General features: G+C 38.8%; 1 protein-coding gene across 2 annotated transcripts; it reads right to left on the bottom strand.

Annotated features, from left to right (window-relative positions):
* Positions 1–25,789: 25,789 nt before the first annotated feature.
* Positions 25,790–201,516, bottom strand: SYTL5 (synaptotagmin like 5). Of its 2 annotated transcripts, XM_036745248.1 has the most exons (17): positions 201,158–201,516; positions 132,932–133,141; positions 116,005–116,120; positions 113,337–113,433; positions 109,913–110,050; positions 96,723–96,861; positions 95,428–95,557; positions 86,238–86,344; positions 83,007–83,099; positions 74,216–74,281; positions 70,922–71,100; positions 65,638–65,737; positions 63,543–63,704; positions 39,419–39,527; positions 33,239–33,374; positions 27,605–27,813; positions 25,790–26,358 (listed from the first exon to the last, which is right to left on the bottom strand). In XM_036745248.1, the coding sequence occupies exons 1-17, from the start codon at positions 201,274–201,276 to the stop codon at positions 26,216–26,218; spliced, it is 2,253 nt and encodes a 750-aa protein (XP_036601143.1). In that variant the 5' UTR covers positions 201,277–201,516; the 3' UTR covers positions 25,790–26,215. The 2 variants fall into 2 exon arrangements, with proteins under 2 accessions (XP_036601143.1, XP_036601144.1); XM_036745249.1 differs by lacking the exon at positions 74,216–74,281.
* Between the last annotated feature and the right edge of the window lie 54,279 nt (positions 201,517–255,795).

The following is a 255,795-nucleotide window of genomic DNA, read 5'->3' as shown; positions in this document are numbered from 1 at the left end:
GAAGCAGCTGATATGGAGGAAACCAGCAGATCAGAAAATGAGGTAGGAGGGAAGTAAGCAGCATGACTGGGACTCCTAATGACATGGTGGTTCCAGGCTCCACAGGGTGGTTTGCCATTCACTGAATGGATCTCAAAGGGGAGTTCTATTTAGGAGGGAAAGACAGACAACGTAGAGATGGAGCAGACCACAGGACGAGATGGTGAGATTGCTCTAGCTCTCTCTTGGCTGCCTTCAGTCTATGCACCATTTGGGCTGGCTACAAAACATGGTGTTAATTCCAATTTCCAGTTTCCTCTGGTGGCTTGACATGCTGACCTTTCCAAGTCCACAATTTCATAGATGTCTACAGTACATCTTTACCTAAAATCACGAAATAATAAAGGCAAAGAAGCAAAGTAACAGAGATTTGTATTCACAGGCCACCTGTTGACCTCAGGTGGAGAATGGGCATGAAGGGCCATACAGTATTTTCTCTCTCACCCAAAGAGCAGCCAGACAGGAAAGAAGAGGAAGAAAAGAAACAAACATTATTAAGCACCTACTATGTGCCAACTACTATGCTTACAAATATTATCTCACTGGATCTTCACAACAACCCTGGCTGGTAGGTGCTATTATCATCTCCGTTTTATGGTTGAGAAAACTGAGGCAGATTGAAATTAAATGACTCACCCAGGGTCATACAGCTAGTAAATGTCTGAGGTCAGATTTGAACTCAGGTCTTCCCGTATCTAGACCCAGCACTTGATCCATTGCACTACCTCTGCCTTTGTCCCTCTCTCTATCTAGTTAGTACCTTTTAAATGTACAATGTTTTGTCTGCATAGGGACAAGACAGGGGAAAGAAGGGGTATACAAGATGGACAGTGCAGTAAGGGGGTAGTTATAAGCGAAAGAAACTCAAAAGTTGGAGATAAAAATATGAAGGAAGGGATTAAAGGGAAAGGAAGAAAGAATAAAAAGTGGGCATAAAGGGTGGGGCAAGTAGAAGAGAAGGCTTATGATAGAGGAAACAGACTATGTCATATATAGTAAAACAAATTTCCTCTTTTTTTTTACCACCTTCTTATTGTTAAAGTTGGAGGTAGCAGCAGCACAGAAGAGAAAAATACAAGAGGACAGGATGGAAAGTAATCTTTATTTAACAATTATAACTGTGAATATGACTGGGATGAACTCATTCATAAAAGGGAACATAGCAGAGTGGATTAAAAGACAAAATTTGACAATCTGTTGTTTCCAAGAAATACATTTAAAACATAAAGATTCACATAGAATTAAAATGAGGGGCTAGAGCAAAATCTAGTATACTTTGGATGAATCCCCAAATCAGAAGCAGTAATCACAATTTCACATAAAGTTATAGTAGATTAGATATGATGAAAAGAGACAAGCAGGGAAATTTCATTATGATTTCATCAATAATGAAATCAATAGTTAATATTTTGAGGTTGTTGTTGGTGATCAGTCATTTCTGACTCTTCATGACCCCATTTGGGGTTTTTTTGGCAAAGAAAGTATTTTGTCATTTCCTTCACCAACTCATTTTACAGATAAGGAAACTGAAACAAAAAGGGTTAAGCAATTTTCCCAGGGTCACATAGCTAGTAAGTGTCTGAGATTTGTACTCAGTTCTTCCTTACTTCAGGCCCAGCACTGTATCCATTGTACTCTATTCACTGTGCCACCTAACTAACCCCTCCCTACCCCAAATTCAAGGGCTGGCTTTCAGTAGTTTCCACTGAGAGAGCTGCTCTGTGACACATGAAACCCCAACCCAGAAGCAGGTCATGTATAAATGATATAACACCAGGTGCCCCACAAACATATGCTGCACTCTGAGTGAGAGGCGGTGCTCCCTTCAGGGGCACTCTCCAGCCCCATCCTTAAAATATAAGCACTAAATAGAATAGCATGTAAGTATTTAAAAGAAAAGTTAATTGAATTTTAGGTAGAAAGAGATAATAAAACTTAATTTATTTCTTTCAGACCTAGACAAATCTAATCAAGACATAAACAATAAGTTAAAGAACTAACTAGAAATTTATAGAAGGTAGAGATGATAGATCTCTGGAAATTGCTGAATGGGAATAGAAAGGAATTTATATACCAATCAGGTGAACATGGAACCTTTACAAAAATTGATCATGTTTTGGAGGCATAAAGACCTCTCTAAAAATATAGAAAAACAAAAATACTGAACATATAATTTACTGATCAGAATGCATTAAAATTATATTCAATAAAGAGCTTTTAAAGAAGGAATTAAATAAAAAAGGAATATTAAATAACATAATTCTAAAAAAACTGATGGATCAATTAAGAAGATATGGAAAAAAAATTTCATCAAAGAAAATGACAGTGAGTTAATATTCTAAAATTTATGGGATACAGCTAAAACAGTTCTTTGGGGGGAAATTTTTATTTCTAAATACCTTCAGCAACAAAAAAGAGAAAGAACAAAAAATTAGTTGGGCATATAACTAAAAGGTCTGGAATAACAAATAAAAAAATCCCCAACTAAGGAACCTAGTGGAAATTCTTAAAATTAGAGATTAACAAAACTGGCAGCAAAAATATCACTGAATTGATAAATAAAATTAGGAGCTTTTTTAGAGCAAAAAACTAATAAAATAGATTAAAAGTTGACTAAATGATTTTTTTTAAAAAGAGGAAAACAAAGTTGTAACAAAAATGAAAAAGGAAAACACGACAATTGGAGAAGAAATATGGAAGGGTATTTGAAATGATTTTGTTCAATTATATGCTAACAAAACTGATAATTTAGAGGAAATGGATAAATAGTTGCAAAAATATAAAATATCCAGTTTAACAAGAGAAAAACCAGACTATTTTAAAAACCCTAAAACAGAAAAAGAAATTGAACAAGCCAAAAATGAAATCCCAAAAGAAAAACTGCAGGAACAGATGCATTTACAAGTAAATTATATCAAACATTCAAGGAATAGTTAAACACAATATCATATAGATTATTTGCAATAATAATGAAAGCAAGCACCTTTCCAATCTCTTTCTGTGACATAAATATGGTCTTAATATGTAAACCATACCACGACAAAGCAAAGAAAGAAAGAAAACAAGCCAATAGAACATTGATACAATATTTTAAAATGTGAGCAAGTGTGCTACAACAACATATAAGAAATATTTTGCACTATGACTGGGTTGGATTTATATTAGAAATCAACTATATGTGTAAAACCTCTAGAAAATATAGGAATAAATAGATGTTTTCTTAATATAGTAGGTACCATCTATCTAAATCCAAGAACAAACATTATAGGTAAAGAAAAGAAGTTAGAACTTCCCGGGGTGGAGCCAAGATGGCGGCTGGAAAGCAGGGACTTGCATGAGCTCCCCACCATGTCCCTCCAAAAACCTATAAATATGGCTCTAAACAAATTCTAGAACTGCAGAACCCGCAAAATAGCAGAGGGAAGCAGGGATCCAGCCCAGGGCAGCCTGGATTGTCACTGGATGAGGTCTATCATGCACGGAGTGGAGGGGAGCAGAGCTCAGCATGGGAGGCAGCAGGACCAACCAGACCAGGAATTGGGCAGGACAGGCCCTAGCACCCTGAATCAGTGAGCTGTGGCAGTTACCAGACTTCTCAACCCACAAACACCAAAGACAACAGAGAAGGTTAGTGGGAAAAGCTGTGGGGGACAGAGTTCACGGTTTGGCCAGGGCAGCAGGGGAGGTGCAGCTACAGAACTACAGCTGCAGTTACTTCCGGCGCCAGGCCCACGTGGTGGGAGGAATTAAGTGGCTGATCAGAGCAGGAGTGCAGAGCCTGCTGAAGATTTGCGTCAGGTCTGGGTTGGTGGTTCTTGAGGAAGGTGGAGTGCTGGGGTGGCAGAGCTGGCTGTATAGAAATAGCTCTGAAGTCAACGGTGCATCCCTTCAATCTTGGAACAAAGTACTCTTTGCTCTACAAGCAGTCATACCCCAACAAAAAACTCAAGGGTCAAATTAGTTGGTTGGGAATATGGCCAGGCAGCGAAAACACACCCAGATTCAGTCTCAGACTTTGCAATCCTTCTTCGGTGACAAAGAAGACCAAAACATATGCCCTGAAGAAGTCAACAAAATCAAACAGCCTACCCCAAAAGCCTCCAAGAAAAACATGAACTGGTCTCAGGCCATGGAAGACCTCAAAAAGGATTTGGAAAAGCAAGTTGGAGAAGTAGAGGAAAAATTGGGACGAGAAATGAGAAACCATGAAAAACAAGTCAATGACTTGCTAAAGGAGACCCAAAGAAATACTGAAAAATATACTGAAGAAAACAACAATTTAAAAAATAGACTAACTCAAATGTCAAAAGAGCTCCAAAAAGCCAATGAGGAGAAAAATGCCTTGAAAGGCAGAATTAGCCAAATGGAAAAGGAGGTCAAAAAGACCACTGAAGAAAATACTACCTTAAAAATGAGATTGGAGCAAGTGGAAGCTAGTGACTTGATGAGAAATCAAGATATTATAAAACAGAATCAAAGGAATGAAAAAATGGAAGACAATGTCAAATATCTCATTGGAAAAACCACTGACCGAGAAAATAGATCCAGGAGAGATAATTTAAAAATTATTGGACTACCTGAAAGCCATGATCAAAAAAAGTGCCTAGATATCATCTTTCAAGAAATTATCAAGGAGAATTGCCCTGATATTCTAGAGCCAGAGGGTCAAATAGATATTGAAAGAATCCACAGATCACCTCCTTAAATAGATCCCAAAAAGAAAACTCCTAGGAACATCGTCACCAAATTCCAGAGCTCCCAGGTCAAGGAGAAAATACTGCAAGCAGCCAGAAAGAAACAATTTGAATATTGTGGAAAAACAATCAGGATAATACAGGATCTAGCAGCTTCCACATTAAGGGACTGAAGGGCTTGGAATACAATATTCTGGAGGTCAATGGAGCTAGGATTAAAACCAAGAATCACCTACCCAGCAAAACTGAGTATCATGCTCCAAGGCAAAATATGGATTTTCAATAAAATAAAGGACTTTCAAGCTTTCTCAGTGAAAAGACCAGAGCTGAACAGAAAATTTGACTTTCAAACACAAGAATCAAGAGAAGCATGAAAAGGTAATCAAGAAAGAGAAATCACAAGGGACTTACTAAAGTTGAACTGTTTTGTTTACATTCCTACATAGAAAGATGATGTTTATGATTCATGAGACCTCAATATCATAGTAGCTGAAAGGAATATGCATATATATATATATATATGTATACATATATATATATACATATGTGTGTCTATGTATGTATGTATGTAGGTATATATATGTGTATATATGTATATATACACATATATATATACACACACACACAAAGGGCACAGGGTGAGTTGAATATGAAGGGATGATATCTAAAAAAATAAAATCAATTTAAGGGATAAGAGAGGAACATATTGAGAGAGGGAGAAAGGGAGAGATAGAATGGGGTGAATTATCGCACATAAAAGTGGCAAGAAAAAGTGGTTCTGTAGGAAGGGAAGAGGGGGCAGGTGAGGAGGAATAGGTAAATCTTGCTCTTATCGGATTTGACCTGAGGAGGGAATACCATACACACTCAATTGGGTATCTTACCCCACAGGAAAGAAGGAGGAAGAAGAAAAAAAGGAGGGGATGATAGAAGGGAGGGTAGATGGGGGGAGGAGGTAATCAAAAACAAACATTTTTGAAAAGGAACAGGGTCAAGGGAGAAAATTCAATAAAGGGGGATAGGTTAGGAAGGAGCAAAACATAGTTAATCTTTCACAACATGAGTATTGTGGAAGGGTTTTACTAAATGATACGCATGTGGCCTATGTTGAATTGCTTGCCTTCTTAGGGAGGGTGGCTGGGGAGGGAAGAGGAGAGAGAATTTGGAACTCAAAGTTTTAAAAACAGATGTTCAAAAACAACAACAACAAAAAAGTTTTTTCATGCAGCTAGGAAATAAGATACACAGGCAACAGGGCATAGAAATTTATCTTGCCGTACAAGAGAAGAAGGGAAAGGGGGATGGGAAGGGAGTGGGGTAACAGATGGGAGGGCTGACTGGGGAATGGGGCAACCAGAATATACGCCATCTTGGAGTGGGGGGAGGGTCGAGACGGGGAAAATATTTGTAATTCAAACTTTTGTGAAAATCAATGCTGAAAACTAAATATATTAAATAAATTTTAAAAAATAAAAAAATAAAAGAAGTTAGAGGCCTTTCCAACATAATCTAGGGTAAAGCAAAGATGCCTATTATCACCATTACTATTTAAGATAGTCCTAGCAATAGCACCAAGACAATAAAGAAATAGAAGTTTGGGAGGGGGGCGGGGGGGACGAAGTATAGGAAAAGAGGAAACAAAATTAGTATTTTGTGCAGATAATATGATGATTTACTTAGGAAACCTAAAGAATCTACCAAAAATTAACTGAAATAATTAATAAATTCAGCAAAGTTGTAGAATATAAAATAAATCCACATAAATCACTTTCATTCTTGCGTATTGGCAGCAAAACCCAAGAGGGAGACCTAGAAAGAAATCTCCTTTAAAAAAAAAACAACAACAACAACTGTAGAAGCTATAAAGTGACTGGGAATGTATCCACCATGATGTACCCAAGAACTATATAAATCAATTTATAAAATACTGCTTTCAGAAATAAAAATAGATACTGATTATTGGAGTAACATTAATTGTTCATGGTTAGGTCAGACCAATATAATAAAAATGACAATCCTTCTTAATTAATTTACTTATGCACTACTCTACCAATTAACCCACCAAAGGCATGTTTTGTAAAGCTAGAAAAATAATAAAATTCATATGGAAGAACAAAAGGTCAAGAATTTGAAAAAATGGGGGAATCAGTACCAGATCTCAAACTGTATTACAAAGGAGTAATCATCAAAATGATTTGGTAATGACAGAGAGAGAGAAAGAGAGAGAGAGAGAGAGAGAGAGAGAGAGAGAGAGAGAGAGAGAGAGAGAGAGAGAGATCAAGGGAACAGATTAAATATACATCATACAGAAGCAAATAAATATAGTAGCATAGTGTCTGATAAATTAAAAGACCCCAGTTAGTGGGAGATGGTCTCATTATGTGGACAAATTTGCTAACAGGATACCAGTCTGGCAGAATTAGGGCTAGATCAATACCTCCCATATCATATACCAAGACAAACTCCAATTGATACATGATATAAAAGATTACAGAGTATTAAACAAATTAGAGGAGAAAGAAAGAAATTATCTTTCAGATGTACGGATGGAGAAGAGTTCATGACTAAAGAAGTGATAGAAAGGAATACATAAAATAAAAGGGACAATCTTGATATTATAAAATATTTAAAAGATTTTACACAATGAAATACAATGTAATCAAAATTAGAAAGGAAATAGGTCCATGGATTTAGACTTGGGAAGATGAGACTTCCTGACTCTAAGGTTGATACTGTGTCTACTGCACCACCTAGCTGCTCATTCTCTTGTTGAGCTAACCAAATGCTGGCATACGAATGTAATGGATTATTGTTCTATTAATTTTTTTAAAAAAAATGGATAGTTTCAGAGGAAACTGGTAAGACTTCTGTGAACTGATGCAAAACAAAGTGAGCAGAGCCAAGAAGAATTTCTAAGGAGAACAATTCACATGATGACAGCATTATAGACAAAAACAACTTTGAAAAACCTTAGAACCCTGATCAGTGCAATGATAAACCACAAGTTCAGTGACCTAAGGATGAAACATGCCACTCACCTCCTGCAGAGAGATAGACATTTCTGGTAAGATAATGGGAATTTGTTTTGCCAGATATGAATGTTTATGATGAGGGTTTTAATTATTTTTCTTTTGGGGGGATTCAATTTGGGAGGAGTGGTAGGAATATTTTAAGTGGCTATAAAATAAATACATATAAAACAAAGAAAGGAAGATGAAAGGAAGTTTGTAGGTTATGAGCAAATATTCCAGAAAGAACAGGAAAAGGACCCAGGATATCTAGAGTCGGGAAATAAGGGTGGAACCTAGGGTAGAGGTGGCTAATGAAAGAGTATTGCGTCCAGGCTGGAAAGTGGTATTTCTACATTGGCCGCTGAAGTTAGAGGATCCCTGGGAAGGCATGACTATAGAAAGAGGAGATCAACACTCACCACTGAGCAATGACTCCAGGTGAAGTATCAGTAGTTAGAGAGAAGTCCGTTAAGGGGAGGAGGGGAGGGACAGTGCGTGAAGTTGGAAAATTTGAGGTCCTCTCTTAAGACGAGACAATTTGTTGTTCAGCTGTTCAATCATGTCCAAATCTTCATGGTCCTGTGGACCATAGTACATCAGTACTTGTCCATGGATGGTGTTTTCCTGGCAAACATACTGGAATGGTTTGACATTTCCTTCTCCAGTGGACTAGGGCAAACAGAGGTGAAGTGACTTGCCCAGGGTCACACAGCTAATGAGTGTCTGAAGCTGGATTTGAACTCAGATCTTCCTGACTCCAAGCCCAGTGCTCTATCCATTGAGCCATCTGACTGTCCCAAAACAAAACAATAACATTTTAAAAAACTGACCAAAGACTCAAAATAAACCAAAAACAAAGAATGAGCACCAGGAGACAGAAAGGTCTAAGGGTATAAAGATTAAAGGGGAGCTTAAATGCTCAGGAGAAGGAGAGCAGAGAGAATTTAATTAGAACTGTAGATATTAACATTCCAAGGACAGCTAGGTGGCACAGATTATAGAGCGCCGGGCCTGGGTTCAGGAAGCCTGGAGTTCAAATCCAGCTTCAAACACTAACTAGCTGTGTCACTTTGGGCAAGTCGATTAACCTTTGCTTGCCCCAGCTTCATCAACTGTAAAATAGGGGTGTGATAACACCTATTTCACATGATTGTTGTGAGGATCGAATGAGATAATATTTCTAAAGCACACTACTATGTGCTTGCCACATAGTAGGCAACATAAATTTGTTTATTTCCTTTCTCCTCCAAGTGCTAAATGCACTATTCTCCTATAAGTAAATCAATGGTTGTTTTTGGAGATGGAGAAATAACAGAGGGATGTCCCTTGAATGAGGAGAAGATAGAAAGGAACCATAGGCACTCTTCATCCAGTTTGGGCATAAGGAAAGAAGGGTTAGTAATTTCTTTAGTCTCTTAATGAATAATAACTAACAATAATAATAATTTATGTCATACCTACTATGTGCCAGGCACTGCACTGAGCATTTTATAGTTATTATCTCATTTCGACCTCACAACAATCCTTTGAGTTCGTGGGAAAACAGGATCAACGCAGTTCAAGGAAGGGACTATTTGGGGGTTAAGGAGTAGGAGGTTGGTTAGCCTTGCCATAGAAAGAAATGATGGAGTGGTACAGGGAGGTGGGGGGAGGGACCCATATGTATGTGGGAGCTACAGGGGTTTTGTAGAGGCTTTGTTTGTGGAGTAAATGGCCACCTTGGGATATCAATTACTTTGAGCAAGGGTTCAGCTGCTCAGGACTTTCATTCTAGGACAGGATAGAGGGTCTCTGTGGGTCTCTAGGCTAGCTAGCAACTAGGATGGAAACGTACATAGTTCAAGAGACAAGATATAATGGCATTAAGAGGACTAAATTCTAATAATAAAGACAAGCTGTGTTATAATAATAAATAATGTAAATTTAAAAATAATAAAGACAAAATGTGCTAGGGCAGAGAGAAAATATAAATATGTATTTACAGATATAGAAATAACTAGAAAAAGGCAGATATCAAACACATACTTTATAGACCCTAAAATATATTCCTACAATCACACTAAAGTGATCTTCGTCTTAATTTAAACTTAGATCCTTCCCTCCCATTCACCTGTCCTAAACCCACGTTCTCTGAATTTGTTTAAGTTGTTAATAATAAAGAAACAGCCCTAAATGGGGACTAAGTAACGTTATTCTAAATGATGGATAGGTTCAAGAACAAGTTATAGGAACAAATGATATAAACAAACCAAAAGCTGGGAGACATAGCTAAAGCAGTCTTCAAAAGAAAAATAAAATATCCCTGAAAACATTAGCAAAATAAAAAGAGGGGATTCATCAGCTGTGTATGCCATTCAAATAATTAGGACATCAACCAATTAACAATACAAAACAAATACAAAATAAGAAAATTTGAAAATTAAAAGAGATGCAGAATATTATAGTGCATTTAATCTCAAAGAAGTCTTTTTCCATTGTAACTATTGAATCCACTGGTTTTCTTTTAATAAAGACATCTCATGATGAAATGTTATATCACATTTAGAGATTAAAAAAAATAAACAAAGCACCTTTTCAACCTATTGCTCTTCTGGACTTCTATACATATTGTCCTTAAAAACAAAACAAAAAAGAAAAAGAAGACAAATATAAATAAATAAATACCACACAGAAACTTCTGCATTTTCTTTTGCTGGTGCCATAGCCATTAATTAGGGCTGAAAGTGGGGCTAAAAAATATTGTTGATGATTCAAGACAATTCCAAGGACTCCTGATGAAAAATACTGTACACCCCTAGAGACACAGAACTGATGAAGCCTAAGTATAATTGAAGTATAATTTATTTTTACTTTTTTTCCAACATGGCTAATATGGAAATATGTTTTGCATTATTTCACATGTATAATTAGTATATTGCTTGCCTTCTCAATGTGTGAGGGCCTGGAGGAAGCAAGAGAATTTTGAACTTGAAATTTTTTTAAATGAATTTTAAAAATAAATAAATAATATTTTTTAAAAAAAATCAATATTGGTTGAGAGGATATAACAGAGGTGAAAGGGTAGGCATGGGGAATGGGGAGAGGAAAAGATCTGTGTCATTCACTGAACTCTGCAGACAAAATCTTCCATGGTTTTTGTTTCTGTTCTTATTATTTTGTGAGGGAGAAAATGAGAAATGGAATAGGTGGGGAGACAGAGAATATGAGGTCATTGAAAATACTAAAAAAGAAGAGATTTGATACCCAAAGTTCTGGTATTTGTTCTGCAATGTAGTGGAGTCACTGAAACTAAGCTGGCCCAATAAATGCTACCAATTTTTTGGAGTGATGGTTTTTTTTTATTGTTTAGTTATTTCAGTTGTGTCTAACTATTTGTGATTCCCCCCCCCACACACACACACATTGGGGTTTTCTTGGCACAGATACTGGAGTGGTTGGTCATTTCCTTCTCCAGCTCATTTTACAGATGAGGAAACTGAGGCAAAGAGGATTAAGTGATTTGGGTCACACAGCTAGTGAGTATCTAAGGCTGGATTTGAACTTAGGAAGACCAGTCTTTTTGACTCCGAGTTCAGCACTCTATTGACCACCTAGCTGCCATATTTTTTTGTTATTAAAGAAACAAAAAATTCTTTTATAAAACCCTAACCCATACTCCAATCAGAATTTAAAATACAGGTTAAAGACATAGCAGTAATTTCAAAGTCCTGAGTTTTATTAATCAGTAATCCATTTGACAAATGGTAATACACTAAAGGAGCCTGTGGAAAGTAAGAATTGCCCTTCATTAAAATAAGGAACAATTAATTTAATTTTTTAGTTGCTTTTCAGTTAATGTCAGGGGTTTAATTATTTATTTTCTCATTTGGTACGTGGCCATCTTAAGAGTCTGGGAAGATTCATTTCTATTCATAAGGCTCAGAATCATTTTAGAGTGCTCTGAATAAATGGGAAGTGGCATTCTCCCCTCCAGGAAGGCTCAGTACTTAGGTCGCAGCAGTCTGAGATGAATAAATGAATTTTAAATGGAACTGAAGCTGTAATCATCCTTCTGGTCGCAGATCACATTTGAATGACTCTCACTTGGGTATCTGGGTATCTTCTAAGTTATCTTTATAGAATTCAGCTTAACCAAATAATATAATTCATTGCTTCCCATTTGCTCATTTGTTCATTTTTCTTTATTTAGCAACATTTATTAAGCATTTTGCTGAGGGGAGGGAAAGAAAGTGAGACAAAGGGAGGGGGGAAGGAAGAGGAAGAGAGAGGGAGAGGAAAGGAGGAATAAGAGATACAGAGAATAGGTAGATGCCATCTCTGGAGAACAGGCATAGACCTCCAGATTCAAGGACAAAATTAGGTAACCTTCAGCTTCACTACTGAAAATCCCAGAAAGAAAAATATTGCTATTTTGCAGCATGTGGAGGATGCTTATACATCAGAAAGGTAAAGAAAACCGAGCATCAAAGCACCAGATCATGGCCTGGAAAGAAAGAAATATTTCTCCATGAAGTGTTCCTTTGGCCCTTTGATTAGAGACTGTTCAAGGACCATAAAAAAGAAAAAAGTAAATACTGGTGATCACAGAAAGTCGACATCTTTTTGCAAAGATGCAAAACCTTTCAAAGAGGGGAAAACCATCATGACCAGGTCTTAATGCTCAGAGAACTGATAAAGTATAACAATCAGTAACAACAACTAGTTTTTATACAATGTTTTCAGGTTTGCCTCAGTAGACCTTCTCATAGATAGGCTGGCCCCTAAATATGCTATTTGTTGAATCTGACAGAAATGTGTTTCCACATCCAAACCTATTTTGCATTGGTGCTATCAGGGTGAATCAAGTTCCTTGCTCCAGACTCACAAAATCCTAGAATTGGAAGGGACTTCAGTTGGGTCTGACTCTGGCAAAGATACTGGAGTGATTTGCCGTTTCCTTCTCCAGCTCAGGAAACTGAGGCAAACAGGGTTAAATGATTTGCCAGGGTCACACAGCTAGTAAGTGTCCGAGGTTGGATTTGAACCCAGGAAGATGAATTTTCCTGACTCCATTCCCTGTATTCTAGCCAATGAGCAACCTAGCTGCCCCAGATATGTACACACATAGACACATGTTTGTGTATGATAGAGGGGGGAGGGAAGGAGAAAGAGGGAAAGAAGACAGGGAGAGGATTATATAATATATGATATGATAACATACATGTACATACATATATGTATATGCTTAGGTATATATTATAATATTCAATTGATTTCAATAAACATTTATTGAGTACCTATCACATGCTAAGCACTGTGCTAAGTGCTAGGGAAATAATTAAGAAAAAGAAACATAGTTTCTACCCTGAAGGAGCTTTCAATCTAATGAGGAAGAGGGAAAACACAAAAGTAGGTAGCTGGGGATGGGGTGGGGAAGGGAGACCACTAAGGAGTACTCAGTGTAGGGGCACCTTGTTCCATGGAGTTGAATCCAGACAGAGCCGCACAATAGGTTTTCATTTGTGTGTAGATGGATAGATAGATAGATAGATAGATAGATAGAGTAGGTCACATCAGAAAGAAGTAATTGACTAATTGACAAATATAGTAAAAATCCAACTAGTTAGAATTCTAGTATCCTTGTGTTGTGTTGTGTTGTGTTATGTTGTACTGACTTTCTCTGAAAGCAGGAATCATGTTGCTTTCAGGCTTGGTCCCAGCCACAGTGCCATATACACTCTAAGTGACTAAATGTTTATGGAATTCGAATATATTGAATGTTAAAGGTCTTTGAGTGCCAAGTACTGTTCCTGGAACTATTTCACATTGCGGAGCTGTCACCAGTTGTTCTGACCTATGTCTTGCCACTGAGCTCTGATGACTCTGAAGGGGAGGCTGAGGCTGGTGACTTTGCACAGCTTTGCCTCACTTAAATCCATTTCACTTGCAAGTCAAGACATCGCCTTCCTGATGTCATTGGTCCTCTTTGAGAATGAAGGACAAACAACACTATTTGCATTTACGTGCCTTTGTACAGGGGGTAGGTCCCCTGTGCCTGGGATGTACTCTCTTCTTACTTCCTTCTTTTAGAATTCCAGCTTCCTTCAAGGCCCAGCTTTGCTACTTCCCATGGGAACCCTTTCCTGACCCCTGCACACTCCGTTTTAATTCTGTCTGCTTCTTGAAATTACGTTGCATTTACTTAGCTATTATGTACATATTGTAAATTGATTTGTGACATGGGAGACACTGGCACAGGACCACTCAGCATGGCGTGCCTACATCAGAGAAGGTGCTGTACTCTATGAGCAAAGCAGAATTGAAACAGGTCAAAAGAAATGCAGGATGCTCAAATTTAGAATATCCACCCCAAATGTTCACAGGGACTATTTGTGCCTGACCTGTGACAGAGTATTCTGAGCTCGTATTGGTCTGATCAGCCATGGTTGGACACATTGAAACTTGACTCTAGCATAGTGATGTCATTTTGGTCCTCTCTGAGAATGAAGCACAACAACCAAGCCCCTTGAGGACTAGGACTGTTTCATTTTTGTATTTGTATCAACAACATCTAGCAGTGTCTTGCTCATAGGAAATGGTTAATAAATGTTTGTTTAATTGAATTAAATTGTTCGAATAAGATCGGGTTATGGATCCCCTAGAAAATGCCTTTAGGGGAGTCACAGGAAACTCCAAAACATCTCCAAAAAGGGAGTACTAGTTTGAAACAAATGAGACAATGAAGGAGGATGTGAAGGGAGAGAAAGAATAGAAACTGGCAGCAACAAAAAGAATTGTCAGCACAGTAAAGAACTTGGGGTCTTCCACAAAGAGAGATTCTGGATTGCCCTGTTTTGCCACTTAAAATGGTTGTGGGCATCTCTAGCCATTTCTACCATTTCCTTTTCTCCATGAGGAGCAGGTGGTTTGGCACCACTCACATTTTCTGTTCTCAGAACGAGAAGTGCTCACTGCCACTAGGAAGAACAGTGGCAAGGTCACTAGCCTTGAGCAAGACAGGATGGAGACAAAGAATCCATGGCTGAGCTGGATAAGGAGAAGAATGAAGATGATTCTGGTAATTCTTCAAGTCTCAAAACCAGACAACCAATCAACCAACATTTTGCCCCATCAGCAAGTTTATTTTTATTTTTTATAGTGGCCAGGAATACAAAACATGAATGTAAGGTGACAGACTGCTCATTACAAACGAATCCTAAAATAATTGATAATAAAGCACGTCATGGAGACATACTGGGAATGTGAATTTAACCAAGAGGGAAATCCATTACATGTTATAAAAATACAGTGTATGGCTTAGCAAGTTGGGTCAAGCAGATTACACAGACTGTATGCAATCTCAGGAACAAGTGTTACATCATGTTAGGTAATGCTATTGCCTTTGTTTTATACATGGTAAAACAAGGAAATGGGTAGGAAAAAGAAATCTCATGTACATTTAAGCAGGGAATATCATGTTGCTCAAAAGTCACTGCTTAATTTCCTTTTTGCACCTAAAACAAAACAAAACAACAACAAAACATTTCCCAAAGGACCGGGAGGTCGGGGTTATATTACAAAAAGTTGATAGTCTCCAAGATCAAAGCTAAAAATGTCTCTCCAACTTAATCAGAAACATGCAGGTGTCAATGACTCAGGAAGAGAAATAAGCTTGTCTTTAAGTGATTCAGACTTTGGACAGGGTCTACACCAGTGTCAAACTCAAATGCAGCATGGTGGGGGCCATTAAGCTGCATCACAGTGGTTGTGATCAGGCTGTACATTTATTTAGAAAATCACATGTTAACATAATCTACATTTGACTGTATTTTTATTTATTTTGCTAAATATTTCCTAATTACATTTTAATTTGATTCAGGCTGCACTGGGAATGTTGTGGGCCACCGGTGGATATTTGACACCTTGGGTCTAGAGCAATCACTCTTTTTCACGTCAGTCAAGACCAGTGTCTTTACATGTCTTCAGTGTCTTTTGATAGATATTAATAGATGTAACACAGACATTTTATGCATTTTGTAATTATTCCTCTTTCTATTATTTCCTTCTGGATTTTCTTGTTATATTGAAATTCTATTGATTTCTGCAGATTTATTTTGTATTCTTTATTTTACCGAAACATGTCTCAGTTTCTTTGCAGATTCCCTAGGGCAGTGTGTCAAACTTAGAAATGTCCGGCAGCATATTAACTTAGAAAAAACACAAAATTAACATTATATATGTTGTATTATATTTATATTTATTTTGTTAAATATTTTCCAATTGCATTTTATTTTGGTTGGCAGCACTGCAGTAGTATTGCCTCCCTGAGTATGACACCTCTACTCTAGGGTTTCTAAGTAAACCCTTATGTTATGAGCAAATAGGAACAATCTTGTCTCCAGGTTATGTGCCCTCATTTTAATAAAACAGGCTCCATAAACCCTTCACCTACTACTCAGCAGCAGACTCTTCAGCCAAGTTCAGACGTAGGGAAGAGTGTCCCAGTGATCCAACTGAGTCAAGGGCCTTCCCACTACTGCTGTCCAGGGAAACACAGAGCCCTGAGACTTAATAGAGAGCATTATGTAGGCAGCAAGACTTAATAGAGGGTTGAGTCCAGGATTGGAAAGAGATTGCTTAAAATGAACAAATTCTTTAGCCCTTACACTTTTATGAATGGCATAAAAGCATTTCATAGGACAAATTTCTAGATTCTCTGGGAATATTCTTTATCCTTGGAGCCATCTCTTGGAGGGGCATGATATGAGAAGGTTTTTAGTTATTTCAAAGGCAAAGGGTCAGGGTTGGGGCAAGAGTCAGTCAGTCAATAAACAATTATTAAGGACCTACTATGTGCCAGGCTCTCTGTTAAGCACTAGAGACTAGAGGATTTGGAGACAGTCCTAGGTTGTTCACATGTATTGAGCAGTCATACCACCCCTCTGAGTTCCCTTGCCTATAAAGTGAAGGGGTTGGACAGGTTGATCTTGAAAATTTCTTCCAATTCTAAATCCTATGATCCTACTAAGAGACATAAATGTCTCTTTAAAATTCTTTATTGGTTCAATGCAGCCCTGCAGTCAAGGGGATCTGCACACATGCCTGGCTCGAGAAGAGGGATGGGGTGAGGGCTGTGATTAAGAAAGAATTGTGGAGTGCTCTAATATTTCCTTTTTCTCAGTCTTCTAGTTTGTGCCGCAATGCCTCTACTTTGCTTAACGAAAGAGATAGATTTGTTCATTGTTTAAAATTGTGTTAATTAAAAAAAAAATGTCACTGTTAACTTCATCAATATCGATGGAGTGTACCAAAAAAGCTTATCTTTAAAAAAGCACAATGACCTCAAGGAAGAATGGAGTACGAGGGCCTGTGCAGGGGTCTCAGCTTTGATATTTACTATTTAGGTGGTATTGGCAAGTCATTGAACCTCTCTGGATCTATTTCCTTATCTTTGAAATTCAAATGCTATAAGTCTGTGACTGTAATGGAAAGGACATGGTCACTATGCCTATTAGTGCTTCTTCTTCTTCTTCTTCTTCTTCTTCTTCTTCTTCTTCTTCTTCTTCTTCTTCTTCTTCTTCTTCTTCTTCTTCTTCTTCTTCTTCTCCTTCTTCTCCTTCTCCTCCTTCTCTTTCTCCTCTTTGTCCTCCTCCTCCTCTTCAAGAGAAGGTTCATTGGAGAGTGAGGTATATTGGAAAATAACTGAAGCATCAATAAAAATTTTTGGAATAAAAATAATCAACTCCTGAAAAATGAACTTAAAGAATAGTTTTTCTTAAACTGAATGAAAACAGAATATTCAGTTTCAACCAGATATTTGCTTCTCTTCCCCTCTTAAAAGGCATTTATTTAGTAGCAAACCATCTGCTGTTTCCCTTTCAATTATTATTTTATAATCATTTCAATTATCATAATTTAAATTATCATAATACCTACTGTCAAGTTCTGTTCTATCTGAATAGCAAGGAAAAAGAGAAGTACAGATGAATCTCTTATATTTAAATAATGAATAGAAGAAAAACGCTTTTATCCCACTCAATTCTTCCCCCTTATTAGTAATACAAATTATTGAAAATATATTCTTCTTCCTCCTTTGAATGCAGAAGCAAGTGTCCTAAGAAACAGTTTAATAAATTCTAAAGAGTTTAAAAGGTTAAAGAGTCTAAAGGTCTAGTGCATATTACTTTGGCGAACATTAATTATCCTGTTGTATGCGTCACTTAATAGAATCAGTATGTCATCAAACCAAATGACATGTGGGCTGTTCTTTAATATCATTTACAAAAGCTTGCCCTTCCCTCCTCATACCTTCAGTATAGATGATCTGAATGCATGTATTGATACTCTTCTGGTCATGTCATCATTGACTACTACAAGCTCAGAAGATTTCAAGTTGTGGGGTCGCCCAAAAGGCAATACCTGAAGGTATGTGGTGGATGTAATAGCCTGTAGCATATTACCAGTGATTGATTACATATGAGGAGCAGCATAAGGAACATCACCACTAGGAGAATGGGTTTGTCAGGTGGCAAGAATGAAGGGGAACCAATGACCACTTTGTATGCTGTCCCTGGTTTTCATTAAATGTCAAAAGATCTAGCTGTTTCAGCACTTTGAGTTGACACCCCATTGTCAAGGATTTACAGGAGGATATGGGCAAGAGCTACAAGGGATGAGAAAGTGAGTGAATGATGATAGGCATCATTGGGGGTGAAGACAGCAATATGTTCACAGATACAATCCGCGGAAATGCTGAAGTATGCCGTACTTCAAATAACGTTAGGATATATCTCTAAGCAGTGGATGCCCCCAGAATGGCAAAATATCTCTTTTCAGTATTCTGACTAGATTGTCAACCTATTAGTATCACTTGTTCCTGAATGCAGTGGTGGGATTCAAATAAATCAACAGCTGATTCTCCAGGGAACCAAGCCGAGGTGTCGCTGCTGCTGACGTGGGCGCAGGCTCCGCCCCGCTAACAACCCGTTCACCCAACTCAGACTAAATTAGGTACCAGTTCTGCCCAACTGATGTGAACCAGCTGAGTCCCATCACTGCCTAAATGGTTATACTCTCAGCTTTCCAGATTATTTCTAGTGATATTAAGAGAAACCAAGCAGTGTTTACTTAGAGCTTTTGTAGCAAGAGCTCTGGGTTTCTAGCTATGCTTAGTTTTCTAATTGTATTTGTAGTCTTCTAGCTTCTTAGTTTTATAGGTTTCTGTCTATCTTTGTACCTTTTCACCTAATGTGGACGTTCCTAGCCATGTCTGAAGCTTCCTAAATGTGTTTTTAGTTTTCTGAATAGATTTCTAGTTTTCTAGCCGTGTTTCTAACTTTCTGAATACATTTCTAGCCGTGTTTCTAACTTTGTACGTCTATGGCTCGATTTATAGCTTTCTATGATTTTCTGTAGCTTTCTGGCCAGATTACTATATTTCTGGTTGTGTTTATAGATTTCTAGCTACAAGTCTTATTTTCTGTCGTTGTGACTTTAGAGTTTCCTAAATATCTTTGTATTCTGATGGTCAAAGTCATCCCCCTTTGTAAAATGCACGTGATGAGCACACATCTGTTGCTGATGATAAAGAGGTAGAAAAAATTCTGTTATAATTATATGGTAATTACATTGAGATAGATATTAAATTAAAACAAACACCTTATTGTTTTATTATCTTGGATGGATGAAATTAGATGACTGGATGACATTAGATCAATGGAATTAGAGACTAATATTTCTTGATTGTAAAGTTTACTTTGGGTCTTATACTCTGGAGAAATTCTGTGTTATTGTTGGTTTTGCATGTCATAAGCTGTGTTAAACTCTTCCACTTGAACAAAGTATTGATATTTTTACTGATGTTTAAATGACTATATTTTGTCTTAAAAGTATGTTAACTTTTGCTAAATAGATGTTTTGAAGGGAAATCTAATTTTCTTCGATTTTTGAAAAAAAACCACATTCCAGTTATTTCTGTCATTTCTTATCTTTTCTGCAAAAATCCTATGCAATTCATATTGATGTTCTTTGCCATGTGATTTCCCCCTCTTCTCTATTCTTTGTAAAAAAAAAATCATCTCTTTGTTGTTGGAGCTTCAGTGTTAGATGAAATTTCTGGGTGAGTTGTCTAAGGCTCTGCCCTGATAGTGTCCTCTGAAATATATCCATCTGCATTCTATCCCTAAGTTACAGTCAATCTGGAGAATTTCTCATGTACTATTTTCTAAAATAGAGTAGTCAGATTCTCTTTTTACATTTTTATTATGAGCCTATTAACTCTTATGTTTTTTCTTTCAACTTGTCATCAAGATTTATCACCTTGCTTATGAAGCTTACAAGTATTTTTCTAGTTGGATGGTTTTTTAGCTTGTTTGTTTTTATTGTTTCCTTCATTGTTTCTACCAGTCTATCCTTCAATAAAAACAGTTCTATTTCTTACTTAATCCATTGTTTAGTTTATATTCTCCAATGATATATCTAGGCTATTAAGTTTTGTAATTTGAAATTTTCTTTTTCTTTCTTTACATCAGTGTGCATATTATTTATATTAATGTACCTTTAAATCATTTTATTTTTATAGGCCATTGTTGATATTAGTAAATTCTATTTTCCATCTGGAATCTTTGCTTTTTTTTGTGCTGCACAATATTCAACTATCTAATTGGAATTTCTTTTGTTTATTTGTCACTTTCCCTGTTTTGGAAGACTTTTAAATGTTTTCTTTTAATTTCTTTTTTCTCTTTCTATGTACATATGTTTGTAACATTTCTACACTTATTCGAGAGAGAGATATTGAAAAGTTGAGTTTTCTCAAAATCTCTCCCTATTCCATGTTGCTAGAAGCCAGACATTACAACTTTTCAACTTTTTGTGTTTATGGGTTTCTAGCTTGATGGATCACTTTTTAGCTTTGTTTGCAGCTTTAAGATAGGAATCACTCACCCAAACAATATTCCTCTTCAGAATATATAACAACTTTCATGTTCTTGGGGAAGTAAATGTCCATTGAGTAAAGACAGAAGACTAAAGCAGAAAGAAGGATCACGATTTTGTTCAGGCCGCACAGTCAATATAAAATTTAGAAGAGGACATTTTATATAATCAGGTTCTTTTCAGGTACTTCTGTCATATTTGCCATTTCATCAAGTGAAACCCTTTCAGTAATGTGAATCCTTACTAGGTCAAACACAATAATAAATTCCAGTGTTGACTAAGATTAAAATTGTAGTTTAACAAATGGTTAATTAGGATTGCTTCTTCATACTCACAAAACTTAACTTCATCAAAAGTCAGTATTCTTTCATGTACTGCCATCTTTCCATTACATAGTACTCACATATAACCTATACATAGCTTTATGTATAGTCTCCATTTTTCAATGATTCATGTTCCTAACTCTGTTTACTTGGTGTTGCCTGATAAAATGTACATCTGTTTTCTTGCTCCTTTCAAAAGCAGCTTCATGGTCAAAGTCCTGCATTAGGACAGTGTGTTTTAAAATGCAGGCTCCAGGACCATATTTTGCTTAAAAACTGAAGACCATATGTATTTCTTCTATTGCTTTTCCCTTTACCACTAAATCTAATACTATACCTAGCAGGTCTTGACATAGATGTTTTGGCCAAAAATTTACATTATTGTGAGTGAGCCAGATAGCAATTAAGGGTTGGTGGGTCACATATTTCATGTATTGTTTTTTTTTTTGATGGAAAAAGAGGTTCAAGGAATCAAACTTGATTTTCAAAAAATGCCTTTGTTTTTAATGTTTATGGGAACATGACATTCAAAAGGACAATTTGAGTAATAGAAATAGCATAAGCAAGTCTTCCAAGTTTAATAAGGTACTTCTAAGTTATCAGAAAGAGCATTTGAAAAAAATACGCTTTTAAATGACAACATCCCCTTTAACCTGACTGCTCTGCAGTAGGTCTGTCTGATTCCCAAATGCTTGCTCACTGATGGATTGATTCAATATGAAAAGGGAGCCAAAAATGAGTACACAATTTCAAAATAAGCCTCAGGATGTCTCTGCCATAATTCTACTTCTAGGAGTTGGATGCACTGTATTAAGAAGCTTATTTAGATCTTACCCATGAAAATGCCAGATGTCATGATCTGATCTTACAGCAACTTACAGAGGGGGCAGCCTGGTAGGTAGCACAGTAGAATTAGTCCTGCCTGGGGAATGAAAGGACCTGGGTTCAGATGCCCCCTCTAATGCTAACACCCTATATCACCATAGACAAGTCACTTCAAGTACTTCATCTGTTAAACTAGGGATTTGACCTTGATGGCTTCTGGGGTACTTTTCAACTCTAAATCCTATGGTTTAGTTATATACTTTCCAGAAAGCCAGACCAAGAGGTAAGGACAGACAAAAGGGTTGGTTTCAATATCTAATGTGGGGGGTGGGGTGGGGTGGGGGGATTTCAATGGTTTAGGAACTTCTGTTAAGAAAACTTCTTCCTCCAATGCAGATCAGCTACTGGTTTGTGGCTTGTGGTCTTAAAGAATTGCCTGTGTCACTGAGGCGGGGGGGGGGTTACATATCGTTGTTGTTTGTGCTTCATTCTCCAAGAGGACCGTGCCACCAGGAAGATGATGCCATGACTTGCAACTGAAATTGGATTCGAGTGAGGGAGGGCTGTGCAAGGTCACCAGCCTCACTTTCCTCCCTAGAGCCATCTAGGTCCAGTGGCCAGATACACACCAGGATGCTGGAGATGCCCCACACAGGACTGCCATTGGGAGAGGTTATCTGATTGGCCCAGGGCCACAGAGCCAGGAATCGTCAGAAGGGGGTCTTGATCCCAGTTTTTCCTGACTCCCAGGCTGGCTTTCTCTCCACTATGCCACATTGCCTTTCTAATATCCCATTAAAATACATCATTTCTATTCTTTACATTTGTCAACTTTCTCCAGCGTTGTTTGTCTTTAAAAATATTTGGGAACTATGTAGACTACCATAGATCTGAAGATCAAGCTGTCAATTACTTTCAAAAAATAGAGCCCGATGGGAGGCCCTGGGAATCAGTAGGGTAGCAGAGTATCTGTGCTGGAATCTTGCAATGTTAAGAGAAATTACTTAACCTCCCAGGATTCCACTATTCTGTAAAATGAGGGATTGAATCAGATGACTAAAATCCTTCCCAGCTCTGACACATTGTGATTCTGGTCCTCCTTTGTCTCTCCTTCTCTAAGGTAAGTCCCTGGAGACTTTCGTTTTTGTGTGTATTCATAGTGCCTAGTGCAGTGCCTGATAGTAGGCATTAATACCTTGGTAAGTTTAAAATGCCCAATTTTCTTGTCACAGAGAAACCCATTGAGTGACATTTTATAAACATTGTGATGTTTATACAGAAACATGTCCACTTCTGGCTATGGCTGATTACTCACAAAGCTTTCTTATGGGCTTAGTTTAAGTTTTAAAGTTCCCTGCCTACTTGCTACATACGTATGAGAAGCTGAGAAAGTAATATTATGCATTCCACAGCAAGCCCCTTTCTATCCCTATGTGGTTGTTCAGTTGTGTCTGACCCTTCATGATCCTGTGTCCATGGAGTTTTCTTGGCCAAGATGCTGGAGTGGTTTGCCACTTCCTTCTCCAGTAAGTGTCTCAGGCCAGATTTGAACTCAAGCCTTCCTGACTCCGGGCCTAGCTTTCTATGCATTGAGCCTCCTAGCTGCCTCCTCTTATCCCTATAGAATGAGATAATTCCCTTTCCATAATTTGAAGTAGTCTACCAACCAGCAGACTCCACCCTGTTCTAAAAAGTCCAGTAAAACCTACATAACTTTAATCAGGTCTGAAGGCAGCTCATCTTTATCATTCTTCCTTATGTAGAAATGAATGAATAGATTTTCTTTGTTATGTTTTGTTTTAATGAAGACGTGGGGCATGTGAGCTAACTAGAAAACCCAATAAATGAAATTAGGTTGGCCAGGCTGGCTTATCTTCCAGAAGCAAGAGATATGTCCTGGGATGATGCTGTTCAGGACCTTATTATCATAAATAGTATCAGTTACTTTCTTAAACATATTCTCAAGGTTGAGTCAGGAACATGAAGTTAAATAACTTTCTAGAGTGGGTCTGACAATCATTCTAGCCTTTACCAAACCACTCACCTATTAATAACACTACCTTACATACACAGAATGGCCTCCATTTTTTGAAGCCCCTTCAGAGCCATTGGAGTCCAACAAAGGAAGGATAAAATAGTATTCTCCCCATCATATAGGTAAGCAAACTGAGGAAAAAGAATGGCGTGACTTGACTGTCTTGTAGCCGGGCAGAGGTGGGACTAGAACTCTGGTATCTTGGCACTTAAGCCGGTTCTTTTTCTGTTGGACAAGCATTGCTTTTGCTAAAGTTGCATCTGGGAAAGGACATCTTTTCTCATGATGTCACGCGCGCGCGCACACACACACACACACATCTTTCATATGTATCAAGACAATCCATGAGTGCTTTTCTTTGGCCCAGACCTGTAAGTTGACCAGAGTAGAGAACTCTTGGTATAAACACTCCCTCCACTGATGCAGATCAGTAAGCTTTCTTTGTAACTCATGGTTTGATGAAGTGGCTGTCTGCTTCAGTGTCTTGCTGTGGTCACATTTGGACAGCCAGGGGATGTCACAATCAGGACATAAACTCAGGTCTTTGTAACTCCAAGGTCAGGCATCTGTGCACTTTCACACACTCCTCTTCATCCTCTACTCTTAGCAAAAAAGTACTCAGCACAAAGGAATCCCTAAGAAAACTTAGATTCCTAGCACTAATCACAGAATAAACAAGGCTGATTTTTCATTTTCATCCTTAAGGCTGATATTTTTTAATGTATTTCCCATTACATAAAATAGATCCCTGTATTTTGCAACTACATTCCTTGCTAAAATTTTATATCTGTATTCTTGAAATATCCTGATTGCCACAAGGCACAAGAATTCCACATTACTTCATGTAAGGCACCTGGGTAGCATAGGGGATAGAGCGCTGGGGAAGACCGAAGTCCAAATCGAACCTCAGATGTTTTGTGTGACCCTGGGCAAGTCCCTTAACCTGTTTGCCTCAGTTTTCTCAACTGTAAAATGGGGGTAATAACAGCTCCTATCTCCTAGGATTGTTGTGAGGATCAAATGAAATAATATTTGTAAAGTGCTTAGCATAGTGCCCGGCCCTTTGTTGGCACTTAATAAATACTTATTCCTATCCCCTTCCACCCCCTTCCCCCAGACCGGACAAATTAATCAAACAATCAACACGTATTTATTTACCATCTACTATGTGTCAGGTGCAACGTGTAGATGCTGGGAAATAAAGACCAAATGAAATAGTCTCTGCCCTTTAAAGAAGCCTGCAAGGGTGAAAAGGTGAAAAGAGGAGGCAGGTGAAGGAAGATTCCTGAAAAGATCAACATTCATGTCTGGTCTCACCCACCTACCTCCTTGGTGTCCTTCTGTACCTCCCTGGAGTCATCCTGTGATGCCAGGTGGTATAGTGGGAAAATCTCTGTCTGTCCTTGGTCCCAGAAGCCCTGGGTTCTGGTCCCTCCTCTGCTTTTGACTCCTTGAACTCTGAACTATTTATCTGTAAAATGGACTAGATGGCCACAGTGGTCCCTTCCTGCTCGAAAGCTCCATAACTCAATGATGCTTCCATGATGGCCTCATAGAATCTGCCTTGGGGGTAATGCAGAATACAGAAGGAGGTGGAAGGGACCATGGCAAATACCTATGTTTGTTCTGTCCCATAGTAGGGCAGAAGAGGTACTAAGGATTCTTTTCATTTAATAAGGAAGTCACTGCCAGAAAGTGAATGTAAACAGAAAGGCAAAGGGATATAAATAGGGTATCATTTTTGGCTCCTTTGATGTTACTATAGATAACAAACATATTTGTGCCAGGGGTCACCAATAGGGTCATCACAACCTACCAGTCTGACTTTCAGCTTAAGCCCTTTAAGGGCTGCCAGCCCTTCTTTCACTTCGTGGGATACCCAGTGGAGACGGGAAGATGGCCAACAGTTTCTTTCCTAAGTAATTGTGCCTGTTACACTCAGCAGCCTTTACCTTTCTACCTTCAGGCAATCCTCAGACTTGGGGGAAATCAAGATTAGGGGACCTGCTAGCTATACCCTAGTTTCATATGACCTTATGTCATTTCCCTTGAATCTCCCAGTGTGTAAAGTCCAAGGATGAATTGCTCTTCAACAATACAGGATGAAAAGAGGGCACTTAATGTTCAGACAACAGGATCATGAAAAGGATGCTGGCTTGGGGACATTTAGCTATATGGGCTGTGTGAGTCACACAACAAAAACACCCAAACATTCAGGATATGGAAGTCTTTCCCTGTCTCTCCCAACATCCGTAAGTGCAAAATGTCCATGAAGCAGAATTGCTGGAGTCAGGCGTGCTATTTTTAGGAGACTATGAGACCAGAGGTGCCAGGCTGGCAGCTGGAGACTCATCCTTGGGCAGAATCGATTGCCTCTTAGAGTCTACGTTTTCCCATGCTAGATCTCAGCATTAATATTCCCTCAACAGACTCCCCAGGGCTGTTTGCCATCTTCTGCCAGAGGTGCTGTTCTTCACCCTGAGAATCCATCCAATTCACCTCCTTCCCATGACTCATACCTGAAAAATGGAAGAGGGTCAACTTCCACAGTGTGCCAGTGGGTAACTCAACAGTCAGTCTAAAGGTCTTGTTGCCAGAATACAGTGGTCTTCTAATTGCTTCTTGCCACTTTTAATAACTCAGCCATTTTACTCATTTGACATAATTTTTAGGGGAAAAAAATCTTTCCTTCCAATGCACTTGTATAACCACCACCCATGCTGTGTGGTTGTTCGCTCAGTAGGATTTACAATTTGTGCTCTAGATCATCTCTCTAAACAGACTGGAAGCCAGTGAATCTTCTATTCAACACCTGCATATTCTTAGTTCTGGCCCTTTTTCTTGACTTTTTTGGGTATGACCTGTATTCAGATTTGGCAATAACACAGTGATAAGCCAATTAGACAACCCATGAATATTCCCCCATTTGTGTTCAAGGCCATTTCTCTCATAGGATCATGGCTGGAGAATTAGAGACCTTAAGGACTTAACGAGTCCAATACTCTCATTTTATAAATGAGGAGACTGGGTTACTGAGAGGTGAGGTGACTTATCCAAGGTCACATAGGTAGTGTCAGATGTGGGATTCAGATCCAAGGTGTCTGATTAAAATTAGGCCTGGGAGATTGTGATCTAACCAGTCATACATAATCAGTAAACTGCAGAGGTGGCATTCACACCTAAGTCTAAGTCTAAAATGACTCAACTTAATCCTCTTACTCTTGGTCCATACAGCCTGAAAAATATATACATTAGAAACAAGGAAGAAATATCTAGCAATTCTTTCCTAATTCCTTGTGCTTCCCTCCCCCAATTCCTCTCACTATCTGTTCAACCCACCTCGTGTTCCTCCCCTTTCTTCTTCAAATTCTCTCTCTCGTTTATAGCATACATAGCTCAACTAGAAGCAATACTTGGCTTTCTTCCCTTACGTAGTATGGTTATTTCTGCTCTGATGGAGTCAGTCAGGATCTTCTCACCATTCTCCTTAGCAGGAACGTGGGTGGAATCATCCTGCACCAGTTTTTAGTACGTGGTCCCTCCTAAACTCTCCAGTCACCCCTCCTATCCCCACGTTTTCCCTCTAACTATGCTGACCTAAGAGAACTTTCAACATTAGCAGACAAAGACAAGATTTTCATTTAGAGAATTTGGAGGGAGCTTTCTTAAAATCCTGAAAACTACAGAGGTGGCAACTATTCTACCATTCTATACAAACTCATGGAGCAGAACAAGGACATTGCCTATTCCTAACCAGTCACTTACCACTGCCAGAGTTCAGTCGAACACCTCCAAGAAATATGTTACTGGAGAGAGCCTCTTTGTCCCAGACTGTCAATTCTAGGCAAACATTCTTTATATCCTGGGGATCCAGGCCACTGAACAGGAAAGTATGATTCCACTGGGGGTTAACATTCTTTTTGATTACAGGAGTTTTGTGCTTGGTGGCTTTGGTGGTATCTGGAAGCAGGTATCTGGAAGAGAAAAAACAGATTGCAAAATCAACCAGATGAGAGGATTTCTTATGTCTTTCACCATTTGGAATTCCCATACTAATTATCTTTTTCATGTTTGTTCTTCCCTGCTCCAACTCTAACCTAGCCTTTGTTCCCAAATGCCTAGTTTAGTTTGGATTTTAATTGGCAGAACGGCTTATTTCTTGGGGATGGAGAGCTAGGTGGTAAATGTCCTCTTTCTCTTTCCAACCTTGCTGTCATCCATTCTTTCTCTCAAGAATGGAACACTGGTAATTAAACTTGTGGAGAAAGTTAGGTTGTACCAGATTTTGTTTTGTGGGTCTCCACTAAGCTTCACAAAAAAGGTATGCTCTCTTTTCTTTTTTTCTTTAAAGCCCAAGATTTTTTTTTTTAAATTAGCTTAACTTCTAAGACTAGTTACAGAAAACTTATTGGCTCTTCTTTTCAGAACAAGAATAATTTCCTTTATCATTCATGCGACACAAATTTAAAAAAAATAATAAAATTGACGTGCTGCAGGAGATGTTTGGATCTTTTCTATAATGTCCCAATGGGAAACATTCCCCTTCACCTTCCTCTACAAAGTTCAAGTTGGACAGGATGGGTGGGGTAACTTTTGAATTAACTTTCCTTATCTAGGAGATTGCACTCTTTATATTTATAAACAATTGATCTGAGCAGTTCCCAGATTAATTTAATCAAGTTAAAGGGAAGCCACCTCCCTAAGGAGGATATAGGCATGCCCACAGAAGGAATGAATAAGGCATGTATTACGCCCTTGACTTTCTATAATTGCTATTCAGTCCTGTCCAACTCTTTGTTGGACTACATTTGGGCTTTTCTTGGCAAAGATACTGGAGAGGTTTGCCATTTCCTTCTCCAACTCATTTTATAGATGAGGAAACTGAGGCAAATTAGGCTAAGTAATTTGCCCATGGTCACGCAGTAAGTGTCTGAGGCCAGATTTGAACTCATGAAGATAAGTCTTCCCAATTCTAACTCTATCCACTGAGCTACATAGTTGCCCATACATTGTACAAAGCACTGTGCTAAGTGCTAGGGTTACAAAAAGGAAAGTGACATAGTCCCACTCTTAAGGAGCTTCTATTGTAATGGGGAAGACAAAACATATGGAAAGTTTCAGCTGCAAGTGAGATAGAAAAGTTCCTTGATTGTTAGGGCACAGCCACCAAGCAGATGCTAATGTCTCCTCTTTAATGTCAGCTCCACTGAAATTAAGGATATCTCCTAATACTAGATTTGTTGACTGCATTCTCACCAGTGAGGATCAGGGACTGGGAATGGCTTGGTTGGTTCTGCATGCTATCTCTTTGTGTTGTGATTTAGGTATTAATATTTGTGGTGGTTATTTTTTGGGGGTGGGGTAGGGCATAGAGAGCATCCCTCTCCCATTCCCTGACACTCCAGGCCAGGTAGAAGAGTTGGCATACTCAGCACTCCCCACAGCTACCTCTAGATCCTCTCCATCTTGACCAGTCTCCTCCTTTGAAATCACCCATAGAATCCGCCTTTCTTTTGAGAGATGTCATGCTCATTTTCCTTCATAGTTCAGTTCCTGATTTAGACTTCTCTTCCCCCCAACCCTACCTTCATTTCTGGGAACTTCACTACATGTGGGGATGTCCCTTCAGAGACTCTTGCCTCCTAGGCCACCAATGTCAACAGGCAGGAGGGCCATCCTCACTTCCACCTCAGCCACTTGCTGAAATTGTTGTGCTTTAGACTACTTTGGAGAAAGTCTTTTGGCCTGTAGAGACCTTGCAAAAGAATTGTTCAGATAGGCTGAGGAAACTTGGCCACACACAGTGGTTAACTATAGATTACCAAGCTAGTTAGAACTATACATATTTGAGAAGCTAGAGCAAGTATTGCATTCCAGCCCACTCCTGAAAAGCAAAAATAGGACTGAGCTGTGGCAGAGAAGGGAGATATCTAGGAGAGCCACCATAGTGGGCACCTCAGAGCAGACCTGGGTTGAGGGAACCTCCCTTCCCCCAAAAAAGGCCAGTTCTTTTCCCAGCTGTCTTCCCAGTGTTTGTCCATCCATAGACATTATACTACAAAGCTGCTGCTTCTTTATCTAAATGTTTCCAGTAAACCCAATTTAATATTAATCACAAAAGGTCAAAGGTTAACTCAAGATAAATATAAATGTAAAGTTAAGCAGAGGGTCCAACATTGGCCTAAATGTTAGGGATTTTCCTAATTGATGGCTTGGAGTCATTGCAACTAAACTCTTAACTTTTCATTTAAGAATAAAGCCTCTATGGACCATTGAGGCCATTATATATTAATCCCTCAGCTTAAATTGAGTGAATTACCATGAGAGGGTATCATGGAATTTTGCCCTGCCTACTTTCTTGGAAATCTTTGTAATTCTTTGTAAGTCTCCATTGCTCCTGGGAGGAATTCAAAGGGAATGATGAGCCAGACTGTCTGGGGATGACTTTCAAATATTGTCTTCCCATAATATTTCCCAGAACAAAACAATGGAGAAGGCCCTAGTCTAAGTCACACACACTGAGCACACATAATGCATGTTGCCAGAATCAAAAGATAATTGAATGTAATAAAAATACATTACACTTAGAATTCACTCTTCCTCTTCCTCCTAGTAATGAAATGCAATCACACAGGAATATTTTGTCAGCCCTGAGCTCCCTGGAGATGACCACTATTAAAATATGTTGCTAACAGATTAAACAATTCTTTTTGCAAAAAAAAATATAGATCCAGTAGCTTGTACTAAAGGCTAGTCCTTTATGAGGTAGAAGTTCTAAACATGCACATCTAATATTCTAATTTATATTATATTTATGTGGTGCTTGTCATCCCTCCTTGCTGTCTTGCTGTCTTTCTTTCCTCAGTCCTATGATTGCATTGGGATAAGGGGCTCCCATTGAAGAAACTGCCTTACCAAAACAACTTTTCTGCAACTTATGGCCAACTTATGGTCCAAGGCACCCCCTCTGCTGGTCTTGCCAGCTCACAACCTTACTCTCCCCCAAACCACTCTGTTTGGTTTTTAAAGCCCCTCACAACCTGGTCACTGTCTATCTTTCCAGTCTCACCATATTTCTTCCCCCTTCTCACACTCTGGGATCCAGCCAAAGTTTTTCTGTTTCTCACACATGGCACTCCATCTCATCTTTTTGTACTGACTGTCCCCCATGTCCAGAATGTACTTCTACCTCTGTCTCACAGAATTCCTTTCTTCCTTCACATCACTTCTTAAGTACCACCTTCTAGGTGAAGCCTTTTCCAACCACATCAATTGTTACTTCCTTCCCTCTCACAACAACAATGTTACTGGCAGCTGCTGTGGCTGTGAAAGACCAATAACACCAGCACACAGAAGGGCTGCCAACACAGGTCCTTTGATCTGCTTTTCTAAGGAAAGCAACTTTAATGGGTTAACAATCTCACTTTAATTAAACACATATATACCATTCACTTAGTTCAGGGGGAAAAGCCAGAACCCTGAACTTCACAGCAAATACAGACAGAAATTACAAGCATACATTATAAATGACCAAATAACACAAACCAGTCTATCCGTAGCAACACATAGTTACCAGAGAAGCATCAATATCTGGGTTATCAAAGCCAGAGGGGCTGTTTCAATGGCTTGCCTAGAGTCTCATCACCCACATGCTTTCAACGAGTGTACCCCCAATGGCAAAATGCCAACCTTAGAGCTCTTATACCCTGTTCAGGACCCTGAGGGCTGGGGCCAACTTAGCACTTACGGTGTGGGAAAGTTCTTCAATCACTAGCGCCATTACATTATTTCAAAGCAATGACTCCGAATTGTCTTAGTGCTGAGAAGCACTCCAAAACAAAAAGATCCCACTTTACCTGCCCCATTCAAACAAAGGCCAGACTCATTAAAGGTACTTGATAGCCTTAGCCTCCCAAAAGAGAAGAACAGCAAAAAATCCTGCCCTGATTACCATTATACCTCCTAACCAATCTATATTTATTCTCTTTACATTTATTCTATACTTACATACATAGTTGTTGTCTACTCCCATTAGAATGTAAGCTCCCTGATGAAAGGGATTGTTTCTGGCTTTTTAAAAATTAAATCCATAGCAACTAGCATAGTTCTTGGTACATAGGAGTAGAAGCTTAATAAATGCTTGTTTGTGACTGGTAAGAGAGTTGCCTAGAGATTCCCAGAGAAAATGACTTTCCCAGAGCTATGTGGCCAGTATGAAGCAGAAGGATTTGAACCTAGCTTTTCCTGACTATCTCTCTATCTACTAGGCCAAGGTGCCTATTGATTCCATTAACAGATAAGATTTCATTAGTATAGGGAATATATACACACACACATGCACATACATACATACATAATATACATATACATAAATGTATATATATACATGTGTGTATGTGTATATATGTATATGTGTATATGTGACACACTCTCTCTCTCTTTCTCTCTCTCTCTCTCTCTCTCTCTCTCTCTCTCTCTCTCTCTCTCTCTCTCTCTCTCTCTCTCTTTCCCCTAATGCAGGTCAGCCTCCTCTCTTCACTTCATAACGTTGGAGGGAGCTGAGAGGCTGTGTCCTGCTTACAGAAACTCATTGAAGTACATGGTACAAGCAGCATCATCCTCATTTTACAGATGAGGACACTAAGTTTCATAGAAATTAAATGATTTTCCCATCTAATTGCCAGATCTGAGAAATGATGCAAAGGCCACTGTCATGTCACTATACACTCAATTAGAAATACTTCAAAGAGGAAGTCAGGGGGTGCAGTAGAGAACGTGCTGGGCCTGGAATCAGAAAGACTAAGTTTGAATTTGGCGTCAAATACTTACTAGCTGTGTGACCTGGGCAAGTCATTTAACCTCTGCCTGCCTCAGTTTTCTCATCTGCAAAATAAGGATAATAGGAGGGCCTATCTCCCAGAGTTGTTGTAAAGATCAAATGGGACAATATTTATAAAGTACTTAGCACAGCTTCTGGCATGTAGTAGGTATTTAATAAATCCTTCCTTCCTTCCTTCCTTCCTTCCTTCCTTCCTTCCTTCCTTCCCTGTCAATCTCCTTCAGTTGCACATTCTTTTGGGGGGGGGGGGAGGGGAGAGGAGAAGGAACCTATATATCAGTATAGGGAATTCTCAGTGAGAAAAATCCCCCATTAATGCAAATTAGAGTCTGCCCTGCAATTTCTGCTCTTTACAGAATTGCCTCTTGGCACTGAGAGGTCATACCACCAGCATGTATTCAGTGACTGGATTTGAACCCAAATCTTCCTGATTCTAAGGCCGGCATTCTATTCACTACTCACATAGTAAATGCATAATAAAATTTACTTAATGATCACCTGAATTGTATGTGTGTGTGTGTGTGTGTGTGTGTGTGTGTGTGTGTGTGTGTTAGACTTACCCTTTCACAAAAGTGTCTGAAGTGCCTCCTGACTTCACGGCTGTCAAATTTTTGGCTTCTTTGATCAACACTTCTAATTGCCCCCCAGAGACCAGAGAAGGCTCTTTCTTCTTTCCCTTTTTAAAGGACTTCTTTCCTATATCAACCATCAAAAGAAAAGAAAAAGCATTTTTCAAAAATGCAAAAGAAAATATTCAAAGACATAAATGTAGAACACATGCACACACACATACATATATTTGCATACGTTTATAGATAGATCCTAATTAGTGAGAGTAATGAAACCCTCAAAGTGGCTGCATGAATTTGAATTCACATTTTTTGAAGTTACAATTATTTAAAATATGGTCAATGGTTCCAGTCTGATGGAAGCATGCAGAGAGAATTCAAAGGAGGCAACGACTTCAAGGGATTCACCATTTGAACTAGTCAGGACTAGCTGTGCACATATATATAGATATAAAGAGACCATTTTCATGCTTAGCAATAATTGCTGACCCCAGGTCTTCTAAAATCTGTGAGTTTTTTTGAAGGAAATGAAAATACAAATATTTCTATAACTTTCAAAAACTTCATGTAACATATAGGACTAAATGATCTAGAACTGGAAGAGACCTCAGAAATCATGTAGTTCAAGCCCCTAGTTTTTCATATGAAGAAAGTGGAGCCCAGAGAGGTTAAGGGACTTACCCAAGGTTATACAGGTAGTAAGAAATAGAGCCAGAACTCAAATCCTGCTCTTCTGACTCCATGGCCAGTGGTTTTTCCATTAAACCATACTAACCGTCATATTTGAATGGGAGAGGATAATCCTGAAATGAAGGTCCAAGAGGAGGCAGGTAGGAATGGAATTTAAAAAATGGTTGAGCAGTTACCATGAGGGATGAGCAGATACATCCTCTCCTCAGACTGAAGAATAGTATGAAAGTATAGAAAATGGGAGTGTCTAGAAAGCTTAGAGGGAAATAACAGCCATCCTCAAATACTCAATAAGCTGTGTCACAAATAGAGCTATTCTACCCTGTTTCAAAGGGCAAAATTGGAATTAATTGCTATGTTCTTTTTAAAAAATAATATTTTATTTTTTCCACAATTACATGTTAAAACAATTCTTAACTTTTTTAAGTTTTGAAAAAATGCTCTAGATCACTATTGATTAGAGAAATGCAAATTACACATACCTATCAATTGGCTAACATACCAAAAAAGGAAAATAATAAATGTTGGCATACTGGCATTGTTGGTGGAGTTATGAACTGATCCAACCATTCTGGAAAGCAGCCCTCAAGGGCTATAAAAACTGTGCATACCTTTGATTTAGCAAGGTTCTTAAAGCTCAGGACTGACTATGTCATTACCCTGCTCAATAAATTCCAACTAAATTCTTGCCTCTTGGATCAAATAAGTTTTTTTGACATTTAAAGCCTCTGACAACTTGGCTTCAACTTGACTTTTCAGAATTAAACGTTACTCCCCATTCATGCTAAGGACCACCCAAACTGGCCCCGTTGCTTTTCCTCATCCATGAGGAATCTCTCTCCTATCCCTATGTCCTTTGCATAAATCCCTCCTTGCTACTACTGGCCCACTGTCCCACCCCAAAATGACTCTGTATTTACTTCATATGTGTACATATAAATTTTGTACAAATTCATATATACATGTTGTTTCTACCAGAAAATTATAAGATCCTTGAGGGAAGAGACTGTTTTGTTTTTGTCTTTGTATCTCTGTCACTTGGAACAATGACTGGTACAAAGGATGTACTTAATAGTTGCTTGCTGATGGATCGATTAGAAAACTTAATAAGAATCTAGCAATAAGCATTAAGAAATATAATAGTTGATTTTTCAATTACCACTCCCTTGAGCTAGGTGGCTAGCAGCCTTTCCCATGTACTGGAGAGTGAGCACCAATATGGCCTATTGCAGGAACCACAATGAACAGAATGAGATCAAGCGCCAGAGTTTCCTATTTTCAATAAATACGGTCTAGTGCCTCCAGGGTCACTAAGGATCTCTATGCACTGGGGTAATAGCAAGGCAGTAAACTTAATGGCAAAGCTTTTCAGAAAGATTGCTAGTCACGACAAAAAGAACTCAAATGAAGCACTTCATTAATTCACTGAAGAAAGTCTAAAACAAGAAATAGGCCCTATCTTCAAGATCACCCCTTTATCATCTCTGCTCACTGACAAAGAATTAGGTGGCCATTCATTGACTCTTCAGGTTACCTCTCTTGAAAACATCTGTTACACCTAGGGAAACTTATCATAGTAAAGTGAAAACTGAGCCAGGAGATAAGTGACCTAGGTTCTAGTCTTGACTTTTTCCACTAATCATTTGTGTGATTTTTAGCAACTCATTTGATCTTAGTTCCCTTGTTTGTAAAGTGAGGGGATTGGAGCAGATTGCTGTTAACTATTCATTTATCTTAAAAGTTATTTGGATCTTTTTTTCAGATAAAAAAATCATAGGAACAGAAAAATCCTTTTTTGTTTAAATTTATTGTTTATTATTAACATTCTTTTAAAAAATTGAGTTCCAATTTTTCTCCTTCCCTCCAGCCCCTTCCTCACCCATTGAGAAGGCAAGCAATATGGTATCAGTTGTATATCTGAAGTCATGCAAAACATATTTCCACATTAGCCATGTTGCACAAAAAGCGTGAAAAAATATGCTTCAGTTTGCACTCAGAGTTCATCAATTATCTCTCTGGAGGAAGACTGGAACTGTCATTGATCGCCGTATTGATCAGAGTAGCTAACTCTTTCACAGTTGATCATCATTACAATATTGCTGTTACTGCGTACGATGATCTCCTGGTTCTGCTCACTTCACTTCACATCGATTCATATGGGTCTCGCCATATTTTTCTGAAACCATCCCCTTTGTCATTTCTTATAGCCCAACAATATTCCATCACAATCATATACCACAACTTGTTCAGCCATTCCCCAGATAAGCATCCCCCCAGTTTCCAATTCTTTGTCACCACAAAAACAGCTGCTATGAATCTTTTTGTATACATAGTTCCTTTTCCTTCTCCTTTGGTCTCTTCGGGATACAGACCTAAAAATGGTATCACCAGGTTAAAGCATCTGAACACCTTACCATCTTCATGCTGAGAGCTCCTGAAGGTGCTGCATCTTCAGCTGCATGTACTTTGGGCCAACCCCCACCCCAGCCGTCTCCTATGGACGTCCTAGCTGTCATGGGCTGGAAAAAATGTCTCATACCACAACCTTTTATTGGCTATGCTATTCCAGAATTTGATTTGTCACGTTCTTTTAAAATTGTTTGGAGAGGAATGTTGGGAAAGTTTGGATTAATTACTGCCTCTATTCTGCCATCTTGTTTTCCAAACAAACAAATCCTTGAAGTGTTATCTAGTCTAATCTCCAGCTGTCAAGAGTATAAGAATCAGTCTTCTCATGCTCAATCAACCAATCAACCAATAAACGTTTATTAAATGGCTTCTCTGTGCTAGGCACTGTGCTAAGTGCTGGGCATACAAAAAGAGGCAAAAAAAAATAGTCCTTTCTCAACTTCTCCCTATGTAGCCTCTACCTTGTAATTCAACTGAAATTTCCCTCTGTAAGGTTACCAATGATCACAGATAGACGACTTCTTAGTACTCATCCTTTTTTTCACCTCTCTGTAGTATGTGGCATGGTTGTCCATCTCCACCTAGATACGCTCCTCCTTCTTTTCTTTTGTGAGACTGCTCTCTCCTGGGTCTCCTACCCTCTAGTTCCTCCTTTGCATTCTCCTTTGGTGGATTATCTTATGGATCCCCTTCCCTAGGCATGGTGAATTTCATGGCTCTGTCCTTGGTCCTCTTCTCTTTCTATATTCCCTCTCCAAGATCTCATCAGGTCCTATCTCATCAGATTTCATTAGATTTTTATAATTGGCTCCAGTGTCTCTCCTGAACTCTAGTGCTGTATCATCAACTGTCTAATGGATATTTCCAAATGAATGTCTCTTCGGCTTCTCAGATTCAACATATCTAAAACAGAACTCAATCTTTGACCTTCCATTCTTCCTTTTTTCTTCCTTTTCCTATTTCTGTTGAGGGCATGACCATCCTTTCAGTCACAAGATTCACAAACTCAATTATCCTGAACTTTTCTCTTATCCTCATAGTTGACATGTAATTAATTGCTGTCTGATTTTACAACCTCTTGCATACATTTCCTTTACTCAGTGACCATTCTGTTTCAGGTCCTCATTACTTCTCACCTTGACTATTACAACATCCTCCTAACTGGATACTAAGCCTCCAACCTCTTCTCTTGCCAGTACCTCCAATCCATCCACCTCACAGCTGCCCAAACACCAGTTCAGTATTCCTGAAGCACAGGTCTGATCAAGTATGTTTCCTATTCAAGAAGCTCCAAGGCCTAATCTTTGCTTCTAGGATAATGTGCAAACTCCTCTGGCTTTTAAAGACCTTCCTCCAAAATGCCTTTCTAGACTGATGGCACACTATTCTACAAACACTGTACAGTCCAACAAAATTGGCTTGCTCGCGGTTCCTCTATATGAAATTGTCCTGTCTCCATGCAGATTCTGTCTCTTGTGCTTGGAATGTACCCTTCTCACCTCCACCCTGTATGAGCCCTAGCTTCCTTCAAATTTTAGCTCAAGTTTCACCTTCCATAGGACAACTATGCAGATCTCCCCAAATGCTAGTGTTCTCCAAGAAACTGCTTTGTGTATTTTTTCTATTTAATTATCTATATGCATGTTGTTTCCTGCCAATAGTATGTAAGTTCCTAGCAGAACCCTGGCACAGAGTAGATGCTTAATAAATACTTGTTGAATGAATGACCTTCAGAATGAATTTATCTTCATAAAAGAATATTCTGTTACTTTTCCTGATAATTCATTCTGATGGTTTTTCCTAAATAAAATTTCAGTCATTTCCAGTGGCTCCCGATCATCTCCAGAATCAAATATAAAATCCTTTTTGGCTTTCAAAGCCCTTTATAATCTGGCCCCTTTCCTACCTTTCCAGTTTTTAAAACCTTACTTACCCCTATCTACTTGTGATACAGAGACCCTGGCTCCCCTGCTTTTCCTCACAGGAAACGCTCCATCTCGACCCCATTCATTTTTCACTGGCTATTTCCCATGCCTGGAATGGTCTTCCTCCTCACCTCAGTCTTCCCTGGCTTCCTTTAAATCCCAGTTAAAACCTAATCTTCTGCAAGAAGGCTTTCCTGATCTCTCTTAATGCTAGTGCTCCCCTTTGTTGATTATCTCCGATTTGTCCTGCATGTATCTTATTTGTACATAGGGATACAGGGAATGGAACAAGCATTTAAGTGCCTACTATGCTCCTGACACTGTGCTGTTTTACAAATATCAATCATCTTGTTTGAGATACTTGTTTGCAACAAGATAGTTGTTTGTATGTTAGCTCCCTCTTTAGACTGAGTGCCTTGAGAACTATCTTTTGCCTTTCTATGCATCTCCAGCATTTAGCACCATTCTTGGCACATAGTAGACACTTGATATTAATATTAACTAATACTATTAATAAGTAGCATTATTAATTATATTAATTGATTAATTATTAATAAGTAGGCATTAAATGCCTACTGTGTGCCAAGAACTATGCTAAGTGCGTATTGACTGACTGGTAACCAAGAACCATGTCCAAGGTTGCAACCTGAGGCAAACTACTCTGTAGTGAGGGCAGTGGTGGAAAGAGAATTCCTGTAACTATGGAAACAGGGGCAGGGTTGTCTGTGCAAACTGAACTCGGAATCAGGAGGCTAGTCTTGAATTCATTAATCTTGTATATGATATTATGTTGACTTTGCTCCTTGGCACCCAGTGAGCATCCCTGAGTCACCGGCATGATCCAGATTAGATGGTTCTTGTAGCAGCTGAGGTTTCTTAAGCTTAGGTCCCTTATTTGCTATAACTCAAGAATGAATGTGGCAACAGTTCACTATCACTTTTTAAAAAGGTCAAACAAGATAAAAGATCTGTCTTTTTCTCATGATAATTATCTCCCCCAACTCTCCTCTGCAAATGAATACGGCCACTTCATTATCCTGATATTTTATGTGAATGATGCGGAAAGCATTTAGAATAACCTTTGAAATTTATCCTTAAACTTTTAGAAAACAGCATATCTGGTGACTGTAACCAAATATGATCTTACCTTGAAGCTGTTCAAGTGGGGGCATTAGGTTATTCTCAGGGGGAATGTAGCGTAAGACCACAGTCAGCTCTCCTTTGTACTGAAGACCAATATCTGGGGCAAACTCCACCTGACACAAAAAGAAAATGAATTCAGTGTTTCTCAGTTCCAGTTTTCAACTTGTTATCTTATGTGGGCTAATTATGATATGTTTGGCTTGACTATAACATTGTCAATCCCCCTGTGGTGTGAGTGGTGTCTATTTTACATGAGTTGGGCTGGTTACTTTTTAAAGTGGTAAGACAGCCATCCTTAGGACTTAAATGGTCTAGAAGAGTAGGGCTTGAGCAATTGGAATGGCATCTTGGCCACCTGAGGCGCAAAAAGCCAACCCATGTGGAGGTGGGGCTTCTCAGGCATGTGGAATTCCCACTACTCTGAGAGGCAATATACCTCTCTGATTAGGAATTTTTTTTTTGCTGTGATAGGTACAGAAACAAAGGGGAGCCTTATCCAACTATAGTAATGTGCTATCCTTACTGATCCTTTCTTATAGGTAAATAAACTTCTTTCTGTTAAATATTTTATGGCCAAATGTCTTTTTGTGTTTTAATCTTGAGCGGGGACCACTGGACTGACTAAGGTAGGCCTGGCCCAGAACACTTCCTTATTCAGTTACTTTTGGCTCTAATGAGTTCAATAAATGACTTGGAGCAATAACAAAAAGATTGAAAGATTTAATGAAGCAAACTATCCCCAAAGCGATGGGAATTTTGCGAAAGATACACTATACACAGAGACTGCACTATTTTATAAAGCCAGGACTTATCAATACCTGCCTGTTACTGAGCCATGTGAAGAGCAGGAGAGAAAGATGCCCCAAAGGGTGATCTAGACTAGGCTGCCTGACTCTTGTAGGCTATTATTAAAAGCAATGTTGGCAGTTCAGATATTCAAGGTCAATGGGAATACCTGAGCCGACCTGACCTGTCATTCTCTTGCATTCCCTGAAGAAAATATTTGTATTTCCTACAAGTAGGGAGAGAAAGGTAGAGTCCTTTTTCAGCCTTTTCTTTAAATTAATTGATTCCTAGATTTTTATAACCTCCCCAGGCCCATTTCGCTCACTCTTTTCTAAGACAACATAAGATAGGAGAGTTTCTGAGCTAGAGCAAAAAAAAAAAAACTTGACCAGGGTCATCAGCAACACTTTATGAAAAGTGACTAATGAGAAATTATGCATAGCCTGACACCAAGAAGCAAGACATTTCCAAGGAGAGGCTTCCTAGTTTGATTCCTATGGGCAGCAATATACTCCTTGATAAGGGGGAAATAATTTAAAATGTTTCATCTATGCTTCACACCAAGGGCAAAAGTGGAAATGTATATGATCCTTAAAATAGCAGAATCTTTAAATAACAAGAGTTGAAAGAGGCCTTAGAGCATTTAGTTCAAACCTATGCCAGAATAAAAATCCCCAGACAACTGTACTTTGGAACCACCACTAACAGAGTGTGGTATGGTAGCAGCAGTGCGGACAGGGCTCTGGACTTGGAGTCAGGAAGACCAGGGTACAAATCCTGCCTCAGATGTTTCCTAGCCATGTGACCTCTTAGTTTCAATTTCCTAATCTGTAAAATGGGGGTAATTATAGCACCTGCCTCCCAGGGTTGGCATGAGGACCAGATGAGATGACGTGGAAAGCTCTTTGGAAACCTTAAGGTGCTATATAAATGACAGTAGGTGCAATTGAGATTCCTCCTCAGATCTTACAGGTTCTATATACTATGCTAGATGAGATGGAACTCTGTCAGGTTCTCTAGGCTAACCAGGCTTCCCAGCACAGACAACATTTGCTTTCCAAGGGCCAGGATAACTAAGCACTCAACACTATTAGACTGGCCATTAGGTGATTCATTTGGCTGTTGTATTGCCAACGGAAACCCATGAAACAAAGAAAAACAGAAAATGTTTCTTAGTCCTGTGTCGCTCTTTCCACTGGTGCAGTGGCAGTGGCAGAGTCGGGGGAAAGGGAGGGAGAAGGTGCAAAAGAACTACATGCTATTATCATGTGTCACCTCACCAGGTATCATGAATAGATATTTTTTCTCCAAGATAATAAACACAGTGATCAATAGAGAGCAACCAAAAATAAAACAGTCCCTTAATAGACAAGAAATAAGTGGTTGCTGATCTGAGTTGTTACTCAATTATCTGCTTACAGGTAGAACATGTATTTGTTAGAGCAAAAATCAACATTGATGTGAAATGAGAAGAAAGAATAAAGATGAGAAGAAAGTATGGCATCATGGATATGCTGGTAAATGTTTAACGACTGGGTCTCTGAAGAAAAGAAATGGACACACAACATACTTTTAAGTTAAATCTGCTTGACTAACAGGTTTCTCCATCACTTTCTTAAGTCTAGACAATCAACAAAACAATAAACCAAGCCCTGATTTGTAGCATCCGCTAATTTGCAAGTATAAATTCTCATACTGTAAATTTAACAATTGGCTCTCACCAGCTTGTTTGAGCTGGCTCCAGCACACCCCTGTGTGGCATGATCTTAAAACAACCTGACCTATTCAAGCAAATTACTAGTTCTGAAAAAAATGGGAAATGGATAAAGGAACATCGACATAGACTATCACCTTGTATCATTTTATATGGAAGTTGAAGAATTGTAGAATGATCATAGAAACAAGGAACATGCCAATGAGTTTTGGTCTCTTTTTGAAGAGGAAGACATAACAGTTCTTCTTCCCAGTTCACATCAATTGTGCACAGAAGAAGACTGTGCTGGAGGTAACAGAAAGTTGGGGGCGTTGAAAGACTAATTTTTAAGACACAATAGAGGGGATGATATAAAATAACTGGAAAAATTACTACTGAAAGAGACAATGAAGAAATCAATAACTATTGACTCAACACCTGCTTTAGCGTCTCTTTAGCATGTTTATGAGAGTGATGCATACACATATAAAAAGCGTCTTTGAAAAAAGCAGAAGGGAACAGCCATTCTTTCCTATGTGATATTATACACATAGCATCTTTGTAGTCATACAAATGATTTAGTGGTTTAGACAATACAAGGTCTTACTATGTTCATTGATTAATTAGTCAATCAGTAAACATTTATTAAGGGGCTACTATGTGCATTTGTTATAGTAGAGCAAAATGAAGTCTTAAAGGCTCTCGTCCAATAAGATGTCTACAATGCATATGTCAAGGTTATAGAATATTGATCAATCATGTATTAAGTTCCTTCTATGTGTCAGGCTCTGTGCTAGGTAGCGGAGATTCAAAGAGAATCCTCCAATTAACTTACATTCTAACTGAGGCATTATGTATGTGTACCTATGTGTATAAACAAAATAAGCTCATAAATAAAGAGTAAGTTTTTGGTGGAATGGTACTAGCAGATTGAGAGGGGCTGGATAGACCTCGTGTGAAATGTGGATTCTTGAGTTAAACTGTGGTATATAAAGTCTTTCTTCCTTTTGGAAGGAAACAGGTTTTTAAGAGGTGTAGGTATGAAGGAAATGCATTCCAAACATTGGGGCCTTTTGACAGCCATGTGCAGTGTATATCGGAGAAGGGAGAGACTTATGGTAGGGAGAGCAATTAGGAGGTTATTGAAACAGTCCAGGTGAGAGATAATGAGGGACAACATCAGGTGGTAGCCATGGAAGCAAAAAGAAAGGCAGCAATGAGATAAATACTGTGGAGGTAGAAACAAAAATATCTTTTAATAAATGCAACTTAACAATTGAGATTTCATTGTTTGGTGATCTTCGATTATTAATAGTAAACAACACATACAAAGGGAATCACTTATGCTCACCAAACATTTTTGACACCATTATGGAAGATGTCTAGCACAGTCTAAACAGAAGAGGAATTACTTATTGATGGTGAGGTCCTTTGGATTCTCTTATTTGTATATGACATTGTATTGCTTGGAATATGTTTCTGAATACTTCAAAGCCTCTAGGTTCATATATAGCCAATGAAGGAACTTGTGTTATTTGACTATGCATAACTGTTACGAGATTTTTGCTTTTCTTTCTGGTTCGGTGGGAGAGGTGAGGAGAGATGCATTTTCATTAATTGAAAAAATTTTAAAAATAAAAAATGAAATTCATAATTACTCAGAAGGGCTTAGCCTAGCCATCTACATAGGAAAATCCAAGTAGATAAAGAACATTTACTATTCAGAGCATGTTATGCAGTTGAGTTGACTTCTAGTACATATATCTTGGATGTACATGTCAGGTGGGTAATAAACTGAACTAGAAATTGGACAGGAGGAAGAGAATGGGCTGTTCTGCATCTGGGGAAGTAAGCAGTACTTTCAGTGACCCCATGTTTCTCCCTGAAACAAAAATTTATCTTTTAAAAATTGATTTTCATCCAATGACGCTCTTTGAGTGAGTCTTGGTCCACCCCCAAAATTAAGGTCATTCAATGCAAAATGGAAGAACGTAGAATATACAAGCTGTCGTGAAATGACAATGATCAGTGACACACCAAAATGATATCAAAAATATCTAGGAAATGTATGACCAGAAAAAGAGGTAGCTGGTCACGTAGTCAGATCAAGGGATAACAAACACGAATAGCTGAGCGATGCTTTGGTACTCCAATCACATCAAAAGATGTAGAGGACGGCTTCTGACATGAGGAGTGGACACTTTAGGGAGGGTTTATAGGATCATAGAGAAGGTAGTAACATAAAATTAGGGTGGGCTGTGATCAGCGCCCTTGGAGAGAGTCTTACATAGATGAAACTTCAGATGCACTTAAGTATTGAATTATACAATTGTGATTTACTAGTATTTAATCATACAGCTTTTCTTGCTTTAATGCCCGCAGAATTGTTGACTACATCAAAATTAAAGTGTTGCGGTGAGTCTGATCCATTTCTTTGCTCATAGGATACGATAAAGAGCCAGAAAGGCTCATTTGGTTTGAAAACATTCTCACATAAAGAGATTAAGGTTAGCTGGCCGTCCAGCTTCATTTAGGTAACAAGTAGCGTTCCTAAAATGCAACCCTCAGTCTTCCAACCTGGAACCTAGCGTTCTTTCCCTTTACTTGTCTTGACTACAAAGTTTTCCTTATGCTCCTCTTGAGTTTGATACATTTTTCCCTTCCATACACAGACGGTAGCACAACAAAACATTATTTATAGAAACGTGCACTGAGTGAACATTGGATAGGACAAAGAAATCTCAGTAAGGCCCATTTTCCTTCACTGTATGGGCCCATTATGGTGTGTGATTGATCGTTGGAGGTTTAAAGCCTTATGACTCTCACATGTGTAAGGGATCTAGTGTAACATATACCTGAATACAAATGCCCTCTTCACCATTCCAGACAAAAGCTTATCCAGTCTCTGTTTGCAGACCACCTCCCAAGGCAACACATTTTATTTTGGGACAACTTCAGTTTTTAGGGAGATTTTCCTTAAACTGAATCAAAATCTGTCTTTTTGTACATGCACTATTTATTAATTATTAAACATGTTTACTTCGAACTGAGCATTCAGTATCACAAAACTTCTCTAACACATTTTCAAGGGGCTCTAAGCGTTTTGTTTTGCTTTTTTATGTTGTACGGGGGAAAAACATAAAAGGCAACAATTAATTATTTATTGATGATTCAATATTGAGTGGGATACTTAGGCAAGAAATCCTGCTTCGTGGAAAGCAATAAAAACAGATTTTAAAATATAAATTATTTAAAACATATCATAGATAACATAATATGTACATCATGGAAATTACATATTTTATGTATGTTTTGTACGTGTATGTGTATATATACATATGTGTGTGTAAATATATATATATAATATGTATATATATATATTCATATATGCATATACACATTCCCCCATAAAAGTATTCCCATGTGTCACAATAGAAATGAACCTGGGTTCTCAAAGGATATGCTAGGAGAGGATATGATCTGTAAGGTAACACCAACCTGGGAGAGTTTCAAGTTCAGGCCTAGCAATGGTTCTTTGTTTCTGTTTCCTGGGAAAGGGTCTTAGCTAAGTACAGAGTGGCTGATCACTCAAAGAAAGGGTATCAGGTGACTGACAGTTTTACTAGGGTTGTACTGGACAGACATAGAACAGAATCTGTGGAAGGAATACCCCTACCCATAAAATCATGCCTCTTCTGAAATCCTGAGGTCTTGGCAGGAATCCCTCTGCCACCATTAATAAAATGTGTTGGGATGTTAGCAGACAATTTTCTATTAACACCAGGTTAATGTACAATACTGCAGAGCCTCATCTAACTGAGACTATAAGGGCTAGGATATCAGACCATGTTATAGCTGAAATCACATAAAATCCTAATTTGTTATAGCTGAGATTAGCAGGAGGGGACACTGCACCACGTCTGTCTGCTCATAGTCTGATGCCTCAGATCCTTTGGACAAAGCATTATTTACCCTCCTTCCTTCTCACCTGTAGCCTCTTGGACATTATAATATTTATCCTATTTGTTTTCACATTCAGGGAGGGACATCAAAAGCCATGGTCTATAAGACAATATCTCAAAATATTTTCTTTTCACAGATGATGGTGCAGAGAGATATACCTGTTTTTCTGAAAGGCATGAGGCTAAACTATGCCATGCAGATATCTATGCTATAATTGCTAAATGGCTAAATTGAGATCTAGTGTAGTTATGGGATTAATGATGCCAATACCATTTCTGTAGTGCTTTCAGATTTGCAAAGTGCTTTATAAACATTATCTTCATTTTAGTTAGTGTTACAACCATCCTGGGAGGTAGGTACTACAATTATCCCCATTTTACAACTAAAGAAACTGAGGCAGACAGAGATCAAGTGGCCAAACTAGGAAAGATGAGTGCTTTTCACAGTAGTAGAAAATACTTTTTTTTCATCTCTGAGCTAAATTAATTATATTCTGTTCCTGAAGATGTAATAAAATAAGATTTAAAAACGAAGCTTGTTATTGGTTGTCAACTAGTTGGTCTTTGGTTTTTCAAGAGTACCGTTTGGGAATTCATGAAAGGTCATAAATACCCCCAAGATCATTCTTTTAAAACTACCTAATGTGTCTGTCCTAGAGATAATGAGTTGGAGCTGGAGTACATATTTGTTACGTGCCTGCTCTATAGTGAAATGTAGGTTGTTACACAGTGCTTCCCACAACATTTGGCATCTCTCTTCCCATTCTGCCTCCTACACAGGAGATGCTGTACAATCAATCCGTTACAATGGCTCAATATTGAGTGTCTCTCATTTAGGCTGGTTAAGTCAATGAGGCACTATGGCTTTCGGGCATTCCAACTGTGAAGAGCTATTTCCCAAAGCTTGACTATTATTAATTCTGATCCCTCATTAGCAGAGAAAATGGGCCCTCCAGGTCATGTTTCATCTCCCAACTTGGATAATGTGTGCAACATTTCACAGACTCCTTATGACTCAGACTGTGAAGAATGAGGGAGCTATTGTTTTGGAATGACTGAAACAGGACCGGGAATAAAATTTTGCATTGGTAATCATGTTGTGTGGTCATAGTACTAAACATCTTGCCCCACGATTTCTGTTATGAATCTGGGACTAGATTGGTTCCTATAGAGAATCAACATCCAACCATATTCCTGCCATCTTGGAAAACTTTGACATCTACTTGTGTCCTCAGCACAGTGGCAGAGCACATCAAATGTTCAAAGTGAAGTGTGAAGTATGAATAGCTAGGAGATCAATGTGCACAAGGGCCCTGCAGTTGTCACCATTTCCTCTAATCAACTTTGTCAGTTTAGCAGAAGGGTAGGGAAGGATAGGAATTAAAGAAACCCAATAAAACATGGACTTTTCCTGCCATTCAAGGGAGACTTATGAATGTACCCTCACATACACACACACACACACACACACACACTCACCCTTTGATTTCAAATAGTAATCCATGACCTCAATAAAAGATTGTAGTTCATTTATTTGAGTATTTGATATCTGGCAACTAGTGAATAATTTTATACTTGAAGGAAAATGGCATTTTATCTGTTTCTAGGACAGGATTGAGAAATTGGTGGGAACAATTCCAGGTATGGATCGTTGCTACCATTTTCATATGATTATGTATCTTCCTGCTGCTTTCAAAACCCAATCCCATGCCCCAGCTTTGCATTTTGGCATGCAATCTATTCTTGCTATTTTCACTTATTTTGTTATGTACAAGGTGCCATGGCACTGTTACATATTAGTTCAACCAAAGCTCATATTTGGGACACTACACCTTTGGTGTCCACAATGCTTATGAGGTATTCACAAAAGAAAACTATGCCAGAGGAAAAACCATTAATTCTGGAGTCAGAGAGGATCTGGGTTTAGATCTCACCTCTGCCTCTTAATACCTATGTGACCTTGGACAAGTCACTTAACTTCCTTTGGCTTCATCTTCTCATTTATAAAATGGGAGGACTGGATTACATTGCCTCTGGAGTCCCTTCTAGCTCTCAATCTATTACACCATGATCCTCTGAATTTTGGTAGGCTAAATCACAAAGATCATTGATCTTTGATCATTGATACTTAAAGTCCTTATGGTTTGGTAGGATCTACGATGGCTTGTATTCTTTTGAGAATCAAGGATTACTTCCATGAGGCATCACAAGAGGACTTTACTGGAGATATCATGCGCATCTGAATTTCTATGTCTGATGGCAGGGGTTTGTGTCATACCAAAATTAAGGGTTATAGCGTTATGGCCCTGGTAGATTTATTTGCTGTGATGGGTATCCAGCCATGCTGATTATTCTTGGCTCTATTATTTATTTTTTAACATTCTTTTCTTTTTAAATTTTGAGTTCCGTTGGGAAAATTGGAAAATGGTAGGGCAAAAACTGGGCATAGACCAATATCTTACACCATATACCAAAATAAAGTCGAAATGGGTTCATGATTTAGGAGTAAAAGTTGATACTCTAAGTAATTTGGGAAAGCAAGGAATAGTTTACTTATCAGATTTGTGGAAAAGTAAAGAATTTATGACCCAACAAGAGATAGAGAGCATTACAAAATGCAAAATGGATAATTTTGATTATGTCAAATTGAAATGTTTTTGTACAAAAAAAGCCAATGCAACAAGAATTAGGAGGGAAGCAGAAAATTGGGAGAAAATCTTTGCAACTAGTATCTCTGATAAAGGCCTCATCTCTAAAATATACAGGGAGCTAAGCCAAATATATAGGAATACAAGCCATTCCCCAATTGAGAAATGGTCAAAGGATATGAACAGGCAGTTTTCAGAGGAAGAAATTAAAGCTATCTACAGGCATATGGAAAAATGCTCTGGATCGCTGCTGATTAGAGAAATGCAAATCAAAACAACTCTTAGATACCACATCTCTCCTGTCAGATTGGCTAAAATAACAAATCAGGAGAATGATAAATGCTGGAAAGGATGTGGGGAAATTGGAACATTGTTGCATTGCTGGTGGAGTTGTGAGCTGATCCAGCCATTTTGGAGGGCGGTTTGGAACTATGTGCAAAGGGCTATAGAAATGTTCATACCCTTTGACCCAGCATTACCACTTCTAGGGTTGTATCCCAAAGAAATCACGCAAGCGGGAAAAGGACCCATATGTACAAGAATATTTATAGCAGCTCTCTTTGTGGTAGCCAAGAATTGGAAAGCAAAGGGATGCCCATCAATTGGGGAATGGCTGAACAAGCTGTGGTATATGAAGGTGATGGAATACTATTGTGCCATAAGAAATGGGGATGATGCAGACTTCATAACAACCTGGAAAAACCTACACGACATAATGCTGAGTGAGCGGAGCAGAGCCAGGAGAACGTTGTGCACAGCCACAGATATGTGGATTCCGTGAGGACCAATCCTGACATACTGCGCTTCTCTCAGCAACCTAAAGGGGCAAGGACAACTCCAGGGGACTCACGATGGAGAATGCTATCTTCATTCAGAGAAAGAACTGCGAAGTTTGAATACAGACTGAGGCACACTACATGCTCGCCTTTTCTGCTTCTCTTTTGTTTTTGTTTTTGGGGGTTTTTTTTTGTTTTTTTTTTTTTGTTTTTTTTTTTTTTTGGTTCTGTTTCTTCTTTCTCATGATTCATTCAATTGGTCAAAATTCTTCTCCACGACTTGACTAGAGCATAAATTAATTCAATGCGAAGTTATACATGACAGTTATATGAGACTTCATGCCGTCTTGGGGAGGGAGGGGGGAGGGAGGGGAGAAAAACTGGAACTCAAAACTATGTAGAACCGTGTGTGGTAAACTAAAAATAAATAAAGAAAAAAATATATATAAAATTAAAAAAAATATAACTTGAAAAAAAAAAAAGAAAAAAAAATTTTGAGTTCCAAATTCTCTCCATCCCTCTTGTTCTCTCCCTCCATTCAACGAGAAGGCAAGCAATATGATATCAATTATACATGTGAAATAATCCAAAACATATTTCCACAGTAGCCATTTTTTAAAAAGCAAGAAAAACAAAGAAAGGGAGAAAAGTAGGCTTCAATTTGCGCTCAGAAAATGAAGCCAAAGTCTCTGGTGATGATTAGTATTTTTTCACCATGATTCCTTTGGAATTGTCTTGGATCACTGTGATGATCAGAGTAGACAAGTCTTTCACAGTTAATTATCATGACCACATTGCTGTTATTGTGCACAGTGATCTCCCGGCTATTCATACTTCACACTTCACTTTGTGTCAGTTCGTATAGGTCTCGCCATATTTTTCTGAAACCACCCCTCTCATCATTTCTTAGAGTACAATAGCACTCTATCATAATCACATGCCACACCTTGTTCAGCCATTCCCCAGCTGGTGAGCATCCCCTCTATTTCCTTTTCTTTTCCAACACCAAAAGAGCTGCTATGAATGTTTTTGTACATACAAGTCTTTTTCCTTTTTCTTTGATCTCTTTGGGATATACACCTAGTAATGGTATTGCTGGGTCAAAGGGTATGCACAGTTTTAAAGCCCTTTGGGTATAGTTCCAGATTTTTTCCAGAATGGCCAGAGCATTCTGGACACCAATAGTTCATTAGCATGCTTATTTTCCCCCATCCCTTCCATCATTTGTCATTTCTGATAGGTGTGAGGTGGTACCACAGAGTTGTTTTAATTGGCATCTCTCTAATCAATAGTGATTTAAAGCATTTTTCATATGACTATAGATAGCTTTGATTTCTTCTGAAAACTGCTGATTCATATCCTTTGACCATTTTTCAATTGGGGAATGGGTCTTATTTTTGTAAATTTGACTCAGTTCTACACTCAGTATATACTTGAGAAGTGACATCTTTATCAGAGAAGCTTGCTATACAATTTTTTATAATACTTCATTTCCTATGGTACCTTTTAGCATAATGTAGTTTCCCTGATTATGTCTTTTAATTGGGTCTATTTTTGCTTTTGCTTTGTCTTAAGTCATGATTACAACCCCTGCTTTTTTTTTAGTTCAGCTGAAGCATAACAGATTCTGCTCCAGTCCTTTATTTTAACTCTGTCTGTGTCTTTCTGTTTCAAGTATGTCTCTTATAAACAATGTATTGTTGGATTCTGGTTTCTAATTCGCTCGCCTATCTGTTTCCCTTTTGTAGGTGAGCTCATCCCACTCACCTTCAGTTATGATCACTGTATATTTCCCTCCATCTCATTTTCTTCTCTCTCTACCCTTTTTTAAAATCCTGTCCCTCCTTGAAAGCCCATTTTGCTTCTAACTACTCCCTCCCTTTATTTTTTCTTCTTGGGATGAGAATGGGGTTCAAGGGTCAGCTGCTTCCCCACCTCCTCTTCCTTATTGTAGAGGTCTACTTGTGTATCTTCATTATATGAGATAATTTCCTCTAACCTTTCCTTCCCTTCCCCACCCCCTCAATGTATTCTTCTTCCCCTCTATTTCCATTAGTTTATTAAGATCACCAAGACATAACGGAACAACTTTCAGACCTTGTGCGATCAAATTCCTGCTATGAACCAAGATGATAACAGGGATCAGAGGAGACACGTGTATCATCTCCTCATCTTTGAATGTAAGCAGTGTATCCTTTTTTAGTCGTTTATCATTGCTCATTTTTGTCTACCTTCTTACATTTCTCTCCACTCTTGTCTTTGTACTCCAAAGTTTTTTTTGCAGCTCTGATCTTTTCTTCAGGAATGCTTAAATATCCTCTATTTCATAAAAAAATTATTTTTCCATCTTTAACATTATACTCAGTATTTCTGGGTAAGTTATTCTTAGCTATAAGCCCATATCCTTTGCTTCTGGAATATCCTATTCCAAGTTCTCTGCTCCTTTATACTGGTGGCTGCCAAATTGTGTGTGAGCTTGACTGTGACGCTTTGTTACTTGAATTCTTTCTTTCTGGCTGTTTGCAGTATTTTTTTCTGGTTCTTGGCTATGATATTCCAGGGAGTTTTCATTCTGGGGTTTCTTTCAGGAGGTGACCAGTGGATTCTATTTCTAATTTGTACTCTGGTTCTAAGAGATCTGGGCCATTTTATTTTAAGATTTCTTGCAACATGATATTTACATTCTTTTTTTCAGGTAGGGATTTCAGATAGTCTAATCTATTCTTAATTTTTTTTTCTCCTCAATTTGTTTTCCAGATCAGTTCCAGGTCAGTTTTCTGTAAGATACTTTACATTGTCTTCTATTTTTCAGCTTTCTGACTTTGTCTAAACATTTCTTGTCTCATGGAATTATTGACTTTTTTGTTCCACTCAAATTTTTCAGAGAATTTGTTGCTTGGGCAAAGTTTTATACCTCTTATGCCAAGCTGTTAATTCTCTTTCCAATTCTTTCTTCCATAGCTCTCATTTATTTTCCATTTTTCCTTCAAGTCCTCTCATTCATTTAAAAAACATTTTAGGCTTTTCAAAAAAAAAACTTTTGTTTCACTTATTCCAGGAATTCTATTTGAGCTTGCGCCCAAGGTATGTTTTTCTTTGAATCAATTGTAGATATTTTAGAGTCATTCTTTTCTGTGTTTATGTTGAGCATCCTTGTTACTATACTAACTTATTATGATGGGTTCTGAGTGCCCATTGTTCCTGTCAGCTTCCTAACTTCAGATCTGACGTTAGGGCTAAGCTCTATGAAACCTCTGGAGGGAAAGTATGAGCTCGTCCTGTTGCTGCATTCTTGGGATCTTGAGTTTTGTGCTATTCCAGGAACTAGGGACAGGTCAGGGACCTCCAAGCTTTTAGTGCTGCCATCATGGTGTGATGCAGGGCAAAGTCTGATTGCTGCCTCCCTGGTTTCTGCAAGTTCCTGACCTGGATTTAGGTCTGAGCAAGGGTAGAGTTGGCTCAGAGTGGAAGAATTGTAGATTCTCCTTTGGTCTGGGATTCCCACCTAGTTATTCCTCTGCAGGCTGGGCTAGACATTGGAGGTAAGACCATACTTTGTGTTTGAGGTCTGAACCATACCATGGTGGCTGCTGTTGCTGCTAGTTTCTTAACTTCCTCCTTTCTCTGTACACAGATCAGGGTCCCCCAACCTGGGGACACCATTGCCATTCCCAGGTCCCCCATCCCTCCATCATGGCTCTGTACTCTGGGACTAAGTAGTGGGTTGTTAACAAGGCTGCCAGTTGATACCTGTCCCCATTGCAGTGCCTCAGTGGTGGGGTCTAAGAAACCCCTCTTACGTAGTGTTCAGCCTCTACCTGAGGACTGGAGAGCTCCATGCACAGCGTGCTCCTGACTCAGCCCTATCTCCAGTGTCTACAGACCTCCCTGTCTGTCTCCCTATTCTAAGCTGAGCCTGATGAAGGACTCACCGTAATTTTTCTGGATTTCTCCACCAGGATTTGGGTCTTGTGCATTTCTAGAACTGTTACAAGGAGATTATGGAGAGGGCTCATTGTATTTCTTCCTATCACTCCAATATTTTGGTTCTGCATCTCGCTCTGTACCTCTTCTTATGATGCCCTCCTTCCTTTCTCAATTACTTCAGTGTCTGGCTCACAGAATCCTCTTCTCTACTCTGATTTCTGCCATCATCTTTGGTAACTTTAACATTCATGCTGATGGCCATTCTAAGATCCTTAGCCCTCGACACACAGTTTTCAACATCCTTGGATCCAGTGACTCCCAACTTCATGGTTTTTTAAGCCACCCACATGCACAATCAATTTATTTTAATAAACATTCACTAAGTATCCACTATGTGTGAGACCCTGTGCTAAGCACTGAAGGTACAAAGGCAAAAAAAATTAGCAAGTCACAGCCTTTAGGACTTTACTTTCCATGGGGCAATTATAACAACTTGGATTTCATCATCACTTGGAGTGGCTATACTCAAATCCTCTTTCTGGCTGCAACCTCTTTACCTTCCACTTTGCTGAGGAAGACAGCATATTACGGTGAAAAGAGTGTTGGATTTGGATTCAGGAGACCTGAGTTCAAATATGTACTCTGGCACCAGTACCACCTGTGTGACTCTGGATGAGCCATTTAACCCCTTTGGGCCTCAGTTTCCTCAAATGTGAAATAAGGGGGTTGTTTTAAATGACCTCAAAGTTTCTTCCCACCTCTAAATCTCAGATACTATGATCCTTCCTTCCTACCAGACTTGTTCTTTCTCCTCCCTGGGATCTCTACTCCCTTAAACATCCCTAATCTCTCAGTCTACTACCATGGTTCTGTGTTTATTTGATTCCCTATCCAGTCTGAAACCATTAAGCATTTCAAAGATGTACTGGCTATTGTCCTAGGATCCTCAAATCTCTTTGAATTCTTACCCTCCTACACTCCTTTCCTCTTGCTTTTTCAAAAGAAGCATCCCTCTTCTTTGGTAAGGTTAACTACTCTGATACTAATAGCTGGCATTTATGTAGTACCTTAAGACATGCAAAGTGATTTACAGATATTATTTCACAAGAATATGATCTTCACAACAACCCAAGGAGCTAGGTGCTATTATCATCCCCATTTTACAAATGAGGAAACTAAGTGAATTGCTCAAACAGCTAGTAAGTGTCAGAAGCTGGATTAGAACTTCTGACTTCAGGTTCAGCACTCTATGCACTGTGTCACCTACCTGCCGAGGTGTTGCCTAACTGTGCCAATTTATGTTCTTGATTCCATCCCTTTTCACTTCCTAGAGATCTTGTTTCATCTATCTTTCCTCCTTTTTTTGCATGTTCAGTCTCTCTTTTTTCACTGTCTCCTTCCCCTCTGCCTTCAAATATAAATCATTTCATTGTCTACTAACCTCTTTCTTCTCTATCCATCTTTTAGCAGATGACTTCCTTGAGAGAATAATCTTACTGTTTTTTTTTCTCAAAAGTTACTCACTCTTTAACTCTTTGGAAACTCTCTTATTCACTATCACTACTTAATCACTCCCTAAAGATGTTTTCTTTCAGGTCATGGGTGGCCTCCACCCCTCACCAATGGAACAACCTCATGACTTTTTCTTGGTTCTTATCTTACTGAACCTCAGTGCAGGATGTAACACCACTGACCAACCCTCCTTCTTGAAGCTATTGTGGAATAAAAATTAATACTAAACCTGACTCCTACTTGATTGATTTTACAATGTAATTAATGTTATGCTGGATTGGTTTTTATAATTGGTATTATTTGCCTGAACTTACCTGGGTCAGAAATGCTGTCTTTCCTAGTCTAAGTGTGTTTAAAGGTGTAGTTGAAAGGGAATGTTATTATTACTTACATAGCTAGCCCCTGGGACATTTGCTTGCTGTCTTTAAGCCTCAACCCCTCAAAAGAGAAACCTTGCCTATCCTAGTGCAAGTAAGGGTGGTTTGCTCTCCCTCAAGGGGACTAACTGGGTGGTTCTGATTTCCTAGCCAAGATTACAAGAGAAAGATGAATACCATAAAATAATCAATCTTCCTTAATCATCAGAGAAGCACATGATCAGCCACACCCAGATGCCAACCGACTTTCCCCAGTAGAGTAAATTCTAATGTTCCCCAACTACCCAGACCCACTCCTTTCCTGCAATAAAAGAAGTCACTCATCCTTCACTGGCTTTACTGAGGTAGCCAGTCTGACCCTCTTTATTAATAGTGATATGCATCATTGTTAATAAATTGATTATGCTGAGAGAATGTATCTCAGTTTACCTTTACTGCATTGCTTGCCACACTATTTGTTCCTCCCTTGGATTCCATGACATTGCCCTTTCCTGGTTCTCCTCCTAACTCTCAGACCATTTCACTTCTATAACTTTAAATGTAGTTCTTCAACAAGGCACTATCCTGGACTCTCCTTTTCTTTTCTCTCCTCCTGGGTTATTTCATCTATTTCCATAGTTTCCACTCTTACCTCTATGGGGACATCTTTCCTTATTTGTAAAAAATACAAGTAGGTTGGACTAGATGGTTTCTAAGGTCCCTTAGAAGTTCTAGATCTAGGCATGAAAACAGCATCTTACTGGAGCTCTCTCACAAGTTGTGTCACATTCCTATAAAAAAAGTGAATTTGAGCAGATTTGAGAGAGTTAGAAACCGCAAGCAGTCTGAGTGGGGCAAATTTCCAAGCCAGTCTGAAAGGCTGAAGGAACGAATCTGTAGGCTTGGAGAGCCCTCGGTGTGTGGAGCTGCTCCAGACAGCACTAAAGCAGAAGTGGCCGGCAGGAAAACCCATGTGGGAGACAGGCTGGGAGAAAGCTGGGTGCCCGAAACTGGTGGAGATCCCCAGGCCTCCCAACACAGGATGGCAGTCTATGGAAGCAATGAGAGGCAGTGCAATGCCACCGGCTGGGAGACATCAACTCCTGAGGCTTGCAGCCCAAAGGTATGAAACGCCGGCTTCTTGAACTTCTGGGAGACATAATGGCCAGGTAAGCAGCTCTAATCCCTCCCCATCTCACCCAGAGAATTCCTCGGAAAGAAAGAACGCTGGAATAGAGGAGATAGAAATGGGGCTTCAGTGGCCAAGTAGTAGAAGTTCATTAGTCCCAGAGGGGCAGAGCCGGCAGGCGTCAACACCAGGACCCCAGACATACTCTTGCTCCCCGACGGGAAGTGCCAGACACCAGCTCAAACAACAAAGAGCTGAGGCCATTGCTGAAGAGCAATAGTTCTGGAGAGCAACCCTAGGGAAAGAGACATCAGGCAGCCAGACCCATCCCCCACACCTCAGGAAACTGAAGGCTATAATTCACAAAGCCAACAGCTAGACTCACAATCCCCAGAATAAGAAAGCTGGGACATAGAGCCCTGAGCCCCAAAAGCATAAATTTATTGTAAAGCCAGGAAAAGGCTAACCAACATGAAGAAGGACACACACACACACACACACACACACACACACACACACACACACACACAAAACCGAGGACCATTGATTCTTTTTATGGAGACAGGCATGATCAAAATACCAATTTTGAAGAGGATAGCAATGACACTATACCCACATCTGATACCTCAAAAGGTAATGTGAACTGGTCTCAAGCCTCAAAAGCATTACTGGAAGAGCTAAAGGAGGATTTTAAAAACAAAATTAGGGAGGTAAAAGAAAAACTGGAAAAAATGGAAAAAAATCCACTTATGAAATCAAGTCCCTAAAGAACAAGATTTGTGAAATGGCTATGGATATTCAGAATCTAAATAGAGAAAATGACACCCTGAGAGGTAAAATCAACCAACTGGAAAAGGAGACTCAAAAACAAAATGAAGACACTAACTCATTAAAAATTAGTTGAGCAAGTGGAAGCTAATGAATCTATGAGGCACCAAGAAGTAGTAAAACAAAATGTAAAGAATGAAAAAATAGAAAAAAATGTGAAATATCTGATAGGTAAAACAACTGACCTGGAAAACAGATCTAGGAGAGACAATTTAAGAGTTATTGGTCTACCAGAAATCGACGATGAAAAAAAGAGCCTTGACAGTATCTTCGAAGAAATTATCAAAGACAACTGCCCAGAGGTCCTAGAACCAGAGGGCAAAATAGTCATTGAAAGAATTCACCAATCACCCCCTGAAAGAGATCCCAAATTGAAAACACCAAGAAATATTATAGCCAAATTTCAGAATTACAAAGTCAAGGAGAAAATACTGCAAACAGCCAAAAAGAAACAATTCAAATATTGTGGAACTACAGTCAGGATCACACAGGATCTGTCAGTTTCTACATTAAAAGAGAGGAGAAATTGGAATATGATGTTCTGAAGGGCAAAGGAGCTGGGACTACAACCAAGGATCTACTACCCAGAAAAACTAAGCATAATTTTTCAGGCAAGGAGATTGACATTCAATGAAATAATGGAATTCCAGACCTTCCTGATGAAAAGGCCAGAACTCAATGGAAAATTTGATCTTCAAATACAAAACTCAAGAGAGACATAAAAAGGCAAACAGGGGGAAAATCCCCCACAAACCCTATTAACCAATAAGGGCAAATTATTTGCATCTTTATATAGGATTATATCATCTTATGTATGTTTTATATATATATATATATATATATATATATATATATATATATATATGCACTAGGATATATATGTCAATCTTGAGAACAGTACAGCTATTATGACAATTGAAAGGGATACACATAGATTGTGAATACCTGTATAAAATAACTGATACAAGGATAAAAAAAACATAATTAAGAGATGTAAAGGGAGGGCTATGAGAGAAGAGGTAAGGAGGGAGTAGAAAAGAGTCAATTACACCAAATGAAGAGGCACAAAAACACAGTTTTAGTGGAGGGAGGGAGAAGAGCAGTATTTGAGCTTTACTGTCATCTGATCTGGTTCAAGAAGGGAATAGCATACCCTGATAAGTATAAAAATCTAATTTGTCCTACAGGGAGTAGGAGGGTAAAGGGAGAAAAAAGAGAGGGGGGTCAGAAGGGAGGGGAGAAGTAGCAAATGGGAAATGGTAAGATAAGGGAGGGGAATAAAGAGAGAAGGTAAACTGAGGAAGGCAGCGGTCAAAAGCAAAACTTTGTTGAGGAAGGGAAGGGGAAAGGGAGAAATAAAAGCATAAACAGGGGGAAACAGGATGGAGAAAAAGGCACAGATAGAAAACATAACTGTTAATGTGAATGGGATGAACTCTCCCATAAAACGGAAGCAGGTAGCAGAATGGATTAAAAACCATAATCCTACAATATGCTGTTTACAAGAAACACATTTGAAACAGGGGGATAAACACAGGGTAAAGGTAAAAGGCTTGAGTAAAATATATTGTGCCTCAGCTAAAGTAGAAAAAGCAGGTGTAGCAATCCTAATCTCAGACAAAGCAAAAGTAAAGATAGATTTAATTAAAAGAGATAAGGAAGGACATTACATCCTGCTAAAAGGCACCATAAACAATGAAGCAATATCATTGTTTAACATATATGCACCAAGTGGCATGGCATACAAATTCTTAGAGGAGAGGTTAAGGGAGTTACAGGAAGAAATAGACAGCAAAACTATAATATTGGGAGACCTCAACCTCCTCCTTTCTGAACTTGATAAATCTAACCACAAAATAAACAGGAAAGAAGTTAAGCAGGTAAACAGAATTTTAGAACTGGCAGAAATGATAGACCTCTGGAGAAAACTGAATGGGGATAAAAAGGAATATACTTTCTTCTTAGCGGTACATGGCACATACTCAAAAACTGATCAAATACTAGGGCATAAAAACCTCACAACCCAGTGCAGAAAGGCAGAAGTAGTCAAAGCATACTTTTCAGATCATGATGCAATAAGAATTATTTGTAACAAAGAACCATGGAAAAATAAGCTAAAAATTAATTGGAAACTAAATAATCTAATTCTAAAGTATGAGTGGGCCAAAGAACGAATCATAGAAACAATTAATAACTTCATTCAAGAGAATGGCAATAATGAGACAACATACCAAAACTTATGGGATGCAGCAAAAACAATTCTTAGGGGAAGTTTTATATCTCTAAATGCTTACATGAATAAAATAGGGAAAAAGGAGATCAATGATTTGGGCATACAGCTGAAAAAGCTAGAAAAAGAGCAAATTGAAAATCTCCAATTAAATACCAAATTAGAAATACTGAAAATCAAAGGAGAGATTAATAAAATTGAAACCAAGAAAACTGTTGAATTAATAAATAAAACAAAGAGCTGGTTTTATGAAAAAATCAATAAAATTGATAAACCTTTGGTCAATTTGATTAAAAAAAAGAAAGAAGAAAATCAAATTACCAGTATGTAAAATGGAAAGGGTGAGTTCATCTCTAATGAAGAGGAAATCAAAACAATAATAAGAATTTATTTTGCCCAATTGTATGCCCATAAATTTGACAACCCTAGAGATATGTATGAGTATCTACAAAAACATAAATTGCCCAGGTTAACAGAAAAGAAAGTAAAATTTCTAAATAACCCCATCTCAGAAAATGAAATTGAGCAAGCCATCAATGAACTCCCTAGGAAAAATCTCCAGGGAGAGATGGTTTTACATGTGAATTCTATCAAACATTTAAAGAACAATTAATTCCTATACATTGTAGACTATTGGGGAAAATATGTGAAGAAGGAATCCTACCAAATCCTTTTTATGACACAAATATATTACTAATACCCAAACCAGGTAGACTCAAAACAGAGAAAGAAAATTATAGACCAATTTCCCTAATGAATATTGATGCAAAAATTTTAAATAAAATATTAGCAAAAAGATTACAGCAACTTATCATGAGAAGGTAGGATTTATTCCAGGAATGCAAGGCTGGTTCAATATTAGGAAAACTATTAGCATAATTGACCATATCAACAACAAAACTAGCAGAAACCATATGATCATCTCAATAGATGCAGAAAAAGTCTTTGACAAAATACAAGACCCATTCCTATTAAAAACACTAGAAAGCATAGGAATAAATGGAGCCTTCCTTAAAATTATAAATAGCATCTACCTAAAACCATCAACAAGCATTATTTGTAATGGGGAAAAGCTAGATGCATTCCCAATAAGATCAGGGGTGAAACAAGGATGCCCATTATCACCCCTACTATTCAATTTGGTACTAATTTCTAGTTAGCTATAGCAATAAGAGAAGAAAAAGAAATTGAAGGAATTAGAATAGGCAAAGAAGAAGCTAAATTATCACTTTTTGCAGATGATATGATGATTTACTTAGAGAATCCTAGAGAATCAAGTAAAAAACTACTTGAAATAATAAACAACTTTAGCAAAGTTGCAGGATATAAAATAAACCCACATAAATCCTTGGCATTCCTGTACATTACTAACAAAGCCCAACAGCAAGAGATAGAAAGAGAGATTCCATTCAAAGTTACTGTAGATACTATAAAATATTTGGGAGTCTATCTGCCAAGACAAACCCAGGGACTATATGAACATAATTATGAAACACTTTTCACGTGAGTAAATTCAGATCTAAATAAATGGAAAAATATCAGTTGCTCATGGTTAGGCCAAGCTAATATAATAAAAATGACAATTTAACCTAAATTAGTCTATCTATTCAGTGCCATACCAATTGAACTACCAAAAAATTATTTTACAGAGCCGGACAAAATTCATCTGGAAGAACAAGAGGTCTAGAATATCTAGGGTATTAATGACAAGAAATGCTAGAGAAGGTGGCCTAGCCATACCAGATATTAAACTGTACTATAGAGCAGCAGTCATCAAAACTACCTGGTACTGGCTAAGAAACAGAGTTGTGGATCAGTAGAATAGGATTTGTACACAAGATGGAGAAGTCAACGACTATAGGAATCTACTCTTTGATAAACCCAAAGAGGCCAGCTTTTGGGCTAAGAATTCACTATAACACAAAAACTGCTGGAAAATTGGAAAATGGTAGGGCAGAAACTGGGCATAGACCAATATCTTACACCATATACCAAAATAAAGTCAAAATGGGTTCATGAGTTAGGAATAAAGGCTGATACTATTAAGTAATTTGGGAGAGCAAGGAATAGTTTACCTATCAGATTTATGGAAAAGAAAAGAATTCACAACCCAACAAGAGATAGAGAGCATTACAAAATGCAAAATGGATAATTTTGATTATGTTAAATTGAAATGTTTTTGTACAAAAAAGCCAATACAACAAAGATTAGGAGGGAAGCAGAAAATTGGGAGAAAATCTTTACAACTAGTATCACTGATAAAGGCCTCATTTCTAAAATATACAGGGAACTGAGCCAAATATATAGGAATACAAGTCATTCCCCAATTGAGAAATGGTCAAAGAATATGAACAGACAGTTTTCAGAGGAAGAAATTAAAGATATCTATAGGCATATGAAAAAATGTTCTAAATCACTACTGATTAGAGAAATGCAAATCAAAACAACTCTTAGATACCACATCTCTCCTGTCAGATTGGCTAAAATAACAAAACAGGAAAATGATAAATGCTGGAGAGGATGTGGGGAAATTGGAACATTGTTACATTGCTAGTGGAGTTGTCAACTGATCGAGCCATTCTGGAGAGCAATTTGGAACTATGCCCAAAGGGCTATAAAAATGTTCATACCCTTTGACCCAGCAATACCACTTCTAGGGTTGTATCCCAAAGAGATCACACAAGTGGGAAAAGGACCCATATGTACAAAGGACCCATTTATAGTGGCTCTTTTTGTGGTAGCTAAGAATTGGAAATCAAAGGGATGCCCATCAATTGGGGAATGGCTGAGCAAGCTGTGGTATATGAAGGTAATAGAATACTATTGTGCTATAAGAAATGGGGATGATACGGACTTCATAACAACCTGGAAAAACCTACACGACATAATGGTGAGTGAGCAGAGCAGAGCCAGGAGAACATTGTACACAACCACAGATATATGGATTCTGTGAGGACTAACCCTGATAGACTTTGCTGGTCTCAGCAACACAAGGTACAAAGACAACTCGAAAGGACTCACGGTGGAGAATGCTATCTACATCCAGAGAAAGAACTATGAAGTATGAATGCAGATTGAGGCGCACTTCATGCTAGCCTTCCCCCCCCCCCCCTTTTTTTCTTTTTTCTCTCTTTTGTTTTTTTTTTTCTGGGTTGTTTTTTTTTGTCCTGTTTCTTCTTTCTCATGATTCATGCCATTGGTCATAATTCTTCTGCATAACTTGACTAGTATGTAAATTAATTCAATGCGAAGTTATACATGGAAGTTACATGGAATTCCATGCCGTCTTGGGGAGGGAGGGAAGAAAATCTGGAACTCAAAATTATGTAGAACCAAGTCTTGTAAACTAAAAATAAAAAATAAATAAATTTAAAAAAAAATCTATGCTAAAAAAAAGTTCTAGATCTAGATCTATGATTCCAAAATCTCTATTTCTAGCCCTAACTCTTTCTCTCTTTCTTTTTGCTTAAAGGCAGGTTTTGGCCAAATGTTACTTCCTAGCAATTAGAAATAATTCAAAGTGAAATGAGCTGCCTCAGAGGGTTGACATCTCCCAAAGTCTTCAAGTGGAAGCCAGATGACCATTTGTTGGGATGTTGATAGAGGGCATATTTTCGGAGATATGGGTTAGATATGAGGTCCCCTCTAACTTTGATTTTATAACCTCCAATTTTATAACTTTCAATGAACAAGAAACCCACTATCTTACAAGAAGTTCATCTCTAATTGTTAAGAAAATTCTTTCCTACATGGATCCAAACTCTACTTCCCTATGCAATCTCCCCATTATTCGAGTTATGGAGCAATAACAAAGTAAAATACCTTGCCCACATGATGATAACCCTTCAATGATTTTAAGACAGCTCTCATGCCCCAACCCCCTATTTTCTCTTCTCCAGGCCTCATATCTCTGGTTCCTTTAATTGTGCCCCACCCACAACCTCTGATATAATATGAGACTTTATAATTTTTTCTGCTCTTTCCCAAATGGACCCCAGTTTATCAGTGATCCTTTTAAAATGGCCCACAGTGAGGGGCAGCTAGGTGGTGCAGTGAGTAGAGCACCAGTCCCGGAGTCAGGAGGACCTGAGTTCAAATCCAGCCTCAGACACTTGACACATGTACTAGCTGTGTGACCTTGGGCAAGTCACTTAACCCCAATTGCCTTGCCAAAAAACAAACAAACAAAAAATGGCCCACAGTGGGCCCATGGCATCAATTTAATTAATAATTCAGCATTCAGTGCCTCATTGTAGGACTAGCCCAGGTAGTCCGGCTTACCTTCGGCTGGAGCACAAACCACTCATCACTTGGATTTTCAAAGTTCCATGAATCAAAAGGAATTTCCACTTCTCCAAGGAAGCTGTTCCGCCCAAATCGGTCATAATGCCAGACAGAGAGCTGAAGGGTTCTTGTTTCCAGTTGAGAGTGGCTAATGGTGTACTACAATATAACAGAAACAAATATAATCCTTAATGAAGGTCTTTCTCAATTGTTAAGAATAGATTGAGATTCAGTTCACACACTCCTTTATTGGACCATTTCCATCAGCAACAGAAATACCTAACAGGAAAGAACTCATTATCTTTGTTATCCTCCAACCACTGAAGGAAAAAAAATTCATATATTCTTTTTGTGCTGTTCCTAGCACAGAGGAAAACATATGTGTCTATATACATATATACATATGTATACACATGTATGTGTGTATATTATATATGTGTGTATATATGTATATGTGTATATTATATACGTCTGTATATATGTATATATACATGAATATATTTACACACATACATATATGTTTATATACATATGCATATGTGTGTGCATATACATACTATACATGAATTCTTTTTGAAAAGAATTCATTTCAAGTAGGGTTTATAGGAGGCAGAAAGTTGAACTTTTTGTAATTGCATAATTTTTGTCTATTTTTCAGTAGCCTGTGTTTATTCCTTTGACAGATTATTTTTAAAGGTTAGCTTTAAAACAAAAATTTTTTCTTTTGCAGCACTTCTTTTACACCTAAAAGAATAGGATTTTTTTTAACTGGAAAGGACTTTGCAGTTCTTCTATTCCAACTTGTTCCTTTTTAGCAGAGGCAGAACCTCAGACCTGGAGGAGTTTAGTGAAATGCTCCATCGAGGTCTGTACAGTCGGTCAGCACCAGAGCCCAGATTCAAACACTGGTTCTCTATTGTTTAGTTTTTGGCTCTTGGCACCGTACCATAGTGACCTCTAAATAGATTCTAAAGAATTATAAGGTACTCTATTAATATATTTATAAGCATGGCAGCATGCGTGGTGACAGAGTACTTGATTCAAAGTCAGAAAGACCAGGGTTCAAATTCTACTTTGGCATCCTTACTAGCTGCAAAATCCTGGCACTTAACTTCTCTCATCTGTGAAATGAGGAGGTTGGGCTCAGTGGCCTCTAGGGTCCCTTCCAGTTTTAAATCTGTGATGCTATGAGATCTAGAAAATAGCCTACAAAGATATAATCAGCCTTCAGGACTTCAGCCTCCTAAGACAGACTCTTCCTGGGAATTCTACCTTTTTTTTTTCCTCACAGGACTCATTTTACTCTCCAGGTATTTGACTTATTCTTGTTATGGTTGGAGAGGCCCATTGTTGGGGATGAATCATATTCCTCTTATGTACTTTTCATATTATAATTTCTACTATGTTTATCTACGTATTTGACCTTATCCTTACTATCTCATAAGCTCTTTGAGGGCATAAACTGGGTCTTAAATATCTTAGTGTCCATCTCCCCAGGAAGATAGCAATTTCCTTCTTTCTGTAGAAAAGAGAGAGAGGCATGCTTCTTTTCCCAGTTTACTTCCCCTAGAACTTTCATATCCATCTATAAATCTTCATTTATTGCATTGTTCCCTATCCATCTTACTAAATTTAGCTCTATACTTAAATCTTGTGAATAGTGAATAATCACACTGTCCAAGTACCATAATCACCTTGTACAGGATGAGACATCAAGTCCATCGCAAAACTATGCCTAGACCTAGAAAACTACTGTACCAATTCCTTGACAAAGACCCAGGAACCTATTATGCCCCCAAGAATAATAATTCTCATTGCAACAGAAATTTGTTGGGTTGCCATTACTTAAAATTCAACTGCAAAGTCAACAGTAGCAAAATCATGAGAAGAGTAAAAGTGACTTTAATTTGGGATTTCCAAATACCTTTGGAATGTCCTTAGTGACAGGATAAATTCAAATGCATCAAAATCTACTATTCTGTCAGATAAAAAAAATTTTTCTAATACAAACTTTCAGCCATTTACAGACAATATGCCGTTGTAAACTAACTCAGGAACTTGTCATGGATTATTAATTTGAAAGAACTCTCACCTTTAGAATTTCATTGAATTCTGGATTAGTGCCTGTTCTGATTTTGGTCTTGCGTTTACTGTTTCGAGATTTGTCAGGAAGAAGGTATGACTTCACATAGCTGTAGATGATAAAAATGAAGCTGGTGACTGTAAATATCAAAAAATTCTCTCGCCACTCCAATCCATCCTTCATTCAGCCTCTAAAGTGATTTTCCTCAAGGGAAGGTCTGACTATGTCACCCCCTTATTCAAGTAACTCCAGTGGTTCCCTATTGCCTCCAGGATAAAATACAAAATCCTCTCTTTACCATTTAAAACCTTTATAACTTAGCTTCCCCTACCTTTCCAGTCTTCTTACACTTTATTTCCTGCCATGTGCTATTTCACCCAGTGACATTGGCATCCTTGCTGTTCCATGAACAAGACATCCTATCTCTAAGTTCCAAGTATTTTCTCTAGCTGACCTCCATGTCTAGAATGCTCTCTCTTCTCATTTCTACCTTCTGGCTCCCCTAGCTTCCTGTAAGTCCCTATTAAAATCCCACCTTTTACAGGAAGCCTTTTCTAACCTCTCTTAAATCTAGTGCCTTCCCTCTCTTGATTATTTTCCTATTTATAATTTGTTTGTACAGAATTGTTTGTTTGTTGTTTTCCCCATTAGACTGTAAATTCCTTGAGGGCAGGAACTGACTTTTGTCTCCTTATATCCCCAGCTCTTAGCATAGTGCCTAGAACGTAGTAGGAACTTAAGAAATGTTTACTGATTGATTGGTTAGTTGAAAATATTCCTTACCAAAAATGTCATCGATTTCTATGAGCAAATGAATGATGAGGGGAGAGAGTAGCATAAGAAGAGAATAAGTCAGGCCAAGATATATAGAATACAGTTTATAATAGACTTCAAAATGTTGTCCTAAGGTCATTTGTGCTCCTACAAAGATTCCTGGTGTGTCATTATATCCCCACACTCTTATTCTGCTTCCAATGGCCTCCTTCTTACCTGCCATAAAATTCTGGTGTTGGGGAATAGAGACGGTGATAATGAGTAGGGCAAGAAGAGACAGAAATCAAGAAATGACAACCTCTGTGAATAACAGCACTTACTTTGATTACGGATCAATAATAATCTTGAGAGATACTTAACAACCCAGAGAGTGATGGAATAGATCAACAGAATGGACTAGGGAGGAAGGTACAAAATACCATATAACTCATGGATTGGCATGTTGGATCCTCCATAACCATATCCAGGCTAGTCTCAAATGTTTATGTTGGTTCTAGAGGGCCCTTGGGATCCAACTAAACTGTACTACTCTCTCTTCTAAATAAATTCCTTACTCTTCATCTACCTAACATTTCTTGAACTGCTCCTCATGCTTGTAATTCTGTCTGATCACCTCCTCCAACCCCTTCCTTATCCCTCACCATCTCTCCCTAGTGACATCTTGGCCAGCTTCTATACTTGCTATTCCAGGAAGTTTATTCTGATGCTCCTAGCCACCTATGTCCTCTCACCTAATATAATGAATTTTTGCTCCTATTATACATATATTGTAATTTCTACCATATTTATTTGAGGAAATGTTTTTAATCTCCCTGAGGGCAGAGACTGTGTTTTCTTTATCTCTATGCCTTCCCAGTGCCTAATATGGTATACTTCATATAGTAGGCATTTAATATTTATTGAATGAATCAAACCAATTTGTTCTTAGAACACACTAATTTCAATAAGCATTTGTGAGGCATCTATTATATACAAGACCTGATGCTAGATGCTACAGTTATAGATGGGAAGGAAATAGTCTCTGTCTGCAAGGGCCTTACATTCTACTATGGGAATATAACACGTACATAGTTAAGTAATCTAAAATTACTTAAATTACTAAAATTAGTAAATACAGTGTGGGGTGGGGAGATGGGAGGTCACTGACAACTTGGAGGGGAAGATCATAGATAGTAATCTCCTCATGGGCAGAGGCTATATTATTTTTGTCTTTGTATCACCCGGACTAGCATAATACCTGGCACAAAGGAGGAGAATAATGAATGCTTATTGTTCAGTAGCCGATACACATTTATTAAGTGCATGCTATATGGCAGGCAGTGTGCTAAGCGCTACAGATACAAAAGAAGGCCAAAAAGACAGTCCTGGATGTTGAGGAACTCACCAACATGTAAACATCAATGTGCAAACAAGTTGTATGCATAATAAACTGGAGATAGACAATAGAGGGAAGGCAGGAAGTGATAAATATAGCGCCTGAGTTAAGTCTTGAAGAGAAAAAGGGATTTCTAGGTGTTGTGTGAGGTAAATAAAATGCAAAGACTTCACAGGGAAGAGATGTATAAATATATATCTATGTCTATACTAAGAAATGTTTAAAAATCAAGAAATAGGGAAGTAAAGAAGAATTCTGAGGCCGTGAGAGTCTGATGGCTCAGCCTCTGGGAAAGTTTACCCTGAAACTTTTTGTTCTTTCTTCTGGTTCTGGTTTAAAGATTTGCTCAGTAAGAACAGGGTCACTGTGACCTGCTTTCCCTTACTGCAAAAATACTGTAGAAGAATGGAGAGGCTCTCCCCCTCCCCTTATCCTATTCTCCTTCTTTAGATTTATAGATGTCACCTCAGTTGTAATCATTAACTAAGGGAATGGGAATATGAGTTTCTGTGCCTCGATTTCCCGGTTCTTTGACTAGCTTTTGTGCTTAGATTGTAAGCCCACCTCCCAGCCAATGGTGAGAAGGGTCAGAGGTGGGTGGGAATTCTCTTGTGTTAGGTATTATTATTGGTGCTTTGCTCCTTGTAAAGCACCTCCTTTGCTGGTTCTGCTCTGTGCCAGCAGAGGACGCCCAATTCTCAGGAACTGAATAAAATTTATTTCTGTTCCCACCCTGAGATGGCTCCTTATTATAAATTTAATTGGTGAGGGTCTTACATCCCACACAGTGTGAAAGGGAGGAGGGAGAGTATCTGAATTATGAGGAACAATCTGGGCCAAAGCAGGGAAATGGGATGCTGACTACACGGATAAGGAGTAGGCCAGTTTGGCTAGAATTCTGAGTATATGGGGGGTGGGGTGGGAGTGGGGCATAGGAAAGATAGGTTGGAAGCAGATTGAGAAGGCCTTTTAATGTGAAACAGGAAAGTTTGCCTTTTCTCCTAGGGGCAATAAGAAGGTGTCACTGAAGCTTCCTGAGCCCTGGGGTGACACGGTAATAATAGCTTTGGGATATGATAGATGACTAGTGGAGACCCTGACAAAAATAGAGGACATCAGAGGAGGGCTGGGTTTGGGAGGAAAGAGAATACGCTCTGTTTTGGACATGTTGAGTTTAATAGAACTATTTGATAGGCAGCTAGGTTGTGTTGTGGATGGCGTGCTGTACCTAGAGCCAGGTACACAAGTTCAAAACCCACCTCAGACATTTACTGACTGTGTGACCCAGGGCAAATCATTTATCCTCGGTCTGCCTTGATGTTGAAACAAAGGAGGAGAGAATTGGAGATGAAAATGAGGAAATCTAAAGTTAAGAATTGAAGTATTCAGGCAAATCAGGACAGTTGGCCTCTATTTTCTTGGCAAAGTATGAGGTGAGGTCCTCTGCCAAGGAAAAGGAGGCATGGAGGCAATGTTGTAGCTTAAGGGGAGAAGAGAAAGTTTCCCAGGCTTGTCGTGAAGAGAATATTTTGTATAAAGTGCTTTGCAAAATGCTATAGAAATATTATTATTTTATAATTATTATGATTATTAAATTCTACCTATTATTAAATGCTAGTTAGCCATTGGAATGCAGGTGGAGATGTCCAGTAGGTGTTGAATAAGTGGGACCTGAGTTGAGAAGACATATGAAGGTTGGATGTGTAGATTTGGGAGTCATTTGCATAGGTAAGTGAAATGCTGAGACCACGAAGAGAATATGTGGATTGGAGAGAGGAGAGATTACCTAGAACAAAGCCCGGGGGTATACCCATGGTAGGGGTGGGGATGGATTTAGTAAAAGAGAACCAGGAAAGAACAAAGTCATGGAAACCCTGGGAAGAGAAAGTATCCAAGAGGAGGAGTTAATAGCAGAATCAAAAGTTGCAGAGAAGTTAAGGAGGTTGAGGACTGAGAAACAGTTATTAGACTTAACAATAAGGAGAGCATTGGTAGCCTTGGAAAAAGGCAGTTTCAGTTGAGTGATGAAGTTGGACTCTAAATTGCATGGGGCTGAATAGTGAGTGGTGGGTGATGAGCAGATACACTGAGTATATGATGGCTTTTTTCTAGGAGTTTGGCTGGGAAGGGAAGAAAAGATATAGGATGATGACTTGAGGGGACGGCACATTCAACTGAAAGGTTTTTTTTAAGAATTGGGGAGATCTGGGCATTTGTACACAATAAGGAAGAAGTCAAATAATGAGAAAGATTGAACTTTAAAGTTTCTAGAGGAGATTGAAGAGGATGGAATTAAGGACACAAATAGAGGGGTTGGTCTGGGTAAGGAGAAGGATCACTTCTTTAACCCTAAGCCTTCACTTGATGTTGAAACAAAGGAGGAGAGAATTGGAGATGAAAATGAGGAAATCTAAAGTTAAGAATTGAAGTGTTTAGGCAGATCAGGACAGTTGGCCTCTATTTTCCTGGCAAAGTATGAGGTGAGGTCCTCTGCCAAGAAAAAGGAGGCATGGAGGCAATGTTAAGGGGAGAAGAGGAAGTTTTGAATATTTTCTTCAGGGACTGTGATAGTCAACCAGGGAGGAAAAAAAGATTGCCATACAGCAGTAAGGGACCAGTTGAAATTAGATCCTTCCCTTTACCATGAAAGATCCTTGACTTCCTAGCCTGGCTTGTTTACTGAATCTGGGATCTGATTACACTTACCCTTTCCTCTGACATGTCTTGGTCCATAACTATATTCCATGACTCATTCTTGGGGTCCTGACAATCTCATAACTGAACTGGGCTCTGGGTCTTGGGCTGATTAAGCTGCCTAGTAATTTTCTTTTTGGTATTCTCCAGAACAGAAATGAAGATTTTTTTTTTATCCCTTGGAGTATGCATGAATGTAGGGTCCCTATTTCACAGAACTGACCCTATTTATAGGTACTGATAATCTACAAGACTGTATCTCCAAAACATTCTGTGTGATGACATCAGCGTAACCAAGGAAGCAGCAGCAGCAGGTATTTAGAAATGTAAGAGAAGAATAGAGTGATATATAACTACAGAATCTAATTTGAAAAGACAGGCATACTCAAATTTCTCCTCTTCACAAAATGAGTTATTTGGACTAGACAAAGGAACATGCTGTCTGCTTACGCATCTGTTCTCTGTTTCTTTTCATCTGCTATGGCTAGATTTCTGCAATTCTTTACAAAAATGTGGAGCCCGCCGGTTTTGTAGCAGTAGCTGATGTGCAGAAGGATTTCGCCGCTGACCTTCACGTTGCCATAGTCCCCTGTTTCACTATAAACACTCATCATGCTGTTAAGGCTGGTCTGGAATAAACAAGATAAAAAGAGAAGTCCAGTGGTGCTCTAATGATCTCTTTGCAGAAACAAATTTTTTTCCTTCCTTAATTCAATTATAATCCCTCTTCATTTCAGTGTGCAGACCAGCCCACGGTAATGGGCAAAAAAGGAGAATCGGCTGCTTGTTTTGCCTTTGTTACTTCGTATCAAAGAAGGAAAAAGCATCTATTCCCATTAGTGTGAGGCAATAAACTTAATTACTATAGGGAGAATAAGTCACTTTTGGATTTAGGGTGTGGGATACCATTCAACTTTTCCACCAACATTTATGTTCACCTGACAACCGGAAAGAGTAAGACACATCCCCAAGTGAGTATCCTACTTTCTTTTCATGATTGGTCTCAGGATCAAGCAATGGAATACTGCCTCTTAGCTGGATATGAGAGGCTAGAGAAACAAAAAGATGGTCTGAGCCTTCTTATGTATGTTCTGTTGGTCTCTACCGGTCCATAGAGACCAAACACCAAACTGCAGCAACCTTCAAAGGGATGGATCCAGAAAACAGCCAGTCACTACGCAACTGCAAATGATTTTTTTTTGCTCAGTAGCCATGTGGCTGATGGTTTCTCCAAGGCCATGGTTTCAAACTTTTTCAGTTCACAGATCATTTCAGAAAGATCAAAGAAATATGGACCATACACCCTGATTCACTGTGAAAAAGTAAAAATAATAATGAACTTCCCTCCAAATAATCCTTCTTTGTACTTTCTCCCCAGAGCCCTTTGGAGAGGAGAAGGAAAAGGAGAGGGAGAGGGAGAAGGGCAGGGAGAGGGAGATTTCCCTGATGTCATGGCCCTCTTTGAAAACAAAGGATAAACACAACCTGTGAGTAGACCAAGCTGCCTGAGAGGGGACCCAGCTAGTTGGATAACTCATCTCATCCTCTCCCTCTCCCTCTCCCTCTCCCTCTCCTTCCCCTCTCCAAAGGAAGGTGTATTTTGATGGCCAAAACCTGCCCACTTAACTTGGGGTTTACTGGCTAGATTTCTTTCTTTGTTCCTTCCTTCCTTCCTTCCTTTCTTCCTTCCTTCCTTCCTTCCTTCCTTCCTTCCTTCCTTCCTTCCTTCCTTCCTTCCTTCCTTCCTTCCTTAAACCCAGTTCAATCTGAAGCTCATAGAAGGAACCATAATAGGTCCCTGCCCAAGCTCCACTTAATGGCTGCATTTTGGGCTCTCCTCTGTTAGAGTGAATGTCCATGGTAACTGTTTCTCTTCAGAACAGCAACCCTGAGGGTCTTATCCTCCCAGCTTGATTTCTTTTTCTTTTTTTTCTAATTAAAGGGGCCAACCCTTGACTCACTTCTTAAAGAGGTCTATTCACTGAATGGGCATTACTTTACTCTAAGTGAGTACATGAAAAGGCCTTAGCCTAAAAGGGCCAGGGTCTCCCACTGCATCCTGGGCCATCTCCAGTCATCCTGGTGAATATCAGGCCACTGGACCCAGATGGCTCTGGAGGAGAAAGTGAGGCTGGTGACCTCGCATAGCCCTCCCTCACTCAAATCAAAGTCAACTGCAAGTCGTGTCATCATTTCCCTGATGTCATGGTCCTTTTCGAAAATGAAGGGCAAACACAACAACCCCAGAGCCCAGTTCCACCAAAATTAACGAGATGGATGACACAGTTTTTGCTGAGACATTAATGAGGCAAAGATTGAACTTTACTAAGCATAATTAAATATTTAGTTCATGCCATAAACTGACAAATATGCTCATGTATGATCAATATGAAAGTATAAGAGACTGACCTAGGAATCATTTGAATCTAGATGGTAAGTGTACAGAGTACTGGATGTGGGAGTAAGCAAGACACGTTTGAATCTTGCTTTAGATTCTTACTAGCTGTGTGTCCATGGGCAAGTCACTCATCCAACCCCTTTTAGCCTTAATTTCCTTATTTGTCAAATAATGATAACAGCATTAACCAAGGCTGTTATGAGGATCAAATGATATATTTAAAGTATTTTGAAAGTGCTTAAAGTGCTATAAAATGTTAGATATTTATCATCGGAGGACTTTGGGCCAAATCACACTTTGAGGAATGCTGCTCCAAAGGGTAGTTTAATGCACTTCAGAATTAGTTCAAGCTTTCCTCAGTCACCAGTACCTGTAAAGGAATATTTTGCCAGTTAGGCAGCAATAGATTGATCAAGTAATTGTTCCGTACAACAAAGGGAGCCTGTATCCTCTTTACGGTAGCTTTTCAATGCTTAGAAGAATGGCAGGCTTTATTCAAAGGATTTTGCAATTGCGTAGTCATTTAGGAACTACATCTCAATCTGGGTACAAGAAGGGGACTCCATGATTATAGGGTCAGGGTTTAAGAGCTGGAAAGGACCATAGAGGTCTTCTTGTCCAATTTAACAGATGAAGAAACTGGGGCAAAGTAAAGGACCAGGTGCTTAGTATGAATGTGAATAGCAGAACACAGATCTCCTAATTTCTGGAGTTCTTTCCACCATTCTATTCTGCCTCTTGGAGTTATACAATACAGGATTACAGACCTTCTGAGATGGAACCAGTTTCAGAGATCATCTACTCTAAAATCTCTGTAAGTAGCATGCGGTTTCCATTTGAAACACTACAGAAATGGTACATTTCTATGTGCTTCCTGAGGCAGTCCATTGTATCCTCTAATTGTGAGCAAGTCATACCAATCATATCCATCTGTAAACAAACAGCCCACCAATTCTGAAGGACTCCAAGGAAATAACTCAATTTAAGAGACCATACCAGCCTCAGCTATATGATAGCATGACTCATCTCAACTAGGCCAAATAGACAAAATTTAAACCTCTTTTGATACTGGTTAATTTAAAGGTAACTCTCTGAATCATTTGTCTGTTGCCTGGTACATAAGTATTCAGTAAAGGGTGATCACTTTAAAATTGACCTTTAATTAAAAAACAAAACAAAACAAAAAACCTCTAGTTAGCTTAGTTAACAAAAAGAAAAATGTTTAAGGGACAGTTTACAGATTCTGCCCTCCTCCCCCACACCACACCCCCCAAATTGTCCTATAAGTGTGTTAGAAATATAGCTGAGAAGGAAGAAAGAAGCAAAAGAAAAGCTAGAGGACTCACAGTATCAGAATCCACATCAGGAACATTTAAGTAGGTCCATTTCTTATCAGAGCCTCCTTGAGAGTTCTTTAAAAGGTTTGTGCAAAAGTCAAGAAAAAGAGGCATTAGAACAATAAAGATAGAGTACAGCAAAGGAAAAATCTTGAGGAAGCACAAGCTGGAAACCTTTATTGAGCAATTGCTGAACTATGGTCATCTTCATAGGATGAATTAATTAATAAATATTTCCTGTTAATTTCTCTACCATGATGAGGGAGAAAATTCTCAGCACTTTCTGGGGCCCATGTATTTCTGCTCAATAAAGGTCTCCTAAAAGAAGTACAAGGATGCTCTGTTTTAAGCAAAGCAGGTATTAGACAGTAGGTAAAACACAGGAAATCACCAAACAGATAAATTGAGAGGGCTGATTACATTACAAAAAAAAATCAAATAAGCCTTCCTTAAATAGTAAGCTCTCCCATTTCCATTTAAAATATGACATAAATGAGCAATTTTCAAGTGACTTAATACGGGTCAACACTGCAAACAGAAGGTCATTTCAATATTCCAAAATTCTTAAGATGCAGTTCTCCATTTTTGAAAAGCCTAACAACAATACAAACACATCTAAAGTTACACTATTAATGATTACTAATAGTCAAATAGTTAAAGCAAATGAAATGTTTTATCAACTTTCTTCTTCTTCAAGGATTAACTAATAGAAACAATTACATGGCTTTTACAGATAATATACCTATCACTGAAATATAATGAGGTAGGGTTATAGGTACAAAGATTACAACTGAAAAATATTTGTTAAGTGAATAATGAATAGACTTTGAAAGTCAACCACATAGCTAAGGAAACACAGATATTCTTGTATTATTAATGACATATGGGAAGAAATGATTATCTTGTTTCTAGAATCATTCATATATTTTAATAAAATATTCTCATTCAAAATTAAGGCAAAGTGTACTCAAGCCATATTCTGGTGCTAATTTAGCCTGTGCTGGCTCTATCCAAAAGTAGAAATGACTAGAACCTACAGAGTAGCTCCACTTTGCAAAGCACTGATCTTTTTTCTTATTTTCATTCATGTATCAGCCTGATAAAACAGGATGGGCTCTATTCAACTCAATTTTTAAAAAGTATAGCGTAAGCCCCTTCTATGTGCAAGGTACTGTATATACAGATAGAAAAAAAATGAAAAAGGCCCTACCCTAAAGGAGCTCATGTTCTGCTTGTACCAAGCTGGAAATAACTTGTACCAAGATAGAGAGATATAAAACATACTCAAAGTAAACACAAAGTAAGATTATTGGACAAACACTGACAAGTGGGGGAATCAGAAGACGCTCCAGGCAGGAAGGGCCATGTGAGTTGAGCCTGGAAGGGAGCTGGGGATTCTGGGAGGTGGCAGCGAGGAGATGGCAGATGGAGGAACAGCAAGAAGGTCAATGGGCCGGAATGCAAGGCTCATGATGTGGATTAACGTAAACTAAGTATGGAAAGATAGATCAGAGTCAGACTGTCAAGGGCTTTAAATGCTAAGACAGAGGAATTTTTATTTTAATCTAGAGAAAATAGGAAGCTACGGAAACTTCTTGAACAGGGGGGTGATGTGGTCGTACCTGTGCTCATCAATTTTCTCGCTGCATGAAGGATGGATTGGAGAGGAGAGAGACTGGAGGCAGAGACTTTCCCTTCACCTCTGTAACTACGAAGATGTGACCTTTTATAGAAAATAATTTGCAAATCTTCCCACCCCCACTTCTACTTGTTCCTTTGTCATATTTTCCTCCAGAAACTTCTCCATACGTAGGCCATTCTCACGTAGATTTTATAGAAGTGAGAGAGTAGGCACGCACATTGCAACAGTCCAGATGAGAGATGCTGAGTGCTTGAGTTAGGGTGGTGTCCGCATGAGTTAAGAGGAGGGGATGGAACATCACAAAAAAGAATTAAATTCAACAAACTTAAAAAGTTGAAATTGACTCTATTCTAACACAGAAAAACATGATTGGGATTGAAATGGGAAGCATGTAAGAGTCACCTGTCTGTGTACAGTCAGACCATGGAATGCATAGATGAAAGGCTAAAATCAAGATAAAATTAGAAAAAAAGATAAAGATGAGAAGACAACATTAGGTGTAATTATAAGAATTTCAATCCAACCTACTTAAGAAACTGTTAACCTGGAAAAATATGAAATTAATTAAGGTAGATTTATTATTTTTAAAAGAAATGTATTGAGTATAAAGCAGTCATCATATCAAAGAGGCCTAAACATCCTCCAAAACACTTCAGTCAAACACTTGCTTTCCTTGTCATGTGAAAAGACAGGGCTCCCAGCCATGGGCAATATTGGTTTAAAGAAGGCGTTCTTAACTTAGGGCCTGTAAACTGATAGACAGACAGACAGACAGATAGATAGACAGACAGACAGATAGATAGATAATTATGTTTCAATATAATTGATGCCCTTTGCAATTCTTGGTATTTTATGTTGTACATTTAAAAACATTCTGAGAAGTGTTCATAGGCTTCACCAGACTACCAAGGAGTCCATGACACAAAAAAGGTTAAGAACCTCTGATTTAGAGTGTAAAATCATTTTTAAAATATTATGGTAGAGAATGATAGATTATGAGCAGGACTGTGCATGTAACAGTAAAAGAAATGGAGGGGGGAAAGGAGCCTGAAGAATCTTTGGAAAGACGCAAGTAAGGCACCTCATCTCAGGAGCAGTGGTGAACTACAGCTGCAGGATGAGGCATATCTTTACAGACACGGTCAATGCTTTGACTTGTTTTGATTAATTGCATTTCTTACTAAAATGCAGGGTTGGGGGAGGATGAATCATTGGGAAGTGACACAGTGTGATCTTTTTTTAAAAAAGAACATCAACAAAATGTTTTTAAAAAGAAAAAAATTCAGAGATCTTAAAACAATCCCAAGCTATCCCCTAAAAACAAACAAAAAAAATCTTTTTCTTTAAATTAGTATTCTCCTTGCAATGTTATATGGCTATTAATCATGGAATATTACTATTTCCAAATAATTGAAATTACAAGTAAACGAATCAGTAAGCCAGTCAATAAATATTTATTAAGCACTTACTGTGTGCCAAGCACAAAAGACAGAAGACTATCCTCGCCCTCACAACCCAAAAGGGCAGACAACATGCAAGCAAACACATTCAAAGCAAGCTATATATAGGACTAATTGGAAATAATTAATAAAGAGAAAGCACTAGAATTAAAGGGGGTTAGAAAAGCTTCCTGTAGAAGAAGGGATTTTAGTCAGAGTTGTAGGAGGTAGAGCATTCCAGGCATGGGGGTTGGGTGGGGGGGTTGGGGGGAGAGACAGCCAAAAAAAATGCCTGGAGCCAAGAGATGAAGAGTCCTGTTTGAAGAACAGCCAGGAGACCAGTGTCCCCGGATCAAAGAAAATTGCCATTGGAAATAAAGTATAAGAAGACTGGAAAGAAAGGAGGGGGCTGAAAGTTATGAAGGTCTTTGAATGTTAAAGTGAGGATTTTTTCTTTCTTATTATAGGTGAGTGGAAGCCACTGGAGTTTATGAGGAGGGTGACATGGTTGGAGCCGTACTTTAGGAAAATCACTTTCGTGGCTGAATGGAGAATGGATTAGAGAGAGAAGAGACTTGAGTCAGGCTGTTGCTGTAGTCTAAGTAGGAGGTGATGAGGGCTGGCCTCAGAGTGGTGGCAATGTCAGAGGGGAGAAGGGGGCTAAGTCACAGCTTGAATATGGGGGAGGGGGGCGAGATAGTAAGATAGTGAAGCGTTGAGGATGACTCTTAGGTTGCCAATGTGAAGGAAAGGGAGGATGGAGTTGCCCTTTATAGTAATGGGGAAGTCAGGAGAGGGGAAAGATAATGAGTTTTGCTTTGGACATGCTGAGTTTAAGAAATTTAGTCGGGGATGTCTAAAAGACATCCAATGTGAGACTGGAGGTCAGCTGGGAGGTTAGGGCAGGATAGGAAGATTTGAGAATCATCTGTATAGAGATGGTAATTAAATCCATGGGAGCTAATGAGATCACCAAGTGAAATAATATAGTGAGAAGAGAGATGATGTTCTACAGTTGAGTCCTATGGTTTGAGGTCATGACCTAGGTGAAGATACAGAAAAGAAGACTGAAAAAGAATAGTCTGAGAGGCAGAAGAACAAGGGTATAGTGGTATCCCAAAAACCTAGAGAGAAGAGAATATAAAGGAGAAGAGGGTGATCCACAATGCCAAAGCCTGCAGAGAGGGCAAGAAGAATGAGGGTTGAAAAAAGACCTTTGGATTTGGCAATTGGGAGATTATTGGTAACTTTGGAGAGAGCAGTTTCAGTGAAATGATGAGGTTGGAACTTGAATTACAAGGAATTAAAAATGAGGAAGAAGAGAGAAAGCAGAGGCAGCTGCTGCAGATGGCCTTTTCAAGGAGTTTGGCCATAGGGCAGAAGAGATATACAATGAGAGGTAACAGGTATGGAAGGTCAAGTGAGGAGTTTTTGAGGATAAGGGAGACATGGGCATATTTTTAGGGAATAGGGAAGGAGACAAAAGACAGGGGAGGATTGAAAATAAATGATAGGATGGGTATGACAGAAGGGACAATCTGTTGGAGGAGATGAGATGGAATGGCATTGCTTATGCAGGTAGTATTGTTAGCCTTGGTGAGGAGTAAGGCCACTTCATTATATGAGACAGGGGTGAAGGAGAAGACAGAGGCAGAAGGCATCTAAGTGATAGGGGATGAGGAAAAGGGTAGAAGAGGAAGCTCATAATGACTTGCCTCAATTTTTTCTGTAAAATATGAGATGAGGTTCTGCGCTGAATGGGTGGGGGAGGAGAGAGTGATGGCAGCTTTGAAGACAGAAGAAAAGGTTTCAAAGAGCCTCTGTGAAGAGTAGGATTGAGAATCAATAAGGAAGTGTAGAAGGATTTTCTGGTGGCAGAGAAGACAGTGAGGTCATGTAACGTAAGTCTTCAGTGGCCCCTTATCAGAAGACTTAGAGGATTTTCTCCACCTACTTTCAGCAACATATATGTAGGTGGGAAGGTGAGGAATGGTGGGAGTGATCCAAGGTTGAGGCTCTGACACAAAGGAGAATAGAAAGATGCCAAATCAGTATAAACAGACCACATTATGGTCCTCTCCCTGTACTTGCTGCTCATTTTTAGGGCATTCATTGGGCAATTCAGTTTTATCACATGTAACATACACTACCTAAGAAGCTGCACTCCAGATGCAGAAGAGAATGGAGATGACAGGTATTTATTTACCCAATGTAGCAATATTGAAATAGGAACTAGAACCAGACTTTTTTTGTCTCTTAGAATCTATTTCCCAAACTCCAGAACAAGCACTTAGGTAAGAAGAAAAAAAGGTAGATCAAATTAGGGAAATTTTAAAATAAGATAAAGACATACATAGATAATTTCCAGTCCTGTGGAAACTATATGATGGTTGATGATCTGTCAAATTTTTCCCTTGTAAGGGCAGATGAAATGGAGAGCATAGATAGGGCATAAGGTAAAAAAGAGTAAGGTATTCCTGGTTTCATTTAGAAACATCTCTTGGGGAAAAATACATGTAAAATAAGACAGAAAAAGTAAAGTCTCTAATGAAAAGTAAAAAGGAAAAATTTCATGGTAAATAAATCAAAATTAATACTACCACATATTCAAAACAGAAATTTTAGAAAAGAAAAGAGTATTGTAAAAATCTGATTTTTTTTTGGCTAGCTCACAGAGTCTTCTAATACTTCAAGATCTGCTATTTCAAAAAAAAAAAAAACCAAAAAAACAAACAAAAAAGATCTGCTATTTCAAAAAACAAAAAACAAACAAAAAAGATCTGCTATTTCAAAAAACAGACCAAAAGATATGCTATTTCAAAACAAACAAAAAAGATTTGCTGTTTCAAAAAAACAAAAAGCAAACAAAAAAGATCTGCTATTTCAAAAAAAAAAGCAAAAAGCAAACAAAAATTGCAGCTATTTAAAAAAACAAAAAACAAACAAAAAATATCTGCTATTTCAAAAAAAAACAAAAAACAAACAAAAAGATCTGCTATTAAGAAAAAAACAAAAAACAAACAAACATACAAAAAAAGATCTGCTATTCCCCAAAAACTGGAGATAGAAAATAAATGAGTCACTGTAGAGGACATATAGAGACTTTGGATTAGTCTTTGTTATTACTGTGGCTGGTTTTTGCTACATTCCTACACATTAATGGTATCATGGAAATTATGGTACAACTTTCTTTGGCCCTGAATCTCATTGTATTCATTGGATTGATCAATCAAATCATCAACAATAAGTAATTACTGCACTTCAGGCACTGTCGTAGGTGCTTGGAACAGGAAGACAGAAATTAAATGCCTCTTGCCCCCCATCAGCTTGTATTCTATCAGGGGTCACAACATGTATGAAAACCGATGTCTCTGACACATGTTGGCTGTGTGACCGAGGTGAAGTTACTTAACTTCTCTCTGCCTCAATTTCCTTATTTGTTAGATTCAGTGATCTCCAGGGTCTCTTCTGGCTCTAAATCTATCATCCTAAGCATATGCAAAATAGATACAAGGTAAAATTTTGGTGGAAGAGCTGCAAGAGCAGCTGGGACAATCAAGAAAGGCTTCAAATAATAGGCCCTTAAGCTCGTTCTTGAGGAAATCAGGGATTCAAAGACAAGGAGGTGAGAAGGAAGTACATTCTAGGCATGGTGGACAGCCAGGGTAACAGTGTGGAGGTTGGAAATGAAGGGTAACTATGTCATGAAGGAGAAATAGCAAAAAAAGTCAGAGTGGAGAAAGGGAAGAAATATGTAATAATACTGGAAAGGTGGGCTGCGGCCAGGTTGTAAAGGGCCTTAAAAGCCAAATAGAAATGTATAGTTGATCCTAGAGGCAATAGGGAGCCATTGGAGTTTATTAAGGAGGACAGGGACCATTATGAAAATCACTTTGGCAACTTTCTCAAGGTGGATCAGAGAGGGGAAAGAAATGAGGCAAGGAAATCAGTTTGGTGGCTATTGCAATAGTCCAGGTGAGAAGTGATGAGGTTGGTGGCTGTGTGAATAAAGAAAAGGAGATTAATGAAGAAGATGTTTTATTTGTTTGTTTGTTTTTTTTGGAGGGGGAAAGGCAGGGCAACAGGAATTAAGTGACTTGCCCAAGGTCACACAGCCAGTAAGTGTGTCAAATGTCTGAATCCAGATTTGAACTCAGGTCCTCCCAACTCCAGGGCCGGTGCTCTACTCACTGCACCACCTAGCTGCCCCAAGGAAGATGTTTTAGATGTAGAAATAGCAAAATTTGGCAACTGAGTGAAGGTGTGAGAGGAGGGGGAGTGAGAGGTCAAGCATAACACTAAGCTTGTCAACTTAAGTGACGAGAAGGATTTTGGTGCCTTAGACTATAACAGGGAAATGTGAAAGAGGGATAGGTTTTAGGGAAAAGATGACAATTTGGGATGTCTATAAGACATCCAGTTTGAAATGTCCAAATAGACACAAATATGAGGTAATTTGGGCAGGGTCAGGGGGCAGGCATTAGCAGCTGGTGGGATCAGCAAAGGCTTCACGTAGGAGGTAGGGCTGAGCTGAGCTCATAGTGAAGCTAGGGATTGTAAAAGGCAGAAATGGTCATGGCCTTTAAAGATGGAAGAAACTTTGAGAGTATCTAAGTCAACATTGTTATTTTACTAAAGAAACAATTTAGCTAAAGAAATTGAAGCTCAGAGAGATGAAGTGAATTGCTATTTGCTAGGTGGGGCACTGGAAAGGGCACTGGGCTTGGAATCAGGAAGACTTCCTGAGTTCAAATCTGGCTGCAGACCCTTGCTAGCTGTGTGACCCTGGGCAAGCCACTAAACCCTGTCTACCTCAGTTTCCTCATCTGTAAAATGAGCTGGAGAAGGAAATGACAAACCACTCCAGTATCTTTGCCAAGAAAACCCCAAAATGGGGTCGCAGAGAGTTGGACACAACTGAAATGACTGAACAACAAATTTAGAAAATTTCTCATATCTCTCACCACTAATTTTTAAAGTCTGGTAGCCCCAATAAGCACTCTGCTTTGAACCACCTCTCTTTAGAAACACCAGAATAGATGACTTCTAACTAACATCTTAAATTTCTGTTCCAACTTAGGTTTTTGAAAATATCCCTGATCTCTAATGGCCTTCTAAAGCTTTCTTCCTTCTACCAAATTGATTCCTGATATAATACTGTAAAAATAGCATTGTGAGAACCTAAGGGCATATTATATATAACACATGGTCAGCTCTCACTTTCTGATCAATTTCATGCTGCTCAGGTGGAAGCTCTGCCATGAAGGTTTTGGGGGACAGCCTGGTAGAGGTTTCCTGCAGAAACTGAAATGATGAGTTCTCCTGTGACAAACATATTCTATATATACTTTGTTCTGAGACATCTTCACTATCTCATATCTTCCCTCATCTGCTTTGGAAATGAACAAAAAAAGGAGAAAGAAAAGACAGACACTATCCAAAGGTGCTTAGTAGATAGCTTAGGGGCACCTAGGTGGCCCAGAGGATAGAGCACTGGGCCTAAAGTCAGGAAGACCTGAGCTTAAATCTGGCCTCAGAGACAAGCTGTGTGACCCTGTCACTTAACCCTCTTTGCCTCAGTTTCCTTATATGTAAAATGAGCTGGAGAAGGAAATAGAAAACTACTCCTTTGCCAAGAAAACCCCAAAACTGTCATGAAGAGTCAGACAGAACTAAACCTACTGAACGACAACAACACAACAACAGACAGATAGCTTACAGTTGATAATCCACTTGCTAAACCGTTGACATTTGGGGACAATCGGGAGGAGAGTAAATCATCAACGTCTTCCTCGGTTTCATCCAAGAAGTCCTAATGGGAAGAGAAGAGAGTCGGTACCCAGAAGTTTTGTCTATTTTATCCATCCACTGATCCATCCACCCACAGATCCATCCACTTTAAAAATGCCTCTTTCCCTAAGAGAGAAAAACATCCAAGGTTGCCCTAGTCCTAGCAATTCCTCCATTTCTCTATCTCACTTAGAATATTCTCAGCAGTGAAATAGTAAAAGTCAAGGTGAGAAGATTTGGGGTTAATCCCTAATTTCTAGGCAGAGAACTAGTCTTACTTTTTTCTTACAACCCCACATTTCATAAATATTTGATGAACTGATATATGGAATAATTTATTAAGAATTCCCTGAGTTCTGAAAGTACACCCACAAATTCTGGTTACCAGACAGTTTAAAACTCTCCAAGCACCATGAAGCACAAATTACTGAGGAAAATAACTTGAAGACACGGGTTCTATGTCCTTCACTCCAAACAACAATCCCGTGATGCCATGTGGGAAGCTCCCAGACAAGGAAAGGACAATGAGAATCTCACATAGGAGTTATTGTTTAATGGTGGGTTCTATTATTATTACACATGACCACCAAGTCCAAGTAATTGCTTATATTCATCTTTCATGAAGTGTCCTCCCTAACTTCCACCCCAAAGCTAAGTGTGCAATCTTCAAATAAGCAGTTTTGCTATTCTTCCAGTTTAATCTGGAGGCTCTTGAGAATGTGCTGGTGGGTATCATAAAACCATTGAATAGACAGCACTTTGCATTTCTGGATCACCTTCCTTTCTTTTTCTAAAAATTTTATAATATTTTGTTTTATCCCCAATTACATGTTAAAACCATTTTTAACGTTTTAAAAAATTTTGAGTTCCAAATTCTATCCCTCCCTCCCTCTCTTCCCCCCTCCTTGAGAAGGTAAGCAATCTGACATGTGCAATGACATAAAACATTTCCATATTAGTCATTTTGTACAAGTAGATTTGAATTAAAAAGGAAGGGAAGAAGGAAGGAAGGAAGGAAGGAAGGGAGAGAGAGTGAGACAGACAGCGTGTTTCAGTCTGTATTCAGACAAAATCAGTTCTTTCTCTGGAGGTGGAATCCTTTGGGACTGTCTTAGATCATTGCGTTGTTGAGAATAGCTAAGTCATTCACAGTTCATCACACACTGTTGCCGTTACTGTGTCTGGTGTTCTCCTGGTTCTGCTCACTTCACTTTGCATCAGTTAATGTAAGTCATTCCGGGTGTTTCTCAAATCATCCTGCTTGTCATTGTTTTTTACAGAAAATAATATTCCATTACAATCATACACCACAACTTGTCCAGCCATTCTCCAGTTGATGGGCATCTCCTTGATTTCCAATTCTTAGCTACCACAAAACAAACCTGCTATAAATTCTGCCTCCCCCCTTTTCAAGTCTCTTTGAGATGTAGACCTAGCAGGATCACCTTTCTTTTGAAGATTTATATGTGCACCTGAACTGACTTTTCTATTTCTCTCAGAGGTGAAAAGAACACTATCTTTTTTGTCTTTTTACTGATGAAGAAAGCTAGGCATAGATGTGGGAAATGTAATACAAAGCCATATAAGAAGTATTCTCTCTGGTAAAGGGGCAGTCAAAAATTAAGTACTCAGCCTAACTGACTTGGTAGTCAAGCCCTCAGAAGTTGAATAGCACAAAACAGGTTAACAGATTGAGGGCTGCAAGGGACCTCAGAGGCCATCTAGTCCAGGGCTTCTTAAACTTTTTCCATAGGGACCCCTTTTCAAGGTTCAGCTATGTTTGCTGGCATTGTGTAGCCTGAGGGCACGTGCAGTGCAAAGTACATAAGCTCTGTGTTCAGAACCAAGGCTGCAGTGAAGTTGTATGCTGCAACAAGGGCAAAAGCTGCCAGAAACACCTCAGATTCATTATGGGTTTGATTTTTAATTAATTTTTGGTCGTTGCATGTTCAGAAAACTTTTGCTGTTGCCAAATTTTTCAAAACCCCATATGGGGTCCTGACCCACAGTTTAAGAAGCACTGAGTCCAATCGCCCCCTTATATAGATAGGGAAATGGAAAGTGAGGCCCAAAGAGGGTAAGCTAATCTGAGCCAATCAATTTAATTTCTTCCCACCCTTCAATTCTTTTATCTTCACTTGGTGTTCTCTCAGATACTGACTCTACAATCCCACAAAGTGTGGTTAGTATAAACAAGGATGCTGCTATACTTTTAAAAAATATGTAATATTTTACTTCCCCTCAAATTACATGTTAAAATAATTTTTAACGTTTTTAAAAGTTTAAAAGTTCCAAATTCTATCCCTGCCTCCTCTTTACTCTTAATAATATGGTTGGTCAGTTGTTGTCCTTCATTCTTGAAGAGGACCAAAATGACATAACTATGCTAGAGTCAAATTTCAATGTGTCCAACTGTAGCTTATCAGGCCAATCTGAGCTCAGAATGCCCTACCACAGGTCAGGTAAAATAGTCCGTGTGAACATTTGGGGTGGATATTCCAAATTTTCACATCCTGTGTTTCCTTTGAGCTGTCTCAATTCTGCTTTGCTCATAGAGCACAGCACCTTCTCTGATATGGGCACGCCATGCTGAATGGTCCTGTGCCAGTGTCTCCCATGTCACACAATCATTTCCAAGGTTCTTAAAAGAGACTTTGAGAGTGTCCTTGTATCAGTTCTTCTGACCACCATGTGTGAGTTCTCTATAAAATAGTCTTTTTGCCAAATGTACATTTTGCATTTGAACAATGTGGCCAGCCTATCGGAGCTGTGCTCTCTGAAGCAGAGTCTGAATGCTTGGCAGTTTGGTTCGAGTAAGGACCTCAGTGTCTGGTATCTTATCCTACCAGGTGATCTTCAGAATCTTCCTAAGACAACTCAGATGGAAACTATTCAGTTTCTTGGCATGTGCTGGTATACTGTCCAGGTTTCACAGGCATAGAGTAATAAGGTCAGCAACACAGCTCTGTAGACTTTTAATTTGATGGTCAGTCTAATACCTCTCCTCTTCCATAGTTTTCTTCAGAGCCTCTCAAGCACCAAGACTCAACAACATATAATAATATTAAATATACAATAACAATATTAAAAATGTTAGAATTTTTTTCAAAGTAGTATAAATGCATTTCTCCTGATATGATTTATTCCATTTCTAACTTACCAAGTCCTTGTCCAAAGCTCCAGGCACAGATTTGCTTCTTATGCTGACTGTATCCTCTATTTCTTCTGAAAATGACCCACTTAAATCTAACTCAGAACGACTCCTGTCTAGAAAAGACCAGAAGGGAAAGTGAATCTTTTGAAAGTGAGACACATTGTCTCAAAAGATTTGAAGAAGAGTCTATTCTTTAGTATCACGAAAACAAAAGTCAAGATAAATCATTTCATGCTATTTGCATTAAAGTACTTCTGCTGCCTGATTTCTGGAAATCACTTTGGGCTGCCTCTAGTAGAAATATCCGGATGCATTTGACCCTCTTTAAGTCTCAAAATACCATGAAGATACAAAAATCAGCTTTGAGTAGTTCAGTAGGGATAGCTATCATTCTACAGGCTCTGTCTTTTAAAACTTCTCATGCCTCCCCGCCCCACTCCTAAATGATTATATTCAACAACTATTTATTAAATGCCTCGTTAGATACAAAGCACTGTACTAGGCATGGACACAGAGACAAAGTTGGTTTAGATGCCGTTCCTGCTCAACGTTTTTGTATTTTGAAAGAAAAGGCAAGGGGTAAATTTCTACATTGATACTTCACACAAAAGGCAACATTTCAGCTAAACAGGGAGTTTCTCTTTCCCCCCAGGTTCAATTTCTTTTCAGTACAAAAATCTAAGGTAAAGAATGACATTTGTCTAATTACCTGTTGTTTCCCTAAAAGAATTCTGGCATATTCAACTGAAGAAGTAGTTCACAAATGTTAAGGGCTGAAATGAATTTACCTTTATAAAGCTAACTGACCAAGTCTACATGCCTCTATACAAGTGTTTTGTTTGGAAATGGTATGGTCTCTAATGGCCTCTGTGCTATTTGCTATTTTCTATTTTGTTTATTGTTATCCCCAGGTTTCAGCATGGAGCTGTATGGAATGGGAATTATATTGTGTTGGAAATTATAATCCAAAGGGACAATGGTTAGCTTCTCTGATCTGTAGAGAAAGGTTTAGGACACTCCGGAGGGAGGACCAAAGTACTTAGTTCAGAGGAGGGTTGGGTTTGGCGGGCAGCCATGATGCAATGGTGGTTGCTGAATGTGAGAAGTCCATACGGGCATCTTGTAATACCAATTTAGAAACTAGAGTCTGGGTGTTGTAGGTTTGGATCCAGCAGGCATAGTCGTTACTTATTAGGAAACAAACGGATGGAATAGACTGAAGCTACTGGCTGTCATCCCTGTATATCAGCAAAAGGACAGTGAAGGTTTAGCTCCCTTCCCACATTTTCCAAGACTCTCAGGCTAGAAAGTATTTTCTATATGATTTCTCTTTTTCATTAAACTTTTTAATTCCTGATTGTCTCATACAAACTACAACTGGCCATATGTGATCTGTGACTCATACCAATTAATTATGTATAAAGAGATTAAAATAGAGGAATGTAATGAGTGACTGGAAACACATAGAACTAAATAGTACATGAAGGTTTAAACTCTAGTAAATAAAATACCTAGGTTTTCTTCCTGACTGTGGGAGGCTCAGTGCTATAATTGTGAAAAATCCTTATGGCTTTGATCTCTTTTATTAATAAATCTTATAAGCTCTTAAATGGCAGAGACAACTGGAGCATGTGACTTGAGACCATTTACTCCAATATTATGGAGTCCTGAGTAAGCAAAAAACAGCTGGCTGAAAGTTTGAAAGGCGTAGTCCGGAGGAAAGAGCAAGAACTTTGACCTTTCAGTTAGTAATGCTGCTGCCACTGAACATAATGTAGCAGAAGAATCCCTAAAACATGCAGTAACTAGTGTTCGAAGCAGCTCATGGTTCAGTGGATGGAACACTGGGCCAGGAAGATCTGAGTTCAAATGCAGCCTCAGACTCCTAGCTGTGTGGGCGAGTCACTTAACTTCTGATTGCCTATCAAAATGGAGAATCACTGGAGAAGAAAATGGCCAACTGTTCCAGTATCTTTGCCAAGAAAACCTCCAAATTGTGTCACAAACAGTCAGATACAACTAAAACAAGTGAACAACAAAAAACCAGTGTCCACCACAGTTTAGGGTAAAAAAATTTGAAGCTGATTAATTAAAGTGTTAAGAACTTGGTGTTAATGAGATGAAGGCTGTAGGTTTGATCCATTTATGGATGAGCCATCTTCAGGATATCCACAGATGGTAATCACAACCATAGTCCTTCAGGTGGACCATGAAAATTGGTCATGAGAAAGATAAACTTAAAAAGTACTTTGCATCACTGTTTGTGACAGAGCAGAAGTACATTAGTATAAAACCTACCACTGGATTCAGGGGAATAAATATGTGATTTCTGCCTCCTCTGATCTCTACGAGTACTTTGTGCTTCTTTCATTATACTTGTATCTTTTGTCTGTTACTATAATTATGTGTCTAGCTCTTATATCTTCTACTAGATTGTCAGAGGGAGGACCTGAACCCAGATCTTCTCTACTTCCAGACCAGTATTCTGATTATCATGTCACAATGCCTCTTTTCTTAATTATAACCACTAATATTTATATAGAGATTTACAATTCATAGAGCTTACGAGTGTTATAATGCTCATTTTATAGATAAAGGAACTTATTTGCCCAAAGTCTGACAGCTAGTCAGAAAATGAACTGCGACTCATATCCTGGTCCTTTTGACTTTAAGCCCACTAACCAATCCTGCCTTGCTGAGGGCAGGAACCATGCCTTGTTTTTAATCATACACCCCATAGGGTCTTGAACATAGTAGATATTTGATAAACTGTTAATTAACCTTCCCTTTCCCCAGCCACTTCTGAGGAGGAAAAAAGAACAGCAGCAGCAACAGACTTCAGGTGAATTTCTGGAAGTAGGACAGGCAATTACAGTCTTAGATAAACAATAGATAATACAGCCCAAACAGTCTGTACAGGGGAAAAACATCTGAACGCTTTCATCAATAAGGAGGGAAAGAGTAGATCAGTAAATTGGATGTGCAACTAAGATAACATAGAAAACCAACAAATAAAAAACCTTAACTAAGCACAGAAATAAACATGCTGAAAATCAGAAATAAATAAAATAGAAAACAAAAAATTGTTGAACTGACAAATAAAATGCAGAGATTTTTTTGAAAAATACAAATGAAATGGGCCAGCTATTAGATATCAGGTAAAAAAGATCAATACCAAGTTGTCAATATTAAAAAATGAAAAAAATCACAATAAGTTAAAAGGAAATAAAAATATTATTAGAAGCTATCTTGCCCAACCATATGCTAGCAAAAATCACTTAAAATGGATGAATATTTACAAAAATATTAAATACCTATATTATCAGAAGAAATAAATAATTTAATTAATCCAATCTGAGAAAATGAAAATATTGAGCCAACAATGAACACACAAAAGGGGAAAAAGCCCTAAGGCCAAATGGATTTGCAAGTGAATACAATCAAGCAAGCAAAGTACAATTAACTCCAATTTTACATAAAGAGTTTGCAAAAATAGTGAAAGAAGTAATCCTACCAAATTCCCTCTATGAAACAAATATGGTCCTGTTATTCGAAGGAGAGAGCAAAACAAAATAAAGAAAAAATAGAGTAATATCTTTTATGAATATTAAAATAAACATATTGAATAAAACATTAGGAAAAGGCTACAACAAATAAAAAAGATTATACACTATGACTATGCTGGATTTATGTTACAATTAGAGGGTTAGTTTAATATTAGAAAAATATAAATATAACAGACTACATTAGTAACAGAAACAATTAAATCATATAAAGGAATAGACACAGAAAAGGTTTTTTATAAAATATAACACCTTTTTATGTTAAAAATGCTAGAGAGAGTAGGGATAAATGGAGCTTTACTTAATATTGTAAATAATACTTATATTAAACTTAAGAGTTGGATCATCTGTAATGGAGAATCACTAGGGGCTTTTTCAAGATCAGGGGTAAAGTAAGGATATCCACTGTCGATATTACTATTTGACATCATTCTAGAAATAGTAGCTAGGGCAATAAGAGAGGAAAAATATATTAAGGGCATACAGATTAGGGAAAGGAAATACATCTTTTTTTCCTTTTGCAGATGATATGATTGTTTATTTAGAGAACCCTAGAGATTCAATTAAGAATTAATAGAAACAATTAACTTTAGTAAAGTGGCATCATATAAACCCACAAAATCATTAGCCTTTCTGTACATTACCAACAAAATCCAACAAAGAAAAAAAACACATTCAAAGGTACCACAGAATGTGTAATATATCTGGGAGTCCACTTACCAAGACACAATGCAGCAATTATATTAAAAAAACTACTAAACATTCATTAAAGAAATAAAGGAAGAAAAATAATTGGAGAGGAATTCATTTCCTATGGTTTCAAGTGCTAATATAGTAAAAATGACAATACTATCTAATGTACAGATTCAGTGCCAGACCAATCAAACTAGCAAAGAATGTCTTTATAGAACAAGAGAAAATCATTACAAAATTTATCTAGAAGAAGAAAAGGCTAAGAATATAAATGGAAATAATATAAAGGGAGAAAGTAGTTATACTACAAAACTGTTGCGGGCGGAGTTAGAGCTGAGCCCTGTCCTCCTCGGACCTCCAGGCCCAGGGGCCTGCTGAGATAAACTCAGGGCTTTGGGATGTGGGTGGAGCCAGGAGGAGGGGTCTCGCCTTTGTTGCCTCCCTAGCGATTCCAGGTCTTTGCCCGGACCTGCCTGACCACATGGAACTTCCGGCTCTCTGTCCCGGCTTGCCAGAGCACATGGAGTTTCCGGTTCTTTGCCTGGACTGTCTGACCGCAGGGAGCTTCGGGTTAGCTCAGGAAGAGAAGGGGAGGAGAGTAGGTGGAGTTGGAGCGGTCCTAGTTACCCAGGTGTATTGATTTTTACCTGTCCTTCACCCACATAACCAAAGAATGTACCTACGTCACTAAAGATATAAAGGTGCTGCTTGCTGAAATAATAAACGGAGTCACTCACCATCTTTCGGCTCCCGCCCCAAACATTGTCCGCGAGATCAGGTCCTTTGCTTAGGCAAAGGCCTGGGGCTTGGGGGGAACCCCAAGTATAGTTGCAAGGCTTCGGGAGCCCGTAACACAAAACCATAATCATCAGGAACTATTCGGTATTGATTAAATAGAAAAGTTGATAAATAGAATATTAGGTACTGAAGGTCCAGAAGTATCTGAATAGAGTAGCATGTTGTTTCCTAAACACATAGACACTTTACTGGGGTAAGGACTCGTTCTCAAACAGTGAAGACAATGATGACAACAAAAGGAGGAGGAAGAGGATGATGAAGGGGAGAAGAAGGAGTAGGAGAAGGAGAAGGACAAGGGGAAGGACAAGGAGAAAGAGAAGGAGAAGGAGAAATTATTATTGGGCTTAGGTCAACAACACAATATTCCATTATTGCCTCTAAACGGACATGTGACCTAGATATAAAAGGTCATTACATAAGTAAATTTGAGAAGAATAGCAGGAGACACCTTTCACAACTATGGATAGTAGGAAAATTCTTGATCAAACAAGGGAGAGAGACACTCATAGAATAAAATAGACAATTTTGATTATATAATATATGTGAATATATATGATAATATAAAATTGGAAAGGTTTAAAACAATAACAACCACCACAAAATGTAGTTAGAATGAGAAGGGAAACAGTTAAGTGAAGAAAAAATTTTTACAAGTTTCTTTCATAAAGTTCCTATATGCACGATAGAAAAGGATCTGTTTCAAATTTATAAAAATGAGACACATTCCCCAATAAACAAATGAATAAAGAATATGAACACACACTTTTCAAGAGAAGAAATCTCAGCTACATATAGCCAGAAGAAAAAATGCTCTAAATCATCAATAATAAATAAAATGCAAATTAAAAGAACTCTGTGGTTCTACCTTATACTCATCAGTTTGGCAAAGATGATGAAAGAAAAAAAATTAGCTATTGTTAGAGAGGTTTTAGAAGGATAGGAACATTAATGCTCTCATATTGGAGGAATGAATTAAATTAACATTTTGGAAAGCAATTTGGAAGCATAACCACAGAGTCACTAACTGAGTAAATTCATATGATGCCACTTCCAGGCGTATAACTCAAAGAGATCAAAGAAAAAGAGAAAGGATTCTGTCAAGTCAAATGAAGAAGCACTTACTTATTAAGCACTTACAATGTGTCAGGCACTGTGTTAAATGCTGGAAAAAGAAATACAACCAGAGAAAGACAGTCCCTGCCCTTAAGGAGTTTATATTCTTAGTTGGTCCTTAGTTCTCGAAGAAGACCAAAATGATATCACTATGCTAGAGTCAAGTTTCAGTGTGTCCGACTGGGGCTGATAAGACCAATATGAGCTCAGGATGTTCTACCACAGGTTGGGCACAAATACTCCATGTGTGCATTTGGAGTGGATTCTCTAAATTTGTGCATCTTGCGATTTTTTGTTGTTGTTTTGTTTTGGGTTTTTTTTTGAGCCATTTCCATTCTGCTTTGCTCATAGAGCATAGCACCTTCTCTGATGTGGGCATGCCATGCTGAGTAGTCCTGTGCCAGTGTCTCCCACATCACACAATCAATTCCAAAGTTCTTAAGAGAGACCTTAAGAGTATCCTTGTATGGCTTCTTCTGACCACCATGTGAATGCCTGCCCTGTGAGTTCTCCATAAGATAGTTTTTTGGGGGGGGGCAAGTATATGTTTTGTATTTGAACAACATGGCCAGCCCATCTGAGTTGCACTCTCTGAAGCAGAGTTTGAATGCTTGGCAGTTTAGTTAGAGAAAGGACCTCAGTATCTGGTATCTTATCCTGCCATCAAAAGTAAAGTACAAGCAAAGCTTAGAGAGATGCAGGATTCTTGGCCCAGTAAGAAAGTAGATGAAATTCAGTTTTATGCTGATAATAACAATCCAAAGTCCTCTTATAGTAACCTGAAGGCTATTTATGGGCCAAAGACCTATGGTGCATCTCAACTACTCGGTGCTGATGGAGCCACAGAATGATCCTAGAGAGACAGGCTGAATGCTTCCATAGTGTTCTCAACAGACCATCAACAATCAATACTGAAGCCATTGACTGTTTGCCTCAGGTTGAAGTCAATCCCTCCCTAGCTGAAGCTCCAACTGAAGAAGAGGTTTTGAACGCCATTAGGCTCCTTTTGTGTGGCAAAGCACCTGGTGCTGATTCTATTCCAGCTGAGATTTACAAGTTAGGGAGTCCATTGTTCCTACAAAAGCTGACTGAAATTTTCCAGGTAATATGGCAAGAGGAGGTTATCCCCCAGGAGTTCAAGGACACCTCCATTGTCCATCTCTATAAAGGTAAAGGAAATAATCACATGGGGGTCTCTCTCTTAGTTATCGCTGGCAAGATTCTTGCCAGACTCCTCTTTAATAGAATGATCCTTCACCTGGAAGATGGTCATCTCCCTGAGAGCCAGAGTGGCTTCAGAAAGGGTTGAGGGATGGTTGATATAGTGTTTCTTGCCCGACAACTCTAGGAGAAATGACAGGAGCAGAACAGAGGTCTGTACACAATGTTTGTAGATCTGACCAAGGCTTTTGATACTGCCAGTTGTGAGGGATTATGGAAAATTATGTCAAAATTTGGTTGCCCAGAGACATTCATCAGCATTGTATATCAATTTCATGACATCATGCTTGCCTGGGTGCTGGATAATGGACAATGCTCTCGTGTTTTCCCAGTTACCAATGGAGTAAAACAAGGCTGTGTGCATGCTCCCATGTTTTTAGCATGACGTTTTCAACCATGCTTTCAATGAAGATGAACATGGTATCAAGGTCAGATACTGCACTGGTGGTAAATTCTTCTACTACTTGAAAAGACTACAAGCCAAGACCAAAATGGAGGGAGTGTTGGTGCATGATTTTCTGCTTGCACATGACTGCGTACTCAGTGCAGTATCTGAATCTGAGATGCATCAAAGTATGGATTGATTCTCTGCTGCTTGTGCTAAGTTTACATTCTAATAAGGGGAGATGACACATAAAAGGAAGCTCAAAACTGAGGTGGGGTTGGGAGAGATAGTTCTTGGCACTGACATAAAGCAAGTGAGGATTGAAGCCTGGAGAGGAATGGAGACAAGGCTCGTCTGGGTGTTGTGGTAAAGAACTAGAAATAAAGTGGATACACATCAATTGGACAATGGCTGAATGAATTATGGCATATGAATGTAATGGGACATCATTACAATATAAGAAATTATGAAAGGGACAGATTCAGAGAAACCTGGAAAGACCTTCATGAATTGCTAAAGAAAGAGCTGAGTGAAATGAGTCAAGAGTTTTGTACGATGACCACAACATTGTCAAAAAAGAAAATTGAAAGACTGAAGAACTAAAATCAATGCAAAGATCGACCATGTCTCCAGCAGAACGATGATGAAGCATACCTCCCACTTATTAGTGGAGAGGTAATGGACTGAGGTAGGCAATGAAATGTTTTCAGATATGGCCAATAAAACAAAAATTTGTTTTGCTTGACTATATTTATTGGTTATGAGGCAAAACTTTTATTTGGATGGAGAGGGGGCAGTTAGTGTTGCTTCTAGACCTCCCCCAAAAGAATGTCAATGAAATATTTACAAACACACCTTTAATAATTTAATATTTAATTTTAATTTAATTTTTAACAATTAAATTTAATATTTAATTGGAATAAATGTTTAAAACTACAAAAAAGACTAGAGTAGAAAGAAGTTCAGGCAGAGTCACAGGCAAGTAGGGTAATACCAGTACTATCATGTTAAAACCAAGCCTTAGGTAATGGATTCATGTTTTCATATACCATACTCTTTCTCTTCTCTGAATATGGAGATGTTTCTGTTTACTGATGGTTTATGAGCTCACAATAATTTTTAACAACCAGTTGTACAGTGTTTATTATTGCTGTTATTCGGTCATTTCAGTCTTCTCTGATTCTTTGTGACCCCATTTGAGGTTTTCTTGGCAAAGATACTGGAATAGTTGACTGAGTTTTTCCAGCTTATTTTACAGGTGAGGAAACTGAGGCCAACAGGGTCACACATCTAGTAAGTGTCTGAGGAAAGATTTGAACTTGGGTCCTCCTGACTCCAGGACTGGTTCTCTATCTACTACAGAGTCTATTCACCTCATCAAATAGATGATACATGAAGATATGAACATTTTGCAAATACTCACCTGAAGACAGAGAGACCCCAGAGACAGCTATAGAAGGAGTTCCTGAAGCCCTCCTCTGATGCCTCTTTGTTAAACTTTCAGGGACACTTTCACTGGGAGCCAAGACCATGGCATTTTCTAAACCATGATCCTATCCAGGACATTAAAAAAGGAATATTAAAAAATAAGTTAGAAGTGACATTTTGCCTCAAATCATAATAAAGTTCTTTAGAGACCATTAAGCTGACCAGGTGAGTACTTTGTACAAGATTTAGCTCTCATACTTAAGCAATGTTATATTTATATTTATACCCTACTGAGCAGCAACTTTTCACCTCCAAGGTCACATACAAAATCTTCTGTTTGGCATTCAAAGCCCTTTGAAACCCAGCCCTATTCTCTCAACTTTCTAGTTTTCTTATACCTTCCCTCCCTCCCCACTCCAGTATTCTTTGATCCAGTGACACTAACCTCCTCACTGTTCCTCAAACAAGACATTCCATCTCCAGACTGAGCATTTTCTCTGGCTGTCCCTCATGTCTGCAATGCTCTCCCTCCTCATATCTGCCGACTGGCTTCTCTGGCTACCTTTAGGTCCCACCTTCTACAGGAAGACTCTCTCCCACCCCTTAATACTAGTGCCCTCCCCTCTGATGGATGATTATCTTTGATCCTGTGTATAGCTTGTTAGCATTATGTATTATGTATCAACCCCTTACCATGTAGTTTGCATGTTACCTCATTCTACCAACTCCCCGTAATGACTGTGAAGTCTTTGAGGGGAGAGAGTTATCTTTTGTCTTTCTTTGTATTCCCAGCTCTCAGCATGGGGTCTGCCACATCAATACTGATATGGGGAAAATGAAAACCTCTCCAAATTCCCTTTTTAAAATTTAAATAATTTATTATTTTCCAAGTAATCTCTCCAAAATCCTTTTTTTTCATAATTTAAATTAGGTTTTAGTTCCTAAGTATTCTCAACTCTAGATTATCTGCATTAACACCAATGTAAGAGCAGTTGAAACAAAATTCCATTTTGTTTTGAAATGCAGAGAGATATCCCTCCCACCCCCAGCCTGATTCCAAAGCTCTGCTGCCTTCAGCCTTTCTGTCAAACAGGAGAGGACCCAGGTGGAAGTGAAGAGGTAGTGCTAAGGAATAAGCCATTGGGAATACACAAAGAGCAACCCCACCTTCATGGAGATTTCAAAAACCCACAAAAACCAAAACCAGATGACATGAGCAGTTATGCCCAAGATAGCGAGAACACAGCAGCATAGACTGCTAGGTGGTTAGTCGTGATGGCCCCCACTCACTCTGCTGCCAGCTGAACTCATGCTGCGGGTACTTGGAGCGGGTGACCTCTGCGTCCGAGGCAGGGTGCCATTGCTGTGGTTCCCTTTCAGGCTCCCAGGATTAGCCTCCTGTTCACTGAGATCTGGTGAGACATTTCCCCTGGAAAAAAATAGCAAAGAAAAGCCTGCCTTTAATATGGAGGAGGAACAGAAATGGAAAACCTGGCAAGGGAGTGACTTAACAAAATGACTGTCACAATGGTAAACACGCAAACTATCCTGAAATAGAGCTGATCCACACTAAGGACTCATCAGCCACTACTGTGTCAACATCCCTGCTCCAAATCCTTCAATAGCTCTCTAGTTTCTAATCCAACAAGTTTAAATTCCTTTTAAAATGGGCTCAAGTTTCTCTAAACTGATCTCACATTATTTGTAGAGGCAGCTGAAGGCCCAAGCAAAGAAGCAGAGGCCATAAAATAAGGAGGTATATTGAGAAGACGCTCTAGTAAGATTTGTCTGGTGACTAGTAAACACAAGACTGAGTTCTAGTTGTTTTTTTTTAAAAGGCTTGTGAAACATTCTGGAATGTGATTGTTGAAGGGCTTTACACGTTAAGCTAGAAGTCTAGACTTTTTTTAGTGAATGATTGATTTCTCCAACAATGTCTTATGGAATTAAAGGTTTACAAAAAAAGATCACAGCTGGACAAAAAGGCATTGGTCCCCTCTGCTATTTTGCACGGGACACAATTTTAAAACTCTGAGCAGCTGCCACCACCGATAAAGTTAGTTACCTGAAAATTCCAAGTAAAACAGAAGTTGTTAGTGTTGTCCTCTATCTTCCAAATGAATTTATCTTTACTGTACAAATTTTGATAAACTTGTTTGTGTACATGTTTTCCACCCAGTAAGAGTGTAAGCAACTCGAGGGCAGGGACTGTTTCTTTGTATTCCAGCACCTAGTGTAGTGCCTCCCACACAGTAGTTGCTTAATAAATCTTTGTTGAATTAAACCAAAGGTCATACAAGATTCCTTGAAAAGTGTGATGACATAGGTAATTCTGTTCAATGATCCTTGAATTATTAATATCAAGAGAATCACATATTTGAAATGAACTAGGGTTTCCCTATAGACAAGATTCTCCAAATGCCTTTATTTGCCCACAATGGTACAGGGATCAATTTGATCTGTGATCCCTCCAAAGAGATCAACCTAATCACTTAGTGAGGGAAAAACACACACACACACACAAAAACATGCACGTATGCATGGGGGACACACATGATGATGAAACCTTACTGTCTAGGCTGTGACACATAATTGGATAGACTGCCCATTGAATCAGTCCATGAATACATATCTTAGATCTGGGGTATCCCTAAGAGGTCCGTGGGTAGATTTCAGGGGGTCCATGAACTTGGGTGGGAAAAATTTACATCTTTATTCCAACAGAATTGGATTTCTTTGTAAGAATGCACTTGATTTTAAACATGTACAAACATAATTCTAAAAAAGGGGTCCATAGTCCTTACTAGACACTGAAGGGGTCCACAACATGCAAAGAAGGTTAAGAACCTTTGTCTCAGACAGATACTCTAAACAGACAGTGAGTTGGGCCCATAATTAAATACAAGGAAGAGAGAGGGCAAACCATCTTCAATGCCTCCAAACTTTTCTCTAACACAGAAATTCCACATCTTAGCTCTAGAATCACAGAATTTGAGAATTGGAAGGTACCTCTGGGATGATTTTAAATTATTATTACTAATAATAACAATAATAAAATACCTAAGTAAATTGTCATAGTGTTTTTGTTGTCACTTGACCCTCACTTTCATTTAAATTGGCCAAAAGAGGGCAGAGCACACACATGTGAAGAGTTTGGTGTAGGGTTACATTCAATTTAACAAGGTTATAGATAGAAACAGGGAGAGGGGAAAGAGGACTAGTACAGGGAAGAAGTCGATAGATGGAGGGATTAGTCATGAGCGCGGCAAACCCTAAGCCTGAAGAGGTGACACTGAAGGTGAAAAGGAAAAGTAAACGCAACAATTTGAAGTAAACAGGGAACAAGGGTTATAGAGAAGAGAATGTACACAAGAATAGGACGGCAGGAAATAGTGACCTATGACAACTGTTATCCACTATTACGACACCATCGATTCTCTACAACCATAGATACTTGTACATATAATAATTATACAAATATAACATATAATAGTTTTAATTTAAAATTTATATTGCATATACTACTTAAGAGTAGCTAATTAAAGTAGTGTGTGGGACAGAATTTTTAAATAATAGGAGAGACATCTTTAAGAGAAACAAAGTAAATTTTATTCTACAAACCTTGCAAGACTCGGGCACACCTCCATAAGGGAGGAGGCGAGGTAAAAGAGAACCTGCCTTAATTTATAGTCTTAATGAAAAAGATTCCCACCCACCTCTATCCCTTCTCACCATTGGCTGAGAGGCGGGCTTACAGTCTAGGCGTGAAAACTACACAGAGGACCAAACTGATCCGGTTTGTTCAGGTTTTTTCCTATCAGAACTCAACTGCCAGGGTGGCGGCTGAAAGTCTAGGAGGAGAAATGGGGTGGGGGAAGGAGAGACCCTTTCCAGAGCAGAGAACAAATAGCTCACAGGAAGTTCATTATCTTCTAACATCTGAGAGAGAGAGGGGGAAGGGCATGCCTTCCCAAAATTACAAGGCCAAATCCCAAAACCTCTCCATTAGACATACCCTGTGAAGTCTTCACAATTATCCACCCCATACAGTAGGTTTTATATATTTATCATAATAATAATCAGTTTAATTTTAAATCACCACTAAGGACATATATACATATTAAAATTTAAAAAATTTAAATTAAAATTATTATGACTGACAGTAACTAATGTCACAGTGTTAATACATACATATACATGTAAATGTACATATATACACACATGGACACACACACACATATAAAGCTATTCATGGCTCTAGACAACCATTATTAGCTTGGCATGACTTGTGTTTGAGGAAGCCGGTGTAGTGAATCCATATGGATGCAAATTGTGGAAACCAACAACCTAAAGAGGAGGTGGGACTAGAGGTAGAGAGATTGTACAATATGATACAGCCTGAAAGGATGGATGAGTTATGATCTGTACCATTAGACTGAAATTCATATTAATTGTCAACAAGATGGCAGTCCCATTGAAATATTATATATGTTCCTCTCCTTTTTCAAAAGAGAGTTAGTTTATTGCTATTGGCAGTAGTAATTGTGTGAGAATACTCACAGACTTTAAAAAGTTCTGTTTAAATTTGGTGATTTTTAAGATGTCCAAAATTAGGAGTCAGGCCCCTTTACACTGACCAAGGAGGAATGGTTCTTAGTTTAGACACAAGCAATGAGGTCAGTTTAAAGTCACAGAGCAGACTATTATAGCATTTAGTGGCTCAGGAGTCCAGAGGCAGGTGGATTTAAGTAGAAGATAAAGAGTCATAAGTACCCTCAAAGTAAAAGGGAGTACTTAAGAACGTAATTAATACCCCTTGGCTCTTGGCCAAAAACAATAACATCCTGACCTAAGGCCTTTCTTTGGGGAGAGCTGGCACAATAACCAGGATCTAAGAGACAAAAAGATCCAAGAGCAACCAGGAAGGGAGAGAGAAAGGAAGGCAAAAGACTTAGTGTAGCCCCCAGGAGTTCTTAACTGGGGACAGTGAATTTGTTTATAAATGTATATGCATATAATAAATGTATACATACATGTATAAATGTATATACATACATAAATGTATATACATACACACACACACATACCTAGATATATTATACGCCAGTATACTTGGTGTCTTTTATAATCTTAAGTTCAAAAAGTCCCTAGGTTTCACCACTAGACTCCCAAAAGAGCAGGTTTCCCTGCCTTCCTTTAAATCTCTCCTAAAATCTCATCTTTTACAGATAGCCATTCTAGCACCTGCCTTCTGTTAATGATTTCCCACTTATCCTGTATATGGCTCACTTTGTATATATGTTTGCATGTTGACTCCCCACATTAGATTGTAAATTCCTTGAGAGGTGAGACTGTCTTTTGCCTTTGTTTAAAATTACCAATACTTAGCACAGTCCCTAGCACATAGTAGGATGTACCTAATAAATCTTTATTGATTTTGATTGGTTGAAAGGATTCATGACACCAAAAAAAAGGTTAAAAACCTCTGTTTCAGACATAGAAGAAAATAAATGTTTATATAACTAAATTTGTGGATTATAAATTAAATAGTGATCAGGATAGTTAATTTGTACTTGAGAGTTAGTTTTCCTTTTTAACCTTGACTCTACTATGGAATTTTACATTATTTGTAAAAAAAAAAAAGACAAAGAAACAAAGAAAGAAATGGTTACTTAGCATGTGTGCTGTTTTCCTTTCTCTTTCTTTTCCCCTTCTCTTCTCTTCTGTTCCTTTCTTTCCTTTGCCTTACTCTTTCTTTTCCTTCCCCTCTCTTTTCCTTTCCCTTCTCTCTCCTTCTTTCCCTTCTCCCTGTTGTGGTAATTAGGGTGGGACTTTTTTATTGTTTTGTCTTTTGGAATGCTGAGGTAATCAAGTGCCTCTGATGAGTCTTGCCTTTCAAATGTAATGGCAAGCAAATTAGGACTTTTTGATGTTTTCTGTTTGAGTGCTCCTCAGCACTGAGGTAATCAAGTGCCCCAGGGCCCTGAGACAGAGACATGTATATAAGATCCAAGGTTGGTGTTTTTGTTTTGGGGGCTCACTCATTGGAAGAGCATTCCTGTGATTTTGCCAGATGAAACTCTAGGTAGCCATTAAGGAGCCCCCTGGCTTTGAAAACCCAGATGTTGGTGCTTCTTTCTCTCTCTGGTAACTATGTATGTATAGCTTTGATCAGACAGCTAGAAGCCTGTCTATTGATTTGTGTTATTTGCTCTGTTCACAATTTCTCTGTTTGTAATTTGTTTGTATTTGCTCTGAAGTTCAAGGTGCTGACTTTTTCCCCTGAACTAAGTGAACGATATATGTATGTTTGATTAAAGTAAGATTGTAAACCCCTTAGAGTTGCTTTCCTTAGAAAAGTAGATCAAAGAACCTGCACTAGCGGCCCTCCTGTGTGCTGGTGTTTTTGGCCTTACACAGCCACAGTAGCAGCAAGTAGCATTGTTGTTCCACTCTCTTCCTTTTCTCTTCTTCTTTTCCTTCTCTCCCCTTCCTTTCCCTCCCCTTCTTTCTCTTCTCTCCTTTCCTTTACTGGTTTTTCCATCTCACCCATGCTGAAAGAGCAGAGCCTACAGATGCCAAATCCCATTCTGATCTTCATAGGAGTTTTGATCAATTTCATTTACAACCTGGCCCAGGTTCTCCCCAACTAGGCTGATCAATGCTCCCCTCCCCTCCAGGAGCCTCACCATATTGGTATTGGATAGTGGAGAGGATGGGCACAGCAGAATGGGTTAGCCCAATGCAGTTCAGGACTCCCAAATTCTAGAGATCCTTCAGCCTCAGCCTCCCCAGGAGTAGGAATGCTACTTTCTTTATTAAGAATTTATTGTTTTGTAAAATACAAAGAAGTGAGCAGATCATACATTATGTTCCCAACTATCTCAGTTATCCCTGCCTACCCTAAGCAAGTACCTAAGGACTACAGCTTTCAAGGGGCCAGCTACCTGAGGCACAGGGGAAGGACCTGGAAGGAGTTAATTGATTCATTTCTTACCCTTTTAAATAACAAATACGTCAAAAAACTATATCAGGGAATAAGACTAACAGAATGGCGTATGCTGGCCTTAGAATTAGACATTTCAGTGCGGTGAGGAAAACAAATTTGCCGTACAAAGTAGCCCATAGTTTTATGCCTTTGCCCAAGATTTCATCAAGTACAGTAATGCTGGCTCTGTGCCAGTGATTACAGGCTCTGTGAGACGCCTTCCTGTGCTAGGCCATATTCAATTGCCAGTGACAGTTGCTAGTGCTACATTTTCTCCTAGTTTATAAGTTTCCCTACGTTGAAGGCAGTAATCACACATTCATGTGAAAATGATTTCACTTCTTTGGAACAAACAAAGGATGTAACATTTGATAATGGGGATGGATCCAATGGCAAAGGATTCGACTTTGCAGAAAGAATTGATTTAAAAAAACTGCTTGCTTTACTCAAACTATGAATAGTCATGAGGGCTGATGACGGGCTGGGACAACACAGAAGGTTTCCTGAGGGTTAGAGGCGAGCAATGTTTAGATTCAGAATGAGAGGCAGCTTTAAAGCTGGTCTGAGGTCTGTGGCATCCTGTTCAGAGCAAATAAAGACAATTCTGGATGCTTCTGAGAGAAGGTGAACATCACGCTTGGGCTTCCTGTTGAGCAGTGAACAAGTATTGGGTATGATTCAGAGGAAGAAAGAGAGAAGAAAAAAAAACTACTCAGACAGATTAGGACAGTTCACTGGTAACAAATTCATTATCAAGCCATGTGATAGAGAATGTAATGGGAAAAACAGAAAATGAAGCAATCTAGTCTGAATAAGCAAAGTGATTTTTAAAAATGCAAAGTATTGCTGTTCATTTACTATATATAAATATATATATATATATACATATATGTGTATATATGCAAATTTTATATATGTATATATAGTATATATGTATGTACATATGTATATACATATGTGTGTATATATGTATGTGTGTGTGTGTTTGTATTCCCATTTGCTTCTTTGTAGCTATTAGTCATCACCCATTTGAAATGCATTTCTGAGTGCTTTCCTAACAAAATCCAGAGATGGTAGTGCAAAGAGCAGATTTTGGAAGGAGAAGACCACATTTGAATTTTTTCTCTGCTGCATCCTACCCATGTAAATGGAGAGCCACGGAAAAAGCACTAGGTTTAGGGTCAGGGCACCAGGTTCAAGTCCCAGATCTAAAGATCATAGGTTTAGATTTGTAAGAGACTTCAAAGGTCATTTAGTCCATTGCACAGGTGAGGAAACTAAATAAGAACCAGAAATATGAAATGACTTCAATCTCTTCCTGTCTACTGGCTGCTTGCCACCTACCTACAAACACGTCCATGTCTCCCTAGTTCTCAAAAAGCCCTCACTTGATCCAATCATCCTATATTTCTCCTCTCTTTTGTGGCTAAATTCTTTAAGAAGGCTATCTACACTGGGTGCCTCCATTTCCTTTCCTCTCACTCTCTTCTCAACTCTCTACAGTCTGACTTCTGACCTCATCATTCAACTGAGACAACTCTCTCCAAAGTTACCATTGATTTCTCAATTGCCAAAAATATTGGCTTGTTATCAATTTTCATCCTTCTTGAACTTCACATAGCTTCTCTTTGATACGCTCTTCTCTCTAGGCTTTCAGGGCATCACTCTCTCCTGGTCCTCCTCCTACCTATTTGATTGTTTCTTCTCAGTCTCCTTTGCTGGATCTTCATTCAGCTCAATCCTGCTAACTAGGGGTATCCTTGGGCACTCTTCTCTTCTCTGTCTATACTATTCCACTTGGCGATCTTATCTGCTCAACTATCGCTTCTGTGCTGATGATTCTCAGATCTACTTACCTAGCCCTAACCTCTCTGCTGACCTCCAGCCTCTCATCTATAATTACCTGCTGGACTTGACCTAGATGTCTGGTAGATGAGATGTCTACTCAACACATCCAAAACTGATCTCATTATTACCCTCACCCCCAACTCTTCCCCTTTCCAAACTTCCCCATTACTGTCTAGGGAGCTACTATACTTTTAGCATCCCAGGCTCACAGCTTAGATAGCATCCATAACTCCTCATTCTCTCTCATCCCCAATATCCAATTTGTTGCTAAGGCCTGTTGATTTTATCTTTGTAACATGTCTCGGATACGCCCCACTTCTCTACCCTGACAATGTTCTCATCTTAGTCTACTGGTTGGTCTTGCCACCACAAGTCTTTCTCTACTCTAGTCTATCTTCTTCTTAGCTCTCAAAGGGATCTTCCCAAAGTGGAGGTCTGCCCATGTTCCCCCTCCCCCCCATAAACAAATTTCAATGGCTTCCAGACCTCAAAGATCAAAGGCTTATCCTCTATTTGGCATTAAAAACCCTTCATTACCTGCCTCCCATACCTTCTCAGGCTTCTTACATCTTACCATACCCCCCTCCAATGTACTCTTCAATCTCATAAAAGTGGCCTCTTGCCATTCCTCATCAAAATTACAGTCATCCTTTGCCATTTGCAGATTTTACCTATGCAGTTTTAGTTATTTGTGGATTGGCCGCTAATAATTTAATGGGAATTTTTGGAGATTTACACCATGCTGTGGAAAATGACAGACCATGACCATATGTAAAGAAAACTAAAAAAAGTAGCAAGCCATAAATGCATAAATACTGTATTGTTAATCTATTTTATAATTTACTACCATAAATATGTATATATATATACCTATACATAAATTTATCATAAACAACTAAATTTTATTAAAAGTTTCAATGTGCTAAAGAACTACCAGCCTCTACTTTGTCTCTCTACCATCCAAATGTGGTCACATGATCTTCTCCCATGGTGATTGTTGGATCTTGGGCTTTTCATAGAAGGAGATCCATGAAGCAGCAGCTGGGAAGACTCTGTAGAGTGTGTGAGATACTGAACTTTTTCACGTAGAAACCGTAGCTTTTTTATGGGTGTACCATGTTGTTTTGATTGTTTTGTGTGTTGAAAAAATATGATCAGAATTATTAAAAATAAAGGTTTGGAGTGGGGCCTAAAGCTATTTATAGTTTTTTACATTCTCAGGGGTCTTGTGCCCCAATCCCTGGGAATGTTGAGGGATGACTGTACTTCATATTTCCAGACTCCTGGCATTTTCACTGGTTGTCCCCTATAACTAGAATGTTTTCCCTGGTCCCCTCTGCCTCCTGGCTTCCTTCAAATTGCAGCTAAAATCTCAACTTCTACAGGAAACCTTTCCCAGTTCCACTTAATTCTAGAGTCTTCCCTCTGTTGATTATCTCCAAATTATCCTGTATGTAGTTTGTACATAGTCGTTTGCAGATAATCTTCTCCATTAGATAGTGAGCTCCTTGAAGGCAGGTGCTGTCTTTTGTCTTTCTTTGAATCTCTCATGTCTCACAGAGTGCCTGGCACAAAGTAGGTGCTTAATAAATGTTTACGGACTGACTGACTTGCCTAGGATCATACAAGTATTGAGTGTCAAATGTATGATTTGAACCCAAGTCTTCAGAATATACCATCAACGCCCTTTTGACTACTCCATGGTGCCTGCACCTATGTAACCTTGGAAAATCCACTTTCACCTATAAAATGAGGGCTGGGTAGAATGGATGACTTCTAAGGTCCTTCTGAATCTGAGCTCTATGGTCGTAAGTTGCATCATTACTCTGAGTCTCAGGGTCATACTAGAAAATATCTAAAATACCTTATAACTAAAGACTTTAGTATCACAGTTGATAAAAAATCAACTTTTTCAGTAACGAAACATAATAAATGTTGGAAGTTTGATTCATACCCCTTCCTAAATTGGTAAAGGGATGAAATTTTAATCTCAGAGTCAGTATCTTAGGACATCATTGAGGGTATTGGTCAAGAAGTAGAAATATAATACTAAAGTGAGTTGGGAAACAGGCCAAAGATGTTATGCCTTACTAAAGACTGAAATATTGTGAGAATTACCAAAATGTAACATAGACACACAATGTTGGCACACGCTGTCAGAAAAATGGCACCAAACAGACTTGTCAAATATAGGGTTACCACAAGCCTTCAATTAAGAAACCCATGCCCCCCACACAATATCTGCAAAGCACAATAAACTGAGGCACAATAAAATGAGACGGTATATGTATGTGTGTGTGTGTATATATGTATATATATACATATATATATATATGTCTGTACACACACACACACACACACACACACACACACGTAGTATGTCTTTGTGTGGATTTAGCATCACAAGTGACATAAACACTGCCAAAAAAACATTCCAGTCCTAGAATTTCTGACATTCTTCATCTTCTCTTTCCTGACAAAAATATTCTCACTTTATTTATCATAAAAACCTCTGATTAAACTCAGATTATCTTTAGACTGTTTTCCCCCCTAAACTAATGATCTCATCTCAGTATTCTGTGAAAAAAGAAGCTAGTAAGTGGAAATACCAAGCCTTTGTGCTTTGTACCCTCCAATTGATGGTTCCTTGTGCTCTGCAGTTGCTAAAATACAAGAAGAAAACCCAGCCAAGTAGATAATGGAAGCAGTAGTGTGAAGAACACAGTTGTCAGGTTGGAGAATATGGCCTGCACTCCTGCTAAGAAAGTGCCAAGCAATCTGAGTTTCAAACAAACAGAGCCAGGCTCTAATTCACTTTTCACAAGAGCTAGGAACATTTTTTTAAACAGCTCATTCTTTTTACACTTTCTCCTTTTTACAATTTAATCATTGAAATGTATATCAAAGTGTTTCATTCACAGGACACTTAATAGGCTCTGTCCAGCTTATTTTTTTTAAAACAGATAAATCGGGGCAGCTAGATGGCACAGTGAGTAGAGCACTGGCCCTGGAGTCAAATCCGGCCTCAGACACTGGACACATTTACTAGCTGTGTGACCTTGGTCAAGTCACTTAACCTCAATTGCCCGGCCTTCCCCCCTGCAAAAAAATTTAAAAAAAAAAAAGAAAAAGAAAAAAGCAAATTAAAAAAAAAAAACAGATAAATCTCCTTTCTTTTGTGATCACATATACTGTTCAATGAGATTTAGGACCTTATCATGGGTATACGTATAGACCTAGAAACCAAAATTTTAAAGCTGTGTTTCTCAGACCATGGCAACTAGGTCATTCAAAGGTTTAAAATCTTTGCTGTCTCTTTTGCTGGATACTTACCTTGTTTTTAATGCTATAATGTAGCTAATTATCCCAGGCAGAAATATTGGATCCTGAGAGGTTCCCCAGAGGAAATAGCTCTACTATTCTGTTACTCTTTCCCTTCCATTCTACTCAACTCTAGCCATCTCATGACTGACCCTCCTTTCACTCTATTCTCTTACTTCTGTCCCCTTGAAATGCTAACTTCTCATACTTTTTTCCCTCTTGTTCATTTTTTCCCATTCTTCTCTCAAGTTTACAGTGATACAAATTTAAAATGCCATAGAATTCTCAAGTAGTGAAACTCTTCCCTGAATTCTGGGAAAAATCATCTCATTTTCCTGCTACTTTTTCCCATCTCACAGTCTCAGTTATTTCTTATAACTTACTTGTGGGGAACGTGCCTGGGGAAAGTACTCCTACAGGGAGAAATGATATCTATGACTTTGATTCTCAATGCATTGTGTAGCACACCATCTAATTCTAAGAAAAAAAAAAGAAAAGGTAGGCCTTAGGAAAGAAGAAAGGCAATTATGGTATGTCACTGCTACAAAATAAGGAGAAAATGGTGCTCAAGGCAGGGAGTCTTGCTATCTGGTGTTAAGTGATAGATGCCAAAGAAGAACCACTGCATTTACAGAAGTTACAAGAAAATAAGACTCTCTCAGTTGCACACTACCATGTACCATCATCCGGCCTCTCAGACTGCCATTCTAGGGGAGCAAATGACTATTTATCTCCATTAGCCAAAAGGATTCTTCCCATGGACCCTAAAGGGTGACAAGTACAGATTTCTTTGCTCAATCACGTCTGTTTTTCATCACACAGTAGTCATGAAAACAGGCATTGGACCATGTGACTAGGGACTAATGAGCCTGAAGCATTGGACTTAAAGGTGATACATTCTGTCCCTCATCTATTTACCATTGTGGTCTATTTTGATTTCTTCAATTATGAGAAAATCTTAAAGAATCTCCATTTCAAGGATATGTTCACCTTAGTGGTGTGTAATAGGAGAAGGTGGAGAAAAGTTACAGGGAGAAGAAGTAGGTCTGTAGACCAATTCACTTTTAGGCAAAACTAGTGATTTATTTCTAAATACTTATTTGCAAGAGTGGTGAAATATAATGATGCTATGTAGGCTTCTTTTAAAAGTATTTTATACACAAAAGGATCAAGAAGTCAATGCAAAGGCATTTACTTTCTCTATAAGTTCCCCCCTTTAAGCTATACCAGTGGATTCTAAGCCATTAAAAAAAAAGCTCTTCCCCCAGGGTGTGGCCTAGCATGTTATTATAACCACAGCTGAATAAGGAACAAAATATAGAATGCTCTGTTTGGCATTCAAGACCCTTCATAACCTAGTCCCTCCTGACCTTTCTCCCCAACATGTAATCTTTGATCCAAATGACACCGGCCTCCTGGCTATTCTATGAAGAAGATACTCCATCTCTCCATTCTGGACATTTTTATGGCTGTCTCTAATGCCTGGAATGCTCTCCCCTCCACATCTTTGACTACTGACCTCCTTGGTTTCCTTTCAATCTCAACTAAAATCCCATCTTTTACTGTAAGCTTTCCCCAGTTCCTCTTAATTTCGGTGCCTTCCCTCTGTCAATTATTTCCTATTTATCCTCATTTTGTATATATTTTGTATATAGCTTGTTTTGTATATATTTGTATATATACATACATACATATTATATATACATATACTTTATATATGTGTGTGTGTATATGTATGTAGTATGTAGATTGTTTTGTATATATTTTTTGCATGTTGGCTCCTTCATTATATTGTAAGCTCCCTGATGGCAGGGGCTGCCTTTTGACACTTTTTGCATCCTCAGCACTTAACATAGTATATAGCATTCAGTAGGTACTTAAAAATATTTACTGATTGATTGAGAATAAAATCCAGAACTATCACGAGAGTAGGGCAAACTGGGGTTTCTATATAAAGTGCTAAAATATTGAAGATGCTGACAGTACTGTTTTGGCAACCTAGACAACTTAGTTTAATATCTAGGTTGCAATTGCTAATAAGTTAAAATAGGAAGTTACCAGATGCCCTTTGCTTCCCACAGTCCAGATAAGTATGTCCTTGAGAGAACTTTTCAGGTCACAAATTACTAATTATAGTTCTGATAAAAAATCTTTCAGCTTCAACTATTCCAAATCCTATCAGCACCCAGGAATTAGTTAAAGGTCTAGGAGGACAAAAAATCCTCAATGTAATAATTGAGTTATTGGAATTCTACTTGTTCCAAAAGTGTTAATTTTATTATTTAATTTAATTTTAGCACCATTAAATGTCCACGTCCTTTACCTTTCAGAACCAGATGATGATGATTTTGGGTTATGAAAGTGAGAGGAGTTCAGGTCCAAGCTGTAGCTCCTTCCACTCTCAGTTTTCAGAGTTATGATTTCTCCTCGGGTCGCTGATCTGAACTTGCTAAGAAGAAACCTGTAGTTTATTTAAAAAAAAATTAGAAACAGATAAAATAAGGAAAAGAGTTTTAAAACAAAATACCAAAATTCTTTTAAGGGAGAACATTTTTCAATCCTCTTTGCAGGAATACTAGAGTAATAATTCTGAGGGGAAAAGCCCCCTTTCAAGAAAGTCTGACTTCTATCAAAGGACAAAGAGAGGGCTAGACAGAGTATTTGTCTCCCCATTGTGGCCAGCAACTGAGGAGGAAACTAAAAGAAGCAGTGCGCTCTCTCTCTTTCTCTCTCTCTCCCTCTCTCTCCTTCTGTCTCCCTCTGTCTCCCTCTGTCTCTCTCTCTCTCTCTCTCTCTCTATCTCTCTCTCTCTCTCTCATCTTGGAGGTGGGCCAGAGCCCAGTCTTGGTTGTTGGAAGGATGTTCATCATATCAGATTGCTGGCAGTGAGATGTTTGAATGAAGTAGATACTAGCAGTTTGGGTATAGAGAACAAGTAGCACAAAATGGCCCTCAAATCTGTAAATCATCTCAGGGTAACTGAGACAAATTCACTTGAGTAAGAAGAAAAATTAATTGTTACAGCTTTGTATTTTAATTAATTGTGCTTGATGGGTGCTTAAGAATCAGTTCTTTTCTAGATGCTGAAGGAATGTTTCTCTTAAAATTCTGCACCCTCTAAATTCTGGTATCCTGGGGAAAATTCCCAGTTATTTCCCTTCCCCATCAAACCCATGTCATACTCTAATTACAGTTCAAGTTTTGAGGTCTACAAAGAGCTACAATAATACAATAATATTAACTCATATTTATAATATCACTGGCAGCACCATAATTATCAATAATGCAATCCTATCTCCTATCTGTTTGAAGCGAGATCAAAAGTGTGTAGTATTAATAAACCAGTTTTCTATGTAAGCTCTTTGAGATTAGGGCAAATGTTTTATCTGTGCAGATACCTCCAGTTCCCCAATGTCTTGAATTGTTCAATAAGTGCTTATAGAACTGAATTAAATAAACAATCTGAGAACAAGGAGGGGCAGGTTTCCAGGCAATGTAATCGAACCAGAATGATGGTTTCCTTTATTTCTTTGGCAGCTTCTTTCTGAATGGAATCTGGCCCTTGGTTGTTATACCTTTACCAAAAGTGGGCTTGGAGTATGAACCCTCTGACCATAAAGAGAAACTAGGGAAATGGCCCATAGAGTAGCTGACTTATAACTAGAGTAGCTTCCAAAGGGTGCTTCTTTCTGCCTCAGTTGGTAGAAAAGTGACTTTGGATAATGGACACTGGATAATGCATTTATGTGACATTTAACATCCAGTGTATTATGTAAGATGAACTGTGTTAAATATTTAAACTGTAAAAGAAAGGGGGGCACTATATTTTTTTTTAAAAATTGATATTGGATCATAGCTAGATAGTACAGGTAATAGAGCTCTGAACCTTGAGTCAGGAAGACCAGTTCAAATCCAGCTTCAGATACTTGGTAGCTCTTTGACCCTGGACAAGTCACTGTTTGCCTCAGTTTCCTCATCTGTAAAATGAGGATAAAATAACAGCAGCTACCTCCCAGGGTGGTTATAAGGATCAATGACACAATAATTTTTAAATGCTTATCATGATACCTGGCACATAGTAAGAAGTATATAAATGCTATATATTGTTATTATATTATCATGATTATAAATAACTCCATTGAGAATGTTTTGCCTTTGTTTACTCCAGTTCTTGTTCAAGGACAATCAGACTCCCCCAAACCAATCACAGACTAACAGATTAGAAAATCTCTATTCCTTCCCATGAAAGACATCAAACATCTACCACCCCCAAAGCACAGTTACAGGTTCCAGTAGTACTTTGTGTTTTTGTTTACTCTAAGTACTCATAAGAAATAGCCCATATTTACAGAAGGTCCCTTACCCCACAGAGACATCCTTCTCTCTGTGCTGTCTGATGCTTCTCCCTGTCTTGTCTTGCAACAATGTATAAAACTATGCCTTTTTCTGAGTCCTATTTTAGATTGTAAACAATGAGTTTTCTTTCTGCAGTACTTCTGAATGGCTAGAATCTCCAGGCTCTCTTTTCTTTCTTTATTGCTCTGGGACTAGTGAGCCCAAATGTGACATAACCCTTCTGTGTATGTGTGTGTATGTCTGTGTGCATGTGTGTGTATGTCCGTGTGAATCTTTAGAATGAATGTCAAGGGACTGAGCTACCATTTATAGATGTTATTTGGGATAGAACGTGCCTATTTATATAAAATAATTTCCTTTGAAACCATCCATGTACAATTTATTTCTGTATTATTATCATTATTATTTTTATAAATAGTCTATGTCTCTAAAAGAAATTCATGTGAAAATTTTAACTGATTTTTCAGTCTTACTCATAGTATTACATTGGCTCAGTACCAAAAATTCTAGGGAATTATCCCCAATTATTGGGAATTAACTGAAAAGAGGGATTTAGCAGAATGCCCTGGTACTGCAGATCAATTCTGGTAACACTAATGATACAGGGGCTTCACTTCTGGGCCTTAACTCGGTTGCCTAGGGATGACAGAAATGCTGACTGGGCTGAATCTAGGTGCAGATAATAGAGGAGATTGTGTATACAATTATAATACAGCATGCACTGTTAAATTACAGTAAGAGTGATACAAGCATAGTGTTATAAAAGTTTTGAGGAGGAAGAGAGAGAATTTCTGTCAATGGGAATCACTGAAGAAGTGATTGGATGGAAGAAGTGATATTAAGCTATTCCATAAATACTGGGTAATATTTAAAGTTAGAGTTTTAAAAAACACAAATTTTTTTCACATTGAGATGGTGCTGGGAAAACACAGCTCATCTATTTTAAACTTTGTATATTTTGTAAAGAAAAGAGCATTGAAGGTCCCTTCTGATTTTAAAATGCCATATAACCTCAATAAAATATCATAGATTGCCATTATCTTCATGCTTTCTCCCTCTTCTCTCCAATTAAAACTTTCCTTCAGGATGAATAAAACCATTCAATGATTCAAATGACTGATCAAGGTTAAGATGTCACCTCCTGAAATTTCAGTGTTGGTCTAAGGTATTACTTACCTAGTAACAAAATTAAGCATAGCTTCATTTTTTTTCATTCATTCATTTTCATTCTGCAGGCTAAATGCAGAATACTGCTCAGTGCCTGGCATCTTTAGTCTGCCATGGGACATTTAGTTGAGACCAATCTTAGAGAGACTGCAATGACAACACTTTATGGTCAGCTAGACTAAAAGGTGAAAATTGCTTAGACAAGGTCATGCCTTGCTTCTTACCCCTTCTTCTTGGGTCCATCCAGCACCGGCTTCTGCCCTGTAGCATCTGACTTCTGAGAATCCTGGAGGGTTTGCTCTTGGTTTTGTCGTCCTTCAGCTTTCCATTTATTTTGAGGCCAACATAGAAAATACAAGATGGTAAAGAATGAGGTAGATCCCTAGTCTCCTCATAGGTCAGGTTATGCCAAAGAAGTACATTTTAATTGCTATTGTTTTTTTTACTCTGTGAGAAATCTTCTGTTTTTCCAAGCAGACAAGTGATTACTTTTTTTTAAATAACATTGCCCCCAATTTCGTGTAAAAATAATTTTTTACATTTGATTTTTAAAATTTGAAGCACCAAATTCTCTCCCTCCTTCTCTATCCCCTCCTTGAGATGGCAAGCAATTTGATATAGGTTATATGTGTGCCATCATACAAAACATTTCCATATTAATCATGCTGTGAAAGAAAACACAGATCAAAAAAAGACACGGAAGAAAATTTAAAAAGTGAAAAATGGTGACTCCATCAGTTCTTCCTCTGGAGGCGGGTAGCATTTTTCATCATGAGTCCTTTAGAATTGTCTTGGATCGTTGTATTGCTGAGAAAAGCTAAGTCATTCACAATTCATTGTCACACAGTATTACTGTTACTGTGTACAGTGTTCTCCTGGTTCTGCTAACTTCACTTTGCATCAGTTCATGTAACAGTGATTACTAATTACAGCAATGAATCAGTTGAATGCTTCTCATCCTACTTGACAGCTAAAATCAGGACCAGCCCATAAGTAAAGGAATAGTGGGATTGAGGAGATCCAAACATGGACACTACTGTATTGGTAAAAGAAAACAAAAAACCAAAACAACAAAAAACAAACTGTGTCCTCTCTGTCCAGACCTTAGAATAAATAGGGGAAGTCTGGGGTGCATGTTGATTTTACCTACCTGGAAAATGAACTAGATAAAATGGAATGTTACCCCAACATAAGAAATGACAAAAGGGATGGTTTCAGAAAACTCTGGGAAGATGAAATAATGCAAAGTGAAGTGAATAGACTAGGAATAACAATTTCTACAATAGCAACAACACTGTAAAGAAAAATAGCTTTGAAGACTAAAAAATTCTGACCAATTCAACGACTACTCATGATTCCAGAGGACTGAGTGTGAGCCGTGCTACCCAATACACTGAAAAAGGCAGAAAGATATGCACATTTTGGGACTCGCTTAGTGTGGTATTTTGTTTTGCAGGTCTATGTTTATTTGGTACAAGATTTTTTGTTTTTCTTTCTTTTTTCAACTGGGAGTGGGGAAGAGGTGAGAGAAAAAGGAAAACTAGAGAGAGATAAGACTGCCAAAAAAGAGAGAAAATCAAAAGAAAGAAAAGGTCATTGAGGCATATTTTTATTGCACAGAAGAGGAAAAAGGGGAACCTTAGAGAAGTGAGATACTTTTGAAAGTTATATACTGATTTTATATGTTTTTTTAACATCAAGCTGTATATAATAGAGATTAACAATTTCATGGACAATTTTCTATTCTGCTATGTACATGGAAATGTTAATTTTACTTGTTATTCGTTAAAGTAATTTTTTTTAAAAAAAGAAAAATTTTAAAAAGAAGAGAAAATGAACAAGGAGATACACCATTTGCCACTACTTTGTAGAGTGCTGGTCATCCTCTTGACTATAGGTTGCTTTCCATTGGGTAGGGCAGTTATTAAAGGGAAGAAGAAGTATATCAGTTTGATCTTTTCCTGCCCTCTATCTCTCCCCCAGGGGTTCTAGGATCCTTTGGATGCAGATTTTGGATCCATAAACCAGCCTTCCTGAAAGGGATCCTTGGCATTTTCCTGATGGGTTGTGGGGAAGGCTTTGTTAAGAGAAGTTATAATGACTGGCTGCCAAAATTAATCTTAACCTATCTCTAGTCTCTTTTTGGCACCATGCTAAATTACCCCCACTTCATTAGGAGACCTATTCCAGGAAAGCTCATTGGAATTCGTTCAGACCACTGAGCAGATTATCCCTACAAGGATAATCAATTCTCACGTGAGAAAATGAAGAAAAAAGGAATGAATATCATGTGGATAAATTTAAGGGGTGTGACCTATGTGCTACTACAAGTATTCTTTTTTATATAGGGAATATACTTTTTGGAAAAAAAGTTTAAATACTTTTTTTTTGATCAGCCAAATTACATTTTAAATGTTATGTAAAAGTAAAGGAAGAATTCTTTCTAAAGGAACTTGGTAGTAAATATTTCCATAACCAACGAATCCTTTCCTGGTAATAGTCCTCTACTATTCTGGCTTTCCTAAGTTCCAGGTTTTGTATTTTGACATTTCTCAAAGAAGGGAGCCCTTCAAGTCAAATATCAGAGAATATAGAGAACAAAAAGCGTTTCAGAAATTAAACCATGAAGATGACAAATGTCCTGTTTTGAAATCTTAGTATATCATACATTGAAACACACCAGACTTATTATATTGATACTTTCTTCCTTGCTATGAAATGAAAATTTAAGAAGGAAAACATTTGACACACTTCATACTTTCAGGCTTTAAGATCACCTAAGTGATTAAAGAAATTCAAATCTGTGCTCACTAACTGTAGAACAGAAAATTTAAGAAGCCCACTACTTTTATAATTAGTTTCTTGAAATTAATATTCAAAATGTTTAATTACCTGGACTCCTTCTTAGAATGGACTGTCTGACAACATCTGTTCCTAGAATGTTGGCTTGTTTGAAGCGCTTTGCCCGTTCTTCAAAAAACCATTCACCTGTTACGATCCTTAGGTGCCTATAAAGGAGGGGGAAAAAGTCTTTTGGAGAAGCAATAGAATGGGATGAAATCATTTGGCCAGATCTTTTTTTTAATTATATTTATTTACTTCATTACATATTTTATAATTATATGTACATCATTTATTAAAATTTTGAGTTCCAAATTCTTTCCTTTTCTTTCTCCTCCATTCCCCTCCTTCAGAAGGCAAACAAATTGATTTTAATTATACATGTGAGGTCATGCAAAAATGTATTTCCACCTTACTAGCTGGACTTTAAACTCTCAAATATGTAGCCAACTAACAAACACCATCTAGGATGGCCAAAACCTAATATGAGGTATACATAGATGCCAAAAAACTACTATCTGGAACTGGAATTTGGATTTTGGCAATTATCCAATAGAATATGATCTCCTTGTGAGTAGGAATTGTTTCTTTTCTTTTTTCTTTTTCTTTTTTTGGTGTCCTCTAGCATATGATAGATAATAAATGGTTATTGATTAATTTACATCAACCAAACATAAAGTTATTCTAAGCAAGAAGGAAAGCAGGGGTTCAATTCAAGCCAACAAAATATAAAATGAACTCTAAAGCTTCTGTGTCTCCCTTTGTACCTAAAATACATGTTCTAGGCCTCATCATTTTCATGAGCTCCCTTCTTGCAACACCAGGTACCTGGTGGACATTACCACCTGGATGACGAATAGGCATCTCAAACTTGACATATCCAAAATGTAACTCATTATGTTTTCCCCTAAATCTATACTTCTTCCTAATTACCCCATTTCCATCAAAAGTACTACCATCCTTCCAGTTACTCAGGTGTACAACCTTGGAGCAGTCCTAGATTCTTTATTTATCTTTATTTTCACTCACTCCCCCCACCCAATCACTTGCTAAGACTTTCTGCCTCTATAGCACCTTCCCCATCTTTCCTATTCTTTCTACCCCCCACCCAGGGTGCCCTAGATCACACCCTAATCGTCTCTCTCCTGGATGATCACAATAGCTTCCTAACTGGTCTTCTTGCTTCCAATCTCTCCCTTCTCTAATCAATTCTTGACATAGCTGCCAAATCAATATTTCCCAAATACTGGGTCACTTTACTGTTCAAGAAGCTTCAGCAGCTCCTTAAGATAAAAGACAAATACAAAACAATAAAATACAGAAAATACAAGCTCCCTAAGACAAAATACAAACCCCCATATTTAACAATAAAAGTGCTTGATTTGCTCCAATCATGCTTCAACCTATTTCTCTAATTTCTACTAATTTTATCATATTTTCTCCTTATATCTCCCACCTCTGTGCCTTTGTAGAGATGGTCTCCCACACCTGGAATGTTGTCCTTACTCATCTATGCTTTTTGGAATCCCTAGATTCATTCTCACTTCTCATCTACAGGGGCGGAGGTGGGGGCTGCTCTGATTCCCCTACCAATTATCTGTATTCTACCTGAAATTATTTTATATTTTCTTTTTCTTTTGGTATTTCTTATATCTTTGTCTATATACACCCCACCACCACCACTATCTAAGCTCCTTAAAGGTAGCGACTATTTTCATTTTTGCCTTTGAATTGCCCAAGTGCCTAGCACAGTGCATGGCATCCAATAGGTACTTAACAGATGCTTGTTGAATTGAAGTGAAATAGAATATAAAAACCGCAAATTGTGAATCTGAAAAGACAAGAAAAGCTCAATTGTTACAATTCTCCTAATAAATAGCCTACTTTTATGTATCACTCTGTAGTGTATATAGTGTAACTCAACATGTGAGTTACTGCAAATATTACTTCCTCCAATTAAAAAAAATATGGAAACTAAGGCCCAGAGAACTTGCCTGAATCACATGGCTAAGTTTCAAAGTCCCAGACCAATGCTGTTCTACGCAAGAAGTATCAAACTTGCAAAAATGCCAGTAGTCAGAACCAGATTAAAATGTAATTGGGAAATGTTTAATAAAATAAGTAAAAATACAATGTAACCTAGATAATGTGAACTTGTGGTTTTCTAAGTCAAGATGTGGCCTGCTAGGATCCATTTTTTTCTTTTCTTTAGTATTTTATTTTTATTTTCTCCCAATTACATGTAAAAACAATTTTTACATTCATTTTTAAAACTTGGAGTTCCAAATCCTCTCTGTTCCTCTCTTCTCACTAGCCCTCATTCAGAAGGCAAGCAGTTCGATATAGGCTACATGAGTGTAGTCAAGCAAAACATATCCATAATAAGTCATGTTGTGAAAGAAAACCTAGACAAAAAAAACAAACTCAAGAAAAATAAAGAAAACTTTTAAAAGTATGCTTCAATTTGTATTTAGGTACCATCAGTTCTTTCTCTGGGGATGGATAGCATCCTTCATCATAAGTCCCTCCTAGCTATCTTGGATCACTGTATTGCTGAGAATAGCTGAGTTATTCACAACGATCATCTTACCATATTGTTCTTACTTTGTACACAGTAAATTTCACTTTGTTTCAGCCCATGCAAGTCTTTCCAGGCTTTTCTGAGAACATCCTGCTCATCGTTTCTTATGGTACAATGGTATTCCATCATAATCACATACCACAACTTGTTTAGCCATTCCCCAATTGATGGGCATGCCCTCAGTTTCTAATTCTTTGCCCCCAGAAATGAGCTGCTATAGGTATTTTTGTACATTGGGATGCATTTTGACTTGAGTTTGGTACCACATCCTATTTGGGTTGGAGAGGACTCTTTCCCAATATCAGAATTCTCATGCAGTGAGTAACTAACTACAGAACCTCTCAGATCCAAGAATCCCAGGTCTAAGATGAGTAATGTGACAAATTAACATATACACATAGAAAGTCACATCCCAGAATATGCTGCTTCCTTCAGGGCTTTCCAGTTTCCCTTGTGGATGTATCTGCAAAACCCAAACAGAATTCTTGTTTGGAAGAACTAGGAGAAGGCAAAGACTGCTTGAGGGCTCGGACTTTCATGTCTGAACATAGGGGCATGGTGTCAACCATGGGGTAAAAGGGAAGAGGGATCAATATTCCTCCCACCAAAGCTACAGGGACAGCTAATGGAAAATAAGGAAGTTCTCCTGACTGCAGGAATTCCTGTTTCCAAGTGCTGTCTTGGATATAAGGTATGATGTTGATACCATCCAGTTTCCTATTATCCTGCTGCCTGTTTCTAAGAGACTCCATGATGCAGGTTCTAGGGAGCTGGGAGAAAGCACATGGACTGAATGTATCTGTGTTCTTTGCTTTCCCATCCCAAGGCTGGAGGACATAAGGAAGTTGCCCAATGAAGATTATTTCAGGGTGGGTGGTAGTTAAGCCCCATAGACTGCTGTCCCAACCTAACACCAGCCAAATACATCCCACACCTTGTGCACCTGCACTATTCATATCCATCTTGCAGTCTCCCAGTACCAGCTGGCATCAAGGTATTCTGCTACTTTACTGATCATTCAAGAAACCCAGGATTACAGACACTGGTACCTCACCTAACCCCACCCCAGATCCTGGCCTGGGTTCCAGGGAGTCCAAGGGAAGTAAGCACTTTGAGACTTGGCCTCTACTTAGTCAGTTATGATTCATTCTTGAAATGATGATTCCTTGAGCAAAAAATCCCATGTTGTAGGGATGTTAAGGCAACCTGGCCAGCTAAATAGGGGCTTGGGGTTGGTGGTGTTGGTAAGGACTTCATGAGTGCCAAGATTCTCTAGGCTTAACTCTTCTGTACCCAGGAATAAAGAGGCCCTGTCCCTCCCCTAGGCAACTGAAACCCTAAAATTTCACCACTATTGTTCAAAGAGGCTATTTATATTTTAGATGATTCTTAAAATTTTCTTTTCTTTTCCTCTCGCCCCATAACTCCATGGCAGGATGGGCAAAATGTACTTTTTGGAAATGCATGAAATTAGGATCTGTTCTGTGTCTTTTGTTACTGAAAATAAAAGAATAAAAACAAACCACTCTGGGTTGTCTTGTTCGGTAGGGTATGATAAGAGAATTTCTGGCTCAACTTTCTTACCACCATTTACTTAAGATGAACAGGTCACATAACTGGCTGAAGTCTGCTCTAGCTTTTACTGATTAGTTTCCTGTTTTACCTGATACTGCTGCCATCTGTTTTTGGTCTGCAAATCATTATTTTCCCTTCTTTGCTCACTGAAATTTCACTGTTCTCATTCTGCTTATGTAACTAAAACCTCTATAAGGTTGCTGAAACTGCTGTTCAAGGGTCACTGGTGTGTTTTTGTATACAGTGAGTCATGCTTTGAGCTTAATAAATTGGTTTTTTATCATATCTGTGTATCATTGATTATATAATTGGCAGTAGTGTCTATTGATAGATCCTCTGATTATTTGTGTCATAAGAACCTTAAGTTCTGTGATTATATGTTACTTAGGAGAACAGGTTAGGGCTGAAAACAAGGTTCTCCTGATAGAAATGAAGCGAAGATTCTTTTTTTACCTCATTCAAAGTCATTTGTTCCATAAAAAGAACATAGCATGTATGCTTTTAATCCAAAACGTTTAGGCCTTTATTTTTCTCACTGAGCTTCCTGAGAAGCACTGAGGAGCCTCATAAATACTGCAAATATTCTCTCCTGATAGCAACAGTTATGCCAAATTGTAATCTATCCAAACTAACAGCTTAGATGAATGTGAACATCACTTTATTTCTGAAAGTATGTATTCAGATATCAATTGTTTCTATTGCCTCATGTAGAATCAATTACATTGGCAACTCAGCTGCTAATAAAAATAGAAATGTTTTCAAGCTGAAGAGAATATGGGAATTAAGAACAGTAATAAGTCAAGCAGTTTATCAACCGGACAATATCATCACATAGAACAGAGAGTGCAACCTTCAAAAAGTGATGTCCCAAGATACCAATCCCCTTCCTTTTGGCACCCTAGAGGACATTCCAGAGGTGAGAGAATCAACTCCCTCTTAACTTTTTTGATGTTGTAGGGAATGATGCAAAAGGTGAATTTGGTCACCGTTATTTGAGGAACAAAGGAAAGAGGGAAGGAGTAAGCATTTATATTGTAGAGATGGGGCAACAATCAGCCTTGCTATGGAAAACTGGTCAAAGGACGAAATGCCTCTTGGAAGGTTGGGGTAGATGGAAAAGAAGTGGTAGCACTATAAATGCCAAGGAGGAAGGTGTGTATGAGCAGGAAGAGGAAATAGAAGGCAGCCAGAACAAAGAAAAGCTTCTTCGTATGTTCCCAATCCTGTGATACAAATATATGGTTTAGGACCTATTACATTTTGTGTGAAGGGCCCTTAATTGTGAGTTTGATTAAAATAGAGTTAAATTAAAATAATTTAATTCAATTAATTTAATTAGATTTAATTAAAATAATTGAATTAAATTATGATTATATTGTGCTCATTATTATTGCTGTTTAATATTTACTGAGTACTAGGAATACAGCAGACACAGATTCTCTTCCACATTACACGTGTGGGACCTCTTGAGCCCGATAGGCAAAGATGTGCAAAAGGTGCAAACCACTGGAAATCACTACGTCTAGATTGGCTACAGGAAAGAAAAAGAAGGCCAGTCTTTACCCAGAGAGGCAAGGACAATGACTAAACACTCATTTTCTGCATTTCATGCTTATGCCATCAGGAGACATTTACAATAGAATCCTTTCAGACCAAAAGCAACCCTGTTAGGCATATATGTGTAGGTAAGTATGTATGTGTGTGTATATATGTATATGTGTGTATACACACACACATATACGTATATATACGTATATATGTATATGTATATATACTACATATATACATGTATATGTATATATACATATATGTATGTGTATACATATATGTATATACACTACACATATACATGCATATGTATATATACATATATGTATGTGTATACATATATGTATATATACGTATGTATGTGTATATATACTACATATGTGTATATATACATATATATGTATACACACATATACATCTACATGTACTTGTATGTATGTATGTATTCTACTACACCAAGTGCCAGGTGGACCTCAACCAAAGGAAAGTGGCTAATTAAGTATGGATCAACGAAGAATTTTAAAATAAAAAAAAAAGAACTTTCTCTTTCCATATTATGGCTCTAAGTCATACAATCAAAGTATGAGCCCTTTTTAAAGATCCCTGAAACATACAAAAATCTCAAAAGATAAATAGATTAGTCAAGAAGATCTGAGTTCAAATCTGGCCTCAGGCACTTGACACACTTACTAGTTATGTGACCTTGGGCAAGTCACTTAACACCAATTGCCTTGCCTTACCCCCTTCAAAAAAAAGATGAATAGATTAATACATGAATGACAGAATAATAAATGAAAAAGAATTTATTAACCATTTATTATTTTCCAGGCAATGCACTAAGCACCGGGGATACAAATATAAAAGAAAGACAGCTCCTGCCCTCAAGAAGCTTATATTCTAATGGAGACAAAAAATAATTGGGAGTATCAGTCATGGAAGGGAGAGTCTGTATAGTTACAGGAATGAGATGTTGATCCATAGTCTGGTCCAATAATGTGTAGCTCCCAGAAATAATTGATAAAATTGTTTTGATTACTAAGGCCAGAGCAAGAGGTGGAAGGAAGGGAAGGGTATGCAACAGGGCAGATGGCAAGATGGTTGGGTGTTAACTCCATGTGATAGAAATGATCAGTTGGTCTCATGGCTTGGCTAGCTAGGGTGGGCTGGGTGATTTAGGGCCAACCTGGGTCCAGGGCAGGAGTTGCAGAGTTGAGAATGTTACCTAATCTAGGGACTGGGAACATTTTTCACAGGAGGCATTTTTCACTCTGGAGGCAATGGTGCAGGGGTAGAGAAGCAACGCATCAGGAATAGAGGGCTTACCACTTTAATGCCTTGTCTTTCTTTTGTAGTTGATTAGAAAAAGTTACCGAACAGTATCTAATATTGAAATTCCTAAGTGATAGCAAAGGGCCAGTCACTCCCCCCCTCTTCTCTCTACATCTGCTCCTTACATATGCAATGTCTTTCCTTTCTCAAATTCACTCTCCACTGAGAGAGCTCTTCAAAGCTCATCTCTACTAAGTCTTCCAATCAATCAATCGATAAAAATTTATTAAGTGTCTACTATGTGTCATGAACTGTGCTAAGCACTGGGGATATAAAGAAGGCAAATGACAATCCCTGCCCTCAAGGAGCTCACAATCTAATGGGGGAGACAGTACACAAACAAACATATAAAAACAAACAATATGTAGGACAAATAGGAGATTATTAACTTACATTTAAAACTTAAATATAAAAAGAAGGAAGGCACTGGAACTAAGAGGCGCTAAGAAAAGCTTCTTGTTAAAGATATTATTTTAGCTGAGACTTAAGGGAAGCCAAAGAAGTAGGCAGAGTTCAAGAGGGAGAGTGTTCTAGACATGGAGGACACTAAGAGAAAATGACCAGAGCTGAGTGATAGAGTGGAATAGTCAGGGAGCCAGTGTCATTGGACTGAAGAGTATGGAGTGTGGAGTGAGGTATGAGAACCCTGGAAATAAAACTAGGAGGGGGAACATTAAACAGAGGATTTAGAATTTGATCCTGGAGGAAATAGGGAGTCGTTGAAGTTTATTATGTAGTGGGAGTAGCATGGTCATACCTGTGCTTTAGGAAAATCGCTTTGCTGACTGGAGGATGGATTGGAGTGGGGAGAGGCAGGAAGTGGAGAGTGTGGCAGGAAGACCCACCAGAAGGCTATGATAATAGTCTAGGTACCAGAGTGGTGGCCACGTAGGAGGAGAAAGAAGGAGCACATTTGAGAAATACTGCAAAGGTGACAACGACAGCTCTTGGCAACGGATTGGATATGGGGTGAGAGACAGTGAGGAGTCAAGGATGATACCTAGGCTGGCAGTCTGAGGGACTGGAAGGATGGTGTTGCTGTCCACAGTAATAGGAAGTTAGGAAGGGGGTGGGGGGGAATTCTGGAGGAAATATAATGAGGTCCGCTTTGAGCATGTTGAGTTTAAGATGTCTACTGGACATCAGCTTTTAGACGTCTGAAAGGCAGCTAGAGATGCAAGATTAGAGGTCAGCAGAAAGGATAGGTGTTATGATGATTAGCATGGGATTTTTTGTTTTCTCTTTTGGAATGCTTAGCTAATCAAGTACATTTGGTGAGTCTTGCCTTTCAAATATAATGGCAAGCAAAGTGGACTTTTTGTTGTCTTTCATTTCTTTGATTGAATCAAGAGTCTTTGACCTGCTTAAGACATGAGAAAGCCTAGTTCACATAGGTTTGAGTCCCATGGTTGTGATACCCTCTGACCCTGAGATGTGTATCTAAGATCTGAGGTTGGCATTTTGTTTTGAGGCTCTCACTTCCTGAAAGAGTGTCATGTGATTTGATCAGACAAGACTCTGGGTAGCTGCTGGAGCCCCCCGGCTTTGAAAACTCAGATGTTGGTGCCTCTCTCTCTGGTAACTATGTAATTCTTTGGTCAGATAGATAGAGGCCTGTCAATCTCTCTGTGTTATTTGCTCTGTTTATATAATGTATGCTTGTAATTTCTGTTTGTATATGCTCTGAAGTTCAAGGTGCTGACTTTTCCCCCTGAACTAAGTGAATGATATATGTATGTTTAATTAAACTGAGATTATAAATCCCTTAAAGTTGCTCTCCTTAGAAGAGCAGATGAAAGGACCTGTGCTAGCAGCCCTCCTGTGTGCTGGTGTTGTGGGCCTTGCATAGCCACAGAAGCGGCAAGCAACATTGTTGTTACATTAAGGCAGGATAGATAAATTTGAGAATCATGAGCATACACATGGCAATTAAATCTATAGGAGCTGAGAAGATCCCCAAGTGAAGTAGTATAGATGCGGAAGAGAAGAGAACCAGGACAGAACTTTCAGGGACACCTGTAGTTAGAGGGCATGATCTGGATGAGGATCTAGAAAAGGAGCAGTTAGATACATGGAAGGAGAACCAGGAAAGAGTGGTGTGTCCAATATCTAGAGAGAACTGATTATCAAGGAAGAGAGGGTGATGACCAACACTGTCCAAGTTTGCAGTGGTCAAAGAGAATGAGGATTGAGAAACGGCCATCAGATTTGGCAATTAAGAGATCATTGGTATCTTTGGAGAGAGCAGTTTCAGTGCAATGTTACCGTCAGAAGCCAGACTTTAAGGTTAGGAAAACAATGAGGGAAACATAGAAGCACCTATGGTAGGTGGCCTTTTCAAGGAGTTTTGCTAGTAATGCCAGAAGCAATATAGGATGAGAGTTGGTGGGGATAGAAGGATCAAAGTAGAATTTTTTTCAGGATGGAGGAGACACAGACATGTTTGTAGGCAGGAGGGAAGGAGCCAGTAGAAAGGGAGAGATTGAAAATGATAAAGTAGGGATGACAGAAGGGGTGATATCTTGGAGGAGACTGAGTGGATTGGGATCACTTGAGCAGGTGGAGGAATAAGGCTACATCATCATGTGAGATGGATGACAGAAGAGATAGTAGCAGAAGGTATCTGAGTAATAAGTGATGAAGAAATGAGGAAAATAAGAAGCTTATGGTGAACGGCCTCAATTATTTTCTGTAAAATATGAGGCAAGATTCTCAGTTTGGGGGTGGGTAGGAAGGGAGAACCATGAGAGGCTTGAGGAGGGATGATTAACTAAGTTGAGAGCCTCATATAAATTTTCCAACATTCTCCTCACATAAATTCCAACTGGCAATATATATGTATATGTGTATATATATATATATATATATATATATATATATATATATATATATATGTGTGTGTGTGTGTGTACATATATATATATATATATATATAAACTTTCCAATAATATATTTGCTTATGATTTTCCATTTTTATTTATCTTTTGTATTTTTCTGGGTTGAGTCACATGACAGGATCATTAGAGCTGGGCAATAAAAATGCCACAGCTCTCACTTCAATAGAAGAAACTATGTGCCTTTTGGTGGGTAAAGTCCTGGGCAATTCATGTGAGGAGATCATTACCAACATGAAAGCTATCACTACCTATTAATTGACAGGGCCTGTGAGGCAACACCAATATGAATTTGTTATTCATTACAGTTTTATTTGTTTGTATCTCACACCTCCATTAGGATGTCAACTTTATAAGGGCAGGGACTATGTCATATCTAAATTTTATATACCTCTTCCAGCACCTAGCATTTACCTTTGAACATTGAAGGCACTTAAGAAATGTTGCTTAAATAAAAGAGTAAATAGCCGTTTCAGCATTTGGCCACAGGGCCAATGTGGAGGTGAGCATCCTGGCTGCTTTAGCGACTGACAGCAATAGCCTCAGTTGAAATCACCATGGCAATTTGCATCTATTATTAAGATACCATTGGGAATGAACCAATGGGATTTTTCAAAGTCTTTTCATTCTATGCCTCTTGACAGTCAATGTGACTTCTGTCTCATTGTCCTGGGACGTGATTCATAGGGTGCCGAGCACTGTGGACACTTGGATCCTACCAAAGAGGGAAAGGAAAGGGGAAGTATATTCCTGATGTATTCCATTTTGGGGGTCTCTGCAAACTGGGCTCCCCTACTCTTTTCCTGAATGCTTTGTTCTTGCCCTCATGCTGTCAAGTCTTTGTTTATGGAGCTGAATGAGGAACAGGGGAGAAATCAGGAGATCCTAAGATGATGGTACCCAAGATCCATCTTCAATAGCATCTGTGCTGTGAAAATGTCATTACCAGGCTTCATCTCCTGTTCTAATAGAAACACTGCCCAAAATTGCATTGTAACTACATGGAGGATGAGTCATTTTCTGACTCATCTCAAGCCCTCATCAGTCAGGGTTAGACTTGCAATTTTATGTTCTATTCAATGTGGCTACAGCTCAGTAGCCCCTTGGTGTTCTCTTAAAACAAGCACGCAGGATTGCTGGCTTCTATAGCATCATCCATTTATAGAATTTTAGAGTTAGAAGGTAAAGATGAGGAAACTAAGGCTCCTCACTTATTTGTCAAGGTCACACAATTAGTGGTAAAACCAAAACAATTCCTTTCAACACCTAGCAGATTCACTCTCTCAAACTGCCATTTGGCTGTCTCAAACAGGGATTTTTCTTCCAGAAAGTCATGTATTTATTAGTAACTAAGAAAACCTACTGGAATATTTTTTAAGGTCAAGTACTATGTGCCAGTTTGCATCCTTACATCCCCAGTGTCTAGCATAGGGCTTTATATATAAATGTTTGTTGAATTAAACGGAACCAAGCATTTCCAATCCACTAGAGATGGCTTACGGTACTGCAGTGAGGAGGCACTTAAAAAGAAAATGCATTAGAAGTGAGTACTTCACTTTTCTGAAAAATAAGAGATTTGATTTTTCAAATCAGACTAGTACTTTGGGTACCCAAGAAAATGAAAGAAACCCCATTTTGTTTGTAGTTCCTCTATCTTGCCCTTAACACTGTTGGTATTGAAGCTCCCAACCTATCTGTGAAAATTCCTTTCTGCTGAAACAGTGAGGACAGTCCCATCTATTAGGGCAGGGTTACAAGAGTTAGCTAACCTGAAGGAGAGCATTTTCTGTTACTAGCCCCCAGAAACAGCCCTTTCCAATCATAGTATGCCACCTCCCCCATTCCTACCCTGTGTGCCCCTCCAGCCACAGCCTTGTCCAATCCTAAGGTGCCCCATACCCAATTTACCTCCTTCCTAAATTGGAACCCATATAAGCTTTGTCTTTTTGTTCCTTTGGGGAGTCTTTACTGGTACAGGTGGGGCTCCCTTGCTGGCGAGCTCAATAAATATTAGTTTCTAAATTTATGGTATTGGGTTTGGGCTATCGTTTTGATTTGGGGGCTTTGGTTCTGGTTCTGGTTTGTGGCAGCACCAACAATTTTACTCACAGTAAAGTCATCCAAACACTCTCCCATAGCTAGTATTCAAGGAGACACTTCGTAAACCTAATACAAAACTAAAATCTACATTTTAGCTTTCACTAAAATAAAGCAATTTCACAAGTACATGATGCGAGAAGTATGGGTAGGCCAGTGATGGGGAACCTGCAGACGCCAGGCCACACGTGGCCATCTAGGTCCTTGGGTGCACCTTTGGAATGAGTCCAAGTTTTACAGAATAAATCCTTGTATGGAGAAGATATGCTTTGTGAAGTTTGGATTCAGTCAAAAGGCCACACTTGAGGATCTAGAGGGCCACATGTGGCCTGGAGGCAGCAGGTTCTCACCCCTGGGCTAGATAGTTCATCTTCAAAAAGATGGGGGTGGGGGTTAATTGTGAACTCAATATGAGTCAGTACTATGATATAGCAGCCCATGGAGCTAGTGCAATCTGAGGCACAATGTTCCAGAATAAGGTGGTAGTAATTGTATTGTTTTCTGGTCTTATGAGACCATATATGAAGTTTTAGATATCATGAGCTATAGATACAATAATTTAGCCAGGACGTTAATCAACTGGAGTGATTCCAGAATGAGGTCAGCCAGGATGGTGCCCCATGAAAACCAGCTGAAGACCGAGGCATTTTTAGTCTGGAGCACAGAAGACAAAGGAAACAACATTGTCTTCGAGTATTTGAAGGATGGTTATTCTAACTAGGGATTCGATTAACTGGGGAAGAATAATGAGTGGGAGTTAAAATAAAAAGATAAATTTAAACTTGATGTCATCCTAACAATTAGAGCTATTCAGGGGGGAAAATGTCGGAGTCCCAGGCATCAGCTGATTCCCCCTCGGGGACATTCTCTTGGAAAAGTTGAACGACCACTTGCTAGCTGGGTTATGGTGTTGATTCTTCTTTAGTGGCTTGTTGGACTGCTTGGCTTCTGACATCTCCTTTTGACTGTTATGTCTGGTATTCTGGGAATATTAATCTGATTCTTTTTTTGGTTTCAGGGTTTTTTGGAGACTAGTTCTCCCTGTGTCACATTGCCTGGAAACTCACTGACCACTCAACAAGCCCAGTCCCTCAGTTGATTGTCATAAAAGCTTTGGCCTGCTCTTTTTCCTGTATGAGTCAGTTTGCCCTTCTTATAAAACCTGGTGTGCTCCCCTCCCCATCCCAGGGGCTCGACATTGGTGAAGGACTTAGCATGGCCGGCTGACTGACTTAGGCCAGGACAGCTCAGAACCCTCAGCAAAGCAATCTATCAGCCTCCACCTCTCTGTAGTGGGGACTATAGGACTGTAGCACCATGCCCAGCTGGAGGGTTGATTTGAACAGAATCACGCGCCTGACGGTCAGTATATAAGTGTAGTATATTATTTCTCCACAAACAACAGTCAAAGTGAAAGTCGCAGCAGCGACTCCTCACTCTCTAAATTCCAACATTCCTTCTAGCTGCATTTGGCTGTGCCGTGCAAACAGTCACAGGTTATGATTAGTGACAATTTATTCTTTTACACTTCTGATAGCCAGCTGCCTCATCTCAATGTTTTTCTGGGTTTCTTGGAAAACCATTCTGTTCAGAGGACAAATGGACCTGACAGAGTTCAGCCTGTGACAGATTCTCTCACAAGAATTGCCTTGGTTGGAGAAAGCTGCCTCTGTTGTAGGTTAGGCATTCACTGGACTGACTGATTTTGAGTGCTACATCCACTTCTTGGAGGGTGGAAGAAACAGGTTATGCTACTCTCTTGGCCCTTTTTGCTTTTCTCCATTAAGTTCTATCCTGTTCTACATTTATTTGTGTCTGCCATTCATCTGCCTTTTAGGCTACAAATGGTTTGGTATCCAGAACTCTGTCATATGACTATATATCTTTTCTGGCTATCTCCTCAGCCAGCCAGCATACAGGCCATCTTCCTCATCTCCTTTCCCTCCTCCCTCCCCTGTCAAAAAAATCTTGGAATCTGCCCTAAGGTGAACTTTTAACTTGTCCAGACCAGGCCTCCTTACTACTTCATTTCCAAAATAATATTTGTAAAGGATTTTGCAAACCTTAAAGCTTATATAAATGCTAGGTATTATTACTGTTAATATCTTTAGACTATACTGGCTACCAGGTACCACTTCTTCCTCCTTTTTAAATTTTCCTTTCTGTGTTGTCTTCTCCTATTGAAAAAAGAAAACTCCTTGAGATCAAGGCCTATCTAGCTGCCATTATCTATCTATCTATCTATCTATCTATCTATCTATCTATCTATCTGTCTGTCTCTCTATCTATGTATCCATCCATTCATCCATCTATCTATCTATGGGGGATGGAAAGGCAATTGGGGTTAAATAACTTGCCCAGAGTCACATAACTAAGTATCTGAGGCTGGATTTGAACTCAGGTCCTTCTAATTCCAAGGCTAGTGCTTTTTCCACTGCCTCATCTAGCTTCCCTACTGCCATTATTTATTGTTATCATCATCATCATCATCATCATCATCGTCATCATCATCATTATTTTCACATCACGCTGGCAGGCACATACTACTACCACCACCTCTTCCAATCCCCTTTATGTGTTTTCTTCATCCTTTTGAATATAAGCTCCTTGAGGTCAGGGTAAATCTTAAGGCACTCTATTAATATGTCTACACTGAACCACTTCTGAACTTCCTCAACTTGCTTGCTTCTATTTGCACTCTGTACAAAGTAAATGCTTAATAAATACTTTGTCTCTCTCTGCACTCAGTACTGTGTGGCATATACAGAGTAGGCACTGGGAAATGTTTGTGAATTCTTGTTAAATATTTTAACTCTTGTAAACAGGAGAGGATGGTGACCTGAAGGAGTAATTCTCAAGAGCCAGAGAGAAATACTGTAGGAACACATCCCTAAATTTTTAATATAAAACAACAGGCAGAGCCATAAAGCTAAACGCTGCTCTGACTGTCCAGGCGGCTGAGAGTTGGATGCTGCCGGGGTGAGCAATGAGCGACGTGACAGGAGAAGCTATACAGGGCAGGGCCGGGATCACATGGCCATGAAACGCGTGATGGTGGCAACCTCAGATAACTTTTTGTTGGGGGCATAAGACTGGATATGGAGAAAAATGTGAGAGAAAGAGAAGGGGAAAAAAAAGGTAAATGGGATGGAACTTGGAAAGGAGAGTAAGTTCCCCATTTCTGGAAATGTTTGTGCAAAGACTCAAAGATGTGAAAGATGTCAGGGATGTGAGAGGGAGCATTCACAAACAGAAGCTGGCCCAGGTAGCCTCTGAGTTACTTCCAAGATTGGAATTTTATGGTCCTGTGAAAAGGGGAAAGGTAGTAGAGGGATAAAGTAAAAAAACCAAAACCAAAACCGTAAACTTTGCAACTTAAAGGGAAAGACCAGTTAGCAAAATCTTCCTTTTCTTATCAGGAAGATTTCCATTAAGTTGTCAACCTACATTTCTTCATCTACAGACACTGAGGAGGACAAACCTTTCAGAACGTTCTAATAGAAAAAGCGCTGATCTGAGAAACAGACCTGTCCACCATAAGTCCAGGGGAAAGTTATTTATCTTCTCTGTTTCAGTTTCTGTCACCTACAAAATGGTTTAAAGACTGATTGCCTTTCTAGACATAATAGGGAAGTCATGAGAATAAAATGAGATCTGCTTTGTAGGTGTCCTGTATATAGATATATATGTACATATTATATATATATATGTATATATATAAAACATTATATATTTTGTGTATATGCACATACACATATACATATATGTGTACGTGCATATACATATGTATATATACACAATGTGTATATACACAAACATAGGACTTGGCTCACCCATTAGAATGTAAGATCATGGAGGACAGAGATTTTTTTTTTCTCTTTGTATCCCCAAACATTGGCTGATGCTGGATAAGAAGAATAAAAAGAGATCGATGTTGGAAAGAAGGTTATGGAACATGGCAGATTGTGCAAACCAAACCAACATATCCAAACAAAGGAATAATGGCTTTAAAGAAAGGCATCAGCATCTCTGAAGAAGTCCTCAAGAGATGCTCATTGCTTCTGGTAAGTCTTAAAGCACCATATTAATAAATACGTCTACCCTTGACCATTTTATAACTTCATCAACTTGCCCTGAGTTCAGTGTAGATGTGTAGGTGATTCTTAGATTGTTACATCTGGTGCCAGTCTCTTCCCTGAGCTCCAGTCCAGAATCACCAACTGGCCCCTGGACATTTTGAATCTGATTTCCTGTAGGCGTCTCAAATTCAGTGTGTCCGATACAGAGCTCCTTATCCTTTCCCTAATATCCACCCCTCTTATGAACCTCCCTATTACTGCTGGGGACACCACACAAACTTCTAGTAGCCCAGGTTTGGGATCTCGATATCATCTTTAATGCCTTACCCTCGCATAATCAATCAGTTGTCAAATCTTCTCATTTCTATCTTTACAGCTCTTGCATATGCCCCTTCTAGAGGCATATAGGAGGTGGGATAAAACACTTGGCCTAGAGTTATAAAGACCTGAGTTCAAATCCAACCTTAGAATACTAGCTGTGCAATCCTAGTCAAGTCATTTAACCTCTGCCTCAGTTTTTCTTAAATGTAAAATGGGACCATAATAGCACCTATCTTAAAGGTTTGTGGTGAGGATGGAATGAGATTATATATGTAAAGCACTTAGCAGGAACAGACTATTGGGGTCATGCTCTCACCAACACTGGTTAGGTCTGTTGTTTTCATGACAGTGACTCCAAAGCTCTTTTTTGTGTGTTTGAGTACACCCACACATATATACATCATGGATACACCAAATCTGAAGGGCAGAATGATTATTTCTTCTTTCATTCTTAATCCTCTTATTTAAATCATTCCTTCAATTCTCTTCCTCACTTCCATGACTTAAAGAGTTAAAACTTCTGACTCCCAGACAAAGGTACATGTAGGACTTACGCAATCTTGGCACAGACTGTGCATTTCCAATTGCCATCAATGCCCACAATCCGACACTCACTGCAAACTCGGAGCATACATGCTTGGCATAGGTTCCCCCGGTCAAAAATCAAGCCCAGATTTTTCTGACATCGAACACAGATCCTGCTGCCATCTTGCTGCCTCTTCCCACCTTTCCGTTTTGCTTCTAAAAGCTCATTTTTCAACTTCCTAGAAGGAGAAAGAAGAATTTTTCATCAAAGTTAGCCTGACTTAATAAAAATCTTCATTCATTACTTTTAAGAAAACAAACATCAAGGAAAAGGACCACAATTCAATGGGCTCAGCACTGCTAAGAAAATCCACTTGCCCAATTTGATTCAACAAGCTCTCAATACCAACTGTTAACTGAGCATTACTTTAAGCTTCCATCGAGTTCGATCATTTAACAAAGGGGAAAACTGAGGGTCAGAGAGATTCAGGGATTTGTCTGAAGTCACAAAGGTGGCACAGCCAGGATTTAAGCTTAGAGTCTATGACTCTAAGTCCAGTGTTCTCTCCACTGTACCACAATTACTCTGGGGAAAACAAACAAACAAATAAAAACTAAGGATCAGAGTGACTTACCCTGGGTCATAGAGTTAGAGATATCATTGGCAGGATTTGAACCCAGGTCTTCCTGAGAAGTTCCAGTAGAGTCAGATTCAAATAGAAATAGATCCCTTCCAGCCCCATATGGACTCAGAAAACCACAAATTAACATGAGCTATGTTGTATTGTATTTTTCTCCAGTTTGTTAAACATTTCCCAATTACATTTTGATCTGGTTTGGGAAGACTACTGAATTTTGCTGGTCTGACACCTCTCTACTACAACACATGCCTCTCAAATGAAATAATTTAATGTGCTTTATACCTGTAAAGGGCTATATAAATAAAAGCTAGAATTGCTGTCAATATATTATAAATGTAACTCTTGTCCCCAGGCTTATTGGTATAGGAATCTTTCCTTTTCAGTGAAGATGAATGCCCTGCCCTGCATGTGGGGTGAGGCAGAGTAGTCCAGAAGTGAGAGCTTCAGTTCTCAGCCAGTTCCCCTTCTGGACTCTTCAAGGCCAGTCCCTTTGGGGACTATTCCAACTCTAAGCCTTCATCAAGCATAGCTTTGAGTCAGCTTCCAGAGAGAAGATGGACAAGGCCAACCCTACCACATGTTGCTCAAGGAAAAGATTTTGGGAAGACATGAGAAGAACAGGTAGTCTCCATCATATACCTATTCCCAGTTTGTTATGTCAGAAATTTTGGGAAGTTTTCTCCCTAGGGTGAGAGCCAAGCTACTCTCTCTTGGTTAAGCTGAGTTATCTCAACCCCAAAAGGAAAGCTCCTTCACTTTGTATTGTCTAATGTACATTCTCCTATGTATACATTCACTGATTTCTATTTTGCTATGATTTTGGACAAATGATCTTCTTAGCTATTTGTCATGTGTGTGCGTTGTGGAACTAGCATGAAGTGGGAAAGGGGTTGACCCTTGTATATAGAGCTTTTCCCCCCTTTTCTCCCCCAAATGACCAAGTGATAAAAAATTAGATGGAACCTGATCATATCCCCTAGATGAAAAATATTTAGGGGAGCAGATATCTTCTAGCTCAGTACTCCCTCTCCCTCAGGAGAACAGAGTAGCCTCTGGCCCTAATTTCTTGCTTCCTCTCTTGGCAGGAATAAGTCTCCCTTGGAGAAAGGTGGAAGGAAAAGAGGCTAAAGATGTCCATTCAGCCTCCCTTTCAACCACACATAAAGAGAAGCCCTCACCACAGGTAGGCCTCACTACATGTGTGAGACTTCTTGCTACATACAAAATATAAATTACTGACAATATAATTTATGATATATAATGAGATAGCTATGTGGCACAATGGATAGATGTTATGGTAATTAGGGTGGGACTTTTTACTGTTTTTTCTTTTGGAATGCTGAGGTAATCAAGTACCTTTGATGAGTCTTGCCTTTCAAATGTAATGGCAAGCAAAATGGACTTTTTGTTGTTTTTGTCTTGGAATGCTTCCCACCACTAAGGAATCTTCGATTGAATCAGGAATCTTTGATGACCTGCTTACATCAAGGGAAGGCCTAGTTCATATGGGTTTGAATCACATGCTTGTGACGCCCTTTAACCCTGAGACATGTATGTAAGATCTGAGGTTGGCGCTTTGCCTTTGGGGAGCACACTCATTGAAAGAGTGTTGGTGACACAACTCTGGGTAGCTGTTGAAGCAGCCTCTCCCTCCTCATACCCCAGGTTTGAAAACCCAAATGTTGGTGTTTCCCCCTTGGTAACTATTGGTGTATTGTTTGGACAGACAGCTAGAAGCCTGTCTGCTGATTCATGTTTGTTTGCTTTGTTTATATATGTTTGTAACTTCTGTTTGTATTCTCTCTGAAGTTCAGGGTGTTGGCTTTTCCCCCTGAACTAAGTGAATGATATATGTATGTTTAATTAAAGTGAGATTGTTAAACCCTTAAAGTTGCTTTCCTTAGAAAAGCGGATCAAAGAAACTGTGCTGGCAGCCCTTCTGTGTGCTGGTGTTCTTGGTCTTTCACCCCAACAACAGCCGCTAGCAACGTTGTTGTTACATTAGAGCACTGAGCCTGGTGTCAGGAAGACTCGTTCTTGTGAGTCCAAATCTGATCGTAGACACTTACTAGATGTATGACCCTGGGCAAGCAACTTAACTCTGTTTGCCTCAGTTTCCTCATCTATAAAATGAGCTGGAGAAGGAAATGACAAGCCATTCTAGTATCTTTGCCAGAAAAAGAGACAGTAGGACATGACTGAAGTGACTAAACAACAAGATGATATGTGTGTGTGTGTGTGTGTGTGTGTGTGTATTACTATCACTAGGACTAATTTGTATCTGTTTAATTTCTCTAAAATATAACTTTTTGGGACACCACCTTCTAACTTAGTTGCATTCCCCAGTCTTGGGGCAAGTACAAAAAACTTGTTTCGTGAGGTTTACTGACCTAGGTGACAGCAACAAGTAGGAACCCAAACTGTAACAGTGGTCCTTTAGTAGTCCAACACCAGATATGACTATAGAAATAAGAGGTTTTAAAATGACCTAAAGACATCCTAACAGATCTAAACTCCTTTGGCTAGTATTCAGAGCTGTGCATCAAGTGTTCTGTTCAACCTTTCCAAGTCCATTATAGTCAGGGAGGCTAGATAATCAGTTTATCAAATCCTTGCACCAGAATAACTCATTCTCATCATGCATCTACATATCTGCCATTCCTTCCTGTCTCCCTGACTATTCATCTCCACCACTTATTTCAGTACCCTAATTAAGACTTGACTCCAGAAAACCTTCCTTTATTACCTTTCAAATCCACACATTCACTTTGATGCTCCACTTGTAGCTGTGTTGCTTATTCTGTGTACATTTGCCCCTTTACACATTCTCTCTCTCTCTCTCCTCTCTTCTTTTTCCCTCTCTTTCTCCCCCTTCCCTCCCTCCTTCTCTCCCTTCCTCTCTCTCCCTCTTCTCTCACTCTTTGTCCTCTTCTCCCCTCTCTCTCCTTCTCTCTCTCACTCCTCTCTCTCCTCCCTCCCTCTCCCTCTTCCTCTCCCAAATTAATATAACACCATACTAACATTAATCCCTCATCGTATATAACACCTGTTTGTCAATCTGCTTTCATATACAGACCTCATTTTATCTTTCCAATGAGCCTGTGAGGTAAGCAATGTATGAGGTGTTATTCTGATTTTAAAGGTGAGAGAACTTAAGCCCAATAGCTTGCCTAATGTCATACAGCTGCATGATGATAGAATTGAGACCCGTATCTCTATCTCCTGACTACAAAAATATGGAATATACTCTGTGTAGAGAGAAAGGCAGGAAACTCTCCAAAAGAATGTAAAAGTTTAATCATAACAAACTTTTGTCCAGTAACTACTATTTGTGGAATACAGTTTTAGGTATCACGAGAGACACAACATAAATGAAATGCCATGCCTTGTTGTGGTGGTTTAGTCTTTTTTTTCAGTTGTGTTCAACCCTTCATGACCCCATTTGGGGTTTTCTTGGCAGAGATACTGGAGTGTTTTGCTATTTCCTTCTCCAGCTCATTTTACAGATGAAGAAACTGAACCAAACAGGGTTAAGTAACTCGCCCAGGGTCACACAACTAAGGGTCTGAAGCCCACATGAAGTTCAGTCTTCCTGACTCTATGCCTAGAACTCTAACAACTGTGCGACCTAGCTGCCTGACACCATGCCTATATGCTGGTATAGCACATAAACAAACCGTAAGCATACTCTTTATGATGTTGCCCTGAGCAACCTCATTTCATAATGATACAGTAGGGAATATTAGAGTCAAATCTCACTATAATGTCTTGAAAGTATAGCTATGATGCCTTTGCACAGATCTGTGATCATGGCAGCTCTGATTCTTCTTCCCATCTCACAAGTTCTGTAAGATCAGGTCAGGCCAATTAGATTATGAGCTCCTTGAGGGCAAGAACTGTCTTTTGCTTTAAATTTTTTTTAATCCCTAGCATTTGGCACAGTGCCAAGCACATAGTCAGCACTGAATAAATGTTGACTACTGATTGCCTAAGCATTTATTAAGTGCCTACTGCGTGCCTGGCACTGTATTAACTCCCTGCCATAGCTGTCTCTATCTCCTCTTACTCAGCTTTATAGGCTAAACATGGCCTACACCTGCCGGCCCTGGCCCTTAGTCCATTTAGTTTGATACTGCTCTTCTCATCCCCACCCCCTTCCCTCTCTCTGGCTCCAACCAGCTTGGCTTTGTTCTAACCAACTCAATACTCACTGATTCACTCAGTTTTATTCCTGTGGAACTATCTCCTGTAACAGTGTTTGAACTAAAATGCTTTTGTGCAGCAAATTCATGATGTGAAGCAGGGTATACCAGTAATACAAAATGGAATATAATATGTATATGAGAGAAAATACAAAACACTATGCCTGTCTCATTTCCAACTGGAGGCAAGGTTTCATGCAACAGATTATATCTTGAACATTATCTTCACTCTTGAAGAATGTGGTGGATTTGGAGGAGTAGAAATCTGGGGTGGGGTTATTTCAATCCTGAGTAACAGTGTGAGCAAATGCATTGAGACAAAATGACATAGGACATATTCATAGGATGGCAAGTTTGGCTGAGAGGTTAGAAAGGCAGAGGGGGCCAATTTGTTGAGGGTCTTAAATACAAGGCTAAGGATTTTGTACTTTATTCAGTAGGTTATTAGCAGCTATTGAAAGGCTTGGATCATGAAAGATTGACATGATCAGATTTGGATAAGGCAAGATTAATCTGGAACTGTCGTGAAGGATGACTTAAAGAGGGGAGAAACTGGAACCTCGGGGGGAAAAACCAATAAAGCCAGTCTTCCTAGCCTTGAAATGCAGTTATATAGCCTAAAAGAGACCAACATTTCATCTGTGTTTCTGTATTCAAAGGAGGTACATGATTCTCACAGTATTGTCCAAGAAAAGCCTTGCAAAATCCCCTCTGGACATTTATAAATGCTACAGATTTTAAAATAATGAAATGAGTTCACATGCTAAGAACACTATTATACTGCTTTAGAAATCTCAGCCCACGTTTAAGTGTCTCAAGGCACAAGTATAATAAAATATCATTTGTTCAAATATCTATAACAATCTGTAATAGAGGAGCAAAAAAATAGAAATGAGGATCATAAAGTATCCTAAAAGATGATAAACAGACAGGATATAAAATGGGTAAGAAGGGAATTCAAGAGGTAAGCTCTTCATGAAAAGAATCCTACTTTTGGGTCCTAGAAATGCATATAAAGGAAAGCAGATGTTTAATTTTTCAGTACTATCTTTTGCTTTTTCAGGTAGAGGTAACTGGATCTGTTTTGAGAAATTTAAAGCAATTTTGCCAGGCTTTTATATGAAATTATTTTCATGGTTTCTAGACGGAGATCTGATGCTGCCATAAAAATTACTATGGGTCTGCGGTCCCAGGGGATAATAGGAATTGGGGCCTAGAATAAATCAGGTTGCAGGCATGAAGGCATTTTAATTAAAATGGAAAATAATATAGATACACTAGTGCTAAAGTGCTTGGAGCTACTGGACTTCAGAATCATTAGTTATGCCACTGCATGTGGGGAGAGCTGTGGAAAATTGTGCTGGACAGCAAAACATTTCCAAAGAGTACAATCTGAAAAAGGAGCTCATTTAAAGAGTAAAATGGTGAAATAATTGTGTTTATATACTTCTTCAACCTAAAAAAATCCTCAACGAACTTAGAATAATTAGAGTATAATTCTCAAGAAAAAAAGAGAAAAACAAGGCACAAGGAAATAGTTTTATGTAATAACTTTAGAGAAATAAAATACTTAAAGCATCTACTCACCATCCCCAACCCAACCCACAAGCTGGACACAGCCAGAGCAAGCAGAAACTGTCCAGACTTTTGTTTCTGGATCCAGCTATAATTTTCTTATCATCCAGCTTGATTTTCTTCATGGTAGTGATTCAGTCTGAATACTCCTACACCCCATAAGAAGTTGAAAATATTGATTGTGCCGAGCTATTCAAAAGAAACGGACTTCAGCCTGCATGGTGGACAGAGGATGAAGGTTTGTGGCAAATGTTGCAGTGCTGGTGGGAGAAGGGGACTGGAAACTTGCTGGGATCAGTTTATTTTAAAGATAATTTTACAGATGAAGAAATTGGAGCAAACAGGGTTAAGTGATTTGCCCAGGGTAACAGAGCTAGTAAGTATCCAAGGGTGGGATTCAAACTGATGAAAGGGAGTCTACCAGACTCCAAGCCTAGTGTTCTATCCACTGCACCACCTAGCTGTCACCAGTCTTCTCTACCCAGAGTTTATTTCTAAACAAGGAACTAGCTGGATCTAGAATTTGAAAAAGCTGAAGACATTTTTGTACAGTTCTAGAAAGTGGAGGTGTTGAGGAATAAGAACAGAAGCCAGGCAAGCTACTGAGAATATAAGAAAAAAATTGAAAGACAAAAAAAGTCCAACAAACTAGGTAAAGAAAGACTTGGTATAAGCTTAGCTTTAAAACAGATAAAGCAATAGTGAGTTTCTTTCCATCATAAAGAAGGAAAAACAAATTTTAAAAATTTAAATGTTGTAACACATTGAAGAAGTTTTATAATATGAAAGAAAATCATTCTATGGATCCTCTCAAGATCATGGAAAAACATTGGGAAATTACACATTAGTTCATAAGGGAACCCCAATTTTTAAAGAAATGCTAATACACTGTTAGTGGAGCTGTGAAATGGTATGACCATTTTAGAAAGCAATTTGGAATTATGCAAAGTGACTAAAATGTCTATATCCTTTGAACTAGAGACTCTATTGCTTATATCCAAAGGAAGCCTCTGATAAGATAAAAGGCCCCATACACTTCAAAATATTTATAGCAGCACTTTTTTATGAGAGCAGAGAATAAGAAACAAAGTAGATACACATCCACTGGGGGAATGGCTAAACAAACTGCGGTACATGAACGTAATAGAATGCTACAATTCTATAAGAAACATTGTGTGTGATGAATACAAAGAAGCATGGAAAGATCACGGATAGAGTTATGAAGACCTGAGTTTAAATCCAACCTTAGACTCCCACTAGCTGTGTTACCCTGGGCAAGTCACTTGACCCCTATTTGACTCAGTTTCCTCAACACCAAAATGGGAATATTAATAGCACCTACCTTGCAAGGTTGTTGTGAGGAGATATTAAGTGTAAGGTGCTTAGCACAGGGCCTGGCATATAGTAAACACTACACAAATATTAGCTATTGTTAATATTAGGGCACCTAGGGGTGGTACAGTGGACAGAGCGTCAAGTCTGGAGTCAGAAGATTTTCCTGAGTTCAAATTCTGCCTCAGACATTTACTAGCTGTGTGGCCCTGGGCAAGTCACTTAACCTTGTTTGCCTCAGTTTCCACATCTGTAAAATGAGCCGGAGCAGAAAATGGCAAACACCCCCAGTGTCTTTGCCAAGAAAATCTCAAATAAGGCCACGAAGAGTCAGACACACTGAAAACAACAAATTATTAATTATAATTATTAATTATATGTAGCGAGAAATAAACAGAAGCAAGAAAACACATGACAGTAACTACAACAACATACATGGAAAGAACGATGACAAAACAAAAGATCAAAAGCAGATGTAACAGGGGACGGAGTCTGAGACTCAGCAGAGCAGGTCAGAAGACTCCCAGCTCTCCAGACTTCCTCCACAGGCACCTCCAGGCGAAAGCAGAGCAGGACAAATAAACAAGAGCTCTCCTCCTAGGACAGCTGGAGAAGAACTCAGGGAAAACCTCAGGGACAGAAGTTTGGCTCAAGTGAAGTGAAAACACGTTTAGGCCACCTCAGCTGAAACAACAGACAACAAGCCTCCTCTTCAGACACAGGAACTTTCACCTCACAGTCAGGGTGAGGGTCAGGCATCTAACTAAGGAAGGAAAGACCGAAGGGCTCTCTGCTCCAAAGGGACACCAGGCCCAGCTGTGCTGACCAGACAGATTTAGTCTGGTGCTGGGACTGACTATGAGAAGTGACTATGACTCCTGGTGAGTGCAGGGAGCAGAGGGGTGAGGACACTGCTGACTGTGGGCTCTTACAGGAGAGCTGAGTCCCTGATTTAGGTTCCAGGAGAGAGGGGAGAGCTGAAGTTTGCAGCCCCTAGGGAGTAAGAGCATTTGCAGCACAGTGTGGAGAGGAGTGCTGAGGTTGGGCCCCAGACAAATCTCAGAAAATAACAGTAAGAAGGAAGTGAAGCTGAGGGCACCATTCCCCATGCCCAGACACTAAAGTTGATCATAATAATAAGCTGCTAAAAATAAAACAAAATAAAAATAAAAATGAGTAAATGAAGGAGAAAGAACCCAACCATAGATAACTATAATTCGAATAGAGAAGATCTGGGTTCATATACAGAGGAAGATAGTGAAGTACAAAAAAAGAAGATGCCATTCTTACCCTAAAGAGCAACATCAAATGGTCATGAGACCAAAAAGAATTCTTGGAAGAACTTGAAAAAAACTTTCAAAAATCAAATAAGACATGGAGGAAAAATTAGGGAAGAAAAATAAGAACAATTCAAGAAAATTAAGAAAATCTTGAAAAGAAAGTCAACCAACTGGAAAAAGAGATCCAAAATCTTAAGGAAGAAAACAACTGCTTGAAAACAGGAATCAGGCAAGGGGAAGTGAATGATGTTAGAGGACACCAAAAAAATTAAAAAAATATGTAAAAATAGAAAAGAATGTGAAACATCTCGTTAGAAAAACAACTGATCTGGCAAACAGATGAAGGAGAAAGAATATAAAAATTATTGGATTACCTGAAAGTTACAATCAAAAAAAGAATCTTGATACAATATTAAATACAATATTCAAAGAAATAATTAAAGAAAATTTCCCCAAAGTTCAAGAACAAGAGAGTAAAGTCGAAATAGAAAAAAAATGCTCTGATTACCACTTAAAAGACATCCCAGGATGAAAACCTACAGGAATACCATAGCCAAGTTTCGAAGCTTCCAGGTTAAAGAGAAACAAGCAACAACAACCAAAAAAAAAAAAGAAACAATTCAGATACTGTAGAACTACAATTAGAATTAGACAAGAACTAGCATCCCCTACACTAAAACACTGTCTGACTTTTAACACTATATTTCTAAGAGCAAAAGAGCTGGGATTACAGCCAAAATTAACTTTCCCACTAAAGTTTAGTATAACCCTGAAGGAAAAAAGATGGACATTTAATGAATTGAAGGTATTTGGTAACAAAAAGACCAGAACTTAAAGGAAAATTTGACATATAAGACCCAGAAGAAATATGAGGTAAACATTAAAGGCCAATTACAAGGGACTCAATAAGGTCAAACATTTACTTCCTGTATGTGAAAATGTTATTCTTAAGACTGTCATCAGTACTTGGGTAGTCTGAAAGAAATATTGGGGTTGAGCTGAGTATGATAGGGTGATTCTAAAAAACATAATTGGGTAGGAAAAGGTAAAAAAGAGCAATTATATCTTACAAATGAGGTATAAGAGGAAGAAATGATATAGAGGAAACAGGGGGTGTGGGGGGCTGGTAGTGCTGGAACCCTGTTTTCATCAAATCTGGGTTAAAAAGGGAACAACATATACATGTAGAAGGGTATAAAATTCTTCTAAATTTATAAAGAAATAAGAGGATTAGAGGACAGGAATGGGGGGGTGTCCTTTAGAAGGGTGTGTAGATTAAGATTTAGGAGTGTGGAGGAGAGGAAAAAGAGAGGACTCTTAGAGGGGTGGGTAGAATAAGGAAAGGGAAGGTAAGGGGAGAGGATAAGGGAGAAATTCTTTAAAAATTAGGGAGGTAGTAGTTAGAAGTAAAGTAGAGGAGGGATAGGGTAAAAAGAGAGGCTGAAAAGGACAATAGTGAGGAAAAATAGGGTGGAGGAAAATTCACAAATAGTAAATATAATTTTGAATGTGAATGGGATGAACTCACCCATAAAATGGAAACAGATAGCAGAATGGATGAAAATCAGAATCTGACAATATGTTGTTTACAAGAAACATATTTTAAAATGAGAGATACACAAAGTTAAAGGGATAGAGTAAAATTCATTATGCTTCAGCTGATGTAAAAAAAAAGCAGGGGTAGCAATCATGATCTCAGACAAAGTTAAAGCTAAAATAGATTTAACTAAAAGTGATAAACAGGGAGTCTACATTATGATAAAAGGTACCACAGACAATGAAGCAATATCAGTATTAAAACTGTATGTACCAAATACAATAGTATCTGAATTTTTAAAAGAAAAGTTAAATGAATTATAGGTGAAAATGAATAGTAGTACTATAATAGTGGGGGACTTTAATGTTCCCTCTCAGAACTAGATAAATCTAACAAAAAATAAATAAGAAGTCAAAGAAGTGAATAAAATTTTAGATAAGCTAGATATGATAGATATCTGGAGTGAACTGAATGGGAATAGAAAGGAGCGCACCTTTTTCTCAGTGGCACCTTTACAAAGATTGACCATATGTAGGGGTATAAAAATTTTATAGCTAAAGGTAGAAAAGCAGAAATATTAAATGCTTCCTTTTCAGACCACAATGCAATAAAATTTTATTTAATAAGAGGCCATGGAAACATAGAAAAAATTAATTGGCGAATAAACAACCTAATCTTAAAGAATGAATGGGATTAAAGAAGAAATCATAGACGCAATAATTTCATTAAAAAGAATGACAATTATTAGAGGACACCTCAAAATTGATGGGATACAGCACAAATAGTAATCAGAGGAAAATTTATATCTCTAAGTGTTTACCTCAATAAAACAGAGAAAGAGCAGACCAATGAATTGGGTATGCAATTAAAAAACTAACAAAAAAAAACAAATTAAAAACCCCCAAGTAAACATTAAATTAGAAATCCTAAAAATTAAAGGCAAAATTAATAAAACTGAATGTAATAAAACCATTTAATCAATTAATAAAGCTAGGAGTTTGTATTATGAAAAAACCAATAAAATAGATAAACCATTGGTTAATATGATTTAAAAAAGAGAGAAAACTAAATCATTAGTAATAAAAATGAAAAGGGTGACTATACCACTAATGAAGATGAAATCAAAGCAATTACAGGGAGTTATTTTTCCCTGATTACATGCTAACAAATTTAATAATAGAAGTGAAATGGAAGAATTGTACAAAAATATAAACTGCCCAGATTAGCAGAAGAGGGAATAGAATATCTAAATAAATCTATTTTAAAAAAAAGAAACTGAATGGACCATAAATGAACTTCCTAAGAAGAAATCACCAGGACTAGATGAATTTATAAGTGAATTCTATCAAATATTTTAAGACCAACTAATTCCAATGCTAAATAAATTATTTTAAATAATAGGCAAAGAAAGAGCCCTACCAAACTTCTTTTTATGAAACAAATATTATACTGATACCTAAACAAGGCAGAGTAAAAGCAGAGAAAGAAAACTATAGGTCAATTTTATTAATTAATATGGATACAAAAATCCTAAATAACATACTCACTAAAAAATTACAACAATATATTACATAGATAACATATTATGACCAAATAGGATTAATAGCAGGAATGCAGGGATAGTTTAATATAAAGAAAACTATTAACATAATTTATATTAACAAAATGTGACAAAAATCATATGATTATACCAATAGATGCAGATGTACTTGATAAAGTACAACACACATTTCTATTAAACACACTTGAATGGACTTTTCCTTAAATTGATAAGGAGCATTTACCTAAACCCATCAGCAAGCATTATTTGGAATGGGGATAAGCTAGAAGACTTCCCAGTAAGGTTAGGTGTGGAACAAGGATGCCCACTGTTATCAAATTATTCAATATTGTATTGGAAATCCTAGCAATAGCAATAAGAGAAGAAGAAAAATAGAAGGAATAAGAATAGGCAATGAGGTAATAAAACAATCTCTTTTTCCAGATGATATAATTATACACTTTGAAAATCATAAAGACTCAAGTAAAAAGTTAAATGAAATAATAATTTTACAAAGTAGCAGGATAAAAAGTAAATATACATAAGTCATCAACATTCTGATATATCACCAACAGGACCCTGCAGGAATCTAGATAGCTAGAGATACCCCATTTAAAATAATTTTAAACCTGGGAATGCACCTGCTAAAACAAACCCAGGAACTACATGAACAAAATCATAACAAGAAACTTTTTATACAAATAAAATCAGATTTAAATAAATGTCAAAATAGTAATTGTTTATGGGTAGGCAGGGCCAATGTAATAAAAATAAAAATTTAACCTAAATTAATCTATATATTCAATGTCACACCAATGAAATTATCAAAAAGTTATTTTACTGAACTAGAAAACTAATAACTAAATTCATCTGGAAGAACAAAAAGTTAAGAATATAAAAGGAAATAATTAAAAAAAATTAAAAGAAAGAGGTTTACCAGTGCCATGTCTTAAACCATCTACTATTGGCTAAGAAATGGAAAGGTAGATCAGTGGGACACAGTAGACATACAATTTACAGCAGCCAACAAATATAGTGACTTAGTGCTTGACCTAAAGACTTAAATTTTCAGGAGGAGAATTCATTATCTGGTAAAAATTGTTGGGGGAGCTGGAAAACAGTCTGGCAGAAATTGGACATAGACCAATATCTTACACCACTAAACAGGAGAAGATCAAAATGGATATATGACCGAGATATAAAGGGAAACATTACAAGAAAATGTGAAGATCATGGAATATATTACCTATCATATTTATGAATATGTGAACAATTTATTAACAAACAATAGATAGAGAGCATTGTGAGATATAAAATAGATAATTTGATTATATTGAATTAAATAAAATAGGTTTCATACCAATAAAACCAACGTAGCCAAGAACAGAAGGAAAGCAGAAAACTGGGGGAAAAAACTATAGATGGTTCCTAAGACAAAAGTCTCATATCTCAAATATAAAAGAACTTGTGTTAAAACTGTAAGAATATGAGTCATTCCCCAATTGATAAATGGTCAAAGGATACGAACAGGCAGTTTTCTAACAAAGAAATCAAAACCATATGAAAAAAATGCTCTGAATCACCATTGATTAGAGAAATGAAAATTAAAAGAACTTTGAGATGTCATTTTAGACCTTTCAGATTGGCTAAAATGATAGAAGGGGAAAGTGACAAATCTTGAATGAGATGTTGAAAAATTGGGACCTTAATTCACTTTTGGTGGATGCATGGTGGGTCCTATCATTTTGGAGAGTGATCTAGAATTATGCCCAAAGAATTATTAAACTGCCTATACCCTTCGACTCAGCAATACCACTATTATGTTTGTTTCTCAAGATGATTGGGGAAAAAGGAAAAGAACCTATATGTTCTAAAATATTTATAGCATTCTTTTTGTGGTGGCAAAGAACTGGAAATTGTGGGGATGCCTGTCAATTGGGAAATGGCTAAACAAGTGATAGTGTATGTTTGTGATAGAATACTACTCTGCTATAGTGATTTTAGAAAATCATGGAAAGACACACAAAATAATGAAGAGTGAAATGAGCAGAACCAAGAGAATGTTGTATACAGTAATAGCAGTACTGTTTTAAGAAGAACTTTGATATCTTACTCCATATATCAAGATAAAGTCAAAATGGGCTCATGAGTTAGAAATAAAGGCTGATACTATAAGTAACTTGGGAAAGAAATAGTTTACCTGAAAGACTTATAGAGAAGGGAAGAATTTATGACTAAACAAGATATAGATAGCATTACAAAATGCAAAAGGGATAATTTTGATTACATTAAATTGAAAAGTTTTTGTACGAACAAAGCCAATGCAACCAAGATTAGGAGGAAAGCAGAAAACTGGGAAAGAATTTTTACAACCAGTATCTCTGACAAAGGCCTCATCTCTAAAATATACAGGGAACTGAGTCAAGTTTATAAGAATAAAAGCCATTCCCCAGTTGAGAAATGGTCAAAGGATATGAACAGACAGTTTTCAGAGGAAGAAATTAAAGATATCTATAGGCATATGAAAAATGCTCTAAATCACTACTGATTAGAGAAATGAAAATTAAAACAACTCTTAAGTACCACATCTCTCCTGTCAGATTGGCTAACATGTCAAAACAGGAAAATGATAAATGCTGGAGAAAATGTGGGAAAATCGGAACACTGCTGCATTGTTGGCGGAGTTGTGAACTGATCCAATCATTCTGGAGAGCATTTGGAAATATGCCCAAAGAGCTATAAAAATCTGCATATCCTTTGACCCAGCAATATCACTTCTAGGGCTATATCCCAAAGGGTTCACGCAAGGGGAAAAGGACCCATATGTACAAAAATATTTATAGCAGCTCTTTTTGTGGTGGCAAAGAACTGGAAATCAAGGGGATGCCCATCAATTGGGGAATAGCTAAACAAATTGTGGTATATGAATGTGATGGAATACTATTGTGCTATAAGAAATGAGGAGCAGATGGACTTCATAAGAACCTGGAGAAACTTAATGATCTGATGATGAGTGAAGGGAGTAGAATCAGCAGAATATTGTACACAACCACAGACACATTGCTTCTGTGTTGAGTAAGTTTGATAGATTTGGCTCTTCTTAACAAAGCAAGACAGCTCCAAAAGACTCATGATAGAAAACGCTATCCACATCCAGAGAAAGATTTGTGGAGTCTGAATGCAGATTGAAGCAAACTATTTGCCCTCTTTTTTAAAATTTAATTTAATTTAATTTTTGGTTTTGTTTCATCTTTTTCATAGTTCACTTCATTGGTTATAATTCTTCTTTACAACTTGATTACTGGGAAAATAAATTTAATGTGAAGATATATGTAGAACCTCTATCAGATCACATGCCTTCTGGGTGGGGGGAAGTGGGGGAGAAAATTTGTTACTCAAAAACTTGTGGAACTGAGTGTTGTAAACTAAAACTAAAAATAATTAATTAATTAACTAAAATAATAAATAATAAAAAGAAGAACTTTGAGCAACTAAGTCCTTCTGGCTATTGTAAATGCCTAAATTAGGTAAACACCTAAAAAAGTCCTATGAAGGAAAATGTTATCTTCGTGTGTAGAGAAAGAACATGTGTGTGTACATGCGTGTGTGTGTGTGTGTGTGTATTGGTAGCCATGGGGCGGGTGGAGAAAGGAAGGAGGGGAGAAAAAGAAAGTTAGATGACAACTCTGTTGTATATTTAAAAGGAATAATAAATCGTACATAACAGATTTGCTGTTTCAGGTGCAATCCCCTTTTTCCTATTCCATTTTGTTATGGAAATGCTTGTTTTGTTTCTCAATTTCAGAATAAAAGAAACTAAATGTAACAATTATAAAGATCAAATGCAACTTACATGAAGTGCTATGACAAGTCTCCCCCAGTCTACCCTCTTGTGAGGCAGGAAGTTGCATGGTGTTACTCATTGCACACATCTTCAGCTTCTTAAATGTACTGGTCAGTTGTGCTTACCTTTTCTTTGTTCTCTAAAAAATTTACTATATGTCATATGGGATGGAAGGAGAGGGAGGATACATGGGAATATGTATGGAAATAAGATACAGGAAAGATCAATAAAACTTATTTAAAAAATATTTGCCCTTAAAATCTAATCACAAGGACTTTGTATTGCAAGGAGTTGGGGGTTAGGGAGTAGGCGGAGAGGAGAAAATTGCCCACATAGATATGACAAGTCTTGCCCTTCAAAGTAAAAGATAAAACAGAGAAGGAATAGAAACAATAAGGAGTAATAATTCATGAGAAACAATACGTGAGAAGAAAGTCATTACTAAAAGTCATTTCCTCAGATGTGTTTGCTTTCTATTCATATGGGACCACCTTACATTAGACCCTCATTATCTTTGGACTACTGAAATATCATTCTAATTGGTCTCCCTCTCTGAAATCTCTCTTCAATTGTTGTTGATGTTGTTTGTCTTTCGTTCTTGAAGATGACCATGATATCAGGAAGGAGATGCCATGACAGGCAAATGAATTGGCATCTCCAGTCATCCTGATCTATATCTTGCCTCTTTTCAGTTGGTTCTCTACACAACTACCAAACAGGTTTTCCTAAGGCACAGGTCTGATGGTGTCACTCTCTCACCCAACACATTCCAATGGCTCTCTTGTGATGTTAATGGGAAATAAGATCTTGCCCACCCATTAATAGGACCACTGGGGGAGGGACTTGCCTAAGGAGGAGCTTGCTTAGGGGGAGGCTTCCTCTAGGAAGTCTTTCACACCTTTTCTTACTAAAGCTAATTAGGCACTGAGTCATGAGGGTTGTGATGCCTTCTGGCTCTGAGCTTATTAGCCAAAAGTGTATACATACTCTGAGTTGGTATTGTGCTTTGGGGGTTCACTTATGAGAACGATCTTGTGATTCCTTGGTCAAGACTCTGAGTAGCATATGTTCAGAACTGCCTGACTGCTCTCTCAATCCAGTAGTGTATGTAAAGTATATAGCAATATTGCTTTGATTCAGGCAGTTAAGAGCCCTGTCTGTTGGTCTTTACGCTAATTTCTCTACTTGTATTTTCTCTGTTTGTATTTTCTCTGACGTTCAGGGTGCTGACCCTTACTCTGAACTAGTGAACGCAATTAAAGAAAATTGTTGACCCCTTAAAAACTATCTTTCCTAGTAAAGCAGATCTAAGAACCTGTGCTAGCAGTCATCCTGGGTATGCTAGGGTGCTTGCTGTTACATCCCTATGCTTCTAGGATCAACTATAAGCTCTGTTTGACATTGAAAGCAGGTCATAACTTCACCCCTCTTAACTTTCTTATTCTTCTCCACATATGATAATAATGATTTGATAATAATAATAAAAACTAGAATTTATCAAGCACAGTCAGGCTTACAAAGTGTTTTGCGAAAATCGTCTCATTTTATCTGCACAACAACCTTGGAAGATAGGTAGGGGAAGGGAAAGGAGAAGGGGAAGGCAATAAGAATTTACATAGCTCCTACTATGAGCCAGACACTGTCCTAAGTGCTTTAAAAAATGAAAAAGAAACAAACAGAAAACCTACAAATATTATCTCACTTATTCTCATGACAACCCTGAAAAGTAGGTGCTATTATTATCCTCATTTTATAATTGAGGAAACTGAGGCAAACAGAAGTTACGTGACGACTAGTAAGTGTCTGAGGCTGGATTTGAACTCAAGGAAACTTTGTTTCCTTCATTATGCCTTAAAAAGCCTTTTTCCTGTTCTCCCCAGTTGCCAGAGCCCTCCTCTGCCAGAGCTCTGCATCTCCAACAAATTTACCTTATATTTATCCCATGTGTACATCTCTATGTACATACTATCTCTCCACCGAATGTAAGCTCCCCAAGGCAAGAAACTGTTTCATTTTTGTGTTACACTATGATAAACATTTATTAAGTACTTGTTATATGACAAACGTTGTGCTGAACATGAGAGATACAAATAAGAAAAAAATGATAATGCCTGCCTTCAAGGAGTTTGCAATTTAATGCAGGAAGGCAATAGACAAAAGCTGAAAAGTAGCGGGGAGGGTGCCTGAGGATATCTGCAGGGACACGATGATAATTTTGGAATCAAAACCAAGCTGCTGCTGGAGGCAAATGAAGAGTTTTGCTTTTGTGCTCCTATTGTCTAGGAGAGTGCCTGGTGCATTGGAGGCACTTAATATTTTACCAACTTACTGACTGATGGATTTAACGGTATAACCTCAGGAATATAAGTTGACCTCATTGGTGAGAGTTTGTGGGATAGGTCTCATGAACAGAATCTGGGACTCTAAGAATAACATTAGCAAACTGTTCCTGGCAAGAACGGAGCCAAGTTATTTTCTCTGTTATTTTCTGGCATTTCTTGGCCAGTCTTGGGGGTAGAGACAAGGGAGCTGGAAAATGAGAGGAAGGGGACACAGGAGATAAATGTCAAAAAACAAACAAAGCTGATACTGGATAAATGTAAAGAATACCACATCATAATACTTCCTCCACTGACATAAAATCCTTAATTTTAATGAAATGTACCACTTTTGCATTCCTTGTGCTATAGGTTTTCCTCATTGCTATACCAATGCAGTCACCAAAAAATTATAAGATCTATAGAATTGAAGCTGCAACAATGACAGAAGTCATTTTATTATCCCAAGTGGAGGATGCTAAAGAAGAAGAGAATGCATTCCTAGGTTCAATTTAATTCAACTCAATGTTGTTCAGTCTTCCCCGTTGTGCCCAATCTATTCATAACCCCATCTGGATTTTCTTGGCAAAGATACTGGAGTGTTTTGCCATTTCCTTCTTTAGTTCATTTTACAGATGAAGAAACTGAGGCAAACAGGGCTAAGTGACTTGCCCAGGGTCACACAGCTAGTAAGTATTGCAGGCCAGATTTGAACTCAGGAAAATGGCTCTTCTTGACTTCAGGCCTTGTACTCTATCCACTGTGCCACCAAGCTGCTCTTAATTAAACTCAATAAAACAAATAGTTATTACATGCCTTGTGTCAGGCACTATGTGAAATGCCAGAGATATAAAGACAAAGAACAAAACAGTCCCTATCCTCAAGGTGCTTACATTCTGTATTCTGGGTACATGCTACACCCAAATACGGCTCTAAAATTTCTTTTGGAAATTTTCAGCTCTCTTCAGATGGCTTTTCTTTCCACACAACTCATTTTCACACCAGGAATTGCTTTCATCAACAGCCTGCATCAGATCGCTTAAGCATTACCATCCCTTTGAGGATCTTTTCTGACTTAATCACAGCGAACTCCCCTTTACACTAAGAAATTGAGGAAATACATGTTTAGGGAATAAAGGTAAAGATGAATAGTCTCCGAGGTATCACTGGTGCCTTTAAACAATCACAGTTTAATCTTCGATTGTCATGGAAGAATCAAGGATGATAATGAGTAAAGATGTAAGTAATATTGGCTCATTCCATTTCTACTTATGCTGAGATGAAATTAAGGGTTCATTAATGTCTGCACTGTCATTAGTGCTGTGGAGTTCACATTAGCCTTTGCACATTAACCCTGTAGTCTCAGTAACTGAATCCCAAATAAAACCAAAAGTTTCCATATAATACAGCAGAATCAGAGAGCTCAAGGTAAATGACGAATGTATTATTGAACTCAAAGTAAGAAGACCAAAAAAAAAGAAAAGAAAAGAAAAGCTATAAAGCTATTTGTGTGAGCTAAGTGATGTCAGAAGCCTAAGATAAATAGCTGGGACTAAGGTTACATCCTTGTGTACCAACAATGCTACTTGCCGCTCCTGTGTCTGTGTAAGGCCAATAACCCCAGCACACAGGAGGGCTGCTAGCACAGGTTCTTTGATCTACTTTTCTAAGGAAAGCAACTTTAAGGGGTTTATAATCTCAGTTTAATTAAACATACATACATCATGCACTTAGTTCAGGGGAAAAAGTCAGCACCTGGAACTTTCAGAGGAAATACAAACAGAAATTACAAACAGGAATTATAAACAGAGCAAAATAACGCAAATCAACAGACAGGCTTCTATCTATCTGGCCAAATCACAATATATAGTTAACAGAGAGAAGCACAAACATCTGGGTTTTCAAAGGGGGGCGGGGGCTCTTAACGGCTACCCAGAGTCTCATCTGGCTAAACCACGTGACCACTCTTCCAATGAGTGAAACCCCCCCAAAACAAAACACAGAGCACTTCTCAGAGTCCTGGGGCTTAATACCTTCTTAGCAAAAGGGTGTGGAGCCTGGGGCTTGGGACTTTCTTGTTTCTTAAGTATATCATCAAGGACTCTTGATTCAATCAAAGACTCCCATTGAAACAAAGGCAAGATTCATCAAAAGCATTTGATTATCTCAGTGCTGAGAAGCCTTCCAGAAAAAAAGACAACAAAAAGTCCCACTTTGCTTTCCATTACCTTTGAAAGGCAAGACTCATCAAAAGCACTTGACTGTCTCAGTGCTGAGAAGCACTCCTAAAGAAAAAACAAAGGCAAAAAGTCCCACCCTGCTTGCCACTACACCTTGTGAGCACATCCATCTATCATTTATATCCAAAGATAGTTCTATTAATATTGCCTATTGTCCTGTTTGAATGTGATGGGGAAAGAGGAATTTTGTGGTTGGCAAAGAGTTTTAGATTGGTTTTGTTTCAATATCATCCTTGGATTTGCTATTATAACCACCCTTTGAAGAACCTATTACTATTTGTAACTTGACCTCTTAAGCTCAAAAGTGTCCCCAATAGCTGTGCTCAAAGAAACCTCATCAATGACTGGCACCAGGATTTTCTAACAGTATATTGCCATGTTACTTGATGCTAGCTGAATTTTTTAAAAATGGAACATGCTTATTCTCCTGACCCTGACCCTTTGAGTATGACATCTACTTGTCTAACCTCTTATTATAAATCTTTCACAGAAGTCATTACCACAGCAAGTATCATATGTAAGCATCCATACACTTCAAGAAAACTCATCAAGGATTTATTAGGTTATTTTATTTTTAGTTTACAATGCTAAGTTCTACATGTTCTTGAGTTTCAAATTTTCTTCCCTTCCTTCCCTTCCCCTTCCCCCTCCCCCCCAAGACGGCATGTAGTCTGATATATATTCTATATATACCTTTGCATTAAACTTATTTACACAATAGTCAAATTGTAAAGAAGAATTATGAACAATGGAATGAATCACGAGAGAGGAGAGAGCAAACCAAAAAAGAAGAGAAAAAAAGAGAGCAAATAGGTTGCCTCAATCTGCATTCAGACTCCACAGTTCTTTCTCTGGTTGTGGACAGCTTTTTCCATCATGAGTCCTTTGGAGCTATCTTTGAGCCTTGTATTGCTGAGAAGAGCCAAGGCTATCAAGGTTAGTCATCACAGAATCAATATGTCTGTGGTTGTGCGCAATGTTCTCTTGGTTCTGCTCCGCTCACTCAGCGTCATATCATGTAGGTCTTTCCAGGTTGTTATGAAATCCATATCTTCCCCATTTCTTATAGCACAATAGTATTCCATTACATTCATATACCACAATTTGTTCAGCCATTCCCCAATTGATGGGCATCCCCTTGATTTCCAGTTCTTTGCTACCACAAAAAGAGCCACTACAAATATTTTTGTATATACAGGTCCCTTTCCCACTTGTGTGATCTCTTTGGGATATAGCCTTAGAAGTGGTATTGCTACATCAAAGGGTATGCACATTTTTATAGCCCTTGGGGCATAGTTCCAAATTGCTCTCCAGAATGGCTGGATCAGCTCACAACTCCACCAACAATGTAACAGTGTTCCTATTTTCCTACATCCTCTCCAGCATTTATCATTTTCCTGTTTTGTCCTGTTGTAAGCAGAATGGCCTTTGTTTTCTTTGAGTGATTCAGTTTATCTCATTGAGCCTTGCTGGGTGCTGGGCCCCAGGCCCAGAGCCTTGTTAGGTGTGGAATCTTGGTGGGGTAGGGCTAACTCCAGGGAGGGCCTAGTTTACATGTCTGGGACAGCAGAGGCTTTTAGACCACATGGGTTTAAGTCCGCCTCTTTGTGACAATTCATGGGGCTGGCTAAGGGGAGGTGTTAACTCCAGAACCATGCCCTGTTGGGTGTTAACCTAATCTATGTGGATATGAACCTCCCAGGGTCCTAAGGGGAGGGGCCAACTCAAGAACCAAGCAGCTCTGGTCATTCAGGCGACGCTTGAGGATGTCAAAATCTCTATAAGAGGAGAGAAGACAGCTTGAAGATCCCTTTTCCGTTGGAGCCAGAGACAGCTACAGTCGAAGCTGAAGCAGGAGCTGCCGGTAGCAGAACTGACCCACATGTGGACCGAGGAGTGCTGAGCAAGGACTTGAAGCCAGTGGGTAATCTTTTTACTGTAGAGGGGAAGCATGTACATGATTTTGCTTTATACCATCATGCTTCTCTGTGGCCTTCTTGGTTACTCTTGTGAGGCAGACTTATTGGGCCTGGAAGCTTTTGATCAAAATATCAAAATGGGGTTACTGGTCTGTGGGTCTGTTACTTTGGAGCTTAAATACATGCTTTAATTCTTCTGCTTCCTACCAGAGAATTCCTTATATCCTGCGGTTCCGAACCTTTCAAATATACATATGATTCTCTTTGAAATCATAAATTCTGCCTTCATAATACCCGTTAGCCAATCTGACAGGAGAGATGTGGTACCCAAGAGTTGTTGTGATTTGCATTTCTCTAATCAATAGTGATTTAGAGCATTTTTCATATGCCTATAGATATCTTTAATTTCTTCCTCTGAAAACTGCCTGTCCATATCCTTTGACCATTTCTCAATTGGGGAATGACTTTTGTTCCTATAAATTTGGCTCAGTTCCCTGTATATTTTAGATATGAGGCCTTTATCAGAGGCACTGATTGTAAAGATTTTCTCCCAATTTTCTGTTTTCCTCCTAATCTTTGTTGCCTTGTCTTTGTTTATACAAAAACTTTTCAATTTAATATAATCAAAGTTATCCATTTTGTATTTTGTAATGCTCTATGTTCTTTTGTTGGGCCATGAATTCTTCCCTTTCCCATAAATATGATATGTAAACTATTCCATGCTCTCCCAAACAGCTAATAGTATCAGCCTTTATTTCTAAGTCATGACTTCATTTTGGTATATGGTGTAAGATATTGGTCTATGCCCAGTTTCTGCCCTACCATTTTCCAATTTTCCCAGTAGTTTTTGTGGAATAGTGAATTCTTAGACCAGAAGCTAGATTCTTTGAGTTTATCAAAGAATAGATTGTATAGTCATTGACTACTGCATCTTGTGTACCTAACCTATTCCACTGATCCACCACTCTGTTTCTTAGCCAGTACCAAGTAGTTTTGATGACTGCTGCTTTACAGTACAGTTTAATACCTGGTATGGCTAGGCCTACTTCCCTAGCATTTCTTTTCATTAATTCCCTTGATATTCTGCACCTTTTGTTCTTCCCAATAAATTTTGTTATTATTTTGTTGAGCTCTGTAAAATAATTTTTTGGTAGTTTGATTGGTATGGCACTGAATAAGTTAAATAATTTAGGTAAAATTGTCATTTTTATTATATTAGCTCAGCCTAACCACGAGCAACTGATGTTATTCCATTTACTTAGATCTGACTTTGTGTGAAAAGTGTTTCATAATTGTGTTCATATAGGCCCTGGGTTTGTCTTGGCAGGTAGACTCCCAAATATTTTATAATGTCTACAATAACTTTAAATTTCTCTATCTCTTGCTGTTGGGCTTTGTTAGTAATGTATAGGAATGCTGAGGATTTATGTGGGTTTATTTTATATCCTGCAACTTTACTAAAGTTTTTTATTATCTCAAGTAGTTTTTCACTTGATTCTCTAGGATTCTCTAAGTAAATCATCACATCATCTGCAAAAAGTGATAATTTAGTTTATTCTTTGCCTATTCCAATTCCTTCAATTTCTTTTTCTTCTCTTAATGTAAAGCTAACATTTCTAGTACCAAACTGAATAATAAGGGTGATAATGGACATACTTGTTTCACCCCAGATCTTATTGAGAATGCATGTAGCTTATCCTCATTACATATAATGCTTGCTGATGGTTTTAGGTAGATGTTATTTATAATTTTAAGGAAGACTCTGTTTATTCCTATGCTTTCTAGTGTTTTTAACAGGAATGGGTGTTGTATTTTGTCAAAAGGTTTTTCCTGCATCTATCAAGATAATCATATGGTTTCTGCTAGTTTTCTTGTTGATATGATCAATTATGTTTATACTTTTCCTAATATTGGGGGTTTTCAATTTGTTCTTTTTCTAGCCTTTTCAGTTGCATGCCCATTTCATTGATTTCCTTTTTATCTATTTTATTCATGCAAGCATTTAGACATACAAAATTTCCCCTAAGAACTTCTTATGCTGCATCCCATAAGTTTTGGTATGTTTTCTTATTATTGTCATTCTCTTGAATAAAGTTATTGTTTATATGATTTGTTATTTGGCCCACTCTTTCTTTAGAATTAGATTATTTAGTTTCCAATTAATTTTTAGTTTATCTTTCCATGGTCCCTTATTACAAATAATTTTTATTGCATCATGATCTGAGAAGGAGGCATGGACTATTTCTGCCTTTCTGCACTGGATTGTGAGGTTTTTATGCCCTAGTACATGGTCAACTTTTGAGTATGTGCATTTACCTCTGAGAAAAAAGCGTATTCGTTTTTATCCTCATTCAGTTTTCTCCAGAGAGCTATCATATCTGCCTTTTCTAAAATTCTATTCACCTCCTTTACTTCTTTCTTGTTTATTTTGAGGTTAGATTTCTCAAGTTCAGAGAGGGGGAGGTTGAGGTGCCCCACAAGTATGGTTTTGCTGTATATTTCTTCCTGTAACTCCCTTAATTTCTCCTCTAAGAATGTGCATGATATACCACTTGGTGCATATATGTTAAATAATGATATTGCTTCATTATTTATGGTGCCTTTTAGCAGGATATAGTGTCCTTCCTTATCTCTTTTAATTAGATCTTTGCTTTTGCTTTGTCTGAGATTAGGATTGCTACTCCTGTTTTTTTTTAATTTGGCCGAAGCAGAATATATTCTACTCCAGCCTTTTACTTTTACCCTGTGTGTATCCCCTGTGTCAAATGTGTTTCTTGTAAGCAGCATATTGTAGGATTATGGTTTTTAATCCATTCTGCTGTCTGCCTCCATTTTATGGGAGAGTTCATCCTATTCACATTCACAGTTATGATTATAAGCTGTGTCTTTTTCTCCATCCTATTTCCTACCCCTCTGTTTATGCTTTTATTTCTCCCTTCTCCCTTCCACTCCTCAAAAGTTTTGCTTTTGACCACTGCCTTCCTCAATTTACCCTGATTCCCCTGCCTTATCTTACCCTTTTCCCCTTGCTACTTCTTCCCTCCCTTCTGACCACCCCCTCCCTTTTCTTTCCCCTTTCCCCTCCTACAGCCTGTAGGACAAGTTTGATTTCTATACTTATCAGAGGATGTTATTCTCTTCTTGAACCAGATCCGATGAGAGGAAAGCTCATATACTACTCTTCTCCCTCCCTTCTTTCCCTTTACTATGTTATTGTGCCTCTTCAGGTGATGTAATTTACCCTTTCTACTACCGCCTTACCTTTTCTCCCAGAACCCTCCCTTTACATTTTTTAATTATGTTTATCATTATATCAATTATTTTATACTGACACCCACAGTCTATGTGTATCCCTTTCAACTGTGATAATAACTGAAACATTCTCAAGATTGATTATATGTGTGTGTGTGTGTGTGTGTGTGTGTGTGGTGTGTGTGTGTATGAAACAATATTATCCTATATGAGGATGTAAACAATTTGCCCTTATTGATTAACAAGTTTTGGGGTTTTTTTTTCTCCCTGTTTACCTTTTTATGTCTCTCTTGAATTTTGTATTTGAAGATCAAATTTTCCATTGAGCTCTGGCCTTTTCATCAGGAAGTTCTGGAATTCCCTTATTTCATGGAATGTCCATCTATCTCCCTGCCTGAAAAATTATTCTCAGTTTTGCTGGGTAGTTGATCCTTGGTTGTAGTCCAAGCTCCTTTTCCTTTCAGAATATCATATTCCAATTTCTCCTGTCTTTTAATATAGAAACTATAAGATCCTGTGTGATCCTGACTGTAGTTCCATGATATTTGAATTGTTTCTTTTTGGCTACTTGCAATATTTTCTCCTTGACCTGATAATTCTGGAATTTGGCTATAATATTTCTTGGAGTTTTCAATTTGGAATCTTTTTCAGGGGGTTATCAGTGGATTCTTTTGATGACTATTTTCCCCTTCCCCTCTGGTTCTAGGATCACAGAGCAATTATCCTTGGATAATTTCTTGGAAGATACTGTCCAGGCTCTTTCTTTCATCATGGCTTTCCAGTAGACCAATAATTATTAGATTGTCTCCCCTGGATCTATTTTCCAGGTCAGTTGTTTTTCCAATAAGACATTTCATGTTTTCTTCTATTTTTTTCATTCTTTACATTTTGTTTGACTATTTCTTGATGCCTGATAGAGTCATTAGCTTCCACTTGCTCAATTCTAATTTTTAATGAATTGCTGTCTTCATTTTGCTTTTGAGTCTCCTTTTCCTATTGGTTGATTTTACCTTTCAGGGTGTCATTTTCTCTAATTAGATTCTGAATCTCCTTAGCCATCTTGCCAATTTTACTTCTTAAATATTTGTTCTCATCAGTGATTTTTTTCCATTTTTTTCTTTTACCTCTCTAATTTGGTTTTTAAAATCCTCCTTTAGCTCTTGTAGGAATTGTTTTTGGTCTTGAGACCAGTTCACATTCCCTTTTGAGATATCAGATATGGGTATTTATAGCATCAATTCTGTCCTTTTCTGCAGTATTTTGATCTTCCCTGTCTCCATAAAAAGAATCAATGGTCGTATGTTTTTTTCATGTGCTTCTTTATGTTGGTTAGCTTTTTCCTGGCTTTAAAATGGATTTCTGCTTTTGGGGCTCAGGGAGCTCTGTCCCAGGCTTCTTGTTCTGAGAATTGTGAGCCTAGTTACTGGCTTTATGTGCTATGGCCTCCAGTTTCCTGAGGTGTGGGGGAGGGGTTGTCTGGCTCCCAGAAGTCTCCTCTTCCCCTGGGGCTGCTCTCCAGCATGGGTGGTCTTAGCTGTTGTCTGTGCTGGTGTCTGTCACTTACCCTGGCTGTGGGAAGGCACCTCTGAGTTCCTGGTGTTGACCCTTGCTGGCCCCACCCTTCTGGGACTCAGGAACTCCCACAGTTCAGCTACTGAAGCTCCCCTTCTGGCTCCTCTATTCCAGGGTTTTTCCCCAGGTATTATCTGGGTCAGGGAGGGAGGGATGAGATCTGGTTACCTGGCCATCATGGCTCCAGGAAGTTCAAGAAGGTGTGAAACCTTTGGGCTGCAAGCCTCAGGAGTAGATGTCTCATGCCTGAAGACACTGAGCTACTGCTTCCCATCACTTCAACAGACTCCCATCCGGTGCTGGGAGGCCTGGGGATTTCCACCAGTTCCGTGTGCCCAGCTTTCTTCCAGTCTGGATCACTGGCTGGTTTCAGCAGCTGCTTTCACTCTGGTGTGGTCTGATGCAGCTCTTTGTGCCAAGAGCTCTCCCAGCCTACAGATCCATCCTGTTGACCTTGCAGACTCCCCTGGCTTGGAAATTTGCCCCACTCGGTCTACTAACGGCTTCTAACTCTCTCAAATTTGTTCAGATTTATTTTTTTAGAGGTATCTGACAGAACTTGTGAGAGAGCTCCAGTAAGACGCTATTTCACATGGCCATGTTGGCTCTGCCCCCTCAAGGATTTCTTTAAAACAAACCAAAGGCTATTTCTTTTCTTATTTTTTTTTAAATTTTAGACAAATACTAAAACTTAAATACATAATAAAAAAGAAATATATTTTAAACTTAAATATAAAAAAAGAAAAGAAAAAACATGCTATGTACACTATAGAATGTAGGAGAGGATTCAGAATATATAGCAATAACTTTCCATTTCAAGAAAGCCTATATGTTAAATACTGTGCATTATATTGAAAGCTGTCTAGCTTGTCTTTGCTTCCTTGCAAGTTTTCTTTGATTCTCTGCTGTACACTTTTTACTTTGTTCTTTTTTCCCCCTTCCTCCCCCTTCCCTCCCACCCTGAGGCTACAATTAAGTGTGGATATATTTATATATAAATATTGATATATACATATGCATATACATATATACACTTACATATATAAACATATATTTTCCCTAAGAGATACTACTCCTAATCTTTGTTTTCATGTTTATGCATATCTCTTTTTCCCTATCTCTCCTAATTCCTCTACTTTACCTCTACCCCTTACCTTGCCCTCCTATTACATAACCTACCTATCCTCCATCAATCCCTCCCTTATCCTCCTAAATCTAATCCCCTAACTCTAAAGACCCCTTTTTACACCCCTTTGACCTATTCCTTCACCCTCTCCTCTAAAGATCCCTCCTTTATCCTCTCCTCTCCTCATCCACTTAAGAGTTTTATTTCTTTCTAAATTTAGAAGACATTTATACTCTTCTAGATGTATATGTATTTTCCCTCTTTGAACCCATTGTCAATGAAAGTAGGTTTCCAGAACTAACAGTCCCCTTCCCCCATGTAATTCCTCTGTATTGGTTCTTCCTCTCACACCTCATTCGTATAAGATAATTACTCTTTTAGCTGTTCTTGAACAGTATTATGTGTTGAAGTCATATCATACTCAGGTCTACTGCAAGTTTTCTTATAAACTACCTAATTACTAATAAACATCTGAGATATATGTCTTCCATTTTACATAATTAAAAGGCAAACAGTCTTTCCTTATTGGGACCCTTGTAATTGGTCATTGGTATGTACCTTATATTTCTCTTGGTTCTTATATGTCAAATCTTCTATTGAGTTCAGGTTTTTTTTTTTAATAAAGACCTGAAAGTCTGGCAATTCATTAAACATCCATTTTTTTTCATTCAGAATTATGCTTAGCTTTGCTGAGTATGATATTTTTGACTGGAAACCCAGTTCTCCTACTCTTCCAAAACTTGGGATCTTTAGTGTTGCCACTGCTACATCTTGTGTGATTCTAGTTGTGGTACTGCCATGTGTAATTATTTTTTCTTGTTGCTAGTAATAGTTTGTCCTTGAGCTGGGGTTTTGAAATTTGACTACAACATTCCTGTGAGTTTTCCATGTAGGATCTCTTTCAGGTGGTGATTGGTGAATTTTTTCTATTTCTACTTTCCCCTCTTTTTCTAATGCTTCAGGACAATTTTCTTTAATTATTTCTTGTACTATTGTATCAAGATTCTGTTTTTGATTATAGTTTTCAGGTAGTCCAATTATTCTTATGTTTTCTCATCTTGATCTTTTCTCTAGATCAGTAGTTTTTCTTATGAGATGTTTTGCATTCTCTTCTATTTTTTCTTATATATATATATATATGTATATATATATATATATATATATATTATATATATATATATATATATATATATATATATATATATATATATTTTATTTCTTGATCTTTTATAACTTCACTGGCTTCCCTTTGCCCAATTCTGATTTTCCAGGAGTCATTTTCTTCCTTAAAATTCTAGATCTCCCTTTCTAATTGGTTGACTTTCTTTTCAAAATCTTTTTGTCTTTCTTGGATTGTTCTTATTTTTCTTTTTAGTTTTTCCTCAATCTTTCTCATTTGATTTTTAAAATCTTTTTTAAGTTCTTCAATGAATTCTTTTTGGGCAGGTGACCATTTGACATTACTCTTAGGAGTAGAAGAGAGTTTCTTTGCTTCAGTACCTTCCTCTGAAGATGAACTCTGGTCTTCTCTATTCCCATAACAGCTCTCTATGGTTAGATCCTTTCTTCTTTGGCTGTGTATTTTTTTTGTAACAGTTTTCTTTTTATAATCAACTCTACTCCTGCTGTATGGAGGGTGGTGCCTCTGGCCTCAGATTCTCTTCAGTTCTCTCCTTTGACCATGAACTCAAACCAAGACCTGTAGCCTCTTGTAAGTGCCCACGGCTTGGGGCTTTCTGTCCCACTGCTTCTGCACTCACAGGCGTATGCTGGTTCTTTCTTGCCCCAGCCTCTCTTTGCAGCACAGCTAGTGGTCTGGTGTTCCTTGTTGGGAGAGGTTCCCTAGATCTTCCCCAGGTCAGAAGGCTAACTCCCCTCATTGTCCCTGGAGCAAAAGTTCCTGTGGCTGGGACTGAGGCAGCCTCCCAACCCAAATAACCCCAGGGCTTGTGGCGTGTTGTTTAAGCATTCCTAGCTTGGAGGAGTTTACTTTTAACAGGGAGGAAACCACATCCAAGAATTTTTCTTCAGATTTTCTCTGATTGTCCCAGGAGAACCCTATTCTGCCCTTTCTCTTATTTATTTTCACTGCTCTATGTTTGCCATGAGGCTCTACTTTCTCTCTTTTGTGGAAGAAAATCTTGAGAGCTTGAAATTTTATGACCTACTCCACCACCATCTTCCCAGAATCCTCTCCCAAAGGCTATTTCCTTTCCAACTAAATGATGGGATATTGAAAAATTATGCTTACTACAGGAGAGGAGGAAAAGTTTTGGGCAGCAAAGGACAGGGATAAATGAGTACTTTTCTGCATATGGAAATGTTAAGAATGTGATCCCCTATTTAATTTTTAAATAGTCTAGAAGAAAGAATTTGCAGTGAAAACTAGAAGTCTGCAGAGATATTAATCTTTTCTAGATAACAAAAAGCTTAAACCAGTGGTCTCCAAACATTTTTGATCATGCATGCCTATCAGTAAAAAATTTACTAGCCTTACTACATGCCCTTAATATGTGCACATTTGCTTACTTATAAACTATATACATTACTCCTATATTATCAATTAGGCACATTATAAAACTTACAATAAATATACAATTGGAAAGGATAAACTAAAGGTAAAATAATATTTGATTCTAGAGTCTACTGGAAGCCACTGGAGCTTATCAAGTGGGGTAGGGAGGTGAGGGAATATGTGTGACTTGCATTTTGGGAAGATCATTTCTGGTAGCTGCTGAATACTTTGAAGCAAGTAGGCCAATTAGAAGGCTATTGCAATAGTTCAGGCGAGAGGTGATAAGAGCTTCAATTAGTGTAGTGTAAGAAGAGAAAGGGAAAGATGGGAAAGAAATGAACATAGAACCAATACAATTCAGCACTTAATTGGATATATGTTTGTGGGATAAGGGAGAGAGAGGAGTTGACCATAAACACCAAGGAAGTGAGAACTTGGTGACTAGAAGGATGGTGGCGCCCTCAAAAGTAATATAGAAATTTGGATAATAGGTGAGTTTTAGAAAAAAGATACTGTAAATGTCAAATCAGATATCCTGATTGCAATCCATTGCAATTCATCCATGATTCCTCATCCTGTGTGGCTGATTAACCCAAAATGGAAAGGGGGAAAGATGACTAGGAACATGACAGTACCCTTGTTTTGGACATGTTGAGTTTTTCTACAAAGAAACACCATGTTGAAAATAATAGTGAAAATGACACAGTCATACCTTCCCTGAAGCTACTCCCCCAATTCATACTCTCATTTGTAGGTTGGGCCTCCCCACTCCCAAGAGTGGCTGCTACCTCTTAAGTTCTAATGGAATTCCTATTAATATTCAGTCAATAGACTTAATTAGCTTTTAGCAAAAGCATTTACTAAGATGGCATAGTAAAAACACTTGGTATAAACATTCCTCCCCTCCCTCCCAAGAAACTTGAGGCACATTCCACATTTGGGAATAGAGGATTCAATCTCAAAGTACAGTGGTGGTACATTACAGTGTGAAAATCCCTTTCTGAATCCATAGCCTGAATTATTCCCTGATCTAGGGTAGTTAGGTGGTGCAGTGGTTAGAGTCCCAGGCTTGGAATCAGGAAGACTCATCTTTATGAATTCAAATCCAGCCTCAGACACTTACTAGCTGTGTTACCCTAGCCAAGTCATTTAGCCCTGTTTGCCTCAGTTCTACATCTGTAAAATGAGCTGGAGAAGGAAATGGAAAAAACACTCTAGTATCCTTGCCAAGAAAACCCCAAATGGGGTCACAGAGAGTTGGACATGACTGAAACAACAACAAAGTGCTCATGCTCCTTAAAACTGCTTGCTAATTCACATGACTTTCTATATTTGTGTTTGTCCTCAAAGTCTCTCTATACTACCAACTATGTGGATGCATTGTCTCCTACTTGTCTAGTCTTTCAAATGTAAATGTTTCCCTTGCTTTCTAAGGTTGCTGCCTTAACCCAAACAACAGCAATGATGGACACTTCAGCTGCCACACTCAAAGCACTACTTATACCTTTCAGCATGTCAAAAAAATCACAAAATCAAGCACCATTCCTAAACATTTTAACTACAGGATATTTGTTAACCCAAGATTAGGAAAGAATAAACACAAAAAGGACAGGGGGCCATGTGTTCATGGCCACCTGGAGGCTGAGTACTGGGTACATAGTACAGTTATCTCTTTCCCACCTGACTCACAGGAATGACCTTAAGGAAGCTTCACATTTTGAGGCTAAAAGGAAGAGAAAGATAGATAGAAGAGTGTCTGTCTCTTTTGTATATACAGAATTACAATTCAGCAGCCAATTAGTGAACTCTTAATTCTTTTCCATTTTGTATCTCTGAATCATTAGTCTTTCAGATTCAGCAGCGAGTAAAGGGACTCTACCATCACATAGTGAAAGCCCTTGTGCTTGACTGGGAGTGGACTCCTATAAGCATCCATGTGGGCAATTGGAAGGTGTCAGAAAATAACAACTTATGTCCTATATAATCCACCAGAGAAGGAAAAAAAATCCTAGGATGGTCCATGCCCCAGAGCTGACTGCTGTGTCAACTAGTGTGAACTCATTGTCAGCTCAATTATGAGGCAAAAATCAATGATCTAATCAAAACAGACAAGAAATCCACCCTAAAGTTCAAAATCATCAAGGATTATTTGAAATTTGAATTTACATCCATATCCATAATAATTTTTAAAAAATCTTAAGTAAGAGTATGGAGGTATTATTAGACAATAGTATGAAGTCATCATAATCAGGAAGACATTTTCAATTTGGGCTTTTGTTGTGGAAAGTGACATGTGTGTGTAACATACAAAAACTCTCACATGGGAACATGTTAAAAAAAGTAAAATTTAGAAGGATTTTTTCCAAAAAAAAGAATTGTAGGAAGTACTGAATCTGTTTAAAAAATATAAAAATGCAATATCTCCTGACTGTTCTGTAAGAACAATTGATTAATATCAGAGAAGATGGGAATTTGCTTGCTGAAATCCAATAAAATCTTTGCCTAAGAAGAGAATGAGATTGAAAAATGAGCATCATTTTTCTATAAGCGCAACCAATGATGTCTTTCTTCCTTTCGGTCTATGTATCATTATGCAAAATCTTTTTCAAACATGACAGCCAGTAAATCCAACCAAGTAAGCAAAGTGAACTTAGAAACAGACATCCAAATTGTGGCATCACAGATTGTCAAACCAAGATGTCATGTTGCTCTTTCTTTATGATTACTATTAATATTTTGGTGAGAAAAATATGAATTTATTACAGGAAATAATTCTTTTAAAATATTTATTTCATCTCTATATAATTTTTAATTTCTATTTTTGATGTTTTATACTGTATACAATATATTAGTACAGAAGTACATTATCATAATTTATAAATTTTGTTCTGAACAATTTGAACTGAGGAAGAGGAGTCTTTCTGACCCCAGCCCTGGTAGTCTATCTACTGTACCACCTAGCTGCCCCGATACATGTATCTTTATTTATAAACTCAGGACAGCTAAGTGGCACAGTAGATAGAATGGAACCAGGAGGTTCTGAGTTCAAATCTGTCTTCAGACATGTACTAGCTGCGTGACCCTGGGCAAGTCTGCCTCAGTTTCCCCATCTGTAAAAATGAGGTGGACAAGGAAATGACAAACCAGTCCAGTATCTTTGCTAGGAAAACCCCAAATAGGGTCACAGAGAGTCAGACACGACTGAAAAATACCTGAACAACAACAAAAACATATATTGGGGATCCTTATTCAAAAAGGTTTTACTAAAATGTATACACAATAAAAAAGACTAAAAGTTACTGATATAGACAATGATTGCTATTCTTGAAGAATGGATGGGCACTAGAAAGGTGGTGAGGATGTTATAGGGGGCAGGTGAGATGAGGTATTTGCCAGATATAAAGGCATGAATAAAAGCATGTATTTTGGCAAGAATAAGCTATATTTAAGGAGGCATTGAGTAAGCCAATTTGTTGGAGCAGAAGATAGAAGATGAAGTTGGAAAAGTAGGGAGGGTCAGATAGTGGAAGACCTTGACTCCTTATTCAAGAGATGATGTAAAAACCATCAAAATTAACAAAAACTATCAAAACCCTTTTAATTAAAATATAAACCATCTCCATACATCCGATTTAGAGGAAGGAGAATGATCCCCATAAAACCGAAATACTTTTTAAAAGGCAGAGGTTCACTGCTTTTGAGTGACTTCCTAGTTGTTAGCTCTAACAACTTAAGCCATCAAAGTAATGGGTCTGTTTTGTCCCCTGCAAACTGATTGAGCTAAGATTTTTAGCTTGGTACTGCAGCTGTCTTGTACTTCTAAAACACGGGAAAAAAGAATGTGGTCATAGTAACCTAAAGCTTTCTTTCAAATTATGCTTTTTTTTAAAGTATCAAGAACAGTGAGAGTGAACCTGTGGACCACATGATTAATGTCTCTGAAAGGGCTAAAATAGAGATCGCCTTGATGAGCCAGGGAGAAAAGCTGTACCAGAGTAAGGGCAGCTTTTTAGAGACTGTGAGTACTCCAAATAAAAGAATTAACTGGGAGTTGGAACAGGGTAATTCTACCTCGGGTTTTTCCCCTGCCCCCACAAATACTAGTAAAGAAAGGGATGATTTAAGGGGCACTTAGTTTTCCAAAAAATATATGACCAGACTTCTCTAACCCTACATTGTCACTGAATGAATACATCACAGATTAAATGTTTGCATTTTTTTATAGTTTAGCACTGCCCAGTTTATGGAAGATGCTTAGAAATCTCAAGAAATAGCCAGACAGTTGCAGGAAAAAACAAAATGTAAGGTTCTTCTCCCTCCCTCACCTCTTACCCCCCCACCACCACCCCCAAGCTGCTACAAATAATTGAAAAGCAATACTTCAATTTTCCTTTCTTTGATAGTGTAGCATAACAGATCTAGGTACCATAGCATGGAAGAATGAAGAAAAATTAAAGTAAGTTCAGGATAGCTATCCCAAAATGGAAAGGAAAGTTCACGAGGAATATTAAGAACAAGAAATCAATGTTTAAGAATATCTTTTGCTGATGAAAGGATAGGGGAAGGGCAGGTGGCTAACCCTTAGTGAGGAACAATTAGGCATATAATGTAAATGAAAAGGAAAAACACAGGTTTAATCTGAGGGAAGTTTCTAATGGTACAGTTAGGTTGATGAGATATAAATGGAAGCCTGGTCTTTATTATTTAGAAGTTGATTCAACATTGTAATTCATGCTATAGTATAGGAAACCCTTCTGTATTTTGGGAATAGATTGATTTGCACACCTGATCTTTTTAGAGATCAAGTTCTAGGATGCATTACCATAAAATCCTCTTTCTATTCCTTACCAGAATTGTAGGTATCTTCTTTTAATTGTCATTTAATTTTTTAATGATTTTTTTAATTTGATATTTTTTAGTTTTCAGCATTGATTTCCACAAGATTCTGAGTTACAAATTTTCTCCCCATTTCTACCCTTCCTCCTACTCCAAGATGGTGTATATTCTGATTGCCCCATTCCCCAGTCAGCCCTCCCTTCTATCACCACCCTTCCCCCCCCCCATCTCTTTCTCCCTTACTTTCTTGTAGGGCAAGATAGATTTCTATGCCTCATTGCCTGTATATCTTATTTCCCCATTGCATGCAAAAACAACCTTTTTTTTGAGCATCTGCTTTTAAAATTTTGAGTTCCAAATTCTCTCCCCTCTTCCCTCCCCACCCACTCTCCCTAAGAAGGCAAGCAATTCAACATAGGCCTGTTTGCATTTTCAAATCTAATGTTGTAGGCCTGCATAGCAGCCAAACCAAACCAAACTCAATGGGGAAGGCAGACTTCAGAAGACTATTTACAAAGCAGATACATCCCTAAGATGCTGCCTATAATATGATGATGAAATTCTCTTAAATGTATTAAGGGACTCTGCAATTCATAAAGCAAAGAATCCTTGTGTTTATAGTCTACTCTCCCTCTAATAGTTTTTATGAATCAAGACATTTATACTTTTTGTTTACTTAGAATGGAAGGATACCTGTTTTTATACCTAATTATAATAACTCTATTTACAATATACTTTTGTTCACAGTGCAGGCAGACACTATAAATATTATGGGGTAACTAGGTGGTGCAGTGCATGGAGTGCTGGGCCTGGAAATCAGGAAGACCTGAGTTTAAAATCCAGCCTCAGACACTTACCAGTTGTGTAACTCTCAGCAAGTCTCATAACTCTTTTTGCCTCAGTTTCCTCATCTGTAAAATGAGAGGGAGAAGGAAATGGCAAACCACTCCAGTATCTTTGCAAAAGAAATCCCAAATGGGGTCATGAAGAGTTGGACATGACTGAAAATGACTCAACAGCAACAAATAAATATCATTATATCCAGTTTTACAGATGTGGAAACTGTTATTCAAAGAATTAAGGACTATCATAATGCATTTACTATGTATTTACTGCTAGCATTTATGATGCTGTGGTTGGGACTCAAATTCAAGTTTTCTGAACTGAAGGCTGGTAGTCTTTATATTATTTCATGCAGCATCTCCAGGACAGAGAGATAGATAGATAGATAGACAGACAGACAGATACATGATGTGTGGATAGATAGATGATACCTAGCATTTATATAGTACCTTAAGGTTTACAAATCACTTTACAAAAATCTCATTTTATCCTCACAATAAGAGGAGGGGGATTAGGTGCTATTATTATCATCCATTTTACAGATGAGTAAAGTGGGTATAAAGCCAATCAGTAAGTGAAAGATCTTTCCCACCCATTGAATAGGCCTCAGGTGGGGCCAACAAAAGAAGGCCTGATTAGAGACAGGCCCACACCCTTTCACTAACTAGATGTGAGGCCCCAGGGTAGTTAGCAAACTAGTTTGCTAGTTTGAGAGAGGAGTGAAGCCCTCAGGGCCCTAAGGGGAGTTGGTAAGACCAGAGCCAATGGTATGTGAGCTGAGTTCTAGTCAATCAGATAATGACTAGGACTGTGTAAAAAGAGAGCCCAGAACTGGGAGCAGCAGAGGGGAGAGCAGCAGGATTCAGAAGCAGAGAGCCAGCATCGAGAGAGAGTGTAGAGCCAAGAGTGCTGAATAAGAGGGAGTTGCAGAGATCAAGGAATTCAGATTCAGCAGAGCTGCAGGAGAGGGTGATGAGCATAAAGTTAGGATTCATGAGTGATCTTTTACAGGAAGGCCATAGCAGCAGGGTTGTGGCAGAGGCCCAGAGGCTTGGTTCCTTGCTATAATACTTTGCTAAAATTTCCTTGTTACTACAGTGAGGTGGGCTTACCAGTTTTGAAATATTATTGCTACTATATCAAACTGGGGGCATTGGCCCTTGGATTTGATCTTCTGGAGTCTAAATAAAAGTTATACTTCCTCTGTCTTCTACTTAGAGAATTCTTTATACTTCGCTATTCTGAACCACTCAGGCATGTCCACAGCCCTCTCTGAAGTCATGAATTTTGCCTTACTACTATGTCTGGAGATGAGGATGGGATCTCAGGGTATAAAGTCTCTACTTAGAAGCAGAAGGACTTCAGAGGAAGGGATGAATATCCCAGGGTGGGAGGATTTATCTTATTCCTCCCTAGCAAAGGAATGTCCTAAAGGAGCTAGACTCTGTGATAGCGGGGAACCAAGGCTACAGAGGAGAGACCCTAGGTATTTGGAAAAATGTTTTTGAGAAACTGAAATTTAGCTAGGGGAAGAATTATCGACAGCACAATCTAGTTGAAGCTGGATAGTGTTATTAGCCTACCAGCTGATATGTGAAACATTGAAACTAAGAGAAAGAAATGGGGATACTCCTATGCCACAGAAAGATGGGGAACCTCAGGCAGCAGGCGAACAAGTTATTGCTCAGGAATCTATTGACTCAAATGAGAGTTTTGCCGTTAATGTGGCTAGGAGTAACAGGAGGCCAAAGAGGTCAAGAGTGCATTTCAACTCAGCCCAGGTTGAGTCTGAGTGCCAGATTTCCCCTTGCCATGGTGGCAGGGGAAGGGAATTGGGAGAAAATGAGACAATGTCAGGGGCTGAGGCACAAAATGCTACTATCAGGTTGTCCCTCGCACAGAGTGTGAGAGATTATTAAATACTCAGACAGAAGTGCATCCCATACTTCCAACAAGGAGGGAAACCCAAGATGATAATTCAGTTATGAGGGAAGTTTTGGAAGATTTTTCACAGCAAGAAATCACAGACATTTTGAGTAAATTCATCCTAAGAATGAGAGAATCATTAATATCTTGGATAGTGAGAATTGGTGACCAAGGGGCCACTGGAGTATCTGTTGATTATGTGGATTGTATGACATTCATAGGTACCAGCCAAGATCCTTTAGTTCAGCAAGCTTTTAGGGATTGTTATCAGCAAGGAGATGGTGACAGTATGACTAGCTTTAGTAGCTGAGGGACGTAATAAAAAATATCTTGTTGATTCTATGTGGCCCAAATAAACCTTGGTATTCACTTAGAGACTGTATCAGCAAGTTTAAAGAGGAGGTAATGAAGACTGTTATGACAGGAATCACAGATACATACTATGACATTCCCTTGGGAGTCTCTCACAGAAATTTAATGGTTAAAACAGCTCCTCCTGTGTATAAACACTTGATTTTGACTCTGCTACTTGGGGAAGTAGGGTACCCTCTTTTGGAGGTGCTAAATAAGATTTCACAGTTAAATGACTTAGGAGACTGGGGAAGAGATAGATCTCTTCGAGAAAGAAGAGTGAATAGCCAGCAGATTCAGCATCAGAACAAAGTGACGAGAAAGGAAATGTTCACTGCCCTATTGAGGGCAAGGGTAGATTTTGAAATTATAGGTGGTATTCCAACCAATGAACTGTACATAATGTACCGAGATAAGGGGCTTGATAACAGATGGAACAGAGAAGTAAGAACTGCCCCTGTAGATGCTACAGGTCCTGAACCCTCATACTCAAGTGAGTCACATCTCTGGAAAGATGAGGAAATTGGCCAAAACTCAGTCCAGATTAAGGAAATACATAGGCTGGATTGCAGACCCCATGTTTACCTGACTATATATTGGAAAAATGGGTCAAGTACGGTAACTAGAGCATTAATAGACACTGGGGCAGAGGCCAACCCTTATCTATGGAAATGCTGACAAGTTCAGGCATGGAACTCCTATTACCATCACAGGATTAGGAGGGGCTGAACTATCAGCCAGAGAAGTTAAACTGATGATGAAAAGTGGACCCAAGAAATTGCCAAAGAAAGAATATACTGTAGCTATACTGTGACTATTCCTGACTATGCCATTGGAGCAAACATAATGAAGGGTATGACCTTGAATTTACTTGAAGGGAAATACCAATTTGCCATGAGAAAAATAGGAGCTAATGCAGTTTTAGCAGGGAAAATAAAGATGGATCCAATCACTTTGCCTGAACCTTCTGAAGTACTTTGAAGCAGTATTGTGTGCCTGGTGGGCAAGATGAAACTGCCTAGCACTATGAAAGAATATGTTGAAGCAGGAGTATTAGTCCTTACGACCACTTAATGGAACAACCCTGTCTGGCCAATTCAAAAGTTAGATGGAATGTGGAGGATGACAGTAGATTATAGACAGTTGAACAAAGTGACTCCTCCCCTCTATGCTGCTGTTCCAGATACTGTTACTTTAACAGAGAGAATCCAGAAACATGAGGGTCTTGGTATGCAGTTATTGATTTGGCCAACACCTTCTTTACAATTCCAGTAGACTCCAAACAATGGGACCAGTTTGCTTTCACTTGGCAAGGCCGACAGTATACATTTACACACCTGCCATAAGGATATCTTCATAGCTCAATTATTTGCCACAGGATTGTAGCTGAACATTTAGATAAAGTTACCTTACTCACTACATAAATGACATCGTGATACAGGGAGAAAATGTTAAAGAAGTGGAGACACTATTAATTGACCATATGAAAAGTAAAGATGGGAAATTAACCCTGCAAAGGTTCAAGGGCCAGCTCAAACTGTAAAATCTGGGGGGGATACAGTGGAATAAAGGACTGTGAGAAATTCTCCCACAAGCTCGACAAAAAAATCCAGTATTTTCCCACCCCTATTAATAAGAAAGAGGCCCAAAAGTTCATAGGGCTATTTGGTTATTAGAGACACCATATTCCACACTTGGGACAGATTTTGAAACTTTTCTATAATGTTAACAGGAAGAAATATGAATTTGATTGGGGACTTGAACAAAGTAGAGCTTTTGAAAAGGCAAAGACTGCTATACAATTAGCTATAGATTTATGGCCTATGCAAAATGGACCAGTGGAATTACAAATGACTGTGCAAGATGACTATGCGAATTGGAGTTTATTACAGAAACAACAAAGTCAAAATGTATCTTTAGGATTTTGGTCAAGGAAACTACCTTCATCTGGTATGCAATATGCCCCTTTTGAGAAGCAGTTGTTAGCTGCATATTGGGCTTTGGTAGAAACTGAGCAACTGACTCTGGGCCATGAAGTGGTATTAAGGCCTGCAATATGGATTATGACTTGGGTAATGAGTACCCCAGCTTCCCACAGAATTGGACATTTGCAAAAGGCAAAAACAATCAAAGGGAAGTGTTATATTCAGGATAGATTGAGAGCAGGCAAAAGTGGAGTTTCTGCTCTACATGAATCTGTGGTGAACACTGACATTGAGGGGAATGAAAAACCCTCTGAACCAAAGCAATAGTTGGTACAGTCCTTGGTGAAATAGAATGATGGATATGATAGACTAACTGAGGAACAGAAGAAACATGCTTGGTTTACTGATGGCATAGCAAAATATTTGGGACACAAGAGACATTGGAAAAAAGCCCTGTACTAGGTGAACTTTGGAAAGATCTGGGATAGGTGGAAGTAGCCAATATGCTGAATTGATGGCAGTACATCAAGCCATCAAAACAGAGAAAGGAGGACTGTGTCACATATTTACTGACTCATGGGCGGTAGCTAAAGGGTTAGCTACATGGATGCCTATGTGGAAACATAGGAGCAGAGCGGAGCAGAGCCCAGCATGGGCGGCATGGACCAACCAGACCAGGAGCTGGGTGCAGTGTGCCCTAGCGCCCTGAATCAGTGAGCTGCAGCATTTACCAGACTTCTCAATCCACAAACACCAAAGACAACAAAGAAGGTTAGTGGGAAAAGCTGCGGGAGTAGAAGGAGTTCGTGGTTTGGCCACCACCCTGGGGGCAGCAGAGGTGGGGCACCTACAGAACTAGAAATAGAATGATGGATATGATGGACTAACTGAGGAACAGAAGAAACATGCTTGGTTTACTGATGGCAGAGCAAAATATTTGGGACACAAGAGACATTGTAAAGCAGTAGCCTATAAGCCCTGTACTAGGTGAACTTTGGAAAGCTCTGGGATAGGTGGAAGTAGCCAATATGCTGAACTGATGGCAGAACATCAAGCCATCAAAAGAGAGAAAGGTGGACTGTGTCACATATTTACTGACTCTTGGGCGGTAGCTAAAGGGTTAGCTACATGGATGCCTATGTGGAAACATAGGAGCAGAGCAGAGCCCAGCGTGGGCGGCATGTACCAACCAGACCAGGAGCCGGGCGCAGCGTGCCCTAGTGCCCTGAATCAGTGAACTGCAGCATTTACCAGACTTCTCAACCCACAAACACCAAAGACAACAAAGAAGGTTAGTGGGAAAAGTTGCGGGGGTAGAAGGAGTTCGCGGTTTGGCCACTGCCCGGGAGGGCAGCAGAGGTGGGGTAGCTACAGAAATACAGCTGCAGTTGCTTCCGGCCCCAGGCCCACCTGGTAGGAGGAATTTAGTGGTGGATTAGAGCAGGAGTGAAGAGCCTGCTGAAGTCCAAGTTAGGGGTTCTTGGGGAAGGAAGAGTGCTGGTGTGGCAGAGCTGGTGCATCCCCCTAAGCTTGGAACACAGTTCTCTTAACTCTACAAGCAGTCATACCCCACTGAAAAACTCAAGGGTCAAGTTAGTTGGCTGGGAACATGGCCAGGCAGCAATATGGCCAGATTCAGTCTCAGACTTTGGAATCTTTCTTTGGTGACAAAGAAGACCAAAACATGCAGCCTGAAGAAGTCAACAAAGTCAAAGAGCCTAAAACAAAAGCCTCCAAGAAAAACATGAACTTGTCTCAGGCCATGCAAGAGCTCAAAAAGGATTTGGAAAAGCAAGTTAGAGAAGTAGAGGAAAAATTGGGAAGAGAAATGAGAAGGATGCAAGAAAACCATGAAAAACAAGTCAATGACTTGCTAAAGGAGACCCAAAAAATACTGAAAATAAATATTGAAGAAAACAACACTTTAAAAAATAGACTAACTCAAATGGCAAAAGAGCTCCAAAAAGCCAATGAGGAGAAGAATGCCTTGAAAGGCAGAATTACCCAAATGGAAAAGGAGGTCCAAAAGACCACTGAAGAAATTACTACCTTCAAAATTAGATTGGAGCAAGTGGAAGCTAATGACTTGATGAGAAATCAAGATATTATAAAACAGAACCAAAAGAATGAAAAAATGGAAGACAACGTCAAATATCTCATTGAAAAAACCACTGACTTGGAAAATAGATCCAGGAGAGATAATTTAAAAATTATTGGACTACCTGAAAGCCATGATCAAAAAAAGAGCCTAGATATCATCTTTCAAGAAATTTTCAAGGAGAACTGCCCTGATATTCTAGAGCCACAGGGAAAAATAGAAATTGAAGGAATCCACCGATCACCTCCTCAAATAGATCCCAAAAAGAAAACTCCTAGGAATATTGTTGCCAAATTCCAGAGCTCCCAGATTAAGGAGAAAATACTGCAAGCAGCCAGAAAGAAACAATTTGAGTATTGTGGAAACACAATCAGAATAATCCAAGATCTAGCAGCTTCTACATTAAGAGATCGAAGGGCTTGGAATACGATATTCCGGAGGTCAATGGAGCTAGGATTAAAACCAAGAATCTCCTACCCAGCAAAACTGAGTATCATGCTCCAAGGCAAAATATGGACTTTCAATAAAATACAGGACTTTCAAGTTTCTCAGTGAAAACACCAGAGCTGAATAGAAAGTTTGACTTTCAAATGCAAGAATCAAGAGAAGCATGAAAAGTTTCGGGACATTCGTGGGCATTGGAGCAACCATCTTTGTGCTCATTGTGGTCACCATCATCCTCTGTTTAATGTATTCCTGCTGTTTGTACAAGATGTGCTGAAAGCCCAGACCTGTGGTGACCACTTCGACTACTGTGGTTCACCCTGCGTACCCACAAGCACAAGGTGTGCCACCTGGTTACCCCGGGGCCATGTACCAAGGCTACCAACCCATGCCTTTCCAGCCAGGGATGCCAGTTGTGCCTTATCCAACCCAGTACCCACCACCCTACCCTAACTAGCCAATTGGACCTCCTTCCCACCGTGAGACTCAGTCTGCAGGTGCTGGAGCACTGCCAACCTCCATGCAACCCTGCATATATGAAGCCTCCAAAGACTGCCTATTGAGTGCCTTCTGAGCTCTGTCCCTGAAGCCCCCTCTCTCTTTTCCTCCTCTTCCTGCCTGTCAGTGTGTGTTGGATCGTGTGGGAATGTGTGTATCTGTGTTGTCTTCTCTTCTCCCTAGTAAATGCAAGCTGTATGTTGTACTTGTAACATTCTGTCTCCCCACAATCTATGGGCCTGGGATGAGAGACAGTGAAACACCATTTCCTACAGCTTTGCTCAGATCATTCTGGAAAATGAGTTGGTGTCATTTTTGCCAAGTCACAGGAAAAAAAGAAGAGACTTGTGGGAGCAGTGTTAGGGCAGTGTTTGAAAGGCAATTGTGAGACACATGTTAAAAGGAATAGATGAAAATACCCTTCTCACCACCTGGCTTCTCACCATGTCATGAGTTGCTGACCTTGCCTGAAGACCAGAAAAGGCTACTCCATCCTGGTGCTGAAGGCCTCACAGAACTGGTGTCCTCCACAGTGCCCTGCTGGGCAGAGGGAGGATAGCAGCAACATCAGGCTGATCTGAATAAGTGGTCAGGGCCTTTGGGTCTGTGACCATGGCAGCTTTGGGGCATTTCTTTAAAATTCTCATCAGCTCTGTACTGGCCAGGAGACATTTTCAGATGCTACAACATAATTAACTCTGCTCCTGGAGGCCTCAGCTCCTTCCATCTCAGGGGCCCTGCTGAGGCCCCAGGCCTCCCTCTCCATCCAGTCTCCACCAAGAAAGAAGATTAGGTGAGGACTTAACGCTCTTGGCCGATGAGAAGAACTTGAAGCCAACCAGGAGAGTGGGTCTGTGTGTGTTCTGGGAAACAGGGGAAGATCCTCTTGGATCAGAGCCTTGAATTACTTTTTCATTAAACACATTTGGCCAGCACTTGGCTGCAGAAGATACAAGTGGAAGTTTGCATCTGGGAGAAAAAGCCTGGAGGTCAATCCTAGTCTCCATCTAGGACTGGATCCTCCTGTCTTAGTTTCCTCATTGTGCTCCCAAGTTTGGCTATGAGATTGAATCTCTTCATAGTTGGAGTCTCCATCAAAATGGAGATGATTTTGTTTGAAGGATAATAGCCCATTCTTGCCTACTCCTTTTGATCTTTGTTTTGGTTAACCTTGTTGCTAGTTCTGCCTCCTTTAGGCTTAAGCAGCCTAAGTACCCTACACTTTCAGATGACAGACTGCTTAAGGACCTGGCTGTCAGTCCATCAGTCCAGTTCCTGGGTGCCAGCTTGCTAAAGATCTGACCGCTGGAATAGGACTCTTGACCTCTTGGGGCAGGGACAGCTCTATGTCCAATTTCAGCAAGAAGCAGCTATGGAGGATGAGACTGTTACCCTTTACCCCAAGATTTTAAGCCCCATTAATCCGAGGGGGGAGTGATGATATTGTTCTGTGTACTTATTTTGTGTTATCCTCGTTGTATTGTTATACTGTTACAGTATTATTGACACCAGTTTCCCATTGACCTATGTAGTGGATACAAAGATCTAGGGGCTGACAAGTGAGCCACATGGCTACTCTGATGATGAGATATTATGTTAAATATTTTGCAAATGTGATGTGTTTATTTTGAGGGGATTCTGTTGTACCTGAAAAAACCTTTGTACCCATTCAGACTCAAGTTGCCTATGTCATGGAAGTGAAAGAGCTTGAGGTCGAATGTAAAGCCAATCAATAAGTGAAAGATCTTTCCTGCCCATTGAATAGACCTCAGTTGGGGCCAACAAAGGTAGCCCTGATTAGGGACAGGTCTACACTCTTTCACTAACTAGATGTGAGGGCCCAGGCTAATTAGCAAACTAGTTTGCTAGTTTGAGAGAGGGGTGAAGCCCTCAGGGCCTTAAGATGAGCTGCTAAGATAAGAGCCAATGGTATTTGAGCTGAGTTCTAGTCAATCAGATGATGAATAGGACTGCACAAAAAGAGAGCCCAGAACTGAGAGCAGCAGAGGGGAGGGTGGCAGGATTCAGAAGCAAAGAGAGTGTAGTGTAGAGAGAGAATGTAGAGCTGAGAGTACTAAACAAGGGGGACCTGCAGAGACAAGGAATTCAGAGTCAGCAGAGCTGTAGGAGAGACTGCTGAGCAGAGAGTTAGGATTCCCGAGTGATCTGTTATAGGAAGGCTGCAGCAGCAGTGGGGAGGCTGTAATATGGCTTGGTTCCTTGCTGTAATATTTTGTTATAATTTCCTTGTTACTACAGTGAAGTGAGCTTACAAATTTTGAAATATTATTGCCACTATATCAAATGGGGGCAGCTGTCCTTGGATTTAATCCTCTGGAGTCTAAATAAATATTATACTTCCTCTGCCTTCTGCCTAGAGAATTCCTTATACTTCGCTATTCCAAACTACTTGGGTATGTCCATGGCCCTTTCTGAGGTCATGAATTTTGCCTTACTACTATAGTAGGGCAGAAATTAAGTGATTTGTTTAGGGTCACACAGCTAGGAACTGTCTGGGGCCATATCTGAACTCAGATCTTCTGGATTCCAGGTCTAGCATTATATAGGGGAAGAGGGGTAAGGAAGGAGGAAGGAGGGAGGGAGGAAGGGAGAGAGGGGGAGGTGGAGATAGAGAGACAATGTGTGCTTGCATGCAGGTGTGTGTACATACACACCAGATATAAGGTAGTCTTAGAGTGTTAGGCATGAGGAGCTAGAGAGAATGGGAAAGGCTGCTGCATAAGTCGGCATTCCAACATAGATTTTAAAGAACAAACATTCTAAGAGTCAAAGGTGAGGAGAAAGAACATTGTGGGGGGGGCAGGTAGAAAAAGGGTGCAGAGACAGAATATGGAGTATCCAGTGTAAGGAACAGCAAGTAGACAATCATGATTGGACTGAGGAGGGCATGGAAGGGAATAACATGTAAAAGTACCTGAAGGATAGGAAGGGATCCAGTTGTAAAGAGCTTTAAATGCCTCCCACCTCAAAAAAAAAGGAATTCATACTTGCTACTACAAGTGATAGGGTACCATTGGTAATCATTAATGAGTAATCACCAATCATCAAATTCAGCAGCAAGGTAGAGGATGGAATGAGTGAGAAGATACTTGAGGGAGATCAATTAGCAAACCAGTCCAAGAGTCTAGACAAGAGATGCTAAGGCAGGGATGGGGAACCTGCGGCCTGAGATTTGTTTTGTGAAGTTTGGATTCAGTCCGAACGCTGCACTTGATGGCCATATGTGGCCTTGTGGGCTTTGGGTTCCCTTCCCCTGTTCTAAGGACTTGAACTAGGGTGATGGCTTTATAACTAGAAAGAAAGGGGCATACAGGAGAGATATTGTGAGCAAACAAATGATAAGATCTGGCAATGAACTGGACAAGTGGTGTGAGCAAAAGTGAGGGGTTGAGAATGCTCTGAGGCAGTGAACATGGGTGAATGGAAGGATAGTGAGGTCCTTGCCAGTACCAGGGAAAGTCAGCAGAGGAGTGGATCTGGGAGGAGAGACAGATAATGAATGAGTTCTGTCTTGGATGTGTTGAGTTTAAAATGCCTATAGGACATCCAGATGAAAATATCTGGTTGGCAGAAATATTTCAGACACAACAGGGAAATAAATGCGGGTGGGGAGAAGAGTGAAGAGGGAAGATATGAAAAAGCTAGATTAAATAAAAAATTAAAAGAAGTCTCAGAGGCAATTGATGGCGAGTGACTGGAGCTCAGGAGAGAGACTAGATATAAAGATTTATGAGTCATCTGTACACAGGGTATAATTGAATGCTTGGGAACTAAAGAGCTCACTGAGAAAGAGAGTACAGAGGGAAAAGAGAAGTGGGCCTTGGACAGAGGGTAACAACCATAGTTAGGGGGTGTGATGTGTGTGAGGAGCCAGCAAAGGAGACTAAACCTGAAAAATAGTGCTCTCACAGGTAAGAAGGGAACTGAGAGGGCAATAACACAATCTCTGAGAAGGAGCAGGCAGTCAGCAGTGTTAAATGCTGGAGAGAGGTAAAGAAGAATGAAATCTGAGAAAAGAAGTGAGATATGAGAGTGAAAAGATCATTGGTTACTTTGGGGAGAGAAGTTTCAGTGGGATGAGAAGATGGGAAGCCAGATTGCCAAGGGTTTGGAAGATGGTGAGAGATAAGGATGTGGACTCACTGAGTGTGGGCAGCGTTTTTCAAACTTATCTTATTAATGTCTAAAAGTGCACTAAAACTTTTGGGACATGCTATGTACACACAGACACAGACACATACATACATGCATATACAGCCCTTGAAAGAACTGCTTAAACTCAGATTAGATGAGAGCCTGGTAAAGTACTGAGGGGTAGAGGTATTGGAGGTCATATTGAGGACAAAGAATAGATTTAGGAAGAATAAAGCATAGGGTGAGATGGAACGACATCGATTGTGGTTTGTCCTGTTTTCTAAGAGGAACAGCGATATCACAGGCGATGTCTTCACTTATGGGTGAATTGGGTTTAAGTGAGGCAGAGCTGTCAGCCTCACTCTCTCTTCCAGAGTCATAGAAGTCCAGTGGCAGGACAAGGGTCAGAATGACTACCAATTGTTTGGGATGCAGTGGTTGGCCTTGGTATCTTCCGTGTCTGATTAAGCTCTAAGTGCTCCACAGAGCCTGCTTCAGCTGGCTTCATGGCCCTTGGAACAAACTGTTCTCATCCTCCCATTCCACCAAGGGAAGCCTCTGCATGCTTTGTGTAGACATTCCCCTAACTCACTGATGGGTTTGAAGTTTGTCAGTTACCCTCAACCCGGTTTAGCTTGTGTGCCAGGCCAGTTTACCAAGTGCTGGCCATTGCAGCTTCTTGGAGCTACAGGTGAGAGTTGGGTGAATCAGGCAGACACTGAAGGTGGATCAGCAAGCTCTCCCACCAGAGGTGCTAGTCCTTGAAAACCCTATGTACGCCAATAACACGGATAAAATAATTTCAGAGGGCTCATACACAGAAATGGGAAACACTTGTAAGGTTATAGCAACACCAAGAGTATAATCATTCTTGTTTAGAGTTGAGGTAGAGGAATAGATTCATGGGTTGAAGAGACTGAAGAACTGAGAAGTTAAGCTAGTTTAAGTATGTACGATGAAGTCCCTTTGTATGAGGGCAGGGGCTGAGATGGAGAGAACTGTGAGCCAGGCAACTGAACTCTAAGAAAACAGCCACCAGGAGCAGGTAAATTTGGATAAAGTGAACCTCAAAGGAGTAGAGATGGCTAAAAATGGTGGTATGGGAAGAGCCTGGAGTTAGCGAGTGGAGCAAGGAATATTCTGAGTCCTCCCCTGGGAACAGTGAGCCAAGAGATAAGAGGGAAGATGTGTATGTGTATGTGTATGTATGTATATGTATGTGTATGCATATGTGTACAGCTATACACATGTATTCATGTATGTATTTATACATGAAAAGCACAAAAAATAAAGCATTAGACCTGGAGTCAGGAAGACCCGAGTTCAAATCCTGCTTCGGGCACTTGGTAGCTCTTTGTCCATGGGCAACACACTAAACCTCTGCTTCAGTTTTGTCATCTCTAAAATGGCGATCATAAAAGCACCCGCTATCCAGAGTTGTTATGACGATAAAATGAGATATTTGTAAAACTCTTTGACAACCTCGAATTGTTCTATAAAAGCTGTTATTGCTGCTGCTAATGTCCTCGCCGTAATTATGTATTAATACAGCATCCCAGAGATCCTAGATGCTTAAATACTACCTAAAATTACGTACACCACTTTAAATCCCACTTGTGAGCGAGCATAAGTCACAAAATAGGAAGACATTTTGGTCAGACTCTTTACAGGCTTATTAAAGGATCTTTAGCAAGTAGACTTCCCTATGCGGTGGTTGTTTGTAAACACAGTACAACACAGTACGTTCACGAATCTTTAGAAGTGTTTGATAACGTGCTAGAAACAGTGTTTGTCAAATAAGCAGAACCTGTGATGATGAGTAGGTGACTACATAGACAGAATAACTCCAGACTTGTTTTTGTATAGCTTCCCGGCATTGCAGGGACTCCCTGGGCAGAAATTGAACCTAACCTGATCCTCCCAAAGGCTCATCCCAAGTTTTCTGACCCCTGCTAGGGAAACGGGACGAAGGAAGCAGCTGTTGCATTAGTGGTATTTTGATGGAAGGAAGTACAAACCAAATGGTTTCACTGTTTCTCCTTAATCATTTAAAAACATTTCAAGTCCTTCAAGCTTCAGTTACTCTTACCAAGAACTGCCACAGAAATGAAAATTACTTCCTAGAATCAAGGCAGAGAATAAAACCTGAACACCGAAAGACCCTCAATTTTGTCACATATCATGTATGGCATTATCTGAAGACTATATCACGTTTAGGAACATGCTGGAGCCAATTCAAACCAGCTGGAGAAAGGTGATTGTTAAATACTCAATGTGAGCATTTATGTCTTGGAAATTAACAAATGCTACAAATCAGATCTTGGTTTATTGTTTCAGTGGTTGTCTAGATTCAAGAAAGTAATACAATGTTGACCATGCAGATTAAATTGAAAAAAGAAGTGTGTCATGCCTACAATTGTGTTTCCCCTCCCCTCAGAGAGCCAGTTGTTAAACATTTACCATCACACCCCTGATCGCATTTGTCCCATTCTTGCTCTTAGTTTCAATTAGTGTTTCAAGATGGCATCTTTGAACTTTAACAAAACAAAAAACCCCAACTGTCAAAGTGCTTTTGGTCCTCCTCCTACTCATATCATACGGGGCTTAAAAGTCATCTAGTTCAATGCCCTCATGTTACAAGTGAGAGACTTAGACCAAGGGAGGTTAAAGGACTTGGTCAAGGATAAAGTCAGGATTCAAACTCAGGTCCCTGAAACTCCACTTTCAGCAGCTCTGAGTTCAATGGTCTCTCTATGTCTACACTTTGTCTTTCTTGAGATGTCCAGAAGAAAACATTCTAAGCCCAGGCTGTGGACTCTGAAGATGCAGTAGTGTAAATAGCAGACCAGGAGGCCATGGAACCAGTGTGCTAAGAGGCAGCAAAAAGTTTGGCTGAGAAAAAGGAAGAGATAAGGTAGTGTATTAGCAACCACATTAGCGCACAGGGTGGGCTGCTAGCACAGCTTCTTGATCTGTTTTTATAAAGGAGAGACAGCTTCAAAGGGGTTAATAATCTTACTTTAATTAAACAATGGGAAAAAGTCAGCACCCTGAAAGTGGAGAAAATCGATTCCTAACAAGCAGAGAGACATAGAGAAATTAGATCTAGCACACAGGGCTGCAACTGTCTTAACAGAGCAATAGAACTATTTTCATACATCACCAGACCTAGAGAAGGCTCATATCTGGGTTCACATAGCTGAGGGGTCCCTTAACAATGGCTACCCTGAGTCCCGTCTAGGAAATCAAAAAGACCTCAGGCGAAGCATTCTTCCCATAAGCGAGACTCCAACGCAACACCCCCCCCCCAATATATACAGTTTTCAAACAAAGGCTTGGCACCTGATTGGCTCAGTGCCAAAAAAGTGTGAAAACCTACATGATTCAGTACCTGACTGGCAAGGAAAAATACCTGGGAACAGGAGATTGTTAGGGTTATGGATCCTGGGAAACTAAACTCCAAAATATAACAACTAAAATCCATTTTGCTTATGCTTACAGGTAGTTTGTGGCATACAAAATACTTAAAAAGCTCAATAAATGCCCCCCAAACAACAATCTTCTTATAACAAAGAACAAATGTTTGAACTGTCGGATAGTTTGTTTTCCTAAATCACATCCCACTGTCTCTGACAGCAAAATCAATTTGACCTTCTCAAAAGCCTGTTGAACTACTATTCTGTTAGTCATCAAGAAAATATGGGGTTTGTATATCTTATTCTAGCAAAAAAAAATAGTCTTAATAGAATGACCACTTTATGGTAGGTGAATAGGTTTCTAAGGGTCAATATTTACTAGAAGAAGAAGATTTCTCAGCATATTTAACCCTGAAAAAGCTCACATTTTTAAAGAGCCATGAATTCTGGACAAACAATGATATCAAATTCTGAATTATTTTTGATGTTCAGAGACTTTTTTTTAAAGTCTGTTGTTTCATAATATATTGAAATAGCCACACATTTTAGAGAAACAAGTCAGTCAGCTATCTTAGAATCACAAGATCTTGGTGTTAGAAGAGACATCTAGGCCAGGCCAAACCTGAAAAGGGATTCCTTCTGCTATAAACTGGAGACAGCTAGGTAGCCCAGTGGATAGAGTACCAGGCTTGAAGTCAGGAAGACCCATCTTCCTAAGTTTAAATCTGGCCTCCAACACGTACTAGCTGTGTGACCCTGGGCAAGTCACTTAATTCAGTTTGCCTCAGTTTCCTCAACTGTAAAATGAGCTTGAGAAGGGAATGGCAAACCAGTCCATTATCTGCCAAGAAAACTCCAAGTTGGGTCACTTTGAGTCCAGCATGACTGAACAACAACTACATACCTGACAGGTATTCATTCAGTCTTTGCTTAGAGAGCACATATCATTGGGAAACCTCCTAAGGCAACTATTTTTGGATAGTTTTAATTCTCTGACAGATTTTTCCCAAATTGACTCCTTAAAACTTTCATCTCTTGTTGCTAGTTCTGCCTTCTGGGGCCAAAAATGAATTTTCCTACCATATAACAACCGTGCATGTCCATGAGGTCAGGTGTCACTATCTCCCTAAGTCTTCTTCAAATTAAACATCCTCAGTTCCACCAACTCATCCTTACTTATAGTGTAAACTAGAGACCTTTTACCTTCTTAATTGCTTTCTTCTGGATGCTCTCAAGCTTGTCAATCAGTCAACATGCATTTATTAAGCATATACTATCTGCCAGACACTGTACTAACTGCAGGAGAAGCAAAGACAAAAGGGAAACAGTACCTCCCCTTAAAGGGCTTATATTCTGAGAGTCACACATATACATCCACACAACTGTGTATGTCTATAATATGGTATCATGAGGATGGGCCCCCATGTGTAGACAGTTAGAGGGTTGGGGTTGACTACATTCATTGGTACGTCACCCCTCAGACTGCCATTTGTCTGGTTCTCTTAATCTTCTTGTCCTAGACTGGTCATAGTTCTGCTCCTTGCTGGTCACCTCAGGCAAAGCACTTAACTTTTTGGGGTCTCAGTTTTCTCTTGTATAAAATGGGCATAATAAAACTTGTATTTCACAGTATTTTTGTGAGGGTATGATGAGGTAAGGAAAGTGAAGTCCTTTGTAAATCATTAAGCCTTATATAAATATGTAATCTCTAAGTGTTGCTATGAAGCAAAGCTGGCCATGCACTCTTTTTTTCATTCTCTCCCCTGGTGGGAAAAAGAGGAAGAGCTAATTCTCCTCAGACCATACATTTTTTCTCTCATGGGTGGTCCAAGAGTTTAACCCACAATTTGGTGCTTTGTCCACCCTGCCCTTTTCTCTTCCTACCAGGGGCTGGAGTCTTGCCTAGACCTACTATAGTCTACTGGTTAGAACAATGAGCTCATTTTCCAGACTAGGGGTAAAATGATTCTACTCCCATATAGATCACTTTCTCTACTATTTTTTTTCAAAAAAATATTTTTTATTTTTAATTCCAAATTCTTTCCCTCCCTGGACCCTTACCCCACCAATTGAGAAGGCAAGAAATATGATACCCATTATACATATGAAGTCATGCAAAACATACTTCTGCATTCACCATTTTCTCTACTATATGCAGGAGTTTAAAAAACACAAGTTAGTCATGAAAAATTATATATAATTCTTGAGACCATAAACAAAGACTAATCTAGGGCAGAGTTGAGTCTCCTGACCTATTTTTTAGTTCTGTATATTTCAACTTAGTCACTTGCTTTCTCCATTTACTCCCTTTTGCTTGGCACTGGCTAAGTGTATAGACGTGCAGTACATATCATTCATTCATCTACAAATGAATGAATGAAAAAGCATTTAAGAAGTACTTTCTTAAGTACCAGGGATCCCCATGCAGAAGAAAATATCATCTTTGCCCTCAAGGAGCTTACATTCTAATGGTGGGAAATAACAAACAAAAGGAAGAGGTGGCCAGGGAGAGAGGCTCAGATTCAGAAAGTGACAGAGATGGTAAATGGGATCCTAGAGCAGTAGACTAGAGCTCTACCAATAATGATGGGAGAGTTGACTTGATCATGGTCCATGGTTTTAAAACAGGAGGTTGGAGAGGGCAAGGAAAAGGGTACTATGTATTTCCAACTAGTAATTTACTTAATCTTTTTGTTCCCTTTGGCTGGCACTGGCTAAGCATACAGACATGTAATATATTTCATTCATTCATCACCAAGTAAATGAATAAAAAGGCAATTATTAAGTCCTTTACATTCCAAGCACTCTGCTATGACTAGGAATACAAATACAAAGGCATAAATGGTCCTTGCCCTCAAGGAGCTTACACTCTAGTGGGGAATATAACATGTAAAGAGAAGAGGTGGCCAAGGAGGGGTACTTTTGCTCAGAGAATTACAGGAGTGATGGATGAGGTCACAGGGCAGTAGAATGACATTCTGTCTAATAACATTAGAAAAGCTGATTTGATGGTGACGTATGGTTGCAGAACAGGAGAGAGGGCAGAGCAAGGAAAGGGTATGAGGACATCATTCAGGCAGCTGTCAAGGTCTTAGAGAGGATTAGTAGAGAACAAAAGTAAAAAAAAAAAAAACAAAGTAAAGAAAAAGCAAGGTGTCTAGGCCTTTCCAAAAATAGTGGACTGGTAAGAGGGAATCATTAAGTGCAGTAGTGGGGTTCCAGAGACTGGAATTGTAGAAGCTATGGAGATAGCTGGAGAGTGGTGACTAAATATCATGGATTTTTTGCAAGGAAAAGTGCTTTCAAGATGCACACACACACAAATTATAAATTAAAATACTTAAATAGACATAGAAACAGGAAAAAATGTTCCTCCCTTTGTCACAGGCAGAGATAAAACAAAGGGCAAAGGGAGATTTGTAGCACCCTGCCCCCGTTTCAGCATCCTTCGAGAGAGAAGTACTTCAGCCACCGTCCTTGGCAGGATTCCTTTCAGTGAGCGGAGCAGCAGGGAAGGGAGACTCCAGCTGCTTCAGCAATCACTCAGTCCAGATTCAAAGGGCCTGCTATTGTGCTGCTGCCTGAATGAGTGCCATTCTCCACATCCATCACAGACCCTGCAGACCCTCCCCAACTGACCCCTTTCAAAAACCCAATGTGGATTCCTTTTTGAAGCAGAAAGACTTCTGTTGGAGTTATTCAAAACTCCCTCTGCCATCTAAATACCATCCCACAGCTTAAAAATCACCACAGCCAAGGCGGCTAGGCGGCCCAGTGGAAAGAGTGGGACCTAGAATCAGAAGGACCTGAGTTCAAATCCAGATTCAGACACTCTGTATGACCCTGGCCAAATTACTTAACCTCTCCTAGCCTCAGTTTCCCCATCTGTAAAACAGGGATAACAACATCACCTACTTCACAGGGTTGTTGTGAGGATGAGATATATATATATATAGAAGTACATGGAAAACCTCAAAGTGCTATGTAAAAACTGGTCGTATTTATTGTAGCTCCAGTGCCTTCCAGGACTAAAAATGGAATACTCTCCCAAGTGAAAAAATGACTTTACTAACCACCTTGATTTGCTTGAGCTTCCTTACTACCCAGAGGAGGATGTAAAGACACAGGAATCAGACCATGTGTTGGGGAGGCCGACTGAGCAGTCCTTAAGTTTGACATAGCAGAGATCCTCTGCAGCGCTCTCTTGCAGAACCTGGAAATCCCTCTGCTGTGCTAGCTTTAAGCTGGTTAAGAGCAACTCTAATGGACAGGACTAGCACAAGCATCCTAGTTCTGGGACCTTGGGGACTTTTCAGCCTAACTGTCTTCCTGGTTCCATGTAGGCACCTCATGATCTCTATGAAATGCCTCCTGCCAGGAAATGGAAACTGAACCCAAGGGACTGTGGCAGCACCTGATTGGGCCATGGCATGGCCATTCCTACCCAGCTTGGCAGTGTCTCTTTGTCTTTATAATCTGTGCAGCCTAATCTCAAAGCAAGCTCAGGTCTGACCGCAGCTCCACAGGCGTGCCTGCTGCTTTGAGAGAAAATAAACATGCATACAACCTAATTCTGTTTGTCTTTCTTAGATCAAACTCAGGAGGTTGACACCTTCCAGATGACAAGTAGATGATTCTCAGCAAGAGTTTCATCACTTTTACCCAAACTGGGGCAGGGCAGTGAGAAGGAATACTTTATTACAAATAATTATTATTTCTTCTTTCCTCCTCTTTCTCCTCCTCTTGCCCCTGTTCTTCCTCCCATTTTTCTTCCTGCTCTTCCTCTTCCTCCTGCTCCTCCTCATCTTCCTCCTCCTCATTATTTTAGGCAGTGGGACTCTGGCATGGCTGGAGCCATGAACACAAATCTTTCCCTTTTTGATAAACACCAAGAGAAGCTCTGACTGAGTGTACAGAAAGCCCCCACCAGCGCTAAGCTAGTGACACCAAGCCCAGTACCAACATAGCCATTACAGTCAGGGGCTCCTTTCCTACGGCATGTAGTTGCACCATTAAAGGCACTAGGAAATCACTGAATCTGCAGGCAGAAGATCTAGCCTTGAATCCAGAAAAAAACTGGTTGAAAACAGATTTTGTGGCACATGTCCGCTTACAATTATGCGGAACTATGACCAAATAAGGTAAAAAGAGAATGGACTATTCAGGATCCTAGGACCACATGAATGAAAAAGGCCACTGTGGATCTAGGAACGAAGGAGAGAAGGAAAATGTAGGCCTCGTGGCACCCAGGCAACTCTGTGCACAGACCAAGGTAAGAAAAGAGGATGTTAACTATTACTTTGGTGGCTGGGACATCCTATGGGGTTCTGAGACTGAGCCAGCATGTGTACACAAGAGGTCTCTAACAAAAGATTTAGGATGCGGATGATGATCATTTAATATCATTTTGATAACTTCAATAAGAGCCAGAGCCTGAACTGATCAGCCAGAGGAGGAGACTGAACTGATTAACCAGCTGAACCTAAGCTTCTTCGTTCTCTGAGTAAACTCTTCCTATGTCAACAAGGCCAGATTGGGCTGACCTAAGAACATTCTATCCTCTGTCTGTTAGCCATTAAAGATGAGACCCTTAACCCCAGAAACTCTCTTTCCTAATATTTTATGGGCATATACTATGTTATGGAATATTAATGGCAAATTAAACACAAAAACATTGGGTTGTAGTTTCAACTGACCCTTGTCAACTCTCATATTGTCTTTAATACCTATTTCATTAATGCAGGCATGCTGAGTTGGTACTAAAATTTATTTAAGCTTTCTCATTCTTTTGTTCAGGCAGTCAGATTTTGTCTGGCCCCATACATGTATGTATCTGCTAGCTTTAAGGGAATAAATGAATACATAATATAAAATTTCTATCACCTAGCATGTTTGCCTTCTTTAACCAAACTTTAAAGGTCTACAGTTATGGTGCCATGGACATCGGATTGGATCTGAAATAATAGGAGAGACCTCAACCTCGCCAATGCTAATAATGATTCAGGAGGCTCAAGATTCATTTTTTCCTGGAATCTTGGCCTTGCCAAGGTCAGGTAAGTCTCCCCTATTCTCAGCTTCCAAAGGACTCCCACTAGTTTGGCTGAAGTCCGAAATTTCCCTTTAAAGTTAGCTCTGGGGGCGGAGACTAATTTGCATTATTTCAGTCCATTTGCAGATTGATCTCTGGAAATGAGTTGGGAATGTTTCACCTTGGGTTTGCTGAGATGGCTGAGCAAGAACAAAGGGCAGAAGCCTCTTCCCTTAGGACTTGCAAAGCTGTTTCAGCATCTCCCCAGTATTGGCTAATTCCCTCCACCTCACTCTCCCCTCTTTTCCAACAGCTCCTGCTCTAGCTGTTCCTTTACTCTTTCCACCCTACTCCTCGCCTCCTTCCTGCTTCCTTGCCCTTAAAAGGCTCTGATTTGGGGGAGGATAGATGCACTTTATCCTTACTCCTTGCCTTTCCTTTACCTGCCCTAAGGAGGATAACTTTGTACTGCTGCTGCAGTTGCCTCCTTTCTCTCCCCCTTTCCTCTCCTTCCCAAGGGCTTTGTTCTTGAGGAAGACAGTTACACTCTGGATCGTAGGTTATGGAAAGTCAGAAACATCAGGAATGCCAAGGCTTCCCCAAAGACCATAGGGGTGCTAATAGCCACATCACGAAAGCCTCTAATTCCCTCTCTTTGTTGTTAAATTGTGAGCTCAGTTTTTATTTGTCCTGTTAATTGTCAATTTGTCTGTCAGTATGTGTGTGAGTGTGTGTGCTGTGAAATGAGTCTATTATCTTGTAAAATTTGAAATGCAGGCAGCCAGATATTTCAAAGGCTGCAGCTAGGGAAACTGAGACTCTCTTCCTTATAATTTCTGGTCTGACCAACCTGGAATTGCAATGGAAATAGGGCTAAAACACTTTAACAGATTCTGGGATTAATCATTAAAAAGTCTGGAAACTGATTAGTTGGAATTTTGGGAGAGAACTCCTGAGCCTGTAGATCACTCCAGGAGCTCACTGGTGCTAAAACATCTCCTTCTAATCCTTATCTTTTAACAGCCATAAGGATTCTTGGTAATTCCTCTCATCCCAGATCAGATTAAGAGAAGAGAATGCAGGAAAATTGTAGGGAAAACTTAAATCACCCTTCCCCACCTGGCAAAAGGTGGAGAGGGGCAGAAATTCGCAGACTGGCAGTACCCTGACAATCCTGTGCCCCTGGGTACCTTGTGGCCCATCCTTTTTGGCAAAATTTGGAGACATCGCCCAGGTCCTATGCATTTCACCCATTTTGTCCCCAGCACCTGCAAACTGCCCTAGGCAGTAAATTCTACAGTTGTGGGGGAAGGGCAAGGTAGATGCATTTGGATTGTGGTTAGCATTCCCTAAGCTCTGCCTCCAAGAATTGTCATCACTGAGAAACCATCTTCTGCTCTAGGTAAATTTCACACTTCTCTGTTCCAATTGCAAAACTGTATTTTATCTCTGACCTGTTTCTTGATTTGTAAAGGGAAAAATATTAATGGTTGTTACGGGATCAAAATGATATAATGATTTCAAAATGCTTAACTTAATGACTGGCATATGTTAGAAACAACATTTTTTAATGTAATTGCTAACTTTGAAGTGGTTTTTAAATACCAAAAGTAATAAGTTAAATAATTTCTATATGTGGTAATCTGGAAATGCAATTGAGGTCATCTGAAATGTATTGTTTCTATATTTATAAAATTATGTTGTATTTCTAAAATTCTCTTAGATTGTGAAATTTGAGGACCAAATTTAATCTAATATATATGGTTTTTTAAAAAGGGATGTGATAAAAATTTGATGATTTGGAACTGTTATATTTGATTATAACAAGTAATAATTAATAATACTGATATTTACTATAAGAACAGACTTTCCATGTGAAATCTTGTCTATTATGAGAATATATGTGGTGGGTTAAAGTTATAGCTTCAACATATTAATGATGAGATGAAAGATACTCTGTGCAATGTGATTTAGAAACGCATTTACCTAAACTGATAATGAGCAATTTCAAATTTTACATACATAATGTTTGGGACAGTATTACATTTCTATGGTCTAAAATTTGTTAGAATTCTATTAGTTGGGGGTGCGGAGCCAAGATGGCAGCTGGTAAGCACGAACTAGAGTGAGCTCCGTACCCAAGTCCCTCCAAAAACCTATAAAAATGGCTCTGAACCAATTCTAGAACGGCAGAACCCACAGAACAGCAGAGGGAAGCAGGGCTCCAGCCCAGGACAGCCTGAATGGTCTCTGGGTGAGGTCTATTCCACACGGAGCTGGGAGCTGGGAACGGAGTGGAGCAGAGCCCAGCCTGAGTGGCGTGGACGATCCAGACCAGAAGCCGGGTGGAGGGGACCCTAGCACCCTGAATATGTGAGCTGCGGCAGTTACCAGACCCCTCGATCCACAAACACCAAAGACTGCGGAGAAGGTTAGTGGGAAAAGCTGCGGGAGTGGAAGGAGTTAAGTTCGCGGTTAGGCTTCCAGCCCCGGGGGCAGCGGAGGTGGGGCAGCTACAGCTGTTGTTACTTCCGGCTCCAGGCCCACCTGGTGGGAGGAATTAAGTGGCGGATCAGAGCAGGAGTGCAACAGCCTGCTGAAGATCTAAGCCCAGTCTGGACTGGGGGTCCTTGGGGAAGGAGGAGTGCGGCTCTGACAGAGCTGGCACCTCCCCCCCAAACGTAGAACATAGAACTCGTTAGTCTACAAGCAGTCATACCCCACTGAAAAACTCAAGGGTCAAGTTAGTTGGTTGGGAATATGGCCAGGCAGCGAAAACGCACCCAGATTCAGTCTCAGACTTTGGATTCTTTCTTTGGTGACAAAGAAGACCAAAACATACAGCCTAAAGAAGACAACAAAGTCATAGAGCCTACAACCAAAGCCTCCAAGAAAAACATGAACTGGCCCCAGGCCATGGAAGAGCTCAAAAAGGATTTGGAAAAGCAAGTTAGAGAAGTAGAGGAAAAATTGGGAAGAGAAATGAGAAGGATGCGAGAAAACCATGAAAAACAAGTCAATGACTTGCTAAAGGAGACCCAAAAAAATACTGAAAAATACACTGAAGAAAACAACACCTTAAAAAATAGACTAACTCAAATGGCAAAAGAGCTCCAAAAAGCCAATGAGGAGAAGAATGCCTTGAAAGGCAGAATTAGCCAAATGGAAAAGGAGGTCCAAAAGACCACTGAAGAAAATACTACTTTAAAAATTAGATTGGAGCAAGTGGAAGCTAGTGACTTTATGAGAAATCAGGATATTATAAAACAGAACCAGAGGAATGAAAAAATGGAAGACAATGTGAAATATCTCCTTGGAAAAACCACTGACCTGGAAAATAGATCCAGGAGACATAATTTAAAAATTATTGGACTACCTGAAAGCCATGATCAAAAAAAGAGCCTAGATACCATCTTTCAGGAAATTATCAAGGAGAACTGCCCTGATATTCTAGAGCCACAGGGCAAAATAGAAATTGAAAGAATCCATCGATCGCCTCCTCAAATAGATCCCAAAAAGAAATCTCCTAGGAATATTGTTGCCAAATTCCAGAGCTCCCAGATCAAGGAGAAAATACTGCAAGCTGCCAGAAAGAAACAATTTGAGTATTGTGGAAACCCAATCAGAATAACCCAAGATCTAGCAGCTTCTACATTAAGAGATCGAAGGGCTTGGAATGCGATATTCCGGAGGTCAATGGAGCTAGGATTAAAACCTAGAATCACCTAACCAGCAAAACTGAGTATCATGTTCCAAGGCAAAATATGGATTTTCAATAAAATAGAGGACTTTCAAGCTTTCTCAGTGAAAGGACCAGAACTGAATAGAAAATTTGACTTTCAAACACAAGAATCAAGAGAAGCATGCAAAGGTAATCAAGAAACGGAAATTGCAAGGGACTTACTAAAGTTGAACTGTTTTGTTTTCATTCCTACATGGAAAGATGATGGGTATGATTCATGAGACCTCAGTATTAGGGTAGTTGAAGGGAATACGCATATATATGTGTATATATGTGTATATATATATATATATATATAGTTTATGTATATATATAAGTGAATATGTATGTATGTATATATCTATGTGTATATGTAAGTATGTGTGTGTATGTGTGTATATATATATATATGTGTTTAGATATATATATATATATATATATATATATATGTAAAAGAGAGAGAGCAGACACAGGGTGAGTTGAAGATGAAGGGAAGATATCTAAAAGAAATAAAATGAAATTAAGGGATGAGAGAGTAACATACTGAGAGAGGGAGATAGGGAGAGATAGAATGGGGTGGATTATCTCGCATAAAGGTGGTAAGAGGAAGCAGTTCTATGGGAGGAGGGGAGAGGGCAGATGAGGGGGGAATGAGTGAACCTTGCTCTCATCAGATTTGGCCTGAGGGGGAATACCATACATACTCAGTTGGGTATCTTACCCCACAGGAAAGAAGAGGGAGGAAGATAAAAAAAAATATAAAAGGTGGGGGGATGATGCAGGGGAGGGCAGATGGGGGTGGAGGTAATCAAAACAAACACTTTGGAAAGGGGACAGGGTCAAGGGAGAAAATTCAATAAAGCGGGATGGGTTGGGAAGGAGCAAAATGTAGTTAGCCTTTCACAACATGAGTATTGTGGAAGGGTTATACATAATAATACATGTGTGGCCTAGGTTGAATTGCTCAACTTCTTAGGGAGGGTGGGTGGGAAGGGAAGAGGGAAGAGAATTTTGAACTCAAAGTTTTAAAATCAGGTGTTCAAAAACAAAAATAGTTTTTGTATGCAACTAAAAAATAAGATACACAGGCAATGGGGCGTAGAAATTTATCTTGCCCTACAAGAAAGGAAGGGAAAAGGGGATGAGAGGGGAGGGGGGTGATAGAGGGGAGGGCTGACTGGGGAACAGGGCAACCAGAATATAAGCCATCTTGGAGTGGGGGGGGAGGGTAGAAATGGGGAGAAAATTTGTAATTCAAAATGTTGTGAAAATCAATGCTGAAAACCAAATATGTTAAATAAATAAATTGCATTAAAAAAAAAAAAAGAAAAAAAAAGAACCTTGTTGTGAGCACTGGTTCAAGACATGCCTACTGGGATTTTTGGGAATCAGGTGGATAGTTTGTGCCTAGAGAGGCAGATGATTGTATTGTTTACAAAAATAATTACAAATAAAAATTGATTAATAATGAGTGATTGTATACGTTGATGAGTATAAGTCTGAGTTAGCATTTCCATTGCACTAGTAAGCAAACTTCAGAGCTAAGAGAATGCAAATGCTAGGCTAAGGGCCATGGCCCTAGCTGACAATGAAAGAACATTGTAGGTCTCCAACTCATCGATGATGTGGATGAAGGCCTAAATACTATTTTTATTAAATTTTCAGATGACACAAAGCAAGATCCTAGGAACTGCTAACACATTTGATGACAGTCAGAATCTAAAAAGGCCTTAAACAGAACAAGAGACCAAATATAAATAGATGAAAATTGACAGGGACAAATGTAAAGATATACAGTTGGGTTTAGAAATTTAACTTCCCAAATACGACAGCAGTTTGTATGAAAAAGATTACAGGGATTCAGCGGATTGTAAGTTCAAGAAGAGTCTCCAGTGTAATATAGAAGCCAGTGTGATTTGTAAGCCAAAAATGTTAATACAATCATGGCCTTAATTAAAGAAGCAGAGGGTCCAGGAAAACTTTCTGTAAACAACACTGATCAGACCACAGCTGGAGTATTGTGTTTGGTTCTAAGCACCAGAGTTTAGAAAGGATATTGATAAACTAGAAAGCATTTAGAGGAGCAAAGCCTTAATGATGGAGCACCTTGAATTCATGTCATATGAAAATTGGTTGGAGGAAATGGTGATATGTTTAACTGAAAGAAGATATTCAGGAAGGGCATGATATCTGTCTTTCAGTATTTGAAAGAGTGTCAGACATTAGAGGGGTTAGATTTTTCCATTTGGCCCCATAGGGCAGAATTTGAAACAATGGATGGAAGTTGTAAAGAGGCAAATTGGGCTATATGTAAAGAAAAAACTTCTAAATAATTAGTCATCCCAAAGTGGCAAGGGCTGCCTCTGGAAGTCATGTGTCTTGCCCTCTTCCAACTACCCATCTTCAAACAAAGGTTAAATGAGCACATACCAAGTGTGTCATAAAAAGGGATTCTTGCTTAGGTATAAGTTGGACTATATAGCAACAAGGTCCCTTCTAACCCTGAAATTCTGTGAGTCTACAGGAGAGTGTTGGGGGATGCCTGTACTTAGTAGATGGGAGAAGGAATAAGAATGCAGGTTGAAGATAAGGAAGGTATTTTCATTGGGGTAGGAGGAAATCAGCAAAGTAAATTCTCATAGATGACAAAGGAGAAAAGAATGTCAAGGCAAGCAAAGATCATTAATGGTGTCAAATACCAAAGAAAAAAAGATCAAGAATTAGGACTGAGAAGATTCCAGAATCACATAATCACTGAATTTGAGATTTGGAAGGAACTTCAGTGTCTAGCTAGTCTAACTGATGAATGAAAGGAATCTCTACTAATATACTTAACTAGTGGTCATCCAGGTATATTTGAGGACCTCCAGGGAAGGAGAATCCACTGCCCCTCAAAGGCACTTTTAGACAGCTCAAATTATTAGGAAGCTTTTCCTGGCTTCATATTTAAATTTGCTTTTTTGTAACTTCTACCATTTGTTCCCGGTTCTGCCCTTTGGGGCCAAATAGAATAATTCTGAGCCCTCCTCCATATGACAGTCATTTGAATAGTTGGACATCATATACCCCCTGAGTCTTCTCTTCTCCAGCCTAAACAGGCCTAGTTACTTCAACCTCATATGGCATGGATTCAAGGCCCTTTACCACTCTGGTTACCCACCTCTGGACACTATTCAGCTCATCAATATCCTTCTTAAATCATGAACACAATGTTCCAGATGAGGTCCAATGATGGTATGCCAGCCAATATTCCCTATTCCTGGAAGCTATGTCCCTCTTAATGCAGCTCAAGATTATCTTAGCTTCATTTTTTCCTCCTTTTTTTCTTGCTACATGGCTAATGTGAAATGGGCTTAGAATCAGGAAAATTCATCTTCATGAGTTCAAATCCAGCCTCAGACACATACTAGCTGTGTGACCCTGGCCAAGTCACTTAACCCTGTTTGCCCCAGTTCCTAATTAGTAAAATGAGCTGGAGAAGGAAATGCAAAACACTCCAGTATTGTTACCAAGAAAACCCCAAAATGGGGTCACAAAGAGTCAGACACGACTGAAACAACTCAATAACAATATGTATAGTAATTATCATATTTCTTGCCTTTTCAATGGGTAAGAGAGGGGGTAGGGGAGGGAGAAAAATTGGAACTAAAAATTAAAATTAAAATTAAAACTTTTAAAAAATATTATATTCACTTCCTTGGTTGCTACATCATAATGCTGATTCATAGCTGCCTTAAAGTCCTTTAAAACCTCAGATCTTTTTTTCAGAAAAACTGCCTTTTATCCATATCTCCTCCATTTTATACTTGGGAAGTTGACTTTTTGTACCTAAGGGCAAGACTTTATCTTTATACTTGTTGGATTTCGTGAGATCTTACTAAATCTAGCCTATTGGTAGGTTCCAGTCTATCAAAATTCTTTTGGATCCCGACTCTGTCTTCCGATGTATTAGTTACCCCTCTCAGCTTTGTGGTGTTGATGTGTATCTATGCTTTCTTCCAAGTCAATGGGGAAAATATTAAATAGCACCTTGCCAAACACAGATCCCTGAGTTTACTTCACTAGGAACTTCCTGCCACATTAACATCAAACCAGTAACTCTTTGAGTCCAGCCATCTAACCAGTTCTGACACCATCTGGTTGTATTATGATCTAATTCATTTCCCTCCACCTTCTCCACAAGAATAGTATTGAATATGGCAATTAGGAAGTAACCTGATTTGAGTATAATTTCAGAGAAAATGGCTTCTATAGAATTAGGTGGATTAAAACCAGACTGAAGGCTGCTGAGGAGTGAATGCATAGTAGGGAAGTAGGAATAGGGAGTATAGATTACGTTGGAGTTTAATAATGAAGAAGAGAGAAATAAATGGCTTGAGATGTGGCAGAGGGCAAATGAAGGAGCTGATGTGGATACTTTTGTTTTTCTCATTTAAGTAGAAGGTGAGGTCATCAGCTGAAGGTGATGAGATGATTGTGGACCTCAATGCTACAGAGAAAGGATACATAACTTCCCTTTATCTGCTATCACAAAGAAATTAGGAATAAATGGGAAATCAACCATTTTACTCCAAGAAATTGTATGTACTTTTCATTATTTAAGTAAGGTGCATTCCTCCTAAAGATAATGCTAGTGTAATAGAAGAAATATAAGTAAAGAAAAAAGGATAAGGAAACACAATAGACTCTGACAGCTTTTAAAAGAACTGAGAGGAAAAATTCTATCCTACACAATATTGCATTTATTATTCTGTCTCTACGAATTGCTCTTTCTTAAAAGAAATGGTTTTACATTTATCTGAGAAATTTATTAATGGGTTAACATCCTTCCAGAAAATATTAAACATATTTTGCAGGAAATTCAGTCACTTTTTTGTGATTAGATTTAAAACACTGAAAAGATTGTTTCTTTCCTCTCCAAACGCACTGACTGCATTCGCCATCATCTGTATTCTAGTCAAAGAGAAACTCAGCCACAACCTCTATCAGAGCTTTTGTTATTTCAGGGCTGATTGAATGTCTTGGAAGAATGGGAACAAAAATCCAGATCTTTAGCTGTGGAATTAGCATTAAGAAAGAAAATTCAAATGTATGTCCACAGCCAAGTTTTTCATAGCACATTACAAATTCCTGAAATGCATGAAAATAACCTTATGACAAGTTTGTAGCATTTCTTCTCCAAAGATGATTAATAGCAGCTTTTGATTGTGATTTTGGGCTTGAACAGAATTAGTATCCTTTTGGGTGAGTATGATGAGGCAATCAACCATACAGAACCCATTTTAGCCCATGATGCTTTGTGAGGACATTACTGATTTCTGCCTGTTTCCTGGATTCGGATCTTAAACCCATAATAACTCTTTCCTTGATGTGAATGAAAGGTTAGACAAATGGATTCACCAGGAGTTCTTGAACAAGGTGGACACTTTCACATTCTAGTTCTTAATTCTCTCCTTGCTGGAACTAAAAAATATTCCTTCTGAGAATGAAGGTAGCATCCTGTTAAAAGTAAAATATCATTGGAAACAATAACCTTCTAAGCTACTAGTTGCTACTATTCACCTTGGTGTGAATTACTTTGAAAGGCTGTTTTCTGAGGAGGACCAGGTAGATATGCGGCACAACACAGGAAAAGAGTGATCACAGGGAGCGGTTAGAGGTGTATGCGACAGGACATATTTCTGAGGGGGACAGCCCAAGGGAGGGTACTAAAAGGTGGGAGGGGGCCATTGTTTCTTGGAAGAAGAAAATAGCAGGGCACATAAAAGAAATTTCATCTTCTACAAAATTTTGTTAAGGGTTTACTCTAAGCCCTTACTATGGAGGGCAGAGGGGAAGAGCATTTATAGAGTGCTTACTGTGTGCCTGGCACTGTATTAAGCATGTGATAAATATCCCGTTTGATCTTTACCACACCCCTGCAAGGTAGGAGCTATTATTATCCCCATTTTAAAGTTGAGAAAACTGAGACAAAAAGAGACTACGTGACTTGCTCAGGGTCACACTGCTAATAAATGTCTGAGGCCAAATTTGAACTCAGGTCTTCCTGATTCCAGACTAAGCACTCTGCCTACTGCACCAGCAGATACTGTGGTAAAGCTTCAAATCATCAGAAGTCAATTACCTGAAATCTCTTGACAAAGAGACCGGAGCGGTTTGCTGTTTCCTTCTCCAGCTTGTTTTACAGATGAGGAAACTGAGGCAAATGGGGTTAAGTGACTTGCCCAGGGTCACATACCTAACAAGTGTCTGTGGCCAGACTTCAACTCAGGAAGGGGTCTTCCTGACTCCAGGCCCAGCGCTTTATGCACTATGGCGCCACCTAGCGACCCTTCTCAGTAATTAGGAAGCCTAGCTTTCTAAGTATCCTAATTAACTAAGGTTCCAGGTAATTGAATTCTAATGAATAATTAAATAAAGATTTTTAACAAATAAAGCAAATAAATAAAAAGATTAAGCTGGTTCTTTTCAGTTGTTGATGGTTTTTTTGTTGGTTTTTACTGTGCTTTTACTTTTACAACTTTTTTTTTTGGTGCCATGAACCCTTTATGGCAGTCTGGTAAAGCCTATGGTTCCCGTCTCAGAATAATGCTTTTAAATGTACAGAATAAAATACACAAGATTACAAAGGAAACTAATTATACTGAAATATAGTTGCCAAAATATTCATTTAAAACAAGTTCATGGGCTGTAGGTTAAGAACGCTTAGATTAAATAATTTTCCAGATGCTCTTCTTTCTGAGGCAAGAGTAGCTAAACACATATTATACAAAGACTTGCCCAAGGTCACACAGGTGGTAAGTGCCAGAGCCAGGACTGGTCTCAAGTTCAGTTCTCCATCTACTGTACCATGCTAACTGCCTCTCATAAAGTAACTTCTCAAAGAAGGTTAAATAAGAAAATATCACAACTGCTTTCAAATCTTTCCCAATTAACACTGCACACCCATTAAAGCCAATAACTCTATAGACTCATAGGCTGTTAGAGTTAGAAGGTACATTTGAGATCGTCAAGGACAAAAGCCTTCAATCTACTCAAATTATCTTCTCGAAACCAGATCTAGAAAACTACGAAAGGTGAGGACAAGGGTTAAGCAAGAAAAATCAGTCAAAGAAGATTACCTTATTCTCTTATCTTCAACTTTCTTCAAGTATTCATCTCTCTTTAAGACTCCCAGGATCATTTCCTTCTCATGCTCCAATAAAAATGATAGATTGATAATCTCTGTGTTCTTAGACATGGTATTTCCGCAGTAATCTCTGAAGCCAGTGACTGGAGAGGCTCAAGATGAATTGACTTCTGTAACTCTGCAGGATTTTGTTTTTAAATCACATTGATAAGAGAATATACCGAGTCAATTAGCATTGCACTGTATTCTTCATGAAGTCTGTGCAGACACTCCCAAAGGTGATTACATGTTTTCTCAGGAGACAAAGGGAGAAAAAGGACTTCCATGAAGACTATCTGCTGAGAAACTCATTTTTTTCTTAATTGGAGATCTACAAAGTCTTCTTAGGTTATTATGGCTAAGGTCAGCCAGGTGAGGTTCAACTTAAATGTTTCAGCACAGATACAATTCAAGAATGTGAGTGGCTGTATCCAAATCCTAAAAGAACTGAAAGGGGGGTGGGGAAGAGAAAGAAAGGGGGTAAAATGACTTAGACATTTATTTAGGGCACCATATAAAACCACCTAATTTTCCTTTAAAATTTTTACATCAGTATTCACTAAGGAAACTTATTTATAGTTTTCTTTCTGTTTTTGTTCTCTATGGTTTAGGTATCAAAACCATGTTGTATAATGTATAATACCTAATTTTTGAAACGGTGTGTCTAGATCGGGAATAAGATCTTTGAATTTGTCAACCAAAAGGGTCTAGAGTTCTAGGAGGAGGCTGAGGATAGAGATATAGCTTTAGAAGTCACCTCGTAGGAAGACAACACTCACAAAGGTAGCAACAACACACAGGATTGTGTTTGTTAGATCTCAACTCTGAAGAAATATTACATTCATAAATAATATGATTTTTCATGGAGTATTCTTGTAGCAAGAGAAACATTTATACGGCTAATCTGTACAAGTATCTCTGTTTGAACAAACGTATTTTATTTAGAATAAGAAAGGATTATGATTTTAAGAGGATAATATAACCAGTGCATAGAGGACCACAGACTACAAATTGAATATACTCCCAGAAGGTGAGGACAAGATCGAGAAAACATTAGCCTCTTAAATTGATGCTTACAATCAACATAGAATAGGTGATGTGGGAAATGTTAAGAGAGACATAAAGGAGAGGGGGCTACACAGACAGACAGGTGGTGAAGGAACTTGCCCCAGGATGGGGTTCCTGTAGTCAAAGCAGACAACTCAAGAGTCTTAAAATTCAAGTTTTACTTTACTGGGTGGAGTTTTACTCTACTTTATTAAACAGAGAGACAAGTGAGCCCAACTTCTGTCTTCTCACTGTGTTCAGTGATCTCTAGGTAAAAAGCAGCCCCATGGAAGTCCTGGGGGGTAGGGAGGGGAACGTGGTGGGAAGTAGAGATGGTCTGAGGAGTCTCATCCTCTCCCTGAAGTACCCACATCTGGGTTTTTAGGTCAGTCTGCTTGGGGGTTGGGGGCAGCTACGAGGTACAGTGGATAGATTCCAGGCCTGGAATCAGGAAGGCATATCTTCCCAAGTTCAGATCTGGCCTTAGACACTTACTAGCTGTGTAACCCTAGGTAAGTTATTTAATCCTTCTGGCCTCGTTTTTCCCATCTATAAAATGAGCTGGAGAAGGAAAGGGCAAACCACTCCAGTATTTTTGCTAAGAAAACCCCAAGAAGGGTCACAAACAGACACAACTGAAACAACTAAACAACTTTGAGGGGGTGTTAATTCAGGCTGTGTTTGGTCTGCATCACAGCATCCACAACAATCCACCCCCTCACCCTGGCCAGCCATCAGTGACCTGGGTGCTCAAGGTAGTGACCTCTGGCATCACCTTTATACCATATCAACCCTTATTCCCTCATCCTTTCAGCAAAATAGAAGGATCCTTCTTATAAAGAACAGAAACAGTATGCAAAGGTATTCTATGGGCCTGCCTAACCTTAAATGCACCCACTTCGGGGAGCCTGAGCTGTTGCTGCTGCTAGTGCCCACAGTATACTCTACTAGGGCCTGTGACACTATCCATTTTGCTGGAGGCTACTGCCCTTAATACTACTACTGTTACTGGTACTGTTGCCCCTGCCACAGTCCAACAACTGGCAGTCTAGCAAACAGGGAAACACAGGTAATTAAAATCGTATGATCTACCAAAAAAAACATAAATTAAGATAATGTCAGTTCATTTCATTTAACCACGGTTTGACAAATATTTATTAGGCATCGGCTAAGTGCAAAGCACTATGTTATACTGTGCAGATAGAAACAAAGAAAAAAAATACAATCACTGCTCTTAAAGTATTTGCTACTAGGAGAGAGATTGGTAACACAAATCATTGTAATACAAATTGGAATATTCTAAATGAATATGTACTTTGTTAAATATTAAGCAGTGTAGGAGAAGTGTAAAACATGGTCACTGGCCTGAAGAATCTTATCATTTAGTTGGGAAGACAGGTGTCACTGAGAATTATGAAGCCAAATTTACTCCATATGTTACAATCTCTAATTAATTTTGTTCATCACCCATACTCAGTTATGTTGAGTACAGGTATCTGAAGGAATTTTTTAATGCCTCTCTTCTTAGGACCAGTTTTGACATCTGCTGGTCCTAGAAAAAAGTCATTAGTTGGCTCTATGACTTCTATCAATGAAAACCAACTAATTAATTCATCTTATAAAGTAATCAGTCAAAAAATGTCAACTTCCTTTCCAGTGTTTGGTATATACTACAAAATACTTTGAATTAATAAAATAAAAATTCCAAATCTTTTAGCAATAACTTTCTTTTCTTTTAAAAATTACTTATGCCTTTCGCTATTCATCAATTTCCAATTTTATCACTACACCTCCTCAACTCAGAAGGTCCTTCATAGGAGCAAAGATTTAAAAACAAACAAAAAAAGAAGTCCAGGAAACAAAAAACAATCTGACATTATATGTGATATTCCACACCTTTCTTTCCCTACCTCAGCAATGAAGGGAGAGAGATACATTTTCTCATCTCTTCTGTGAGACCAAGCATGGTAATTATGATCACAGTATTTCTTATTTTTTTCTCTTGCCCTTTCCATGTTCTAATCTTCATGTATATTGTTTTCCTGGTCCCTCTTTCTTCACTGTGCATCATTTTTCATATTCATCATTTCTTACAACACAATACTCAATATTCCATTACATTTATGTGCCTCAATGTTTTTAGCCATTTCCCAATTGTTGGGTACCTAATTTCCAGTTTTTGCAAACTCAAAAAGTGCTGCTATTAACATTTATATGAGAATTTTCTTTCTGTCTTTTACCTCATTGGGGTATTTGTTTAGCAGTAATATTTATAAGTCAAGAGGTACAGACACATTATACTAGTCACTTTCTTAGTAAAACTCAAAATTTGTTCCCAGAAAGGTTAAAGCAGTTCACAGATACAGGAACAGTAATATTAATTAGTATGCTTGTCTACTTTCCTATCACTATATATTGTTCGAACTTTGTTTAAAATTTTGCATTAATATTCAGGAATGATATTGGTATATACACTTTTATTACTTTATCTCTCCCTGGTTTAATTATTAAGTTCATATTTATTTAACAAATACAGTTTGGCAGAGTGTTTTCCTTTAGGTCTCTAACCCATTATAACTCTCAAAAAACATTTACTGTTTTTAGCATTTTCTTTGATTTACTAGCATTCAGTATGTCTTTATTAAATCTCCATTTAGAGCTACATTTTTCCATTGTGTTCCTTGTCTTAATTACTACTTTTATCGAGCTATTATCTGTAACTCTCTATGACAATTCTCTAAGACTAAGTTACAGAAGAGGTTTTAATCTGCACTGGTAAAGGGAGTTTCAGTATTGGGAGGTCCAGAGAAATCACAGGTCCAGCCTCCACCACCACCCCTCCTCTGTCTTGGGCTATTAAAAATGTGTTTAGTATTTCTGCTATTTTAAATTTATTTACAATTTCTCTGTGCTATAGCACATAGCCTATTTTTGTATATATTCCATGTAGAGCTAAAACATGCATATTTTAAATGTTTCCATTCAGAAGATGGAATACATCTTTTGGATTCCCCTGCTCTACCTCTGTTCAGTTTTATATTTCCCTTTTTATCTTTCTCTTAGATTTCTTCAAATCTGATAAAGGAACATTACTATCTCCTGTAACTATTGCATTGCCTTTAACATATTATTTCAATTCAGTTCATTTTTCCTTTATGAAGTCAACGTGCTATACCATTTTGTTCATACACATTTAAAATATATATTCTTTTATTGTCTGTGGCACCTTTAAGCATAATGGAGTTTATCTCTCTTGATACTATTAATTTTTATTTTTGCTTTGTCTGATGGCATGTTTGGAATTTTACTTTTGGCGAATCACCTGATGTAAACTAAATTTTGTTCCAGCTCTCATTTTTATTCCATATGTGTCCTTATATTTCAGTTGTGTTTCTTCTATATGGAAAATCATTGGATTATAATTATTAGTTTTGTTTTGAATACTGTTATCATTTTATTTTATTTTCATAATAGTCTGCTGCTCTCTTTTATTTTATTTTTAAATTTCATCCATATTTACCATTTGATTTGTTAAGTGTATATTTTTCTCCATTTGCTTATTTTTTATTTAAATTTATCCTTCTCTCTTAGGTGAGTATTTTGTCCCAGCAATTAATTATGCTTATACTGATTTGATGTTAGTCTATTCCCTTAAGCTCTTTACCTATTTCCATTTCCCTGCCAATTCCTTGACTTTATTTTAACAGTTAATTCTCTTTCTTTTCATGTATTTGATGCTTCTTTTAATACTTCTCTTTTCTCTCCCAGTTGAGCATGAAATCCAAATTCTTCCCTTACTCCCTTTCCTTCCAAGTCTTAGTTTAAGAAATGTTTCTGTTCATTTTCCAAGAATTGTTCTTTTCCTTTGCCTTCCAATTTCTCTTCCTTCCTAATCTATTCTGAATTCTATTCTCTAGTTCATGTATTATATACACTTACTTGTTCCTTCTTTAATTTCCCTGAGGGTAGAGCTTCTGGAGAACCAAAATTAAATTCCCTTCTTTATCCCTTTCCTATGTTATTAAATTTATGGATTTTACCTGATTCCCCCGCCCCCTTTTTTTTCTATTTCTCACTCTTAGAAATATCAATTCATGAAGGAAGCAAGGTCAAATGCAAACAGTGTCATGTGACAAAAGTTACTTTTTATCATGAGACTCGGTCTTTATGAAACCACTTTGAAAAGAACTATCTTCACATATTGGTAACCATGGAATGCTCGGCAATTACCTTTCAAATACCTCCATTTCTACCAACACGCTCTAAACATGATCAGTCAATAAGTATTTATAGAACACCCACTATGTGTTAGGCCCTATGCTAAGCTCTGGGGAAACAGATGCAATAAATGAAATATTCCCTACTTTTAAGGACCTTATATTCTAAGACAGGAGTATAAGACAAGAAGTATGTGTTTGTGTGTGTGTGTACATATTTATCAGAGAGACAAGAAGTATCCATGTCAAAATATATAGTGTATATATATATATATATATACACATATATATATCAAAGTATACATATCAGAATAGAAAATATACATATATCAGTATGTATATCAAGTATTCATATCAAAATATACAGAATATAAAGAGAATAAACACAAATAAATCCAAATAATTAACTACAAGTAGTTAACTCAAAGAGGGTACTAAAAGGGGCATCAGAAAAGGCTCTGAGTTGACAATGTTGGGATTTCATGAGGTGGACATAAGAAGAGAGAACATTCTAGGCCTGCAAACCAGCGAGTGCAAAGACATGCAGACAGGCTATGAAATGTCTAAGGAACAAAAAGAAAGCCAGTTTGGCTGGACTGCAGGGTAGGAGGGGAGTAATGTCCAATGAGCCTCCTAAAATAAATTGGGACAAGGTGTGAATGGCTTTAAAAGTTACACAGAGGAGTGTACATTTGATCCTAAAGGGAATAAGAAGCCACTGGAATTTATTGGAGGGGGCGGGACGTAGTTAGATTTGTACTTAAGGAAAATCATTTTGGCAGTAGCAGCATAGCAAAAGGGTTGGGGTAGGGAGAGAACTCAGGTGGAACCGAGGGAAACCAATTACAAGGTTGTAGCAATAATTCTGGCAAGATAGATAAAAGCTGGAAATAAGGTTGTAGCTATGTGAGCAGAGGGAAGAAATTGGATGCTATGGAGATAAAACAGCAAAATTTGGCCAAAGAATGGATATGTAGGGTGAAGGAGCCTAAATAGCCAAGGAGAATGCTAAGGTTGCCAACCTAGGAGACTGGAAAAATGGTGGCACTTTTGGCAAAAATAGGAAGGGTTTAGAAGAGGGGTGGGTTTAGGGGGACAAAATCATGAGTTCTGTTTGGGAGATGTTGAGTTTGAGATAGGGAACACCTAGTTGGAAATGTCCACAGGCAATGAATGATATAGGATCAAAGCTGAGGGCCAGGAGGGATAATAGTGCTTTAGGAAATCATCTACGTAGATATGGTAAATAAATCTATAGGAGCCAATGAGGTCACCAAAAGGAGAGTGTAGAAAGAGAAGAGTAGGACACACATGGGACATAGTCCTGAAGACTCACTTTAGGGAGTCTGTGATCTGCACAACAAAGAAAAGACACTGAGAAGCAATGGCTAGATAGGCAGGACAATGCCTCACCTGAGAGCAGTGTCACTAAAGACTAGAGAGGAAAGAACAAGCAGGAAAAGGGTAAAAATCTTTGAAAAAAAACCAAAACCTTCACTAGATCCTAGCATTCCCTCAAGCTGCTAACTTAGATTTCCACTCCTGTCCTCAGTTAAACTCTTTAGAAAGAGCTGTCTATGCTTTCTGCCTCCATCTCCTCTCATCTCACATCTCAAAACTTTAAAATCTGGCTTGCTGTTTCTATATGGGACTGAAACTGCTTCCCATAAAGTTGCTTACAATCTAATTGCCAAATCTGCTGGTCTTTTTTTTCAACTCTTTTCTTTTTTTGACTTACATGCTGCACCTGCACTCCCTCTTTCCTTCTTCCGATTCTTTATATTCTATTTTATTTTTTAGCTCCTTTGGTTGTTTTTTTTTGGTCCCCTGGTGCTCCTTTTTTGTACTATTTCTCTTTTTAAAAACAGTAGTCTATAAAAATGAAAGAACTGATTTTACTAGTCTTTTTCCCCACAATGGGACTTATTTACTTTTCTTATGTTTCTCTTATTTGAGGTGTTTGTAAATTTTCACAATCAAAAGAGATTTGAGAGAGGATGTAGAATGTTTGAGTTGGATGAAAACAGCAGGAGAAGACTACAAGAGGAATTGATAGCGTTCATAGCTCTGTGATGCTGCTACCTTGGGTTTAAGGAGAGGTAGATCTGAAATGAAGCAATCACTGCTAACTATCCCTTTTCAGATAACTGATAGTGATTTTGCCCAAGCCTCCCTCTGGCCTAGAGAGCTTCTGTTAAATATACAACTCTGCATCTCCACTTCCTGGCTTCCTTCATGGTTCAGCCTGATCTCCCTGGATCCAAGGGCCTTCTACCAGTTGATATTTCCAATTTATCCTATATAGATCTTGTTTATATATAGTTGTTTGTATGTAGTATCCCCCATTAGGCTGTGAGCTTCTTGAAAGCAGAGGCTGTTTTTTGACTTTCTTTGTGTCCCCCAAACTGAGCCCAGTGCCTGGCACATCATAGGTGCTTAATAATTGTTTCCTGAGAGCTTAATAGAGGTTGAACATTTGTTTACATTTTTGTTTAAGTGTAAATTTACAGAAAGTTTGAAGGATCAGGTGTTTTATTATTGTGAATGAGAAGCTAGAAAGAATAGGAGAGAAAGAGAAGTGGGGAGAGACAGAGAGAGAAAGAGGAAGAAGAAGTAAGAGGGAGAGAAGGAGAGAGAGGGAGGGAGGGAGAGAGAGGGAGGAAGGGATGGAGGGAGGGGGGAGAGAGGGAGAGAGGGGGAGAGAGGGGGAGAGGGGGAGAGAGGGGGAGAGAGAGAGAGAAAGAGAGAGAGAGAGAGAGAGAGAGAGAGAGAGAGAGAGAGAGAGAGAGAGAGAGAATGAGAGAGACGGAGAGAGACAGAGAGACAGACACAGACAAACAGACTGACAGAAACAGAGAGAGAGCGGGGGAGAAACAGAGAGAGAAGAAAGAGATAAAGAAGACTAAGAAAGGGGGGAGACAAAGAACAGAATCTTTGTCTGAATTTCCAATCCAATCCAATCAATATTTAGCAAGCATCTACAATGTGCCAGGCACTGTGCTGGGTCCTGGGGGTACAATTAATACAAAGAAAGACATCTTCATATAGTGTAGTACTGTACACAAAGATAGAAGCCTGTGGATGGTAGCAAAGGAGTACTGACAGAAAGGCTACCACAAGTACAGAAAAAGAAGCCTGCCAGCTTGGAATGGAGATGCTCAAGGGGAACCTGAAGTGACAGTGCTCTTTTCCCAGGAGTAGGAAGACCAGAGTGCTTGGATGAAGAAGCTTGAAGGTGTTGGGAAACATACTGTGCTCTAACTTCTCTGACTACAGATACAGAGTTAGGAATTAGCAGTTCACCAAATGGTAAGACCCAAAAGGAAGAAAGGCTCACAACTGAGATGCTCTAGAAAGCCCTGAAGATCACAGCACTCTGAACCCAGATGACCAAAAGGACCCTGGAATCTGCCAGCACTCTGAGAGCAAGTATACATGGGGAGTGAAATCCAGCAGTAAAAACCCAGAAAATTGGAGTCAGGACCAACCAGACTTTGACCATCCTATACAAAGAGTACAATATGGGGCAGCACCTGGAACTTGCACAAAGTCCAAAATCAGGAAATAAATTGAGAATTGTGACTAAATAGAGTAAGACACTAAATATTATGAAGAAATAGAATAAACTCTGAGATTTCCAAGAAACAAAACCAGTAGAAGAGAGTAGCTGCATACCTATAAACAGCCGCAGAGTAAAAAGATAGCTTGGCCACCAGGACTATAAAAGTACTTGGAAGAAATTAAGAATGCAATAAAATTAAATTAAAAATTAAATTAGAGCTCTGGAGGAAAGAATTAATAGCAGAATAAATAGTTTAGAGCACAAAATGGAAATCTTATTTAATAGTGAACTCCATAAAAATTAGAACAAAACAATGATAAACCAATGACTTGATGAGCCAACAAGAAATATTAGAACAAAATCCAAAATACAAAGTATCTACTGTGAAAAAAAACTACCCTGAAAAACAAATGTAGGAGAAATAATTTAAGAATTATTAAACATTATGAAAACTATGTTAACCCCCCCCAAAAAAGACCTGGATACTTTATTTCAAAAAATCAGAAATAAGAATTTACCAGATCTATGAGAACTAGAGGGCAAAGTCAAAATAGAAAGCATCCATTAAAAAAATCCCCAAAAGAAAATGCCATAGTCAAAATCCAGAGCCTCCAGGTCAAGAAAAAAATATTGTACAAGCAGTCAGAAAGAAAGAATTCAAGTACCAAAGAACTACAGTCAGAATCGCATAAGACTTAGCAACAATTTTCATAAAGTAGAAGAAATCTTACAGTATGATATTCTAAAAGGTGAAAGGTCAACCAAGAATAATTTGCCTTGCAAAACTGCATATTATCCTACTGGGAAAAACACACTTTAATGTTATGAAAGACTTTCAAATATTCTTGATGAAATGAAAAGAGCTAAGAAGAAACTTTGAAATGCAAATACAAGAGGCTAGAGAAACCTGAGAAGGTAAATATATTTGAGCAATTGGAAAGGAAGGAAAAATGATTAAATACTAATATTTCAGTTAGAGGAAGAAGAGGGAAGTACCCTTTGAGAACTCTGCTCTCTAAGTATAACAAAGAGTTAAGAAAGACATACACAGGGCCTTGAGTAGACTAGATCTGAACTAACAAAAGGAAAGTAAAGGTTTAACACACACACACACACACACACACACACACACACACACACACACATGCTTTGCCTTCAGTGGCATGCATGTCCTATATAATTTATCCATTTTTAAAGCTGTTCTTGATTCCTGATTTTTCAAATATGCAAAACTATAACCAATCATAACTGCTACATGAGCCTTTTAAAATCTTAATGTGCAGGAGCAAAATGGGAAAAATTATAACTTTTTTCAGATCATATAATGTTCTACTTTGAGAACCCTAGAGAGTCAACTAAAATTAGTTGAAACTACTAATTATTTTATCAATGTAACAGGACATAAAGACAAACCTTTATAAATTAAGAGCTTTTCTCTACGTTTTCAATTATCAATTAAGGGACGGTTCGACAAATTATCATATGTGAATGTAACAGAATATCATTGAGCCACCATAGGAAATGAAAAAACAATGAATTCAGAGAAACCTGGGAAGATTGGAATAAAGTGAGCAGAACTAGGAGAAGAATGATTACAACTTTGTTTAAAAAAATTAGGAAGACTTAAAAACTCTGGTCAATGTAATGACCAACCATGACTCCAGAGGATCATTGCTAACCAACTATTGACAGACAAGTGATGAACTCAATGTGTAGAATGAGACATATTTTCATAGATGCCCAATGTGTGGGTTTATTTTGTTCCATTATGCTTATATGTAACAAAGGAGAAATAAAAAATTTGTGAGGGGAAGAGAGAGAGAATAGGACAGGAGGAGGAGTTAGTGATAGTGATACCGAAACATGAAGAAACATTTCAAAAGAGAGTCATTGAAGCTTTTTAAGAAATTATTATTTTCATGTCCTGAAGAGAGCAGAAAGAAGTTTAGCAAGATCGACAAATGGAATGGCATTGAAACTAATACACTGAACTTATCAGATACTTAAACAACAAGCTTGTAATAGGCACATTTCATATACAATCCCTTTTTGTAGTCTTTGATATGAAAATGCTCTTATTTGCTGTTTTTCATCAAGTTCAGTAAACCAAAAAATTAAAATTATTTTTTACAAATTTCCTAGGTGTTGCCATAATTCCTGTAATGCTTCAGTGCTAAAATTAAAGTCACAAAAATCTATGCACATAAGCCACAAAAATATAAATGAATTAAATATGGTTTTAATTTAGGAATACGATGCTTCTAGAAATTTGGTTAAAAAGATTAATTAAAATTATCTTTGATAAGTCAACTGTTTCAGTGGATCTGACTCTGTTGAATTCAGTTTTAACAATAGTTATAAACGGTACTCTGACTACCTGCATTTTAATAGAATTTTTCAAGGTCCAACAAGAGTCTGATTTTAATATTTTTCTTCCATTATAAAGATAATAAGTAAATAACATTAAATAGAAGGTCATGCCTGGAAAAGATAAGCACTGAAAGAAGAAGAAAATGGGAATGGCTATATGAAAGAAAAGGAACATGAATTAAAAGGTCAATTGGAAAAAGCCAATCAATAAAACAATGACAACTCACCACACTCATGCACATGGAAAAACCACTCCCAGTACATAGAGAGATATCAGCACTACCTGAGGCCTCACCCCAGTGTGGCTGCATGTTTACATTGAAATACGCTAGGGAGAAGGGTGCCCAGAAAAGGATGTTTGAGCTTATCAGTGTGGAAACACATAATCCGGATCCTAAAAGAAAAGTGCTTCTTGTATAACGCTATTGGGTGTTGTAGTTCACACTAGAGAGCACCCTCTGACTGAGTTCAGGGATAGCTTCAGATAACAAGAGCTCCAACAGGAGAGCCAGTCTCAAGACGCCGGATTTTCTAGGGCCAAAAAGAAGGCAGAGCTAGACAGAATGCTGGGATCGTTATTCTGGGAATTCTTGACATGGATGCCTAGAGGATTCTTCCTGGGATGCTTCCTCCCTCTTTACTGTTACAGAAGTTGAATGCTATAGGACCCTCCTCCACTCTCTTCCAGCTTGTCCACAGTTTAATTCACATGTTATTCGTCTGTCCGTGTCACTTCCTCCTTATCCAAATCTGTTTTTGATCATGGTTGTCTATTGCTTTCCCCCTGCCCCAGTCTGTATCACTCTAGATGGGTAGGTTCCTAGATGGAAACCACAGAACCTCCATGTTCATACACAATTGGATGGGAACTTTCTAGCCCATGGCCATATCATTTAACATTGTGGAGTGAGAAGAGTAGATAGGGGCTAGAGTGTTTTTCTGCTTTAGAAATTCAAGTTGTGTTCAGTGCTCTCCCCTGACTCTCTTTTCCCCATACTCTGTATCAAGACAGACAAGTAGCTGAAGCATACTATTGTGGCATTAATTATATGTTTATTCCAATGAGTCACTGCCCTGATCTAAATTTATAACTGGTTATTTAATAAAATAAGCAGCTATTAAACAAACAAACAAAAAAGAACTATCAAAGACTTGTGGGAAGACATTGGAAAATTACATTAACATCTAACTGGTATATGGAGTAGGAAACTTGAATACCATATTGCCAAACTGCCTAATTGAATAACTTATTTGCCGAAAATGAAATGTGGAATGGAATCTGGAACACAAAAACATATCAGAAATTCTTGTTACTTTTAGTCAACAATTGAAAATGAAAGTCAAAAAGTTAAAATAGCCAAGATGGCGGCTGGTAAGCAGGGACTGGAGTGAGCTCCCTACTGAGCCCCTCCAAAAACCTATAAAAAATGGCTCTGAACCAATTCTAGAACGGCAGAACCCACAGAATAGCAGAGGGAAGCAGGGCTCCAGCCCAGGACAGCCTGGATGGTCTCTGGGTGAGGTCTATCCCACACGGAGCTGGGAGCTGGGAGCTGGGAACGGAGTGGAGCAGAGCCCAGCCTGAGCGGCGTGGAACATCCAGACCAGAAGCCTGGCGGAGGGGGCCCTAGCGCCCTGGATCAGTGAGCTGCGCAGTTACCAGACCCCTTGACCCACAAACACCAAAGATTGCGGAGAAGGTTAGTGGGAAAAGCTGCGGGAGTAGAAGGAGTTCCCAGTTCGGCTTCCAGCCCCGGGGGCAGCGGAGGTGGGGCAGCTACAGCTGTTGTTACTTCCGGCTCCAGGCCCACCTGGTGGGAGGAATTAAGTGGCGGATCAGAGCAGGGGTGCACAGCCTGCCGAAGATCTAAGCCCAGTTCGGGCTGGGGGTTGGGGAAGGAGCAGTGCTGGTGTGGCAGAGCTGGCACCTCCCCCCCAAACGTAGAACATAGAACTCTGTAGTCTACAAGCAGTCATACCCCACTGAAAAACTCAAAGGTCAAGTTAGTTGGCTGGGAATATGGCCAGACAGCGAAAACGCACCGAGATTCAGTCTCAGACTTTGCATTCTTTCTTTGCTGACAAAGAAGACCAAAACATACAGCCTAAAGAAGTCAATAAAGTGCAAGAGCCTACACCAAAAGCCTCCAAGAAAAACATGAACTGGTCCCAGGCCATGGAAGAGCTCAAAAAGGAGTTGGAAAAGCAAGTTAGAGAAGTAGGGGAAAAATTGGGAAGAGAAATGAGAAGGATGCGAGAAAACCATGAAAAACAAGTCAATGACTTGCTAAAGGAGACCCAAAAAAATACTGAAAAATACACTGAAGAAAACAACACCTTAAAAAATAGACTAACTCAAATGGCAAAAGAGCTCCAAAAAGCCAATGAGGAGAAGAATGCCTTGAAAAGCAGAATTACCCAAATGGAAAAGGAGGTCCAAAAGACCACTGAAGAAAATACTACTTTAAAAATTAGATTGGAGCAAGTGGAAGCTAGTGACTTTATGAGAAATCAGGATATTATAAAACAGAACCAAAGGAATGAAAAAATGGAAGACAATGTGAAATATCTCCTTGGAAAAACCACTGACCTGGAAAATAGATCCAGGAGAGATAATTTAAAAATTATTGGACTACCTGAAAGCCATGATCAAAAAAAGAGCCTAGATACCATCTTTCAAGAAATTATCAAGGAGAATTGCCCTGATATTCTAGAGCCACAGTGCAAAATAGAAATTGAAAGAATCTATCGATCGCCTCCTCAAATAGATCCCAAAAAGAAATCTCCTAGGAATATTGTCGCCAAATTCCAGAGCTCCCAGATCAAGGAGAAAATACTGCAAGCAGCCAGAAAGAAACAATTTGAGCACTGTGGAAACACAATCAGAATAATCCAAGATCTGGCAGCTTCTACATTAAGAGATCGAAGGGCTTGGAATGCAATATTCCGGAGGTCAATGGAGCTAGGATTAAAACCTAGAATCACCTACCCAGCAAAACTGAGTATCATGTTCCAAGGCAAAATATGGATTTTCAATAAAATAGAGGACTTTCAAGCTTTCTCAGTGAAAAGACCAGAACTGAATAGAAAATTTGACTTTCAAACACAAGAATCAAGAGAAGCATGAAAAGGTAATCAAGAAACAGAAATTACAAGGGACTTACTAAAGTTGAACTGTTTTGTTTACATTCCTACATGGAAAGATGATGTGTATGATTCATGAGACCTCAGTATTAGGGTAGTTGAAGGGAATATGCATATACATATGTTTATGTATATATATATAAGTGAATGTGTATGTATGTATATATCTATGTGTATATGTATGTATGTGCATGTATGTATATATATATGTAAAAGAGAGAGAGTAGACACAGGGTGAGTTGAAGATGAAGGGAAGATATCTAAAAGAAATAAAATGAAATTAAGGGATGAGAGAGCAACATACTGAGAGAGGGAGATAGGGAAAGATAGAATGGGGTGGATTATCTCGCATAAAGGTGGCAAGAGGAAGCAGCTCTGTGGGAGGAGGGGAGAGGGCAGGTGAGGGGGGAATGAGTGAACCTTGTTCTCATCAGATTTGGCCTGAAGAGGGAATGCCATACATACTCAGTTGGGTATATTACCCCACAGGAAAGAAGAGGGAGGAAGATAAAAAAAAAAATAAAAGGGGGGGATGATGGAGGGGAGGGCAGATGGGGGTGGGGGTAATCAAAACAAACACTTTGGAAAGGGGGCAGGGTCAAGGGAGAAAATTCAATAAAGCGGGATGGGTTGGGAAGGAAGAAAATGTAGTTAGTCTTTCACAACATGAGTATTGTGGAAGGGTTATACATAATGATACATGTGTGGCCTAGGTTGAATTGCTCGACTTCTTAAGGAGGGTGGGTGGGAAGGGAAGAGGGGAGAGAATTTGGAACTCAAAGTTTTAAAAACAGATGTTCAAAAAAAGAGTTTTTGCATGCAACTAAAAAATAAGATACACAGGCAATGGGGCGTAGAAATTTATCTTGCCCTACAAGAAAGGAAGGGAAAAGGGGATGAGAGGGGAGGGGGGTGATAGAGGGGAGGGCTGACTGGGGAACAGGGCAACCAGAATATATGCCATCTTGGAGTGGGGGGGAGGGTAGAAATGGGGAGAAAATTTGTAATCCAACCTGTTGCGAAAATCAATGTTGAAAACCAAATATGTTAAATAAATAAATTTAAATTAAAAAAAAAGTTAAAATAATACAAGAAGTTGAAGTAGGACAAAGAACAAAATAAACAATTTAACAATGATCAAGATTAAGAACTATACTATAAAGGATTGAGAAGTAAGTAAATTAGAGGAGAAAGCGAGAAGGTGAGAGGGAGGTAGGGGAGGGAAGGGAAGGGAAAGGAAAGGAAGAGAGAGAGAGAGAGAGACAGAGAGAGAGAGAGAGAGAGAGAGAGAGAGAGACAGAGAGAGAGAGAGACAGACAGAGAGACAGACACACAGAGAGAAAGACAGAGACAGACAGACAGACACACACACACACACACGGAGAGAGAGAGAGAGAGAGAGAGAGAGAGAGAGAGAGAGAGAGAGAGAGGACAGAGACAGACAGAGACAGAGACAAAGGAAAGGAGGGAGAAGGAGAGGGAGAGAGAAAGAAGATGCAGAAAATTAAACTTTTCTGTTCATTTTGCTGTCAAAAGAAGTCTAACACTATTAAAGCACAAGTTGGATCAAAAACAAAACAAAAACCTTACATATCATTAATATAAATTGATTTACATCAAGGGACTACATCAAGGGAAGTGGCTGAAACTCTAGGTTCTGTGAATAACTAGAAATAGTAAGTCCTGATAAGAGCCACAATTACTTGCCTAAGGTTTGGCAGCAGTGCAAAGCATTTTATCAGGTGCCTCTATGAAGCAAGTCTAATAAAATCTTTCTTAAAAGAAAAAGCCATATTTATAAAAGATGAAAACAACAGTGACTGCTACAAATATAGGCTGATTGTATATTTATATACTTCATACAAAAGCATTTTGATGAAAAAAATCTATGAACACAACAAAACAATACACTGGCTGAGGGGGGAAAAAGCATGCCCAAGTTCCATGGATATAAAAAAGGAACTCATTATTGATTCAGTGATTTGTTTTAATATTTGAAAGGGCCATAACATTTACACTACCTTTATTGCTCTTTGCAAAGCCTTTTACTCAAGTCCACATCACAGCTGAGACTGGTACTTGGTTGCTGGTCAGTTGTTTTCAGTTGTGTCCCAACTTTATGACCCCATTTGTGGCTTTCTTGGCAAAGATACTGGAGTGGTTTCCCATTTCCTTCTCCAGCTCATTTTACAGATGAAAAAAAAAAAAACAAATGCAAACAGGGTTAAGTGACCTATCCAGGGTCATACAATTACTAGGTGTCTGAGGCTGGATTTGAACTCAGGAAGATGAGTCTTTCTGATTCCAGGCCCATCACTCTAGCTTCTGTGCCACCTAACTGGCCTGAGACAATACTACAAATGAAGAAGATATTTTCAAGACACAATGAAAAGTATTTGATGTCCATGCGGAAAAACTTTTTTTAATTTAAAACATGCCACTAATGCAGTAATATCCAAATTGATTGAAATCATACATGGAATCTTCTAAAGGAGAAAGTTTAAGCTCATTATGGTTCTTCCTAGCATTAAATCCCTTATCATCACTTTTGACCAGAACTGAGTTAGACATAATTTTTTTTTCTGCTTAAAAATTATTTATTTAGTATTTTATTTTTCCCCAATTACATGTAAAAACCATTTTTAACATTCATTTTAAAAATTTTGTGTTCTAAATTCTCTCCTAAGTATGGCTCTCACGATAAAGGAGTCATACAAAAACTTCATATTAATTACCTAATATGCATAGATGGCATCAAATTATAGGTTTCCACCGAAAAGCGCATTAAACAGCTACTTCATTTTGCGGAAACCCTCCAACGTTATAAAACGTCACTTGAATAATAAATATAAAATTGTTCATGTGCACCAAAGAAGAATGGAGCCTGAAGATTTGAGCTTCAATCTAGAGGTCAAGTGGTCATTTTATACACTTGCACAATAGTTCACAGGACATTAAATATACAGGAACAATAGTAGAATGATAATTTCTCAGATTGATTCCATCTGAACGTCATAAGAAAGAATCATAATAAGTTATCATCATTCTTGCAGGCATTTACATAATGCTTTAAGTCTTAGAAAGTGCCTTACATACTTAAAAAAATCTCCCATCAATTCAGGGAAGTAGATGCTATGACTATTCCCATTTTACAAATGGGGAAACTTGGGTTAAGAGAGAATAAGTGAGCTGCCAATATCACAAAGGTAGTAGCATTCAACACCATGACTTGCCTTGACTTTAAGATCAGTAAGTGTGCTGATTCTCAATGTCACACTTCTTCCTAGATTACTATAGGCTGTAGATTATTTGTTAGTTATGAAAATATACCCACAAAACATAGAAAGATGTGACTATGAAGTAGGAAAACAGAACTCATGTTGAAAAAAAATGTCAAGTGTTCATTTCACATCTGGTCCCTGAAAGTTGCTAATGTTACATTTTTCTTTTTCTTCCAAATTCATGGGAACAGTTATAAAACTGATTTCAACAAATATCCTAAATATGTGTCCGGATCATGAAAAGGCAGAAAATATTCTGACTAATTTTAGTCTTTAAGTAATCAGGAAACTTCATCAAAACTGAATAAATGAATGGTTGAACAGCCCATAAAACAAGGCCAGAAGAGAATGTTAGGTAAACATGAATAGTACTACATACAGAATCATAGAGGGCAGGTGTCCCAAAAGAAAATTATTTACCCAACATTACTTTTTCTTAGCCAGCTCTCATCTTTATTTTGCTTCTGATGGTAGCTGTCCAGGACTAAATGAAGACATGAAAATTTGGTGACTTTTTTTTTGGAATTTCAGGGAGATGATCCCTGTGATTCTGTCAAAAGTCTATTCACAAGGAGATCAGTATTTATAGATTATGTGTGAATGTGAGTGTATGTGTATGTGTGTGCAGGTGCTTATACACATGCCATAGAATCACAACAGAATCTTAAAGGTGGACAGGATCTCAGAGGTCATAAAATTCAGCATACACCTGAATAAGGATCTCCTCTACAATACTCTCATGCAATGGTCACTGAGCAAGTTTGAAGACCTCAAGTGTCACAGACTCAAAGGTGTGCTGGTAAATGTTTAGGAAATGGCTCTCCAGAAGAAAAATGTATATGCTCCCACAATACATTTTAAAAATTTTAAATGACTTATTAACATTCCATAACTTCCTTAAGAGATGGTTTAAGTTTCACCTTGGAAATTGTCAAACACATGATTTGCAGTGTTTGCCAAATACCAAGGTGAAAGTGCTCACACTGAAAATTAAACCGTCTATTCCAAGCCAGTTAGAGCTAGCTCCAGCACACTGGAGAGAACTTCTTGCTTCCAGAGGCCAGCCAGTCCATGTTAAGGAAACTTTAATTGTTAGGGAACTTTTCTTTGCTTTACCTCCATTTGCCTCTGAAAACCTGTTCCCTCTAGGAAAGATTTATGAAAGTTCTTGGGCTATAATTGCACAGGATTAGAAGGTATAAGTGGGTTTTGAATTGTATCACTAGATCAGATGCCACACTTTGAACCTTCTGAGTACATTTGAGGTTCTCATTATCAAATAATTTCCAAATTTTGTTGTTATTTGGTTGATTAGTTGTGGCTGACCCTTCATGCTCCCATTTAGAGTTTTCTTGGCAAAGATGCTAGTTTGCCATTTCCTTATCCAGCTCATTTTACAGATGAGGAAATTGAGGCAAACAGGGTTAAGTGGCTTGCCCAGAGTCACATAGCTAGTAAGTTATCTGAGGCTGAATTCGAACTCAGGTCCTCCTGACTCTATCCTATTTACTGTGCCACCTAACTGCCCAATTTCCACTTACTAATTTCAAGTGAACACTTTAGGTATATATGTATTTATCAAACCTTTTAAAAATATATTGCCTTTCACTTAGGCAAGGAATTGTGCAGGTACTATAATTGCTTGAAATGACAGAAGCTACTACTTTTTTATAAGTTCAATTTGTATCTCATTTTCTAAATACAAAAAGCCCAAGCCGCTGTTGAAAACAAAGTCAACAGAACATAAACTCAGAGAGGTTTTACTAAGCTGGACCTAACATGGACCTAACAATAGACTGGACATCATATGAGAATCAGTCTGCCTAAGTCTGGAGAGACTAATTATCTACCAAGAGGATGGCAACCACGTTACGATTTTTTGAAGAGAAGGGGGATGTAATAGCCCACAAGATCATGTGTTAGTGGTAGGACATGAATGAAAACCAATGAAATCATAGATCCTTTGAGTATTAAAGAAAGAATTATTACCTACTGCTTAAGATCATTTGACTCTGGGTATAATTTTAATAGAATAAATAGGAAGTACTGAATATAATGTCCCTAGGGCATATTCCCAAGCTTTTTTACCTTATCTGTAATAGAACATAAGCACTTTGAAGGCAGAAATTTGTTTTTGTCCTTGTATCCAGAGCCTAGCATTGTACCTTCCAAATTGTAGGCATTCAGTAAATGCTTTCTTAGAAATGTAAAAATAAAAATAATAATGACTTTTACATACAACTATAATTTACAAAATATTTTTCATATGCCTTCTCACTTTATAATCATAATAACACTGTAAGATGAATGCTGCAGGTAATATTTCTCTGATTTTAAAAACAAGAAAAGTGAAGTGTAGAGAGGTTAAGTGATTCGCTATACATTGTGTTATTTTTGTTCTTTTAATATATAAGGTGATTTTGAAGGATTCCATTTTTCTGAACATTTAATTATAATGGTATTTGAAATATGCCTTGATGGGAAAAATGAATTTCCATATAGAAATGTATTAGTTTCTATTCAGTCATTTAAATATTTTGAGGAAAAGGCAGTCAACCCTTTTCTTTTCACACTGCCAGTTTCAAACTATGAACCAGGAAATTGGTGAGATTTTTTTTTCCTTTCAAAGGAGTAAATATGGTATTAAGAAGTAACAGAATGTTGCTCACCATAAGAGAAATGGATGCTTCTTTAGAGTATATAATCACTTGTAATCTTTGAGTCTGGACTCCCTGTTGTGTTGAAAATTTCGTATTCATGTTGGAATCATTCTAGGGCTCTGAATTTTAACAGTCTTCCCAATCAATGATTCTACCAGTATGAAAAAGACTTAATAAGGTGTAAAAGACCCCATGATTGTGAATCAAGTCACAGAATTGTTTGATTAAATCAAAGAGGTACTGAATAAGAGCAAAATTTGTCAGTGACAGAAAGAGAAGTCCTTCAAGCTTGAATTTTTTCAGCTCATGTCCCTAGGATATACATTTAGGATAGAGGCAGTGCCCATTCAATGAATCGATTTGCCTTATTACCTACATGACCCTCTGACACCCACCAGACAAAATCTACATGATAACAAATCAGGTAATTTGATGCTCTAAATAAAATCAATGTCACCATCTCTCAGCCATCACTTAGCATTATTTCAATAGTAGACTGTCTTTTTTTAAGGAATTCCGAAAGAAGAGAAGCAAGGAAGGGAGAGAATAAAAAGGAGAAAGAGAATGGAAGAAAGAGAGAAAAGAGAGAAAGAGAAACAAAGAAAGAGAAGGAAAGAGAAAGAAGGAAAGGAAGAGAGAAGAAAAGGAAAGGAAAGAAAGGAAGGAAGGAAGAAAGAAAGAAAGAAGGAAGGAAGGAAGAAAAAGAGAGAGAAAGAAAGAAGCAAAAAGAAAAAAAGTCTTTATCTATAAAGAGAAGGTTACAAAAATGTGAGGTGGTTCCTGATACCTCCGACCCCTAATAAATAATTAATGAAACAATAAAGGAAGCCGTCATTCTTTCTATCCTGTATTACACAGTCCTTACCTTGTTCAGAAAGTTGGAATTGGGACATTTATCTCCTCTCTTGTTCTCGTAGACCAAGGATATCAAATGCTGAACTGCATTGAACCTAACAGAGCAAGAGAATCAGGAACTTGAAAAACCAGCCTCTCTCCTCCCCACAATCTATTTACACTCCACACACACACCCAGTGCCACAAAGCAATGTTTGTTTGTGGTGGACAGTGAGTCTGGGAGCAAGCAGTTTCTCCAGAACTCTGTTTTCAAAGGGTGACTCAAAGGGAATGCCTGTGTCATTTAGCAGATCAAAGGTAAATTTAGCTTTCTCTCTTCCAAGGCATATTTGGGGAAATGTTTTAAATGAGATGATTACCCAGAAAAGGGCTTCAGAGGAGGTTTTTGCCTTTTATTGCCCCAATGTACCTCCCCAAAACACTCCATTGTTGAGCTACTAGGGGAAAAGGTTCATGAATGTCTCTCTTAGCTTTTAGGAGGTAAAGTACTCAGCCTAATGTTGACTCTGAGCTAAGTTATAAACGAAAAGTAAGATTTTTCTTACTCTCTTAAACATATCCTTATGCCAGATGGTCATGTGTTTCTGGAATTCACATAATCAGGTATTCAGTACAGCAAGGCAATTTATGCCATATGGTAACTTAGGAAAAGTTGATATCAGAGAATGACTTATAAACTTAAGGGGAAGGAGTTGGAAGCATGCGAAGAGCCCCAAGTGAATATCAAGCTTTTAGATATTACATTGATTGATCTAAGTGACCAGGCCCTTTTAGGGTTCAGGAAAGAAATTAGTAAGTGGTCAAACACTATGTATCCATACCATTGCTCAAAGAAAACAATATAAACTACCAAAATGGCATGAAAAAAAATGTCCTAAATCACTAATAGAGAAATGCAAATTAAAACAAACTTGGAGGTTGTACCTCACACCCATCAGATTGGCAAAAATGTCCAAAAAAAGGAAAATGGTATTTGTTAAAACAGGGCAGGAAAACAGGAACATATTAATGTACTGTTGGTGGAGCTATGGATTCATCCAGCCATTCTGGAAAGCCATTTGGTATTATGCCTCCAAGGTCACTAAACTGTACATACCCTTTGATACAGCAACACTGCTGTTAGGCCCACCTTTCCCACTCCCTCCTCTAAATTATTTAAAGGAAGAAGAAATGGGCGCATACATACAGAAATATTTATGGTAGCTCTTTTTTTTAACAGAAAATAACTGGAAACGCAGGGGGATGCTAACCAATCAGGGAATGGTTGAACAAATTATGGTATATGAATGTAACAGAATATTATTGTGCTATAAGAAATGACCAAAGGCACAGTAACAGAAAAGTCTAGAAAGACTTGGATGATCTGACACAGAGTGAAGTAATTAGGCCTAGAAAATGATTTGTATGGTAACAATACCATAAAGAAAAAAAAACAAATAATTTTGAAAGATTTAAGAACTCTGATCAGTGTAATAACCAATCATGACTCCAATGACAGAAGCATGCTGCTTGACAATAACATTATATAGAATCAAGATGTAGGATGAAGTAGATGTTATAGAGCTAACCAATGGAGGAATTTGTTTTGCTCGACTATGTATATTTGCTTTGGGGGTTTTGTTTTTTCTTTTTCAATCTTAGGATAGGTGTTACGGGGAAGAAGGAGATTAGCAATGATTATTTAAAAAAATGGAAAAAGAAAATTTAAAAAGAGGGTCATCGAAACATTTAAAAATTAAAAGAAGAGAACAGAAGAAAGGACAGAAACAAAGAGACAAACAGGACAGCTTCAAAAGTTACAAGTCGAATTTATAATATATTTAAAAGGAAAAGCAAACAATGTATATAATATATTCGCTTTTTCTCTTCTATTTTATATGTGTAAATGCTGGTTTTATTTAGTGTTTGTTTAGCTAAGAATGAAAACAATGTTGTTTCTTCCAAAAAGAAAGGAACTATTTGTCACACACTACCAGGACTTAATCATGTAATAGAGTAGATAAAGGATATCTATTCATGTCTTACAGCTACTCCTGTGCCCCTAGGGTGCTCAGCTTCAGAATATGTAGCAGGCCTGTCCAGACAGAAGAACCATTTTCCATTCCAGGCAAAGGTTTATGCAGAGTGGCCCAATTTTTCTTTGTTTCTCATCCTATATTACCATTCTACCAGAATAGAAATTCTTACCCCGCAGTTGACAGACACACAAGGGGTCCATTAATATTTTTCAGGAATTTTTGTGTCTGTGAACTTGAACAGGAAAAAAATACATCTTTATTTCAATGTAATTGGTTTCCTTTGTATCATGTGTATTTTATTTCATGTGTTTAAAAATATTAATCAAGAAGAGAGGGCAATGATGCAAGAATCATAGTAACCAGCATTTATATTGTGCTTTACATTTATTATTTTATTTGATCCTCACAATAACCCTGTGAAATAGGTGCTGTTATGATCTCCATTTTATTGAGGAGGAAACCAAGGCTGACAGAGGTTAAGTGACTTGCCCAGGGTCACGCAGCAGGGAAGTGTCTGGTGGCAGATTTGAATTAGACTCTAAGTCTAGCACTCTATGCACTATGACATCTTACTGCTCAAAAAAAGGTTAAGAACTGGAAGGAGAAGTATCTTTGAAGCCAGTATCAGTTATTCGAGACCACCTAATGGATCAGTCTTCATAGGGCCTCCATCTTGAGCCAAATGTTCCTCCTGCTGACACCCTACTGGGCCTGTGTCCGGCATGTACAACAAATCTTAGGCCTATGAGAGATGAGTTTCTTTGCTTTTGCTCTGGGTCGCCAGCAGGATAAATATATAAATCAGTAAGTTTTCCTAATAGGATACAAGCATGGAGAACATAACAGGATAATAAGCACCACGAAATAAGTACCATTCTAATTATCCTCCACTGGACGCCTTCCAAATTGTCAAATCCTTCCTAAAACACTGCACCGAGAAGAGAAATGCACACTCAAGGTGTCTGAACAGGCCAGAGTGAGACAATGAGACAATTATCTCTCATGTACTGGACACTGTGCCTTTCTTGATGAAACCTAAGATCATAATTAGCTTTGGGGGTGCCATTGGTCATATTATTAGAACATTCTGAACTTGCAGTCTACTAAGACATAGAGATCTGTTTCAGAGCAGTGACTGTCTGGAGAAGCTACTGTTGCTATCATATCCTTGTGAAGTTGATATTTTGAACTCAAATATAAGACTTTGTTTTTATTTCTATTTTTATTACCCATCATTTTAACTTGTTGAAATCTTTTTGGGTCCCAAATCTATTAATCAATCAAGTATTTCTTAATTGTTTTCTATATACTAGGCACTGAGAATTTGAATGCCACAGTTAAATAGTACTTGCGGCAGCTGATTGTAGCATGAGAAGAGAAAAGAGGACACATGCAAGAAATGCTGAGGAGGTAAAAGCAACAAGACTTAGCCAATGACTGGGTATGGGATAAGGCTGTGAGTGGGTGGCAGAAGGTGGTGGTGGCTAATGTGGAAATGTGTTGGCGTGACTTCATACGCATAATGGGTATCATTGCTTGCCTTCTCAGTGGTGGGGGAGGGGTGGAGAGGAGAGAATTAAGGACTCAAAATTTAAAAAGGAATATCAAAAAATATAAAAGGGAATAAAGGGGGAAACTTTTTTTAAAAAAGGCTAAGTGGGCAGATGGAAAGATGCCTGTGCTGGCTAGGTCTTGGCGCTTTGGTGGGATGGCTGGATGGAGGTGAAGCTTGGACTAAAGTTTGACTTAGCCTGCAGTCAACTACCAGGGCAGAGCTGAATGGGTTAGGGGACCTCAGGAAATCCAAAGAGTGACTTCTCCGATGTATCATTCAACATATTAGCTATCCCTCCCAGCTTTGCGTCATTGATAAATTCAATAAATATCTATAGCTTCATTCGTGTCATTGACAAAAATCTTGACTAGAACAGGTCTAAGCAATGATCCCTGAGGTCCTCCACTAGAGACTTCTCTACAAGTTGATTGAAGCCCATTGCTGACTACCCTGACTATAGTCTTTCATCTAGTTCAGAATGAACCTAACTTTATCATCAAGCCCACGTTTCTCCATCTTGTCTACAGTGATAAATAATGGTGGACTTTGTTGATTGTTTCACTGAAATTCTGGCAAACTAACCCACAGCATCCCTTTGATTTAAGAATCTGGAAATCTTTTCAAAGAAGCTTCTTAGTCTGGTAGGACCTTCTCTGGTTGGTTCAGTCGATAGAACACCAGGCCCGGAGTCGGAAAGACTCATCTTCCTGAGCCCAGACGCAGCTTCAGACGCGTGCTAGCTGTGACTCTGAGCAAACCCTGTTTGCCTCAGTTACTCATCTGTAAAATGAAACTGAAAAAGGAAATGGGAAACCACTCAGCATCTTTGGCAAGAAACCACCAAACGGGGTCACAAAGAGACAGACGCAGCTGAAACAAACAAAAATTACCTGTTCTTGAAGGTGCCCTTAGTCATAAAAACTTCCCTTTCTGGATATTTACAAACCATCCCCTTAATATATGCTAGAATTTTTCTAGGAAAAATCTGGAAATACACATTCTTCATCCACTTGGTTTTTCCTTTGTAGATGGCTAGGCCAAACGATTTTGAGTGATTATAGATCTCCCTTAGATGGCTTTGCAATTTTCTTGTACAATGAGTACAATATCCTCCACAAACAAAAGCATGATGGCTTGGTCACATGTCAAGAGAAGGTCAAGCTTTCCAGCTTATTGTTTATACATCCCACTCTCTTCCCTTTTCGGAATGTCCTGCCATTTGTCTTTCTCCTGTCTTCCTGTACCTTTCCAATTCTTCATGATCTTTCAAAGATGATTGATCATTTTTGCAATGATACCACTTAGTTTTTTCAGCACCCTTGGATATGTGATTTGAACTCAGTGAAGCCAGCTTGGAACTCTCTTCCAACCTCCTTACTTATCTTGGGTTTCAACTCCTTAAAGTGTCTTTGGCAGAGATATTGGAGTGGTTTGCCAGTTTGTCTTCCAGCTCATTTTACAGATGAGGAAACTGAGGGAAACAGAGTTAGGTGACTACACACAGATCCCTATCCTTTTTAGTTCAAAGATCATTCTCCTTAGCAGAGGAGGAAAAAAAAAACAAAACACGTTTCTCTCAATGATTTGTTACCAAGACCCCATCCTGCTTTTATGTTCCTTTTTTTTTCTAACGATAGCTCAAAACCAAAACCGAAACCTGCCCTTAAGTATTCATTAACAACTCCAGTTCATTCTGAAATGGAGTGTCCCTGACACTATTGCTATGCAACTCTTCTACTCTTCTATGTGTCTCTGTAAAAAGCTGATAAATTCCTTCATCTTCAGTAAGATGAATTATTACAAGAATTATTTAGCTTTGCACCTTCAGAATCTCATTCTTGAGAGCTTCTTATCCCTCTTTAGCTGACTTTTGCTATTGAATTTTAATCCACTGGGATGCTAACAATTCTCTGAGCCTGCTGAAATCTAATCTTCTCTGGTAAGTTAAGATACAGGTGAGACAAAGCAAAGTTTTCCTGTGCTCTCTCAGAAATCCTAAGACAGAGGGGTCCTTTCCAACAAAGTTGCTATCTTCTCTGCCTGAGCTGCCTGTTCACCTTTGTTGGTTAGAAGCAGATCCAGGGTAGCTGTTCCCTTCCTTGCTTTTGCCATCTTCTGAAAATCAAATTATCATTCAGGTACGCTGAGAATTTATTAGCTTTAGCAGAAAGAGTGTTCTAGCCAATATCTGAAGTTTCCCATGACAAAATGATGACCACAACCTTGCTGTTGTTCAGTTGTTTCAGTTATCTCTGACTCTTTGTGACCCATTCAGGGTTTTCTTGGCAAGGACACTGGAGTATTTGGCCATTTCTTTCTCATTTTACGGATGAAGAAACTGAGACATAAAGGGTTAAATGACTTGCCCAGGGTCACACAGCTAGTAAGTGTCTGAGACCAGATTAGAACTCAGGAAGATGAGCCTCCTTAACTCCCAGGCTAGCACTCTATCCACTGAGCCACCTAACAGTCTCTTCCTCCTCCTCCTACTACTCACCTATACATTTTAAGGTTTGCAGAGCACATAGAAATATCATTTTATTTCATCCACACAACAACACTACAAAGTCGGTGCTATTATTATCCACATTTTGCAGATGAGAAAACTGAGGCTGACAGAGGTTGCTTGCGTTTATGATCTTCCTCACTCCAAGTCTATTCATGACATCACCTAGCTGACTACAAGACCATGCCAGCTTTGTGATTTTTTTCCAGACATCATCTTTTTCCTTTTCCTTTTTTTAATCCAAATGTTACATAGAATATGCCAGCATTCCTCTTTCGTTGATCTTCCCCCAAATACTTCCTGGTATGTAATGAGCACTTGATACGTATTTTATCTTTATCTCAGCTTTCTCTTCCTGAGTTCTTGGATTTATTAGCATATGTATACCTTAATATACCATACTACTAGAACCTAGTCCTTATTCCAGTTTTTAACAAGCAATATTCTGAACAATATTCCAATACAAATTCCAGTCCACTAGCATCAGTTAGTTATACCTGTGGGACTGAATATGACTCTCTGCTTTGGGATCTCTAGATGGTTTTGCTTGTGTCCCACATTCTATGAATTTCTGCAGAACCATGAAGTCAGAGGCTTTATTATTGGCTACTTCTGCAGATTTTGTCTTTTGCCTGGTGTATATTCCTGGATAACTATACAGAGATCCTTCTTCCTATCTTGTAGTGGCTACCTAATCCATCCAGTTTGGTAGGTATGAGAAGCATAGGTAGGTATGGTTTGGTAGGTAAGGAAAGGGGGATAGGGAATTTTTTTTAGAGAAGCTGTAGCTAGCACAAGTACTGATATTTTTATTTGTTATCTATGAGCAGTACAATGGCCCGCTATCTGATTATCCTCTATGGTCCCTTGGCACTCTCCCTTCCCACACCTCACCCACAGCAGCACATCCTCTCCCTAGCTCGCACCTCACAGACCACACTGCATTCAACCACCTTCACTTAAATATTGCTGGTTTCATTATGGAGTCAAAAATGTTGACAATCTTGGTGCATAGTCTATAAAAACAAAAGAAATGTCATTGTCTCAGAAGGAAATTGATCCCAAATTCAAATAAAAAAAACACATGAGCTAAACTTTGACAGAATTAGGTAATGGAAAATGAAGCATTTTTCTATTACAGAATTTTTTGAAGTTATAACATTTGATGCCCCCTGGCTGTTTAGTTTGATATTTGGCTTTTCTGATTCATTTTTCTTTTTTTCTAAATTGATATTTAAAATGCCAAATAAATAAATTAGGAGGTGGCAATGTGGGGTCTAGACTGCTAAAAGCCTTGCTTGAATTCTCTGAGAGACTTTTGGCTGAATGATTACACATGTATGATGAGTGACTTACAGCCTGGCAATATCAATGCAGACACATATCTCCCAGAAAAATCGTGGATCCTTGGAAGAAGTACTAAATAAATATAAAAAGGCAAGTATTAGTGAAGTATAATAATCATCTCTCAAACTCACACATATAAGTGGATGTTTGTCTCATGGATGCGAATATTCCCTTCTACACTACAGATGGGAAGTGGTACCTGAATGGTAGGTATATCTACCAGATTGACTAAAAGGACAGAAGAAGAAAGTGACAAATGTTGAGGGGATGTGGAAAAATCAGGACACTAATTCATTGTTGATGGAATTGCAGACTGATACAATCATTTTGGAAAACAACCTGGAATTATGCCCAAAGAGTTATTAAACCTAATATACCCTTTTACCCAGCAATACCATTATGAGGTCTATTCCCAAAGATGATTAGGGAAAAGGAAAAGAACCTAAATGTTCTAAAATGTTTACAGTAGCTCTCTTTTTGGTGGCGAACAACTGGAAATTGCAGGGATGCCCATGAATTGGGGGATACCTGAACAAGGTGTGATATATGATTGTAATGGAATACTACTGTGCTGTAAGAAATGATGAACTCAATGATCTTAGAAGAAACATGGGAAGAGTTGAATGAAACAATGAAGAGTGATATGAACAGAACCAAGAGACCATTGTATACAGTAACAGCAATATTATTTTTTTTAACATATTTGGTTTTCAGCATTGATTTTCACAACAGTTTGAATTACAAATTTTCTCCCCATTTCTACCCTCCCCCCCACTCCAAGATGGCGTATATTATGGCTGCCCTGTTCCCCAGTCAGCCCTCCCCTCTATCACCTGCCTCCCCTCTCATCCCCTTTTCCCTTCCTTTCTTGTAGGGCAAGATAAATTTCTATGCCCCATTGCCTGTGTATCTTATTTTTTAGTTGCATGCAAAAACTTTTTTTTTGTTTTTGAACATCTGTTTTTAAAACTTTGAGTTCCAAATTCTCTCCCCTCTTCCCTTCCCACCCACCCTCCCTAAGAAGTCGAGCAATTCAACCTAGGCCACACGTGTATCATTATGTATAACCCTTCCACAATACTCATGTTGTGAAAGACTAACTACATTTTGCTCCTTCCCAAACCATCCCGCTTTATTGAATTTTCTCCCTTGACCCTGTTCCCTTTCCAAAGTGTTTGTTTTGATTACCTCCACCCCCATCTGACCTCCCCTCCATCATCCCCCACCTTTTATATTTTTTTTTTATCTTCCTCCCTCTTCTTTCCGGTGGGGTAAGATACCCAACTGAGTATGTATGGTATTCCCTCCTCAGGCCAAATCTGATGAGAGCAAGGTTCACTCATTCCCCCCTCACCTGCCCTCTCCCCTCCTCCCACACAACTGCTTCCTTTTGCCACCTTTATGTGAGATAATCCACCCCATGCTATCTCTCCCTATCTCCCTCTCTCAACCCTTAATTTCATTTTATTTCTTTTAGATATCTTCCCTTCCTCTTCAACTCACCCTGTGTCTGCTCTCTCTCTTTTACAAATATATATATGTATACATATACACATATATACATACATACACATACATACATATACACATAGATATATACATACATACACATTCACTTATATATATACATAAACATGTATATATATATATATATATATATATATATATATATATATATATATATATATATATGCATATTCCCTTCAGCTACCCTAATACTGAGGTGTCATGAATCATACACAACATCTTTCCATGTAGGAATGTAAACAAAACAGTTCAACTTTAGTAAGTCCCTTGCAATTTCTGTTTCTTGATTCCCTTTTCATGCTTCTCTTGATTCTTGTGTTTGAAAGTCAAATTTTCTATTCAGTTCTGGTCTTTTCACTGAGAAAGCTTGAAAGTCCTCTATTTTATTGAAAGTCCATATTTTGCCTTGGAACATGATACTCAGTTTTGCTGGGTAGGTGATTCTAGGTTTTAATCCTAGCTCCATTGACCTCCAGAATATCGCATTCCAAGCCCTTCGATCTCTTAATGTAGAAGCTGCCAGATCTTGGGTTATTCTGATTGGGTTTCCACAATACTCAAATTGTTTCTTTCTGGCTGCTTGCAGTATTTTCTCCTTGATCTGGGAGCTCTGGAATTTGGCAACAATATTCCTAGGAGATTTCTTTTTGGGATCTATTTGAGGAGGCGATCGATGGATTCTTTCAATTTCTATTTTGCCCTGTGGCTCTAGAATATCAGGGCAGTTCTCCTTGATAATTTCTTGAAAGATGGTATCTAGGCTCTTTTTTTGATCATGGCTTTCAGGTAGTCCAATAATTTTTAAATTATCTCTCCTGGATCTATTTTCCAGGTCAGTGGTTTTCCAAGGAGATATTTCACATTGTGTTCCATTTTTTCATTCCTTTGGTTCTGTTTTATAATATCCTGATTTCTCATAAAGTCACTAGCTTCCACTTGCTCCAATCTAATTTTTAAAGTAGTATTTTCTTCAGTGGTCTTTTGGACCTCCTTTGCCATTTGGCTAATTCTGCCTTTCAAGGAATTCTTCTCCTCATTGGCTTTTTGGAGCTCTTTTGCCATTTGAGTTAGTCTCTTTTTTAAGGTGTTGTTTTCTTCAGTGTATTTTTCAGTATTTTTTTGGGTCTCCTTTAGCAAGTCATTGACTTGTTTTTCATGGTTTTCTCGCATCCTTCTCATTTCTCTTCCCAATTTTTCCTCTACTTCTCTAACTTGCTTTTCCAACTCCTTTTTGAGCTCTTCCATGGCCTGGGACCAGTTCATGTTTTTCTTAGAGGCTTTTGTTGTAGGCTCTATGACTTTGTTGTCTTCTTTAGGCTGTATGTTTTGGTCTTCTTTGTCACCAAAGAAAGAATCCAAAGTCTGAGACTCAATCTGGGTGTGCTTTCGCTGCCTGGCCATATTCCCAACCAACTAACCTGACCCTTGAGTTTTGTAGTGGGGTATGACTGCTTGTAGACTAACGAGTTCTATGTTCCACGTTTGGGGGGGAGGTGCCATCTCTGTCACACCAGTACTACTCCTTCCCCAAGAACCCCCAGCCCGGGCTGGGCTTAGATCTTCAACAGGCTGTGCAATCCTGCTCTGATCTGCCACTTAATTCCTCCCACCAGCTGGGCAAGGGGCCAGAAGCAGCAGCAACTGTAGCTGCCCCACCTCCGCTACCCCCGGGGCTGGAAGCCGAACCAGGAACTCCTTCCACTCCGGCAGCTTTTCCCAGTAACCTTCTCCGCAGTCTTTGGTGTTTGTGGGTTGAGGGGGTCTGGTAACTGCCGCAGCTCACATATTCAGGGTGCTAGGGGCCCCATCCGCCCGACTCCAAGTTTTGTTGTTCCACGCTGCTCAGGCTGGGCTCTGCTCCACTCCGTTCCCAGCTCCCAGCTCCCAGCTCCGTGTCGAATAGACCTCACCCAGAGACCATCCAGGCTGTCCTGGGCTGGAGCCCTGCTTCCCTCTGCTGTTCTGTGGGTTCTGCCATTCTAGAATTGGTTCAGAGCCATTTTTTATAGGTTTTTGGAGGGACTTGGTACGGAGCTCACTCTAGTCCCTGCTCACCAGCCGCCATCTTGGCCGCCAGCAATATTATTTTAAAAACAACTTTGAGTGACCATGTCACTTTGACTATTATAAATACCCAAATTAACAATAAAGGACATATAAAGCAAGACACTATCTGCATCTAGAGAAAGAACTGGTAAATAGAATTATGTATAGAATAATTATGTGTTTATGTATATATGTAACATATATATTCATATTTGTATTGTATCTAGTGGTAGCCATCTCTAGGGCAGAGTGGAAGGAGGGAGGGGAAAAAAAAGAAAAAAAAAGAAATTTACATGATAACTTTATTATGTATTTAACAGGAATAGCTAGTTGTATATAACAGATTTGCAGTTTCATGTGCAATCATCTTTTTTTATTATGCTCTGTCATGGAAATGCTTATTTTATTCCAAAAATTAAAATTAATTAATTTTAAAAAATAAATAAATGTTACTTTGACCTTTTACACAGTTCTCCTCCATGTTCTCTGATAAAGTTAGCTGGGGGGATCCACTCAGTGGTGGGATTCAAATGAACTAACAACTGGTTCTCCATGGAACTGAAGCCCCTGCCATTGATGTCGAGGGCACAGGCCCCACCCCTGCTAACAACCAGTTTGCAGAACTCAACCTAAAATTAGGTACGGGTTCTACCAAACTGGTGTGAACCAGCTGGATCCCACCATTGGATCCACCCGACAAGCTAAAATATCCCCTTCATGAGCACTGGAATGAAACATACGGGCAGTCCGTCTATTATGCCTTATCCTTGAAATGTGACTTCTTCATTATGCTCCTTCTTGTGGATGACTTTGTTCTAGCTGTATCAAGTCAAGGAAATATTGCAAAGTTGCCTAAATGAGATCCACAATCACTCAATATAGTTTGACCTAACCATCCATGTAGGAAAAACCAAATGGATAACAAATACTTGATGTCCAGATAGGTTGCTTGGTGAATACAGTGCTGGCCCTCAAGTCAGGAAGGCCTGAGTTCAAATCCTGCCTCAGGCACTTACTATGTGGCCCTAGGTAAGTCACCTTAACCTCTGTCTGTTTTGGTTTCTTCATTTGTAAAAGGAGGATAATAATATTACAAGCCTCACAGAGTTGTTATGAGGATCAAATGAGGTGACATTTGTAAAGCACTCTCCAAATCTTCAAGAGTTATATAAATGCTAGCGTTTATTATGACGTGGAATTCGGTGGACCACCTGGAGAAATCATCTACCAGAATGTGCGTTTGTGTGTGTGTGTGTGTGTGTGTGTGTGTGTGTGTGTGTGTGTGTGTTTGACGGACACTACAAATAGATAATAATGGCAAAAACAACCACAATAAAAGTATTCATATAGCACTTCAAGTTTTACAAAGTGCTTTATGAATTTGAATTGATTTTATCTTCACAACGACCCCAGGAAGTGGGTGCTGTTATTATCCCACTTTCTACACATGAACAAAAATGAGGTAGACAGAGGTTAAATGACTTATCAAGGGTCACACAGCGAGGAAATATGTGAGTCTGCATTAGAAAAGTCTCTCAGCTGCCACCTAGCAATGACAAGTTAGTCACAGAATTAAACAAGAAAAGGAGAGTGAGCTGGGTGGTTTTGTAAAAACGTAAAGGTCTTTTAGTAACCCTAAACTTCCCCATGAAACAAAGACCCATCTGTTTAACATTAGTATTCTGCCAGTGTTGTTGTCTAGTTGTGAGTCATGGAGTGCTAATAGTCTCTGAAGAATAAAAAGTGATTCTCATCCAAAGGGCAACGGAAAGGTGCCTGGTGGGTGTGCATGGGCTGTGATACATAACAAATTGAAATAATCATCGCAGGGAAAACCTTTCTTTCTCAAAGCAGCTGCGCTTTCTCCAATGTACACTGAAGTGGGCAACCAAAAGCATCCAGGTATAGACAAATGGGAACTATGTGCTGTGATAGGAAGCTTGACCCAAACAGGTTCAGAATGTGGGCTATGTTCTGGGCTAGGCCTACTTCTGGCCCACTGCCATCATAATTTAGAGTCAATCGTGGAATGAGAGGAGACATTTGTAGGTCACTTAGCAGTTAGCAAAAGAAGATCGACTTAGTCTTAATAACTCCTCTTCTCTCACCTGATGGCACCACCTTGGGACTTCTCTCATTCATCCGCCATGCCCCTACGCTGGGTTCCTTCTCCCCACCGTCACTTATGCTTTTCAGATGTCTTTTGTATGTTGTCTCCCTCATTAGATTGTAAGCTCTTTGAGGGAGGGTTTTTTTTTGTTTTTGTTTTTCTATTTGTATCCATCCCTAATGCTTAGAACAGTGCCTGGCATATAGTAGGCATTTAATAAATGTTTATTAACTGACTGACTGATAGCAGGAGAAGGCCATTCAGCAAGGATGGGCATTGAGGACACTGTGCATTGCTACACCTTAGTGGTCTCTTGCCTGAATTGCCCATTGTGGTCCATCAAGCCTTAGGGTTCCTTGAGCTCCTAGTGGCTGCTTTATATCCAGGTGACAAGGAAATTATGTCAACATCCTGAGCCTTTAGTCCCCTAAGTCAATCAAGTCCTGAGGACAGTCTCAATACCTTTTAAGGAAAAATTAGCCTAATTTTTCTTGATGGGGTGAGGAGGGGAAGACGGGTTAGGAGATTGCTCCCACCTCAGGCTGCTAGATGCCATATTAATTCATATTCTTCCAGGGACTAAACTACTCTATTATTGTAAGTCAGGCACCTTTGGACATTGGTAAATCAGAAATGAAGTTGGTTATCACCCCCTTCCTCCATCTGCCCTACACTCCACACAAAAAAGCAACTTCCAAGCCATCCAATAACCTGGTCTTTCCCATGTTAGTGGGCAAAAGAAAGAGTATGACAGATTTCTTCTGTCTTTAAGGCTAAAATCTCATTTAAGCTAATGTTGAATTGCATTGCACAAGGTACTTTGACACTATTGCAAATTAATACTTTCCCTGGAACTTACCAGAAGTTACCTAAGTGAGCACCATCAATCCCTATTAAGACCCATTCCTTAATAAATGAGCACTACTTAAAGATAAAGGAGAAATTTTCATAAGATATGGTGAATGGGCTATTGGTAAACCATCATGAGCTGTTGTAGTTGTTTGTCCTTTGTTCTTGAAGAGGGCATGACATCAGGAAGGTGATGCTGAGACTTGAAAGTGAACTGGATTTAACTGCAAAGTCACCAGACTCACTTTCTCCTGCAGAGCCATCCAGGTCCAGTGGCAAGATATAGATCAGGATGACTAGAGATGGCCCTGGATGCAGGGGGAGACCTTGGCCTTTTTAAGCTAAAGTCTTTCCCAGGTCTCAGTTGGACTGAGGCAACACCCATTCAGTGATTTAGGCCAGGTAAGAAACGAAGCAGAGAATGGCCTCTTTTACCTAGTCAAAAAAAATCAATCTGGGAGGGGAAGATCCTCAGGGTTTCTGGCTAAAACAGAAATAATTACTATTTTCATTCACTCTGAGCTATCAGGGCCCAAACAATGACCAAGCTGGGCTTGGGCTGGGACCTATTTTTAGTCATTCAATGAAAGCCAGAGTGATTTGGATTTAAGGCATGGTCCTTAAGAAAGAAATCTAGCCCATAAACCCCAAGATACCTAGTGAGGTTTCAGCAATTGAAATTTACATTCCTTTGGACAGAGCACCTATAGGTAAGGGTATAATGCCCTATGTGGACAGGAGAAAAAGAAGTAGGAGACGAGAGGAGGGGAAGGGAGAGGAGGGGAGGGGAGGGGAGGAGGAGGAGAGGAGAAGAGGAAGGAAGGAAGGAAGGCAGGAAGGAAGGAAGGAAGGAAGGAAGGCACGAAGGAAGGAAGGAAGGAAGGAAGAAAGGAAGGAAGAAGCTGTGTTGTACAACTGGAACTGGTCAGTTGGATCCCCAGTGGGGCAGCTTGTACTACTCACAGGTTGTTGTTTGTCCTTTGTTCTTGAAGAGGACTGGAACTTACTAGAAGTTACCTAAGTGAGGACCATCTGTGTTGGTAAGCAAAATGGGCTCCTTAGCACTTAGTTCAACCAAGTGCCCTTGAAGAGTTTGGCTTTTGTTCCCTTTGAGTAATTCAGTGTATTTCATTGAGCCTTACTAGGTGCTAAGCCCCAGGCCCAAACCCCTATTAGGTGTAAAACCTTAGTGGGTGTGGATTGGCAACTAAGGTGGGGCCCAAGGTGGGGCTAACTCCAGGGAGGGCCTAGTTTACAAATGAGTTTGAGTGATAGGTTTTGGGACATCAGAGGCTCTTAGACCACGTGATTCACCCCTGATGCTGAAAAAGATATAAAAACCAGGGGTTGGCCTTTTCTTCTTTGGAGCTCTTACCCACAGCAATGGTGGCGCGTGTGACTCTGGGCCAGCCCTTGTTCTGAGTTCCCGGGCCGAAACTAGATGTTGGTAACTATGAATTATATTGGGTCTGTCTGTTTGTAATTTGTTTAAGGGCTCTCACTCGAAATGGTGTTGATGCAGAGACTCCGGGCAGCTATAGCTAAGGGCCCTCCAGCTTGTAACCCGGATGCTGAGACTTTGTTGAACTTTGGTAACTATGTATTGGGATTTGAATCAGACAAGGTCTGTTTGTTGATGTTTGGCATTTGTTTGTATTTGTTCTGAAGTTCAGGGTGCTGGCTTTTCCCCCTGAACTAAGTGAATGATATTTGTATGCTGAATTAAAGTAAGCTTGTCAACCCCTTCACGTAGCTTTCCTTAGTTAAGCAGATCAAAAGAACCTGTGCTTTTGCAGCGTGCTGGTAGCGTTCTTGCTGTTGGGCTTTCACCCCCACAACAGCTGCTAGTCGGATTGTTGAAACACCATCAATCCCTATTAAGACCCGTTCCTTAATAAATGAGCATTACTTCAAGATAAAGGAGAAATTTTCATAAGGTATGGTGAATGGGCTATTGGTAAACCATCACAAACTGTTGTAGTTGTTTGTCCTTTGTTCTCAAAGGGGACCATGACATCAGGAAGGTGATGCCATGACTTGCAAGTGAATTGGATATAAGTGAGAGAGGGCTGTGCAAAGTCACCAGCCTCACTTTCTCCTCCAGAGCCATCTGGGTCCAGTGGCAGGATATAGATCAGGATGACTGGAGATGACCCTGGCCATCACGGACTATAAGCATCTTGAATGTAGGGACCATGCTTTTGCTCTCTGTCCAATGTATATTCAGTACATGTTGCCTAAATAAGAACACTTACAAAAACAAAACAGAGGCCAGAGACCAAGAACTTCCTGTTTATCTTTGTAGGAGGGGGAAAATGAGTCACTTTCCTTACTCAGAACTCAAATACTTCATAATAACTGAGATGGAGCCTCCTGTGTCGCAGTAAACTCCCCTTTGGTAAATTCAAGAGCCTTGGAGGATCCCTGGATCCTGCTTGGCTTAGTATTTAAGCAGTGTTTGACTTCAGATGAATTAAGATGATTCATGTGTCTCATTTTTCTCTGCTCTGTCAAACATTTGCAGAGGTGACTTGGATAAAATATGGAAGGCACGCTCTCCATAGTTGTAGGGGACATGAATCTGCTCGTGACTGGCTAAAACTTTCAGAGCAGGAAGAGAGAAGTTCCACAAATATCTAGCTCAATTTTTTTTCATTTTACAGATGGAGAAAGAGATTCAGAGAAGTTAAGTGATTTCTATTACAGGTTAATGTTATATAATCTCAACTGGGCCCTCGCTGTGGCAGGGCAATCCTCTTATACCTTCCTGATTGGTTTCCCATCATACTCATCAACAGTGGCTCTTCCAAATCTTTTGATCCCTCCTCCAACCCTCCCTCCTCTAGCCCCTCAGCTGAGAACCTTGCCTCGTATTTCACTAAAGTACACTTTTCCCCATCCCTCATTTCACATGACTCAGATGTCTTCTGACACCATCTCCTCCTTCACCTCTATTTCACATGAAGAGGTGGCCCTTCTCACCAAGGCAAAATCCTCTACTTGCACAAGTGATCCCATGCATCCCATCCTCTGCAGCAGATTGCCTTCTCTATTATCCCTTCCCTCTCACTAATCTTCAATCACTCCCTATCTACTGGCTGCTTTGCCACTGTCCACAAACATACTCATGTCTCCCCCATCCTCACACTCTCACTTGATCCATCCATCCCTCCTCCTCCTGGCAGCCGTCATCTTACCTCTTTCCTTGTTTTCATGGCTAAACTCGAGAAGGCTCTCTGTAATGGGTGCCTCCACTTCCTTTCCTCTTATTCTCTTCTTAATTCTTTACAATCTGGGTTCCAATCCCTCCAGAGTCACTAATTATCTATTAATTGCTAATCCTTATGGTCTCTTCTTAACTCACATCCTTCTTGATCCCTCTGAAACTCTGACTCTTTGTTACTTTTTCCCCTTTGATTCTTCTCTGCAGGTTTTCCTGACACCACTTTCTCCTGGTTCCCCTTCTATCTGTCTGACTGCTCCTCTGCCCCCTTTGTTGGATCTTCATCCAGGTCATATATGAAAATTGTGAGGGTCCACCAAGGGTTTATCTTGGGCCTTCTGCTCTTCTTCTTCCATACTATTTTATTTGGTGACCCCATTCACTTCCATAGTTTCAATTATCATTCTTCTGCAGACAATTCTAAGATTTACCTCTCCAGTACTAAGCTCTCGACATCTAATCTCACATCTCCAACTGCCTGTTAGATACCACAAACTGGATATTCTATGGATATCTTAAACCCAACTTGCCTATTACTATTGAGGGTACCATCTCCCTCTCAGTCACCCAAGCTTACCACAAAATTACCTTATATTTCCCTCATATCTATGTTTCATCTGCTAATATATCTTTTTTATTGGAGGGGGGAAGACAGGGCCGCAGCTAGTAAGTGTGTCAAGTGTCTGAGGCCACATTTGAACTCAGGACCTCCTGACTCCAGGGCTGGTGCTCTACACTCTGCTCCTGCTAATATATCTTTATGTTATTTCCTTTGATAGAATGTAAGCAGCTTTAGGGCAGGAACTACTTTTGTTTTTATATACTCTGAGTTTATTATGGTGCTTGGCACATAGCATATACTTAATAAATACTTATTAATTTACTGTCTTTATCTCATCCTTTTTAATACCTTCTTTATTTTAAAATATAAATAATAGTATATTTTTGTTGTTTGGTCATTTTAGTTGTGTCCGACATTTTGTGACCTCATTTAGGTTTTTCTTGGTAAAGATGCTGGAGTGGTTTGCCATGTGCTTCTCCAGTTTATTTATACAGATGAGAAAACTGAGATAAACAGGGGTAAGTTACTTGTCCAGGGTCACACAGCTATTAAGTTGCTGAGACCAGATTTGAACTCAGGTCTTCCTGAGTCTAAGCCCTGTGCTCTATCCACATATAATGTACAAATAAGTAAATATAAACATATTGAGAGTACATGCTCAAAAAGATTTTTTTTTAAAATAGGGGCATATTACCAAAAAAAGTTTGGAGACCACTGGGTCTCCAACAACTGGGCTAGACTATGACATGCAGTTTGACTAGTCAACCCACAGAGCTCTTCCATCAGCACGAACATCTTGGACTGACTCTGTCAGCGATGAGCTGGGTACAGAGTTGAACAGTCAGACTTCTGGTGACCCCAAGCTTCTCTCAGAAATGAAGGCCAATCTTTTTAACAATATTCTTTCTGGGATGCTATATGACTGTGGATCTTAGAATTCCACAGTCTCTGGAGAATTAAAGATGTGGATGAACCAAACACAATAGAGAGACACAGACCAGGCATGAGAATAGGCAACAGCAGCATACTGCCAATGGGAAAGTGAAGAAGAGAAACAGTGCAGAATAGAAATGTTTTGGGGCTGAGGGTTTTTGGGGAGGCAATCAGGGTTAAGTGACTTGCCCAGGGTCATGCACCTAGTGAGTGCCTGAGATCCGATTTGAACTCAGGTCCTCCTGACTCTAGGGCCAATGCTGTATCCATTGGGCCACCTAGCTGCCCCGAAATAGAAATTTTTGACATAGGGCCCGTGAATTTCAATATATATACACATACAGTTATTACTGCAGTTCAATGTAATTGGCTTCTTTTGTAATCCTATGCATTTTGTTTCATGCATTAAAAAAAAAAAAAACATTATTGCGAGAAGCAGTTCCTAGGCATTGCCAGACTGCCAAAGGGGCCTATGACACCCAAAAATTTAAGAATCTCTGATGTAAACCATGTTATTATATAGACACAGGATAGGAAAAGAGGTGAGTCAGTCAAGTAAAAAGGAGACATCAAAAGTCTATATGTACCATGCATTATCCAAGAAACATGTAATAGTCAAGATTTCAAGAGAACGCCTCCTAGGACACTGCTACACTGATACGTAATGCTGGCTCCCTGGCTTCATTTCGGCCTAGTAGGGAATAACGCATACCCAGGAGATACCATCCATGTGGAGCATGCAGCGGACTCCTGGTTGGGCCTGGTACCTGAGGTCCTAGTACTAAAGAAGGGCAATTAGCTAGTGCATGGATAGAGTGCCAGGCCTTGAGTCGGGAAGACCTGAGTTCAAATCCGATCTCAGACACTTACTAGCTGTGTGACCCTGGTCAAGTCACTTAACTCAGTTACCTTAGTTTCTTCACCTATAAAATGAGCTAGAGAAGAAAATGGCAAACCTGTCTAGTATCTTTGGCAAAAAAACAAAAAAACCCTAAATAGGGTCACAAAGGGTCAGACACAACTGAAAATGACTAAAACAACACAAACAGGTAGTAAACAAGGTCCTGGTGGTAGGAGACCCGGTATTTGGGTGCTCTGTGATTTTAGAAGGCTGGGGCAACACTGTCGTTTTTTCAGACAATTGGGTGAAACAAGGGAGAGTAAGGAGTGTCTCTACACATTCAGTGCCTGAAAGAAGCCAGGGATAGAAACAAACTTTCCCAGTTACAAAGGGCTAAGGCACTATTTTCACAGTCACTAGTGATAGGCACAGGGCAAAGGAGAGTACCCTTCACATGGGACATCCCACTGCCACCTATCTGACCTCCACCTACTAGAGAATTTGGTAGAAATGGAAGGCTGAGGACTTATTTTCTCAAGCAGTTCAGTGACATGGAATAGGGTAGAAGGCATTCCTTGCTAACGTGGTAGTAAGTTTCAGGGGAAGCAGCCTCCAAATCCACTTCATGAGAGAGGAGAGGCCTGGAGTCCCACACTGCTAGGTCCAGTGATTGAGAAGAGAAGATGAGGTCGTGGGTCAGCACCCTTGGCTGGAGCATTACTAATCTCCCTAATAAAATTCAGGTTTGCTGACTTAGGGTACTTCACTCTGGTCATATACATTTCAGAACCCTGACACAGAAATATGTGGGTTGACTTGTTTTTGCCCCCTTTTGGGTACCTGATTTTTGAGCTAATGGCTTTCTCAATTTTGCAGCTTTGAGTTCAACCGCAACAACAGCAACAACAAAAAATGACCAACAGCCTTATTTCCAAAAAGGCAATGACATGTGAAAAAGCAAATGAAGAAGAGAAATATATTGAAGGAGACTGAGGCACCACTTGTAATTGCTTTCACCAAACAATGGAACATCTGCGAAGCATTAGTCACTAGGCAAAGAAAGAATCTGGACTATGAGTCATATATGAGCTTTCGCTGCTGCATTTGAACAGAGGTGGCTCACCTGGTTCACCCTGTAGCCCATGGCGTGCCCCATTTGCTCACTGGAGCAGTGCCTGGAGTTTCAGTTTGAGACAGAAAAGGCAAAGTGACTGCATTTTGCCAGCCTGTGTTACAGAGCAACTTAGACTATGCCCACCCCAATTCATTTTATAGTGTATGATTTGTGATTTCTACAATCTTTCTTTTTATGTGTATAAGGTTATATTTGTTTCTTAGAATTTAACTGCGTGTGCTATCCTTCCTGACTCTGGGAAATGTCAATAAATTGATATTGCTTGCTAGAAAATGTATTCATAAATAAACACATCTCTAAAAGGATATATTTGTTATTAGCATATTTATTCCCTTGTGAAGATTCTTGTGTATTTTGTCCATTTTACAGATGAGGAAACCAAGTTAGCATTCTTTGTAGAACCCCTATGAGAAAAATTGTAAGCATTTCCAATAAAGCCTTTGATCCTGACTAAAGAGAATAGCCTCAAACCATTCTCCTGATACTGGCAAGATAACTCAAAGGACAGAACTCTTTAGGAGGATAGATATTCATGTTGACTGTCTACTATCTTGTATATTTGCATGGTTCTAATTGTTCATTGCTTTGTGTTGCCTTCACTCCTGAAACCAACTGAAAAGGTCTCCCTTCCTCCCTCCCCAATTATAACATCATAGATAAGTGTCCATCTGGGCCCGAACAGCCCCATCACACCTGGAATCAATGCTAAGATGCCCCAAATTCCCCTTTGTTAGGGGCAGGGCTTGACTCTAGAAGTCTAGGTTCAATAGTGGAACAAGATGAGACACCTGTAGATTATTCAGTGGTTAATAAAAGGAGGTTTATCTAGTGATAGTAAGAGCAGGATATTTAACAAGGAGAAGCACTGAAGGACACTGGGAGTTGAAGCGGCTGAATGAAGCTCCCTTACCCGAACTGGCCATCATGATCCACCATCAGAGGATCAGAGAGCCCCTGGAGCACCCTGTTATTGTTTTGTAGTTGCCTGTTGACATCAATGATGTTAAGGCCTGAGCCTTTAGATCCCTGAGCCAATCAAGTTTGAGGATAGTCTCAATACCTTTTAAGGAAAAAAAATTCTAATTTGAATGGGAGTTAGAATATTGCTCCTACCACATCCTTGTTAGCCAAATTCAAAAATATCCCAGGCCCATTCCTTCATCCCTCTCAACCCCTTTCAACCATGCTCAAAGATGACAAAAATTACATAGAAGCAGAGAAAGCAGAGAACGTGCTGTTCCCCACCAATCACCATTCTAGAACCCATAAAATGTTGGAGTTCTCTCTAATGCATAAGAGATGAGACAAGGGAAGCTGGGGAGCCATTTTAAGAGGAGCTGCCACACCATCACATCACCCAGATCTGAATATATTTGGCAGACCACTTCACCATCCCACCGTCCTACCCAGACGGAAAAGAATATCTTCTAATAAATTTCCTTTGGACTTATAAGTCTCATGTATGGACTTGTTCCTTTCCCCCTTTACAATGCAGATGAGTTACTATATCATCACTCCTTGGGAGAGGCATTTGCAATGAAATATAGAAGTCATGGGCATCTGGGTGGTACAGTAGATACGTTGTACTGCCTGGAGGCAGGAGGACCTGAGTTCAAATGTGGCCTCAGATATTTACTAGCTGTGTGACTCTGGATGAGTCATTTAACCCTCTTTGCCTCAATTACTTCATCTGTAAAATGAGCTGGAGAAGGAACTGGTAAATCGCTCCAGTATCTTTGCCAAGAAAACCCCAAATGGGGTCATGAAGAGTCAGATATGACTGAACCAACTGAACAACAACATAGAATTTGAAATGCATGGGAGAAACTGATCAAGGTTCCTCATTTTAAAACTTCTCAGATGCAGATACATCTCTCCTTCAAGTTGCTGCAGGGAATAGCTCTAATTTAGCCTTTCTGTAACAGTAAAAGACTAGGAATAATTCTCTGGCTTCAACAGTATGGAATTTCAAAGTGTCACTTTTTGAAAATGTATGTTCAAAGAACCCACAGTGATGGAACAGCTGCTGTCACTGACAACACTTCTAACAACCAATGAAACCTAATTATAAACAATTAAATCGCCAAAACAAATGCAAGCATTTGCATTGAAAACCCTTCACTACCTGGACACAACACACTTTGTGCACTCTAGGGTCCAGCCAAATTTACTTCTTTGCTGTTGCTCACACATGTTCCAACTTCTATCTTTACAAAAATATCCCCCATGTCTGGAATAAGCCTCCTCTTTTCTTTTACCTTTTAGAATCTCTATTTTCAGGTCTGTATCCCAAAGAGATAAAAGAAAAAGGGAAAGGACTGACATGTACAAACATATTTTTGTGGTGGCAAAGAATTGGAAATTGAGGGGATGCCCATCAACTGGAGAATGGTTGAACTAGTTGTGGTATGATTGTGATGGAATACTATTGTGCTATAAGAAATGACAAGCAGGATGGTTTCGAAAATATCTGGGAAGTCTTATACGAACTGATGAAAAGTGAAGTGAGCAGAACCAGGAGAACATTGTATGCAGGAACAGCAATATTGTAGTGATGATCAGCTGTGACCTAGCTATTCCCACCAAAACAAGGACCCAAGACAATTACAAAAGACTTGTGATAAAAATTGCTATTTATCTCCAGAAAGAGAACCAATGAACTCTGATTACAGGTTGAAACATAATTGTTTAACATATTTTATTTTTCTTGCATTTTTTGGGCAACATGTTTAATATGAAAATATGTCTTTCATGACTTCATATGCATAATTAATTTCATAAAAAAGAATCTCTATTTTCCTTCAAAGCTCAGCTCAAAACAACCTCTTACATGTGGCTGTTTCTGAGAGTGCCACCCTTCCCACTTCCTTGTGTATATTTCATATACATTCATATGTGCCTATACATGTACATGTCTTCCCCCCAAAATTGTAAATTCCTTCAGGGCAGGAACCATTTAATTTTTGTCTTTGTATCTCCAAAGTCTAGCATAATGCCTGACACATAGTTGTTCTGGCACTTGGTAAATCATTTCCAAAACTGATATCAAAGACCAGTCAACGAGTTTTGAAATCTGTGATGTATAGCCCACATAGTGCCAGATGCTTTGGGGAATATAAATAAAGAACTGGAGAACCTCATTATTTGAGGATACCAGAAAAAAGCTAGTTCAAGTGAATCTAATTAAAATAGTGACCAATATCGTGTAATAAATAGTGCGTGGGAGGGTATGTTGATTGAGAATTTTTCTGGAAAAAATAAAACTAAAAATTACGAAGTTTAACGTGTGTTATATTTAACATTTTTTGGTTATAATTCCAACCAAGTACCAATTCTTAGAATAATGATTTAAATGTTGATTTTAGTAATTTTTACTAACAGAAGTGTACAATAACACTATGCAACATCCTTAAAATCACATTTGACTCTTGAATCACGATCGTAAAGAGGGTCTTTTTTGCAAAAATGTTTTGAGGGCTTCATCAACGTTCCAAAGGTCTCTCTTAATCCTTTGTTATAGAAATCTTTGTCTTGAAGCATCTATCAAAAATCAGGAAGGGGCTTACAGTCAAAGAAGTTGACAAGATGGGGAAAAATGGGTAGATTAGACGCTACTGTTGTATAAGGGAGAGATGTTTGTGTGGGAATGAATTTGATGTATGGTAGACTCCTTGGTGAATACGGTTTACATCTGATGACTTATACTTCCTTACACAACCTCATAAGGAAGTAGCATGGCATAGTAGAAAAAACAGGGACCTTGGAATCAGGAGGATATGGATTCAAATCCAACCTTTAATTGGCCCTGGCAATTCTTTAAGAATATAAGGTGCAGAGTAGTTACAACCCCGCCTAAGTAAAGAGGTTTATTCAAAGTAAATTTCCTAGTGAAATTACAGATCTAGACCAAAACAATGAGCAACTTTATTAGAAATATGCATTACTGCACTATCTTTTGGTGTTTCTTTGACTCCATTTTGTGATTTGGGAGTCACCTTGTGACACAGTTTTATTTGCTGTGGAAACTTACTAGCTGGCTTACTTAACTATACCCCCATCCCTCCCTGGCATGTACTGTGATAAGTGACAATCTCCTGCCCTGGTTCTTGGCACCAGGCCATCATTACCTGCCCAAGGTCAGATCACCAGGTGGGATTTTGATGACCCCGAATTTGGAGATAAACACTCCCTCCATACACGTGCAGTTTGGAGGGAATCAGGGTAGAGTGCCCTTGAAGAGCAATATAAAAACTCCACACAAATCCCTAGTCAATGGAGCAATCACTGCCAGTCCCTTGACAGAATGATTGTCTCCCACCCTCAGCTGATGCTCAGGGATCAGCAATTCCTTCACACTGGTATGAACCAATTCCCTAAGTGAGATCTTCCTCCATGGAGTGTTCATCCCCTCTCTCCTTCTCTATTCCTTCCTACAGGTTTTTGTTGCAAATGTGCTGCTGGCCTTTGGACTTTGCTCACATCCATCAGTACCGTCTGGTAGTGATAATTGTCAATGCACTGCTAGTAAGGCCTCCTGTAATGACTCTTGGAGTTGTCCTTTCTTGTCAGAATCCAACGGAACCTCTTTGATCTTACAATAGGCCAAGCCTGGACCCCTAGTACCTCCCTTCCGCTCATGATCCAATGTTCAAAACTGAAACTACATTTCCTGGCAGCCGCACCTTCATGGACAAAGCGGATCAGGCAGCACTGCCATTACCTGTCTTCACCAGAGAAAACCAGGGCCGGGCCACTGAATCCCATGGTTCAGCAGTAGAAGGCCCCTTTCCAACTAGGTCCATAGGTCACTGACCAGGGCTGGGAGTAGAACCCTCGGCAGCTACATCTTCACAGGCAGGCCTTCCCTGAAGAGAGCAAGGACTGAGAGCTTGAACTCCATGCTTCACTGACAGACAATTCAACTCCTGTCATGTCCCATAGACCCATGAGCCACTGGCCAGAACTAGAAACAGGACTTGAGTCCAATGCCCTGTGCCCCAGGGGAACAAAGCTCCTCTCCTACTGTGGTCAAAGTGAGGCTTGTACTCCCATCAATATACAACTTATAACCACACGGGGTCTGATAAAATACAGTTTCAATTAATCACTATCATACCCTTAGCTCCTGATATGATGCCTTGCATATAGTAGGTATTTAATAAATACCTGCTGAATGGATAGATGGAAGAAGAAAAGATGCTGGGAAAGGAATATCATCGTAAGACCCTAGATGACCTCACATGAGATTTTTTCCTACTAGCCCAACATCACAGATCTGTTCCGAAGTATCTGACTTTCACCTCTTCTAAAACTGTTCCATTTGGGCTCTAGAATGTGAAGATAGTCTGTTCTCCCTGATGCCCTAAATCTGGATGTGGACAGACCCTTTCTCAGTTGAGTTCAACTTAGACAAGATTGGGAATTTTTCAAAAGGATTTTCACTAAGCAACTAAGGAAAAAAATACCAATGTACAAAAGTATAATGACAAAGATACAATGCCTGGCGCTCTTATCCTAAAGTGGTGAGCCACTGATTGGCATGCTCTGAATGTGAGCTCTTCCTTAAGTGGCTAAGGGAGTCATCTTATAGCCTGATTTCTGACCTAGCCTTGACACTGTTTATCAAGATAAACCTTTCTTTGCCATATAAAATGTTCCTTGATAACTCTTGCTAGAAATGATATCTTTTCTCATCTGATTTCATAGCATTTTATATTCTCCACGCATTGAATATGCTCAAATTTTTGCTATAATGACCTCTGATGTGTCTTACTTTGCCATGCTAAATTATCAGCTCCTTGAGGGCAGGGTCCAGATATTATTATTATGTCTTCCCAGAAGTTACATTCTAAATGTACATAGAATAAATACAAAGGGAAAAAAATACAAATTAGTTAACTACAAGGAAGTTTGAGAGGGAGAACATTAGAAATTGAGGGGCTTGGGAAAGGTTTCATGAAGCTGGTACTTGGATTGAGTCTTAAAGGAAGAGAGTTGTTCTAAGAGGTGGAAGTGAGAAGGGAGGGCTGTGTAGAACCAATGAGACAGGAGATATAGGATCTCATGTAAGGATAGTCCTTCTCTGCCTCCTCCTAAGCCGCAGCATTTATATAATGATTTAAGATCTGCAAACTGCTTTACAAATATTATTTCATTTGATCTCAGAACAACCCTGGGAAGTAGGTGCTATCATTATCCCCATTTTACAGATGAGGAAAGTGCGACAGACAAAGGTTGAGTGACTTACCCAGGGTCACACAATGAGTTGGTGTCTGAGGCTAAATTTGAACATAGGTCTTTCAGATACTAGGTTCAGGTCATTATGCACCGAACCACCTAGCTGACATCAAGATGTTATCACTTCAAAAAGTATAACTACCTGCCATTTGCATTTTAGACAGAACTGCAGAACCTCAGGGTTAGAAGGGGCCTCTGAAGCCTTTAGTCCAGCCCCACACCCCAAAAAGAGCCCCCTCTGCAATATTCCTGAGTAGTAGGAATCCAGCCTCCATTGAGGGGGTGTCCACCCCCTCCTCAGGAGGCCCAGACAGAAAGCCGGTTTGACTAGATTGCGGAGTGCCGGAAGAGAAGTGTCCAATGAGGCAGGGGCAAGGTTACGAAGGGTTTTACAAGCTAAACAGAAGAGTTTATATTTGATTCTAGAGGCAACGAGAAGTCATTTTAGTCTATTGAGTGATATGGTCATATCTTTACTCAATGGAAAATCACTTTCTCAGCCATGTGAAAGATGGCCAGAGTGGGGAGAAATGAGGCAGGGAAAGCAGTTAGGAGAGGCTGTTGTAATAACCTAGGTGAGAAGCGATGAGGACCTGAGCTGCGGTGATGCTTGTGGGAGTAGAGGGAAGGTATTAGATGCAAGAGATGTTTTGAGATGAAGAGAGAGTTCATATTGAATGCCTTTGATTTTCTCAGTAAAGTAGGAGGCAAATCTTCAGCTGAAAGAAAGAAAACAGGGGAGAGGTGTGGGTGGTTCGAATAAGATAAGGTTTGGAAAAAAACTTGTGGAGAGGAGAATAGAGAATCAATTAAAGAAAGAATCAATTGATTACCTTGCTGCATTGGGGGCTGAATTGAAATTTTATAATATAAATTTGAAATGTACTCACTGAGTACAGTTCTGTTGCATCCATCTCCAGACTACATCATTAATCTCTGCTTTCTTCTACCTTGATAGTCATTTCATAGTACTTCCTATAGTTCACTTTATATTCCTGTCAATCCGTACTCTCTAATGTCTTTCTGCTTTCTCCAGTCTCCAGGATTTCATGATGGCCATTTCCCATGAATTAAACACAATCTCTTCACATTTCTTCCTCTTCAAATCCTTCCCTTTTACTCAAGGCCTATGTCAGGTACTGCTTCTTCCATAAATAAAGCCTTTCCTGATCCCTCTGGCTGAGTAGGATTTCTCCTGCCTCAAATGACTTATAGTACTTTGTCCTTGCTACATTTTGCCTTGTATCATATTTATCCTTATATAGCCATTATTAGATTGTAAGTTTCTTGAGGGCAAAAACAATGTGATTTTCCTTATCTGAATTTCCACTGCTTAACACAGTGCATCACTGTTGTAGTTGTTTGTCCCTTGTTCTCAAAGAGGACCGTGACATCAGGAAGATGATGCCAGGACTTGCAAGTGAGTTGGATTTAAGTGAGAGAGGGCTGTGCAAAGTCACAATCTTACCTTCTCCTCTGGAGCCAGCTGGGTAAAGTGGCCAGATATAGATCAGGATGACTAGAGATGACTCCACAACACAGTGCCTTGCACTTAATAGGAATTAAGTAAATATTTGTTCAGTTTATTTGAATCAAATCAAATTGTTGTAAAGTCCATTTGGTTACAGCACTGAATTTGGTTCAGGTATGATCAACCTTGTAATTTATTGATCACGTGGCAAGACAACTTCTGCCTCAGGCTTCCTGCTGCCACTGTGATAAAAGAAAGACTATGTTGGAAAAGAAACTCTGACTCAGAGTTCTGGCCACCATTATGGTAAGAAGAGGACACTGCTTCCATCACAGCAACTGCACAACCAAGGTTGGAACATGGACTTCAGGCTCCACTTTTGACCATCTAGTTCCCTGCCCTTCTGGATGCAAAATCCTTATCCTCCCCATTCTGATGTATATACTTTTATTTTCTCCTTCTTTCTATAAAATTCCATTGTACCTCTTTTTATATATTCACATTCTGTATAAGGTTGCTGAAATTGATTCTCTGGCTTTTCATTCATATGAACCTGCACTCTGAGCATAAACAAAATCTGCAGTGAATCGTAGCAGTACCTAATCAATGGGCCCTCCCAGATAAATTTTTATCACAGTCACGTCATGGATGTTTGCTCTCAACTCTGAAATAGTAGAGGTCACACTGTTACAGAATCACGAAGTCTTGGAATTGTGAAGGACCTTAGAAGCCATCCATTCCAACCCAAAGCTGACCAAGAATGCCTTCTACAACATCTCCTACAAGGGGCCATGCAATTTCTTTGTAAAGTTCTTTAATAGGGCATTGTGGAGAATGGGGAGGGGGAAAGGATTGGGTAGAACCAACCAACTCACTTCCTCTTTCAGGAATCCATCCAACTTTTAGAAACTTCTCATTCTAATGAAGTTTTCCTTAAATAGAGCTTCTCTGTATGGCAGAAACTGGGCAAAACGTATACACTTTGACCCAGTAATACCACTATTTGGTCTATTTAGGAAAATAATTAGGGAAAAAGGAAAAGAACCTATATGTTCCAAAATGTTTATGGCAGCTCTCTTTGTGATGGCAAAGAACTGAAAATTGCAGGGATGACCATCAATTGGGGAATGGCTGAGTTATAGTATATGATTGTGATGGAATATGACTACACTATAAAAAAATGAGCTCAATGATTTTAAAGAAACATTAAAAGACTTGCAAGAAATAATGAAGAGTGAAATGAGCAGAACCCAGAGAATATCATATACAGTAACAGCAATATTGTTTTAGAAACAACTTTGAGCTAATAAGTTATTTTATTATAAATACCCAAATTAACTATAAAGGACATATGAGGAAAGATGCTATCTGCAACCAGAGAAAGAACTGATAGATGTATAGAATTCAATAATTTTATATATCTATACCTATCTGTGTCTAATGGTAGCCATCTCTAAGGGGGGGGTGGCATGGAAGAAAAAAACAAATTTACATTATAATTTTGTTGTGTATTTGAAAGGAATAGCAAGTTGTGCATAATAGATTTGCAGTTTCATGTGCAATCATCTTTTTTTCTCCTATGTTATAGAAGTGCTTATTTTATCCCTTAAATTAAAAATAAAATTAAAAAAAATTGGAAATCAAAAGAATGTCCATCGCTTGGGGAATGAATGGCTAAACAAGTTGTGGTAATGAAATATTATTGTGCTATCACAAATGACAAGCAGGATGATTTCAGGAAAACCTGGGAAGACTTGTATAAGCTGATACAAAGTGAAGTGAACAGAACGAGGAGAACATTGTACGTGGTAACAGCAATACTGTATGGTGGAGGACTGTGAATGATTTAGCTGTTCTCAGCAATACAATGATCCAAGGACCATCCCAAAGAAGTAAACTACCTCCAGAGAAAGAACTGACATTGATTGAATACAGACTGAAGCATGCGATCTTCTTTCATTCTTTTTATTTTATTGAAGTCATCTTATACAAAATAAGCAATATGGAAATATTTTACATGATTGCACATGTATGGTCTATATCTGAACTGTCTCAAGGAGCAGGGAGTGGAAAAAGGGAGGGGAAAAGGGATAGAATTTGGAACTCAAAACTTAAAAAAAACCCAAATATTAAAAAATTGTTTTAACATATAATTGGGGGAAAATTATATATATATATACATATACATACATGTATATATATATATATGTGTGTGTGTGTGTGCGTGCACATGTGTATATATACATATATATGCATGTGTGTATGTATATATATATATATATACATATATATATATATATATATATATGTAATTTATATGTATGTGCAAATGAATTGGATTTAAGTGGAAGAGGGCTGTGCAAAGTCACAACCTTACTTTCTCCTCCAGAGCCATCTGGGTCCAGTGGCCAGATATATATCAGACACTTATGTATGTATATGTGTGTGCATATGTATGTATATGTATATAAAATAGAAACTTTTCCCCATAGCTACTAGTTCTACCTACTGGAGACAAGCTAAACAAGGCTAATACCTCTTCCATATTGCTTTCCTTTAAATATGTGAATATTAAAGACAGCTATTATGTCATTCCTAAGTTTGGTCTTCTCACTAGTGCATTGCACAGTTCTTCACATGGCATTATCTTGGGGCCCTCCCACATTCTGGCCATATTCCCCTAGCCATTTTCTAGCTTATCATAAACTGTGGGACCTAAAACTGAACACAACATTTTAGATGTGGTCTTAGAGTACAGAGAGGCTATTATCTCCTTTATTCTAGAACACTATACTTCTCTTCATGCAACCTGAGATAGCATTAAAACTTTTAGGTGACAGTACCATTGACTCATATTGAACATGAAGTCAAAGAAGACTCTTATTCCTTTTAAAATGAACTGCTGTATATCCATGCCTCCCACATCTTGTTCTTGTGAAGCTGATTTTTTTAAATGAAGGGTAAGGTTTACACATGTCCCTATTAAATGTCTTCTTATTAAATTTAGCCCATTGTTCTAACCTGTCAAGGCAACAAGCATTTATTAAGCGCTATATATTAGGCACTGTGCTAAGCACTGGGGATATAAACAAAGGTAAAAAAAAACAGTTCTTATTCTCAAGAAGCTGGCATAGGAATTTAGTGGGAAAAACAACATTCTATAAAGTATATGCAAAAAAGATATATGAAGTTTAATTAGTGATAATTTCAGAAAGAAATCACTAAGTAGGACAGAGAAAGATTTCTTATAGAAGGTGAGAATTTAGCTTAGACTTGAAAGGTAAACCAGGGAAACCAGGAAGCAGAAATGAGGAGGGAGAGAGTTCCAGGCATGGGAAGCAACCAGTGAAAATGTCTAGTATCAAGAGATAGAGTGTCCTGTGGGAGGAACAGATCACTGGATCTCAGACTATGGAAGAAGAGTAAAATAGACAAAGACTAAAAAGGTAAGAAGGTGTCAGCTCATGAAGAACTTTAAAAGCCAAACAGAGGATTTTATATTGGTCCTCAAAGTAATAGGGAGTCGCTGATGTTTATCAACTAAGAGGGTGATATGGTTAGACTTGAACTTTAGGAAGATCAATTTGACAACTGAGTAGAGGATGGAGTGGAGTACAAAAAGACTTGAGGGAGGGAGCCCAAACAGAAAACTATTGCAATAGTCCAAGTATGAGGTGATGAGCCTCTGACTGACACAAGAGTGGTGGTGTCAATGTCAGAGGAGAAAAGAGGTCCTACGTAAGAAATGTTGCGAAGGCAGAAACAGCAGGACTTGGTATCTGATTAGATGTGGGGAGAGAAGGGAGTGAAAGAATGAAGAGTTGAAGATGACACCAGGTTGTGAGTCTGAGTGATGACCAAGGTGTCTTTGAATCCTTTGTCACCCACTTATTTCTCTTTACATTACTGTAAATTGGTTAGCAAGTGAAACCTCTAAAAAATGTACTAAATCTCAAAAGAAATATCTGACATTCTACAATATCCCATTCTATTGATAGATTTTGATGGCTTACAATGAGTGTCAGGTCAGAAAATCTGAGGGTCTTTCCCTCCCAGATTGCTACCTTTGTGAGGTAAATTGGACCATCTTTTGTCTCAACTCTTACCTACCCCATAGTCATTGAATAGGTGTGGCCACAGACAAACTGAGACCCGGAAAAGACAGAAAGGCCAAGGTTACCCACAGCAATCTGGGCCCTGTACAGTCCATCTTGACCTCCATCTTGTCAATGAACTTCGATGGCTCTGGAGGAGAGAGTGAGGCTGAGAATCTTGCCTCACTTACATCAAACTCATGTAGCTCTGAAAACAGCAGCATAAAACCCCTGAAGTTTGGGACAGAGTACTCTCCACTCTGAAAGCAGTCATACCCTGAGAAAGAGCTCAAAAGTCAAGTAATTGACTGGGAAAATGAGCAGAGAGCATAAAAAGACTCAGACTATAGAATCTTACTTTGGTGACCAAGAAGATCAAAACATACAGCCAGAAGAAGTCAACAGTCAAATATCCTATATCAAAAGCCTCCAAGAAAAATATGAATTGGTCTCAGGCCATGGAAGAACTCAAAAAAGATTTGAAAATCAAGTTAGAGAAGTAGAGGAAAAATTGGGAAGAGAAATTAGAGTGATGAAGAAAATCATGAAAAATGAGTCAATAGCTTGCTAAAGGAGACCCAAAATAATACTGAGGAAGTAGAAACTAGAGAATAACTGGTGGCCTACTGTAGATATTTGTATCAAAATAGGTCCATTTTAGGGTCAATAATAAACAGATGTCAGATGACTTGATTCAGATCAGCTGAATTAGGATATACTATTTATTTCCTTTAAGTCAGAGTAAACATGCATGCATGGGCGGGGGGGGGGGGTCAGAATGATTCTGAACTCAAAGAAAGGATATTTTGAAAGGGACTTTTATACACTCAGAGCAAGCCTCCCCTTCCTTCTTGACTCAGAATTCCTCTGTCAGCCAAAATTATTGTCTCCATATGCATCAACCATAATGTGGAAAAAACAAGAATGACTTAATAGGATGAGAGTTCATAAAGCAATAAGACAAGAGAGGTGCCATAGAGTCAATTAAAATTATAGTTCCA

The sequence above is a fragment of the Trichosurus vulpecula genome, chromosome 2 (assembly GCF_011100635.1).
Source record: "Trichosurus vulpecula isolate mTriVul1 chromosome 2, mTriVul1.pri, whole genome shotgun sequence".
Taxonomy (NCBI): Eukaryota; Metazoa; Chordata; class Mammalia; order Diprotodontia; family Phalangeridae; genus Trichosurus; species Trichosurus vulpecula.
Note: the sequence above shows the minus strand (reverse complement) of the source record. Positions and strands in the feature narration are given on the sequence as shown.

Bases quoted from the DNA above. Each gene is read 5' to 3' on its own strand.
- SYTL5 (XM_036745248.1), bottom strand. From the start codon at position 201,276: ATGTCTAAGAACACAGAGATTATCAATCTATCATTTTTATTGGAGCAT. The intron at 63,705-65,637 runs GTGAGAGTTCTT...GTTATATTGTAG, and splicing joins AATTCAATGAAATTCTAAAG to TACACCATTAGCCACTCTCA. The intron at 26,359-27,604 runs GTAAGTGACTGG...TCCATTTTTCAG, and splicing joins TCGACTGAACTCTGGCAGTG to GTATGAGTCATGGGAAGGAG.